Source organism: Ascaphus truei, chromosome 8, assembly GCF_040206685.1.
Source record: "Ascaphus truei isolate aAscTru1 chromosome 8, aAscTru1.hap1, whole genome shotgun sequence".
Taxonomy (NCBI): domain Eukaryota; kingdom Metazoa; phylum Chordata; class Amphibia; order Anura; family Ascaphidae; genus Ascaphus; species Ascaphus truei.
The window spans coordinates 67,229,316-67,517,673 of NC_134490.1; the positions used below are offsets into that span (position 1 = coordinate 67,229,316).

Here is a 288,358-nt window from a genome sequence, read left to right on the forward strand (position 1 = left end):
TACTGGGGCTATCACACAGTAACGCTGCAACATTTCTGTGAGATTCTGCAGCCAGACTAATGGCCCATCTTTTTAACACAGCGGGGGACCCTGCAGTCCTATTCAAACTGTTATGGGTCCTGATGGCTGCATCTGTATACCGTAAAGTAATATTTACATTGCAGTTTGAGTATCACATGGTACGCCATGTTTCTATTTATTCCATTCAAGAAGCTCCAGTCACTGAGATTAAACCAGCTCTGTTGATATAGCTCTCAGGCCAATGAATTCTGGGAGAGGAAAATAATTAAAGGCCTGAGTGCTTCAATTAGTCCTCCCGAGATTGAATCATTTAGTAGCCTTGAGGGGGTAATCCTCTATCATTTTTGTTTTGCCTTCACAAAAAGAAAACCATTTCCCCCCCACCCCTTACAAATTAAACTTTAATTCCACCATGTATGTACAGTTGTGTGAAAAATAAATTGCACCCTCTTTGAATTCTATGGTTTTACATCAGGTCATAATAACTATCACCTGTTCCTTACCAGGTTTACAAATTAGGTAAATACAACCTCAGATGGGGGGCGTGGCCAAGACGCGGAGCCGAGCAGACGCAACTCTGTGCAGCTCCTTGAATATGGGCCAAATGGGGCAATAAAACCCCTGTTACACCCCCCCTAAAAAGTAAATAAATATACAGCATGCGCCCCCAGCCCCCGGGGATCAGACCGCCTGAGCGGTGTCGCGGTCCCGGCCCTTCCGGGGTTCCCATGCTGCCGGTCACTCGCACGAGGCGCTCGCGGGACGCCAAAGATGGCCATCGGGCCCAGGTTATTAAGAATTTATATTAGTGTTAGGGACCCCTGGAATTGTGGTCTGCCGTGCAGTGGCTCAGGGGCTTACAACAATTTTGGCCAAAAATGTTAAACTAAAAGACCATTTTATTTGGTAGATATTTATACATGTATATTTAGGCACTGTACCGTGTATAGGTTTCACTGGATGTGCACCGAGCTCTGTCTGTGTTTTATGTTCTGTCTCTGGTTTTAAACATCGGGCCCAGGCGACAGGTTGTTGCCTGGGGTGGGCGAGCCTGAAGGGGGGGCCCCCCGGTTGGGGAACATCGCGCATCATGGAGGGGAGCTCCTGGCTCACAGCTTCTGTCAGGAGCAGGCTCCACTAACGTGGAGGAGCAGCCATATTGCCTCAACAGCAGAAGGAGGTATCCCTCGCCCCCCCGCCCCCCTGGGCTAACCAACAATCTGATGCTCTCAACCAGGCTACAGCAAGGCCCCCCTCGTCCTACACACAAGCCTGAGCCCACTGTGGTGTACAGGAGCCAAGACCTAGGGACCACACCGGTTGCTCCCACTACCCAAAAATTTGATATAAACACTCTTAAGTGAAATAAAACACACAAAAAAAATCCCTAGGACACCCCACGGATGACCATGTGTACCCTCCAACAAAAGGGCTCTATAAACATCTGAGTATGAGCAGTGCGAGCTAGAATGGCATCTGAAACCTATGCTCCATGAACACCCCCGGCTTCCTTCTCTCTTAATTTATGACAGCAAACCAGTCTAATCCATCTCGCTAAATATAAACCATATCTCATCCAAAATCCAGAAACCATGGCCTCAAAAATCGTTAAAACTCCCAAAAAGAAAAAAACTCAGAGTGAGCTGCGAGAGTACTTAAAAACAAAAAAAACAAAGGCCGGCCATCCCTGTACAACACTAATTTAGAGGAGGCCCTCCCTACGGGACAATCAGACTCAGAGCCGAGTGTGGAGATTTAAAATCTCTCCACCAAGACAGTCTTGCTTTTCTTTTACAATAAAATTGAGTCTTTATTGCAAACGGCAGTCAAAGATCTGAAAGTTGAGATCTCCTCTCTTGGGGAACGCACCAACCCCCTAGAGACCAAAGTAGATGCCACGATCACCAGACAATCTCTTATGGACTCTGAGCTCAAAAAGGTGAAAGCCCAGCTCTTGGAGGTCAAGGAAAAACAGGAAGATGCCCAGAACCGAGATCGTCGCAACAACCTCCGGATCCGGGGGATCCCAAAATCCGAAACAGATATTGAGGGATTCGTGGGCAAATGGATATCGGCGACCCTCCCTGATTTCACAGAGGAGTCTCTGACGTTGGACAGATGTCACAGAGCTCTAAGAATTAGACCCCAACCGGGAGATAGGCCAAGAGACGTGGTACTAAGATTTCACTATTTCAAACCCAAAAAGGCCTTCAACTCGGCGACAAGGAACTCAAGGGACCTCAAATTCCAAAATGTATCCCTACAGGTATATGCCGACTTGGCACCCTCCACACTGGCCAAAAGAAGGAACCTCCGGGAGGTGACGGCGAAACTAAGAGACCATAACATCAAATACAGATGGATCTTCCCCTTTGGGCTCATGGCGATGAGAAACGGAAGACTGCAAATGCTCAGAGATCCGGATGACGGTGAAGCATTCCTCGATCACCTGGGTCTGGGCCCCCTTTCTTCTGGTCCCGCTGCAAGCGGCGGAATTCCCTTAGCCTTTAATCCTTCCTGGTCAACAGTCCCCTCTAGGAGTTCCCCTCAAAGAGATCCCTCAGCGAATAAACCAGCCAAAGATGGGTCGAAATCCTAAGCCACACGCTGGACTCGTTTTCCACCATGTTGCCTCTCCTTTCTTCAGGCAGCTCTCCAAGTTTTACGTTTTACATTCCCCATTATCCTGGTTCCCTAACTCTGAGGGAGGCCTTCTGGACAGAACAACCCTTACAAATTGTGACACTGATCACCCAGATTTGTGGGCCAGGGAGCTGCCTGACACACGGACCTCCAAAGGTCTAGTATGAGAAGATCAAACATGAAAAAACGAACTATTGTACTTTTATAATATGTGTTTACCTCATAGATTCAACAAGTTACAAATCTATATTATGTTTTCAGGCCTAGGTGAGGCTATTATTGGTTTATAAATATAACCCATGTTAGGCCTGGGTCCCGCTGCTTCCGACGGCACGCACGGCCGCGTGCGCGTCACTCAGCAGACCTGCGTTCTTTCCGAGCCGGCCCCAGTACCCCCTCCCTGCAAGGCTCGCTGCGCACTGTGACGCGTCAGCCAGCAGTGGATACACGAGGATCGTGATCCCAAGCGACGACGCGTCACGTGGTGCAGCAGGGAGCCAATGAGGGGGCGGAGGAGGGCAAGGGCAGGAGGGAAGCTGACTAGAGCTCCGGCTGCTGTGCTCCATTGTGTGTGTGTGACTGCACAAATGAGCATACTGTGGGGCATTTTTCACCCGTATTACCGTTCCTGGGAATGCTTTTTGCTGGTTGGGACCATGCCAATGGTTCTCTGGTCCCTCTCCCTCACCCACTCACGGTAATACTTTCAGTAATAAATCCTGGATTGCAGGGGTTCCCCGGAGGAGCTTTTCCAAGCACAGAATTTCCAGCTAACAATTGTTTGGGGAATAAACATCTGCTCTTCACAGCATTGAATCTTCATTCACGATGATGTCCATGATGTCTCAATAAAGCTTATTCTATTGATGCTTTTAATCAACCTATCAGGGTGAATGCTCACGAAGGACCGTTATGCTCATTGGATGGCGACATATGACCGATGTTGCATCTTCTTTGTCTGTATATTCCATGGATGTTATTGTCCATGATGTTTAAATAAAGCTCATTGTCTATCGGGGCAAACGCTCACGAAGGAGCGTTAAGCTCATTGGATGGTGATATGTGACGTCAGTCACTGGCGTGAACAGGAACTGTATTTCAATGCCGGCTTGTACACTTACCGATTACACCTTGATAAAGGGCGTGTTGCCCAAAATGCGTAGGTGCGTTGCTGCTACTTAAGGGTTCTGTTATGATCCATTAACGAATAAATATTTTCTATTTTTCTATGTAAGCCACCTCCTATTTTTTGGCAGTGCTCTGCCTTTTTTCTACCTTGTTGTTTGAAACTTGAAAACGGAATTTCCCTAAACAAAATTTAACAATGGTATTCGGATCCAAGCCCAAATTTCTAAAGCTACCAATGATGGAGCTCCAGATCAGAACCAACTGTAATACCATCCTAGCTGTCACTAGTTTTAAATATCTGGGTATATGGTTTGACTCCCATTTAACATTTGGATTGTGCATTGATACCCTGACATCCAAAACCTATGCCAAACTAGGTGTACTTTATAGGAACAAATCCTCCCTAAACCAGATGGTCAGAAAGGGCATCACACAGCTGATGCTGATGCCATTTCTAGACTATGTATATGGCACAGCACCCCAAACTCACCTTAGAAAACTAGACACCCTCTACAACTCAATATGCCACTTTGTCCTCCAATGTAACTACAAAACGCATACATACGAAATGTTCAGAGAACTAGATTGGCCATCACTTGAGTCTAGGGCCAAAGTTAATCTTTCCTGTCTTGCCTTCAAATATTTTATGGGCAAGCTATCAGAACGAGCTCCTCACCCCTACCACATGCAGCACTTCTCATCTGAGATCTGACTCCAAAAGACTGTTCATGGTCCCAAGTTTCAATAACGTATCCTCTTATCGTGCACCCCACAACTGGAACAATCTACCAGAGACTCTAAAAGACGCCACCAGTCTAAATTCTTTCCAAACACATTTTAATCTGATATGTTAAAGGTTACATACGCCTATAACCTATATTATCTTTAATTGTTCATGCAATGTCTTTATATATAATGTATAACCCTGTTCATTTAATGAAACCATGTATCTGTCATCATAAGTCTGTGCCCAGGACATACTTAAAAACGAGAGGAAACTCTCAATGTATTACTTCCTGGTAAAACCTTTTATGAAATAAATTCGAAGTTACATAAAGAGCAGAGAAATCAGGGACAGGTTTGGGGTTCTAACGAATGGATTATTTGTTATTTTTAGTGTCCCACCAAAAGCAATCAATATTGTAAGTGTATACCACTAAAAGTGAGGCACGCCATTGGTTTTATTGTAATATATGGTTTGTGATTTCCATGGTTAATGCTGAGGTTATTTTAAAACGTGTGAAATATTTTGTATAAGAGAATTATTGGGCTCTGCCAGGCCAGAAAGAGGTAGTCAGACATTAATTTTAAGCCTCCCTTCTGAAAGGAAACAGAGTGACAGGAGGTGTTAACTACATTGTTATAATAAAAAGCAAGATTACTTCCCTGACAAAAGTGTGGGGTACTGATCGAAGATGTACTGTATTGCTTAGGTTTGCACAAATTAATATCCAATTAGAAAGCGGTATCTTTTTACAGTAGGAATGTCAACCTTTATTCACTCATATTGTTAAAGGTGCTTGAAGATGTACTTACGGCCAAACTCGTCTTTCTCCTCATTCCGTCACCTTCCTCAATCTATGAAAAGCTGAAAAACTTCTTTTAGGACTCGGTACTGTATATGATTTACTGAGGGGGACACAATTCAGCCACCATTGTATATGTCTTCTCTAATAACCACTGTATCCTATTTATCTATATTGCTTTTGCTGGTGCTGTCAGTCATCTAGGTGGAACCTTAACATGGATATAAACAGACACATAGAGAATGTTTGTCAGTGATGAAACTACTCATTTGTGAACCCCTAATGACATGTGCAAGAGTGTAGCTTCACGCTTTTGGTTGCAATTACTTTATTGCTTGTATGGTGTATCTTAGTTTAACAGCTGCCCTTGATGACTGTACTCTGTTGTCTTTTCAGTTAAGGAATACATCTATTAAATTGATTTTTAAATATACACTCACACATATACATACTGTACATAAACAGTAAGTTACTGAACCATATTGAATTTAAACTTGCCAGAGCATGTAGGATTAATATAAAATGTATGGTTCTCCTTCCCGTGCTCTCACACAGATGGAGAGAAGCTTCATTATAAGTTTTAGCTCTGTATGAAGGATACAGTGGGAAAGTGAAAGCGTTACCCCCTAAGTGAAGAACAGCAGAAAATCTACAAGAGTTCAAGGCTCTCAAGGAAAGACAGATGCTCTGTGTGCCCACTAGAAACTGTAGACATAATGGGTTGTTGGTACTAGTGTGATCTACAGACCTACAGCAATAGGAGAGAATAAGAGACATGATTTTAATGGGAAGTCATCAATGAAATGGCAATTGAAGATAAATAATTATAAGATACTTTAATCTTCCAGATGTGGTCTTGCAAGTCCCTCTGGCAGTCAAAGCAGGGATATATTGGATTCCTTGCAGGGGCTTCTATCAAGCAAGTGTCAAGATGGCCCGCTCAGGAGGAATCAATACTGATTTTTTTTAACTTACAAATAGGGACAGAGAACGTGGGTTCCAGTTACCATCAAACAGTGTTTTAATATAAAGACAGAGGCTGAGTCAATTCACAAGCGAAAAGGTCTTGAACTTCACGAGAGGGCCTACATGGATTGAATAAAACAATAACACAATTGTTGAAAGCGCCAGAGCGCAGTGTCCGTCAGGTAAGAAAAAAAATAAGAAATGCGGCATAGTTCTCGCACAGTGACAGGGGCATAAAACAGCTTTCAGCATGCATGAGCAGGCTTGGAAATAATTGCACAGGGAAGTGTATCAGGTAATTACACAACATGCAAGCTTGTTATGACTTAAGAGTAGACTATTGCAATTACTGTGGACAGTGGTTAATAGAAGTTCATTTGGGATTTATTGAGGATTTAACGTTAAGTGTACTTTCTCAATTTGTTTTAATTTCATATACTATAGAGACACTGTAGACTGCAGTGCAATAGAAAAGTAGAAATATCAGTGTTATTTTTCCTCTAGCACTATGTACAGCTGATGCCCTATGGCAGCTTTACTTTGATGCTTGCCATTGCCATTGTTAATAAAAGGTTGCAAACTACATTGACCTGTCCATGGTGCTTATGTAATTATAGAACTTATTTTGAGGGGAAAGGATGCAATTATTGGTAACCTGAGCTTGATTTAGCATTGTAGCAACAAGAGTATTTGGAATAACATCGTTGTAACAGAGAAATACAAATTGGCATAGAAGAATGTTGTGGATTCGCAACTCTGCATACTTTAATCCCACTTCAAAGAACAAAATGGCAGAAAAATGTGCAAATAGATGAGAAAATACTTTTGATTCATGTGGGAAAAAACCCAACAACCTTACATGGACTCATCCTGCCACCCATTTTAGTTCACATATATATCTAGAATTGTAACACAAATTGAAACAAAGTTCAATAAGTCAGTGCTTCCAAATCAGGAATACAGAGGGACAATCCACAATTGATTGAAGTGTCTAAATGTGCTAGGAGACAAGGACTTCAAATGCATCATAGAGTAACATATTTGCAAAGACAAAATATACTCATGCGGGGGGGTGGGGGTGTATATATAAGGTATATGTTGGTTGATAATATAGTCAGATCCTATGACAACAAGCACTGACTGATTCTCCACCTATGGACCCCCTCCCTTGGTTGTAGAGCTGAATATGTATTGTATCAACAATCCAATTCCCACTGTTTTAAAGCTATAATGTGGGCTAACGGTAAGCAGTTTCTCACAGTGAGATGCAGTCCAGGTCCATGTGCGTGCCTCACGCTGAAGAGGTAAATGCAGGAAATCCGTGTGGATAAAAAACGGAGCACAGCCGCAATGAATATAAGGGCTGCAATACCAAACTGAGTTTAAAAACAATTTAATGACAAATGTGACGAAGCGCTGGAAGATGCGTGAAACGCGTTAGTTACTTTTTCCACTCCATCCATGTTGTCACATTTGTCATTAAATTGTTTTTAAACTCAGTTTGGTATTGCAGCCCTTATATTCATTGTGGCTGTGCTCCGTTTTTTATCCACACGGATTTCCTGCATATATCTAGAACTAGCTGATATACCCGGCGTTGCCCGGGTGTGGAAGGGCAGGGGGCATGGTAGCGGGAGGGAGGGAAGGGGAAAAATTGCAGGGGGAGGGAGGGCAGGGGCAAAGGGCAGGGGAAGGGAGGCCAGGGGGCAAAGGGCAGGGGGCAAAGGGCAGGGGAGGGAGGGCAGGGGAGGCAGGGGGGCAGGGGGGTGCAAAGGGCAGGGTGAGTCAGGGACGCGTTAAATAACCCATTCCCCTGCGTTTACTCACCTTGCACACGGTCGCGCTCCTCTTGCTACGGGTACCGGCCGCCCTCCTCTTCCACCTCGGGCTCCTCAGCGGAGAGGCTGAGACGGTCCAGTGAGGAGGTGCTGTGCCTTTCGCGGGGAGAGGCGGAGACAGCCGGAGGAGCGCCCTCGGGGACGGGGAGCGGCCTATGTGAGGGGGAGCCGCACAGTGCGTGCTCTGTGTGTGTGGGGGGGGGGGGGGGGGGAGGACAGGGGGCAAAGAGAGCCGTGGGGATGTGAGAGCGCCAGTGTGTGAGTGTGTGAGTGTGTGTGTGTGACCTTTGGCCCGTCACTCCGCCTCAGGCCAATGAGAGGTGTGCGGGGGCGGGCGGGCCAAGGGAGCCATCTCATTGGCCTGAGGCGGAGTGACAGGCCAAAGGTCCAATGTGATTGCCGCTAGGGACACAGGGAGACACATACAGACAAAGACACATAGAACACTTTGAGAAATATATAGATGATAGAATGCCCCCTTCTTCAGGATTTGTATCAAACGAACAATCTCATCTGTTCTCAGCTCTGGAGAATAGAACATATCCCCCAAGCTCACACGTTAAAATAATACATAGCAGATGTATTCTTACCCAATTTGTAACGTCACAGAACGATGGCAGAAAAAAATGGCAAACACAATTCAATTACCACAGTTTATTATCATATTTATATTTTAACTTTCCATTGAACAATTTAAAAATGGTATACCAAGAGCCCATCCCAAGTGAACATTAGTACATCACATACATCATATTTTCAAATCATTTTTCTTAACAAATTCTGGTAATAAAGTGAGTCAGAACAAAAAAAAATTTTTTTTAATCCTAACACGTTAAAATAATTAAAATACGATAAGAGTAAGGCAACAACTCATAATTATACCATGTGTGCAAATAAAGTCTTTTATGGGGGGAACACCTTCCGGTCCCAAATGCATGTAACTATGTAACTTACACGTGGCTAAACAAATCAAATGCTGTGTTTTGGTCTGGAATCCAGAAATATTATGCTTTTCATTTGCACCTGTAAGCGTATTTTCACCCATGCTGAATTACCAATTTGTTAATAAAGCACTAATCTGCTGTATGTAAGTGTGTGGTTGCGTTGAAGATTTGCAATACTGTATTCGTGTTCCGATATGGAAATCTCAAAGGAAAAACCCTAGCGCACACCCCATAAACATGCTATACAAATAAATAAATAAATTATTTTGAAAGACTTGCAACAAGGATGAGAAGAAGAAACAGTGGTCCATAAAATGTCCAGTATCGACCATTAAAATCATTCTATGCAATAATTGCTTGTGGTTTAGTAAATTCTGAGGTTAAGGTGGAATAACTTTAGTTCAATACTGCAGGTATTTTTATTATTGCCAAGTAGCCAACAAACATCAGATGCAAAAAGGTATATATAAATAAAAACTACTCCTGAAACTGTACCAATTATAGCTATACATAATGAAATCAATGTCACTTTTGTGATCTTTAAAAAAAAGTCTACAAAAATGCCCAGCTTTGAAGAAACTGTTTTGCAATATTTTAATATATTAAAAACATCTATTCCCTGCTTCTCGCAAAAGTGGATATTACCTGGTTCAAAACACATCACAAGGAAAGCACGTCCAATATTTAATAGAGAACATAGTGATTATAACTGTCCAGGATTATTGTGCTGATTTAAGTATGAAGCATTCCCTTTTAATGTTGCTCAAACACAAATAGGTTACATTATCTACACCAAACTCAAAGGTTATCAAGGTTCGTCTCCATGCATTAGTACAGGCATCACACCAAAACACTACACAGATCTATGTTTGTTGTTTATTTGTCAAAAAGCTTATTTGTCACACTATTCTAGTAATAAAACATGTTATACTTGGGATATCGTATTGGCTCACTGAGCCATTTCTTCCAAATCCATAATTGTTTTTTAGATTTAAACATATATTACAGTACAATAAAAAGTGGTTCAATATAGGCCGAATTAAATTTCAGTAATGGGCTTTTGCCTTTTTAAATGTAAGTCCATATTTTACATCTATAATAGCTGCTACTGAAACAATGCAATTTAAGATTTCTTTATTTCTCAATCAGCATCTTATTACTCTTTGACATAGACTATTTGAGCGCTGTAACAAACTATTCATTTAAAAATGACTTTACTTACACTACAGAACAAGGCAATCAAATCAGTCAGAAAATAATGCAGAATTTAGTATAAAATGTAAAAAAAATGAAAAAATAAATCAAACACCTTTAATGCATGTCCATTACAGATTAAGTGTAAACCCCCATAGTAAATCATTCATCAACGTCAGTGTTATTAAACATGAAAGTTAAATGTGTCATGGCAAAAGATCACAAAGACTTTTTCTAGCAGCGTGAAAACATTATGATTTGGTAAAATAAATATTACACAGTTTGGTCAAGTAAGGCAATAACAAGGATTGTAATATACATCATACGTTCCAAGGGTTATGCTTTTAGATTGAATACTTAATGCTCAGTTCTACTTTGGCAGAACAAATGATCAAGTGATCATTTCCTCAGATTCTGCTCTAATCGAACCTTTTGGCACAAGTACTTTCCCTTTTAAAACAGGATATTTGATTACTTGGTCCAGATCACAGTATATTATAATACCTTATGCATGATTTGCTGCAACTCACATTAGTTCCACCACAGTACATACTGTAGTATATGTTGGTGTGTATACTGTATTTGTAATTCTGTGATATGTTAGAAGAAAACGTAACAAATGTTGATATGACAAGAATGATTTAAAATTCAGCTTCCCCAATCTAAATTAAATAGCAATTATTTTCCCCTGCTGTACTTTACACGCTAATATTTGTTTTCTATATCCCAGGATTGTTACATCTCTGATTCGAATAACCCAATCCAAAAAATGTTTCTACAATAAATTGTGTCAGGCTAATTAAAACATGTTTATAGTATGAAATGCAAAGATGACATAACAGTAGCACACTACTACACTACACCATAGCAGAATAATGACTTGGCTCAAACTTATCACTAGGATTAGAAATGAGATTAAAGATTACAAAGGCCATCAATGGTTTGTCCAATGTTGGTGATGAATGTTTTCATTGAATTCCCTATAATTAAAGCATGCCTTGGGTCAAATAAATGTTCTTCTAAATGAAACTCTACTTTCTACTACTTTTGTAGTAGAAATCATTTGGAGAAGCAAGGGAATAAAAAACAGCAAAAGCAAGAACAGAGTATAAAAAAACACCAGCACTGAAGAAAATAATCTTCAAGTTTCTCAATTTATCTTCCTTCTCGTCAGTGTGCTGTCTCTTTGCGACGGGTCGAAATATAATTCGAGAGCTTTATTTTTTCTTCTTCCTCCCTGCAGTTGTCAGAAAATAATGGATAAAACTGATAAACTTCTTTAAGATTAGTCAGAACCACGGAATAAAAGGTGAAGTACCTTAGATGCAGACTCGTGCTATTCCAACTACAGTAGTTTAATTTTAGATACCAATAATAAAACAAATAAGAATTCCGTTTTCTAAATACAACATTGCAGATGCTTTGATTTTTTTATATCCTTAGTGCTTTGAGGCATGAGACCTCATGAGTTATTGGTCCCATACTTATTAATTTGTATTCAAAGTAGAATGTGCAGAGCTAGAGCTAGTAAAAATATAAATTACACCATCACTGCAGATATAAATGCATGTATATGAGTGCAGAAAGTATATAGATTAAACAGCACTCTAATAGTGTAATGAAGATAAAATATGACAGTGGTACACGGGAACCTGGACGGACCCTATACCCTCCTCATAGACAATATATAACACAAAGGGAGGGTACCCAGGACTCAAACTAAATAATGAAAGAAAGCCGAAATGTCAAAAGGAGATTTTACTAGAATATAGCCACAAAATACCAGGGCATGTAGCGTGTGCTGTGCTGTTACTCAGAGTAGAGTAAATAGCAAAAAGTAATTTTTCAGATATAGTACAAACATACAATTGGTGTGCAAAAAGTGGAATGGGAGAAAAAATGGTGAGGGAATGTAGGAGGAAAAGACAAGGGAAAAGGGAGGGAGGGAACAAGACAAAGATAAGGGGGGCAACGTTTCGGGGTGTAATGCCCCTTCTTCTAGCCCGTTCCCCAAGATCACAGCAATCAAGGGTACTTCCCTTATGTCATATAAGGACCGTGTATCCCAGCAAGTAAAACATGCAGTGGCAAAGAGGGTGAAATGTTTATGCATATGACCAAAGGATAACACTGCAATATCCAGCCTAATGACAAGCAACAGGTAAGTCAAAAGGTGTACCTATGGCAGGAAGGTTAATAATGCATCCCATCCCACCCTCTTTGCCATTGCATTTTTTACTTGATGGGAGACACTGTCCTTATAGGACATAAGGGAAGTACCCTTGACCGCTGTGGTCTTGGGGAACGGGCAGAAGAAGGGGCATTACGCCCGAAATGTTGCCCCCCTTATCTTTGTCTTATTCCCTCCCCCCTATTCCCTTGTCTTTTCCTCCTACATTCCCTTACCGTTTGTTCTCCCATTCCACTTTTTGCACATCAATTGTATGTTTTTACTACATCTGTAAACTGACTTTTTGCTATTTACACTACTCTGAGTAACAGCACAGTAGACACTACATGCCCTGGTATTTTGTGGCTAAAGTCTAGTAAAATCTTTTTGACATTTCGGCTTTCTTTCATTATTTTGTTTGAGTGCTGGGTACCCTCCCTTTGTGTTATGTTTATGAGTGCTGTTCAGCTATCAGTTGTGAAGGGAATGTGAATTCAATCACTCATGGGTCAGTATTTCTGATGGTGATTGCAATTCAATTCTATCCCTGCCAAGATATTTACTCATAACTCATCAACATGAAAAGCCTTTCATCGCTAGTCACCAAAAACACCACCTGTTGGAAATGACCTTCTTGGGTATATATAAGGCACCAGATAACCAGACCAGTTAGCAGGAGTGAATGTACAGATGTAGCAGGAGTTATTGCACCTGCAGGTGTGCGCCATCGGGTGTAATATCACGTTAGATCCGCCCCTTTTTCACGGGTGGCTGATATCTCGATAATGGTGTCTGCTCTCGCTTGTGTGTTGCGAGTCCTGGTGCAACACCCCATCGGAAGCATTAATTGCTGCTATAACTATACTGTTCTGCAGTGGAAGGATATTGCAGTAGAAATGTTGGCCTACGGGTGACAGATGTGTAATTGAATTCTGTTCGTTTCTCTTATTTGCTTACGATTAAAAAATGAAATGTAGCAACATGTATTTTGAGTAACTTTAGCTAACATTTTGAAAGTGTAAGTTCTTTGTATTCTTAACTCATATACAGCGCGCTCTGTAACCGCTCAACACTGATGTATTAACCTTGCTAAAAGTGGCAACATTGCAAACATCTAATGGGATCAGAGATTGGTAACTGTAGTATAGGAAAGAGACTTTTCAACCGAGGAACACACTATGCATGTGCCAAACATAGAACATTAATTTCCCCATCAAGGAAGTCATCGGTTTATGTTCTGCACTTGAATGTACAGAACCTGCCCAATATTTGTGGACGACACGCAGGATGGGATGAATAAAACTGTATTTTCAACAAGTGCAACCTGGAAAACTAAACTGTCCACTTAGATAAGGAGCAAGACCTGGGAGTCATGCAAGAAAATCATACTCCTCTATTGTGGCTCCTCTGTACTGAGGTCCAGGACAAAAGAGACAAATAGGAAGCAAAGAAGAAAGTAAGACAGGAACCTTAACACACAGATTTAGAGATAAAATGAGACATAACGAGGGAAAAGAAACAGATTTTGAGCACTGCAGCGATAAGTGTGATTTGTTCTACAGATGCAGCGCCTGTTATTTGAACAAATCATGGAGCTGTTTTCGTGTGCCCTGCTGTATTCCACGTGACATTACTGCGGCCAATCGCCCCGGGCACACATGTTTATCGCGGTTGCTTTGTTTGAATTTCATGGATTCTGTTTCTTTGGGTGCAATTCTTCGTGTATCCGTGGCAGAAATGAATGATTTGTAATGTGTACAGTACTGTGCTACTGTGTCAATTTCAGGTGTTTAAAAACCAGAACACAAAAATGCCATTTTCTGCACTCGCGTCTAAAGGCGGTACGGTTGGAAGAAATCACGCGCCATGACATGGGTATTCCAAGGTATACAACGCGTGAAGTGTTCGAATAAGGGCCGCTGCATCTGTATCCTGTGACAAGAACATTTCTGATCAGTTTATTTATACTCAATGCTTTTAATGGCCCAACAATAACTATACAGATGTCTACCACACTTGAATTGTTACCATAGGAAAAAAATGGAAATACAACCAATCATTGAAGAATGACAAGTTGAAAATAAATAAATAAGAAAAACAACAACCTGCCATGCTTAGTGATAAAAAGACATACATTTTATATCACTAGGGACTTAGTCATTCACATAAAAGAAAATCACCTATTCCACAAGTACTTGCAAACGTTCGGCAGATTTCCGTATGTAACCACACCTTAAAGAGGCAATCCAAGCAGCACTTTGGAAAAAAAAAGAAGTTATATATATATATAGTTTTAATATACAGTTAGGTCCGGAAACAATTGGACACTGATACAAGTTTTGTTATTTTGGCTGTGTACCAAAATAAATTTAAGTTACAGTTAAATAATGAATATGGGCTTAAAGTGCAGTCTAGCAGCTTTAATTTGAGGGTATTCACATCCAAATTGGAGGAAGGGTTTAGGAATTACATCTCTTTAATATGTAGCCCCCTCTTTTTCAAGGGACCAAAATTAATTGGACAATTGACTCAGAGGCTGTTTCATGGACAGGTGTGGGCTATTCCTTCGTTATTTCATCATCAATTAAGGAGCTCTCAATGCAAGTGAAACAGGGCATTCTTAGGCTACAAAAAAAAAGAAAATCCATCAGAGAGATAGCAGGAACATTAGGAGTGGCCAAATCAACAGTTTGGTACATTCTGAGAAAAATAGAATGCACTGGTGAGATCTGCAACACATAAAGGCCTGGACGTCCACGGAAGACAACAGTGGTGGATGATCGTAGGATCCTTTCCATGGTAAAGAAAAACCCCTTCACAACATCCAGCAAAGTGAAGAACACTCTCCAGAAGGTAGGCATATCATTATCCAAATCTACCATAAAGAGAAGACTTCACGAGAGCAAATACAGAGGGTTCACCACAAGGTGCAAACCATTCATAAGCCTCAAGAATAGAAAGGCCAGATTAGACTTTGCCAAACAATATCTAAAAAACCCAGACCAGTTCTGGAACAGCATTCTTTGGATAGATGAAACTAAGATCAACCTGTAACAGAATGATGGGAAGAAAAAAGTATGGAGAAGGCTTGGAACGGCTCATGATCCGAAGCATACCACATCTTCTGTAAAACACGGTGGAGGCAGTGTGATGGCATGGGCATGCATGGCTTACAATGGCACTGGGTCACTAGTGTTTATTGATGATTTGACAGAAAACAGAAGCAGCTGGATAAATTCTGAAGTGTAGAGGGATATATTGTCTGCTCAGATTCAGCCAAATTCAGCGAAGTTGATTGGATGGTGCTTCACTTTGCAGATGGACAATGACCCAAAACATACTGCGAAAGCAACCCAGGAGTTTTTTTTAAGGCAAAGAAGTGGAATATTCTGCAATGGCCAAGTCAATCACTTGATCTCAACCCGATCGAGCATGCATTTCACTTGCTGAAGACACAACTTAAGGCAGAAAGACCCACGAACAAACAACAACTGAAGACAGCTGCAGTAAAGGCCTGGCAAAGCATCAAAAAGGAGGAAACCCAGCGTTTGGTGATGTCCATGCATTCCAGATTTCAAGCAGTCATTGCCTGCAAAGGATTCTCGACAGAGTATTAAAAATAAACATTTTATTTATGATTGTGTTCATTTGTCCAATTACATTTGAGCCCCTGAAATAAGGGGACTGTGTATGAAAATAGTTGCAATTCCTAAACGTTTCATACGATATTTTTTTTCAACCCCTTGAATTAAAGCTGAAAGTCTGCACTTCTTTTCCATCTCAGTTGTTTCATTTCAAATCCATTGTGGTGGCGTACAGAGCCAAAATTATGAAAATTGTGTCAGTGTCCAATTATTTCCGGACCTAACTGTATGCAGCCTTTGATTAGCTTTATTGAAGACCAATTACCTAAGCTATCGATCGATTCGTTCTCCCGTGATCGATCAGCATAAAGATCCTGCTTCCCAAGGTTAACTAAATGGCTGCTTTTCAGTTTCAATCAATTCTTCAGTCAGTGTAACTCAGCAGCTACAATGTATTCTTATATTCCTAAAAGAACATGATCTATTATTACAGTTTGCAGCTGAAACTGCTGGGAATATTGGCAACAAATTATAACAAATAGGTAGAGTGTTGCAAACATCTTGCACTGCTGGGGAGGTGTGCTAAAACCTGCTATAGAAATTAAAGGATGCTCAGTATATTAAAACTCATTCAAAATGGCATTACAAAATTTAAGTAATATCTAATACTACAGAACTGATTTATTAAAAAAAAAAAAAACACATGTAGGATATTGCTTGGATTGCTCCTGTAAAGCAGTTTGTGAGTGTGGGGCACAGTGGAAACTGTTATTCTGTTAACAGCAAAGCAGCACAAATCCCGGCAAGACATTTAAATATATTTATAGAATATCTGTGACTGATATAATCTCCTTTTCTAAATTGCAACAGTTTGTTGACGTTACCTTCATCACTGCTACAGGGGTCGGTAACCCATCGCTGTGCAAAGCGTTGCAGGCCCCTCTAGCAATGAATGGGGTAAAAGGGTATCTTCTGATAGCAGCGCTCCAGCAGTCCGCTGTGCAGATCGACCCGGGCTGTTTCCAACTTCCTGACATTATTCCAGGATATGTCAGGACCACGGTTCCTCCTGTTTCATCAAATACTGGTCCAGTAGATCATTTCCCAGTATTTGTAGCTGATTCAATTACCATACTTTTGAATAGGTCCTGCAGGAGAACAAAAAGGTGACAATGGTTACATTTTACTTACATTTATGCATTGAACACATTTGAAAAAATCAGCTAAAACCCTGCGAAATGTATTCTAACAAGGAAGTGGACAATATTAAACTCCAGAGCCTGCAGAATGCTATGTACAGTGCTGTGTTTATTATTAGTGCTATATATATAATAAACATATAGCTAATAAAAAAGACCGTGTGTAGCAAGATGGCAGCACTCCCCCGTGTGTTCATGTCCTACAGACCAGTCCGTGCAGGATCAAAAATAGTAGTGGCATTTGAAAGTTGGTCATATTTTATTGCCGTGGCTTAATATTAACCAGGGATACACGCTAGATTGTATTGTATGTCTTTATTTATATAGCGCCATAAATGTACATAGCGCTTCACAGTAGTAATACATGTTGTAATAATATAAATAACAAATAATATAAATAACAAGTCATGGGAATAAGTGCTTCAGACATAAAAGTAACATTAAGGAAGGGGAGTCCTTAATCCGAGGAGCTTACAATCTATTTGGTAGGTAGGGGAGAACGTACAGAGACAGTAGGCGGGAATTCTAGTAAGTGCGTCTGCAGGGGGCCAAGCTTTATGTATCATGTGTCCAGGATTATCCACAGTGCTATTCATATGCTTCTTTAAGCAAATGTGTCTTAAGGTGGGTCTTAAAGGTGGATAGAGAGGGTGTTAGTCGGGTATTGAGGGGAAGGGCATTCCAGAGGTGCAGGGCAGAAAGTGAGAAAGGCTTAAGGTGGGAGAGAGCTTTAGATACAAAGGGGGTAGAAAGAAGACATCCTTGAGAAGAACGCAAGAGTCGGGATGGTGCATAGTGAGAAATTAGGGCTGAGATGTAAGGAGGGGCAGAAGAGTGTAAAGCTTTAAAAGTGAGGAGGAGAATTGAGTGTGAGATGCGGGATTTGATCGGAAGCCAGGAGAGGGATTTCAGGAGGGGAGACGCGGAGACAGATTTAGGAAAGAGTAGAGTGATTCTGGCAGCAGCGTTTAGGATAGATTGTAGGGGAGACAGGTGAGAGGCAGGAAGGCCGGACAGCAGGAGGTTGCAGTAATCGAGACGGGAGAGAATGAGGGCCTGAGTCAGAGTTTTAGCAGTCGAGTAACAGAGGAAAGGGCGTATCTTTGTGATATTGCGGAGGAAAAAGCGACAAGTTTTAGAAATGTTTTGAATGTGAGAGGAATTTTCCCCTCAGCACAAGAAATCTGCAGTCCGGAGAAGGGAATTAACTTGAACTACGGACGTTCCTGCTGTGCTGTTTTACTGCCTGGTGTACTTTGATCTATATAATCTACTTTTACTGTAAGTCTTTGTACTTGATATTTTATTTCTTCATAAATTGATCTATTTTACTATATACTGATGATCTCTTTTCTTTGCGCCCCCAATCCCCTTTTGTCTGTATGTTATGTGAGTGTTCTCTAGCCCTGCTGATCATGGGAGACGGGGAGCAGCGTTGAGGAGATTTTCCAAAGGATATTCGTGGCAGTCAGCGCGCACTTAACATTGTAAGGTCCGGGGTTGAAAGGTAAATTTGTGTGTCGTCAGCATAGAGGTGATATTTAAACCCAAAAGATGTGATTAGGTCACCTAGAGAGAGTGTGTCCCAGCACAGAGCCCTGGGGTACCCCCACAGAGCGATCAATAGAGGAGGAGGAGGTGTTAGCAAGAGAGACAATGAAAGTACGATGGGAGATGTAAGAGGATATCCAGGATAGAATTTTGTTACGAATACCAATAGTATGGAGAATGTGGAGGAGAAGAGGGTGGTCCACGGTGTCAAATGCTGCAGAGAGGTCGAGTAATATGAGCAGAGTGTAATGACCTCTGTCTTTGGCAGCATGGAGGTCGTCAGTTATTGTAGTGAGGGCTGTTTCTGTAGAGTGAGCAGTGCGGAAGCCAGATTGTAGAGGGTCTAGAAGAGAATAGGTGTTGAGAAAGTGTAGCAATCGAGAGAATACAAGACGTTCAAGGAGTTTGGAGGCAAAAGGCAGGAGGGAGACAGGTCGATAGTTAGGACAGGTAGGGTCAAGCTTGCTGTTTTTGAGTAATGGTATAACGGTTGCATGCTTGAAGGAGGATGGAAAGGTACCAGAGTAGAGGGAAGAGTTAAAAATCTGTGTGAGCATAGGGATTACAGTAGGAGCAACAGGTTTTAGGAGATGGGAGGGAATGGGATCAAGAGGGCAAGTGGTAGAGGGAGAAGAGAAGATCAGCAGTGATACATCCTCCTCCGAGATAGCGGAAAAAGAGTCAAGAAAGGCAGGAGGAGAGTTGGGAAGCGGTGTGGGATGGGAAGAGGCAACAGATGGGATGTTCTGACGTCTGGATTCCACCTTTTCCTTAAAAAGGTCAGCAAAGTCCTGATGTGAGATGGAGGAAGAAGAGGAGGCAGCCGAGGGTGGTCTGAGTAGAGAGTCAAAGACAGAAAAGAGTTGGCGTGTGTTAGACTTGTGTGTGTTGATTAGTGATGAAAAGTAGGTTTGTTTAGCCTGAGAGAGGGCAGAGTTGAAACAGGACAGCATAAATTTGTAGTGAATGAAGTCTGCGAGCGTATGAGATTTTCTCCAGAGGTGTTCAGAGGAACGAGTGGAGGAACGCAGTATGCGCATGTGGGAGTTTAGCCAGGGTCTGGGGTTAGAAGGGCGAGGACGGCAGAGAGAAAGCGGGGCATGTAGATCAAGAGAGGAAGATAAGGCAGAGTTATAGTTCCTGACCAGGTTGTCAGGGTAGATAATACATATACTAATATACTCGTCAATGAGAGGTCTCTAAAATGGGGAAGATTACCACCATATGTTCATTATGTTTCATTACCATCAGATGTTATCATTTACGTATGAGGGGCTATATTACTTACCTTTGTATCCACTCCTGCAGACTCCCTGAGAAAGCGCTGTGTAGCGTGAAATGCGTAGGAGGAGAATTTTGTCCCTGTTCTGTCCCTAGTATGTTTTTTGTTTTTTAAATATGTAAAACCCAATAAACTTTTTTTATTTTTCTATCACCCTGTGAGTTGTTTGGTGCTTTTCCAGACAGCGGTCCAACCAATCAACAGTTTTTACATTGCATTTGAAAGTTGGCATGTTCCTTATGAGCAGGGCCCTCATTACCTCTCTGTAGCTGTATGTGCATGTTTGTCCTCACATATATATCGGACTGTCCATGTTTTTGTAATATACATCACTCTGTACCCCATTGTACCACACTGCGGAATATGTTGGCGCTTCACAAATAAATGATAATAATAGCAATAGTAGATCCTGAATGAGCAGTCAAAGCCAGCACTGGACATGTACAGTAGATGCAAAATCAATGACCATTGTTTTTGGTCATATATCCTTAAGTTAGAGACCCAACGTTTCAAGCCATGAAGTCAATGGTACAACTCAACCTTCCTCCAGGTCTTAAAACACTCATTATTGAATTCAGTGGTTCTCAGTCCTCTCCTTAGGGACTATTGGCCACATAAGCATCTAGGAATAACCATTGCATCTGCCAACACATGTAAGTGCACCTAATTTACATGAATTTGATTGTCATTTATTGGCTGCCCATTCAACCAGACATGTTTCAAGATCCTGAGAAGAAAGATGAGAATCACTGTTTATAGTAATTTACTCAAACTATGTTTCCAATTATGAACTACTATACATACATTTGCAGATTTTGCAGAGCTCACCTGTGCAATTGTGAGGTCCTCGATTGTGTTATTTATCTGGAGATATAGGTGTATGTTCTAGAAGGTGAATGGGCTGACTCGGAGTGTGCAGTTGGGTCATTGAGAAAATCCCAGACAAGAATAGTGTCATCGTGAGAACTGCTTACTATCTGGAACTCATCGAACTGCAGACGGAAAACTCTCCCTGAATGTTCCTGACAAAAGATAATGCCAGTTAGTAAACGGACACTGACATTTATTAATAAAAACAATGATATACAACAGTATGTTTGAAGTGCAAACCCATGCTGAAAATTCCAGCTGCTTTCTGTTTTATTGGGAAAACTTTGCCAATCTGGACAACTAAACAGGGATGGGAGAAATGATGAACAAATCAAATGTAATAATGTGTGGTCTACTGTTTGGCAACTTTCACAGACTCGGTAAGGCAGGAGTGGCCAACTCCAGTCCTCAAGGGCCACCAACAGGTCAGGTTTTAAGGATATCCCTGCTTCAGCACAGGTGGCGCAATCAGTGGCTCAGTCAGAATGACTGAGCCACCTATGCTGAAGCATGGATATCCGGAATACCTGGCCTGTTGGTGGCCCTTGGGGACTGCAGTTGGTCATAAGACGTGTTAAATGGATAGTGCTACAATAAAAAATATATGTGGAGACGCGAGGAGGGAAACGGAGGAAAAGAACGAGAGTAGAAGAGTGAGAATGGACCACCAGGATAAAATAAAATTAAAAAAAAAAGAAAGAAATTAAATGAACAAAGGGGTGGGGAGTGGAAGAAAAAGATGAGAAAAACAGGGAAGAATATTTTAGAGGACAAAAAAAAATATGAAAAGTGAGGAGGTGGAGCAGGAAAAAGAAATATAGATATTAATACGTTTTTTTTTCTTTATACAATTGTCTCACACTGTACAGTATATTAGTCAAAGGAGGTTATGTATTAAACAGTGAAAGCTTGTTTTTGGATGACTGCGCTTCACACTGATTTATGTTAAGATGTGAATAAAAACATTGATCTAAAACAGAATAATGATTTCTTTGTGCACATTTTGGATGTCATGTTAACAGAAACAAACCCGAGTGAAAGAAAAATTCAAAAGAACAATACAAATACACATCCCCTCGAAAAGCCATCGCAAATTTATGAGCTGTTTTTCTGACTGCAAAGCAGAAGAAAATGTGCACGCAGTGAACAGTCACTATCTGTGAACACTCTCCTACTGCTCGCAAATTGAACAAGAGCTGTAGGAGGTTCCTCCTTTCCTGGTACTACGCCAGGTTTAATTTTGGACGACCATAGCGGCAGCCGTGTGGTGAGCTGAAATCTGATCCCCTGTGGTTACCACCATACAGAAACCACAACTGCAATCTTATCATTGTGGCTCATTTAACAGGTTCTAATGATCTTTTGCCAAGATAGAAAAATGGTATCTTGATGAGACAGCAATTGCACATATCTTGTTTTATGTCAACTCTAGCAGGAATTTAAGAGGCCACTTATTTAGTTCCACAGTTGTTATCCGAGTTGCACTATTTCCCTGTATAAATGAGAGACTTGTTTAAAGGCATCTTTAGGAAACAATATTCAGAGTTTTATGAGGAACACCATTCACACGCTTTTGATCTGTTAGAAAGCCAAACGCAACCTGTGTTGTATTTTGCCGGTATTCTTACCACGAGGGTCCGCAGACACAGGGTCCCCGCTGGAGCACGAGGGTCTAAAGCAGCCACAAGGTCCCACACTTTAATTTTCCTACGAACCAAAAAATAAAAAGGTACAGTATAAAGTGTTGATAATGGCAAGAGGCAGAAAAAAAAGACATTGGGGGCCTATGCTCTAAGCGTTCATAAAAACAATCACCGGGCCATTTAAATCGCCATTTTTTTGAGCATCACGGTATGCAGAAAGCCTCGATTACCTGTGATAGCAAAATTCCCAAAATGGGCGAGTAGTCGGCAGCGTGAAGATCGCCTCTCTGAAAAGGTCTTACCCAGAGATTTCTTTCAGCTGCAGAGAGAGCTGCTCAGAGAGAGCCGCCTCTCCCTGCGCAAATCTCGCCCGAAATTAATGTTTTTTTGCAACCACGTTGTAAAATATATATAACAAAGCTCGTATGGCAATTTATGAAACTTTTAATACGGTACTTGTTTTTATTTATAGATAGAAATTTAATGGGGTGAACATATCTACACATTGAACAATTGCCACAGGCAAAAAAGCCAATCGTAATACCCCTGACCTGGGGATTCCTTATTAAACAGGAATCAAACAAACTTGGCGAGAGATGTGAAGCGAGTGTTTTCGCTTTTCTATAAAAACATTTTGGCCCCCTTGAATTGACATGGCGATATCTTTATCCAATGATAAAGTGTTACAATGTTTTAAGACAATATCACGGATGGATTTTGCTTGTCTATTGTAAGTAGTTATAAATAAGGACAACTATAATCGTTATCGGAGTATGAACAAGATCTAGTTTTATGATATGGATGTTTCTTTTTAAAAAGTTCCTTCCTATCAAGGGAATCTGCGTAACTAAAGGCTTCCTGAATATGTTTGTTTTTTGTAGCCTCTAGCCAAGAACCTGTCCATCATTTCTTGTGATTGTGAAAGAAACATATCATTATCGGAACACTATCTTTTCAATCTCACAAATTGAGCCTTGGGGAGGCTCTTGATCAAAGAGCCAGGATGACAACGCTGGGCGCAAAGGAGAGAGTTTCTGGAATTATTTTTTTCTGAAAACATCAGTCTGAATTGTCATATTATTGTCAATGTACAGGGTCACATCTAAGTAATTCACGTGGTGCATTATATGATCATATGTAAATGTTATAGTTAAATCATTAGTGTTAAGGTCGTGAATAAAGGAAAAACGTGAATTTTCATCCCCACCCCACACCATTATCTGTTCTATACCGGAGTTGAGATACAGATGCTAAAAACAGCAGATCCTGTGGCTGGTTGGCTGTAGATATCCTTGGTGCAAATAGAAAGCTTCCCACAGTACATTGGGTTTAAGACAAGATTCTGCTGCTTGTGCCTCAGAAAAAAACCTTTTGTGAACTTATCTACTTCTATTACTCCTTAACTCAGGGGAGCGCAAACTTTTTGAGCTGCGCTCCCCTGCCAGCTCGCTCTCGCACCCCCCTTTTCTTGTGTGCAGCGTCAAATGACGCCACAGGGTCACGTAACGTGACGTCACGTGACCCCATTTCCATGGAGACGGACGTTTTACGTCACCCCGCATGACACCATGGTGTAATTTGATGCCGCGTTGCCATGGCGACACGTCACAGTGTCTGAATCAAGGTAAGTTTTATTGTTCCAGAGGCCTCACGCGATCCCCCGGCATTTAATTTAAATGCCTCGGGTAAGAGCGCGGGACCTCTGCATGCGCCCCCGGCCCCCCCCCCAAAAAAAATCCAGCACCCCCCACTTTGCGCACTGCTGCCTTAACTCACCAAAGTGACGAGGTTAAAAGTGCAGTCAGTCCTTGAACAAAGGGAAACCAGTGACATTCAATGGCTTAAATCTTGGAACGTAAAGCCTTAAAAATAAAGAAATCAGCAGACTTCTCTAAGAATGTTAAAAAAAAAATCCTGCCTCATCTGACGAAGCGATGACATCACAAAACGCATGAGAACACGCAATTGCAATGTTTGTGTTACATCACGTTCAACCTACAGTATGCTACATTTAGACGACAGATACTTATCCGATGTTTGTATTTACAATATACTGTAAATACAAATATAGGATAGTTATCGGTCGTCTAAATTTAGCATAGGTTGAACTTGATGGACATCTGTCTTTTTTCAACCTCCTCTATTACGTAACTATGTAACTACGTAACTATGTAACACAAACATTGCGACTGCGTTTTCTCATTTATCCAATGATGTAAGTTTTGAATGATGAATAATGACAGCAAAGTTTTTTATGGAGATGTTTTTGATGACTGTTACACAGGTCTATGAATTTGTCAGTTTGGAAGGGGAAGATGTTTGAGCACATCATCTTCCGCCTGTGCCCTCCGATAAATCGCTTTTTGTTATTTACATGAAAAATAAATGGTTTGTATAGTTGGAAGTGTTTGATTCATTTGCTTCTCCCCTACCGCGCCTTCCTTTTCCCAGTCTATGACTGGTTATCTAACGGAGAACAAGCCCTCTCTCAAAGTATATAATAACACTATTGTGTATAATGCGTGAGGGCGAAACCAGCCACTGGTGAACATGGCAAATCCTGAGAGGAACCATGAATAAATGGTCCTGTCAGCTTAGTGACGTTAATTACAAATAACGAAGTTCTTCAGTGAACAGGTCACGATAAATGCAGTGACTCATGAAACACGCTTCAGCATCATTATAAACAAAGAAAAATGAACACACTTTGCTTAATTTTCAAATATATTTATTATTCTACTTTATTTCTAATAGAAGTAGAATGAAGCACAATGTGCCATCCAAAACACTGCAAGTATCGTACTTAAAGTTACGGAAGGAGAACTAATGTATTGGTTTGGCCGCTCTGAGAGAAACAGAAGGGAGGGGGATAGCAGCAGTTCTTTCAATGCTGATACAGAACAGTTTTTACAGGGAGATTTCCTACACTAAGCAAACTCTGTCCACATCCATCTTCCAAAAATATTATCAAGACTAAAAAAAATATATCTCATTCATTTATTCCTTTCAGTAACTTTAATACAATATGCAACAGCTAATTTCAAGGACAAATCTTACCCGTCGTATGCTCCACTGACAATTCTCTTATTGTCAAAACGAATGCATCGCACTAATTCTTCGTGCCCTTCCAGAACCCGTAAACATGCTCCACACTCGATGTCCCACAACCTGAACAGAGGCCGGGAAAATTGAAACCAGGCATTTAATGCGGACCACCGCAGCGGATAAAACAAATACTGAACCTTCAACACACGAAATATTTGAGGCACAGTTTAAAGGATCGTTGTATTTTAATTTGGTAAAAGTCTAGTTTTCTACAGTTTCAAAGGGAAGCACTGGGTTTCTACTTGGCTTCAATCCACACACACACACACACACACACAAAATACAACAGCTGTTAAAGTAGAGGTTGGTGCTGCTTATTTGTGCTTTTTCTGGTTCTAGGGACCCACCAAAGTTTGTGTATCTATTTCTGCCTGATAGATAACAATATGGCTGCCATGCATCATTATCCAATAGCAAAGTCAGGACATCAGGCAGTGATGTCTCCCTTTCCTATTAGTGACTCTGGGATTAGAAATAATTGATATCTTGGGAACTGGGGGTCCTTGGCACAACCCTGGTCTAGGTACTAAAAGAAAAATAACTACACATTTTTGGGGGGATTGCTAAATTTATATATGCAGCTATGCAAATATCTAACAAAATACATTGAATACTTAGGGCCTGGTGGGTTTTTCCAACTATAACGTTCATTTTATCATTTTTTTAAACCGTGGTGAGGAAAGGAAAACTGTCTTGCTAGTGAACCAATTAATAATGAAAGTGTCCCGATGATCTCTACTTCATTGGCTTGGGCAGTGTTATCCCACCATTCCAATGTTTGGTACCATGGGAGCACAGAGCTGCAGAACCAGAGGTTTATATAGGTTAAGACCAGGGATGGGATTCACTGATCTTTGGAATACGGTATTCCAAAAATATAATTATGCTAAGGGGAGTGCTTCCTTAAGAATTCTTTAGATACTGTGACAGAGTCACTGACTCAGTAAGCTGGAATGGAGAATATGTGTACTTTCCAGCACTAAACCAGTTAACCTACAGTTGGAGAACTGCATACACCTGCAGCCTAATTAATCAGGATGCCTGAGAGACTGCAGGTTTAAAAAGCAGCAAGTGGCTCACACAAGGTGAGCTTGTTTTCCCCCAGGAGGGTGGAGAGACTCCTCCCGGCTAGGAAGCCCTAGCTGTTGCTCTGGTCCCCCAGTCCTGCGAGGAGCTTTGCTGCTGGGACCAGCTGGGACCCCAACCCAAGATAAAGATTGCTGCGAGCTGGACACAGCCTGCTCCCCGGAACCGGCGTTCCTGTTTGCTATTGGAGCTACAATACAGATAAGACTTTATTGTTATACTTTATTGTTATACTTTGTGGAGCACATGTTTTGGGCATAACCAGATTAGCTGGCTGTCCTGTTAGTAACTGCTCAAGAAGTTGAGTTCGTTTTCCTAGCGGGAATAGGTTTTATTTTCTATAATTTGGTTTCTTAAAGGGACAGTGCACCCGTACTTTATTTGGTTGTGGCTAATAAACCACTACAGTTTAAAATTTCCCATCGTGTCTAGCATCTTACTGACCCCTCCGCGAGGCCGTCCTGCCACAATACATATTTGGTTGTGTTACAGTAATTTTCTCATTTAAAAAAAAGAAGTAATTTTTAAAAATATTTTATCAGGAAAAATGTACAATAAATCATAATTGATTTATGTTTTATTCTTCTGAGAATGTACTGGATCCTCTGATGCAAGTAAGGAATTATCCCATAATTTAAAAATATTGAATATATATATATATTTTACCAATCAATATGCTCCTTTGACCTTGATGTGAATATTTTTAAATTCATTATCCCGTGCAATCAATTTCCTCACTGTTTCTTATTAACAGTGTTGTTTCTCTTATGCTTAGATATTGAGTATGGAATAACAGCTCCCCTAAGAGGTGCCTGCTGTGTTATTAATAATTGGATACAACTCCCACTGTTGACAAAAGTATGATATAAAATCTTTATCCTTCAGCAACATAGGATTACAATCTCCTGAAAGAGTCTGTATGCCAGCGGATATAAGTGAGATGGTATACATAGTGGTGCCTGACGTGATGTGGATAATGTTGCAATAATAATAAAAAAAATAACCCTCTACAATTATCACATTCTTTCAGGAATGATCTCAAACGTTCCAGGATATGCATTAGTATCTAATAACGTGTCAACTCGGAACTCGAACTGCAAAGATGTTTTATGATATTGGATACATGGTCACTGTTTGCACTGTTAAGGGACTTAACCATTACACAACCACCCCATTATTATATTTTTTTAATGGGTATCGCTATAAATTGTATAATAAGATTTGCTAACAGACACAGCAACAAAAAGTTAAAAAAAGAATTAAAAAGATATCCATATGATTTCTCTATTCAATCTCAACATGACGCTCTAACACAGGAGTGGCCAACTCCAGTCCTCACCGGCCACCCAACAGGTTAGGTTTGAAGGAGATCCCTGCTTCGCTACACGTGGCTCAATCAGTGGCTCAGTCATTGATCGAGTCGCCAACGACTGAGCCACTGATTGAGCCTCCTGTGCTGAAGCAGGAATATCCTTTAAACTGGACCCGTTGGTGGCCCTTGAGGACTGGAGTTGGCCACTCCTGCTCGATTATTAGGGATACACATCTCCAGAAGTTCTTACCTGATTGTGTTGTCAGAAGAGCCGCTCACCACAAGCCTATCCCTATACTGCAAGCAAGCAATTCCACGTTTATGGCCATTCAAGGTTCGCACAAACTCACATGTACTAGTGTTCCATACCTGATAAGGTCAAATATTTACAGTTATGACAGTAGTTCTGATACACATGCAATAAAACATACACATACACACACCAATATAAAAACCAACAAGAGCCCCCAAAGTCTCTCACCTTTATGGTTCTATCACCAGATGCAGACACAATGTATTTATCATCAAAGTCAACAACATTGACAGCAGCTCTGTGACCTACTAGAACCCTTCGTAAAGTGATGTCTGTAGCAGAGGCCATGTCCCACACTGCAATGGAACGATCTTTGGAGCAGGTCACCATCATGCCATCATTAAAACGCAAATGTAGTACAGCTTCACAGTGATGAATTAGTGTATTTAGCATTTCTCCTGCGTTTGCGTCCCAAACCCTTCAATAAACAAACAACAAATTGAAGCCAACACTTAAAAACAACAAACCATTTACCAGGGTTGTATTTATAGCTTTCTAAGAATACTTTAATATTTGTTGTAATGCAATAAAGTGGAAAGCAGTAGAACTGCACAGTTGATCTGCTTACACTGAGCAAAGAATAGTTCATTATATAACTGTCATCATAACAATGACTGACAAGGTATGCCACACAACAGGACAGGTTTTAAGGATATCCAGCTTCAGCAAAGGTGGCTCAATCAGTGGCTCAGTCAGAAACTTAGCCACCTGTGCCGAAGCTGGTATATCCTCGAAAACGGTGGAGTCTTGAGGACTGGAGTTGAGCACCACTGCAGAACACAATACATTTTGATAAACGTACTGTATATGAATAGGAGGACATTTACCGAAACATATATATATATTATATTATTTTTTTCTATAAAAGCTTATAGCTTTTGTGTCATTTATTTTATACTTACTAGGAGTATAGATATTATATCCAAAGATGGAGTTGCTTATGATGGAAAAGTGGTTAATGCTTACCATGCAAACTAGCCATTTTCCCAACAATAACAATTGAAAATCAATTTAATCTAAAATAATGTTTTTATAGTAAGTTACAGCTTTACCATAAGAGGTAAAATCCTTACTTGTGTTTCCACATGAAATGTAATTATTTTCTAAAAGAAATTTGAGTCTAAACAGTACTGGCCCTGTAATTAAGGGGCTTATTCTATATGTGCCGAGATGGCTGATCTGGCCAACATTTCCAACTCAAGTCAATGGGGATTTGCGGCTGAAAATGGCCCAAACAGCCACTCTGGCGAATATACAATATGCCCGTCAAGACATTAGCCCGTGAAGCAGAAGATATTGGGCCAACCACTGTACAGAATCTGTATACAAAGGCAAACGGGCAAAGAGGGTCTATGTATTAATAATAATAATAGCATGTTCTTGTATAGCGCTGCTAGTTTTACGTAGCGCTTTACAGAGACATTTTGCAGGCACAAGTCCCTGCCCCGTGGAGCTTACAATCTATGTTTTTGGTGCCTGAGGCACAGGGAGATAAAGTGACTTGCCCAAGGTCACAAGGAGCTGACACCGGGAATTGAACAAGGCTCAAACTCTCAGTGCCAGTCGGTGTCTTTACTCACTGAGCCACTCCCTCTCCCTAAAGCAAAGGTGGAGCAATTCTGGGGCAAAATAACGACCCCAGATGTATAAAAAAAAATAAAAAAAAACATTATTGCAATGGGACTTTTGCTTTGATACTGTATATAATGATGCAGCTAATTTTCCCCAGTATTGCTCCACTTTTGCCTTGATATATATGCCTCTCTGTATTCCATATTTATTTTGTAGTAGGCAACATTATCGTGGCAAGTAATTGTAAGTCCCTGTGTAAGCGACACATTTGCTTCAAGTGGACATCGTTTTTTGTTCCTCAATTTCACACAAACTTGTGGATCTTACGTTGGATACTTTAGTCTTGGAGTATTGTAGAAGTCACTGGCAGAGACGATGCCGTTAGTTCTGATGTACTTCGGCAGTAAGAAATAGAAGCAAAAACCAAACTATAAAAGTTCACAGTGTTCTAGAATTCAACTGGAACTTATGCATGGTAACATTTGAAGGTAGAAAAAAAGGTCACATAAAAAAAGAAATAAAAACAATTTATCTTCCCTTATGGCCTTGTTCCAAATGTTCAACTTGTCTCCCTTTTGTCCTAAAACATCATTTGCAACTACAAACTCAGAATGACAATCCCTTAAAAACGTGGACTTTTCATGGTTTGAAAAAACATCTCGATGAATCAAACCGGGAATATGACATTCTTATAATAGTCAGTCCCCTATTTTCTCAAACTGGCTCTGGATAACATCTACTAAAAAAATAAAAAATGTATCGACAACAAGCCAAAGCATTTTTAGGAAAACCAGGAACAAAGGCTCTCGTCCTCATGCCTTGATCATGGTCATTTACATTTTCAGCGGAGATGAAAAGTCTCATGCTGCAACTTCAATAATCCTATAGCTACAAACGACAGGGAGACTAGCGGAGCCTCTTCCAGATTACTGCTTTTTATTGCAAGGGCTTTCATCTATTTAAACTGATTGTAAAAGGCTAAGGAGAGGAACGTAAAAGACTAATTACTAAAAAGACATCACGCTGCCCAGCGAAGGTTTTGGAAGTGTATACCAAGGGCAGACTAAAACAAAACAAGTATATTTAAAACAACCAATTACTTTACTACCAAAGTACTTTAGGTGAAACAGATTTCTGGAGGCGATTACATAGCCACAGGAGCACAAAAATTTATGTAAATGTTTCAAATTTACATTTTACTCTAGAAGAGTGGGAAATAATGGTAAAGCTTGCACATTTGTATGACAAGTTATTATTCTAATTACGGCTATAATGGTATCAGCCTTAATATTTTATATATAGCTATCCATATCCACAGCTCTTTACAGTAGGAGCATATCAATTATTTAAAATACGGTAAACCAGGGGTGGGCAGCTCCAGCCCAACAGGTCAGGTTTTCAGGATATCCCTGCTTCAGCACAGGTGGCTCAATCAGTGGCTTAGTCAAAGACTGAGCTACTTTGAGCCACCTGTGCTGAAGCAGGGATATCCTGAAACACTTACTTAAATGTAGCTCTGGAGGACTGGAGTTGGCCACCCCTGCAGTAAACGGACCAAAGCAGTGAACATCAGCATGCAATCAAGCACAACACTATACTGAGAATAGGTAGTGATCATGAATTCATCAATACAAATACATTTTCTGAAGAGATGCATCTTAAAATAGGAGTACCTGACGGTAGAGTCAGACGAGCCTGTAATGATTACTCTCTCGTCGTACTGTAGGCATAGAACTGAACCGGTGTGCCCGGTCAGTACTCGCTTACACTCTAATGTATTCTTATCCCAGATCTAGATTTTAAAGAAACATTGTTTTATTAACGTAAACATTCCCTAAAGAGGTCTAAAGCACAGGGAACAGGTTTGGTAATTTTTTAAACAAATTAAAATGAGCTTTTTCTTCCTGATACCCCTACTTGGTGAAAGTAGGCATGCTTTACATTTTGTAGAAATATTGGGGGAAAAAAACAATTGTAGCATCCTAACTAAACCACTATGTATTGTACCAAAATATTGAACTGAGCTTTCCATAGGTCAGACGCAGCCTGTATATTTGAGTGGTCCAGTGTATATAGATTAATGGGTGCTCCAATAGTCCCGGAAATATATTCAATAAATCTCCATCAAAATATCATGGAATAATGGCTTTTTTCTTTTAAGGAGTGGGTATACTACTAGGTGAGTGACAATAGTTTCAACTTTCTTAAGCCTCCCGAGGGTAACAGAAAAATTATGTTCTCCCTTCGCTGCACCTCATTGGAGACAATATATATATAATAAAAGTCCAAAGAACTCACCAAAGTTTGTAGTAAATCTTGTCATCAATCTTCAAGGGTCTTCATTATATCTTACCCACTCCTAGAGCCAAATAAATTCCTTGAAGGCGTGTCCAGCGGCAGGTAAGGATCAACACAGCAGAAAAAAGCAAAAAATGCATAAAGCAGCACACTGCCCAGAGAGATAGGGAAACAGGTGGTATAAAAATTAAAAATGTATTGCCAAACCAACATTACAAAAAAGGAGGTGTGAACCCTCCTACGCGTTTCACACAAACGTGCTTTATCAAGGAGTAACTCGTGAAACGCATAGGAGGGTTCACACCTCCTTTTTTGTAAATTTGGTTTGGCAATACATTTTTCATTTTTATACCACCTGTTTCCCAATCTCTCTGGGCAGTGCGCTGCTTTATGCATTTTTTGCATTTTTTTCTGCTGTGTATATTTGAGTGGCTATTGCACATTTTTCTTTTAATGATTCTTTGCGTTGCAAAGGTGTTACATGGGCAAGTCCCCTCGTTTCATTTCAAGTGGGGTTTACAACATACAATACCCAATAGTCGTGCCTACAAAATTCTACGTACGGCACTGTGTACACAGTCAGCACTATTCAAGAAAAAAACTATATTATTTACAAAACATATTGTAAGCATCCTGTATAGCAGGGCTCCTCAACTGGTGACCCACAGGATGTGGCCCTCGAACATTCTGCACCTGCTTATTTCATAGTACAGTTCCAAAGTGCAGGGAAACAGTCTCAGGCGAGGAGAATCCGGCTTGTGCAGCCAACACAACATAGACAAAATCTTCAAAGTGCGGGTCTCCTCTAGGACAGAGATACAAAGCAGAGCCCTACTCACAAGTTCATAATGAAATTCTCCATTTAATGTGTCAGTGGAAAGAACTGTGGAAATGATACTGTTTCAGGTCCTGATGAAAGGTCCATGTGGGACCTGAAACGTTGTCTTTCCACTGTTCTTGGTTTCTACAGATGGTCGACACGCTTGCGAAATGTTGACATATAATAATTTCGAAGTCTTTAAATGTATCTGAAATGATGTCGCAATAATCTTGTGTCTCTTCTATTCCTAAATCTTTTCTGATCTGGCTCCTTTGGAGAACTAGAGGAAGAGCCTTGCTGTATAGTACAGTATTAGACCATGCACTTTCCTTTAACAGTAACAGGAATCTTTTATATGAAGCTAGGGAAGGAGAGACTTAAGTTCCATGTTAATTAAATTAAAGATTTTCATGCCTGCACAAAATACTGTTAAGAGGCTGATTATGTACTAAGTAAAGCAGTTACCATAACACCCTCCTACTGTCTCTCTAAGTTCTCCATAATTACCATGTAGATTGTAAGCTCTTCGGGGCAGGGACTCCCTTTCCTATTGTTACGGTCATGTCTGAAGCACTTATTCCCATTATGTGTTGTATTATTATGTCACATGTATTACTGCTGTGAAGAGCTATATAAATAAAGACATACATACATACATACATTTAAAGATTTGCCTGGACTCTTGGTGTCATAGGATTTCTTGTGGCACCTATTGTAATATATAATAAATATGTTTCTGGGCACAATGCTGATTAGGAACAGTCAAACACAAATCTGCTAAATCATATTACTGGATTTGTAAAATAGACTCATCAGCCCATATGACACCTAAGATATCTTCTGAGTGCTGCAGGAGAATATGGCTGCATTCAAATAAATAGGACTACATTTTTCTCCAGCAGTAGTGAAATGGTGATACAGCATAGTGGGTAGAAGGGCTATGACTACTTTTGGTTTCCAAAACTCACCTTGATAGTGTTGTCTCTGAGACCGCTCACTATCTTCTCATCATCATATTGTAAACAGTAAACCCCTTTGCTAGTTTCACTCCGGCAGTGGACTCTTTGCAAGCTGTGTCTTCCACAACGCCAGTTGGACTCTATTGTCTGCCATGAGAAGTGGAAGATTAAAAAACACTTTAGGAAAATTAATAGGCTGTATGCACAAAAATGGACAGGTTGCTATAAGCGGGACTGTAACAAAATCTTCTATAATCTACCCACTTATTTACTGTTGAATAGGCTCATCTCTCCTGTGATGCTCAACTCCAGTCTTCAAGACCCCCCAACAGGTCAGGCATTAAGGATATCCCAGCTTCAGCAGAGGTGGCTCAGGCTTTGACTGAGCCACTGATTGAGCCACCTGAGCTGAAGCTGGGATATCCTTAAAGCCTGACCTGTTGGGGGGTCTTGAGGACTAGAGTTGTGCACCACTGATCGAATACATTATAGAGCATTGTGGTTTTTTTTGTTTTTTTTTTAATCTATTGCACTTTGTTTAGTCATTCATTTGTGTTCTTATATATTAATCTCCACAAAACATAATGGTGACAAAAAAATAAAATTGTGTTCGTTGTTTTCATTTTACCTTATAAGCTTCATTGAAATCATTTCCTTGTTTTAGTAATCTTGAATTTCCATTGCATCAATTAATGCTCTGATTTTTGGGGCAGAAACCATCAAACAGATGGGATCCATCAACTCTTCTGCGTTTCCTTTCTTTTAACTGAAATAGAGTATTTTGTTAGTTGCGCTTACCTCTAAGTCTTGAATAATTTTTGGATAAAGTGCCCTGTAGAAGGAATTTGGTGGCATTTTTCCATCTGGAGGCTTGTTTTTAAATAGATACTGACCCCTGAAAGAATGTTAATAAAGAAAAATTACATATGCAACAACAATGATGTACTGTTTAAAGTTTATACCCAAGTAGATATATTTTAGTTTAAACACTGTAAATATATAAATTTGTAAAACAAATGATAAATATGATTTTGCTTTCTATATCTGCAGTCTTATTTTTATTAGATTTTTAGAAGGTCGTAGTGGTACAGAAACTAAAATTGGAGGGGAAGAGGGGGTACAGAATGAGGAAGCCAGGAGAATAAGGGTAATCCATTTACATACATATTACATTGCAGAGTTATATAACACTCTAAAATTACTCCAGGCTGTAGAGGTTATGCTTTAGCGCTTCCCCGAGGTCCGCGGTTTCTTTTGTTACTTAGGATCTGAGAAGACAATTTACTGTATATTTTATGTCTTGGAAAAGGCTTTTAGTCTAAGGCATCCAGTATCTCGGTTGTTTGAGTCAATTTATTTCTTCAAACAGGTATGTTTCATTGAACTGAATTTCTAACATCGAGAGAAATTAAGATTTAATTAACTATTGGGGTATGTCTCTGTGAGTTGATAGGCAGACCCCTCCCTTAATTGTTATTCAATTGCATGTGATCCGAGTACTTAAGACAGAATATCTTGGCTGAATCCCATCTTAAAATGTAGCATCAAAAGTGTGTGGCAGAGTTAATTTTGGAGTTGAAATTGGAGGTGGAGATTGGAGGAAGATCGGGACTCGGCACAACAACTTTGCAACTGTGAGAACTTTACTTTTGATACGCTGTGATTCTTTGTACTCTTTCTATCCACCAGTACCTAGGAAGTCTCTCCTCATGCATCTAACTATGACCTCCGTGTTGCTTTTTCTGGTTACTGTTTCCTCACTCCTTTGTGAATGTCTCTGTTCTCTCCAACTTCCCCACTCCCCACTGCACTATTATTTATACACCTATCTTCCATCAATTTCTTTACTCCTCAATAAAAAAACACCCACAAAATCCTCTATTCACACCCTTTATCTACTCCTTCCTGCTGCTGGGGATCTCCCCTAATCCTGAACCAAGACATACACACCTGATTTTACCCATGCCTCTCTGCCACCTCTTCCCCTGTAAATTGTGTTAACCCTCTCATTTTAATACTGACTAACCTTAAAACTCACCCCACAAAGCATTCCAATAGCCTGCACTCATGGCTATTCACCCACACTCAGCCACTCCTACCACCCATTGTGGCCAAGCACTGCCATCTACAGCACTTATTCCCTCACCGGCTATCTCTGTAAGTTCCCTATCAAACCTCTTAGATTGTAAGCTCTTCGGGGCAGGGATTTCCTTTCCAATTGTCTGATTTTGCTGCACTTATTGTATTATTATAATTCCCTGTACTGTATTCTTTGTGAAGCGCGGAGTACACTTTTGGCGCTATATAAATAAAGACATACAATACAATATCTGTTCATATTAGATCAAAAAATCGGGTTGTTTTGCACCATTTGTTTGTTTTTTACGATCAATACTGCAGTCATATTTTGAAGAAAACGCCGAACCCCCAAATGAAATGAACAGACAACTGTATCCTTTTTTTTCATAGGTTAAAAAACAAAAGGAAAAAAAACTATAAATTAGGGAGAAAATTTGGAATTGTACTGGATAAATGCCATCTAAGCTAAATGTGTAGTTCTGGTTGCTGTGTGCGCGACTATTAGTTTTGCAAAAGAAAGCTCAAAGAACAGGACACATCCATAAAATACCAGTAGACACTGAGAATTTAAAACTGCTATTCTCTTTTGCTATAGGCTCCAATGACAGAACATGCTATGGAAAGACGCACACCACTCTCATTGACATCATCCATCAAGTCTTTATTCATTCCCTAGCTAATTTGAGAAATTAAGACATGACACTAAAATGCTTACAAACATAGTTATTGATATTACTCTCAGAACAAACATAGGAAGGGAGTCATGTCCTGCCATGGAGGTCTACAGGAAGACAGAATAGCGTTAAGTACATTTTCTGTTTCCTTGGTGTCTTCCCATGGCAGCAATACCAAATGTTACTCGAGAGGATTGCTTGTGTAGGTTTATACTTTCATAAACTGTATTTGATGTACAGTGGCGAGACAAATTTGTGAACCCCAATGATAATTACGGAAATGCCATAGTTTTTCAACAGTGAGGAAACTCACATCCTGGCCCATGAGAAAGGAATTTAACCCCAACAATGCCTGCTCCTTACCAGGACTTATAGTGTTAGGGCCAGAGAGCATATAGCACATGGCTACACACTCTCCCTGGTGAAATTCCTTACGGCCCCGCATGAGGTACATAAATTTAGATACCATCAATGTGAATGTGCTCACAAGTGATTCTTTATTGGCTATATGCCAACGGTGGAGGTTTTTTGTCACCCTTTTCACCCACCATAACTTAAATAATAATTATATATATATGTACACGTCATAAATGCATCTATTTCTGGATAAACATTATCAGTAACATAAAGCAGTAAAGAATAATAAGGGAGAGAAAAGGAAACAGAACTCAGCTGTCACCGTTATATCACTGTCGCTTGCAAAACTTTTCCTCCCCAGATGTTAATGTATTCTGTAATACCTTATAGAAGTATTCTAAGAGGACTGTTGCTGCTCTGCAAATGTCCTTATTGATAAGGTATTTTAATGCAGCCAGTAATCCATCTGGCAATTATGGGCCAATCAAACAAATCGGTAACCCGAATGCTTGAATACGTTGCAGGCATCACTTAAATAACAAATCCCAGTTATGCAATGTTGCTTCCTTCACATTCTTCGGATGTGGGAAAGATGGCAGAATAATTATCTCCTGATTTAAATGAAAACGAGATACCACCACTTTGGGGGGGAAATGGTTTGCGGTTCTAAATATGAATTGGCCTTGAGAAAATTGTAAGTAAGGTTTTTCTTTGCATGACAACGATTGGACATCTCCAACTCTCCTGGTTGACAGAAGACCTACCAGGAACGCCCCTTTATAGGCGAGTAAACTCAACAAGCAAGAATTCAAGGGTTCAAAGGGAGATTCCGGTCAAATTTTAAATACTAATGGCAGATATTTTATTTAAATCTTGACCATATTCTATCCATTGCCTCCATTAAATCTATAGACTACGAGATGTATTGCTAGCAAAGCCCATTCAAAATGATCTAGCAAAGCTCTTAAGTTGAGAGTTCTTATCTTATGCAGCCCTTTTTCAATTCGTGATTGAAGAAACTACATGAAAGTTCAATTTTTTGGGTTATTTTTGCAAAATGAAAAAAAAAAAATACTGTATTCCATATCTATACAATAACTTAATGATAGAAGATTTTCTTGACTTCAGTAATATATCAACTACTGTACTTTCACAGATTTTTAAAAAAATTTTTAGGAGAACGTCTAGATTATCCAGACATTATATATTTTTCTATATTTAATAACAAAACTCTTGAGTACTCTAGTCAGGCAGGCTAAAGTAATGGTTGGTTTGTAGAAAGATCCTAATTCTTTTGTAGGGCTAAATCTATTTTTTTCTTCACTTGATCTTTGAAGGCTGATCCAACTTCTATAGGAATGGTGGTCCTCCTGGACACTCCGGCAACCGTTGCCTTTCAGTGTATCTATTGTCAACTCTACCACCTCTGTTGAGCTATCCCGTTGTACCTCACGGCTCAGTTTTGGGGTATCTTTTTTTCCCCCACATACCCTATGGTGATTTTCGCATTCATTTGGCTTCATGCATCATCTATATGTAGATGATACACAACTGTATCCATTCGCATCAAATCTCACATCAGCAGTACAGTCCCAGATCTCACATTGTCTCATAACTATCACATCCTGGATGGCAGCCAGACACCTTAAACTCAATGGGGCAGATTCACTAAGATCTTATGTGGGGTATCACACCCTGATTAGACATTAACTGCCATTCAAGTCAATGGACCTTAGTAAATCCTGGCAAATATGTAAAAGGCTGAGCTCCTAATAATCCCACCTAAATCAAGCCCCACTGTGCCCTTTTCTATTTTCAGTAACACTACAATCCATCAGGTTCCCAAATCAGTTGTTTAGGGGTCATATTTGACTCTTCTCTGTCATTCATGAGTCTTTTTCATGCTTGGGAGCTACTTCCAGGCATCAGGGTTGCCAACGTCACACGCGCACTAATAGCTTGGAATGCATCCCCACCACCAGCTTATCACCTGACCGCCTGCAGCAGAATAGTCATGGCGGTGGGAAGTGGTCTGCCAGGCTGTCCTGAGAACCTATCAGGGCACAGCTGCTGGTAACTGCCTGTGGATTGTGGATCTCCCTCTACTGCCTCCAGCTGAAGGGGAGGAAGAAGGACCAGGTAAGTCAACATAGAGAGGCTACCCTAGCTGGAACCACTACCTATTATAGACAAAGACTGGAGGTAAAAGAGGTTTCTTGTACGATATTCTCTCTGCCTCAATCATGGTGATGGTCCCTACCAATGAGAGGAAGGGGCATTTCTCCATAACATGTGCTGCCATAGGAAGACACCCAGCAATTATTATTAATGCTGGTATTCCACAACTATTTCTTACTAAATTTGTGACATTGTGTGATGCCACATAATATCACTCAAGATACATGCAATAAGCCCAAAATAATATTTTCGCATAAATTGATTGATTAAATAGTAAATTTTTTCAACTTGCACAACTTCCTCTGATTTCTGCTTTCATCAACTAAGGGGCACATTTCTATACAGTCTGCAGCTGTCAATAGCATTGCGATCAGTCAAAAACTCCCATTAAAGTCCAAAGGTGTTTTCCGGCCAATCACAGCTCCATACTTTATAGAAGCAGCCCCTAAGTGTCGCAAAAATTGTAGAAGTTGCCACAAAAATAGCTTTGTAAATAAACTGTAAAATATATATATATATATATAGGGCACTGTCACTAACAATATAATGCTGAAGTTCCCTCATAGCCCCTATGATTCTGTAGTTGAAACAGTTTATAAGTGGCTACTTGCTTTTGTATACAAATGACTTATCTAACACTAATCTAAGATTTTGGTGCACTGCTTCATGAAACACAATTACCAATTTGCTATAAGTAAAAAGACCAGCTCTGAGTCATACAAAATGGAGATGAATAGTTTTCAGCTCAGCACTGTTATTGGAAGTACTTTAATATACAGTATGTCAAGCCTTAAAAAAAGAAAATAAATGATACTGTTCTTGATATAGTAAACTCATTTTACATAATCTCTTTACATCTATTAAAACAACTAAATCTGCGCCCTGCCAACTGAACCTGTGGGTAAGTGAAACCCCAGTGATTAACGGGGTGCATTGTACATGTGCCTCATGTTTACTCTGCATATTGATGAATATGAAATAAAAATACAATATTCATTATTCAGTGGGAGAGTTTACATGTGGTACTGCCGTCAGCTGAATGCAATGCATTGTTAGATAGTCCTAACTCATAATCTCCCCCCAGTCCCAAATTTACTGATGCTATCTAGGGTAGAGAAAAGGTTCAGTTGTTAAAGATGATGATCTGAAGTATTAAATTAGATGGGAAATACAAATGTACCCCTTAAAGTGCTGGAAAGGGCTACAAGTGCAAAAGTGGTGAACGCCCTTGTACTATGAAAATGTTAACAGGTGTTTGTCATCTAATACAGGGGTGGCCAACTCCCGTCTTCAAGGCCCACCAACAGGTCAGGTTTTAAGCATATCCCTGCTTCAGCAAAGTTGGCTCAGTGATTGTGACAGCAGGGTTATCCTTAATACCTGGCCTATTGGTGTCCCTTGAGGACTGCAGTTGGTAACTCCTGATCTAATGTAATACCATACGCCATCCAACATTTTCTCCAAAATATTATGCCTAACATTTGTGAACATTATAACGTTTGAATACTATGCTACTTTTGTCATAAAATTACAGTTGGAACGATAAAATCAAAGCAAAAGGTTAGTATCAAATATTAATTTGATACTCTGTATACAAAAACTTACTACCCACACTGAAAGAAAATGTATTTTGCATATGTGACTACTCTTGCATGTCCAGCTTTGTCAACCAAATGCACATCGAAAGGTGTATGTTGATCGCCTGTCAAAATATAAATGCTACTAATCAATTGTTGGTGTATCAAACATTTAAAATAATAATTAAAAGAATACTGCATTTGCCTCTGAAGGATAGCTAATAAAAATGAAATGAGCTGTGAACACGTACATCACATACTAAATATGGAGCTTGAGTCTCTACTAAAAAGGAAGGCTTTACATAAGAACACCAAGAAAAATTCTATGCTAATTTCATCATGCATATTTACATAGGATATTCTGAAAACCTGACTGCTTTGTGGCTTCTGGAGACAGGTAATCGGGCTCAATGGGCTAATAAGACAGGAAAGAAGCAGTTTAATGCTGGCAGATTCAGTGGTAGCTGCTACTCTGCTACTATATTTCTGAAAGCACCTGTTAACACTCCAACTGGACATTAACATATTAGTGTCTGCCTATGAACGCCATTATGTTATCTCAGGGTTGTTTCCTAAAAAAGTAGAAGTACATGACATGGGGTTGTCATCAGTGTTAAAAACTGTAGCTGTGATACACAGATGCTATAAAGAGACAAAGAGACACACCTAGGGGTGCTATAAGACCAACAATCCTAGTACTGAAAGGCAATGTGTTGTGGGTGATCTTCAGCGGTTGGTATAAGCTGAGCTGCTAAACCTCTCATCGTGTGTGTGATTAAGGTGCATTTCACTGTGACAACATTTTGACTTAGCAGGTATATAGGGAGAATGAAGTTTGTCTTGTTTCTGATGGCCCAAGCATGTAAGGGGTTCATTTTTGTCTCTTAGTAAAAATGTCTATTGTTGCTGTAATTATGCTTACATAGTCTGAAACTTCCAGTATATAGTTTATTGTGAGTTTGAGACAGCTTACTTACTCTTTTTCCTGGGAATACGCGATCACAGGAGAAGTAACTAACTGCCAGGCACCCGAACAAGAGGTATGGGGGTTCCCCTGGTAAAACCATGTGTGTGGAATCCGGACTGCTAACCCGGTCTGCAGCTCAGTATTTCAATAAACAATATTTGTAGTACACAATATTGGCGTGTCCATGTGTGTACTTGTGGGTGATCTCGACAATCCGAACAAGCATTTCTATCAGTACATTTTGAAAGAGTATTTACGGTCAACACATTTTGCGTAGTCAACAGGATAAGCAACCTGTCAGTACATTTGGCGTAGTCGGCAGGATAAGCAACCCCTATAACACAAGGTTATTTCGACAAATATGAAGCACCACTGAATATTCAGCATTAAAACCTACTGTATGATGAAAATAAAAAAGCTTACAAAACTTGCTTACCACCCTCTTCTCTCTGCCAGCCCTCGCCAAAGAGAGTCTGTCCTGACCATCCTCTCAATGAGTTTCTTCCACAACATGCCATCTGATGTTACTCGGTACCACTCCTTGCATACCAGCTCTGCAGAGCACAATGATCTGGCATCTAGGTATGAAAGAATATTCTCTGCTATATGATCAAGTCCACGCGCTGTGTGAAAAGAAAAAATCATTGCTGAGAGTTATGGAGAGGAAAGATATTCAGAGGTTTCCTAGTGAAACGTTAAAAAAAGCAGAATTAATGGATATTGAGGCATTAGCCAGAAAAAAACCCTAAAACATAAGGCAGATTTATTTAACCATGCTAAGTCATAACATAGCTAATGGCAGATTCAAGTGAAGACATTGTATTGTTTGGTAAATATGGGTATAACACTGCTACAGTAAATGGATAAAAACATAACCTGCACTTCGAGTTCAGCATAACATCAGGAAGTATAGTACAGTAACAGTTAATAGACAATACTGTAAAGGAACATCTATTATGGCAAACTTGTTAGAAGAAAATAGGTCTTTAAAATAAATTCAAAATAGCTTTAACACAGATCACAAAGCCGTGCAATTAGTCTTCGTGAATAGAAGCGATATACAAGGGGTTTTCAGTATTCTTACAGGGACATGCAAGAAACGAACTCCAGATGAAGGGGCAGTCGAACAACATGATTAACAGCCCAGTGGATGTATTACTGGATATACATTTAAATGCAGTAGGGGGTTCTTTATACACTCTTTAGAATAGATGAGCTTTGCTATTAAAATTCGCAACCACCCACTCAAGCCTAATCTACGCTGAAGTCTCAATGGAATAGATGCCTATAAAACAGGATAGTTGCACTAATAACCTCGGCGTGAGGCTGTTCAGCAGTGAGTGAAATAATAAAAGGCAGGAGGTTATTTCTGTACAGGTCACATTTTAGTTGCATGATCAGTATATTCTGCCTTTCCTCTGAGGGGAGTTAAAAGAATATAAGAGCTACTGTACTATCAAACTCCCCTTCTTCAAACCATTACAGTGATCCTTTAACATTCCTCACACAGCAGTGAATAGAGCGGGCGCCAGTCACATACTCACATTTAAACACAGGGAGGGTATGCATCATCTGATTCTGATAAATGTTCTATGAAATAGCACACAGACCTTCCTTAATCAATTTAAAAATCTAAACATGAGCTATACACACACACATAAATTATTTAGATACAGCAATGCTTGAAATAGTTTCCTTTTTTTAAACAATTGAAACGCGAGTTATGCAAGAGTTTAACCCTCAAATGCAGTATTGTAAAATACAGCTTAAACAAAATGTAACAGTCTCACAGCTGCAACCACTAAGGCAAGTTACCTTAGATCAGGGGTGCACAAACTGGGGGCGCGCCCGTGAGATTTTCTGGGGAGGAGGAGGTGCGGTGCTTACAGAGGCCCCGCGCTCTTCCCCACATTTAAATTAAATGCCAGGGGAGTGCGCAAGGCCTCTGTTACTCTCTCTTACTTTCTCTCCGTCGATACGTCGCCATGACAACGTGGGGTCAAATGGCAGCGCGTTGCCATGGCAACTCGATGTCACATGACATTGTGACGTCATATGACGCCACCCATGTCAGAGAGCAGTTAAGGAGGGGGGAGCCAGCAAGGGGGGAGAGCAGACAGGGGGGTGCAAACAAAAAAAGTTTGCGCACCCCTGCCTTTGATAGTATTTCAGGCATCCCTCGATCGGAATAGGACATTTGGTCAGGACCGTCTCAATGTGACCAAGTTGCCACCGGCGTTTAGCCACTGGGGGACACTTCGCCAGAGCCGCTGGACACTCAGAACCATAGGTTGAAAAAATATAGCGTTGTGTATACCTTATTATAAGGAACAGACTGGTTCTCTGGTATACTAATCTCTAGAATATTTTCAGGACATAGCTTCTGCATATGTGACAGCCTATCTGTATGCCAATAGCACTTCAGTAATTTAAATTATTTTTGTGCTCTGTCTCCCATTTTGGGATTTTTTTTCAACATATGGTTCTTTATTCTTAAATTGCATTATTTAGGTTTTTTTGGTATGTCTCGGAGCACTTGTTTCTTTACAGGGAAAAAGGGAAATACCTAGATTTAACTGATTCTAGGGACGGGTCTGAAGAAGGGGGTAGGAGCCCCGAAACATTGCCCCCCTTATTACCCTGTTTTTCCTCTACCCCCTTCCCCTTTTTTCCCTGTCTACTTCATAGTGTCTCCTGTGTTGATTATATTGTTCACACCACTCTTGTATATGATTTGATTACTGTGAGCTACTTAGTTCTTTGAGTTATATTATTGGGCTTTGCTATTTTTTGCATTTCTTGTTATGATAATTAGTTTACAATATTATCCATGTATATTTATGTGTATGTTTGTTCTACGTAATGTCGATTATACTGTAAATATTACGTTTTTCTGACAAACATTGTTGCCATCGTATCTCTAGTAGAGTGCTGGTAACTCCCCTCATGTTATGTATTGTAAATTTGGAGGAAATTAGGGTTCCTCTTTGTTCCCGTGCACCACTTTCCATTTTTTATCTTTCAGTATGTTTCATTTGTAGATGCTGCTAAAAACTATATACACTTTGAACCTCACACAGCGATCACCACATCTCCCAGCACCACCACCTCACACGGTGATCACCCCATCTCCCTGCACCACCACCTCACACGGTGATCACCCCATCTCCCTGCACCACCACCTCACATGGTGATCACCCCATCTCCATGCACCACCACCTCACACAGTGAACACCACATCTCCCTGCATCACCACCACCTCCAACGCTGATCACCACATCTCCCTGCACCACCACCACCTCCAACGCTGATCACCACATCTCCCTGCACCACCACCATCTCACACGATGATGACCACATCTCTCTGCACCGCCACCAAGTGACACAGTGATCATCCCATCTCCCTGCACCACCTCACATGGTGATCACCACATCTCCCTGCACCACAACCTCACATGGCGATAACCACATCTCCCTGTAGCACCATCTCACACGATGATGACCACATCTCCCTGCACCGCCACCAAGTGACACGGTGATCATCCCATCTCCCTGCACCACCTCACATGGTGATCACCACATCTCCCTGCACCACAACCTCACATGGTGATAACCACATCTCCCTGTAGCGCCACCACGTCACATGGTGATGAACATATCTCCCTGCACCACCAACTCACACAGTGATCACCACATCTCCCCATATCACCACCTCACACAGTGATAACCCCATCTCCCTGCACCACCACCTCACATGGTGATCACCACATCTCCCCACATCACCACCTCACACAGTGATCACCACATCTCCCTGCACCACCACTTCCAACGGTGATCACCACATCACCCTGCACCACCATCTCACACGATGATGACCACATCTCCCTGCACCCCCACCACCTCATACAATGATAACCTGCACCGCCACCACCTCACACGGTGATCACCACCTCTCCCTGCACCACCACCTCACATGGTGATAACATCTTCCCGTATCACCACCACCTGACACGGTGATCACCACATCTCCCTGCACCACCACCACCTCACACGGTGATCACCACAGTTTCTGGTAAGTACAACATTTTTATTTTGCTACTTATTTTGATCATTATTATTATGTTATCATAAAATTATCGTTTTTCTAATTAAATATATGCTTAAAAGTGTGATTTTATTATGTCTTGGGTCCAAAATGTTTTTCGCAGGAACGCATCTCCAATTATATAATGGAAGGCAATGGGAAAATGGGGTTCGATATACAGAATTTCGGTTTATGGACAACTTTCAGGTACATATCTGTTGCGTATATTGAGGGATTGCTGTACTATATGTCTATTTGTAATCAGTGGTTGAAGTGTGATGGTAATATCATGTGCTGAGTACCCCTATTTTTGTTTTACAACCCTAGAGTACCAGTACATTATGACTTGCTCACTTACTGGATTAGTATTTTGGAAGTCTGGTGACCACCTTCTAAACTCCCCACCTACCAACTCCCAGGTGGCCTTTTAACAGCAAGGTATAAGACAGTTATGTTTGCAGGTCAGAGTCCTCCTCCGTGAAAATGAAAGAGAAGAGGAGGAATTCAGATCAGAGATGGTACAACATTAATGAAATTATAAATTAGGACTGCTCTGATCTGGGGTTTCCTTGACATGGTGGACAAGCTTGGCATATTTTGTCCAACATATATGGAACTAAAACCCCAATTTAAATGAAATATTACTGTAGAAACAGTTAAAGATGTGGAGCCTTTTATGCATCACAATGTAATCAATAAGATAGGGTTAATAATTTATGAAATGTTGTATTTAAGTAAATTTAACTGTCCATTAATCGTGTTTTTTTGCCTTTAGCTTTTTGGTCACACCTCAACGGCACTCCAGAACATTGTAGAAATAAAAAACTGCTAGTATTGTTCGTAATGAGTGAGCTTACCGTAATAAATTAAACTGGATTAGCACTTCTAATTCTACTTTCTAATAAAAGAAACGTTGATTCATTTTGGGAGGCCTATTTCCATTCTGTATTTTAAGCATAAAAAATTGTATTCTTTTAAAATATGGTCAAAAGAGCTGTTCCTCAATGTTTAATATATTCCATTTTTTTTAAAAAAAAGCGCAGACCACTACTTTCTATGCCACTATATTGATAAATAAAACCACATCCCCTCTTACTTAAATCCAGCCTTTTACAGTAAGCTTGCTCTGCTCTATCCATATGGAGACCACTAACCCACTAGCCACCTGCAGTGTGTGTCCATATTCTATGTCCTTGTACATTTGGAGATAAAGGTTGTCTGCGTAGGTATGGAAATTGTCTTTATGATGAATTGTGTTCCCATAATTTATGGGGTGCACTGCAGTTTTGCTTAAATAAGTGGATTTCTTTCTTTGTAATCTTTTTGAAGCACAGCACCTTTATACCCCCTTTTTCTGCAGTGGAGGATTATCGCAGTGGGATTCCAATGGTAACTCTGGACATTAGTTACAGATTTGTGGGGTGTGTGGTTTACTGTAGCTTCGTGAAACATAGAACGTGCAGTGTGTATATGAAACTTGCTAACATTCTCAGAGCAATAAGTGGATTCATACAGTATCATACGCAGCCCTTTGCTTTATTTAGATTCCCATGTACGCATACGATAACTATGTCTGCAATTCACACACAGTACCTGGAAGTGCAGTGATAAAATCCCTTTGTAGCATTGGTTTCAGGTATGTATTTATATGTCCATGCTGGTAGTGGCACATCCGGGATATCAGATGTTCAACAAACCCCACTTGATCACACTCCGACCACCGTTCAAAAAACTTGACGCATAGCTCTTTCTCTTTCTCATAGTTTGCAGACAGCTTTCTCTGCTTGGGCACGATCATGCTGGAAGTGCCATTGGCAAGTTTTGTCTGTGGAAAAAGGATAAACAAAAGATAAATAAAGAAAAAAACTAAAAGTACATGACACACAGCTCTGACACACATAAATTGTGGAAATACATCTGCTACACAACAGGGGAAAGGGATTCAGACATATAAATTGGCTGGCTGAGAGTATCCATTTGCTACTGTCATGCTGCAAACAGTCACACATCCTTGCAAGTAACTCTTGGACGACATTACAATCCATGCTGGAGCTGTACATAAAATACTAGAGACTGGTAAATGGGAAACCAGTGGCACTTTAATGAACTCAAATGAATTTCCTGTTCTTTCAAAGTGAGGGTTGCCAACAATTATTTCATATATTTCTATGAATACTGCTAAGTGGAAGGCTGTTTAAATGCACAATGTACTATAACACTGTGATTTGCATGTTTATAAGTAATAGTAACATGACTAACAAATATATATTTCTTCAGTATTGGAATCCCAACATTACAAACACATGGGTTAATTTAATTGAGGACAAGGTAAACCCCACTTTACGAAAAAAATTATTACAAATGGTGTTTAGGTGAAATGTATCTTACGGTTGTGCACGCAATCTTTCATGACCTAGTCTGAACAATAAACATGCATTTAAACGCATGCCCTTACTCTTTCACCTACATACAGCTATGCAAAATTGTACTAAATGCACTATATGGGGATATCATGAACCCTTCTAACCCCTAAACTAAAATTTTTCCTTGGTAAAAATAAAGAAACACACGTTTGCCAAGTTTCCCTGGTGATTTCAAGCAATACCTACAGATTTCTGGAAACGTTGTGCTATTATCAAAAGGATTGTCCCGTTGTGATCAGGAAGAAAGCAATATTTACTTAAAGCAGTAGTGTCAGCATCTTGTCCTGTACTAGGTACAGGTCTAAACGAATGGCCCAATTGGAAGACACCCAAAGCATGTCACTGACATTGAAACAAATAATTATTCAAACTACAGGGTAACTAGGAGGACCTGACTATTTGATGAACCCACTTTGCAGATGTCATCTGTGAAAGTAAGAAAACACGGGGGAAGTACAATATCGAACAAGCAGCTCAGGTTGTTGCTATTAGAGTTTACATGCTCATGAAGAGTATTCCAGACCATTGACATTTGAAGTTAATTGCATTGGCTTTGCGCTGTTAAAGGTTTATGGGGTAGAGTCAGCCATTCGGACTGCGTCCGAAAAAGCAGAAGGCGGAAGAAGCAGCAGCCGCAACCATACAGCAGTTTTATGGAAATAGAGGGAAGTCTCATGGAAATGCATTTAAATAGCTTCCATGTGGAAGTAGTCTTCAAAACTGCCCACTTGAACCACGCGCTCTGAAAGACCTACACTGCTGTAACGCTGCATTAAAACCACAGGATTTATGATTAACTTTGATAACTTTATTTCATATAGCACTCTTCTCCCAATGGGACTCAAAGCTCATCACAATTACAGTATAGTGCACAGAACGCAGCACATAGGAATGTTACAGACACAGTCCCTGCCCAGATGAGCTTACAATCTATTTTTTTGGTGCCTGCGGCACAGGGAGATAAAGTGACTTAAAGCAAAAAGAAGAGAAACCCGTAAGTGCTGCCCACTCAAGGGGAATATGGATAATGATAAGATCATAAAAATTTAACTTTTAATGCATAGTGTAAATAAAATAGGTAGACATGTCAAGTGAACATATATACAACAAACGTGTGTTGTAACCATTTCGTGTAATTAAAGAAAGACAGCTATTTTTTTATTATTTAAATGTAATAGTTTAAATCAAATCCTAATGATTGTGAGAAAAAGTGGCTAATTGCCACAGAGTAAGGAGTGATTTGAACACATCAAAGAACATATGCACAGATAAAGTGACTTGCCCAAGGTCACAAGGAGTGGACATGAGGAATTTAACCAGGTTCCCGGGCTTCAAACTCAGTGTCATTGTTTACTGTCAGTGTCTTTACTCACTGAGCCGCTCCTTCTTCCACTGTGGTATGTGGTATACAGCTAAAACATTTATTTCTCTTTAAGGATCAGTTCATGTTTTATTTCATAATAAACATTAGTATTTTAGTCCAAAAATACATCAAAGCTGTTTTTTCTGCACTTGTGGCTAAAAAACACCAAGCAGCGCTACAGGCTCGACGTTGAAAGTGATCAACGCTGTGCTCCTCCACAACGCTCAGAATCCAAAAACTCGTGGCATTCAACCTCAACGCCCACATTGGCACCCTGATACTGTGGCAATTGAAGCGAATAATGTGTGTTTAATGTTAAAAAAAAGCGAATGTGGAGATAAATATTTTTGTCTAAATTTACAAATGCTTTGATTTGTTTTTAGTCGCGATATTTAAAAGTTTTAAATAAAATTATTGGGGCAGGCGGGTTTGAAGCAGGGCATGAGATTTTTATGTTTATGAAAAGGGGGCATGGTGAAAAAAGGTTGAGAAACACTGTCCTATGCACTTATACAGCAGTCACTTCAGCAACTTTTATGGAAACCATATGCAGTTCAAAAACACTTGTCCAATATGTATCACAATGCATTGAGCCATAAAGCTGATCAATTGCACTACACCTTTAGTTTATTATATTAACATTATTCAAACTTGGGTACCAAATGCTGTGAAATAGGATTTATAAAGAATTCATTGCAGCTTCATTATATAAGATTTCTTTCTCCTTTTGCTTAGGAACATATAGTATACTTACATAAAGAAGGCAGCATGACAAATTCAATGCTTGGATAATTTAGTGAACAACTAGTTTAAAGCAGCAGTCCAAGATGCCGAAAAAAAAAAAAAAAATCCCTTTAATATGGGCATCAATACCACACGAGGATAATTAATGAGCTAAATTACCAATCGATCGGCAAAGATTCGGCTCGGGGTTCACTAAATACATTAAAATGTCACTGACATTTTTTTTTTAAATGCTACAAGTATTTTCTCATAGTACAGAACTGATTTATTAAAAACAACACACGTAGGATATTGCTTGGTTTGCAGCTTTAAGAATTTTAGCCAATAGTATTATTTTGCTATTTTTTTTGGTTCCACACAACCTTTTGGTTCCACACAAACAAGGCACTTTTGACTTCTAAACGTTCTCCGCCACTTGTTTTTTGTCTTCTCTTGGCTTTGTTTTTTCTTTTTTTCTATGTGACCTAGCACTTTTGATGTCTTTCAGTCTTACTTGAACAGTCCTTTCAAACTGTACATACTGTAATGTGAAACGCGTCAACGCGTTTGTTCAACTGACAAATTACTTCTGTAAATAAATCTTAATGACAGTCGTATGACAGGTATACTGTACAAATCTAAAAATGTATTATTTTTTAAATACACTTGCTCTCATTCATGCCTCACTGCCATCTCCTCCCATGCAAATTGTGTCAACCTTTTCATTTAATACTTACTACCATTAAAACTCGCCCCACAAATCAAGCATCCCAATAGCCTGCACTCATGGCTATTGTCCCACACCCAGTCACTCCTACCACCCATTGTGGCCAAGCACAGCCATCTACAGCACTTATTCCCTCACCTGTTGTATCTGTAAGTTCCCCTCAAACCTTAGATTGTAAGCTCCCCAGGGCAGGGATTTCCTTTCCTATTGTCTGATTTTGTTGCACTTATTGTATTATTATTCCCTGTACTGTATTCTTTGTTAAGCGCAGAGTACACTTTTGGCGCCATATAAATAAAGACATACAATACAATACAAACGAGAGGGGTAGGCAATATTTAACTGTTAAAGCAGGTCACGGAGTTCCGGGGCTCTGTGAAATGCTTCAGAGAGTTTTAGTGATGATACCAATCTAGGATGTTAATGACAGTATGTTAGAGAATAGATTTAACGAGCTAACTTTCAATTACAGATACAGTAGCTGATGTAGCAAATTAGAGCTTACAGTATGCAAACATTAGGTACACACTACTCACAATACGAGTGCATAGGTCCTCAAAGTTTGTGTTTTGTTAAGGATCTCCCACGTTTTACAGACTGCTGATATAACAAACAGGTTTCTCAAGATATCAAGTTAGGCATGACAAAATATAACATTATCATTAGTGATGTACCTGGAAGTTACCCGGTACCCGGCCATATTTAAGCTTCCCGGAAATTACCTGGAACCGGCCCAGGGCTCTAGAACCTGGTGCTGGGTATTTACGACCTGGGCTGCTCCCTCGGTCCTCCTTCTGGAGAATGGAAGTAGCAGAGCAGCAGAGGAGAAATACCTGCAGCCGGCACTTGAAGGAGAACAGGACCATCTGAACAGAGCAGGAGCGGCACAGGAAGAAGGCTAGGGAGGAGCTGCGTTGTAGCAATGTCAGACAGCGGAAGTCAGAAGACTTTCTGGGTCAGACTGCTGGGGTGTGCTCCTCCCCTGCTATCCTCCTGTGTCACTCCTGCTCTGTTCACATGGTCCTCTTCTCCCACTGCCACCGGCTGCTGAACACTGCAGGATGCGGTCCTCCTCTCCCTCCGCCACTGCCGGCTGCAGGTACTTCAAACCTACCTGGCCGGATAATTTTTATTTTCCCCCCGGATTCTGCTCTATCCATGCGGGGTTTTGCTGCCAGTTCGGGTTTTCCAGGTTGCCTGCCCTTTCTGCTTAATTTGGCTATTTTGGTTACTGGCAGCCTGCTATATAAGGCTACACTTCCTGGTGGGAGTTGCCGAGCAAGGTTCTAACGTTTGCAGTTCCTGTTGTCTACGCTGTCACGCTTTATTCTTTTGTCTGTTTGGATTTCCCTGTTGCTGACCCTGGACCGTGACTCCGACCTTGCTTCTTTCTGCCTGCCCTGACCCTTTGCCTGTTTACTGGACTTTGCACCACTGTCGCCAGCCTTGACCTCCTGCCTGCTTACAAATTACGGATACTCTAACAGGACTCTGTCCCTGGGCTCTGGTCAGTTATTCTGCATCCCTACTTCAGCCCTGCGCACCCGCTTCGTGATTGGAGACGAGCACCATCACATTTTGCTCAGCCTAACATGGACCCTGCTGAGGTCCAGCAAAACTAAAAGGTGGCACTCATTTCTAGCCGGCTTCAGGACATTTTCACTCAGCTGGATACACTCCAGGTGGGTTCTACCCCTACACCACCATTGCTGGCAGCGTCTCCAGCGCCAGCTCCATCATCCCCATACGTGCAGGAAACCACGGATCCCGATGCTTCTATAGTATGGAGGGGAACCTTTGACTTGTAGAGGATTTTTGAACCAGTGTTCGATTCAGTTTGAACTCCAGCCCTCCATGTTCTGCACCCACCGATCCAGGGTAGCCTACGTCATTTCCCTACTGACAGATGAGGCTTTGACAAGGTGAAGAGAAAGTGCGCAACTATTAAATTCTAACACACACGTGATGTGATTAATTAGTGATAAAAAATAAGTAAAATACGTGACCTATTTTCATCAATTCTAAATGGAGCGTCTGCAGCTGTGGTACCAGGGATGGCTCAGAGCACCCCCTAGAACGTTAGACAAATAGACAAAAAAACACAGCGCACAACGCTCATAGTGCATTAAATATATTAATTAAAAAATTCAATAAGGTAAGTAATGTGCGTACATCAAGTTAAATACAAGTGAGCATGTTAGGGATATGTTACCCATACACCAACAGATGTCATCAGTGGAAACCGGTTTGGATTTCACCAGCAGGAACCCTCTGTGGTGCCAGGTTCTGTAGCATCAATTGGGGGGAGTCTTTATGAGATGACTAGTGTCCCGTGTTTTCAGTTCTCAAAGAAGCAGCCCTGTCTCTGGGACATGCACGGCAGCTTCAATCCTCCTCCAAACCTCCGTTGCGGCAGGCACTTCCGGGTTGTGACGTCATCCGTCTATAGCAGCGCTGCTCGCGTGACTGTCCTCCGGTAGCCAGATAGAGTGCCAACTGGACTGGCCTGGACCTCCCCTCTCTGGGAAAAGGAATCCCCACTGGTTAACGACACCGCTACCTTTCTCCAAACATTCAAAAGAGTTTTTGACGCACCAGTCGCGGGTCTTCTGCTTCGCTCCTTCGAATCCGGCAAGGAACCCGTACTGTGAGCCAGTATGCCATTGAATTCCGAACCCTTGCTGCGGAGACGGGCTAGAACAATGAAGCTCTGCGGGCAGCATTTTTGGCAGGGGCTTTCAGATTGTTTAAAGGCCGAACTGACTTGCTGGGACACCCCCAAGGATCTGGAGGAATTAATTGCTCTCTGTATCAGAATAGAACTCCAGATGCGAGAACGACAGACCGAGCGAGACCAGTCCTCAAAAACCCCAATAATTCAGCTTGCCCGAAATTGTTCTAAATCGGGAAAACTCCAGTGCCCAGTGAAGATAGAGGAATATTCTCTGGGCATTCCTTCTATTCCTTCTCCATCTCAACCTTCACAGTTGCTCCTGCCGGTTTCACTCTCCTGGGGACCAGCCTCCATATTCACTCAGGCTTTTGTAAATTCAGGAGCTGCAGGGAATTTCATTTATCATGCATTTGCGGAACTCCACTCCCTTCCTCTATGTACTAGGGAGTTTCCGTTAGCGGTAGTGGCAATTGATGGAAGACCTCTGATACCTGGGACCATCACCCTTGAGACTAATCCTTTGCTGGGGCACTTCACATAGAGACAATGTCATTCTATGTCATTTGCTCTCCCTCGACTTCAGTGGTCCTAGCACTTAACTGGTTGCAGCACCACAACCCTAAGATCGATTGGGCGACCAATCAAGTGACAGCCTGGGGACAACATTGCCATGATCTTGTCTTCTGGTGTCTCACACTATCTCAGAGGTTCGGCTACCTAAAGAGACTTCCTGTTTCTTACCAGGAGTTTGCCAACGTATTCGAAAAAAAAACAGGCAGAGGAGTTACCGCCACACCGACCTTACAATTGTGCAATCGACCTGCTCCCAGGGGCCATCCCTCCTCGAGGCCATACTTACCCCCTTTCGGAACCAGAAACCAAGGCTATGTGGGAATACATTTTGGAGAACCTTCAGCGTGGGTTTATTCGCAAATCATGTTCCCACGCTGGTGCGGGTTTCTTCTTTGTTTCCAAAAAGACAGTTCTCTCAGGCCATGTATCGATTACTGAAGCCTAAATAAAATCACCGTAAAAAAAAAGGTATCCTCTATGCTTCATTCCTGAACTGTTCAACCGCTTACGCAAGGCTACGATCTTCACCAAACTGGATCTTCGAGGAGCTTACAATTTAATTTGGATCAGAGAGGGTGATGAGTGGGAGACAGCCTTTAATACCCATGATGGCCACTACGAATATCACCGGCCGTATTTCAAAATTTCATCAATGAGATTTTCAGGGATCTACTCTACCAAATTCTCGTGGTATATCTGGATGAAATCCTTATTTATTCCAGTTCCTTGTCCAAACATTGGGCACAAGTTAGACTGATCCTCCAAAGACTTCGGGCCCACTCCCTCTTCGCCAAGCTCGAGAAATGTCAGTTCGAACAGAAGAAGATTTCCTTCCTTGGGTATTTCATCTCTTCCCTTGGGTTTGAGATGGATCCTGCAAAGGTATTGGCAGTGCTGGATTGGCTTTTAACGATAGGCCTCAAACGAACTCAATGATTTCTTGGGTTTGCCAACTACTACCGACAATTTATCAGGAATTTCTCCAAGCTGGTTGCACCCATTACGGCTCTTACTAAGAAAGGGGTGAACCCTAATATATGGCTGTTGCAGGGTACATGCAACTACACACGTGGGTTTCTTGACAAGGCTTATTTATTTAGCCTTAAAATATATACAGCACACAAAAACAAAAATAGCTTTTCATCAGCAAACAAAAAGAAAACTGGCTTTTTCTTCAGCAGACAAAACAAAACAGTTTCTCTTTAGCAGACAGTGTAAAAATCAGGCAGCTACCCTTTTCTATGCAGGAGACAGACAGTTCATAATTCATGTACTTTGATAACAGACCTTGTTTCAGTAATCTCTTCAGTAGCTTACTCCTCTCTCCTCAACAGCCAGCACCAATGTGTCTACAGCCTGGGGTTTTAACACACCTTGATTAGGCAGCTGGGATCCAACTAATTGTCCTGAGGTACCCAGCTGAAGTTAACCTAGTCACTGCTGCACTGCAGACTAGACATAGGTTTTCCAGGCATATAGCTGGTGGCTTTTATTTACCCTGTCACATTCCTCCCCTGTTAGTGTGTGGCTGGGGCTACGCACGGCTGAAGCCCGACCATCCACCCCTTCTCTAGAAAAGAAGTCAGCATTTGCATTCTCTTTTCTCGGCCTGTGCTGAATCTCAAATGAGAAGGGTTGGAGGGCCATATACCACCTAGTGAATCTAGCATTGGAATTCTTCATACTATTTAACCTCTTCAGTGGAGCATGATCCATCACCAAAGTAAAATGGACTCCTGCCAGGTAATGCCTCAAAGCCTCGATTGCCCACTTTACTGCGAGGCACTCCTTCTCAATCACTGAGTAGTTTTTTTTCCCTCGGGAACAATTTCCTACTCAGGAAAAGGATAGGGTGTTCAACTCCCTCAAACTGTTGTGACAGTACTGGCCTAGCCCTATCTCTGATGCATCTGTTTGCACTATAAAAGGGCTGTTGAAGTCCGGGCTTCTAAGGATGAGACCCTCTGATAGACACCTTTTTATGTCCTCAAAGGCTCTCTGACAATCCCTTGACCATACCACTTGTGTAGGGGCACACTTTTTTGTGAGGTCCGTTAAAGGGGCTGCCACTTCCGAATAGTTGGGGATGACCCGCCGGTAGTACCCTGCTAAACCCAGCAGAGAGCGTACCTGCGTTTTTGTTTGGGGGGTCGGAACTTCTTTCAGGGCAACTACCTTGTCGACTAGTGGCCTTACTTTTCCACCTCCCACTGCATACCCTAAGTATTTAGTTTCCACCTTACCCAGGGCATATTTATTAGGGTTGGCTGTGAGCCCTGCCTCTCAGAGATTTGAGGACTGCTTTCAGCCTATTTAGATAGGCCCGCCAGTGTTTACTATAAATGACAATGTCATCCATGTTGGCTGCGCCATAATTCCTATGGGGCCTCAGTACCTTATCCATGAGTCTCTGAAATGTGGCTGGGGCTCCATGCAGTCCAAATGGCATTGTCACAAACTGGTATAAACCCATGGGAGTGGCAAAGGCTGTTTTGCATTTGGACTTTTCCTCTAAGGGTATTTGCCAGTATCCTTTTGTCAAGTCCAGCGTGGATATATATTCCGCCTTACCAAGGGCGTCAATTAATTCGTCCACCCTTGGCATCGGATATGCGTCAAACTTGGATACTGCATTGACCTTTCGGAGGTCCACACAAAATCTTACCTTCCCATCGGGTTTAGGGACCATAATTAGTGGACTACACCACTCACTGCATGATTCCTCAATCACTCCTAAGTGTAACATTTCTTGTATCTCCTTCTCTACCAGAGCCCTACGATTTTCAGGCAACCTATAAGGATGGGAACGTACTTTTACCCCAGGTGCTGTCTCGATTGCATGGGAAATTAAGTTAGTTTGTCCTGGTAAATCAGAAAAAACATCATGGAATTGTGTAATTATTGCTAACAAGTCCCCTTTTTGTTCAGAGGACAACTGTTTACCCATTGGGATTTTATCGTCACTCACGATGTTCTCCCGTGGAGGCTGAGGACCCAAGTCCGTTTCCTCCTCCACCGTGTGGATGAATAGAGACCGCTGCATCTTCCAGGGTTTCAGCAAGTTCACATGGTAAATTTGTTTACCCTTCCTGGACCATGGTTGAGCGATCTCGTAATCCACATCACCCGTACGGCGGAGTACTTTGAATGGGCCCTGCCATTTGGCCAGGAGTTTACTCTCGCAACTGGGTAACAATAACATAACCTGGTCTCCTGGGTGAAACACTCTCATGCGAGCATTCTGATTGTAATGTCTCTCCTGACTGTCCTGGGCTGATCTAAGATTCTCCCTGGCAAAATGGCCGACCACATCTAGGTGCTTCCTAAGGTCTAGTACATATTGCAGGGTATTCTTAGAAGGGAACCTCTGTTCCTCCCAGGACTCCTTTAGGAGGTCTAGGATACCCCGGGGTTGGCGGCCATAGAGCAATTTAAATGGAGAGAATCCCGTGGAGGCCTGGGGAACTTCCCGCACTGCAAACAGCAGAAAAGGGAGAAGTTCATCCCAGGCTCTCTTCTCTGAATCTACAAATTTCCTCAGCATCCCTTTTAGAGTTCGGTTAAATCTTTCCACCAATCCGTCAGTCTGTGGATGGTAGACCGATGTCCGAACAGACTTGACCTCTAGTAACTTTAAGACATCCTGCATCAGTTTAGCCATGAAATTTGTACCTTGGTCTGTCAACTCAACCTGGGGAAGTCCAACCCGTGAGAACAGTTCCAACAACTTGTTGGCTACTTGCTTCGCCATTGCTGTTCTCAGGGGGAACGACTCAGGATATCTTGTTGCATAATCAACTATTACAAGGATAAACCTGTGTCCTTTCGCAGAAGGTTCTAGAGGTCCTACCAAGTCTACCCCAATCCTCTCAAAGGGAACTGACACCAAGGGTTGAGGAACCAAAGGGGCTGGTTTTTGTCCTTTTGGACTAGTTAGCTGGCACTCCGGACATGCCGCACATAGCTTAGCAATATCACTATGCATCCCTGGCCAATAGAATCGGGATTAAATACGGTCCAATGTTTTATCCCTGCCCAGGTGACCACCCCAAAGGACAGTATAGGCTAGAGTGAACACAGATTTAACAAACGCCTTGGTAACCAATATCTGTCTGGTGACCTACCCTGTTTGTGTCTGCCTATTCACCCTATATAGGATATCATTTGATAGCTCAAAATGGGGGAAGACTATCACCCCCTGTGCATCTACAATCTGCTCATCAATTTTCACCACCTTGTCATACTGTCTAGCAAGGACTGGGTTCTTCCCTTTGCTTCTGGCGAAAGTCAGGGAGGTACAGGTCTGGTAAATCTCCAGGGCCCATATCCCCCTCCCTCTGGCCATCCCCAGCCATCACTTGTGACCTCTGACTACTAGAATGGTCACCTTGAGACCCAGATTTCTGCAACCAGTCCTGTTTGTCTGAGCGTCTTTGCTTCTGAGTCTTTTGAACCCGGTGTCTACTGGGAAAAAGGTCTGCCGAGAAGGGGAACAGTTTGTCAGGGTTCTCCTGAGCCCTAGAAGGAGGCTCCTCGTGAAAGACTGGGGCCATTAGGTCCGAAAAGAAAGGCCAGTTCCGACCGAGCACAACGGGGGCAGGGAGCCAAGGAGCGACTCCTACTTCGAGGTAAGCCTCCTGACCTTTTACCTGTAGCCGGATTTTGGCCGTCGGATAGCGTTTTACATCGCCGTGTATACATTCTATGCTCCATGGGGAGTCAAAAGAACACACGTTAGGCGGTAACAGTTCCTGGAGGACCAGAGTTTTCCCAGAGCACGAATCTACAAGGGCCTGGACAGTTTTTCCCCCAATCAGGGCAGGAAGTAGCCAGGGCTTGTAATTTTCCCCAGTAAAGGCCGAGGTGATGGTTCTGCTGAATGAACAATCCATCTGTGGACAGTCCACATACCGGTGGCCTTGTTCTCCGCAGGCGGAACATGGAGAGGGTTCCCTCGCAGGAGGGGGCTGTGGATAGCGCTCCGCTGGACCGGTTACTGGAGACCAGGCATCTGGTGGGTCCTGTGGGCGACGTCCTTGGAAGTTCCTCTCATTTTGCGACGAGCCGACATCCGGAAGGAGATGAGGGTCTCGGCGGGGACCAGCATTTGGACTCCGTCCTTGCTGGAACGACTACTCCTTCCGTTGGACTTGGCAGTTGCGTATGGACGGGCCATAGGTTCCCCATTGATCCGACCTCCCTCTTTGGGCGTCCGCAAGTGCTGGTGGAGTCGGGTCCAGGACACTCGCCTGCTGCTCAGCCCCAAGGAAGTTCTCCACGAGTCGGACCGCCAAAGCTAGGGTTTTAGCAGCGTGGCGTTTTACCCACGAGCGTGCGGAAGGGGGTATTATTTGTAGAAATTGTTCCAAAACCACCTGCTCCAGAATTGCCTCCTTAGTGCACTCCTTGGGTTGTATCGAGCGCGTACACAAGTCCAATAATCGCTGAGCGAGGACACGGGGTCTCATCTTAGCGGTGTACTTCATGTTCCGGAACTGCTGCCGGTAGGTCTCTGGGGTCAGACCTAAGCGATCCAGTATGGCGGCTTTTACTTGTCGGTAGTCCATTGCCTGATCTGCTGGGTGATCCTGATATGAGGCCTGGGCTTTTCCTATGAGGAGCGGGGCCAAAGCAGTTGCCCAGCGATCTGTAGCCCAGCCCTGAGCTTCGGCAACTCTTTCAAATGTCAGTAAAAAAGCCTCTGGATCCTCGTTCGGCGCCATTTTCCTCAGGAGTATCGGTGGTCTGTTTGCAAGTTCTGGACTGGCAGACCCTTGGAAATGGGTCAGCAGCTTGGCAATCCGCTCATCTTGTGCTGCCTGTAGTCTTTCATCTCTCTCCACTTGCAGCCGGGCCTGCTCCTGCATTAACTGTCCCTGCTGTCTGGTCTGCTCGCACAGAAACTCTTTCAACATTTCTTCCATTCTTGTGTGTGTGGCCCTTTAACTGCAGGAGCCTTTTGAAAAAATCCCACTTCTTACACCATATGTTGCAGGGTACATGCAACTACACACGCGGATTTCTTGACAAGGCTTATTTATTTAGCCTTAAAAGATATACAGCACACAAAAACAAAAATAGCTTTTCATCAGCAAACAAAAAGAAAACTGTCTTTTTCTTCAGCAGACAAAACAAAACAGTTTCTCTTTAGTAGACAGTGTAAAAATCAGGCAGCTACCCTTTTCTATGCAGAAGACAGACAGTTCATAATTCATGTACTTTGATAACAGATCTTGTTTCAGTAATCTCTTCAGTAGCTTAATCCTCTCTCCTCAACAGCCAGCACCCATGTGTCTACAGCCTGGGGGTTTAACACACCTTGATTAGGCATCTGGGATCCAACTAATTGTCCTGAGGTTTCCAGCTGAAGTTAACCTAGTCACTGCTGCACTGCAGACTAGACATAGGTTTTCCAGGCATATAGCTGGTGGCTTTTATTTACCCTGTCACAATGGCCCTCTGAGGCTCTTCGGACTTTCGAGAAGCTCAAGTCCGCCTTTTCATTCGCACTTGTGCTGATCCATCCAGATCCCAAGAAACCCTTCGTGCTTGAAGTGGATGCTTCTGATCTGACAGCTGGAGCCGTTCTCTATCAAATGAAGGATTTCCATGGGAAACTCCCCCCATGGGCCTTCTTTTCTAAAAAAATTCTCTGCCGCACAAAAAAATTATGATATTGGTAATCGGGAACTTCTGGCCATGAAAATGGCTCTAGAACAGGGGATGCGCAAACTTTTCCCTGTGCGCACCCCTGCCTGCTCTCCCCGGTCCTCCCCCCACCCCCTGCCTGATCCGGGCACGTCGCCATGGTAACGTGACATCACATGACCCTGCGGCGTCATTTGACGCCGGGTTACCAGGATGGCGCATCGATGAAAGGGAATGTAAGTGTATTATAGAGGCCTCGCGTGGTCCCCCGGCATTTAATTTAAATGCCTGGGGGGAGGGCACGGGACCTTTATAACTGCCGCGCCCCCCAGAAAATCTAGCGCCCCACAGTTTGCACACCGCTGCTCTAGAAGAATGGAGACAGTTGCTTGAGGGGGCAACTTCTCTGATCACAAGAACCTCAAATACATTGAAGGAGCAAAGAGGCTTGGGACGCATCAGGTGAGGTGGGCTCTCTTCTTCACACTGTTCAACTTTGTGATCTCCCAATCATCCAGGATCCAAGAACGTCAAAGCAGATGCTCTATCCAGGCAATTCTCTCCAGACGACGCCAAAGAGTAGAGCAGGGGCCTATCATTCCATCTTCTCAGATCATCTCTGCAGTTTCTTCCTCACTTCTGCAACAGATTTCACAGGCCCAGGCAGAAGATCTCAGGTCAACGTCCACTCGCTCATCCAAATTATTTGTGCATCCCCAATTTTGAAGTCCGGTATTGCAATGGGGTCATAACTCCAAGATGGCTAGTCACCCGGGGGTCAGGAAGACATGTTATTTACTCGAACGAATCTTTTGGTGGGCAGAGATCTGCAAAGACGTGAAAGACTTTTTAGCAGCCTACGTTATATGCGACCAGACAAAGGTGCCGAGGACGTTACCCTGTGGGCTGCTCCAAACCTTACCAGTTCCCACCCATCCGTGGACCCACTTATCCATGGATTTTATCGTGGGACTGCACCCTCCAGGGGTATGACTACCATACTGGTAGTAGTCGATCGCTTCACACGTCAAGCCCATTTTGTTCCTCTCAGGAAGCTACCCACAGCTTCAGAACTATTTGAGATCTTTATTAAGGAGATTTTGCTTTCATGGAGTCCCAACGGATATAGTCTCGGACCGCGGATCCAACTACTCTCCAGATTTTGAAAGGCCTTCTGTCAAAGAATAGGCATCTCCCTTAATTTTTCTTCTTTGTACTACTCCTAGTCCAATGGACTCACAGAAAAGGCCAATCAGTTCTTAGAACAATTCCTGCGATGTTTTGTATCTAAACTACAGGATGACTGGGTTGATCTGCTCCCGTGGGCCGAGTTTTCCCGCAATTCTATGAAACACGATTCTACACTGGAATCTCCGTTCTTTTGTGCCTACGGGCACCACCCAGCTGCCCTTCCTTCTTCCAGTCCTCTCTCCGGAGTTCCCACAGTGGAGGATAAGATCCAAGAACTCCAATTACTCTGGAAGAAGATCCAGGTCAATCTGACCAAAGCCACCCTCTAGCAGAAAACCCAGGCGGATAAACGTCGATGACCACCTCCCCCGTTTCAAGTGGGAGATCAGGTTTGGCTGGCTACAAAAAATATCCGGCTGAAACTGCCTTCCTCCAAACTCTGGCCTAAATTCATTGAACATTACAAAATCCTGAAACAGGTCAACCCAGTGGCGTTCAAACTGGAACTTCCGGATAGCTTAAGAATACCTCCAGTGTTCCATGTCTCCCTCCTCAAGCCATTCTCTCCTCCTATTCTCCCTCCTCCTAGACAATTCTTGGTGGATAGTCAGGAAGAATTTGAAGAAGGCCAGATAATGGATTCCCGTAGATCCCATGGCGGGCTACAGTACCTGGTCCATTGGAAGTGTTATGGACCCGAAGAGAATTATTGGTTCAAATCCAGGGATATCCATGACCCCAACCTGGTCCGGGCGTTTCATCTGAAATTTCCTGCCAAACTGGCGTAGATCGCCTGGAGATCTCTACTAATGAGGGGGGTACTGTAAGGATTCTGCGCGATCCGTGCCAGATTTTTCTGCCAGTTTGGGTTTTCCAGGTTGTCTGCCCTTTCTGCTCAATTTGGCCATACTGGCAGCCTGCTATATATTATACAGTATATCAAGGTATTGTGCATGTCTTTTCTATTTTACTGCAGTTTTGCTTATACTTGCGAGTCTGCTCCCTCCAATGTTGATTCTTACAGCGTCAATGCTACCAGTTGACGTTTTGATTGCCCATTTTTGGACTTTTCACTTCACTTTGTCTGTTACACCGGGTTACTATTACTGGTTGCTTAGCAACCAGCAGTGATGCATGCAACTTTGTTTTTTTGCACGTTATGGGGCCGGTACTACTTCCTGTTCTGGGCACTATAAATATTTGTATGTCCACTGTTGTCATGTATGCACGACCCTGATGAAAGGGTCCTGAGTTGACCCTGAAATGTTGGATTTCTTTAAACTTTTTTTTTTTACTTCATTCTCGGCGTGCTGCATCTTCTTCCCCACTGTCTGGATGCTGGTGGGGTGTTGTATGTTTGTGCACGCGCACCCCTTTCGTTTTTCATCATATCTTCTATATTTCTCACTCAATCCCCATAAAATATGCACAATTGTAGGTCTGTTATGTAGATTAACACTATATAAGAAGAACAATGTAGACGATCAACTGATAACTAAATTGATGTCACTGCATTATATCAACAAGTACCAGATACACTGTGGGAGGTTCATGTTCATCAAGCGAGAAAATGGAGTTTTTCCTTTATAGCTCACAAATGTGTTAAACTGTTGTAATCTTATCTGAAATACTAAGATTACTATAAAGTGTGTGTTCAAAATGTCCTTCTGCTAAACTGCACCTCCGAAGACAAGAATACCACTGTCTGATGCATCATCGATAACATGTTGATCCAGCTGCTCCCACCCCTAAACAATACATTGTTTTACAAACTATTTTCATCACTCCTCCTAGCAACAATGCTTTATCAGGAAACATTTTGTGGAAGCGTTTTGGACCATAAATCTTGCCGTTTCATGCACTTTGTAACGTGCTTATATTCTTTGCGAAGGACCATTTTGTTATTATGCACGTGATGAGGTCCTCATGCCATCACCACTTCCAGAGAATATTTATTAGATTATAAAAGAATCCTTAAATGTAATGTACTGTGGCAGACCTATAATTGCTCAAATGTTCATGAAAATATAGTGATTTGTCTGCAAGATATGACAAAAAAATAAAAGGGTCCGTTTTTTCTGAACAAGAGAGATAGAGAAAATAGCCCATTACTTAATCAATGGATAAGATGTCTCACATAACTGCAGAGTGCAATGGTACCAATAACTGGATGCTTCTCGATTTAAACTCCGCTCTCAGACTCAGCAAGTACATCCCAATAAAACACAGCAACCAGACATATCATGTAAAAAATGTAATGCATATTAAATATTTATGCAGCAGCTCCCTAGGTAAAATGCTTCTCCAAAAGGTTATTGGCCTTAGGGCTCTACTCGTTTATTTATTTGGATAATGTATTGCGATCAGAAATAACCACAAGCAGTGGGAGATGTGAATGACTAAATCTCTGCTGAAGCTCGTGTTTCTGCCTACAAGGGAAATGCCGTGTCCCAATTACAATCCTGTACTTTTAGCAGTCTCTTAACAATTCTAAATATTAACCAAGATGTGAACCATTGCCAAAGTGTGCAGTCATTTGAATAGCTGGAACATGAGGTAGTGCTGAGATATTCGGGAAAAACAAAAACCTTTGCACAATTTTCACAAAGATTAAAAGTGTGCAATTTGGACTTCAAATGTGAAAAAACTTGGTAGAATAAAATCACATTGGTGAGTAGTTTAGCAAATGTTCTTTTTTTTTTGTGAGCCAAGTTGAACCAAAAAGTAAATACTAAAAAAGTATATGCAAAATGAAAAAAAAAAAAATATAGCATTAAAGTTGCAATTCTTTGTTACTTAAAGCAGAGCCAGCTTGAAATTTAGTGGGGCTTGGTGCCTCTTACCTGCTCCGGCAACGCAAAGATGGGGCGATGCCGGAGAGGAGAAGCCGGATGGAAGGTAAGAGGCACTTTCAGAGGTCCCGGGCTCTCCCCCGGTAATCAGTTTAACTGTTGTAGGGAAGAGTGCAGCGCCTGTAAGCGCAGGGCTCGTGTGTGATGGCACCGTCATCAAGCCGGCCCTGACATAGCAACAAATCTGCAGCATGGATAAAACAGCTTAATACAAAGATTTTATTTCTTTTTTGGGGGTAGAAAATAATTTGAATGCTAACTGCGCAGTATGCATTAGAAGGATGTCTGCAAAGATAAAATCAGGATGTACGCTAGTATCATGTTGATGTTACACAAATCACTCTATTATTATAACAGCTGTACTGAATATTACATGTCAGATGGGTTCATAAGTATGTCAGATTCAATTAGGCTGGCTTTCAGGAAGGAAGCACAAAGCCGTTCTATAGAACATGGTGCATATCTGTTCTATGTTTGACGTAGGATTAGATTTCAGCATCGTTCAACTATGCAGGAATATGCTACGTTGTTTAAATAATGAAACTATTTCCTTTGTCAGTTAACAATATGGTTCGGTACCAGTCGATCAGAGTCTAGTATACAAGAATTAACACATTTACCCAATCTGTTTGGTACAAAACGTCCAAAATGGGCACAATAGATCTATTAAAAGTTTAACATTAAATAGCAGCAGACTGTTACATAATCCAGGGGTTCTCAAGTCCGGTCCTCAAGACCCCCCAACAGGTCAGGTTTTAAGTATATCCCTGCTTCAGCACAGGTGGCGCAATCAGTGGCTCAGTCGAAGCCACAGTAAGAGTATCACTGGTGTCAAGTCAAAGAATCAGGATTATTTGGATAAACAGATGTAATTCCTCAACAGGATGAAGCCAAACCTGTGCCACCTGTGCTGAAGCCGGGATATCCTGAAAACTCGACCTGTTGAGGGGTCTTGAAAACTGGAGTTGGGAACCCCTGACGAGTAATATTCATGAAGCTCAAATGACTTGTGCAGTAGCTGAAAACCCGCTGGTGGTCACTGGGCCACCGTAATAATATTGGGAAGCATTCATCTAGTTCCTGGCGAAAGGGGAAACATCATAATGTTTAATTACAAGAAATTATTGAGAGCAGCTCAGGCATAAGCCTGGTACCTCTGCACTGCAGCGAGCTCTAAACTTGTTATCGTTAATGGTTTAAATTTCACTGTGCTAATCATTTCAGGACACAAGCCTTTCTTGATAACCTAATGAATTATTCTAACATCCTTCAGCAGAAAAAAAAAATCCTCCCTGACAGCACTAATTACAAGACGTTTTCCCAGTGGTTATGTAAAATATGACAGAGCAGCAGTACAGGGAATTGCAGAAAACTGCTTCTAATTTCCACAGAGAAGCTGACAAACACCTCTCTCTCATCTCTCCGAGCTCTCAAGTAAGATTTAACTTTCTCATTTAGTTAATTACCGTATGAGGTTCATCATTCCCTGGATCAGAGCGGCACGAAGCCTTTATCGTGTTAACTTGTGAACTTGATAGATGGCTGCTGCTAAAACCTAATAACTTCACCCCCCGGCAAATTGTAAGATAAATATAATAGAAGAAACTCTGACAGCAAAAACCTGCCAGAAATCAGCCGTGTGTTTATGTTTCTTTGTAGGCAGCAAAACAGCTGATAGCTTATTACGGTCTACGTGCTACTTATATTTAAAAGACTCGAGACTGTTGACTTTCGGCGTCTGGCAAAACTTTGTTTCCTGGCTAACAGTTTTATATTTTTAAGCAATTATTTTTGGGGGAAATTCGGTTATATTGCTATTTTATTTTCCATGTTTTCAGCAGGCAAAAAAAAGAAGATATAAAATCTTCGTTTATGTCAATTCACACAAGCTGCACAGTCACTAAACATAAGAAAATGCAGTTTACTGAAGCATTGTGTGTAAGCATAGACAAGCAATTGGGGAGAAGAATATTTGTGTCAACATACATGGTTTATCTAGGGCAAGGGTGAGCAAACTTTTTACACTGAGCCCCACTTTTTATCCGTGATATTTGACACCTCTCACCCCCGCCTGATGTAATCCAAATCACATGACTTTTTTTTATTAAACAGTATAACATTTTTAAAACAGTAAACATGACAACTGTTATAGGTTTGTTTTAAAATAAATCAGCATAGTAGTGCAAGATAATACTGGCTGCAATGTTTTTCTCAGAGAAGGGGGCGATGACTATAGAGATCAGGGGGGGAAAGAGACAGACCTGAGGGGGGGAGGGGACGACAGCGATGGATAGGGGTCGGCAGAAATGGATCTGGGGGGACGGGGAGGACAGAGACGGATCAGGGGGATGGAGAGTGGGAAATGGGGAACGACAGATGGATCGGGGGATGACGGCGACACAGATGAATTGGGAGGAGACAACGACGGAGATGGGTCGGGGATGAGGACGGAGATGGGTCGGGGACGAAGACGGAGATGGGTCGGGGACGAGGACGGAGATGGGTCGGGGACGAGGATGGAGATGGGTCGGGGACAAGGACGGAGATGGGTCGGGGACGAGGACGGAGATGGGTCGGAGACGATGACAGAGATGGGTCGGGGACGATGACGGAGATGGGTAGGGGACGACGACGGAGATGGGCCGGGGGAAGACAGAGAAGGATCCTTTGGGACGACAGAGAAGGATCGGGGGGACGACAGAGAAGGATCGGGGGGACGACAGAGACGGATCGGGGGAACGACAGAGACGGATCGGGGGAACAACAGAGACGGATCGGTGGGATGACAGAGACGGATCGGGGGGACGACAGAGACAGATCGGGGGACGACAGAGATGGATCAGGGGGACGACAGAGACGGATCAGGGGGATGACAGAGATGGATCGGGGGGACGACAGAGACGGATCGGGGGGACGACAGAGACGGATCGGAGAATGACAGAGACGGATCGGGGGGACGACAGAGACGGATCGGGGTGGACAGAGATGGATCGGGGGGGGAGAGACAGAGATGGATCAGAAGGGACAGTGGAAGGAGGGGGCCTGAGAGGTGAAGGAAGGAGTGGGAGTAATGGATGGAGAGGGATGGGGATTGTTTATCCTTCTTCCTTATCCTATCCCAACTATCTTAATGCAGGAGGAGCTCGCAAGGTGGATAGAGGTTGTTGCTGGTCAGAGTGGTGTCGCGCGTTACTTCCGGGGGGAGTAGTCACCCCTCATAGCAGATAGGATCGGCATATCATATTCTAAAAATTTTACATGTGGCAACCCTAGGGTTACGTGATGTTTATATTGCACAAACTATGCACTTTGTACACTTCATGTAAAGTTGTAATACATAATAAAGTAATATAGTTACATAGTACATGAGGCTAAAAAAAAAAAATATTCAATGTCCACGGCAAATACTTATCCTATATTTGTATTTACAGTATATTGATCCTGAGGAAGGCAAACAAAAAAACACAGAATCATCATCCAATGCTGTCTCATAAGGGGAAAATGTAATCCATTCCTGACTCCAAATAACAGCAATCAGATTACTCACTGGACAAAACATCCTTCCCATGTTTACTTATTTGGTGTATCCCTGTATACCTTTCCTTTCTAAAAAGATGTCCAACCTTTTCTTGAACATATCTGCCATCAGTCTCTCCATGGATAATAAATTCCACATTGTAACTGCCCTTACTGTAAAGAACCCTTTCCTTTGTTGCCGGTGAAATCTCCTTTCCTCCAATCCTGTGTCGTTTGTACTGCCCTTGGGAAGAAGAGTTATTTTGAAAGCTTGTATTGATCCCGAGTATATTTGTATATGGTTCTCATATCTCGTCTTAGACGTCTCTTTTCTAATGTAAACAAATCTAATTTACAGTAGCTAGCCTCTTTACAAGTCAGATTTTCCCTCCCCTTTATTAATTTGCTGGCATAATTTGCTGGCACTTCTCTGCACTTTTTCTAGTTCGATATGGTTTTGCCATTTCATGTTCAAAAACAACTGCAACAACTTGACTGTCTTCGCACTGCTGTGACTTGGATTACAAATTTACAAGATTATAGTTTGACAACTAAAGAACAAAACAATTAAATTAAACTAAAAATGTTACACACAAAATCAATGTGTGGCGAACATCTCAATCCTCCTATTTACTCATCACAAGGATAGTACAGTATATCAATAAAGTAGGTTTATACCTTGGAATATTGCACTGCTTATTACATGGTAAGGAGCCAGGTTTGTTGATCTAATGTTTTGCTGAAAGTTCTGCTATCTATTGAATTCAGTCACACTGTCTCTTTCCAGAGATGATATTTCCCCTAAAAATGTTATTTATTTCCGTTGTTTTTTCCCCAAAAGAATAGGCTTCCGTTTATATTTCCCTGTTTCCTACAACTCCTCTAGCAAGCAGTCAAACCAAAATAGTTCACAAGAGGCTTTTGCACTTTCGCTGCTTAAAGGTGCAGTTCAAGCTGTCGTTTAATTTTTTTTTCCATTCAATATGTGCTTCAATACAATCTACACACTGACAAGTGATTAGCTAAGTTGCTGATCGATCCGTTCTCCTGTAAATCGATCGCTGAAGATTCGGCTTGGGGTTCTCTAAATGTATCTTGGGTAATCTTCTGCTGCACTGACAGCCAAAGTTCTGTGGGGAAGATCATGTTACCAGGCAGGCACTAGATTCAAACAAGAAAGAAAAAAAGGGGGTGGGTGTGCCAAATGATTAAATCTTGAAACACTTGACTACCTCTTATAAAAATAATTAAAAAACCTTGCAGTGAATAAATATCAATAAAAAATACAAATGATTATAAAGTGACATGAACCATTCTGGAGCATAAAGGGTCTTGCATCAAATATATAAAAGTGTAAAAACAAATAAAGTGTGTAAAAAAAACAAAACCCAAAATATTTGCAGCTTCCAATACAAGGGACCCCAGTTCTTGGTGTGAAAGATCAAAAAGAGAAAAAAAAAAAAGGGAAGCGCAGTCAAACGGGTAATGGTAGAATGACACCTTTATAGTGAATTTATAACACAAAATAATAAAAAGCAATAAACAACAATTGTTAAAAGAATGTCAATAATAAATAATGTCCATAGGATCTAATTCACTAGTGAGCGGCGATCATAGCCGGCTGCTGCTGAAAAAAAGTCAGAGGGATGACAACAGGTAAGAAATCCTGGTTCAAGATCAAAAGTCTTGGGACCAGAGTAACAGCCCCAGATAGGTGCACAAATCGTGGGGGGATGGAATTGTTAGTGGGGGGGGGGGAGGGGGGTTATACCGTTAATGAGCCAATGCTTGATGTGCTCACCCAACCTCCACTGGTTGCTACGGAACGGCCCGTGTGTTCCTCCAAAAACCGCTGCTCCAAGTCTCGATGTTAGAGAACGACTGTGTCTAGCCCACCGGGTTTCCGGGTGTGACGTCACTTCCGGACGTGACGCACTAACCCTTCCCGGCTGTAACAGGGGCTAATCGATCCTCCTCCGCAGTGTTGGTAGCAGACAGACACGCTGATAGCAAAAACGCCGCCGCCCTCTCCAGAGCACGTAGCAGTGCTAGCTGAATCCAATCACTAGGACAAGTGAGAGCACAGACCCCTGGCTCCTCCTCCTACGCGTTTCACCAATAAATGGCTTCATCAGCTGAAACCCGGTGGGCTGGACATAGTCGGTCTTTAACATCGAGACGGCAGTTCGGGCATTCACAGCGCAGGTGACACTGGCCATTCACCGTGACCAACAAGTAGCCATCTGGTAGGTAATAATTTGCCAACTCCAAAGGAGACATATTTTTTGGAATATTCTGAGGTAGTGGTAGTAAGCAGTAATAATGCAAGGTAGCTCCTTCCTCTGGCTCAGGTCCGTGAAACTGAAGTAAAGCAGGTTGTGCTTGACTCCTTCCATGACAGAGGTGGTCTCCGATTGACTCTTGGATGGTGCCCCCTCCCCTAGGTGGAATATAGGGCCGGGTCATAGAAGAACAAGGTGGGACCTGGCTCCGGCTGAGCAAGTCACAGCGATGGGCGGGGCGTTGGTTTGGCGCCGAATAACTTGCACCAACTTTGCAGAAAAGCTTGCATCTTGCTTTGCCAGCCCATGCGGCCCCGTACTTCTGGCGGTAAGGCCATTTTGAGAACACAGTCCATGCGGCGAACTCCATAGCACACAGCACACTCCATAATGAACTTAGATACAGAGGGTCCCCAGCACCGTTACTTAAATTGAATTTTCAATAAATGAATGGTACACGCTTCCTGGACAATTTCCCACAGGGTACGCCCCACAAGCACATTTTCTTTAAGTTACCCAGAGTCCCCAGCAACAACTGAAAGGGCTCTGTCCCTAGTATTTTTCTTTTATGCAGCTAGGAGGGTACACGCTCCCTGGACCTTTCCCACAGGGTACGCCTCAACTGTCTTTATTTTCCTCATGAAGGGAATCCACGATCGCTGGAACAATTCCTTCAGGGTACACCCCACCATAGTCTTTTTCTTTGGTAAGGGTCTATGCAACCCCCTCCCTGGTGTAGCTTCAGAGAGAGGTTCCCCCTTCCATAACTCGAAATGGGTGCCCAGAGTTCCTGCTGAAGCATGAGGAGCCCGGCCCCAGTCTCTTCTGTGCTTTACTGATGCAATGTCCTAAAAGCCTGCCCTGTTCTGCATCTGGACAGGCTATTGGTGATCCTTCAGGCTCTTCGCATGGAGTCAGCACCTCCAGTCACAGCAGGCTCTAGGTGTACTGGAGACAGTCCCCATCATGACAGCCTTCTCATGCATACCGCTACCCAATAGACTGTTGCTTAGGCAGAGGTATATAAAACAGGATCCTTTATTGAGGCAGCCACTGCAGTTGTCATTACAGCATATGCATGGGTTTTCAGGATCAGTCCCAGGCCTCTGGATGGTACTGGCCTTCTTGCAATCTTGAGGCCTTGCAATCTGGTAGGTCTCCTACTCGCAACTCCTTAAAGGGCTGAGAGCATGTCTCCTCCCGGCCGGGAGGGGACACAGCTCCCCTCCTCCTCAGACCAGACTCACAACTAGATTGACTATAATTTACTATAAGGACACTTCCTCCCTAAGGCACAGAGGGGGAGGGCAAAGAGTCTGCACCATGATTGGCTATACACAGACAGTTCACCTCCACCCCAGTCACTCAAGGACGCAGCATGAGGGGGTGGGTAAACCACACAGGACAGCCTGCCACTGCCTACAACTACTGGGATTTACGTGACAGGAGGCAGAAAGTATTGTCTGGACTACAACTGTAAACTTAAAAAAACAAAACCTTGTATAAGAAGGATTAAAGGGTATCAGTGGGAAGTAGCAGCTTGCCAATAGCAAACCAATTATCGTAATTTGTAGGCTAAGCGGACTTATCTCCTCACAGTTTTGTAATGACAATACCTTATTAAGTACATAAAATACCTGAAAAAAAAGTTACGAGAAATATTTTACATGTTCAATTTGGGAGATCCAAAAAGTTGGTGGGAAGAGAAATTGTAAACCAGCCTGACATGGTAGGCCACATGAAAAACGTTATTTCATGCAATGGTGGTTTTAAACCCAAGTCATATCAGCTCCACATCCCTTCCGCAAAAAAAGCTCTAAATAACAAGCATTATTACATAAAATACCTTAGATGACCCCTAAAAATATGTTTTCTATGAATTACTATACATTTTTTGCCATTTTCTGCATATTTCCATGAAGGCCTATCCTTTGGGGAATTGAACCCACTATTATTATTAATACCTCATCTATACATTATTATTTATGCTTGTATAATATGGGAGTACACTACACTTTGATCTATATACATTTTCATATAAGGGCCATTAGAACTTAACATATACCCTTTCAGAGCCTTCAATGAAGGGTGTGCTTGATGTCTAATTGTAATATATCCATGTTGACAGTTCACTGTAAAGATTACATACTCCACAAAGCATATAATATGAGGATTCTTTCTGTCAGGATCGCCACCAGACTCCGCCCCCAGCACGCGTCACGTGGCTGTACCTCTGGCATTCACAGACCGTTATCTGTGCGCACGCAGCTGCGCAATGGTTCATCCGCGGAGGCGCGCTCCCGCAGTATCACCACGCCACCCACTCTGCGTCGCACTCCTCGTACGCGCGCACGCCGCGCGCCAACAAACACTAGCAGCATCACCTGTGTTACACCAGCAGCTAATCCTGCACTACCCTATCAGCTCGTGGCTTATGTGTGAGGTCATCATCTGCTAGTTACTGATTGGTGCTTTCCCCTTTAAATGCCTTCCTGTTTCACTTTCACTTTGCTGAACATAAACACTGTTGTGCTGTGCTTGCTGCTTCTTGGATCTTGCCTGTTCCTGTGCCTTGCCTGACTCGTGTTGTGACCCCTGCTCGTACCTGGACCTGTCTCTTCTCTACCCCTGGACTTCGGCTTGTTATTGGACCCCCGCTCTCTCCTCTCCTTGATCACGGCTTCGGATAACGACCATTCTTCTCTCTCCAACCCCGGATCACAGCAAGTACCACGGCTTCCCCGAAATCTCCTACCCCGACCCAGCTGCACCACTCCGACTACGCATTCCGGACCTGGCTCCGTGGTTGTAGGGCGGCGGTTATATAGATCCCCACCTCAGCCCCGCGGTCTAGTCCTGTTTGTGGTGGGCGCAGCGTGACATTATGTTCAGCCACACAAACATGGACCCCGCTGAGGTAGGTCAACGATTGGACAAATATGACGGGTGGTTTCAGGAAATCATTGGATCCTGTGCTCAAAGAGACAAACTGCTAGATCACCTTAAGCAAGACCTAGCCGCTCTGACAGGGTCAGAGTTCTTTCTGCCTCTACTATTAACCCCGCAGCATCTATACCTGTTTCCACTCCAGTGGCCCCGACTTTTGAACCACGATTACCTACCCCTAACCGCTATGCTGGTGATCCTTTGGGTTGTCGGGGATTCCTGAACCAATGTTCAATACAGTTCGAACTGCTTCCTTCTCATTTTTTCTCCTAACGCTCGAAAGTGGCATACATCGTTTCCCTTCTGACCGACGATGCCCTGGCCTGGGCCTCTCCGATCTGGGAGCTACGACCAGACCTGACCTCCGATATCAATCTCTTCACCGCTGAGTTCCAGAGGGTCTTCGACACACCTGGTCGCAAGGTAAATGCCGCTTCTACCCTTCTCAACATTTCTCAGGGGGACCGTACCGTGGCCCGCTATGCGCTGGAGTTCCGGACTGTGGCCTCTGAGAACGACTGGAATGACGAGGCCCTGTCTGCAGCATTCTGGCAGGGGTTGTCCGAGCGTCTCAAAGACAAGTTGGCGTCCCAGGACCGTCCCGGAGGACTTGAAGACCTGGTGGCTCTTTGCATCCGCATGGATCTGCGTCTTCAGGAGAGAAGAATGGAGAGGGGCAGACAACAACAAGGTATACAACCTTCTACCCGTCATCCAGCAGGATCCGTGCCTCCTGCAGCACCAATGCTAGACGAACCTAGGCAACTAGGAGGGACCAGGCTTTCGTTTGGTGAGAGGGAGCGCAGATGACGCGTAGGCCTATGCTTATACTGCGGGAACAATGGGCACCTACTGGCTACCTGCCCGTTGAGATCGTGGAGACTCCACAGCCCAGTAAGAGTCGGGAGGATCATGCTGGGCACCGCATCCTTACCTCCCTTGCAACCTTCCACTAGGATCAACCTCCCCATCACCATATCCGGAGAGACCTTCCGAGTCATGACACAGGGCTTTCTGGACTCCGGGTCAGGGGGAAACTTTATTGACCAAGGATTTGCGGAGAGACACCGAATACCCTTGGTATTTAAGGACCGTCCCGTGGGTCTCGAAGCGATAGATGGCTGTCCGCTGCAACCCGCGTTCATCTCCCTTCAGACTGTACCCATCCAGATATTGACCGGGGAGTCTCACTCTGAGACTAAACAATTGGACGCCATCCATACCCCCTCAGCAGACGTCATACTGGGGCTTCCGTGGCTGCAGACACACAACCTCCTATCTCGACTGGACGGAGTCTTTGCCTATCCGCTGGAGCCCTCAATGTCAGAAGCATTGCTTACCCCCTTCAAAGGCTTTGGCGGGAGTATCTGTACCTGATCCAGACAGGGTACAACTTCCAGTAGAATGTGTTCAACAAACAGCAAACAGAGGAATGTGTTCAACAAACAGCAAGCAGAGGAACTTCCACCACATCGCCCGTATGGCTGCCCCATCGATTTGTTGCCCGGTGCCATTCCGCCTAGAGGTTGCTCCTATCCACTGTCTCTGCCTGAGACTAAAGCTATGAAAGACTACATTCAGGAGAATCTTCAGAGGGGTTTTATTCGAAAATCTTCCTCACCTGCTGGCGTAGGCTTCTTTTTTGTAAAAAAGAAGGATGGCTCGCTCCGCCCTTGTATTGACTATCACGGCCTCAACAAGATTACCGTAAAGAATCGTTATCCTCTCCCGTTAATCTCCGAACTGTTCGATAGGCTACAGGGCGCCAACATCTTTACCAAGTTGGATCTACGAGGGGCCTACAACTTGGTAAGGATTCATCAGGGGGACGAGTGGAAAACGGCCTTCAATACTCGCGATGGGCACTACGAGTACCTAGTGATGCCGTTTGGTCTCTGCAATGCACCAGCCATATTTCAAGACTTTGTTAATGAAATCTTCAGGGACCTATTAGACCAACATGTAATCGTGTACCTGGATGACATTTTGATCTACTCCAAAGACATTCAGGAACATCCAGTACATGTTAAACAAGTTCTTCAAAGGCTACGGGAAAATAAGCTCTTTGCCAAACTGGAGAAATGCCACTTTCATCAGTCTTCAACCTCCTTCCTCGGTTACATTATTTCAGACACCGGACTCGCCATGGATCCTGACAAGGTCAAAGCAGTTACGGACTGGCCGTGTCCATTATCTCTTAAAGCCGTCCAAAGATTTCTTGGGTTCGCAAATTACTATCGGCGCTTTATTCAAAACTTCTCCTCTATAGTGGCACCTATTACAGCTTTAACCCAAAAAGGGGCGGATCCAACACACTGGTCTCCCGAAGCCACCAGAGCGTTTGAAAAATTAAAGAAAGCCTTTTCTTCTGCTCCCATCTTGGTACACCCAGATCCAGGATTACCTTTCACGCTGGAAGTGGACGCCTCCGACGTAGGAGTTGGGGCAATACTGTCTCAGAGGGAAACCCCGCAGGCCCGCCTGCATCCATGTGCGGTTTTTTTCCAAAAAAAATTCTTCTGCGGAGAGAAACTATGATGTAGGAAACTCCTCGCAATAAATATGGCCTTAGAAGAATGGCAACACCTTCGAGGGTACAGACTCCAGTCACTATCCTGACTGACCACAAGAATCTACTCTACATTAAAGGTGCGCGTCGCTTGGGGTCACGACAGGCACGGTGGTCCCTATTTTTCACCCGTTTTAACTTTCTTATATCATATGTTCCTGGTTCCAAAAACGTAAAAGCCGATGCACTATCCAGACAATTCCTGGTCGAGGACAGAGCAGAGGATCGTCAATAGACTATACTTCCTCCCGCATGTATTTTGTCTGCCAACACCTTTGATGCCTTACCACACATTACCAGGGCTCAACGTAACATCAATGTAGGCCTCAAGGTTCCAGAAGGATGCCTGTTCACTCCCATGAACTTCCATAGGGAAGTGATGGAATGGGGTCATGCTTACAGGACCGCTGGTCATCCTGGCACCAGGAGAACAATCGACTTGTTGGAGCGCACCTTCTGGTGGCCAGGCATGCGCAAAGACATTAAAAAAAATTGTGGCTTCGTGTCCCATATGCGCTCAGAATAAAACGCCTCGCAATAGGCCGGCAGACCTTCTTCAACCACTACCAATTCCAGATCGTCCATGGACACATCTCTCCATGGATTTTATCGTGGAGTTACCCAAATCTAAAGGGATGAACACCATACTGGTGGTCGTGGACCGCTTTTCTAAACAGGTGCATTTCATCACACTTAAAGGTTTGCGAAGCACGCCTAAACTCTCAGAGGTCTTCGTCAAGGAGATTTTCAGACTCCACGGTACTCCACAAGTCATAGTCTCGGACCGAGGCTCGCAATTTATCTCCAGATTCTGGAGAGCCTTCTGCCAACGTCTGGGCATTTCACTTCATTTCTCCTCTGGGTACCACCCACAAACGAATGGACAAACGGAAAGGACCAATCAGTCATTAGAACAGTTCATTCGCTGTTTTGTCTCGGATTCACAGGACAATTGGTCTGATCTCCTCCCATGGGCAGAATTTTCACATAATAATCTTAGAAATTAGTCCACTCAACAGTCCCCTTTTTTCATGAATTATGGATTTCATCCCTCGGCCTTTCCTTCCACAGTCTCCAGCTCGGGAGTTCCCGCCGCCGAGGACAGAATCCAGTGCCTCCAGGACTCTTGGGAGAAGATTCAGGGGAACCTGAGACAAGCAATCAATATGCAGAAGAAACAAGCCGATCGTCACCGTCAGGAGGTTCCATCTTTTACTCCGGGACAAAAGGTCTGGCTTTCTACGAAGAATATTCGTCTCATGGTCTCTTCCCCCAAGTTGGCACCCGGATTCATTGGCCCATTCATCATTACGGAGAGGGTCAATCCTGTCACCTACCGGCTTAAATTGCCAGCAACCATGAAGATTCCTTCTGCTTTTCATATTTCACTTTTGGAACCTTTTATCCAGGATCCCCAATCATCCATTCGAGACTTGCCACCTCAGCCTGTTCTTGCGGAGGGTCAACAGGAGTTTGAGGTGCAGACAATCCTCGACTCCAGAGTATCAAAGGGGAAACTGCAATACCTCGTTCATTGAAGGGGTTTTGGTCCAGAGGAACGTGAATGGATCCCTCGGGAACATGTACACGCTTCCAGATTGGTCAGGGATTTTCATCACAAATACTCTTTGAAGCCTGCCCTGGGTCATCCGGAGGTCTCCCCTGAATGGGGGGGTACTGACAGGATCGCCGCCAGGCTCCGCCCTCAGCATGCGTCATGTGGCTGTACCTCTGGCATTCACAGACCGCTATCTGTGCGCACGCAGCTGTGCAATGCTTCATCCGCGGAGGAGCGCTCCTGCAGTATCACCACGGCACCCACTCTGCGTCGCACTCCTCGTACGTGCGCATGCCGCGCACCAATGAACACTAGCAGCATCACCTGTGTTACACCAGCAGCCAATCCTGCACTACCCTATCGGCTCGTGGCTTATGTGTGAGGTCATCATCTGCTAGTTCCTGATTGGCGCTTTCCCCTTTAAATGCCTTCCTGTTTCACTTTCACTTTGCTGAACATAAACACTGTTGTGTTGTGCTTGCTGCTTCTTGGATCTTGCTTGTTCCTGTGCCTTGCCTGACTCGTGTTGTGACCCCTGCTCGTACCTGGACCTGTCTCTTCTCTACCCCTGGACTTCGGCTTGTTAATGGACCCCCGCTCTCCTCTCCTTGATCACGGCTTCGGATAACGACCATTCTTCTCTCTCCAACCCCGGATCACAGCAAGTACCACGGCTTCCCCGAACTCTCCTACCCCGACCCAGCTCCACGACTCAGACTACGCATTCCGGACCTGGCTCCGTGGTTGTAGGGTGGCGGTTATATACATCCCCACCTCAGCCCCGCGGTCTAGTCCTGTTTGTGGTGGGCGCAGTGTGACACTTTCCTCCCCACCGTTCAAAGAGATATGTTACATTTATACGTCTAGTATACTATTTATGATATATGGTGTAAACATTGAAATTGTATTTATACTTTCTTCTGCTGCCTGGTCTCTTCCTTTTTGGTATGTGCATTTGTGATTTCTGTAATGTGTCCCAGTGTAAGACTCGAAAAATCCAATCTGCGAGTCTGGGATAAGTGGGAAAACTGGGTAAACAAATGGTGCTGAACCACCGTGGCTTCCAAGGAACCCTGATGGCAGCAGAGCCATCTATCACCACTCTCATTTCTGGTGACACCCCACAATGCACTACAGACAGCAACGTAAAGCATTGTGGGAGACAATTTTGGGATGCATAGCAGTGATCGACGGCTCTGCTTGTGACGCGGTTCTTCAGGCAGGAGCGGACGTCTTTCCTGTGCTGGCCCTGGAAGTAGACGAGTGGAATCTGAAGTGATCTGGTTACCTTTTTCGATCCTTGTCACAGAGATTCCAAATGAAACAGAATACGGTGACCCAACTGGCTACACAAGTCAGCAAGAGACCTTTCGGCTCTCAGAGGGGGAAAATCAGAGACAAAATGTTTTAGTCCAAGTTAAATATTGAAACTGAACTCCAAAAATGCCCTGATACAAACAAGTAAATACTGTATGCGATCAGATTCGTAGATATAGATATTGTGACATGTAAAAATAGTTTGGTGGTGCAAGAAATAATAGTCGTCTTTTCTGGCGGCATATAACATAAGGGGTTAAACGTCTGCCTTCGAGTAACCTATCTAGGTTCTCCATCCACTTCTCAAACACTAGCTGAAAACGACAATTTTTCAGAATAGCCATAAATGTTGGTTATACATGGCATGGCGTTTTAGCTAAAAGAAGTATGTTAACGAACATGAAGGGGAGAGTAAAACGCTTTAATGATACAATATTTAATTATACAGAGAATGATTCCTTTAGAAGAAGAAAAATGTGCTAGTTTATTTTTTAAATAAATGATTACAAAAAAAAAAAAAAAAAGTCCGGCTGCAGACCTTGCAGGGCCACGCAATCGTAAAATGTATAAATACAGTGGTGACATTAATTAACCAATGCTTTTATTGCTTATTTTCAACGTCTCACAAGAAGGCATTACCAAAAACAGGTCTTCTCAGAAATATGCTGACTCCCCTCATTAACAGCTATCATTTTGCTTACTAATCGTTACATTTGTTTTTTTTATTTAAATTTGATGTCCTTGAAAGCAGATGCACGCTAAAGTAAATAAGTTGTTAGTGTAGAGCTGCTACACAGCGGGACTCCTATAACAAATTAAGTAGGTTTGTCCAATTTTACAAGTAAAACGCACATTTCCAGTAAAAAAAACACATTGCAATGAAATAATTGAATAGCAACATGAACATACTAGGTTAAGTGCCACTAGGTTGGTCTTCGACTGAGCCATCTGTGCTGAAGCAGGGTTACCCCGAAAACCTGACTTGTTGGTGGCCCTTGAAGACTTGAGTTGCCCACCCCTGCACTAACCTATTGAGTACTCAAGGTGACTTCCAATGGCCATGCTACAATCCATGTTAAATGCCAAGCTCTGGTAAGGAATGCCTTCTTTTTGATCCTCTATTAATTAGCGTGCGGTCGCTATGAAATAAACATGGCAGAAAGGACCAGACTTGTTTCAGTATCGGTGAATTAATGGGTGGTAGAGATGGCAGTGGGGTTCAGTAACTTCAGAGAAATCCTTTGGCTACGGGAAGTTCTCAATATGGCTTCATATCACAGTATGTTTGGGATTTTTTTTAAAGTATGAAATCACAAGCCCAAAACAATGCCCAGGAATCAGTGTAAATACAGGCGGTCCTCGGTCACCTGACTTAATCCGTTCCGCACACCGCGGCGCATAGTGAAACCGTCGGATTGCGAATTCCATGTCACGACATTGCATCATGCGTTCGGGATATTTCCATGAGAATCAGAATACCTGTGTAGCAAACTCAAGCTCCTTAGGCACATGAGCGGTTAAAAATAACGCCTTTAAAATTGCAGTCGTGCAACAGCCTGAAAAGAGGTACCAGAATGTGCTATACTGTCGTCATTAAAGAAGAAAAAGCTGAAGTAGTAGTAAAAAAAAAAAACAGTGCTAAATTTGCAGCACATTCAGAATGTTATGTCTGAACCAACCTTTTTAATAAGCCAATTTTTATTCATCTATTAAAATGCTAATGCACTAAAACACTCTGCCAGCATTTTTAAAGTGAAGGGAGCATTTTTGCACAAAGACGACCAGCTGGGAAAAAGCTGCTTTATTGGGAGGAACCTTTACCAACGTAATAATTGGCTTCATTACCACTAGAAAAATAGAACAGCTCAATATCAGGACTGCTGATGTATACACGTCTCAGGGTTTCGGATTTTACTGAATGACAAGAGAATCGAAAGCTTGAGCTCATTAGCATGAACAATGCTGTGATATTATGCCGACATATGTAGTGTTTGCTAAATCAGAAAACAGATTTTTTTTAAAGTGCTAGTAGACAGGGCATGTCATTTTAAACCAATGGATTTCTGTTCTTCCTTCAGAAATCATGAATGGCAGTCGGCAGCTGTGGTTTTGTACTCTTCCCTCCATCTCCTGTCTTGCTAATTAAAAGGTTGATCACAGAACAATAGTGCCCTCATTAATTTCAGTGTTTTGATTGGGCAGAGTCCTGCTGCCCCGCCTGATTCTTTCACACTGCTGAAGTTAATGTGACAGCAGCCAGAAGATGGATTGCCTGCTGCCATATTGCTCATCGGCTCCAATCAAGAGCTATCTGTGTAAACTGATTGTTCTAATTTGCTCTCATTATTATTATAATATTAGGAGGAAATAACGCACACAGCTCACTGTCACAACAATGAAAAACAGCCATTAGTTACAGAGAGACAAAAGACTGTGTTTAATAGGGGCATGACCGTTTACTAATGTGTTTAAAGGAAAACCAGAGAAATATTTGCTTTTCTAATGGTACACATCTAAAATTAGTTATTACAATCCTCGGTGACTGTAGGATTTCACCACAACAGTGTTTCACATCATTGAGACAGTAAGCAACTTAACAGCAGCTGAAAGCTGCATATTAACATCCCTTTGTGTCAGTAAAGAATAGAGTTCTCAGAAAGAATAGAACACCAAAAATGAGAAGAAACAAATTATGCCGATATATGACTTTGATTTCACAAAATAAACTGGCACCATGCCATTACTACCAATATGGACTCAGAGCCAATTTCACATTATGATGCAGCATAGTTACCAATGCAGGGCACGTTTTCTTCTTTTGCTCAAATTACAGATTGAAGGGACTATTGATGTTTGTTTTTTGTGATTCCTACTGCAATCCCTGGTGGCTAGCCTAGTCCAGGGGTGCACCACTCCGGTCCTCCAGCTCCCCCACCCCACAGGTCAGGTCTTAAAGATATCGCAGCTTCAGCACAGATGGCTCAATCAGAGGCTCAGTCAAAGACTGAGCCTCTGATTGAGCCACCTGTGCTGAAGCAGGGATATCCTTAAGACCTGACCTGTTAGGGGGGAGGGGCGGGGGCTGGGATGTTTAAGGATTGGAGTTGAGCACCCCTGGTCTAATCTATCCGCAGAACTCTTATTTTCAGGGCTCCACCCCAGGAACGGACCCAAAGTTATCAAAAGTAGGGTTTAAGAGAGTGCATTAGCAGTTTTGAATAAATAGAACATATATAAACCAAGCAGCCTGCTGCTCTAAATAGCATAAGCCATCAAACATCTATAAGCAAAATGTATTTGCAATTATAAAAAAAAAGCGAGGTAAATAAGATTAAAAAGGCCTATTTTCACATAAAAAGAACTAAAAACCATGCTAACTGTAAAAGTGATTAACTACATTGACTGCGAATATACATGAGTATTTAGGTCAAGCATGATTTTGCCTCTATTTCTATAATTGTTTTAAAGGGCACGTTATGGTGAACAGTTTAAAATCCCTGCACTAAAAGACTGCACTACACTGCACTCTACAAAATGTGCTGATGTGCCAATTACAAGCCCCCAGCCGAACACTCTGGCCCCCACCATTCGGGCAGATTTATGTGGGCTCTTGCCGACGTTATTACAAGTCAGAGTTTATTGGGAAATTGTTACATTATGCGGAGTGTCTAACAAATTGCTTATGCTGCTATAATTGGATTACAACAGCCGCTTGCTCCCACCGGTAAGATTAGGCAAGTAGGGCTCCTGCCGATCTCTGAGCGTTAGCAGTAATTTTATTTGCCTTGCCTCTCTCTTTCCTAACAACATGCCTCTCTCCCTGCCAGCTGTCTGCTGAAAAGGCAAAGGCTTGTTCCTTGGCCCTAACAATGCAATTACAGCCCCGCAGATCGCACTGTTTGTGCATTAAGTACAGTGCCAAAACGAGGCAAATTGATCGTTTGACTTCTGAAGAAGCCATGTGCTCTTCTCCATGCGGGTGATCTGACATGCATCAGCAGTTACCCCTGTGGTTAATTCTGGTTGAAGAACTTTAGTCCAGATAATTTTTCTAATGAACACACTGGGCAAATTTTTAAAAAAAAATTAAAAAAATTTAAAATTTTTTTTGTAATTTAAGAAATTGTATTTGATTTTCCAGTTTTTCAATATAATTATTAGACAATACCGGGGGGAGACAAATATATACATTGTAAATGAATAAACTATTTAAATATGTAAATTAATGAACTGTAAGCTGATAATACATATTCAATAAAGAAAAAGAAAAATCAACAAATATATCAACAGTTCCAAGAATAAGAAAATGTATCATTTACTTTTCCAGTACGTTCTATCAAGAATGTGCAACTATCTTATATACTCCAGGTATCGAGAAGTTTTCAAAACAGTGGCGAATACAATTCTTCTCCGCCATTTCTAAACCATTCTGTCTTGGCAAAAGCACACTAAATTGTGTCTCAAATGTAAGGATTCTAGCTTAGAATACATTTCTGCCCCCCTTTAAGTACATTTTTTAAAATATTTTTGGAATGTCAGTCATATCGAAAAAAATTTAAAGGTCAAATTATCCTTTGATTGTTTACAGAGGGAGGATTGTTATTTAAGCCGTGTTATAAGTATTATCTCTAATAATGGTTTGTCAAATTTATTTTACACAGAGCCTCATTCGATCTCCCATCAAACGTTCAAAATTGCACATTTTAATTTAGATTATGTAAGGCTTCCAAAATAATTTCCAATTTAAGACCAACCTTTTTTAATCTTTCCGCAGTACAAAAATATATATGGAATATTGTTGGCCTTTGTGAAGTTAGACGAAAAGATGAAGTCTTCATTGAGCACAAAAGCGGGCACATTCTATTACAGAGGTATAGATAATGGAAGAATCAGTGGAGTAGTCTTTGTCGTTAACAAGAGATCGAGAAACAACATAGTGGAGTATTAAAGCCCATCAGAAAGACTAGCCAGAACCGTAATTCAGTTGACAGAGATACAGGCTTCAAATAACCCAAGTGTATGCTCCAACATCAAGTCGCACAGACAATGAAGTGGAAGACTTCTACCATGAAATCAACCAATTTAAGAAGGAAAATTGTCACCTCAAGATCGTTATGGGAGATTTCAATACAAAGATTGGTGCCCATCAGAAAGATGAGGCATCATTTGGTAAGTATCGTTACGGTAACAGGAATTAATGCGGGGGCAGATTGGTAGAATGTGAACATTTCTACATCATTCATTCATTAAGAGGAATCCAAATAGAAAATGAACATGGAATATACCCAATGAGGTCAAGAATGAGATGGACTATATCCTAACTAACAAGAAACACGTGATTGAAGATTGCACAGTCCTTAACCGTTTTGACACAAGCAGTAATCACCAATTGATTCGCTGCAGATTACATCTGCATGGGAAGTTGGACAGAAGAAAACCGATTAAAAAGAAGACAAAAACAAATCAATCACATCAAGAATAACAGCATAGAACTGAAAAATCACTTTAGATTGCTCAAAATGCATAGGGACTCTTTAACAAACGATTATGAAGAACTTATTAAGATTGTAATTGAAGGCACAGAAAAAAAACTGGAGGAATCGCGAACAAAAAACAGGATAAAAAACAGGATAACAAAATATCTGATGAGACAAAACAACTAATGAGACAAGCAATGAAGCAATCCCAAAATGTAGGAATACAAATTGAATATGCAGAGCTGTGGAAGACAATCCACACACATATACATTAAGATGTAAGAAAATGGAACTGTGATATGGTGAAGAAGACTATTGAAGATAACAAAAGCTTAATGACAAAGCAGCGGTTTATGGTTGGGAAAATACAAATCATTACACTCAAACAAGACAATGGATCAACAATAAAAGGACCGAGCACTTAGAGAGTTGAGAACTTCTACATGAAATTGTAGGAGCACACAGATAAGGCATAATCCAGCAGAAGACAACCAGAAGAAACCACCAATGATGTACCATGCGTCTTCCCAGAAGAAGTTGCAAAAGCAATAAAATCCATGAAGAATGGGGAGGTTCCTAGGGAAGATGGAATTACAACTGAAATCTTGAAAGAAGCAGAATAAATCCTTGCAAAACTCTTTACATGATGCTTAAAGAATTGCAAAGTTCCAGAGCAATGGAGCAATACCATAGTTAGTCTCGTCCACAAGAAAGGAAACAAAGAAGATTTCAAGAACTACAGACCAATCAGTAAACTTACAATCACTTATAAGATTTTTACGAAGATACTCACGCCTCGGCTACCACAAACTCTGGACTTTGCCTAGCCTAGAGAACAAGCAGGATTTCGCAGTGGACACAACACAATGGACCACATCCAAGTGTTACAAGAAGTGATTTCCAGAAGCAAGAATATGATCTACCACTCATTTAAGTATTCGTAAATTACAAAAAAGCTTTGAATTCTGTCTACACCTCAGCAGTCCAAGATGCATTAAAAAGACAAACTGTTGAAGAACTGTAGTTTAATATTATAAAGAACATTTACGAGAATGCCACATCAACCATTAGATTACATGAAGAAACAAGCAATATAAGGATCAGCAAAGGAGTGCAGCAGGGAGACACCATGTCACGAAAGCTTTTCACAGCAACACTTTAAGAATTGTTCAAAACATTAGATTACAAGGAAAAGGGAATCAACAGTGAATATTTGAATCACCTACAATTTGCAGATAACATTTTGGGGGTTCTTTGCAACAAGTCCAGAAGACCTCCAGCAACAAATTGGAGAACTCACCAAAGCACATAAGAATGTGGGACTCTGTAAGAATCTCAGTAAGACCAAAGGGATGTTCAACAAATGTGTCAAGTCTGCAAAGATTGAAATTAACGGAATACAACTAGAAGTTGAAGACATGTCTACCTTGACTGGCAAATAACAATGGATGGGAACCTTTTGAATGAAATGAATAGGAGAATGAAGATGGGTTAGTTAATTTGGAAGAAACAAGCCAATATGTAAAAAAAAAAAAAAAAAAAAAAAAAAAAAAAAAACCTTCCACTGTGCCTCAAGAAGACATTTTTCTACCAGTGTATTCTACCCATGCCCACCTGAATGTGAAACTTGGACCATAAATGCAAAGAGAATTCAAAAGTTTCTGACTACGCAAAGAAGTATGGAGAGATGTGTGCTGGGTATTACCCGAAAAGACAGGAAAAGGAATGAATGGGTTCGAAACCAAACAAGTCTGTAACATCATCACAATGGTGAAGAAATTAAAATGGCAGTGGGATGGACATATCGCAATAAGAAATGACTATCAGTGGACAAAGATGGTACTCAACAGGGTTCCAAGACAGCAATCAAAAGTAAGATGGGAAGATGAAATCTAAAAATGTGTTGGAGCAACAAGGAGAATGTAGCCATGTATAAAATTGGTGTACATATCTCTTTCTCATGCTGGCAGTAAACCTGGTAAGTATGCAGGATTGCCAGCAACAATCATGGAGGTTTGCCCTCAAACCCTGGTGAGGTGTCATATGTCCCAAAGGAAGTGACAACATGCTGTGTGTCCACAATTAGTGACACAGAGGGTGTCTGTTTTCTGGAGGTGATATAAGACACAGAACTGCCTAACGTTAGTGGTCCAGTTGCTGTTGGTGTTCTGACTCTGTTCAGGAGAGTCATGTGGAGGTCTGCAACAGTGTTGCAGTGTCTGATGCAATAGCTGTGAGTCTGTGCAGCTCAAAGCAGAGAAACAAGCTGGTGAATCTCCCTAAGGGGAGAGGTGGAGAGCAACTCTATTAGTGGAGAAGGAACCTTCCTAATGGAGTGCAGCAAAGGAATGAGTGGCTAAGCTGACCGCTGCGAGGGGCAGTCTGCCTGAACCTGCAATAAAGATGCCCTTATTCACCAAAACCCTCATGTGTGAGTGTGAAGTTACTCAGCAGAGGAAGGCACCAAGAAGGAGTTCCTCATCAGATCCATCTCCCTGCGGACGCAGAGAGACTGATGAGGTGGAGGCGCTGCACTGGATATAGGTAGGACTCAAGCACACTACTTCAGCTGCCTGTCTTGCTGATATCCCCATACCAACATCATGCGGGAGACTCAGGAGTCCTGTAGCCAACAGGTGCACCACCAGACACATCCATGTAATGGGGACTGGTTAGACCACAGGGGCCAATGTGAGATTGGGTGGGTCAAGTTGGGTCCAGAAAAACTGTTACATTTGGAGGCGCTGCTGAGATCTGCATCAACAGGACAGGCTTTTGCTAGGCACACTAGGGAACAGGGAGAGTGTATGCTGCCAGTCAGTGCTGTGTATGGGATGGAGCCTAGGGGTAGTCAGGGGGCCTGATGGATTTGTCAGCTCGCAGGGACGACCTAGGATCCTGGAGAAGAGTAAAGTGGGTCTGGAGACAGGGCTATAGCTGTCCTAGTCGCCTTGAGGCAGCTGGTTGGTAGGATGCCTAAAGGGATAGCCTGTTAACAGAGGTCAGGAATCCTGGAGAGGGTCTGCGCTAGGCTGGCCAACAGTAGGTAGATGCCCTAGTACTGCATGGAGAAGCCAGAGTACACTAGCCAGTTCCAGACCACTTACCGCGGAGTACAGACTGGAGGGAGGAGGACACAGCATACACAGAGAGAGTGAGCCTAGCCTGAGGTAGTGCAACACGAGTCAGACTTACATTAGGTACACGTAGGTGGTGCATCGGGCATTCTTTATTGCATCGGTATGGTAGCTGCCTCACAGAGAGGAGCTCTATGTGCGATAACAGAAACCAATACAGTGAAAAGATGGCGACCGCAAGAATGGAGGATCCGCGCGGTTTGGAAGGTCCGAGATGGCGGACGGAGGCAGATGGAGGGAGCGCACGTGGCGTGCGTTCCACTGAAGAGCAAGCGGCAGAAGGGACTTTTGCAAGCATGCTGGGGAGTGGCACCAAAGCTGTGGCTGCGCCGTTTTGGTCCTGCCTAAGACCGCGGGATGCTACCCTGGAGGACAGTATTGAGGACATTGGGATTGTGGGCGGTGGAATTGAAGAATCTGACTGCCAGACGGCGATTCCCATGCAAAGATCTACCTCAATTGCGATTGTAAACGGCCGGGCAAACCGATGGCGGCTCCCGCTTCCCTGGGAGACCGTGTGGGCCAAGTGCAGAGAATTCTGCAAATGCAAAAGTTACAGACAGTTGGCCGGGATTGGTGCCTAAGAGAGAACCCCACCCTGCTGGGGGGTATGGCACGAAAGCTGTGGCCGCGCCTCCAGGACTGTGAAAGGCTCAGAACCAGTGCTGGGTCACCCAGTGAATCTATGGGACCCTCCCCAAATATTCACCAGGGGGAGGGGTCTTTATCTCTGCCAAGCAAGACCCAAGTTGTCTGAGGGAGGAGCTGGATGTGAGCTTCCGGTCCCTCAGTTGCGAGGAGCTGGTGAACAGGAGAGACCACTGTGCAAAGTGTCTCCCGTAACCAGCACTACAAAGAGCGAGATGGACATTGGGGTATATCCCTATTCATTTCCAGGAGGCTTCCTGGTAGTCAAGGCTGGGAACAAAGAGACATTGCGGTGCCTGTGCATGCAGTGCAGGTTACTCGGTGGAGAAGCTAGCACCATGGCAAGGTGTCCTCAATGTGGCATCCACTATCTATGGGCCGTGCAGCCCTTTGTGCCGGGACAGACCGTGGAGGCGGGAGCGGACACAGCTAAATTGATAGCTGAAGCCTTGCCCTCGGTCAAAGCAGAACCTGTCGATCCCGGAACATGGGGATCGCTCCTGATGATAAAGACGGAGCCTGAACAGAGAGGGGTCTACAACCACGGTAAGAACCGGGAACCTTACCGTCGGTCCCCTACAGGAGTGCCACTTCCCGAGTCGGAGTTCGGATCCTCGGACGAGGAGCAAGCGATCCCGACGTCGGTGGTGATGCGCCTACCGGCGGACCACTACAGCGGTGCTGCAACAGAACCAGCACTCACCTGTTTCGTGGCGGAGCGGAGTCTCGAGGTGCCGAGATCGCCTGTGCGGAGACAGCCGGAGCAGAGGAGTCCCACGGCCGTGGTGACTTCCAGCGCGGAAGGAAGAGAAGAACCCCTCCTGAGCCGACGGAGCGGTAAGCGACATCCTTGCCCTCCCCAGGCACCGGTGGTGGCAACGGCGGAGAGAGGCCTAGCCCAGGCCCGAGCGGAGCAGAGAGCTGGACCTTCACTTCCGGCGGCGGACGTTGTTCTGGAAGAAGAGGTTCCGGTGGGGAATCCAACCCAAGATGGCCGCGGTGAGTCCCGCGAGATCGACGATGTCACATCCGGCGGACACAGCGGAGCCAGATGGAAGATGGTCGCGTCCTTGTGACCAACGAGCTGCAACAGGTCGCCTGGATCCGGGAAGAGCTGGCAGGCCCTGCGGAAGCCTGGGAATCGTGAGACGGGTGAACCGGAGTGCCAGTCCGATGGTACCGGTCAAGGTAGCGAGAAGTTGCGGGTCATAGCCCCGCATCTGCCGACAGTGTTTCCCTATGCCCAACCCCCGGCCATAGTTAAGACACCTGCCCCTGTCACTTCCTCATCTGGGTCCCAGTCTAGCCAAGGGTTGTCTGGGGAGTCACGGGGCAGCACTGATGAATGGACTGGGGAGAACCTGGACTGGGGTGATTGCTTTATATCCGATGAGGGAGCGGGGAGGGAAATGCATAGGAGAAAAGAGTCATCTTGTACGAGTAATACTGATTGCAATGCTAATATAAAATGTAGGCCTAAGTGCCTTGGGTCCAATTCTAGGTCCACAGGGACATCGGGAGTGTCTTCTGGGGATTTGGGTAATATTGTTCCTATTGTGCCTGTTGCCGGGTAAAACCCTATGTGCCTCCAGTATCAGCAAGAGTTGCCAGGAATCGCCTAAAAGCTTTGCTTTATTTCCACCATCCATAGGAGGGAGAAATTGAGTTTGAGGCGGATTCCACTGATGAGGAGAGGGAGTCTAGTTCTGGTGAAGAGACCAGTGATGGGGAGGAGAATTGGGATACTGATAGTTCCATAGAAAATTGGGATCGTGAAGTATCAGATGAAAATTGGTATACTGAGACAGCAGGAAAGATAGCTTACATCTCCAGGAGATGCCTTAAGGAAGTGTATGGGCATGATCCTCTCAGTCCACTAGCATCCAGGCCAGAATTATGGTCTGATTGTGGGTGTCCAGTATGTCACCCAGAGTGTTATAGCATTGCTGCTCTAAACCCCGTTGACCATGCTGTGCGCAGGCCACCTTAAGAGGGTAGGGTAGTACAGTAATGGATACTCCATGAGGGAGTAATCCTGGTTGTTACACCATCTAAGTTAGGATGTATCTGTTATAATGTTTATGATGAAAAGATATGTACTGTAATAATGTATTGTTGTGTTTTGCAGTGCTACCTGAAGGAAGGTTCTGCAAATTTAGATCCCAGCCGGGCCGTTGGGTTCCACCAGGGGGAGAATGTAGCCATGTATAAAATTGGTGTACATATCTCTTTCTCATGCTGGCAGTAAAACTGGTAAGTATGCAGGATTGCCAGCAACAATCATGGAGGTTTGCCCTCAAACCCTGGTGAGGTGTCATATGTCCCAAAGGAAGTGACAACATGCTGTGTGTCCACGATTAGTGACACAGAGGGTGTCTGTTTTCTGGAGGTGATATAAGACACAGAACTGTCTAAAGTTAGTGGTTCAGTTGCTGTTGGTGTTCTGACTCTGTTCAGGAGAGTCATGTGGAGGTCTGCAACAGTGTTGCAGTGTCTGATGCAATAGCTGTGAGTCTGTGCAGCTCAAAGCAGAGAGGCAAGCTGGTGAATCTCCCTAAGGGGAGAGGTGGAGAGCAACTCTATTAGTGGAGAAGGAACCTTCCTAATGGAGTGCAGCAAAGGAATGAGCGGCTAAGCTGACCGCTTCGAGGGGCAGTCTGCCTGAACCTGCAATAAAGATGCCCTTATTCACCAAAACCCTCATGTGTGAGTGTAGAGTTACTCAGCAGAGGAAGGCACCAAGAAGGAGTTCCTCATCAGATCCATCTCCCTGCAGACGCAGATATCCTGATGAGGTGTAGGCGCTGCACTGGATATAGGTAGGACTCAAGCACACTACCTCAGCTGCCTGTCTTGCTGATATCCCCATACCAACATCATGCGGGAGACTCAGGAGTCCTGTAGCCAACAGGTGCACCACCAGACACATCCATGTAATGGGGACTGGTTAGACCACAGGGGCCAATGTGAGATTGGGTGGGTCAAGGGGTGTCCAGAAAAACCGTTACAAGAAGATATGCTTGCAATCCTAGTATGTGTGTATTGTGATACAGTCACTGTCTCTGTATGGTCTGAAGTGGTGTAGCTAGTGTGCTTTCCAGCCTACAGAGAGTTTACCCCTGAAGAAGCTAGCAGCAGCTGCAACTAATCTACAAGCAGCCCTCCTGATTGAACAGGAGGTGGAACAGGCAGACAGATAGCTGCACACAGAGATTTTGTTTACACAGAGAGACTGCTTTCCCCAGAGAGGGGGAGAGAGACTTTTCCCCCAACCAAGAGAAGACTGGTTGGTCTTGCTACCTGTTCCAGAGCCTGCAGAGAGACAGGGCAAGAGGCTGTTGGGACTGCCCAGAAGGGTGTGCCTGGGACCTGCAGGACCCTGCGACCGTGAACTAGATGAGCCACAGGGAATCAAGCTTCCCAGAAGGATGTGCCTGGGACAAGGCTTGGACTCTTTCCCCCTTATCCCAGTCAGGAGAGAACTGGGAGCCAGCAGGTAAAATTACCTGCATATGACTGAATTGATATTGTTGTTGGTAAGGGGCTTAGCCCTCCAGCCGGTAGTTAGGGATTAACAACGGTGTTAGTTAGCGCTCTAAGAGGAGCTAGGCATTTTGTTTGGTTGCTGTTTTGCTTTATCTCCTGTAAATAAAACCCTGTTCACGAACTATAGAGTTTCCTGCCTTAAATATGGGACAAAAGACCCTGCAACGTGACGGAGGCATCACAGTATATAGTGCTATCCATGTACAAAGCATTTCACAGCAGCAATACATATGATATAACAATATATCACATAATGGGAAAAAGCACTTCAGACATAAAAATAACATTAGGAAAAGGAGTCTCTGCCCTTTAGATCTTCCAGTACCTTGAAGATCATTGCAGACGCCTCTCTCCAGCAGTGGATCGACAAGGTCTGAAGAAGATCATGAAAATGAGCGTATTTATCTTTAAAATTCTTCACAGTTTAATCCAACATATTATAGGATCTCAAAATATAAAATAGATTATTCTTCAAATCAATTTGGTACACAATGGAAGCCTCCAATTCCCTCTTAATAAATGTAGTTTTGTTTAATATCCAATCTCTAATCATTTTACTTAGACGGGTCCAATTAAACCCATCTAAATAAATGTAATAGCGTAGGTTGAACTTGATGGACATATGTCTTTTTTCAACCTCATCTACTATGTAACTATGTAACTATGTAACTATGTATAGCAAGAAATTAGGGCTGAGATGTAAGGAGGGGCACAGAAGTGTATAATCTTGAGAGAAGGAGACCAATTAGGAAGCCAGGAGAGGGATTTCAGCAGAGGAGAAGCGGAGACAGATTTACGAGACTGAAGTAGCATTTAGGATAGTTTGTATTAGACATAGGTGAGAAATGGGTTGGACAATTTACCGGTACCATAGTAATACTGCAGTAAAAAAACTGACGGTAAGTACGGACAGATTGTTGGGAGGCGCTGGGACTGATCCGGCGGTCTTGGTACACATTGGCACCAATGACAAAATTAGAGAAAGATGGAGGGTCCTAAAAATTTATTTCTAATTATCTAGGCCGCAAGCTTAAATGCAAGGACCTCCAAGGTAGTCTTTTCAGAAATACTTCCAGTGCTATGCGCTCCCAGAGAGACAGCCGGTGATTAGGGGGGTCAATGCATAGCTAAGAAAGTGGTGTTGGAAGAAGGGGTTTGGGTTTTTAGAGCACTGGGAGTCCTTTTCTGAGAGGTGCTATCTTTATGGTAGGAATGGATTGCACCTCAACAAAGCTAGGGGGTGGTTGTTAAAAAGGTTGTAGGAGATTTTAAACTAGGAACGTGGGGGGAGGGACAAGAAAGAAGTAATGAACTAGTCGGAATAGATAGGAATGGGGAAACAGCTAGAGGTCATGGAGGTAGAGTGGGGAGAAGTGGGAGTTTGGCAAGCAGGGAGGCACCCATATTAAATACAGATAATACTAGAAAACTTCTAAAGACTAAATCCAATTGGAATAGACCGGCAGGAGCAAATATGATAACAATGGTACAGACTGGAAAAAACCTTAAACGCGTGCTTGCTAATGCAAGAAGCCTGACAGATAAAATGGGGGAGCTTAAATTAATAGCTACAAGGGAGCAGTAATGTATCTATAAGGGATCTGTCTGGATACCTAAGATGGCTGTCGACAGGAAGTGACCACATCCTCACTGAAGCTACCGTGGCCATCGTGCTTCCTGACAATTCCTACTCCTCCCTTCCTGACAGGAAGTCTGCCTCTCTCTGGCCCTTATTGCCAGCAGCTGCTTCTAGTATTTAAATAGCAGGCAGTTACTACTCCCAACCTCTGCCCTGCGGGTTCGTATCCTGTCTTGCAGTCAGCAACGTTACAGTATCATAGGCATTTCTGGAACATGGTGGGATGAAACTCATGACTGGGCAGTTAATTTAGAGGGTTATTCCTTCTTTTTTTTTTGAGGGATTGAGCAAATAGAAAAGGTGGTGGAGTATTTTTATATGTTAAACCAAAATTAAAACCCATTATAAGGGAAGATGTTTATGAAGGGAATTATGAAAATGTAGAGACCTTGTGGATAGAAATTAGTGTAGGTAAAAGTACAAAGAAAATGTTTGTAGGGCTATGCTATAAACCACTAAATATCTGTGAGATTGAGGAAGGCAAAATACTTTTGTAAATGGAGATGGCATTAAAACTAGGTCATGTTTGCATAATGGGCGAATTTAATTATCCGGACATAGACTGGAGCAATGATATTAGCATTACAACTAAAGGAAACAAGTTTTTGGAGGTGCTAAAAGGATTACATGATCCAAATTATTGAGGAACAAACCAGGGGAGGGGCATTACTGGATTCGGTAATACATAACAATGTAGAAGTAATACCAAATATTCAAGTCCGGGAACATTTGGGAATTGGTGATCATAACATGGTCTCATTTGAAATAAAGGATCAAAACCATATTATATGGAGTTCAAGAAAGACTTTACATTTTAGAAAGGCAGATTTTAATAAAAATTGGGGCATAAACAACAAGGAATAAATTGGGATGACATATTTTCAGGAAAAAATGTAGAAGAGAAGTGTATTTTTCTAACAATGTTTTAATGACTGCCCATTTAGAGGTGTGTACCCTTGGCAAAATAAAATAAACAGGTCTAAACCAATGTAGCTAAATAAACAGGTAGGGTAGGAAATGGAAAAGAAGGAGGCAATTAGATTCTTAGTCAGAAGGGACGGAGGCATCATATTAGAATTATAAAGAATGTAACAAAATTTGCAAAAGGGCAATTAAATTTGTAAAAATTGAAGAAAATGAACCCTAAAAATTCTTTAATTACCCTAATAAAAAGATTAGAAAAGAAAATATAGTACACCTTTCAGTGTGAGATCGGGAGTGAAATAATTGGAGATAAGGAAAAAGCAGAGGTATTAAACAAATGATTTGCATCTGTATTTACCACGGAGGAATCAATTACAAAAAGAGTGCCACAGGAGGAAGCCACAAGCTCTATTTTAACAAACAATTGGTTAACTGAGGAAGACGTGTAGGTGGGTTGATAAAATCTAAGTAAATAAAGCACCTGGCCCCGATGGCATACATCCAAAGGTTCTTAAGGAGCTAAATCCAGTAATAGCCTAACTACTACATTAAATATTCAAGAACTCAATTTCCACAAGCTCAGAACCACAAGATTGGCGCAAAGCAAAAGCAAACATGGTGCCTATATTTAAAAAGGGAGATAGATTACAACCAGGGAATTACAGACCTGTAAGACTGACATCAATAGTGGGGAAGCTACTTGAAGGCATAGTGCAGGATAATATTCAGGAATACCTAATGAAAAACAAAATTATTAGTAATAGCCAGCATAGATTTAGGAAGGAGAGATCATGCGAAACTAACCTTATTAGTTTCTTTGAGGAAGCAAGTCTACTTAAAAGTTTGTAAAAGGCTTTTGATACTGTGCCCCACGGGGTTAGTGTACAAAATAAAGGAAATTGGACTCTATAAAAATAGTTACACCTGGACTGAAAACTGGTTGAAGGGTAGACAGAGTTGTCATAAATGGAACCCTTTCAGATTGGGCTAAAGTTGTGAGTGGAGCACCTCAAGGTTCGGTACTGGTACCCCTGCTTTTTAACTTGTTTATTAATGACCTTGAGGTTGGCAGAGAGCGCAAAAGCTCCATCTTTGCTGATGACACTACTGTAATTCTTGCGCTCACCACGAACAAGGCGGGACCCCGGTACCGAGGTGGGAAAGTACAAGACTGCACACCCACAGCAGCGGGAGCACGCCAGGAGGGTGGATAGTCAGCATAGCCGGGTCTGGGTTGGAGAGAGTGGGTTAGTGTGAGTACTTGCCAGAGTCCAGAGGTGGAGCCAGTGGGGTGGTCAATGTCCATTGTGCCGTGGTCTAGGGTAGGAGAGTGGTAGATTGTCCGTAAGCCGAGGTCTGGGATAGAGAGGTGCGGATATTCAGGTACAACCCGGGGTCTTTATCCAGGGGTGGTCCGAAAGTCAAGCTGGGGTCTTTATCCAGAGGGGGTCATATATTCAAGCCAGGTTGGTACACAGGAAAGCAACAGAGAACACAGCAAGGCACAAGCGAAGCAAGACAAGGCAAAACAAATGCAGGAACACAAGGTCACAAGCGTTATGCTCAGCAATCAGGAAGTGAAAGTCTTAAGTAGCACACAGGAACCAATGAGGCTGGTTGCGGAACGGAGGCACGGCCTCCGTGGATGTCAGGATAGGCTGCAGGAGACAAGGGGCACTCAGAGTAGTTGCCATGCAGCTGGGTAGCGGTGCACGGCGTCACGTGAGCGTGCCACACGCAAGAGAAGCGCGGCGCATCCGGGGGGCAGAGCTAGGCTCCGTGGCACGGCTAGAAGGGCTGCGCGTGCGCGCATGATCAGCAACCAGCGCAGAGGGCTGTGATTAAGCAGGTAAGGAGGGAATACACCGTGTTCCCCGATTCCTTACAACTACATTCTGTAAGGTAGTTAAATCAGAACAGGATATAATTTCTCTCCAGAAGCATTGGGATTGACTGGAAACTTGGGCAGGTAAATGGCAGATGAGGCGTAATACAGATAAATGTAAGGTTATGAATTTGGGAAACAAGAATAAACCAATGATTTACAAATTAAATGGGGATAAATTAGGTCAACAGTCATATGTAGAAGCACATGCACACCGCTGGTAGGTGCTGGAGGGGGGTACTTATCTGCCGGTGCGCTGTATCCAGAGAGGTACAGACATCCCAGAGGTACTCGAGCAAAGGAATGGAAGCAGGCACACGGTCTTTCTAAAGGTGCAGTTTATTGTGCCACCAAAGGTCCAACGTTTCGGCAAATAGATTGCCTTTATCAAGGGGAGAGCCCTCTCCTTGATAAAGGCAATCTATTTGCCGAAACGTTGGACCTTTGGTGGCACAATAAACTGCACCTTTAGAAAGACCGTGTGCCTGCTTCCATTCCTTTGATAAATTAGGTCAATCCTTGATGGAGAAGGATTTAGGAATGCTTGTAGACAGCAGGCTTAGCAATAGTGTCCAATGTCAGACAGTAGCTGCAAAGATAAATACGATCTTATCTTGCATTAAACAGGGAATGGATGGAAGGGAAGCAAGGACATTATGCCACTGTCTAAAACATTAGTAAGACCACATCTTGAATATGGAGTACAGTGCACCACTTCATATAATAGACATTATGGAAAAAGAAAAAGTTCAGAACAAATGAATAAAGAGGATGGAAAATCTTATTTATGAGGAGAGGCTAGCTAATTTAGATTTGTTTACATTAGAAAAGAGGTGTCAAAGAGGGGATATGATATATTATATTGTATATAGTTACTGTATATTCAGGATCAATACAAGGAAATTTGCAAATAACAATGAATCCCAATAGCAGTACAAATTACACAGTCATCCTTAAGGTTGGAGGAAAGGAGATTTCACCAGCAACAAAGGAAAGGTTCTTTACTGTAAGGGCAGTTAAAATGTGGAATTCATTACCCATGGAGACTGTGATGGCAGATACAACAGATCTGTTCAAAAAAGGTTGGACATTTTTAGAAAGGAAAAGTATACAGTGATATAACAAATAAGTAAACATGGGAAGGATGTTGATCCAGGGAGAAATCTGTTTGCCGTTATTTGAAGTCAGGAAGGAATTACATTTTTTCCTTATGAGACATCAATGGATGATGTTTCTCTGGGGTTTTTTTGTTTGCCTTCTTCTGGATCAAAATACTGCAAATACAAATATAGGATAAGTATCTGTTGTCTAAATTTAACATCGGTTGAATTTGATGGTCATATGTCTTTTCAACATCCACTACCAAGTAACAAACATTGCAGGGCCCATGGTGTACCTGGTACTTCAATGGGGCCTCTGGTGTGCCAGGTCCATACAAAGGGCAGAAAAAGGTTAAGCAAATCACTGCACTGTACTGCACTGTACTTAACAGAGCAATCCCTTCTAGGACCAAACATCACATTTATTATATGTACCATCCTTCACAAATTTCACTTAAGATTTTTTTTAGACTGCATAATTAAAAAAAGGAAGTGCGCAACTATCTCCAAGGTGGTATTTAACTATTTCTTTCCTCATCTACAAAATATCATACCAGGAAATATACACTGTGCTGTATAGGTAATTTCCCAGTATGCTCTTGGAGACAATCACCAGGATTCGCCAAATTTCAATATGCCATTGACTTGGTGCAATACCCCACATTGGACTCCAGTGGATCTTCCACAATGTTAGCGGAATATCTAGAGCCGGTATGGCCAACTCCCAGTCCTCAAGGGCAACCAACAGGTCAGGTTTAAAGGATATCCCTGCTTCAGCATAGGTGGCTCAATCAGTGGCTCAGCCAACGAGCTGTTCAGATTACAACTGCTTTGTCCAGTCGCTGGGCCCCCCACAGCCACTGGACCCGGCCACACACCAGAGACCAGCCCCAAGGTAAGAGTTTATATGCATTTGTGTTTTTTTTATTAGGGAGTTTTTTAATATGTATTGGGGTGGGCTTTATATGTATTTTTTGTTTTATATGTATGTTTTTTTTTAAATATGTATTTTTTTTTATATGTATTTGGGAGAGCCGGGGCAAGGCCCGGTGGCTATGGATTTGTTGGATAGCGGAGGGGGGGGGGGAGAGAGGAGGAGTTAGGAAGAGTGAGGGGGAAGAGAAATACATGAGGAGAGGGATATGAATAGAGGGGGTGGGGATGAGTGAGGTGTAACATGCGGGAGGGCCTTGCAAGGCTGCTGACACACTGGGGGGGACCCCAATAGAAACTAATCCAGGGCCCCGCGAAAGCTGTAGGCAGCCCTGACTATATGGGATTGCACCATTAAGGTTTTTAGTGTAATGGCTTTGTCTCCATCCATGGTTTAACAATATAGAGGAACAAAGAGGAAGAACGTGTCACCTCCTGCCAAGAAGGTCTGTTTGTGTCAGCGCAGTTTAACATCTTGCCACATGAACGCAGACACCAGAATTCTGCACCATAGGGGGCACAGATAGATACACCATACATTTTTCATTCAGCCAAACTACCCATAGGAACTTTCCTGTGTGGCTCTATACAGCGGACTGTGCGTGGAATTACCATTCAGGGCACCCTTGCAATGAAGAGTTAACGAGTTTGTAAATTCCTGGAGTTAAATTCATGTTTTCTCTAGGGTTAGTCCCATGCTTGAAGTGGGGAAATGCTACAGTCAATTACCACTTTGTATATGAGGGTCTTAACTAGTATACATTTCAACCATCTTTTATTTATAAATATTTCAGGGTGTTCAGTACAGGGGTGCGCAAACTATTCGCCCTGCACCCCCCCCCCTGCCTGATCTCCCCCCCCCCCGGTGCTCGCGTCCCCCCACCTTGATTTCCAGCATACGAGGATCATGTGACGTCACGCCATGACCCTGCGGCGTCATTTGACGGCATGTTGCCAGAGCGACGGGTCATGTGACGTCACATCACATGGTCCCGCGGTGTCATTTGACGCTGCGTTGCCATGGCGATGCTTCACACAGCCGGCTGTAACAAGGTAAGTTGAGTGTTGCAGAGGCCTCACGCGATCCCTCGGCATTAAATGCCTTGGGGAAGAGCGTGGGGCCTCTGCAATGGCCCGCGCCCCCCGAAAAATCTCATGCCCCCCAGTTTGTGCACTGCTGGTTTAGTAGATGGCATAGGCTCTCTGATCCATTTTGCATTGTAAACTTCACAGCAACCTCAATAAGAAAGAAAGCCATACAGTTACATTTCACAAAGGATGCAGTTTGCATAATAACCTGCAAAATTAAATCTTATTCTGTTTCGGAAAAACAGACATCTAAAAACACAAACATCTACATTATGAATAGTTTAATCTTAATTACCAACAATGGCTGGTAAAGCAGAGTGGTACAAAAGTGAAACGGTTGCATACAGTAGTTCAGGCTTGGCAATAATTCTTTAGGAAAATGTTTACCATCACTTATGAGAAAAGGACTCCATGCTCATTAAACAGCATGCGGCTTCTCACGCCACAATCATACTGTTTCAGCATAATCTGAATTGAAATATTTTCTTTCCTGTAGATATAATTCTCTAAACTAAACAACGAAGCTATTAAAATGTATTAAATAAAAAAGAGGACACGGGACAGAAATGCTAAATTCAGAGCAGAACCTGAATTATCCAAACCCTACCCAAAGAAACAGGCTTTAGACACTAAAGTGTAGTAGATGACTAATTTGTACTTAAGCAGAACATAATATAGATAGTTTTGCTGAGGCACTCCAACACAGTCAATGCTAGGGTGCTCTTTATCCATTCCTTGCCCAGGCATGCTTGGCAATGTATTTACAAAAATGAAAAATCACATGCGAAATTAAGTTTATTTTCAGACGTTTCGGTTCCCACTAGAATCTCTCATCTATATCTATAAAAATGAAAACGTTGTTTGTTTGCTGAAAACGTTGTATGTTTGCTGTGATAGGTCCCTTGGTCTGTCACTCACCCTCTGGCCAATCTGATTGGTCCGTGGCCCGGGCCCCGCCCCCGCATGCCTCTCATTGGCCTGCATGGTTTGCTGACTACACAAACCCAACTGCCACACTCCGAACAATCACTGCCTCACCGCCTGCTCTCACCTCCTCTGCGGACTAGACACCACCTCAGGTACTGTGCGCTGCTGAGTGCCCCCCCAACACCATCCCCCACACTAACCCCCCCGCTCCTGCTCCCCCCCCCGGTGCAGTCACCCGCTAGCACACCAAACACCGTCCGGTCACCCCCCCCCCCTCACACACATGCTCTGCTGCTGACACCCAAATGCCACCCCCACCCCACAAACAACTGACACCACCACCATCCCCCCCCCTCACCCCTACCGTACACCCTCCGGTGCCACCGTTACTTACACTCTCTCACCCGCAGCTCACCTCCCCACCAGCTCCCACACCATCACCTCCCCTCACCCACAGCTCTTACCACCTGCGGGCCCCGTTCTCTCTCCCCTCCCCTCAGTGGGGATCGCCGGGGAGTGGTGGAGAGGGAGAGGGGGAACACGCGCAGGGGGGAGAGAAACACCGCCAGGGATGTGGGGTGGGGGAACAAGCACTGGGGACAGGAAAGGGGAGAACTGATCGCCTGGGACGGAGGGGGGGCTCACACACCCCCACCTCACCACCCCCCCACCCAAGATTCACACACCCCCACCCAAGATTCACCCCCTAGATTCACCCACCCAAGATTCACCCCCAAAGATTCACCGCCCGACCCACCCAAGATTCACCGCCCCACCCACGATTCATAGATTCACCCCCCCCACTCACCCACCCAAGATTCACCCCCCCCACCCACCCAAGACTCACCCCCCCCACACCCACCCAAGATTCACCCCTCCAGACACCCGCCCAAGATTCACCCCCCCCCCCCCACCCAAGATTCACCACCCACCCAAGATTCACCACCCCCCGCCAAAGATTCACAGCCCCACAAAACAATTATTAGGGATTCACATCCCGGGCAACGCCGGGTCTCTGAGCTAGTATTTAATATTACATGTTCACACCGCAATCGCCTCCAAGGAGCCTATGCATTTAACTCATTATTATTTTGCCCCCCCCGCCACAAAAAGAAATTATATAAAAAAAAGAGGGGAGGTGGGAGGTTTGTTTAAAAAAAAAACGTGATTTTGCTTTCGACCTTCTGTAGTTACCATGGTAATGTTTAAACTGGACTGCACTCCCTTTTAACCCACTGGACACCTAATATTTCAAACACAGCATCAGATTTAAAAAATAAAAGTAGTGATGGAAAGAGCAAGAAGAGATCTCTTAAAATAAAAAAAAATGCAAAAAAACAGTGATCATTGCGAACAGCCATGATGGCTGGAACTGTAGAAGCCCTATGGGTGGAACGGGAACATCGCGCTACAATTGCTCATATTCTCTGGGTAAATGCGTTCCGTTCGCGTGAAGTGGGGCCCCCACAACCTCTATACAAGTCCTGTGGGGCATGCCAGCGACTACGTGATCGCTACACCAAGCAGTTACATGGTTTTACCAGGAAGATCGGTGGCACTCAAAGTGTGAAGACTAAACTGTGGCACTCAAACCTATAACTCATACTAAATAGGCAAAACATCAGGCTACTGGATGCTATTCTACTCGGTCTGCTTATTAACTTGTTGAAGGCATTATATTAAACCTCATTCAGGGATACCTTCTCAGACCAAATAAGAGTCTGATGGTCCATTCCTATTGCTACCTTGGGTCAGGCCGTCCAGCTTTAGTGATGCAGGTATATACCATGCCACTAATCGAAATATAATAGCAGATCTTTGCAGGGATCTTCAAACCATGTTTAGCCACAAAAACACCAACAATCTCATAATTAAGGTATGGACATAAATCACCCAACGGTTTCCCCCTTCTGCAAGTTTAGGGGGAACTCAAGAAGCATTTTTTGTAACCTGTATTAAACAGTGCGTGTGTGTGTGTGTATGTGTGCGATATATATATATATATATATATATATATATATATATATATATATATTCCATTACTCCAAAGTGTTACAGTACTTACTTTAGTCACACAACTTTCGGTCTTCATGGCAGTCCCAGATAAGCATACCGTTTCCTGGTTCTGGCACAATCTGGCAAAGCTGTTGTACGTCTGCAATGAAGAGTTGTTGGGTCGGTTTAGCGTTTATTTTGCATACTGCTAGTGACTACATGTCCCACGTTGGAACTACTCCTTCATCTGCATTAGTAAACGGACAGTCCCTCCTAGAACCAAACTGTAAGAATGGCAGTGCCATGTGTAACGGTTCCATCTGGGAAATTTAACCCGATACCTGCAAATATTTATTTGTAATCATTTTAAAAGTTGGTATGTAAACATGGTGAGCCGAGGCCGAAGGGGGCTTTGATTTCTTGTAACTGTGTACAACACGATTTGCACAGACATAGCCTTCCTCGCCACAACTTCCTTATCTTTATTGGCTCTCTAATAAGGCCTGGGTCGGATAACTGTAGAGGAAACACTTGATTCACAAAAACACAACACCCCAAAAGCAGTCAAATCTTTGGTTTTCTTGATCAAATTGCTATAAACATAGTTACATTTGTTTGAAGTTCTTTACAAAATTCTTTAACTCTGCTACCAACTATTGCACCTTTAAGCAAACCAATTAGATTATAAATTCTTTACAAAATGTTTTTTCCATGGCTATCAGTGATTGCACAGTTTTGAGCTTTAGTTAAGATATAAAGAATACATTCTGTTCAGCATTATAATGAACAGCTATTAAGCCTACTCAAGGCCTTCAAGATAAGCGTCCAGGAAGGTAGCACAATTAAACCCATCAGATTTGCACTGTAAATCCAGGGAGCATTGAAATATAATGTTGTGGAATGCCAGCTGCTGGCATCCTGTGCTCACCATCACAAATAGGAAGCACATAAAGGAGCAATCTCGCTTGGGAACTTTCAGGGACCCCAACCCCCCTGTATCGGAGTGGCAAGCCCATCGGGAAAACTGGAACATTTAACATGTCCACAAGATCAAGGCTCACTCCCGCGGCCAATAGAAAAGCCACCACGTCATCGGGTGACGAAGTTGCGGCTTTCTGTTGGCGTCCCAGTGGAGATGTTTGTAGTCTGCCATCATATTTGTATTTTATGTCTTTATTTATATAGGGCCCAAAGTGTACTCAGCGCTTTAAACAATACAGTACAGGGAATTATAATAATACAATAAGTGCAACAAAATCAGACCATAGGAAAGGAAATCCCTGCCCCGAAGAGCTTACAATCTAAGTGGTATGATGGGAAATTTACAGAGACAGCAGGTGAGGGAATAAGTGCTGTAGGTGGCAGTGATTGGCCACAATGGTTGGTAGGAGTGACTGTGGGTGTGTATGTCTGGGTTCAGGCTTAGGGGAGATCCCCAGCAGCAGGAAGGAGTAGATAGAGGATTTGTGGGGGTGATTTTATTGAGGGATAAAAAAAGTTGTTGGAAGAGAGGTGTATAAATAATGGTGCAGTGGGGAGTGGGGAAGTTGGAGTGAACAGAGACGTTCTCCAAGGAGTGAGGAAACAGGAAACAGAAAAGGCAATAGGGAGGGCATAGTGAGATGCAGGAGGAGAGACTTCCCAATTATTGGAGGATAGGAAGCGTACAAATCACAGCATATAGAAAATCAAGAGCTCACAGTTGCAAAGTTGTTGTGGTGCAGAGTCCAGGTCTTCCTCTAATCTTCACCTCCAAATATTTGTCTTTTTGTGTCAAAATCGGAGGGGACCACTGATCAACTCCAGGGGAACCCACGGTTCTGGTTAGATTAAGAAAATGGATCAATATAGCCTCAAGCGGGATTACTGTTTAAAGAATTTTAATTTGTAGGCAGCGGGTAAACCATGACAACTGGGGTCTTATATGGGCTTTAACTCAGTTAACCTGTAAGAAATCAGAATTAAATATAATAATTCTGATGGATACTGTTGTGATACATTTGATTACTGACCTAATAGAGACTCTGATATTTAAAATAAACTGGGGGAAGGTTTCATAGAAATACAGATTAAATAAATGATGATGGGTAGAAAAGTGATAAAAACCCTCCACTACACAGCAAATAAAAATATCCCTTGTGAGCACATTCATACGTCTCAGACAGGTCTGGAATCCTGCCTCTCACCATGATCTCTCAGCATACTGTGCTTCCCCTGCAGCCAGGGATTCTGGGTAATGACATACAAATGAGCACACAGTGTGTCCCCTTTTGCTTCTTATCCATTTTAACATGAAGCTCTATAGGTTTATGCCTGCCTTAAACTGTGTAATACGGCGGGCATAAGCATATAGGGCTCCATGTCAAAATAGATAAGAAGCAAACTGTGACACTGTGTGCTCAGTTGCATGTCATTACCCAGAATTCCTGGTTGCAGTGGAAGCATTGTATGCTAAGAGAATGGTGAAAAGCAGGGCTGCAGACCTGTCAGACATAAGAATGTGCTCACATGTGATATTTGTATTTGCTATAGAAATACATTAAACCTGTTAATGAAATCGGTTTCTCGGCAGTCAACATTCTATAGGAGATGGGTTTGTTTTCCACTGCGTCCAAAAATCACGTATGCTAACAAAACCAAAGACCTATTTGTTGTAACAACTCTATGAAAGCTACCTATAATTCTGAATGAGTTTTCAATTTTAGCAGTGCTGCTGGGTAAAACATTTTAAAAGACTTTAATTTTTTACAGTACACTCAATGACACAAGATTATCCAACAAAGTAATGGCTAATCAATACAGGGTTTACTTGTCAACTGAAACATATAACACACTAAAAGGGATTGATTACTTCACTCCTCTTCACTTACAACTGGGTACATAATTTCAAATGACACAAATTTGTTTCCAACCTGCATATTATTTTTTTTTTAACCTTTCAATGTCACTAGGACAGTGTGTTTTAATATCCTTTGAGCACGAAAGTATATAACCTAAATAACCTAAGCATGGCATCAATTCAAGTCACTGGCAGAGTGAACACAACACTGACACAATAAGATGCATTGAACTAAACCTTCAAAGAGTCATCACAGTCCGTGTTTCATTAAAAATAACGATACACCTATCTCACCACATTTTCTTCAGGCCAAATTTCCCACTTATGCAACAACAACAAACTCTGGCTTTTAATCAAAATAGTCATACGTATGGAAAAGGATGAAGAGCACGAAGAATTTATACGTGCAGTATTCTTCAGAAGCAAGTCGCTGGCTGGTGGAAATACACAGATTATAAATTTGAAAATAAAACTATTTCCTGATCTTTCCCCCCCCCCCTTATATTGAAGACTAACTCCTGCATTGCACCGGCAGAGATCATTTCACCTATTGTTTGAAAGACTATACTCTAGAGCTACAATCATGGGCAGTGCTATGACAAGAAAAGTTAATTACATTGGGTTTAGTTAAAAAATAAATGGCTTCCTGAGTATAATGTGCATGTTTCTACTAAAATATTTAGTCACTTACAGAATAAGGCTACAGTTCCAATCATCACTGTGACACGCGCGCCCAGCGGGGGGGAGGGGGCCTGGGGGCGGCGCGTGCACAGCGCTAACCGAGATCTGAGGTCTTCAGGAGAGAGGGAGAGGTTGCGATGGGAGGGGGCGTGGTTGTGTTTTTGCGGGGGCGTGGCCATGACCTCACGCGGCTGGTTCGCCCTCATTGGCTGAACCGCCGGCGGGGGCGTGGCCACGGCTCCGTCACAAGTTCCACACACAATTTTTTGGAGTGTGTGGAATCTTGCTGTGCAGCGCGGCTGCAGAATGTGCACCGACGCATGTACTCGGCCCTGAGTGACTGGGGGGCCGGTGCTTGTGCGCACAGCAGTCACTGGGACCGCAGCCTAAGCATTGAATAAAACATTTCCTACATATGTTTCAGAAACACAGATGTTTCAGCAGCCAAATATGGGATGAAAAACAGGCTTGGCTAGAGTCCTTTACAAAAACAGCAAAATACAACCCTATAGTATGTTGAACACAATCTACAGAATATCACTATTGAAGGATTTGCACAACTAAAAGTGCCTAAAGTAATTTTGTAATGACAGAACTGCTACTTCCACATGTATATAACACTTGTTTTTAATGGAAGAATCTCTTGACATTATTTAATACGTATTCAGTAACTTGTGACCTTTAAGAGCCCTTCACCGAAAACCTCTGGATTGCCACTAGAGGGAGTGTTGTCAACACATTATAATCAGTAAATAGACATACTGGGAAAAAAAAACATTTCCTATATGAACAGTAGATGTCCAAGAATAACATAATTAGACAACCTAAGACAAAAAAAGAACAATAAACCCAGATCCTAAATCATTCTTAAAAATGAGAGGTAACTCTCAATGTATTACTTCCTGGTAAAATATTTGATAAATAAATAAATAATAAATAATTCTAGCTGTAAAGTACAAATGTATAAACAAAAAAGAAAACTCGTTGATTTATAAGAAGCCAATCCCCTAAACTGTAACTTTACTAAAACAGTGCGTATTAATAGAAAATTGTATTGGCTGTAGCGAGACCACACATATGCCTTATACAAACAGATTAGTGACACTCTTTCAGGTCTCAGCTACTGCTGCACACAGAACGCTTTGTAATCTTGAAACATCGCTTTAGTGTTAAAGTTAAAAGGTCAGCTATAAAAGGTAATAAGGAAGATAATCCAAAAAGTAATTCTTTCGCTAATAAGCCATGACATTTCTCCAGCCGTTCACAAGGTGTTGAAAACATGGCAGCTGTTACCTCCTAGGAGGAGGTAACTTTTTTTTATCCTTGTCTGGCAGTTTAACTCAATGGGTCAGCACCTTTAAACACTGCAAAGTATCAATGAAGAGGACAGAAGTTGAATTACAGCTCAATCCACAACCGAGGAAACCCCCTTCACTGCAGGTGAACAGTCCTTCAATAGAGGTGCAAGGCAGAGGAAAATGTAATCACTGAGCCAGATGGTTTTCATTTTGTCCTATGAATAAAAAGAAAAGCTAACAAGGGGACAGACACTTTGTTAACTTCTTGGCCTCTCTCATGCCTTCATATCCCCAGGGTTCCAAGTCGAGCAAGAAAGAGAATACAGAATAAACGTAAGTACTTAAAGAAATATAAACTGGGGGATGGGGCCGGGCTGCTTTCAAAAGACGTAACTGTTCAATGCTTTATTATCACAGCCCACATTGTTAGGATGGTAAGTGGAGACACAAACAAAAGCATTGGAAGAATACACAAAAGGTTGCTATTTACTCAGTTACAAATGAAAGCTGGCTGACAGGTCCTATTAGCAGTGAATGGAGAACACCATTTTAGTTGGAAATACTTTTTCTTCAATAATATATATATATATATATATATATATATATATATATATATATATATATATATATATATATATATATATATATATATACACACACACATATATATATATATATACATATATATATATATATATACACACACACACACACACACACACACACACACACACACACACACACACACACACACACACACATTTTAAAGAAACAATTCATGCGCTTTTTAAAAATTATTATTTCTTAACAGGTTTGAAGCAGGGTGTCTCTGGAGCTGAACCGCATTAATTTCAGCTCTGGGGACCCCCGCTTACTGAGATACAGATCTCCAAAGAGGGCTGCCGGAATCTCGGAAAAATTTAAAGCTCCCGCGTCACGTGAAACTCCAATAGGAGCTTTGAAACTCTGCCAATACGTGAACCCTGCTTGCCGAGCGGCTTCCAGCACCCCCTACGGAGGTATCTCAGGAAGCAGGGGGTCCCCAGAGCTGAAATGAATGGGGTTCAGCTCCGGAGACCCCCTACTTGAATCCGAAGTTAAAGAAAAATTGAAAAATAAAAAAAATCACCCACTTTTATTGCCTCTTTAAAGGAGATGGACAATATTCTTAAAATGTGCATGTTTACCCGTTTTACAACAGCAACTAGCTTTTGTGGAAGCCTATAAAAGGCCCCACCCACAACTGCATGCTGTATAATTAATACTGTAACTGTATTATACAGGTGGCTCAATCAGAGGCTCACTCTTTGACAGAGCCACTGATTGAGACCCCTGTGCTGAAGCATGCATACCCTGTAAACCTGACCTGTTGGTGGCCCTAGAATACTAGAATTGCCCACCCAACAATGGTGCTGCTAATCCCCTTAATTCAAGTGTTATGAAAAAAAAAAAATCTCGTTATACAAAAGGTTATAAACCGTGACCTGCTGCAGTTTGGGTTGAAGCAGAAGAGATGAAGAATTAAGTAAGCCAGAGCTGCACTAATATTTACTCTTGAGCTAAAATAGACAGTAAATGGGACTTCATTATTATTTATCAATGGGAGGAGGGGGCGTTTAAACATCCTACACTGCCACTGCCTTTTCTTAAGCCATTAGAGTAATCAAGGCGAGGGCAGCATGAACAGCTGCCCTCTGACCTGCTCACAATCACCAATAGTATTCACTGCCTCCATGAAGACTTCCCAAAGGTCAGCCTCCAAGGGAGTGACCGCCACAAAAGCTTCGCAGAACACCCCGATAATTCCTTTTAGAAGGAAGAAAAACAGATGGCTCAGCAATAAATTTACAAACCTGCATTCATGACTCCTACTAAACACTTCGAAGTTAAAGGGTTGCAGGACCCCTGGACACTCCTCACTTCCTAAAGGTCATTTGGTTCGGAGAATACTAAGAAACCAAAACCATTTAGCATTTCTCTGTAAGTTTTTGATTGAAAGGAATCTTACCAAAAAATAAAACCCACCTTTCAGTGTCTTCATAAGAGGAAATGCATTTCAGTTGCCTCTTATCGCGTATTTAATTGAAACGCCTTCAATATTTATATGTCAGAAGTTGTCTTACTTCTGTATCAAAGCACTCGATAAAGCACAGAACCCGAAGATGGATTGGTTTAGTAAGAGTAGTTTTGTATGCACGTATATCTTTTTTTATATAGCGTCGTCCATGTACATAACACTTCACAGCAGTAATACCCGTGACATACTAATATAAACACATAATGGGAAAAAGCGGTTCATACATAAAAGTAACATTAGGAAAAGGAGTCCCTGCTCCGAAGAGCTTACAATCTTTTTGCAAAGAAAGATAAAATAGTTACTTGCAAATACCGGATTTGTTTTTACAGAGGGGGAAATAAATAAACAAAAGCTGTGTAGCATGGCTCGAAACGGAGCACTGATCCAAAATGTCAAAGTATTTATTTTCAAAATGAATCCAATTAGTCCCACATGTGACCTGCTCGTCCATCTGCATGTGCTGGACTTAATGTGCACGATTCACTCTCACTTCAGCTTGAAGTAGGAGACAGATAAATGTAGTTTAATTTCAAACAGATCTGACTATCCATTATCCAAATGAACCATCTGGATCAGCCTATTAAAATTAATTTATAACCTTACACACACACACACACACACAAAAAAAAACATGTTTGTTACTACAAACTTGCCAAATCTTATAATTGTTTTTGAGGGTTGTGACCAAATAGGAAGTATTTGGGGATTCACACTTCATATTACCATGTTTAATCTGTGAAGGCACAGGTGCCCACACAACATATTACCATGTCTAATCCGTGAATACTCAGATGGCACCAGTTGGCAAACATTGCATACCATTTTTTTATTATATATATATATATCAAAAACAAATACTCTATATCGTTCTGTGGCTAACGAAATGCTTGTATTTGTGCGATCTTTTCAGATACACTGATCTCTTCTTCTGGCGATGTTACAATGGATAAAGCAAGAAACGTTTTACTTTAAAACAGGCTGGAATGTATCTGTGGATGAAACCTATCCCTCCCCCCTGTGCAGTATGCGATTTATGAATTTAGGTGTTAAATGGTCCCTGAATGTTTGTGATGTAAGGTTGTGTGTTACAGATATATAAAAAAAGAAAGTATCTGGCTTGTTAAAAACAGTCGTCCATTTTTTCGGCGACTGCACTAAACTGTACCTAACAGCTAAAAGACATAATATTAAGCAGAAGTCCCACCTGGCCAATTATTATTATTTTGTAATTTTTGTTTTGTTTTGTTACAGTATAAGAAGCAGAGGATCCCCCTGAGCTAAACCGCATGATTTCCAGCTTTGGAGGCACTGCCAATCCCGTTGGTTCCCAAAATACTTGCAACTGTCTAAGCTCCCTCCCGGGAAATCAAAATGGCCACCAAATCATGCGGGATATGTGGAATAAGAAGAAGTAGCAATGTCATCAGATGCGGCTTCCCATTGGATGGCAATTGAAATCCCCTTAAAAAGGGGAAGTACCACTGGTACCTTCACTGATACGTATCTCTGGTACCTTCACTGATACGTATCTCTGGTACCTTCACTGATATGTATCTCTGGTACCTTCACTGATACGTATCTCTGGTAACTTCACTGATACGTATCTCTGGTACCTTCACTGATACGTATCTCTGGTACCTTAACTGATGTGTATCTCTGGTACCTTCACTGATGTGTATCTCTGGTAACTTCACTGATGTGTATCTCTGGTAACTTCACTGATACGTATCTCTGGTAACTTCACTGATATGTATCTCTGGTACCTTCACTGATGTGTATCTCTGGTAACTTCACTGATACGTTTCTCTGGTACCTTCACTGATGTGTATCTCTGGTAACTTCACTGATACGTATCTCTGGTAACTTCACTGATATGTATCTCTGGTAACTTCACTGATATGTATCTCTGGTACCTTCACTGATATGTATCTCTGGTACCTTCACTGATACGTATCTCTGGTACCTTCACTGATACGTATCTCTGGTACCTTCACTGATACGTATCTCTGGTACCTTCACTGATATGTATCTCTGGTACCTTCACTGATATGTATCTCTGGTACCTTCACTGATATGTATCTCTGGTAACTTCACTGATATGTATCTCTGGTAACTTCACTGATACATATCTCTGGTAACTTCACTGATACGTATCTCTGGAACATGGGAATCCCTGGAGCTGAGAATAGTATGGCTCAGCACCGGAAGCCCCTCTAACCCTCCGGTTCCTATGCTGTAAATAAATATAACAATACTGAAACAGGTGAAGACCACTTATTTCCTGTACACACACATTTCCATTGGTCATCATACTGCTTTGTTGTCCTGGATATACTAAACCAGGGGTCTGCAACCTTTTAAGGAAGAAGAGCCATGTTATAAAAAAAATATTTGTCCAACATATTCAGAGAGCCGCAATACATGTATGAATATTACACCCCCACAAAACATACATGTACTGTACACACACTGATAGTTATATACTGTATAAGCATTAACATACCACAAACTTACTTTAATCAGAATTATAAAGAGGAAAAAATATGTGGGGGAATAAAATGCATCCTACAATAATAAGTCCCTTTAATTAGTTTTTTTCATTGTTTTTTTGTGCAAAACAGTTGTCATTTACAAATACATAATACATACATACACTACCCCCCCCCCAACTACACACTACTCCCCCCAAATACATACACACTACCCCCAAAAACACACATACTACCTCCCAATATATACACACACTAACCCCAATACACACATACTCTAACCCCCAATACACACACATACACATACACATACACACACACTACCCCACCACCAAATACACACACACACACACACACACACACACAACCCCCAACACACACTACCCCTCCCAAAACACACACACACTACCCCCACACACAATACCCCCTCAAACACACACACTATACCCCCAAACAGACACATACACACACTACCCCCCCCCCCCCCAATACATATATACACACTGTGGTGCCATCGCTGTCCTCTAGGGGCTGAATGGGGCAGCTATTGGACTTTTTCACCACAGAGAGTTAAGTTAATCCTCTCTGGCATGGCTGTTCACCTGCTGGCTAATTAATCAGGAAGTGCCTTAAGAGTATGGGAGCAGCAAGGCACAGAGAGACAGTTTTCCCCAGAGAAGGGGGGAGGGGGGAGCTAGTTGAGGCTGGCTAAAGAAGCGTGAGAGACACTGCTGAGAGAGCTGTGCTGAAGCAGTGATGGCTGGTTACAGAGGAACACAGGAGTTTCCCTGAGCTCCCGTGGGGTTGAATCCCAAAGAGAAGAAGGAAGGACGTTAGACTGTGCTGAAGCAGGAACTTCGCCAGATGGACTAAGATAAGCAAGACCCTTTCAATTGTTTACAAAGACTGTGCTGTTACTGTATTGCTTATGCCAGGGCATGTTTTGGGCTGACAACCGGCTTAGCTGGCGGCCCTGATACTAAGGGCCTGAGAAGTCAGTTCCCTGAATAGGGATAGGATTTTATTTGGTTTTCTTAAAGGGATGGTGGGCCTATTCGTATTATTTATCCCTGTAAATAAACCACAAGTATAAAGAAATACAGCATTTCCTGCCTCATTTGGGATAAAAGTGTCAGGAATCGGCGTTCTCCTCGCTTCCCACACAAAGCACTCCCTCTCCGCAGGGAGCCCCTGCACACACAAAACAAGCCTGCCTTACCGTCCTCCACGGCTCCTCCTCCCTGCTGCCGTCGCGGGATCACTCCCCTCAGCGATTCCTCTACTCAGCGCCGGGAGCGCCCACGCCCTCCTACACGCACGCCTACACGCACGCCAGCCTCAGACGTTATGTGCATGCGGTCTCAGCTTACAGAGCACACGCCTAACAGAGCACTTTTAACCTCTGCTTCTGCAGTGAGGCGTCGCCCCCAAGCATCACACAGTTCAAAGCAATGATTACACTCAGCTGGGCTGTAACACCTCTCTCCTATCAGGGAGGACTCCTTGCAGTCCTCCAGGCCTGCCCCCTTTTCCCATTGGCCTGCCCAGCTTTATTATGCCTGTGCTTCCCATCACTCGTCGCTCGACATAGTTCTGTATGGAAGCATTTGACTATTCTCTCAGTGACTCCTCAGGTATTGACGCGGATTGGACGACTACCCCCTCTGGCTCTCGACTTTGGCTCTACTTGGACTTCGTGACTTCTGGCATCCCTGACCTTGGCAACGGCAATAACTACTCCTTCTCTACTACCGGTACCGGCAAGTATTGTCTTCACTACTATACCTGGCCTGGTAACAATAACACCCCACTCCGGACACGCTCCCTTTGCTGCGGGTGCGTGTATCCCGACGTCCCACCTCAGCACAGGGGACGGGTCTGGTCTGCGGGCAGCACCGGCGTAACAAAAAGAGACTGCAATGTGGTGTCGGCATCACAACACACATACACTAATCTTGGGACTATCTGCCTCTCTCCTGCACATTGCGCACATTGTATAATGGTGAAAACTAAAAACTTCCAGATCCATCACATCATTCTCCTGCAAGTCCTGGTACAAGTGTGACACCCTGTGGCTCAGAAGGGACCAGAGACCCACCCAACCCACCCCCTACCTCCTCCCCCCCCTCTTCTTTTCCGCGTCGTTCCCATCTATCCACCCGCCCCTTGTCTCTCCCCCTCTTTTTCAACATATAAAGGGAAAATGGTTTATTGGGTATCTCAATCCATTTCAGAGTCATGTGCCTATGACTTATTATTCTCTGCTCAGCTGTGACTGTTGTTACTATCTGTACCTACCTTGCAAGATACCAATAAAGGAAAAAAAGATTTAAAAAAATAAGGGCCTATCAGGTGAATGTTATTGGTTAGTAGGGACATTGACTATTAATATTTGTGCACCCCAATAATATTATGTGAACTGAAATACAGTCATGTACTGTAACTGGGAACCTACTCTACTTGCGTTGCTTCCTTTCACTGATATCACAACTCCATAAGGACCCAGTCTGGACTCCAACCTCAAGACTCCACGAGACTCTCCTGACAACACCACATGATGTCATGGTCATGCCTCTGACATCATGGTATCGAGAAATTATGACTAGCCGCCAATGCCTTACTTTTTAATTTCTTTACCAAACTGAGGAGGCAGCCATCTTTGATTTGTGAAGTTATTTTTGAAGATCAGACAGGCTGACGTGCATTTAAACTACCCCCCCACGCCCCCAAAATACACACACACCAATACATATATATACACATACTTACCTTGGGCCTGCCTGCCTCTCTCCTGCACTGTCCTGTGTCGGCGCCGCTCCCCAACTGCTGCCTTTTTCCTCAATGTCCTGGCGGTGTCTGCGGGGGGGGGGAGGGGGCGGCCAGCGCTGGTCAGGCCTCTTGTTGCTGCCATGCCCGGCCTCTCCCCCAGCTGCTCTGCTGCACTGTCCCCATGCTGGGACTCTGTGACGTCGGAACGTGCGCCGGAAGTTGCAGCGGGCTCTTCCTGCACGCACCGGCATGGGACTGTGCAGGACAGAGGCAGGATAGCAGCTGGGGGAGATGCCGGGGCTAGTGGCAACAAGAGGACCGACCAGCGCCGGCCGGGCCCCCCCGCAGACACCATCAGGACATTGAGGGAGAGAAGCAGCAGCTGTGGAGCGGCGACCTGCGGAAAGTCGTAAGTAGAAGTGGAAAGAGCCGCATGAGGCTCGGGAGCCGCAGGTTGCCGACCCCGAGCTAAACAATATGAATAAAAACTGCTCAGCACTGAACAGTCCTGCAATGCACTGCAGAAGTAACGCGGAGTCTCTGCCCCTTCCATATTTACAAGGCAGCAGATTAAATAGCCATCTCTTGGTATTTCATCTGGTTATGAATCAGGTTGATGACATTGGCAGTTTAATGTTATGCTTATAAAATAACATACAGCTGCAATAAAATATATACATATAAACAGAAGCGTTATACCAAATTGTTCATGCTTTTGTTTTTCTTTAAAAGAGTTGCTTTTCACCTCCCATTCCTATATTATATTATATTATAGGTGGCAAAATAATATAAGAAGAATAAAATTCTTTGCAATGCAACGCTCCGCATTAGCTGGAATTCAGAGGACCGATAACATGTACGGTACCTGTCTAAGAGTATTCTTCTCTGGTATAATCTTCCTAGGAGGCTCATCGTTATTACAGTCGTCTCTCTCCGAGGCAGTCTGGGAAAGAAAAGCAAGCTTCATTTTAATACTTTTATAAACATAAATTTGGGGCAGGATGCAAACATCAACCTGCTTAAAATGGCTGACACTACTTCACAAGACATATGTTCCTCTGATTCAAAAGGGTATATGGATACTGTTAAATTAAATGGTTTTGTTCACTAGCAGGTCAACACATGATGTCTTTATATGATCACAACAAAAGACTACACACCAAAACCTAGGGTACTTAATTCCTTGCTCAGCTTGATAAAAACAAATAAGAGCACCAACAACAGAGACAATGGCTTCCTATTACAAGGTATCTGGCTTATGTCCCACTGTTAGCAATTGTTTTAAACTGGCTAAGGATGGGACAGCAGGAAGATGCACAGTTGCTATTAAACATGGACCTTTTGTTTCTTGAAAAAGAGAAACAGACACCAAGAAGTTCTTACATATACTGTGTAGCCAGGTCCCCTCTGGCTCCCCAGACATTTGGTTCTCTCGCTCTCACCTGCGACAGTGTGAGGGCAGTTGCAGGGGTGATCACGTCACCGGGGGCTCCCGGCGACATCAGCTACAGGGCGCCGCCATCTTGTGTGCGTTTGCGCATATGCGGAAATTCGCGCGCGTGCAGTATAGCCTCAGATGCGATATGGCAGCCATTACAGGGAGTGAGAAGAGGCGCTCCATAGTCAGGGACATCCCCCAGTTCGCACATGCGCAGTTAGCAGCGGCGGCGGCCAATACACAGCACGCATGAGGCCCCAATGTTAAAGAGAGTCACCAAAGACTACAGTTCCCAGCAGCCTCTGGGGACTGCACTTTCACCCTGGTCACAGGCAGCCAGACAGCCAATAAGGCTGACAGATTCTCATGCTGCAAAGTTGCAACAATGTTGTGTGAAGACAGGGATTGTCAGTTAGGAGCTGGGACCCAGATAGGGGAGGGTGTGTTTGTGCAGGGAGGAAAGTAGCCTCCTGCACTAGGCCAGAAGTCTCCCCTTAGCCCCCAGCTAGGCCCTACTCACGTCAACTTGTGGTTACTACAGGGACTCCCCTTAGACTAGGGACAGGGTCTTGTAGAACCTAGACAAGTGAGGGTCCAGCCAGGAACCGTGACTATCCTGGAAATTGCTGTGAAGGTATAACATCCTCTGCGTTAGCAGAGATAAGAGACATTATAAAGGTGGATCACTCCATGCGGGAGCCACCCACCGTTGAGGCGGAGGTATCTTGGATCATCTCCTGGAGCAAGGGATTCCAAGCAAAGGTCATCTGCGCACCCGGTAGCAGGAGCACCGGGCAAGTATTATCCAAGTCACCAAGTGCACCACCTATACACTTCATCTTAGTGGGCAGCGCTGTTCCACACGGGGGTGGGGTTGTGGGACTCTTGGGACTTTGAGTACAAGGACTTTGGGGATACTGTGTAAGGAGGTTATAGCCCAGTTAGGGGCAAGGTTATAGCTGCCAGCTAGTGGCAGAGGGTGGCGTATATATCGTTGTGCATACTGATGATGTTGCACTGTGAAAGTATGATAATCTGTGTTGTGTTGCTATACAATATGATGTGATGTGATGTTATTGTGTTATTTGCTCGTTCAGTAAACCTTTTAGCCATAACCCTGGTGTATGTGGTTTCTGGATGGGTTCCTATGCTAGGGCCATTCTACATTCCTATAGAATCCTACATAGGTGGATGCGCTGACCGTCGAGAACGTTCCATAGGATTCACCCCAGGCTCTCACTAGCGGAGGCTCAGACTTCCTGTGAGCCTGACAGATATAACGCACCACACCAGGTAACATTAAGTTCCCCGCACACACACACTATATGCGATTGGGTGGGGGAATACCCGTTACAACTGTATATAAAAACATGTGGGATTCTCAGTAGATTTGCTTCTGCAAAGTTTAAAGGTGCAGGTCACACGGGCCAAAAAAGAAGCCGCACCGGAAGACATCACAGCTTCCGATTGGCTAGCGAGACGTGAAACATTTAAGACGCAGTTAGATTAAGGAACACAGATTCTCTGCCTGCAGAGATACCGGCACCACTATGGAGGTAAGTATCTCTGGAAGCAGGGGGTCTCCAGAGCTTAAATTAATGGGGTTCAGCTCCGGTGACGCCTTGCTTCAACCCTGTAAAAAAAATATATATATATATATATTTTTTTTTTAAGTTAACCGTATTGCTGCTTTAAGTGACTCGGTCTTTTGGGAAATAAAAAGCACAGAGCCATAGAAATCACATCACGTGTGTACCAACTTAAAGCCTGAAATTAAAGGATTTATGAAAAATGGAAAATTAAGACTTTTTTTGGTGCTCTGATTACAGAGAAGGGGGTTTAATTAAGAATGATCTTTCTCAGCCTTCTTTTAAATGAGGAACTTGACATTGACAGGGAATTAATTATTCCTGCTGCAACCTTGAAAACTTTAACAGTAACTTTATTTCAGATGTCGCTTTTCTTCTAATGGGACGCAAAGCACTTCACAACTACAATGTAGCGAGTGGTACACAGTGCCACAGTGTACAGTGGGACATAGAATGTTACAGACACAAGCGCTGCCCAGGTGGCTGAGGCACAGGGAGATAAAGTGACTTGCCCAAGGTCACAAGGACTGACTTTGGTGTTTGAACCAGGCTCCCCTGCTTTAGTCACTCATTATTTTCTGCGTCAGTGCCTTTACTCATTGAAATGAACAAACACGCACAGCCCCTGTAAACTCGGAACCCAAATTCACGACATTGCATATATATTGTGTCAAAAAGGGTGCTACTATGATTGTGACCATGTATCACAATGAACAAAAGACAAAAAGGCCTAGAACTACATCTAACTTGACAGATTATATAGTTAAATATACAGATAAGTACTTGACTCATTGAGCAGCTCCTTCAGATTGGTCATTTTAGGCATCCTGAACGATTAAGCCTCACATTATACATTCCAAGGTGAGGGTTAAAGTTAGACGTAGTTGAACAGGATCAATATTAACTGAAGTGCCGTGTGAAAAGAATGGTTGTTACCATGTGACACACACGCCCTAGTGAATGCCCTGTTAGTGAGCAGTATCCCTGCCTCATGCATTCTGAACTTGTGACATTCAGTGCCGTCACAAGATCAAAAGTTAGCGAATGTGACTATGAGCCTTTTCTTCTGCCCCACTTTTCTGGTGCGTCTGCAATATGTTAGGGAGATTTAACACCCTTGCTGTTTTTGGAACAATTCTTACAAATTATATCGGTAAACAACAAATATGATTTTTATTTTTGGCCCAGTGATAGCAGCTCATAAATAAAGTCTCAACAGCTGATGTATTGAATAGAGCCCAACATCGAAATATCTACCTTGGATACTAACTAGAGGAATTTTTGTACATTACAAAATGCATTTTCTCTTATTTAATTAATATCAGACATGAAAAAATAAATAAAGAGGAGTCATACTGAGAGATGGAAGTCACAGTATCAAATGCATGCAATGCATTCAAAAAGCCACCAATGCATCACAAAATGCTGTGTGAGCCCTAATCCTGACCCATAGCCCAGCGGCATCGTTCTTTCACGTTACATCCTCGTTCCATCACTTTGCACGAGGCAATGGCTGGGAATTGGGATGGCTGTTTCGGATTTGACAAAAAATAACCCAGCACAAGAACAAAAAGGTCTTTGTTCTACTAAATCTTGATATGAAAAATTAGCAATGTGTCCTTGTTCATACAAATCCATTCAAAATACTGGACGTTGTATGGCCATGTGACGAGAGCTACACAACAGATTGATCATCGTGTTCTGGCAAAATCAAGACTTGTTTTGGCGATGTACAGTACATGGAGTGAGCGAAATGGAATTATTGGGCCGGATTTTCTTTCGTAGTAGTTGACAGTGTTGTTTAGTGTGTGCCATTAAGTTATCATCTTATGTCATATGTGCTGTAATGTATAATGATGGAAACAGAAAAGGATACATGCTGTAGGTCTGAATGATGGCCCTCGGGAGCAATGATGGTTTGTTGGCTCTCAATTGGTCTCTACCATAAATCAGCTCCTATCTGATTTCCCCCCCCCACCACAAATTGTATTGCAAGTGTCACTTTTAGGCCTATACATGTTACTTTAATGTAGTATAAATCTGTTAGTTTCATTTCTGTTAGATTGTCTAATATGTGCTAAACAGAGGTATTAGATGGCATTACCACCAACAGCACACTTAAAATATGGTTGGCAGTTTCTAGGAGTATGGCAACGCAGGTTTGTTACCAGCATTTCAGAGCACAGGTACTGATATACCAAGAACAGCAAAACATTACTAAACACGCTACGGTCAAACAAGGACAGAATGACAAGTCGTAACAATGAGAGAAAGCTTCCTTTACTTTAAATGAATAGTAATTGAAAGCGCTTTGTAATTCAGAAGTAAGTGGCATTCTCTGCTGCATCATTTTAGACAGCAAAACAGAAATCTTTAAAAAAAAAAAAAAAAAAAAAAAAAAAAGAAAGGCGCTGGATTGTCTGACAGCCGAGGTTATTTGCATGTTTCAAAATCCTTAATCCTATTTGGAGTTGTCAGTGAGACACAATGCAAGCGTTGGATAGGAGAATCCCAATCTGGTTGGCAGATGGATTGGTTGGTTATAGCAACAAAACTATATTTCGCCTGAAGGCACAATTCAGTACACTGTTAAAATGATATTAAGCCTCTGTCAAACTGAACCATTTGGATCTACTGCAAAAAGAGAAGTGGGGGGATGGGATCTATTTTTTTTTTTAAAGCATTTTGAACCTTTTATTTTCATGCTACTATGCAAAACCTGATTGTCACAGTGTGCTTGGTCTTTTATACCTTACATTTCTACTGTTGGAGTAGATTTTGCATGCTAATATAATCATCCTCCCTCCTGAGACATTAGCAAATAATCAAATGAAAAACAGGATCATAATTTACTGAGATTCGGGCAACTCTCTATGCAAATTTGACTTGTTATTGCTGCTGCCTCGTTAATCTATCTGAATGCCTTTGACAAACTCCTTTGATTTATTAAGTCATGACAACTCCAATGTGTGTATATTTTGCTAGATTGACATTATCATTAAGAGTGGGTGGACTGAGCGCACATGAATGGCTGATTTTATTCGCTGGTGTCTGCTGCTCAACAGCTGAGCATCTCCTTCTCACAAAGCCCCAGAGCGTCAGGCTCTTCCTATCTACCCATCCATTCATCATCTCGATGTTAATTGGCCCAGGCTCTAAGCAAATTTTCAACACGATTTAAAGGCATGATGACACTGATTACTGACCCTCTGCCATACGGTGCCTATTGATTAACCTGACAGAGATGAGGAGCTCTAGGGAAACAAGGTATGCAGACCTAAAAAAAAAAGGGGGGGAAATATATATATATTTATGTACAGCTTATGTAGGGATAACATTCATCATCACCATTCTCCATAATGTGCATAGCACATCCTAACAACAGGATTGCTTTAACACCTGCAGTCCACGTCTAACCACATTCTGCTCAGAAAAAGACGGCAAATTGTCAGTGTTTTAAGATCAGTTCCCTGGGTAAAACATGTATTTTTTTTTTACCCATATAATGGGAAGACACATAAACATGTATAATATCTCAAAATAAAGTGCCAGAGTTGTTTTGTGACATGGAAGCTGTATATACAGTATTGGTATTATTGACAGGGAGACCAGATATTTGATATTCCACCTCTGGAAGGAATAGTGATTTCGCAGTGTGTGTTGCAATCAATCAGTTTATGTTTATAACTTGGGCTCTGGTGAATCATGGAAACCGATCGGCTTCAAAACAAAGTAGCTAGCACAAGAACACAAATGCACTCTGGTAATAATCAAAATAGAAAGATATAGGAGCTGCAGCTGAGTTTAACAAAGGCGGCCTCTGTAAAACTGGAACCCGCCGTCCACAACAGCTGCTTATTTAGTCTCGACAATAAAAAAAAGAAAAAGAAAAGAAGCTCAGTAGACACAAAGATCCCAATTATTTTTTGCAGGAAGTCCGTAACAACAATGAATATGAGCTTCTGAAATATTAGAGGTGCATTATTTATTCAGCTAGTACCATGGCTAATAGTGGGGTTTATTCCGAAGGCACAAGCTTGTTCACTGCACTCCCATCAAACCGATTAAGAAGACATTTTTTAAATTACTTTTGGATACACTGTTCTAATGTGCAATAACATTTTTAATATTCACTGTTTAATATTTAACACTTCCCTCAATATGCTAGCTATCACAATCTGTGTAGTAGGTTGGAGGAAATTCAAATTTTTAACAAGCTACACACACAACTTTTATAGTTTGAGGAAACGTGCTTTTGAAAGGGCAATTCCAGTTACTCTGCCCCAGAACTGCATACAGTAATTACCTTTATTCAAACAGAAATATACATACACACCTATATATTTTATTTTTACTTTGAAGCGATCCTGTAGTTTTCTATTCTGGGGAAACTGTGATACAAAAACATTTTTGTACAAGATCTTTAGAAATGGCTCGTATTGATGTGGTAAAAACGGAATTATAACAGAGTCTTGATAATTGCACCTTATTAGCTGCCACTGTCTTTGCTCCTACTTAGCTATGCCATCCAATAGGAGTGGCACGTCCTGAACAAGATGTGATCTTTGTTAGAGTGCCATTGCTTTCAAGCTATTCAATAAATCTTCCATTATGAAACAGTCATTTAAAAATGTGCACAAAAAAGGTTGCAAGGCCGGGTGTTTTTACTTTATTGCAAAACTGTTAAGTGGTACAGTTTCTTTAAGCTAAACCTCCTTGTTTGCTGTCATCAGAGTTGCAGTTGCCAAGAGCAGTTAAAACTTGTGGCATCAAGTTGCACCAGACAATACTCCCTTAACATTGCAATTCTTGCCAGTCTCTCAGTCATTTCATTCAAATGTCAATAATGGACCCGGGCAATTATTAACAGGGCGACAACGCTCTATAATTTGCAAATAATCATACACTAAAAAATACAATTATCATCTACCTGATATATATATATATATATATATATATATTATATATATTAAAAGAACTAACAAGGTTCCATCATTCAGAAGAAGTCAGATGTCCGAAATGTAAATGGATTTATAACACCTTTAAATAACCCTATGTTCTACATCTGGGGCCAGGGCATAGCGAGCTTATAATACTATTTATGACACTGGATGATATATCCCCTATTCAATATGCTGTGAAACATCTTCACCGTTGGAGAAACAATTGGTTCTATGCAAATAAATGTGACCGAAATCTTGTCCAGCAAGGGGAAGACGTGTTAACAGCATATTAAAGGTTCAGTCCAAGTGGCATGTTTATTTCTTGTTGTTGTCTGTTATAGGATTGAAGGGGGTCTCCAAAGCTGAACTGTGTTAATTTCAGCACCAGGGAACCCCTGCTTCCCAATATACTTACCTCTGTAAGGGCTGAGGGGGAGGGGGGTGGGGGGGGGGGCAGTATCTCAAGTTTAAATGTCCTGGTCACGCGGGCCAATAGGAAGCCGCAAGGGATGATGTTGCAGCTTCCTACTGGATTCGTGGGACATTTTAGCCGCTGGAGCTGCAGTCGGCACTCCCTTTGGAGGGAAGTATCTCGGGAAGCAGGGACTCCTCCAGCTGTGGAGACCCCCGGCTTCAAACCTATATACCTAAAAGGTCACTTGGACTGCTCTTTAAATAAGGGCCTTTATCCTTTAGCAAGACCCCTCCCTAAACTCAGGGTCTGTTTCTAGAGCAGTGTTTTCCAACCAGGGTTCCTAGGAAGCCTTGGGTTCCCTGGGCATTCCTGAAGGGTTCCTTGTCATTTTCTGGTCATTTGAAAATTGTATCAAATACAGAATATTTCAAATGCATCAGATCACAGACGCACTATTAGAGAGAGTTGGGGTTCCTTAACCAAAAAAAGGGTGGAAACCACTGTTCTATAGCATTACGAAGCGTCTCTTCCGCTTGTGTTTTACATTCCACCACTGTGGTATATGACAGACATAAACACACATGTAAGTAGGAACATACATACATAGCAAGAAAACACAGCTCGTAATGCCTCCAACAGTGTAATATGTGTTAATATAAACAAGAAAAAAAGACAGTAAGCTAAATTTATACTCGCAATATTACAAATCTTTAAAAAGCTTGTCACATCAATCAGATGTAATATTTAGAGCACTCTTGCATCCACAGTACATACATATATACATATATAGATAGATATTGATTTTTCAATTGTATGGCATACTTTCTTGCAAAATTGCCAGTAGTTTTCAGATTTTGGAGAAATAGTGATGTAAGCCGTTAACATGTGCCATCATTATACTCTGAGAACCGTACTTTAACTTAGCCCTGAGCATTGTATCCCAAGTTAGAAATGATACCTTATGGCAGGGGTGCACAAACTGAGCCCCCCTCCTAATTTTCGGGGGGCGGGGGATGTGGCACTTACAGAGACCCCGCGTTCTGCCTCACAACATTTAAATAAAATGCCGGGGGAGTGCGAGAGGCCTCTGTATGTGTCTTACCTTCTCTTCGGCGGCTTCGGGCGACGCGTCGCCATGATGACTCAAGTCCAATGATGCCACAGGGCCCCATGGCAACACGACGTCAAATGACGCCACCGAAGTCGGAATTAAGGTATGGGGGGCGGGGGGGCGCAAACAAGAAAGTTTGCGCACCCCTGCCTTATGACATCAATCTACCCCCCAAAATTGAGTATTTCTTTTTTACATTATATGAATCAGGGATACCCGAGATATTAAATTTTTTACTTTTGCCAATACATGCGAGGAAAAACAACGATGGCTGTCGGGTCACCCAATCGGAAGCTGCACTGTCACGGTCTCACAATGATGTTATGCTTTTCTATTGACCACCAGAGTGAGGCTAACCCCAGTGTTCATATTGTTTCTCTAGGACTGTGTTGAACTGTTTTTGGCTAAGGAATCCTATAATTTTATTGTAAAATTCTGGGGTACCCCAACCCTCTCTAATAGCGCGTCTGAGATCAGATGCATTGTAAGGAACCCCAACCCTCTCTAATAACGTCTGAGATCAGATGCATTGTAAGGAACCCCAACCCTCTCTAATAGCGCGCCTGAGATCAGATGCATTGTAAGGAACCCCAACCCTCTCTAATAACGTCTGAGATCAGATGCATTGTAAGGAACCCCAACCCTCTCTAATAGCGCGTCTGAGATCAGATGCAGTGTAAGGAACCCCAACCCTCTCTAATAGCGCATCTGGGATAGGATGCATTGTAAGGAACCCCAACCCTCTCTAATAGCGCGTCTGAGATCAGATGCAGTGTAAGGAACCCCAACCCTCTCTAATAGCGCGTCTGAGATTAGATGCAGTGTAAGGAACCCCAACCCTCTCTAATAGCGTGTCTGAGATCAGATGCATTGTAAGGAACCCCAACCCTCTCTAATAACGTCTGAGATCAGATGCATTGTAAATTCTTCTGTATTTTCAAATGACCTTAAAATTGCAGGGTACCCTTTAGGAATGCCCGGGGAACACAGGGATTCCTAGGAACCCCAGGTGAAAAACACTGCTCTAGCAAATTAGCTTTTGTAAGTGAATTTCCAAATGAAATACGCCAGGAACCAGGGGGATTACTATAACTTGGAGGGCTGCGGTTACGTTCTGAGGGACCGCTTGGATTAAAAATAAATATATGTATAAAATAAACAGATTGCTGCCTTAACAATAGCGGTAGACAGTATATTCTGTAATGTAAAACAGCTATCAAATTTATACCTAAGCATTCTGAGACAAATGTAGAAATATGGTTGTACACACCTTTCTCTATATACTGCATTTCTGATATGTGGCCAGGTGTCAATGCCGCTTGAAAAAGGATGTAAGCCTGCAGACTTCTGGTTCTGGGGGTAGGGTAATAAGGACAGCAGCCAGTGAAAATGCTTTAAAATTAAATATCTAAAAAAACAATCCACATTAAAAAAGAAAAAAAAATGACCACAAGCAATTGATCAGTCCTTGAGTAAACGGTATAGATTATGACAAAGATCAATCTGTTTTTAATGTAGCAGGATAATAAGATTTGCTTTCCCCCCCCCCACCTTTTCTAGTTTATTAAATTAACACTGTTGTAGGTAACCAACAAGGAAGATTCACTATGCCGATCCCAAAGATTTATTAAATGTACATTGTATATTTTAGTTAACTTACAAAACCGAAAGGGGTATAATTTATTTAAATGCTGTGGATTTTGTTCCCAGGCTGAATGCTTTCCCTTCAGTAACAGTCAGAGCGGTGACCCCGCAAATGCATTGAGAAAGTAATCTTCCATTTCAGTGCCACATTATCATTTCTATTCACTATTCTTGGTAAAATATCTCAATCAGCTGCGTGTGTGTGTAAGTGGCAGCGCAGCCCATTGCTGGGTTAATTAAACACTTGACTTGTACACCCTGCCCATCATTAAGCAAATCAAAACAGATAATTCAAGCTGCACTTCCTCTGCAGGGTACACTACACACATGTCAAAATTAAGTGAGTCCAGGGCCTCCCGGGAGATTTGCTGCAAGTTAATCAGTTTAAATCTTATCTGGTTTATCAATTATTCTATTGATTAAAGCAGGATGATTACACAGAAGTCTGTTTGCCACATGGGATAGAGATGTCAGCAATCAGCGGACAACAAATCAGGAGCGGTCTCAAGTGATTGAAACATCTAATAATGTAATAATAACACTTGAAGTGTGAACCACTGCTATATGCAGACTCGTTTCTTTATGCACCGGATAAAGAATTGTGCCTCTCTAATGGGATTACATACACATTACTATGCCAATACATTCAGTACATTTTGCCTACCTAAAGATAGCTAATATTCTATTTGCAAACTTTACAGTGTAAATTTCCTGCAGAAATTTTCGGGTTAAACCCTCTTATGAGAAAAAGCTATTTATGTTGGGCACCTCTCTTGTATGGTACATATCATAGTCGTGTTAAGGGAATGAAGAGAGAAAGACAAACCAAACAGACTTATCTGACTTGGCCTCTTGATAGGGCCAGGAGGAAAGCTGTAAGCACAGTAGGCAGAGGGTTTTTGTGAAAACAATTTTTCACCAAGAGCTACAATTCCATGCAGCAATCTTTTAAAAATAATAATAATAATAAAATCACTGATAGCAGCAAATAAATACGTTAAAATCTAAAAAATTAGAAATTAAATTAGAACAAATAAAGGGTACAAACTAAAAAGAGGTAATAAGTATTTTAAGAGCAATGTATAATGTGAATTAAATTTGGAGTCCAAATAAAACTCATGACAGCAAACTGTGACCACTTACCGTAAAGAATGACAGGCTTGAGTGACCTGTACCAATTTAAATGTGAACACCGCAGACCATTGTACAGTGGCCACTACTCGGAAATTGGAAAAACAGCTACATTTTAAGTTTAAATGCGTATTTTCAGCCACTATTAAAATATTCATTGTTCATACAAAAATAACAAACACATTGACGAACCAGCCCAAAGAACTGAAGTATACTAATCTCTATCTGTGCTTTAACAGAGTACCTTTGATAACAGAGCATGGAGACTATCGCTTTTGTAATTATTTCAACTCCCTAATCAGTTTAAATTCTTTTATTAAAGAAAATATGTGACCGCAAGCAGAGACGCAGCTACTAACGCCTGTTACCATCCAAGTCATTTTCTTAGAAAGTCTAGCAATCCTTCATTAGCATGCTGTATTTTACCTTCACCACTAGAAACAATGAGTGCCATTCCTAATTGTATTCCTTTTAAAAGGTTTGTTCTCTGCAGCTGTTTTCTGCTTGCAGTGTATTTTGTGTAATCAGCACATCATCATAAATACTTTGGCTGCTCCCCTCGGGGTAGCTGTCAGTGTTTAATTTACAGAACAACCTAGCCAATGTGAATTTGAACACTACAGCAGAACAGCAAAGTTCCCACATTGTTAGAGGGGGGGGGGAGCAGGTAGGTATGATTTTTAAAACACATACAATTCTAGAAACAATGTAGCCTGTAGAAATGAGGAAAGACATTTTTAGAGTCCCATAACCTATTCTGAAAATCTCACCCACAAGAGGGCACTCCAAACATTGAGGACTGATGGTCTTTATATTTATATATATAATTTTACCAAAATGGTCTGTTTATCTTATTTCAGTTACTGTATAACTATGTTAAGTCGAAGACTGAGCCACTGATTGAGCCATCTGTGCTGAAGCAGGGAGATCCTTAAAACCTGACCTGATGGTGACCCTTGAGAACTTGAGTTGGCCACTCCTGGTCTAAGGCAGTAGTGTGCAAACACCCCGCGCCTGTGCCCACCCCTACCTGCTCCCTCCTCAGTCGCGCCCCCTCCTCGCGTCTAATGGTGCAGGGTTATGTGACGTCGTGTCACGTGACCCGCAGCATAATTTGCTGCATTCGACATCATGTCACATGGCTCCGCGACGTCATTTGATGCTGTGTTGCCATGGCGATGCTTCACACAGCCGGCTGAAACAAGGTAAGTGGAGTGTTGCAGGGTCCTCACGCAATCCCCCGGCATTAAATGAAATGCCTTGGGGAAGAGCGCAGGGCCTCTGCAACCGCCCGCGCCGGCCCCAGAAGAACCTCCTGCCCCCTGGGGGGGGGCGCCCCCCTGTTTGCGCACCGCTGGTCTAAGGTGTATATAATGATTTTTTTTGGTCACTAATTTTTGCCCAACACTGCAGCCAGCAAGATTACAAAATCAACTCATGCAAATAAAATATTATCTCCAACTCTGAACCCAACTCGCAATGTTTTCTAGTTTCACGAAACAACGTTTCCTCAGCCATTCACTTACATTTTTTAAAATGTATTTTGCAAAAAAATTTCAATATGGAAAAAGTCATCTTTAAAAAAAACAAAACTGGCAAGGAAGACGATGATATTTTTCATTGCTCTCATTCAATGATGCAACTGTACAATAAACAATCAATGGCATTGGATTACAGCCCAGACTATTGTAGCCCAGTATAACTAAAGCATTCATTTTCCCAAGAGATCTGGCAATACTACCAAGGGCCATTAGAGAGCAGCACAGTACACTTGATCGGCCATGTCTGCTACTCATCCTGCTCCCTAAGGTTTAAAGCTTTTCTCATTTCAAATATACACAGATAAACACACAGCTGATTCAAATTTAATTAGTGTAGTCTGCAACCCCAGAAATGCCTAATTCAATTAGTACATAGTGAAGCTATTCAGTACCTCCAAGCAGATGTTCACAATTCGCAGAATTTGGCTATAACTGGGTAGTACCTGGGAGGGACCTGTGTGTGTCTCAATAACTGTAACCACTATGGTGCATGCACATTCATTTTTGGGTGGCTGGGGAGGGGTGAAGATTCATGTTACTTATTCATCTTTATGAACATCTACGATATATTTTGGAAAGTTGTTTGTCCGTTAGATGTGCATTTGGACACCTCTTAAGATATCGTAAGCAAATTTTGCCTGATGGTTTTTTTTTAGATCAAGAAGCAAGTTTTTGTCTATGTTTGGATACAATTCACAGATGACATCACAAAAGACATCACTGATGGGATCATGTCATTGTGATGTCATATGTGATCTCATCACACAACCCTCAAGCTCCAACGTAATCTTGGTCACGCTGAAAGTCCAATTAGCAACATTAGCAAAAATATAGGACCAGCCAAAGTTCTTCACGGCTGAGTGTGAGATCATTGTTTGGGACGAGAGTGCAATGTCCCACAAACACGCATTAGAGTGGCTCAATCGGACACTTCTGGACCTTAGAGGCAATGCAACTATTATGGGGTGGAGTTGTTGTTTTAGCAGGGGATTTCGCATTAACAAAAAAATGTAATCATCCATTTATAAATCTCAGTATTTTTTGGTTTCTTAGAATTCCAGAGCAATTCCAGGTACTTTCAGCTGGTATTTAATAAAGTAAAAATTCTTGTTAATGCAAGAATGTTCAATATTTCTTCTAACACAGAGATGTAGGGCTTCTTTTAATGCCAGTTTATAAAGTGTGCAGTGTGCCACTGATACTGTTGAGCACGGAGTTCTTTTTGACAAAAGCACCAGCAGAAACATCTGTACAAACATGGACAATTTGAACCAGTTTTGTCCATGTAACTCATGTGTAGGGCAGCAAGTGTGGCTATTCGAGACAAGGAGTGATAGAAGAGCTTTCATTTTCTTTGCTCAATACAGACATATAAGAACATAAGAGGAAGAGTGGAAATGTGAAGGGGTCTTATTCAACAGTTGTGTGGGACAGACAGGACGGATCTGGATGAGACACTGAAGCACAGATTAGTGTAAATGGGCCAGAAATGTGCCACGGTTTAGAACCGTAAGATTTTTTTTATTAAGGGCCTGATTTACCTATCAATGCACTGTTATATTAATAACAGTAATATTATAATATATAATATTTCACTTAAAATGTACACAGCATTCTGCTAAAATGACCTATGTCATTATTGTTTATAACATTCTCCTGTACTTTAAAGATCTGCTTTTCTCTTCCCTAAATCTTACTCCTAATTTCTTGCTATTTACATGCTGGACATTTTGTGGCTCTCATCTGTTAAACGTCTTCACTTACTGTCAAATCTGTGGCACGCTGTCCTTACCAGTGATCAGCAATCCAGTGCTAATAACCCAGAGGAACCACTTCAACAATCTGTCAGTCGTGCACTAAACACACACACACACACACATATATATAAAATAAAAAACGAATAGGCGATACCGTTCTGTGGTTAACGAAATGCTTTTATTTGTGCGAGCTTTCGAGATACTCTGATCTCTTCTTCTGGCGGTGTTATCGTCTATTCGTTTTTGATTATTAAGCTCGGCTAACACGGTACAGATACCTCTACATCATATATATTACACACACACATAGTTTCCTCCGTCAGGCTCTGAAAAATACCTCTAATACCTCCCTAAATACCTCCCTTTAGGAAGAGTCACTTATTCTGAAATGTGCTTTTTTGTTGGAATCGCTCATTCTTTCACTTTAGAACATGTAAACCGATGCATTTGGGGTCATAACTAGGGAAATAAAGCAAGAATGGGGATTTCTTCAACGGTCACTTACAGACAGTAAAGAGAAAGCTCTCAAACTTGTTTATCATGAAACCATAAACAAGAATATCATTTGTACAGCTCAACCCCGTTATAGCGCTATCCAATACAACGCGGATCCACTTATAATGCGGTTTTAGCGTGGCTCCCGATAATATAAGCAAATAAGCAGCAGATCTCTTATCATGCGGTTTTTCTATTTTCCCTGCTTTTATGTGCCAGGGAGCTTGCTGCCTGCACCCTCTCACCCCCCCCCCTCCGCCCCCCTCCTCCTCGGCGACAGCCGTCCCCCTCAACGCATGCACAGGGGCTTGATTGGGGTCCGGTGTATACTGGGCTGCTGATTGGGAAGGAGTTGATGAGGCTGCGGCGGCTGGTGATTGGGCTCAGGTGCGGTAGGGCTGTGATGGGCAGGGGAGGCTCCCGCTGCCTGAGCTCGGGGTGATGGGGATCATGGGGGCGCTGTTACATCAGAGGGTATATGCAGAGTTTTTAAGTCGCCTGCGTCTTTTGAATGTGACCAATCAGAGGCTGCCTGGGCGGCATGTCCCAAGGAGGGGGCGTGTTCAAGAGTAAGAGTCTCTGACAAAACCGGTGACAGCACTCCCAGCACAGGGAGACAGACAAAACACCATGTAAGTGATGTGCAAGCCATAGTGAGGGGGGGTTAATAACAGATCTGGGAGAGAGGCACAGCACAGAGCACACAGGGCGCACACACACAAAAAGAGACACACAGACACACTGTCTCTTTAAGGGAGCTGGCTGTGATTTTCCTCTCTCTCCCTGTCAGCCGGAAGCTGAAGGCAGAAGCAGGGAGAGGAGAGAGCCGGCAGCTGGTGCCGATGCCGGGTAAGTCTTGCGCCGTCAGGTCTGGGACAGCTGGGAGTTATCTCAGCTCTCCCCCTCCAGCGGACATGGAACGCCTCATTGCGGCCCAATTTTTTTTCCCGCGATCCGCATATAACGCGATTGCATAATGTAGACCCCAAGCACCGCGTTATAACGGGGTTGAGCTGTATTATTCTCTTCACTGTGTGAGCATCTGTCATTTCCATACTACTGCTTCTAAACAAAGCTGGAATAGAAATATGTTTGAGTAGTGAAACATAACTTTTAGTTACAAAAATGAATGTGGATAAAGTATTTTGGAAGTTATACTACGTACATTTTTCTCTCCTATTACAACAAATCTTTTTAATTTTTTTGCATACCAGTTCCCAATTTTATTTTAGTGTAAGCAGATAAGATGCAAAAATAGTAAAAAGCATTCTGACAACTTACACTGCAGAAATGCAGTGTAACAAAAAAAAGTGTATGTAAAACTATGTAACTCAATAGACAGTATGCAAGTAGTTATCGTAACACTGCTATTAATAGTGTGGTGTCAATACAAGTCATGTGTAGTAATACTGCATTTCAGTGCAACAAATTCCTCCTTGCAATGCAAAACTATAAATCTCTGGAAACACGATAACTAGGCCCTTTCGAGAAATAAAGGTTTAAATATCTTCATGCTACTGAAAAACGTAAACATGCAAGTCCGAAAAAAAAAAAGTATTGATTGTATGTAATCAAAATGCACGTCTGTTTTTATAATGAGTTTGTTGACAAAATCATCATGAATCACAATACACAGACAAGATTGTTTTATTGATTTATTTTTAATGATTTCTTAAAAAAATATTAGCATTAAGGTCAATGCTTTTTGATCACATTTTTCCAAACAACAAATTTATGAACAGTTGAAACAAAACTAAAAAAAAACTGCAGAAAGGTTGGGAATTAGTCTTGGTCACAAGTGTTGCTTTTTTTACTCTGATCGTGTCCTTTATTGCTCACTGCTGTAAATCTCATGTCTATCATTTTTATACAAACACAATACCCCAACTCCACATCCTCACTTTTAAGCTTTACTTTAAAAGACAACCCAGCAGGCACAGTGCCATCTTGAGGCAAGGACTAACTGGGCTGTAGCACAGGGCCCCTGACCTTCCAGACAGTCCACAAATACTATGACCAAAAAAAAGTCCCAGAATCCCTTGCTACAGTGGAAGCACTGTATGCTAAGAGGTAATGATGAAAAGCAGGTTTGCAGACCTGTTTGAGACATATGAATGTGTGATATTTTTATTTGCTATGGCCAAGAATTTAATTTAAAATTTGAAGTTCTAACTGAAAACAGCAAACGTTACTTATTTTTCAAAATGTTATTTTTTGGTGTGATGACATCAGTATATTGCTTTTAATTTTATATAGCTTAACTTTTTATTAAAAAAAATGTTATTCAAAGATGTTTCTGAATTTTTTTTTATGGAGTAGGTAGTTTAATTGATTTTTTATGGAGTAGGTAGTTTAATTGATTTGTCAGAAATATATTTAAGAAATAACGCACAACAAAAAACGATTACAGCGCGACGAACTGGAGTCAACATTTCCTAGCATTGAAATTGCTTTAGGAATTTTGCTATCAATGACGGCCACAGACTGCGAAGGCGAAAGATCTTTTCCAAAGTTGAAGCTTAGTAATCCTCCTCCTCTTCCTCCTCCTCCGCTGCTTCAACCGAGACTGACCGCTCTTTCCTTGATGACAATCGAATCAGATATATGTCATACCATCGAATTTGATGGTTATTTGAGATTTGGCAAATAAACAAAACAAAGAAATGTCGATACATAAAATGTTTGTGTTTGTAGTAATATTTGCAGAATTTCAATAAAAAAAGTTTTGAATGTTCAATAAAATTTGTATTTAAATGTGACGTTTGTGAGTGGTGGCCCCAAAAACTCTTAAGACGTCTCTGTGAGGCATACAATTTCCAAGATATAGCTACATTTTTATTGGGAGGTGGCAGGCAGGGGGAAAGTACAGAGGTGACACCTGTTCAGTATTCAAATCTGACCATCGGACATGCAAAACTGCTAATATTGTTCTGTACATGCCTCTATCGTCAAACATAAAAGGCGAGGGATACCGGTTGGAGAGGGGGGGGGGGGGGCTACTATTATGAGAATACATGATCGAAAAGCAATAACTGCACAAGCCATGTGCATTTGCTAAAAATGTGTACTACAGGGCTTAGCTTAAGGCACCGATTAGTAAACATGGCCTGTGATGTGTAACAAGACAGGGGTATGTGCATTTCTTCTCCAAAGGCTGCTACCAAATGGGGAATCTCGTCTCCTTGGCACCTTATTGAAGACTGAATATAAGCAAATCTAAAGATTAACTAAAATGAAATGGTAAAAACACATTAATGGCTCATCATCAACAAAAAAATCCCTCTAGCATATTGTGCCAGCCCACATTAATATTCCAATCAACTAAATGACAATCATTGTAAAGATGCAGATGTGCTCTTGGATCCTGCATAACCTTAAAAAAAGATATACAAACGTCCACATCTGGGATGGAACATTTTGGAAATGTTTATTATTCCTTTTTAATTACATTTATGAACCATGGATGGATGTGCTAGCTTTACCTTTTAGGGATTTCAAATAGTCTCATCACCCATTTGAATATTAAAATAACCCTGAGCCAATCTGAGGCATGGACTTGTTATGTACACTTAACGCCAATAAATAGGTATTGCACTTATTTCTATTGGGCAACATTTTTTTTTTTTTTTAAGCAAGATGGCTGGTTCTTAAATGTCCTAAAATTGAAGTCCAATGAATTCACACATCCTTTTATTTAGTCTTTAAGACAATATATTATAAATTATACAGCAAAGAACCTTGTAATAGAAGTAAAGTCTCAACTTTAATTCCTGTTGGCATCAATGAAATATAATTAGATCAGGTCAGCTAATGGTCCATAATGACAGAGTCCTACGATTTGCAGGTGACATCTACTCAATCTTTGAGATCCATGGATCATGTACAATACATTCTAAATAAAATTGTGTCCCTAAAGCTCTGGATTTAGATATCCAATGATAAATTCATCATATCAGTCCAATCAATCAGTAAAAGGCCTTAGGTAGAGCACTAATGGAGGTGGGTGTTCTCTCTCCAAGAAGTATCCTCCCCTGCTAGTAATATTTGAAAACCTAGAAAATACATGAGCAGACAATCCACCACTTCTACAGTGCAGTACCTTTAATGGGAATAAAAGTAATGTAAAAGCCACAACCGGCGCACTCACAATTCAAGTGCTAATCAAAAGCATATCATGATGCGAACCTATTACATTTAATATGTACTTGTTAATATACACGTTAGTGTGTTTTAATTAAGATTAGTTATACATTACCTTTTTGGCAACTGTTTTTGCCTTTTCGCTTTTTTTTAATATATTTATATCCAGTTTTATTTCTAAACATGTGTTTGTTGTCCCTATTATATTTTGCGTTACATTTTTATCACTGAATGTTTATTTTGATACATTTGTAATAATACAATTATATCATTTTAGATATAGTATAGGTCTAGATCCTGTAGAATATTACATTTTAACACCTTAGCAACTTGAGGAACTGTTCATCATAATACCTGGAAATAGGAGTTTAAAAATCCCATCCGTATTTATCTGCATGTTACAATTAATTGAATGAGGGTATATACAGGATAGAAACACAAAATGAAACACTCCTGAAGTCAAAGCGAAATGCGTAGGGTGGAGCAAGTGAGCGGACGCATCAACCAAGTAGAGGCAGAGTGTGAGGAACAATACGTCATGGTGGAGTTGACAGTCGGAGCACACGTCAGATCAGCATCCTTGCTAAAGGCTTGTTTTAGAGTTGGTGCGCGTGCCTGTGCGAACGCTCGTACACGTGATGCACACTTTGTGTGTACGGGTCCGTGCTGCTGTGAGCGACAGGTTTGAAGTGGTCTGTGTGTTTGTGTGTCACTGGGGAAGCTGTTAGTGTGTGTTTATATATGTGAGTGTGTATAGATTGTGTGAAAGTTAATAATTTTATTATATAATATGAAAAAAACACATGTTGTAAGAATAAATTATTTATTATATTGTGCAACTTTGATAAATATATTTACACACATACACATACACACACATACATACATACATTACAGCTGCGGTAGCGGCGTGAAGACATTCTTTTCTGAGTCTTCCTCCCGATCGGCAGGCTCCATGCTCACTGCCGTGCGCGCGCGGCCCTAGTATAGAAAGGCTGACTAACCACAGCCAATTATAATTGCCGCGCGCACGCACGGCGGAGCAAGCGCGCCCACTATATTACGAGCCTAACAGGCCTCCTTAGCGCCGCATCGCTTACACTTTGTTACAGATAAGATTCAAAACACTTTTCTATATGTGAGTGCGACCCTTATTTCTCCTACAGATTAAAAAGGGCTTTACACTATTCTCGTCCTCTTTTCTTGCATTATATATGCTATGAGGTACCACGATTGTATCCAGCGATATGTATAAAATAGAGAGAAGAAAGAAAAGAAAAAATGCGGATGGAAAATGTTAAAAGATTTGGTAAACAAAATGTTAAGAGAAAAAAAAAGCTCAAAAAAAAAAAAATTCTCAAAAAAGAAAACGTATTCAAATGCATCAAAATATATAAAATATAACAAATGAAAGAAATAAAATAAGTGTAAAAATAGGTCCTGATAAAGTCAATATTAATGTACAGACCTTTATGGGTTAAAGCAGCAGTCTGTCGTGATCTCCATTTTTCATGCCTTTAAAAGACCATTTCTTATCCTTTCTTAAGCGCTTTTATTTTTTTAAATCTGATGTTCCGTTCAGGAGATAATGTGTAATATTAAGTGTCTGGGAGGTGAAAATGAAGCTCTCGCCAGTGATCAGTGCAGTCTAAATGTTACCATGTAACCTCAGGGTGCCAGAGATTAAGAAAATCACTATTTTGACTACTAGAAAACCTTCTTTTTTTTTTTTTTTAAAGAGCAGGACATACTCAGGGGGCAAGGTGCTCCCATTATAAGAGTTAAACTCTATATAAAGCTTCTGGGGTGGATTGCTAGTTTAAGGTCTGTGTGTAGTACACACATCCCTAAGGCTACGGTCCCAGTGCCTGCGCTGCACGCGCTTCTGCGAGGTTGGTGGCGTGTGCAGCCGAATTCACCGGTCTGCAGTGAGCGCCTGCCATAGCAAGCGCTGCAGTAGCCAGTGGGGACCAAGCCTAAGTCTCCTTTTGACAGAGTTTGAGAAACCCATCACCTACTCTCATGCCCATACAGACCACCACAATTCCTTTAATCTGTAGTCCTCTTGTACCAACTGTGGACATCAAGAGTGTTTTGAAATACTATGTAACGGATATCCTCTTTCAATGTTTATTTGGTGTTCTAAAACCATGTAAGAGGTCTTTTCATTCTTCCAACATCTTGCAAATTGCAAAACATTGGATAAGGTACACAACACAATTATTTCTGCAATTAATAACCTGCTTGATGGGATATATTTACACGCAACGGTTGAAGCAGCCATTTTATTATTGGTGTCCAAGATACTGCAGGTTTCACCATTATTGTGGGGTACAATGATAAATGCACGCTGGCCGTCCAAAGTTATCTCTTAGCATATAGTGGTTCCACTGCAGCAAGGGAGTCTGGGAAATGACATGCAAATGAGCACACAGTGTCACCTATAACTTCATGCCCATTTTAAACACAGACCCCTATAAACGTATGCCTGCCGCATTACACAGCTTTTCAGCACAGCCTGGGTTAAAGAAGTGCATTGCCAGTAACCCTACTCACAGACTGCAGCTATTTCAACTTTTTGGGTCTCATCAGTGTGAGAGGATGGTTATACCGGCTTTGCAATGTGAAGTTGGGGATAGGTTTCACAACTTATCAGCGAGAGAAAACAAAATTCAGCAAGTGAGATTGCAGTTCTTTTTTTTTTTTTTATATAAGTAAAGAGAAAATAAAGCCAAATACTGCAAGATGAAATCCTTTCCTGCTTTGTCCGTTCTTCTTCCCCTTATTGAGATGCCAAAGGGAGCAGCAATCAGACTGGAGATGTTCGGTGTGATCGAGGTCAGCACCAGTGGTGGAGCGGCGCATCGGAAACATGACCTGGTTTATTTATTTATTTTCTGTATTATTGTTTACAGGCTACTTTGCTCATGTACCGTGTGGTTCTTAGCGAAAAGATGAAATTACAGCTCGGGATGAAGTGTTCAAGGCATACAACCAATTTGTGTTTCGATCTCAGAAAACAAAAGGCTTTGGAGACCCTCAGGCTGCCATTCAAACCTAGAGAAGCTGACATTTTTAACAGCGAGAACCAGAGACTCTGGCAGGAGGAAAGATCTAATGCATTTCTGACTTGTCAATCAAACATCTCACCTCATATCTTGTAACCATTTGGGGCCAAACAGAATGTGTTAATAAATGTGGAGATACACTTTGTATAAGCACACTCCCACTGTGGGAAATTTTAACCACGGGATTTATAAATTCAATACTCTATAAAAGGTAACCATAAGTATATGCACCAACCCTTCTAAATAGAAAAGCCTGGTAAAGTCTTACTATCGTATACAACACGGTAAAACCCCTATAGACAAGGTGTTTGTAGAACCCGTGTAGCATGCACTCTGACCTATAAAATCAGAGTATAGAAATAGTGAGTAGGGAACGAGACGAGTGAGCACCGAGTGGTCAGTGGTGGATGAGATGAGTAAAGTAATCACTCATATGCAGCATATTACAGTGGATACGGTGTGTTGTATTTGGAGAATATAAGTTCTTCAATGTAGAATAAATAGTAATTATCAAGTGATAATTAAATCACAGACTTAATAAAGTGCCCAAAATAAAGACGAAGGATACATTGAAAGTTCAAATATAATACAGTGTAACACAAATATATACAACTTGTGAATGTCCTTACTCCCCAAGGCTCGGGCCTGCTAGCAAATACATACATATCCCCTTAAGGAAACATCATTCAATGGATCCATAATATAGTGAAACAATTATGGGGAAAATATCTCTATCTTAAACATGTAAAGATGAGGACAGTCTTGAAAAAAAATTAAGTTTGTATTGAAGCGTGCATATACAAAAACGTACAGCATATAAACAGTTCATGCATAAAAATTACCTAATGCAAATATGAATAAACACTTGCCGCGCTGACACATTCGCCTGAAGAGACAACGTTTCGGGCAGCAGCCCTTTGTCAAGAGCAGGGGTTTCAAACACAGTCCTCAAGGGCCACCAACAGGCCAGCTTTTATGGATATCCCTGCTTCAGCACAGGTGGCTCAATCCGTGGCTCAGTCAACTCTTATTTTTTTTTTAAAGCAAACAAAGACTACAAAGGTTAAGGATTCCATATGTATCACCTCGATCTGTAATGTGACATGCTGTCATTTCATCAAACGGGGACTAAAAATATATAATAGATATATAGATATATGGTATAGATATATAGATGGAGAGAGATAGAATTATGCCAGGTATAGATATATGTCTAGTCAACTGAGCCACTGATTGAGGCATTGAGAAAGGGCTCTCCATTGCCCTGTTTTTCCCTGACCAATAAATAATCTTTTTATGGGATACGCACCCTCCTTTCTACTTTTTTGATACCTACAGTAGTGCTCTTTCAGTTTTTCTCCTTCTCTACTATGCTGACAAGAAGCCGTTTTGTTTTTGTGTGCTGTACTTTTTTTTTAAAGCTCAATAAATAAGCCTGATCAAGAAAACCCGCGTGTGGTTGCATGTACCCTGCAACATATGGTGTCAGAAGTGCCGGGATTTTGAGAGGCCCCTGCAGTTGAAGGGCCACACACACAAAAATGATAAGAAAAAAAATGGAAGAATTTTTAAAAGAGTTTCTGTGCGAGCAGGCTCGACTACAGGCAGAGAGAGATGAAAGACTATTGCAGCAGCAAACCCAGCTCCTAAGCCAGCAGCAGGAAGCACAGAATGAGCGGATGGCCAGGTGGCTGACGCAATTCCAGGGGTCTGCCAGTCCAGAACTTACGAACAAACCCCCGGTCCTCCTGAGGAAAATGGTTCCGAACAAGGATCCAGAGGCTTTTCTACTGACGTTTGAAAGAGTTGCCGAAGCCCAGGGCTGGTCTGCAAAGCGCTGGGCAACCGCTTTGGCCCCGCTCCTCATAGGAGAAGCCCAGGCTTCATATCAGGGCCTCCCAGCGGACCAGGCAATGGATTACAAACAAGTAAAAGCTGCCATACTGGATCGCTTGGGTCTGACCCCAGAGACCTACCGGCAGCAGTTCCAGCCTGAAGTACACCCCGCTAAGATGAGACCCCGAGTCCACGCTAAGCGGTTATTGGACTTGTGTACTCGCTGGATACAACTCGAGGAGCGCACTAAGGAGGCAATTCTTGAGCAAGTTGTTTTGGAACAATTCCTACCCCCTTCCGCATGCTCTTGGGTAAAACACCATGTTGCTGAAACCCTAGCTTTGGCGGTTCAACTCGTTGAGAATTTCCTTGGGGCCGAGGACCAGGCGAGTGTCCGGGACAGGACGGATCCGACTACACCGGCACTTGCGGACGCCCAAAGAGGGAGACCGGAGCAATGGGGAAACTACAGACCATCCATACGCCACCGCCAAGTTCCACGGAAGGAGCAGTCCTTCCAACAATGGAGAGGTCCAAATGCCAGTCACCGCCGAGAACCTCCTCCACTTCCTGATGTTGACTCGACGCCACATGAGAGGAAAATCGGAGGACGTCGCACACAGGACCCATCGGAAGCCTGGTCTCCAGTTTCCGGCCCAGATGAGCAATATCCGCGTCAACCTCCGGTGAGGGAACCCTCTCCATGTTCTGCCTGCGGAGAACAAGCCCACCATTATGTGGACTGTCCACAGATGGATTGTTCCGTCAGCAGGACCGTCGCCTCGGCCTTCACCAGAGAAAATTACAAGCCCTGGCTACTTCCAGCCCAGGTTGGGGGTAAAACCGTCCAGGCCCTTGTAGATTCAGGCTCTGGGAAAACTCTGGTCTTCCAGAAACTGTTACCGCCTAACGTGTGTTCTTTTGACTCCCCATGGAGTATAGAATGTATACACGGTGATGTTAAACGGTATCCGACGGCCAAAATCCGGCTACAGGTAAAAGATCAGGAGGCTTACCTCGAAGTAGGTGTTGCTCCTTGGCTCCCTGCCCCCGTTGTGCTCGGCTGGGACTGGCCTTTCTTTTCAGACCTAATGGCTGCAGTCTCTCATGAGGAGCCTTATTCTATGGCTCAGGAGAACCCTGGTAAACTGTTCCCTTTCTCGGTAGACCTTTTCCCCAGTAGACATCGGGTTCAAAAGACCCGGAAGCAAAGACGCTCTGACAAACAGGACTGGTTGCAGAAATCTGGGTCTCAAGGTGACAGAAGTCAGAAGTGACAAGTGATGGCTGGGGATGGCCAGAAGGAGGGGGATATGGGCCCTGGAGATTTACCAGACCTATACCTCCCTGATTTTCGCCAGAGGTAAAGGGAAGACCCAGTCCTTGCTAGACAATATGATAAAGTGGTAAAAATTGATGAGCAGATATTGAATGCACAGGGGGTGATAGTATTCCCCCATTTTGAATTATCAAATGATATCCTGTATAGGGTGAATAGGCAGACACAAGCAGGGGAGGTCACCAGACAGATATTGGTTCCCAAGGCGTTTGTTAAATCTGTGTTCCCTCTAGCCTATACTGTCCCTTGGGGTGGTCACCTTTGTAGGGATAAAATATTGGACCGTATTTCGTCCCGATTCTATTGGCATGGGATGCATAGTGATATTGTTAAGTTATGTGCAGCATGTCCTGAGTGCCAGCTAACTAGTCCGAAGGGACAAAAACCAGCCCCTTTGGTTCCTCTACCCTTGGTGTCAGTTCCTTTTGAGAGGATTGGGGTAGACTTGGTAGAGAAGGAGGTATAAGAACTGTTACACTTAGGAGTGATTGAGGAATCATGCAGTGAGTGGTGTAGTCCACTAGTTATGGTCCCTAAACCCGATAGGAAGGTAAGATTTTGTGCGGTATGCGGTATCCAAGTTTGGCGCATATCCGATGCCAAGAGTGGACGAGTTAATTGACACCCTTGGTAACGCGGAATATATATCCACGCTGGACTTGACAAAAGGATACTGGCAAATACCTTTAGAGGAAAAGTCCAAGTGCAAAACAGCCTTTGCCACTCCCATGGGTTTATACCAGTTTGTGACAATGCCATTTGGACTGCATGGAGCCCCAGCCACATTTCAGAGACTCATGGAGTGCTGAGACCCCATAGGGCTTATGCCGCAGCCTACCTAGATGACATTGTCATTTATAGTAAACACTGGCGGGCCCATCTAAATAGGCTGAAAGCGGTCCTCAAATCTCTAAGAGAGGCAGGGCTCACAGCCAACCCTAAGAAATGTGCCTTAGGTAAGGCGGAAACCAAATACTTAGGGTATGCAGTGGGAGGTGGAAAAGTAAGGCCACTAGCCGACAAGGTAGCTGCCCTGAAAGAAGTTTCGACCCCCCAAACAAAAACGCAGGTACGCTTTCTGCTGGGTTTAGCAGGGTACTATCTGCGGTTCATCCCCAACTACTCAGAAGTTGCTGCCCCATTAACGGACCTCACAAAAAAGTGTGCTCCTACACAAGTGGTATGGTCAAGGGAGTGTCAGAGAGCCTTTGAGGACATAAAAAGGTGTCTATCAGAGGGTCTCATCCTTAGAAGCCCAGACTTCAACAGGCCTTTTGTAGTGCAAACCGATGCATCAGAGATAGGGTTAGGGGCAGTGTTGTTACAATAGTTTGAGGGAGTGGAACATCCGATCCTTTTTCTGAGTAAGAAATTGTTCCAGAGGGAAAAAAAACTACTCAGTGATTGAGTAGTAAAGTGGGCAATCGAGGCTTTGAGGCATTACCTGGCAGGAGTCCATTTTACTCTGGTGACGGACCATGCTCCATTGAAGTGGTTAAATAATATGAAGGACTCCAATGCTAGATTGACCAGGTGGTATATGGCCCTCCAACCCTTCTCATTTGAGATTCAGCACAGGCCTGGAAAAGAAAATGCAAATGCTGATTTCTTTTCTAGAGAACGGGTGGATGGTCAGGCTTCAGCCGTGCGTGGCCCCAGCCACACACTAACAGGGGAGGAATGTGACAGGGTGAATAAACGTCACCAGCCATATACCTGGCAAACCTATGTTTAGGCTTGAAGTGCAGCAGTGACGAGGTTAAGTTTCAGTTGAGAGGGCTGCTTAATAGTCTGACCCAAGCTGCCTCATCAAGGGGCTTTAAAAACACCAGGCTAGACACATGGGAGCTAGCTGGTCAGGAGACAGGAGTAAAATGCTGAAGTATGATTACTGCTACAAGGTCTGTTTTCAAAGTACATGTTTGATGAACTGTCTGTGTCCTGCATGCTGAAAAGAAGCTGTCTTGTTTTTCTATGCTGAAGAGAAGCTATTTTTTTTTGTATGCTGACAAGAAGCTGTTTTGTTTTTGTGTACTGTACTTTTTTTTAAGGCTCAATAAATAAGCCTTATCAAGAAAACCCGCGTGTGGTTGCATGTACCCTGGAACAAGTATGAATCCACATATCACTTAAATTCAGCATACTGTATATGAAAAAAGATATATAATGTATCACTTCCAAACAAAATGCGAATCGATGCCCCTCCTTATAATGACACTCCTGTCATACTACTATCCCCATTAACCATGGGTTAAGGAAACAAAGATTTTAAAGCAGGGTTCCCGGAGAGCAACAAGGTTTTCAAGATTTTTTTAAAAATAATTAATACTTCATTTACCAAATAACCTCGCTTTAATTACCACTAATCTAATGTAAACGCTTTGGTATGTGTTGTCCGGAAAACCTGCTCTGGAAATCTCTAAAGGACTGAACTTGGAGAACCAGTTTTTAAAATTGACCTAGAAAGTAGAAATACTACTCTAAAAATGTTGGGGTATGGTTATTCCCAGCAGCATGTGTATATGTGTACAGATGTAGGCCGCCTCACTGTTCTCTGTGCCGCGACCGAAAGTATGGAGAAATACGCTGCGGGGGGAGGTGGCAGCTGCAATGGCGCTGCAGGGAGTCCATTCCTTTAAAAGGATCCCCACCCCCCAGCTAAAAAACCTCCCGGGCTGCAATCACACACACGTACACACTAAATAAAGTTGCATCTTACCCAGACCCATGGATCAGAGCAAATAAAATAAGCAGCACATCGGAGGTAAGAGTATCAAAAATAGTGTATTGTACACAAAAATAGTTTCGGTCATTAACGCAGGACCTTCATCAGGGTTGTGATATATATCACACGACACTGAAGAGTTTACCGCAGCGGAGAGCAGTGCGTCCTCCGACCCCTAGATAAAGCTGTCAGTTACTGCTCTGCAAGATCACACCCCCACATTACCTTGCGTAGTGCTACTCAATGCATTGTGCTGGTATGATCTCGGAGAGCAATGACTGACGGCTCTGCCTCCGTGGTGGTTCCAAGCGCACGCTCTGTCTGTTCTGTATAGAAATGAGTACAAATAAGCATGGAGTTAATTTGAAGCCAGCCCCTACAGTTAGGAAGGGGACTCATGGTGGGCGGGTGTCCCCCTACCCACCTTGCTGGTCCGTTGTTGTCCCAACCTCCTTCCGTTCCCCTACCTGGCGGCAAAAAAGTGAGGCCCTGGGGTAGCGGGGAAAAGCGGGTATTTTGGGGCCGCCATAATGTGCGAGGGGCCTCTTGCACACAGCCCCTTCGGAACAAGATTCCTTCCCACACTCCCTGCTTGTGTTTTGTATTTACAAAATGTTAATATATTTAAAAAAATTAAGAGAGAAAAAGGGTATGTTACTAATATATGTTTTGTTGTTAAAGGTTTTTGTCACAGCTATTGATGGGTGTTGTGCCTGCCAGGGGGGGAGAGCCCAGAAGGTATATGGTTACCAGGTATAATGGCGCAAGTTTACGCTAGCCATTACAAGGGCAGCAGCGGGACTCACGGCGACGCCGTTAGGCTCTGAACTACGGTCTGGCTGCCTGGCAGGGGTAAGAAAGAGTTTCAGGGGGGAGGGGGGAGAAACTGTTTTGAAATATAAATAAAGCTGTGGCCTTGTTTTCCCCAACTACTGTGTCTGTCGTTCTTTGATGGGGGGGGGGGGGAATAGTGGGCTCCTACCACGCCAAGAAAGAAGAAAGTTGCATTTTCTGGTTTATGGCTGGAGGTCTAATAACACCACAGATAATGGATCCAACTGTGAGTTTTGCTTCTGTGCAATTACTTCATTGTCTAATTTTAACTCAAAGGGCATCTTCAATATGCTCCGAAGTTTTCTGCCGATACCGGACGCTTTGGAGTACGTGCAATTTAGCACAATTGCAACTCTATATAAACACACTTTTCTTACAACACACGATTACTGTAAATAGGGTTTTTTTTCCTCGTTTTTTTACGGAGTGCAATTCTTATATTTTATCCCATTAACCAATTTACTCCAGTATTTTTCAATCTGTAAATATTAATAATGGTGTTTTCTTATATAGCCAACAGTGTATCTAGCACTGTACATAGAATTTTTGCAGGAACAGGTCCCTTCCCCGCAGTGCTTACAAATCTATGTTTCTGGTGCCTGAGAAACCGGGAGATAAAGTGACTTGCCCAAGGTCACAAGGTGCTTGGATTTGAACCCATGCTAGCAGAATCAGTGTCTTTACTCCCGTAGCCGCTCCTTCAGCTCCACTATGTGTGAAATTTAAACAAGAGCAAAGGCAGTCCATCACTTTGAACTTTAAATGGTGGGATTACAGTAGTAACAAACAAATAAGCTTTATAGTACATATAATGTAGAATAAAACAGCAGCATGTTTGTAGTTATCAGCTCTTAAAATATTTATTTATTAGTCGGCAACCACACAAATACTCTGCTATCTTATCAGCCAATTCAATTATTGGTTGAGAAATTGAAAAAATAAATATGGTAAATTGATTATAGTTTAATTATTTAACTATATTATGTTTTATTACCTGAAAATCGAGCGTATTTGTATAATCTATATATATATAATATATGTATATATACAATATATATATATATATATATATATATATATATATATATATATATATATATATATATATATATATATATATATATATATATATGTTAACAAAGTAGGAATACAAATACTTTTAATAAAAAGATGTCAAAACTTGTTTGCAACCAGAAGTTATTTTATTTAACATGCTGTGGTTGTACATAAGTCAGATTACATTATCGCTAGAGTAATGCAAACATGGTTGAAAAGCCATGACCTTCTTTAGGTCACCGTTTTCAGTGAAAACAATTAAAACATTTTGTTGCATACCTAATAAGCTGGCAATAGTTTGGTGCTCCTATTAAAAATCTGTCAAAATCCTGATTGTGTGACTAACATAATGGCCGCCTTCTAACTTTGTGCTACAGTCTGTGAAATGCTGCAGCTGAAATGTAACATTATATTACTAAGTGTACCACATTATTGTTACCGCTTTCAGAGTAATAGACAGTTTGCTGTTTGGAACACAGAAACAGATCTGTTTGTGATACTTTGTTGCCAAAAGGCAGAGCTCGTAAGGTGTGTGAGAGCTTGTTTCAAAAGAGGAAGTGGAAATTACTTTCTACATGGTTGCTATAGCAACCAAAGAATGATCCGGACATTTAAAAAAATCTTAAAAATGGCATTAGATTACAAAAAAAATGTAAACAGTATCTAATACTACAGAACTGACTTTGAAAAAAAACATAAAGGATTTTTCACATTTTGCTGCTTTAACCACCTAATTGTAACCTTATAAACATACCACTGTCATAAGTTCAATTGGATACTTTGTGGGACTTTACATTTAAAAGTTGCGACACTACAAAAACACAGCTCTATGTAAATATTTCATACACTTGTACATTACATCATGTGCATTACAAAATGCTACTTTTAATTTGCTTTGTTTTAGCTCGTTTCACAGGCATATTTTATTATTTAAATGACATTACTGGGCAATTATTGGTTTGTAATAGCGATTCGGGGAGTGAACCGCCTTTACATAAACCGGTTCACTGTTAAAAAGAAATATAGATACATGCAAACACCAGGGGGACAGAATCCATGAAAATGAACTGAAGGACAGAGAACAATAAGATTAGCATAAGAATAAAATCTCACAAGAACAGGCAATTCAAAAGTGAACCACTTCCTTTTCATCTGCCATTGCTGCTTTAAGAAGTTTGTATTCAATAAGCTTACCATTTACATGGCCAATGCCTTTTTGTGCTTTTGATATAAAGCATCAAGACATATTTAACAGTGACTAAGTGGCCTTCCAGATGGCAGTGTTTTATAGCCACCAGCACGGAATGTTGGTATTCATGATATCACTGGCTTGCTAGAGTGGAGGTAACCGAGTATTAGAGCACTTGATAGGCTTTGAAAATAGATCTTAAAACACGAGATCTAAAATGCGGTATGGGACAAGTATCTGCACTATAGTTCCCTTGATGTTTTTGTGCTTTTATTTCAATAAACCAGATCGCCTGAACATGTTGTAAAACAGTAAACGCTTTAAGGAAGCGAAGAGAAATAAAACCGCTATAATTTAAGTAGGTTAGGTCAGGTTTTGAATATATACGGATGTTACAGCTACGATAAACCATATCATTTGCTTTATAGTATTTAGCTTTATAAGTCAGCTGGCTAAATTACTTTCCAGAAACACACACACACATATATATATATAAATTAATTAATAGTTTTAACGTTTAATTACCTTATTCAATGACATTTTATCTGCACAATTCAATTTATATTAAGTAGACGTAAAAATGATCGACATTTTAAAGTTGAAATATATTACACTTTATATTATATATATATATATATATTTTTTTTTTTTCTTAGTTTTCATGAATAATAAATATCAGTGGCAGTTAGTTTCTGTACTCCTGAAGCGGAGATGGAAAAATACGTTTCTTTTGTCATTATAGTGTAGGCTCATTTGAGTAAAGAAGATTTCCAGGAGAACCAAAATGGAACCAAGACAGGAAATGCAAGAAATGCCTCTAGCAAAATAAACTTACACCGAAAAACAGTTGAAGAATTACATTAGCTCATCCGTTTTAAAGCAGCAAGCCCCATAATTTTTTTCGCTCCACCCCCCGCCGGGGGTTTCCCTGGAGCTGTACTGCACTATTTTCAGCACCGGAGGTACCCCTGGCTGTCGAGATACTTACATGTGAAGTTACCGAGTTTTATTTTCCCTCCAGGGGAAACATGGCCTCCCAGCCATGGGCCGTTAGGAGGCCGGAACGTTATTGGTTGCGGCTTCATATTGGACGGTACTTTAAATCCCCATGCGCAACCGGGAAGTAATACCGGTAAGTTCACTGGTAAGTACCCAGCGCGGTACAGCTCCGGGCATTCACCCCCCACCCCCACCCTGTAAAATAGTTACACGAATACACTGAGGGTTCTGAATGTCACGAGGATGCATCAGTAATGAGAAAGAACAACGGATGTAAGTGAGTGACAGACAGAGAAAGTACCTGGAAAGCTGTGAGTGCGCCAGTCCCTGGGTTATACAGGCATCGCAGCGATGGCATGTTGTCCGCCAGGCTGGAGCAGCCCAGCCACAGAGACTTGGGCATAGAGCACTGCAGAGAGAGGACAACTATGAGACATGATGGCACAGAACTTCAAGGCAACGTGAATTGTATGAATACAATTCCAACCGTCTTTTGATACTGAAACAGCAAGCAGACAATCTTCAACTATCAGAAGGGTAACTGGTTGTTATTCCCATTATCCCAAACTCTTTTTATGCAGAATACACATGGCTCTATAAATTAGTAGGCAACACTTATATTTTTGGAACAACTGTTCCCACTGCCATCAAAACTATGATACATTACTTGACTCCCCTTTTGCATACACCTGCCCCTAAATAAGAATGACATGTTGTATGAAAAAGCACATTTGTTAAAATGCAGTTGGAAGTCACATGGTAAACAAATATGGCAGTGCAAAATACAAACATCCTACAAGTGATAAAAAACTAGCCATTATGGTATAAAAAAAAGTAAGTGGAGAGACAGAAATGTGAATAATACCAGACTAAACCAATGCTTAAAGCTCAGTCCTTGCAGGTTACCAACAAGTTGGGTTTTGAATCTTTCCTTAATTAACACATACTTAGCTAATTAGGCTAGCCTAGGTATGTATTGTCCTGAAAACCAGGTATATTGGGATGACGGAACGTGAGCACAACTAAGCAAAACGAATACTCTTCACTTAGTCATGTAACTTATCCAACACTAAGATCCCTTCCCTTCTTAATATTGATCAGAAAAGGTCAAGAATAACCACAAACAAACTGTGCGGTGTTTCAGCTAGATAAACATCTACTGTGTTAATTGATCAGACCATTTTTTTTTTTTAAACTGTTAACTAAATGATAGATTTTGGCTCTATAATACATATTCCTATGATGACACTTGAAAAAGCCATTTAAGTCTAAACATTTTGCTAAGCAGTAAAGTATAGAAATAATTACAAAATAGCATAAAAAAACAGTACTTGAGGTTTTTTGCGATCTTTTTATATTCCAAGATATTATAACTTCAAATGGTAGAAAAAAAAACTGATGATGGGGAAAAACCTAGGACTTCAAAACAACATTTACTTAGTGACAGTAAATTGACAAAAGAACACAGTATGCTACAGAAAAGATGTATGGTTTACAGTGGCACAACACAGCTCTCTGTAAGCATTTGCCCTGCGTGGCAGCCTATACTGGTGTGATCTTGGTGGAATGAATGGGAAACTCTTTTAATGAGCTTCCAATCATGAGACAGCAATGCTAAATTATGGTAATCTGCACTTTTAGCTACAAAAACACCAATAAAAATAAATAAATAAAAAAATAAAAAGGAGCACTGGTCGTAAAAGTTGTAAAACTGTCACTAGTACCCCCTAGAGGAACATATTGACAGCTGAAACCTTCTGCAGCGCTGCAGCTGCGCTTGCCACTAAAACCTACATCCCTGACTTGTATCTACACTTGCACACACTATATCACAAATATAGAATATATAAGCGACTTTGCTGAACGAGATACCAGGGCCAGCTGCTTGCAGCTATTTCAGTAAATATCACAAACTCTTGCTGTTACTTCTTTCATCATGTCCACATTTTCTATTTTAAAGGAGCAAATCGAAGCAAGGGTTTTTTTTTTTTTTTTTAAATAAATCAGTTCTGTATTATTAGATAATACTTACTACCTTTTTCTATTTTAAAATTCAACTTAATGCCATGTTTAATGAGTTTTAATATACTACGCATTTGATTTCTATAGCAGGTTTTAGCCCAGCAGTGCAAGATCTTTGTAACACTTTCCTGTTTGTGATTATGTGTTGCCAATATTCCCTGCAGTTTGAGCTGCAAACTGTAACAATAGATAATGTTACCTTAGTAATATAAGAATACATTGTAGCTGCTGAGTTAGGCCTCGGACATGGTCAGCGCTTATGCGCTGACCCGTGCTGACCCGTGCTGCTGCTCGGCACTGAGCCCCTGCAGCCGCAATGAGAGCGGCTTTAACAGGGGCTCGCGCACGCGTCCGCACACTTGGGGAAGCGTGTGTCTCACCGAGTCTTCAGATTTGGCACTCGCCAGAGTGCAGGGCCGGTCACGTGAGCGGTTCGCCCAATGAGGGCGAACCAGCTCCGTGACGTCACTGGCCCGCCCCCAGACCCACCCCCGAAACGCCCACGGACGGCGCGCTGTGTAAGGCCAGGGAAAGCACCGCTTTCCCTGAGCCTCAGCGCGCCTCCGCACTCGGCAAACCACTATGTTCCAGGCCTTACACTGACTGAAGGATTGATTAAAACTGAAAGGCTGCCATTATGTTAACCACACAACCACGATTTTTACAGATTTATAAGGAGCACCAAACGATTGCCCAGTTTAGGTAAGAATGTAGAATTATACATTGTAACATGCTTTACATATACAAATAAGAAAAAGGGGGGTGGGGGGGGATGTACAGTAGTATTGCTGCTTTAACTAAATGTTATCCTGCTTCTCGTCATAATGATTAGGGGATCTGGAGATCATTTTCATTCCAGTACATGTGAGTTAGCTGCCCAGCATATTAATATTCCCAAATGCTCTTTATGCATTGTCTACCTTTTCAAATGACTGACCAATTGTTTTTGTATAATGCTCAAGCAAATTATATACATGGGTTATTTTCATGCTGTCGGAGCAATGCATTATATAACAGTGCAATACTGAATGAGTCAAACATTTTGAAACTGAAAAGCAGCCATTTAGTGAACCCTGGGAAACAGGATTTTGCTGATCGATCACGGGAGAACCAATCGATCGGCAGCTTAGGTAATTAGTTTTCAATAAAGGTAATCAAAGGCTGCATACTGTATATTAAAAACCAAAAAAAATTGTAATTTTTCTTTTTTTTTTAGCTTGGATTGCCTCTTTAAGTTACAAATCAGCACATTTCCTAGAGTTTTCCACATCCTGCGTCACTTTAATATGTTTAATATGTTTCAGGTTTGCACCGATTTGGAGCCAGAAAATATAACTAAAGAAGAATTGTTTCCAAGTTGTGCTCAGAAAAATTACTCAAGACAAAGCGTTCAACTAATTTCACAATCTGGATACTGAATTACTTCTATTTAAAAGGAAAAATGCTTCATATCATATTAAAAGAGGGGGAAAAGCCTGTCATCTGGTTAATATACTGTAACTGTATTCTCCCGCTTACCCCAGACTCTTAAGTCTTAAAGTGTGTAAAGCAAGGTGGTTCTCTCTAAGGCTGAGCCCATGGTGACTGCAGCCGTGCGGAGGCGTGCTGAGGCTGAGGGAAAGCGGGTGCTTTCCCTGGCCTTAGTTCGCGCGCCGTCCGGGGGCGTGTCGGCGGGCGGGCCAGTGACGTCACGGAGCTGGTTCGCCCTCATTGGGCGGACCGCTCATGTGACCGACCCTGCGCTCCCGTGAGCGCTCAAACTAAAAAAATGTAACAGCTACGCCTCCGCACGCCTGCGCACGCGTGCGCGAGCCCCTGCTAAAGCCGCTCTCATTGCGGCTGCATGGGATCACTGACAAGCATCAGCGCGCCTCAGCACGGGTCAGCGCCTAAGCGCTGACCCTGGACTCAGCCTAAGATGCAATGATTTGCAGTCTATTACATATTGTACATCATAACATTTCTATGGAGAACGTACAGAATAATTACATAACAAGACGCCGAGTGTTTGGTGTTAGGGTACTTCCAACAAATCCGTTTTTTGGGGGGGGGTGTAGCTATTGATCAAATCATATTGCTTAGAAAAATATTTCATTTGTGTATAAATAATTAAAAAAAAGTCAAAAATTAGATTTTTTAATAAATTTAACGGAGACCCGGCCATCTACACAACGCAAAGAAAACATTGCTTTGACTTCTGCCAATCATTTTAACCCTTTCACTGCCCTGGAGACATAGCTACTACATCACGGTGTCAAGCACTCTAGGGGCCCCAGGACGTCGTAGCTATAGCCTAAAGACCCTGCTCGTGAACGTGGTCTGTCACTACGTGGTTCGGAAGAGGACGCCACCTCCCTTTCCACCTTATCACCAGTGACCGAGTGGTCACATGATCGCTAGTGCGGGAGGAACCTCCGGCATGCGAAGGGTTCAACTGTGCTTATTGTAACTGCGTCAAACAGAACAAGCTTATAAACCGTTTTGGTGCCGGTCTTACTCAGTAAATATTAAGTAGGAGGATGTTAGGTAGTTATTATAGGAGTTAATCTGCCAATTTGTACCTATTTTTAATTTGAGGGTACTCTGCATTTTTCATCGCATAGTGCAGAGGTACCCACGCATGGACCAGGACTCTGCGCAGGTCATGTTTTCAGAGTCTATTCACAATTCACATGCAATAAGTCCAGGTTATTACAGGCTTGCAATACACAAAATCTGGTTCGACGCAGTCTAATTAATTAACAAAGTACTTTATTAATTGACTTATTACTGCAGGAGGTGGGGAGGAAGAAATCAGTTCGGGTGCAGATGAAAAATAGCAGATGACAATCATGGTTACTATTGGCAAAATTGCCAGAGGGAGGAAAATTAGGCATTGCTAAAATTTGTAATTATGTTTCATGGAAACACCAACTACCTTTTTCTTCATCTTATTCCATGACTTAAAAAAAAAAGAAGAAGCAATTTCACTGCAATGGAGAACAGAAGGCGAGTGTTCACTCATAGGGTTCACTCAACGAGTGATCACTTGGCTTCAACCAGGGAACCGTAAGTGATAATTTCTCCATTCAGCTCTATAACCATTGTCTGTTAATTCATTTTCAGATATCACTACATTACAGATAATTACTATTCACCAGAATGTATAATACTTTTTTGCAGTTGAACACTGCAGTACTTATTATATATACTTCTTTGGAGAACATGTTGTGCAGTAAACGCATTGAAAATATATGATATGCTGTGAACAAATAGACATGGTCACCTAATGCCAGGGATGTAACACTTAAAAATATTACCCTCATCTGTACTTAAATCCATGACAGGTGCAATTTGCAAACAGATGAGAATACATTCTGGCAACTTCCCAAGTGGACAGTAAAGCAAATATTTAACAGTAACTTAGACAAAAAGGATTGTATCTGCTAAACAAAATATAAGTAATTATAACGTTGGTTCTGCTTTAATGTGTTAGTTTCCTCTGTAGCCGTGCAGTGCTGTACAGAGAATTGACATGCTCAGTGTGTCTCTGCCCAGAGAACTTGCAATCTAATTGTGGAACTGTCCAAAAAGAAACAGTTAAACCAGGGGTAGCCAAATCTAGTCCTCAAGAGCTACCAACAGGTGAGGTTTTCAGGATATCCCTGCATCAGCACAGGTGGCTTACTCAGTCAAAAATTAGGCTCTGATTGAGCTACCTGTACTGAAGCAGGGACTGATTGAGCCACCTGTGCTGAAGCAGGGATATCCTGAAAACTTGACTTGTCTACCCCAGAGTTAAACACTTAAGGTCACCTTTTTGTGACTATGTCACTTAATTTCTTTTTTAATCGGGGATCAAAATTAGAGCAGAAAATGGAACTTGCACAAAGTGGTTCACAAATGAAATAAGAATACCTTTAGGCTAATGCCACGTTGCTTGCACTTTAACTTTTAAGTTAGTGTCCAGTTCTGTTTTTTTTAACAATGGTTAATTTGCCTAATGTGAAGTTAAAGATAAAAATAAGGGCTAGGCGATTGTTTTTCACAGCAATTGTAAGCATATGGCTTCTGATCAAATCCCACATCTCACACTCCATTCTCCTCCTCACTTTTAAAGCTTTACACTCTTCTGCCCCTCCTTACATCTCAGCCCTAATTTCTCGTTATGCACCATCCCGACTCTTGCGTTCTTCTCAAGGATGTCTTCTTTCTACCCCCTTTGTATCTAAAGCCCTCTCCCGCCTTAAACCTTTCTTACCGACTGCCCCACACCTCTGGAATGCCCTTCCCCTCAATACCCGACTAGCACCCTCTCTATCCACCTTTAAGACCCACCTTAAGACACATCTGCTTAAAGAAGCATATGAATAGCACAGGATAATCCTGGACACATGATACATAAAGCTTGGCCCGCTGCAGACTCACTTCTTAGAATTCCCTCCTACTGTCTCTATACGTTCCCCTACCTAACAATTAGATTGTAAGCTCCTCGGAGCAGGGGCTCCTCTTCCTTAATGTTACTTTTATGTCTGAAGCACTTACTCCCATGACCTGTTATTTATATTATTTGTTATTTATATGATTACCACGTGTATTACTATTGTGAAGCGCTATGTACATATATGTTGCTATATAAATAAAGACATACAATACAACACGACAGACAAAGCAGCAATCCTTCCATTTTAACTTGTCCCCCCCACCCTCCACTTCCCCCCCAGTATCATTGGCCGACCAACAGAAAGCTGCAATGGATGATGCTTCCTATTTGCCTGCATGACATGTGAGAATTAAACCGCCATTTTGTTTCCCCGGCACAGAGCTAACGACGGTGCCTTCACAGAGAAGTATCCCGGGAACGGGGGAGATTAACGGGGGATCCTGGCAGCTGGAAGTAGTGTGGTTCAGATTCTGGGGTTGCCGCTTTTACTTCAGATTCTATTATATCCCATACCCCTTTTTTGAACGGCAATGGCATTTTGACTCATATAATAAGCACTTTTAGAAGTATTTAGCCATTTACAATACATCCACCTCACTGTATCAGTTACACCCAACATGTATGTTTAAGTATTTTCTTGTACTTGCTTCAGCAAATTGAATTTTAGGTGCTGTTTCTTCAAGGACCCTAAATGAACCAAAGACAGTAACACAATTTAAGTGGTTAAATCTGGATTATCAATGCATTTAAGAAACGATGTTCATAACCTTTAGCCATTTTGTTTTCTTTTTACTTGGTCAATATAGTAAAGGAACATTGGACATGAAATAAAAGTGCCCGTGTGCCCAACCTGTGCACTAAACAATGAAGTATTGATATCGGGCTAATTATAGTCACACCCTTATCAAGTAGCAACGTCGATTCCACATGGAACGGATAGCAGGTAATCTGACTTTATTATCTTCTCTAGAAGAGTTTGTATATGCAGAAGGCATACAAATATGATTCTATATTTTTGACAAAACAAAAACGCATTTAGGAGAAATTATTGATTAAAGTCAATACTTAATTTATACCAATTAAAAAAAGCCTTGATTGCTAGTGGTAACTGTAGAGAATAAATATGTCTATTTCATTTCCTGTCCTTTTTTTCTGGCTAGAAACTGGTAGAGTTTGAATAAATTGTTTCTTAATTAAGTCTCAATGTTATAGTTTCATATAAGTGGATTCCAGAAAACAAAATGCTTACAGTTAAATGATTATACCAGAGATAGTAAAAAGCTATAACAATTGATTACACTTTAAACAAAGACTTCACTTTGTAATTACAAAGTTAATCTGAAAGAGACACATTTAAATGAACAATTAAATGTAATTTTGACTTTTGAGCTCTTTTACCTATAGGTTTTTATTTGTGCCAGTCTAAATGCAAAAAGTTTGAAGGTCATTAAAAAGTTGCAAAACATTATTTGTATTTATTTATTTTTTAACAGGAAGTCAGAAGGTCAACATTGATTTATTTTCCCATTTCTCCTTAAGGCTACGGGCACAGTGGGGGCGCGCTCGCGACTGAGCGTGTGCCCTTCTCCCGAGCCATCTGTGGACTTCAGATTGCTCGCGACGGGGAGGCGTGGCAGGGGGCTCAGCCGTGACATCACGCGGCTGGTTCGCCCTCATTGGCTGAACTGCCACGGTTACGTGGCCATCGCGCCAAAATACAAAATTCTTGTCTTTTGAATATGTGGTTGCGCCATCGCACATGATCATGCGAACGCACATGCGGACTATGTCCAGGCCCATAGTGGGACGTCTCTTGTTCGTGCCACGTTCGCAGTCACGATCACGGTGGACGAGGCCTTAAACAAAAGTAGTGAATTAGTAGGAAGCAAAGTCATTATTTCCCAAGGAGAGAAAATAATGTAAATTATATTAGCAGATATGTGTAGAGAATGTTACATTTTAAAATAGACTTATCTATGACTGTGACCAATAAAAAAAATTGTTAGAAAAAAAATAGAAAGGTGCAGTAACAGTCATTTAATAAAAGAGAAGGTTTAGTAAACTATATTAAGAAAATGTTTTAGTTTTCTTTGTAGAGTAGGATGAACTTCTAATAATACTACAGTAACCCCATCACAGGCAATTTGGGTTCATTTTAAAGAAATGAATGATATTATTTGCACTGCCATCAATGAGGCAAAGCAGATATGGACAGATCCTCAGAATTTTACATTTTCTCCTATTTGAGCAAGCCTGCATTAAAAAATATTTTAAGGAAATGCACTTAACATTTCACTCTAAAAAAAAAAATTCCATTTCATTCCATTAAGAAAACATTTCTATAACATAAAATCCATTTTAGCACACACAATAAGTTGTTGTGAAGCCTACAAATTCTGGCAAATTTACGAGCCGGGTTATCATTGGACCCACAAAACCAGAACTACAGCATGTTTTCAAGTGATGCACCAGGGCCCACAATAGTAGCAATGGTATACTTCGGGGGTGGCCTACTTCAATCCTCAAGGGCCACCAGCAGGTCAGGTTTTAAGGATATCCCTGCTTCAGCACTGGTGACTCAATCAGTGGCTCAGTCAGAATGTCTGAGAAAGCTGTGCTGAAGCAGGGATATCCCTAATACCTGGCCTGTTAGTGGCCCTCGAGGACTGGATTTGGCCACCCTTGGTATACTTGAATATGTAAGCACGAGTGACAAAGTACACAGATTTGTATCATCACTGTAAACAGATCATCAAAATGTAAATATCCACAAAACTGCAAGTATATTTCAAGGCAAGACAAAAGAAACATTTTAATAAACTCTAGTCCTTTCTTACAACGCATTTAAGCATCCATCAGCCATTTATAACAAGTCCTTTTTTTAATATTAGTTTTCATTACACAATGTTATGTCTCAGCAGCTCTCTAAAATACTACAAATGACAAAGACATCATGACAGGTCACTTAGGTATCTTAATGAGAGCCATAAAAACACATCTAGTTGCCAGTAACAATATTTATATGCTGTAGACTACAAAAGAGTTAGTCCAATGACAGATGTTTATTATTTTAATTGATATAATGTAAGACAGGGAAATCAAACAAACAATGTGGTTATTGGCACTCCCTGGGTATATGCACCAACAAATCATTCTGCTGAAAGTACCAATAAACAGTGGTTTCCATAACTGGTTGAATCACCATCCTCACCCCCCCTCCCCCACCCCAGCGCCATGCGTCTCCCCATCACACCATCTCCATACGTCTCCCCATCACCCGCCACTGCAGCTCTATATGTCAACCCACTATCCGGCCAAAGCAGCTCCATATGTCTCCCCACCACCCGGCTATAGCAGCTCTATATGTCAACCCACTATCCGGCCAAAGAAGCTCTATACGTCTCCCCATCACCCGCTCTATATACTTCTCCATCCCCCGCCATAGCAGATCCATACGTCTCCCCATCACCTACTCCATGTCTCCTCATCACCTGCGACACCAGCTCCATACTTCTTCCCATCACCCTCTCTATACGTCTCCCTATCACCCGAGCAAAACAGTTCTATACGTCTCGCTATCACCCGCTCTATATGCCTCTCCATCCACCACCATAGCAGATCCATACGTCTCCCCATCACATGCCACACCAGCTCCATACATCTCCCCATACGTCTCCCCATCACCTGCCACACGAGCTCCATACTGTACATCTCCTCACACTGGGCCTGACTCACTCACACTATAACCCTATAGCATAGGCTTCATCTGCCGCCTCAGCCTAAACTGCACAGCTTTTCTCCTGCAGCACTGCCGACTTGGTAATCAGTGCCACCTGCATGCTATGTTATACAGGAGACGTGTGATATATGTCTCCTGGGTCCTCTATGACAGGTGGCTCAAGCCCAGGTATCAAGCCACTGATTGAGCCACCTGTGCTGAAGCGGGGATATCCTGAAAACCTGACCTGTTGGAGGGGCTTGAGGACTGGAGCTGAGCTCCACTGCTCTATGACATGCCTGTTTCATGTTTGCAAACACTGGTTATTAAAGACGCATAACTGGTGCAAAAACTGCTCCCCATTTGTCACAGAAATGATTTCTTTAATTTATTATGCAAATAAGATTTGCATGAATAAATCTTGAAGTAAACAGACCTTTCATACCATGTTATGCTACTCAGTATCTATTATTATTTAGACAGGGGGGTTTCTACAAATTACAATATTTAAAAGTTCAGATTCAAAACTATCCTACTTTAATTGTGCATTGTTTGTTGGTGATTGTGTAGATTGCCCTTTACATAAAAGAACATGTATGTAATGAATCATTCTGACCAAAGTATTATTCCTGGTAGCATATGTTCTAAAATAAATAAATAATAGCGTTGTTTCAACCCTACAAGAATAAATTATTGGTTTGAGAATGGATTAAACATTCATGAAAGTCGGTTGAATGGATCAAGCAGCGATCGTGCCCATCTTTTATACTGATTTTTAGCCGGATACGACCTCTACAATGACGCTGCGACTTCCTATTGGCCTGCGGAACCTGGGAGATCTGGTGGCCATTTTGATTTCTCTAAACAGTGAGAAATCCAGCTATTATACTGGTAAGTAACTCAAGAACCGGCTGTTCACAGGAGCTAAAAACAGCACGATCCAGCTCCAGGGACCCCCTGCTTCCCATCCTGTAAAAAAAAAATACTACAAAATATTGGGGGTTAAGCATGACAGGATTGCTATTTCAATGTCTGTCACGTGCTACGGTTTATGTGAAGAGCAGAGGACCCGCGGTTCAAACATTCTCTAAAACAGAACAATTTGAAACAAACAAGTGTGGGGAAGGGGGGGGGTTGCTTTTAGTTGTCAAGTGCTTAAATATTCTCCACAGTACTGGAATCTGGGTGATTTTACCATTCTTCCAGTAATGATAGTATCTCTGCAAATGACCTCGCTAAGTGAATGTCACATGTGATAATAATTCCGTCCCGGTTTGAATTGCCATTGCTGGCCTGTAAGCAGCTCTCTGTAGAGCAGGGGTGGCAAACTCCAGTCCTCAAGGGCCACCAACAGGTCACGTTTTAAGGATATCCCTGCGACAGTACAGGAGGCTCAATCAGTGGCTCAGTCGAAGAGCCTGCTTCAGCACAGGTAGTTCAATCAGTGACTCAGTCATATGACTGAGCCACTGATTGAGCCACCTGTGCTGAAGCAGGGATATCCTTAAAACCTGACCTGTTAGTGGCCCTTGAGGACTGGAGTTGGCTCCCCTTACTGTAGAGAGACTGGCCTGGATAATTATCACTGTTGACTTGGACGTGGTTGGAAGATATTGCATGGACTACCAATAACACTTTGTCATGCCTCCAGCTAGTTACCCTGTCTAAGTGAAGTTTGAGGGCACAGGCATTTATACCAATGTGTGCTTATGACTTTGGGACACACGAGTTGGGTGGTATTGCCAACGCACCTCCACATCACTAAAACTTCAATCCAGTCTGTTGCCCAGCTCTAATCCCTGTGCGTTCTGGTTCACAGTGGCCAGGATTCATGGATAATAAATGGAGACAGCACAATTCACATAAATATACAATATCTACGTTTCAGGCATAATTCAGTCCTATGAGTCCATGCATAATTTACAGAAATATAACTATATCCTGCGGATCACTGAAACTCCGCCAGATCAAGGCATTTGGTCAAACACTGTCAGATCCAGACATTCACTTTACCAATGCCAGATTCTGCTGGATTCAGGCATAATGCATGCAATGCCTGCCAGACTATATCAGATCCAAGCATAATTCACTCAAATGCAGTCGGATCATGCCAAATCTCAGCATTATTGGATTCTGCAACATCTTACCTGATTCCGATATAATGAAGTCAAACCTGAAGGATCTTTACACTAAATCAGGGGTGGCCAACTCCAGTCCTCGAGGGCCACCAACAGGTCAGCTTTTCAGGATATCCCTGCTTCAGCACAGGTGACTCAATCATAATGACTGTGCCACCTCTGCTTAAGCAGGGATATCCTGAAATGTTGGTGGCCCTTGAGGACTGGAGTTGGCCACCCCTGCACTAAGTTGTTCATGTGTGCATTTATCAATAAAACAGAGAACCATCATGTTATCTAATATAGCAACAAACATACTTTGTCAGAAACCGAAACAGGATTTATTTCATTCAATCAACCAAATGGTTTACTGGCTTTACAAATGAAAAGTTTTAATCAGCAGTACCACTTTTGTGGGGGTTTTTTTTGCACTACTCTCATCTGGGGAACTCCAAGAGCGTCATTTATTTCTGATGGAATCAGTGGTACTTCAACTACTATAAGCATGCAAAATGGGAAGTAAAAATGGCAACCAGCAGCATCAAGTCAGCAAGCATCGCTATCATACTATTCACAATCTAACTCCAGATCATCAAGAGATTCTAACCCAGCCCTGGTCCTCCAAGCCTTTTCCATAGATATGTCAGACTATTGGACTATTGTTAGCCAAAATGCACCGGGGAAAGAGCTAGAAAACAACAGAATATCAAAATCAAGTAATATTCATAAAAGCTACTGACATGCCAGCCTTTGTGGCATTTTTTGGGTACCACAAGGCTACTCGCGTTGTGATGTGAAATACTGTTCTGTCCAGGCATAAATGTATAGCATTTAAAAAATACAATCATACATAAGATACACAGATCTGGCTATATAGATAATAAAGGTTGGACATCTTTTTAGAAAGGAAATTATACAGGGATATACCAAATAAGTAAACATGGGAAGGATGGTGATCCAGGGAGAAATCTGTTTGCCAATTCTTGGAGTCAGGAAGGAATTTATTTTTCCCCATATGAGATATCATTGGATGATATGACAGTGGGGTTTTTTGTTTGCCTTCCTCTGGATCAATAAGGAAGTATAGATATTGGATAAAGTATCTGTTGTCTAAATTTAGCATAGGTTGAACTTGATGGACGTATGTCTTTTTCAACCTCGTGTACTATGTAACGATATAATCTATGTAACTATGTAATAGGTATTTAACAGTCAGAGCAATATTCACTAAGCAGCCTTATCCCGTAAGACGCCTTCGGCGCTGGTCAGAACACGCTTTGTGACCCATTCCCTTTAATGGATTGTAAGGTCGTCTTCCCGTGCTGGAAGGTGTCTTATGGAATAGCCACAAAAGATGATTCCCACGAGTCCCAACATGCAAAGCAATCAATAATAGTGAAACAAGGAAGTGTATTTACATAACAGTGCTTAGGTCAGAAAATTCCACATCAATGTCTGTCTCATCTAAACAAGTTATAAGAATCACAAACAGAGTTCCCATCAGCGGAAGGGAAAACTCACAAAACAGAAGAGCTAGAGAAAAAACAGACGCATCAGTCTCTATTGCAACAACCCTTAATCCGAAAAAAAAAACAATATTGTGTGTTCAGCACCCGGTGCTCAATACAGTGCGAGCTCTTCCACACATATGCTGATCGTTACAGACAGAGGCACAGGAGGAGAGAATAAATAGAAATAGTTGCAAAAGAGCGTAATGTATCAATTAAAAAACCTGACACGGGCAGTCAGAAAGATAATGTTATCAAACTATTTCTCTCATATAGAGAGATGTCATCTTTACTCTGTGCCCAGGACACACTTGAAAACGAGAGGTAACTCTCAATGTATTACTTCCTGGTAAAATATTTTAGAAATAAAAAAATTAAATATACAGAGGGTTCGGGGGGGTGGGGGGGGGCGTTTTCAAGCTAAAAAGCCTCTTCTTGCCCGTTCCCACCAACCCAAAGGCTCGTAGTACTTCCCCTGTGAGAGGAGAATGACATTAAATAAAAGCACCCCTAATTCAGGGTCAGAACAGGTTACTAGCCGTGAAGTCACAGTCGCAGTTAGCACAGAGCAGATCCCTCTCGTGTGGATACTTGCAGTGTTAGAGTGCTTGTCACGGTGTCCTCCTGTGTCTGCAGGCCTCATGTTGTGCTTCCTACAGGGGTATTTTTTTTTTTTTTTAGAGTGCTTGGATGATGACGTCATCACAGAACTACGGAGAGTCAGAGGGGACCTTGTGTTGCCATAGAGATCGTATACAAAGCTCTCTAGGTACTGAGAAGCGTAGCTGGAGTCGGCATTTGTGAATGCAAAGGATTTGGGGATGTAAGCAGCCACTGCTTTCCACGTATCTGGCTGGAATCACGCTGGAATCACGCTCGCTCGCAAGTTGTCAGCACAGCTCGTTCCGTGTACATAGGAGAAAGAGATTAGAAAACAATCATTCTTATTAGCATCCAAGATCATTTCTAATACACAACAAGGTTTGCAAAGTGCACGCTAGCTAGGAATCGCCCAATAGAGGTATTACGGCTTATAGAGCCGGCGACGGCAGGCTACGGTCGCTGGAAAAATCTAATTGAGATGACTTCCAGCGATCGCGACTAAGCTGTCGCGCCGCGCTTATTATAAGCGCATGCGACGGCGGCAATGCATTTGTTTTGACGTGACGTCGCACCGCCGTCACCGGCACCATAAGCACAGCCTAAGAGAAGCCACAAAACCACCCAAAACCCCCTCATTAAACCCAGATATAAGCACACAGGAGCATAGAGACGCAGGCAAGACAAAAGGAAATTGAGCAGAGCACGACATCTGATCTAGAAACACAAATCAAAAGATCATAGGAGGGAGTCAACACACACTGCAAAGAGAGACAGAGGGAACAGACAAAAAAACACTCAGGCAAACGATAAAGGGGTTAAAATAAAGAGGGTAGCTCTGAGATCAACGGTATTTGGGTAGAAGACGGAGCATCACGCAGCTCACGTAACTTATCAAGTGCTTGAGACCGAAGACGAGATATAATAAGAAATATTAACAGATGACTATGGACAATGAAAATGTTATGTTAAAAAGTAAAAAAAACTGTGGAACTTACCACAATGTGAACAAGGTGGTAACAAAGATGCAAACAGATTTAAATGTATATATGAAGACAAACATACCCTTGTGAAAAATGAAAATGGAAGACATGTATACATTTGCAATAGTACAGGGGGTGCCTGCTCAGCTAGTAGTAATATTTGAGGGGTGCTCAGGGAACTGGTTACAGTCAATATATTTACAAAAGAATCACACAGTGGTGCACTCAACCTCACAGAATAATGGAAAATAAAAAATATCCTTATTGATATGATTACAATATTATCAAGGAGAACTAATATATTTAAAAAAAAGAGCTAAACAATAGCTGCGACTGTGTGAAACACACACGTGACAGAGAATAGCTGCAGGTATGGCCACCGGTAGTGCAGAGGTCTGGGCTCATATACTTGTGTGGGTGAGAAAACTTTATAAACTCGGTGACGTGTGCAATAAACAAGCAAGTGCTAAAATAAGTGAATGGGTCAGGGCCAATGAGGCCAGGAGACTAAGGAACCCTAGACAATAGTGTGATTGAGTGATATATGTTATAACAGCTCACAAACCACTGTATACTATCAGTGTCTAAACTTAAGGATCCCACTTAGCACCACACTATCAGCTACAGTATAGTAATACTGGATGCTATTGTAGGCTGAAATAACAATGGTAGTAGGTGACTGTGAGAATGCTGTGCTGAATACTATCATACTCTCATACTAGCGTGTCTGAGACATGTGTCTCTGTCACGCAAGTGACCCGCTAGCCCTGAAGTTCTGACGAACGCAATACGTGTTGGGTTCGGTGATGTCAGTTAGTACCAATGAAGACCGGTCAGTGTATAAAAAACAGGACAATCTCCCACTATATGCACAAGGATGCATAAGTATCAGAAATCCAGATTGTCCATGTATTTGTGTATGCACGTTTAGTGTCAGATAGGACCAACAGCGGACACCACTGACTACATACAGATAACAAATGACATTACTCACATCACTGAAAGAAATTACACAACAGATTGTCTGGGAATACAGGTGGAAGATAATTTCAAGTAAGGAGCTGGATCACAACAAAAAGAGCACCTGATACCCGAGGTCCAGATTGAAAACTTGTAACGATGTGGTCACCACAAACAAGGCAGGACCACGGTGCTGAGGTCGTAAAGGATATTACGCCACCCACCGCCATGGGGGCGCGTCTGGAGTGTAGAGTGGGTTGGGGTAGCCGAGTCGGGGTTGGAGAGGTGCGGATGGTCGATATACTTGCTGGGGTCAGAGGAGGAGAGGTACGGAACATTGCAGGTACTATTAGCCGTGTCTGGGCTTGGAGAGAGCAGAATCGCCGTAGTCCGTTTGTCGAGGTCAGGTTTGGAGAAGAGCGGATCGTCGTGGAAAGCCGGGTCGGTACATGGGAAGATAATAAGCAAGACAAGGCAAGACTGTGGAGGCAGAGAAGAGGGGAGTGCAAACCCAACAGGTTCTATGCTCAGCCAAAGTGCCAGTGGCACAGCTGAGCATATGTAGGAGAGAGCGTCCAATGAGAAACTGCCGTGTGGAGGTAAGTGTGGAGCGAGGGCTGTGATAGGAGGAATAATCAGCACGGCTCAAGTGAGTTGAATGAGAGGAGCCTGTGTGTGCTGCGTGCATGTTGCGCGTGCCCCACGTCTGCGTGAAGAGAAGACCTCAAAAGACTGGAGAGGGTGCGCACGCATTCCTGTAGCAAGATGGCCACAGAAGGAACTGGCAGAGAAAAGCGGAGGCAGGAGCAGACCTTGAGGGAACACCGGGCGCCGGAGGTGGTGAGCCGGGAGCGCTTCGAGGGCGGCGTGGCTCCGAGCCTCAAAAAAGTGCAGCGCCATTCGAATGGTAGAGGAAACTAGACGCTCCCCAGGTACGGGGGAAGGGATCGGTAGAAGATAAAACAAATACAACGAAGATCAGGACGTCTCCCAATCAACAAAGTAGGTATACCAAGGGCACGGCAGATTAGACCACTGTGTCTGATCTACTACCGCACCACAGGTATGTGACTGAACTAAAAAAAGCAACTAAGATCTTTGTTCATGCCGTATAATATGGCATCAATGTCTGGAGTTTGAGAATCCAGTCTGCCCCTATCTGAAGCAGACATTAAACCCTGTTGCCCTCCTGGGTACTCCGTCAATAACTTGGAAGAGGCGTTGGGTAGAATTGTGTCTTGCTTGTGCAAAGTGGTGCCACGTAAGGGTGCTATCCGTAGGGGAGGCACTGAGGAACCCGTTGTTCCTCAGTGCCTCCCCTACGGATAGCACCCTTACGTTGTTGGATCCTATCTACACTGGGTGGTCTCCCCCACATATTCTAGACCACAAGGACATTTGATAAGATACACAAGAAATGTGGACAGATACATATAGTACTATTTGATCCGGAACACCTTGCCCATTCTGGGATGAGTGAAAGTCTCCTTGCTGTTCACTATCACATTGAGAACATGAAAGACATCGAAAACATGCCATTTATGGTTGTAGATAAGAAGGTTTGATTAAGGTTCGTCACCCCAATTTCTGCTCTAATCAGGGAGTCCTTAATATTTTTCCCTCCCTTATAGGAAAAGAGAGGAGAGGCAGATAATTTCCCCTTCAATGTGGCATCGTCCTGCAAAAAGTTCCAGTGCTGCCTGATAACCGACTTGATTCTACCACTCTGAGTATTAAACATGGAGATAAACGGGACTGAAAAGACTCTGGAGGTTTGTGTGTCTTCATTTTAAGAAGCTTTGTTCACTGGAGGGCTTCAGAGTTAGATTTCTGCTGTTTCAAATAGAGGTTGGGGATAGCCCCTATCCCTAAATTTCACTCCTATTAGGTCAAGTCCCTCCTCCTGTACTGTACTTTCAAGGGTGTGCAAAGGGGACCCCTGAATTTTAATGAAAGGGGGGAGTACATGACTGTGGGGATCCGTGCCATACAAGTGTTGTTTTTATTTAAATTAAGTGGAATATGCTATTTATATTTAAGTTTTATTTGGTTTGATATTAATGGGTTAATTGGCTTGTGTGATGCAGTTGAGGTACCACCGGAAGAGAATGTTGATTTTTTTTTTTTACATTTTATTAATAGTTGTGCTCTGTTAATGTTTGCTCAGTCAGCTAATCACACCTTTGGCAAAAGCTTTTCACTTGCCTCTGACCTATTCTTGCCTTCAGCAGATTGTCTCTGTCTGTGGTGCTCTGGCTGTATACTTTGGTGCTAGGTCTGCCTCTTGGGTCCTCTCTCCTCTTCCTATTGGTTGGGACTCTCACTGACTGCTCACTCATACATAGTTGCTGTCTTTTCCCTGCCTGCCTCTGAAGAGTGGCTCCCATTTGGAACAGACTTCAGAAGTGCAATATTATTCAACTTGAACTGTTCATATAACAATGGTTTCTTCAATTGAGGCAATATAGGAAGCACATTGCAGGTGTAACGGTCTTTCCAGGCCCACCCAATCTCATATTGGCCCCTGTGGTCTACTGGCCCCATTACATGTATGTATAGTGGTGCACCTGCTGGCTTACAGGATTCCTGAGTCTCCCGCTTGGATGGTATGGTGATATCAGTAAGACAGGCATCTGAGGTAGTGTTCTTAGAGTCCTACTCACATCTGATGCAGCGCCTCCACCTCATCAGGATCTCTGCGGCCGCAGGGGGGTGTATCTGATGAGGACCTCCTCTGTGGTGCCTCCTTCTGTGCAATGACTCCACACATACACAGCAAGGGTCTGGTGAATCTGGGCATCTTTATTGACATCATCATGCAGACTTCCCCTCACAGCGGTCGTCATAGCCGCTCATCTTGGTGTAGTACATCCTTTTAGAAGTTCTTTCCCTCCCAATGGAGTTGGGTCACCTCTCCCCTCAGGGAGATCCCCACCTCTGTCAGGTCCCTGATCACAGTGTAGATAACTATTAATTGTATCTGACAGCCTTAACTGCTGCAGACCTCCAGAACTGGATCATAACTGATCTCTTGATTAACACTCTCCAACCACTACCGACACACTGCTTAACACACTAACTTTTGGCAGTGCTGTGTCTTATATAGACTCAGAAAACAGCCACACCTCTTGTGTCACTAACAGTGGACACAGAGCATGTTACCACCCCCCTTGTGTACATATGACACCTCACCAGGGTGTGAGGGTAAACCTCCATAATTGATGCTGACAATCCTGCTTTAACATATTTTAAGTTTTTTTTTTAGTTCAAACCATACACAAGTTAGGGCAGGGGTGGCAAACTACAGTCTTCAAGAGTCACCAACAGGCCAGCTTTTAATGATATCCCTGCTTTAGCACAGGTGGCTCAATCAGTGGGGATAAAGTAAATGTTTCATTAGAAAATCAAAGACTGATCAGTTAGGTAAAGGTTTTTGGATTGTTATTTAAAAAATTGAAAATGATAAATAACAAAGAAGTCCAGAGCAACATTCAATGTGACAGAAACACAATGAAATACCTATATATGTCTTGAAAAAGGGTCATTTAGTTCAGGGGGGCGCAAACTTTTTTCTCTGCGCCCCCTGCTGGCGGTCCCCTCACCTCCATGCCCCCCCTCACCCCCACTCCGGTGTCATGACGTCACGTTGCCATAGAAACGTTGCCGTTGTCATTTGACGCCGCGTTGCCATGGCGACGCGTGTGAGAAGCCGCCAGAGCCAAGGTAAGTTAGATTTACAGAGGCCCTGCAGTTCCCCCGGCACTTAATTGAAGTGCCTTCAGGAAGTGCGCGGGCCCTCTGTAAACCCCGTGGCCCCCCCGCACTCAGTCACGCGCCCCACCTGGGGGTCGCACCCCACAGTTTGCGCACCGCTGATTTAGTTAATCCTTTGGCCAAAGCGTGTAAGCCTGCGAGCCACATCAAGGCATGACCAAATTCGCAGGACCTAACATTAACTGATTAAAATTCTTATTTACCTCTATAATTAGAGGGAGAATGGTCCTAGCATTGAACCTGTCACAACCAGCTGCATGAAAAGAAAACCTGCTTACTTGGAAAGTGGGGAGGGGCGATCTTAAACCCTGGGAGGGAGGAGCCACTGACCTCCAAAACAGCTGAGACCAGCTGGACAAAGTTAATAAACACACAGATACCCAGCAAGCTCTAAGAAACCCCCCAAAATGACCACAATATATATTACATATATATATATATGTGTGTCAAAAGGAGTGCTACTGGGCGTAGCTAAATGTATACAACAAGAAACAAAGAAGTCCAGAGCAACATCCAATGTGACAAAAAAATACACAGTGAAATACCTATATATGTCTTGTTGAATACATTTAGCCACGCCTAGTAGCACTCCTTTTGACACTTATATACATATATATATTTTGTGGTCATTTTGGGGGGTTTCTGAGAGCATGCTGGGTATCTGTGTTTATTGAAAATGATAAGTTGTGCCCAGTTAATATTAGATTAGCAGAGGCAATTATATTTTTAACACACTTGGAGGGGTCACCTTTGACCAAATTTGCACTCACTATGGTTTTTAAGCAGTGTTTCGAAAAATAGGTCAGTTAAAATTAATGGGGTTCACCGCCGGAGACCCCCTGCTTCAATACAGTATAGAAAAATTAAAATAAAAAAAGACATTGGATTTCTGTAGGAGCTGCTCAGGGAGGCAGAGGGAGATTGCTTCTCTCTGGAACTCCTCAGTGCAGCTCTTACAGACTCGTGGCTGTCTTGGTAGGGTTAAAGCTGCAGTGGTCCCATTCAGAAGCAGGACCCCAGGGACCCCCGCTGAGTTAATCCTCCGATGTTGCTTACTGCTTTCTTGGTCGCGATAGAGTCCTGGCCGCGTTCCAGCCCTCACAAATGTTCGCGGTTACGGAGGCAATAAGGTAAATCTGTAATTTATTAGTTCTGGTATGTTTTGGAGCCTAGTCATGGTGTAAGTAAGCCTACTTTATTCAATATAACAACTTATTGTGGGGCCCGAACCACATGGAATGGTGGACTCATGGCATATACTTTGGATACGGGCATTCAGGAATTATGCTTTATTTTTATATGGTTCAAATAAAGCTGTGGCCACATCCCATTAGGTTAAAAATATATTGTCTTGCATATATATTTATCATTGTTGTATTTGTGTGAGGTCCGGATATAAGGATTCACATGTGGGGTTTGCGTCGCCCTGTGCGGGCCCTGCGGAGGCTTCAAGAGGCGCTTCCAGCATTCCCTGACTTCCCCATTGTCAATAAAATTGCACAAGATCCTTATCTGCATTGTTTCACAACTGACTTGCTATCATAGTGGAAGGTTGTGTTGCTCTTTGTTCCTGTGCTGCTGGTTCTGTCCCACTTCCTGGTTGAGTACTTGCTTGCTTCTAAACCCTGGTTCTGATTCCGGCTCGCCTTTCGACTACGGCTCCTGATCCCTGGTTCTGACTCCGGCTCCCTGACTACACTATTGATCCAGTTCCCTTGTCATATCCGCCTCTCCCTTTGGATTTCTCCGTGTTCCCTGACAGATTGTGAAGCCATAAGAAAATTCTTATCCACCTGGGTAGGAAATGGCTAACATGCAGGTGATCCAAAATATGCTGCAGTTTTTACAGGGGGAAGTTGTCACTTTAAGGGCGGAAAACACCATTCTCCAGAATACCATCTACACTCTGCAACTACAGGTGGCTCACAGAAGGATGGCCGCACGGCCCGCTGATCCGGTCCTGATTTTACCAATACCCGATCACTTCGAGGGGAAACCCAATACATTTCAGGCCTTTTATAATCAATCCGAGATTCATTGTTGTTTCCGTCCAGCCACTTTTTTTTCTGATAAGGCCAAGATTGTTTTTATTCTCAGCAACTTGACAGGTGATGCCCTGCTGTGCACCACTCCTCGCAAAGAATATCCCTCTCTTAGGCCTCGTCCAGGCGGAGAGCATGTTTGCTTGTGCGCTCGTAAAGTAAATTGTTGTGGCCAAGCTGTGAGCACACGGCGCTCAGCTGCATGGCGTGGCAAATCAATTTGATTTGTCCTCTCGCTGGCGCATCACATGAGCAGTTCGCTCAATGAGGGCGAACCAGCTCCATGACATCATAGCTGCACTCCCCGACTCCCCCCCGCCCCCCGCCCGAGCACGTAACTAGCTGGCCAGGAATCGCCAGGCACCTGATGTCACGGTGCTCGAGCTCCAGCGAGCGCCCTCCCAGCCTGGCCGCAGCCTTAGAGGTTTATACAGACATTAAGGCCGAGTTCAAAAAATCTTCTGACCTTAGAGCTTCCAGCCAGACAGCTGAATATTCTCTTCTCGAACTTCGGCAAGGCTCCAACGATTTACTAACGTATATATTCAGGTTTAAGAAGTTGATGTTTGAAACCGACTGGTGTGGCTCATCCAGAGACTTGCTCCTCGATGATAGATCTTGTGCGCCAGATTGATATTAGATTGAAGGAACGCAGATCTGAAAGACGTCACCCTGATTCCCCACGCGCAATTGTACGCACTGATGGTACTAGATGGGAATCTCCAACTATTGGTATTTCGCTAGAACCGATGCAGATAGGATCCACAAAGGGCTCCTTGACCCCAGAGGAAAGATAATGATGCAGGTCTGAATCGTTATGTTTATACTGCGGTAAATCTGGACACTGTCTTTGAAATTGGACTGCTTGTCCCAGCCAGACCTTGAAATCGGGAAACAAAGAGGCTCAACGGGGAAGTTCCGTCAGATGGTAATGATCCTTCCCCAAATTTTTGTAACCCCGGTCTAGCTTCCTGTAATGAATTTGCTACCTACCAGCTGTTTACCCTGTCCGTTATGTTGCACTGCCCAGGTTAGTCTCCATGCCCCGTGGTCGCCCTGATAGATTGAGGTGTTTCACGAAATGTAATCGATGGCCATCACGTACAGGATCACCAAATTCTTCTTTTAAACAAGACACAGGCAGAACCAGTGGAGTCTACTGTCTTTTCCTTTTTTCACTATAATTCATTACTTTGCATTTGTTGAGACTTGCTGGGAATCCCCTCTTTTGATTACTATATCAGGACTTATAGGGGAAGTCCATTACTCCAGTGCACCTAACCACTTCATGTGTCGTCTATACTATATACCAGTGTAGGACTGTCTGCCCCTTTGTCTCTTATGGAGTAGCACCAATTAAATATGGCCCCTAGTGTGGTAGAAACCAGATTTAATTCTTTAACGTGGCTATTCTGGAAGCCGAAGCAAACTGGAACTGTACCTTGCTCAGTAAGTATGAGATGCTCTAGTGAATTATTGGTCTACTTCCTAGAATTTATGCAAAACCGAGGTATTCTAATAAAAGATGCAGAAATAAGCCTCACTTACTCTTTTATGTACATACGATTTCCGCAGTGTTAAAATTTTTCTCTTTTTTTACAATATGCATGTACAGTCATTTTCCAAACAGGTCTAAATACAATTGTTCTTTGAATTAAAGGCATTATTTTTCATAAGTGTTAAATAAATTAAAGATTAAGATGCTATTTTGCTGGATACGTAAGAGAAATACACTTTAAATGCTTAAATGCTTTAAAGAAACTGGCATCTAAATGTTGAAAAAGATGGAAATATTTGGAAATAAATAAAACAGAGTCAAATGCCTGCAAAGCTTTCTTTTAAAAACACTCATGAATATTTAGCTCGTCCTCATGTAAAATATATGGCTTTGTATAAGAATCAGGAAAATGAGGTGTATGATTTTTTTGTGATTTATAGAAGTTGAGACGGATTATTCATAGCAGAGCAGCTGGGCTGAAAGATTCATCCTCTGTAAAATGTGATTGTACATCAGGCAGTGTGAGGGAACAGAGCTATGACTAATGGCTGCTTTACATATAAATGAGAAGGTTTGTGCTAGGAACTGTAAAAAAAAAATACAATTCTTCAATTGACAGTCAATCTCTTTATCATGCACATGGGCCAGAAAAAAAAGCATTTTTTTTTTGTACAGGAAAAAAAAAGGAAATGGAGTGTTGTCAGAGAATTTAATTTTTCTAAAAACCCAGCACATCATTTTAGACAAACCATATGATCAGTTGATGGGAATTGAGGTAATTTACAGGATCTCAGGTGCCCGTGGAAGATTGTGAATTTATCTTATGTCTTTATGAAATAAGTTTTCATCTTGATGAATGTTTGCAGCTATATTACCTCAAGTGATCGCCTGGAAGCTATTTATTTAAACACTGTACCTGCCTTTCTGGGACATGAAAAGTACTTTAAAGCAATAGCAGCATTATAGGAAGGTGCCTCAGTGGTGGTTATTTACCCCCTGATATTTATAGAAGAGTCAAAGGGGACTTTTCTAGTAGCTCCAGATTTGTCAGTGCCAAACCGCATGGGTTGGCACATTCAGAAGTAGCGGAATGAAATGTGAGAGAAACCACTATTCTCTATTGCAAACCGCTTCTTCTAAGCCGCTTCTAAAATAATGTGGCAAGCCGCATGGTGTAACAGCCAGAATGCCCGGACTGTACGTGCTTTGGAAGAGGAATGACCTGAGGTGGTGCATGCTGCTTTAAACACAGCTTTTAAGCATAGGCTGGGGTGAGATGCAAAGCCAGTAAACCCACTCACAGACATTATTCTGGATCCAGGGTCATGTCTGGGGTATGAATGAACCCAGCTAGCTTCAACTCAGCCCTCTTTCCAAAGCACAACAAGTCCTGTATATTTTCTTCACTTTATTTAGGAAAGCAGCAATAAAAACAGTCACATGTGGATGAGATGTTTGTGTTGAAAAGGTGTATCTCTGTGGGTGCTTTGTAGTAAGGGCAGGTGAAAAGAATTGGCCTTGCCATAGGGGTGTAACATGAATGTACTCACTCTGCCAATGTCAGGAAGTAAAAGACAGTGGGTACTGCTTGTGACACAGGGATAGGGGTCAGGCCATACTAACTGTCAGCAGGGACAGGGGGGAATGGGAAAGCCCATTAACTTGGAGGACTGGAGATGTTGCCAGGGCAACCGGGGTGTGACAGACTGGAAGGAAAAAAGGCAACATAATGTAACCATTCCATCTGCACTGGGAGTGACACTGCAAGGAAAGTAACATCCAAATACAGCTAGCAGGCAGAACTGCCAAGGGAAGGGTGGGGTGAAACCGAGAAGGCAGAAATGTGTATTTCTGTTCCATGACAGACATGTTTCAACCTCGATGGGTATCATCAGTGTGAGGTTGATTGTGCTGGCTATGCTGGTTTGAGACTAAGAGTAGGTATTAACCACACTTATTAAGGTTATGGTGGGTAACAAAAGTGACAAACCCACTGTGAGTGGGTTTACTGGCTTTACATCTCACCCCAGTCTATGCGTAAAAGCTGTGTTTAAAGCAGCATGCATTGGCTTAAGGGTTGCTCGTGTAATATGAGCTTGAGACAAAAGGTGGCACTGTACTCATTTGCATGTCATTTCCCAGAATCCCTTGCTGCAGTGGAAGTGCTGTGTGCTGGGTGATAATGGTGAAGACAGGGTTGCAGACCTGTCTAAGACATGCAAATGAACATACAGTAATATTTCCATTAGCTATATGCTTTACTGTGGAGGGTTTTTGTCACTTTTTTTACCCACCATAACCTTAATTATATATATATGCTTGAGAAAGGACCGTGAGGTCTGAAACGTCGCTCCATTTTTTCCTGTCATTACCCCTGATGCTTGTGATGTTCAATTAAACCTTTTTGTATTTGACAACTACCTGTGAGTGCTGCGGACTTTTTGGATTTTTGTTCTGTCTATTTTTGCTGCTACATAAGATACGTTTTTGCCCTGCCTTTACCCACTTAGAGTGTCCTGAACTATTTTGTGTGTTTAATATATATATATATATATATATATATATATATATATATAAATGAGAGGGAGAGAGGGAGAGAGGGAGAGAGGGAGAGAGGGAGAGAGGGAGAGAGGGAGAGAGGGAGAGAGGGAGAGAGGGAGAGAGGGAGAGAGGGAGAGAGGGAGAGAGGGAGAGAGGGGGAGAGGGGGAGAGGGGGAGAGGGGGAGAGAGAGGGAGAGAGAGGGAGAGAGGGAGAGAGGGAGAGAGGGAGAGAGGGAGAGAGGGAGACCGATCCTAGTGCATTATCACTACAAAATGTTTAATATTTTTCAACAGTCACAATTAAAAGGAGCTACAGGTGAAACAGTTTGAGCTGGGACCGATGAGATGTACATGGGAGGTATGGTCGAAGTCTAAGAGCAAATTTAAACTTGTATCAACCCCCTCGCAACTTATTCCTATTCTAACAACCCAAATTTTCCCCCAGGATGTGATACCAAACAATACGATTGTAATGATAATGTCATGAGATATTGGGTGTTTTTAATCCCTCTGGTGCTTAAGGGGTTAATGAGCAACACTTTTAACAAGAATACAAACTGCTGAGTCTGAAACAGATCAGAACTGTTATCCCACCTGTAGACGGACGTTCACAGAGATACACAATTAGGAGGCTTAATAATGTGAAATTATAATAGGCTTTATTGTGCCTTTTCCTTTTCATCAGAAAATTATCCAAACACGGGGGGGGGGGGTGTGACAGGGTGAAGTCAACCCCTATCAATTATGCCTGGGAAACATATGTCTGAGTGCTTCATCCAGCACTCATAAGGGTTAACTCAGGTGGAAGTTAGGTAGTCAGGAAGTAACCTGACACCTGAGAGCCAGGAAGATAGATAAGGATCTTGTTACCAGCAGTAGCTGGCTGTCTCAGATGAGAGCACATGGATATATGTGCTGCTAGCCAGAAGGATACAGCACACTACTTACTGCAGCCAAAGTAAGATTTGTTTCATTTGTTTGCATGACTGCTTAAAAAGACTCTTACGGTTTGGGTATGGTTTAGCCAGCCAGCCTGCTAGCTAGGACTGCTGTGTTAGTCAGTTTTCTCCCAACGTGGAGCAGGATTTATTTGCTTAAAGGGACAGTGTACCCGCATGTTATGTTGCTGTGGAGAAATAAGCCACTGAACGTTTTCATTTATCCTGAAACTACACGTGTGGACTGTTCCCTGACCTCGGCTACAGGCCGTCCTGCCACAGGTGGTGTCAGAAGTGGGATCTTGGATGGGCCCTGTATCTGAAGGGCCACACACACACAGACGGAAAAAAAAATGGAGACAATTTTTTCTCAGTTCCTTGAGCAACAGCTCCAGCTAGCAGAGAAACAAGATGAGCAACAGGCTCAGCAAGCTGAGCGACAGGCCCAGCAAGATGAGCGACAGGCCCAGCAAGATGAGCGACAGGCCCAGCAAGATGAGCGACAGGCCCGGCGAGAGGAAAAGCTACTCCAATTGCTAGCCGAAGACCCAGCCCCAGGCAGACCAGGGATTCCAAATAACCCACCGGTGATGCTGCATAAAATGAAGCCAAACGAAGACCCAGAGGCATTTCTCCTCACTTTTGAAAGGGTAGCCACGGCCCACGGCTGGACAGTTGATCGCTGGGTAACGACTCTGGCTCCACTCCTCATAGGGGAAGCTCAGGCAGCCTACAAGGCTCTTCCAGCAGAATAGGCCATGGACTATCAGCAACTAAAGGCTGCTATTCTGGATCGCCTAGGCCTCACTCCAGAGACCTACCGACAGCGGTTCCGGACACTCAAATATACAAACAGAGACAGACCCCGGGTCGTAGCCCACCGCTTAGTAGACTTATGTACCAGGTGGATACAATCGGGAAAACATGACAAGGCAGAGATCCTTGAACAATTTGTGCTCGAGCAGTTCATACAGATACTGCCCCCCTCCTCCCGCTCCTGGGTAAAAAGACACGCTGCATTTTCCCTGGATTCAGCGGTCCGCTTGGTGGAAAACTTCCTGGGCGACGACACCCAACAGGATAGCTGGGATCGGCCGGTGCAAACACCAGTTGCTTCCGGTGATGCTAGAGGCAGGAGAGCAGACAATCGAGGGGTCTACAACCCGCCAGCTCGGGAGATCCAGTCAACCCGATCGGAAGACCCTTTCCCATCTCGGAGGTTTCCTGGTTCAAACTCCCGCAGACGCCCATCCTGGGTCCGAGGCTACTGGATCACTCAAGGGAGGCCGCCACCCACAGTATTCCCCGAGAACCTGGACTCCTGTCACCCACCCGGTGGAGAGGGTAACCCCACCAACCAGAAGGGAGGACCCCATCCAACAGCGGAGAGGTCCACATACTGAGCCCCGTCAAGAGGTTCCGCTGACGACCGAGGTTGCGGATTCAGGAGATGATGAGATGGACTGTTCATATGGCAGAACCACTGCCACAGCTTGTCTCCGAGGGGACCACAATCCGTGGTTAGTCCCAGCATCTCTGGAGGGGACAAAAGTAAACGCCATGCTGGACTCGGGCTCTGGAAAAACCCTGATCCTAGAGGGCCTAATTCCAAGCAATAGACTATCTTATGACTCTCCTTGGAATATCGAGTGTATCCATGGGGATACAAAGAGATACCCGACGGCGAACGTTCTACTGCGTATCCAGGATCAAGAGGCTAGCCTACTAGTGGGAGTTGCTCCCTGGTTACCTGCTCCTGTTCTACTTGGCCGAGACTGGCCCTACCTCGAAACATTGTTGGCCCCTACTCCTACGGAGCCTACTTCTCTGGTACCGGAGAAGCCCGGAGACTTGTTCCCTTTTTCCCCAGAGATTTTTCCCCGTAGACACCATGTCCCAAAGACACGTAAACAGAGACGTGCGGAAAAAGAGGACTGGTTAAGAAAGGCTGGGACTCTTGGTAACATTGGGCTGACTAAAGGACTGCAGGTCATGGCCGGGGATGACCAGGGTGGGGAACAGATAGATATGGGAATTTTGCCAGACCTGGATCTTCCTGACTTCCGTCAGAGGCAGAGGGAGGACCCATCTCTGGCTAGACAATATGAGAAGGTGGTACAGGTCAACAACAAGATAATGGATGAACAGGGTGTAAAAGTGTTTCCACATTTTGAACTGTTGAATGACATTCTATATCGTGTGAATAAGGTTACACAAACAGGGGAGGTCATTTGACAGATGCTAGTCCCTAAAGGGTTGATTAAAACGGTGTTCACCCTAGCCCATACTCTCCCATGGGGTGGTCATTTGGGCAGAGATAAAACCGCGGACCGCATCTCGTCCCGGTTTTACTGGCCAGGCATACATGGTGACATCACGAAACTATGTGAGACATGTCCTGAATGCCAGTTAACTAGCCAAAAAGGACAGAAGCCGGCTCCCTTGGTTCCTCTACCCTTGGTAGCCGTCCCATTCGAGAGAATTGGGGTAGATCTGGTCAGACCTTTAGAACCCTCTGCGAAGGGACATAAATTTATACTCGTTGTGGTAGATTATGCCACCAGATATCCTGAGGCCTTCCCTCTGAGATCAGCCACTGCTAAACAGGTTGCTCACAGGCTGTTAGAACTGTTCTCTAGGGTAGGACTTCCCCAAGTAATGTTAACTGACCAGGGAACAAATTTCATGGCAAAGTTAATGCAGGATGTCCTGAAGTTATTGGAGGTAAAATCCGTCCGGACCTCAGTCTACCATCCTCAGACTGATGGATTGGTAGAGAGGTTTAACCATTAAACCATTAAAAACCATGCTTAGGAAGTTTGTGGACACTGAAAAGCGAGCTTGGGATGAACTTCTCCCTTTCCTGTTGTTTGCGGTACGAGAAGTTCCCCAATCATCTACAGGCTTCTCCCCGTTTGAGCTCCTATATGGACGCCAACCTCGGGGTATTCTCGACCTACTGAAGGAATCCTGGGAGGAGGAGCCCTCCCCCTCCAAGAATACCCTTCAGTATGTCATAGACCTTAGAAATCGCCTAGACATGATAGGTCGGTTTGCTAAGGAAAACCTCAAATCTGCTCAAGAACGTCAAGAAAGGCAGTATAACCAAAATACTCGCTTGAGGGTCTTCCAACCTGGGGACCAAGTGATGCTACTACTACCGACATCAGAGAGTAAACTCCTTGCGAAGTGGCAGGGTCCTTTCCAAGTTCTCCGCCGCACCGGGGAGGTGAACTATGAGATCTCTCAACCAGGGTCCAGGAAGGGTAAACAAATCTACCACGTGAACCTCCTGAAACCCTGGAAAACGATGAGATTGCTGTTCATCCACCCTCGGGAAGGAGAGATGGATTTGGGTCCGCAGCTTCCAAAGGGTACTACGTACAATGACCATCAGGTTCCCATGGGAGGGCAGTTAACAACGGAACAAAGGTCAGACCTACTAGAATTATGTGACCAGTTCACAGATGTTTTTTCGGAGCAAACCATATGATCAGTTGATGGGAATTGAGGTAATTTACAGGATCTCAGGTGCCCGTGGAAGATTGTGAATTTATCTTATGTCTTTATGAAATAAGTTTTCATCTTGATGAATGTTTGCAGCTATATTACCTCAAGTGATCGCCTGGAAGCTATTTATTTAAACACTGTACCTGCCTTTCTGGGACATGAAAAGTACTTTAAAGCAATAGCAGCATTATAGGAAGGTGCCTCAGTGGTGGTTATTTACCCCCTGATATTTATAGAAGAGTCAAAGGGGACTTTTCTAGTAGCTCCAGATTTGTCAGTGCCAAACCGCATGGGTTGGCACATTCAGAAGTAGCGGAATGAAATGTGAGAGAAACCACTATTCTCTATTGCAAACCGCTTCTTCTAAGCCGCTTCTAAAATAATGTGGCAAGCCGCATGGTGTAACAGCCAGAATGCCCGGACTGTACGTGCTTTGGAAGAGGAATGACCTGAGGTGGTGCATGCTGCTTTAAACACAGCTTTTAAGCATAGGCTGGGGTGAGATGCAAAGCCAGTAAACCCACTCACAGACATTATTCTGGATCCAGGGTCATGTCTGGGGTATGAATGAACCCAGCTAGCTTCAACTCAGCCCTCTTTCCAAAGCACAACAAGTCCTGTATATTTTCTTCACTTTATTTAGGAAAGCAGCAATAAAAACAGGCACATGTGGATGAGATGTTTGTGTTGAAAAGGTGTATCTCTGTGGGTGCTTTGTAGTAAGGGCAGGTGAAAAGAATTGGCCTTGCCATAGGGGTGTAACATGAATGTACTCACTCTGCCAATGTCAGGAAGTAAAAGACAGTGGGTACTGCTTGTGACACAGGGATAGGGGTCAGGCCATACTAACTGTCAGCAGGGACAGGGGGGAATGGGAAAGCCCATTAACTTGGAGGACTGGAGATGTTGCCAGGGCAACCGGGGTGTGACAGACTGGAAGGAAAAAAGGCAACATAATGTAACCATTCCATCTGCACTGGGAGTGACACTGCAAGGAAAGTAACATCCAAATACAGCTAGCAGGCAGAACTGCCAAGGGAAGGGTGGGGTGAAACCGAGAAGGCAGAAATGTGTATTTCTGTTCCATGACAGACATGTTTCAACCTCGATGGGTATCATCAGTGTGAGGTTGATTGTGCTGGCTATGCTGGTTTGAGACTAAGAGTAGGTATTAACCACACTTATTAAGGTTATGGTGGGTAACAAAAGTGACAAACCCACTGTGAGTGGGTTTACTGGCTTTACATCTCACCCCAGTCTATGCGTAAAAGCTGTGTTTAAAGCAGCATGCATTGGCTTAAGGGTTGCTCGTGTAATATGAGCTTGAGACAAAAGGTGGCACTGTACTCATTTGCATGTCATTTCCCAGAATCCCTTGCTGCAGTGGAAGTGCTGTGTGCTGGGTGATAATGGTGAAGACAGGGTTGCAGACCTGTCTAAGACATGCAAATGAACATACAGTAATATTTCCATTAGCTATATGCTTTACTGTGGAGGGTTTTTGTCACTTTTTTTACCCACCATAACCTTAATTATATATATATGCTTGAGAAAGGACCGTGAGGTCTGAAACGTCGCTCCATTTTTTCCTGTCATTACCCCTGATGCTTGTGATGTTCAATTAAACCTTTTTGTATTTGACAACTACCTGTGAGTGCTGCGGACTTTTTGGATTTTTGTTCTGTCTATTTTTGCTGCTACATAAGATACGTTTTTGCCCTGCCTTTACCCACTTAGAGTGTCCTGAACTATTTTGTGTGTTTAATATATATATATATATATATATATATATATATATATAAATGAGAGGGAGAGAGGGAGAGAGGGAGAGAGGGAGAGAGGGAGAGAGGGAGAGAGGGAGAGAGGGAGAGAGGGAGAGAGGGAGAGAGGGGGAGAGGGGGAGAGGGGGAGAGGGGGAGAGGGGGAGAGGGGGAGAGAGGGGGAGAGAGGGAGAGAGGGAGAGAGGGAGAGAGGGAGACCGATCCTAGTGCATTATCACTACAAAATGTTTAATATTTTTCAACAGTCACAATTAAAAGGAGCTACAGGTGAAACAGTTTGAGCTGGGACCGATGAGATGTACATGGGAGGTATGGTCGAAGTCTAAGAGCAAATTTAAACTTGTATCAACCCCCTCGCAACTTATTCCTATTCTAACAACCCAAATTTTCCCCCAGGATGTGATACCAAACAATACGATTGTAATGATAATGTCATGAGATATTGGGTGTTTTTAATCCCTCTGGTGCTTAAGGGGTTAATGAGCAACACTTTTAACAAGAATACAAACTGCTGAGTCTGAAACAGATCAGAACTGTTATCCCACCTGTAGACGGACGTTCACAGAGATACACAATTAGGAGGCTTAATAATGTGAAATTATAATAGGCTTTATTGTGCCTTTTCCTTTTCATCAGAAAATTATCCAAACACGGGGGGGGGGGGGGTGACAGGGTGAAGTCAACCCCTATCAATTATGCCTGGGAAACATATGTCTGAGTGCTTCATCCAGCACTCATAAGGGTTAACTCAGGTGGAAGTTAGGTAGTCAGGAAGTAACCTGACACCTGAGAGCCAGGAAGATAGATAAGGATCTTGTTACCAGCAGTAGCTGGCTGTCTCAGATGAGAGCACATGGATATATGTGCTGCTAGCCAGAAGGATACAGCACACTACTTACTGCAGCCAAAGTAAGATTTGTTTCATTTGTTTGCATGACTGCTTAAAAAGACTCTTACGGTTTGGGTATGGTTTAGCCAGCCAGCCTGCTAGCTAGGACTGCTGTGTTAGTCAGTTTTCTCCCAACGTGGAGCAGGATTTATTTGCTTAAAGGGACAGTGTACCCGCATGTTATGTTGCTGTGGAGAAATAAGCCACTGAACGTTTTCATTTATCCTGAAACTACACGTGTGGACTGTTCCCTGACCTCGGCTACAGGCCGTCCTGCCACAGGTGGTGTCAGAAGTGGGATCTTGGATGGGCCCTGTATCTGAAGGGCCACACACACACAGACGGAAAAAAAAATGGAGACAATTTTTTCTCAGTTCCTTGAGCAACAGCTCCAGCTAGCAGAGAAACAAGATGAGCAACAGGCTCAGCAAGCTGAGCGACAGGCCCAGCAAGATGAGCGACAGGCCCAGCAAGATGAGCGACAGGCCCAGCAAGATGAGCGACAGGCCCGGCGAGAGGAAAAGCTACTCCAATTGCTAGCCGAAGACCCAGCCCCAGGCAGACCAGGGATTCCAAATAACCCACCGGTGATGCTGCATAAAATGAAGCCAAACGAAGACCCAGAGGCATTTCTCCTCACTTTTGAAAGGGTAGCCACGGCCCACGGCTGGACAGTTGATCGCTGGGTAACGACTCTGGCTCCACTCCTCATAGGGGAAGCTCAGGCAGCCTACAAGGCTCTTCCAGCAGAATAGGCCATGGACTATCAGCAACTAAAGGCTGCTATTCTGGATCGCCTAGGCCTCACTCCAGAGACCTACCGACAGCGGTTCCGGACACTCAAATATACAAACAGAGACAGACCCCGGGTCGTAGCCCACCGCTTAGTAGACTTATGTACCAGGTGGATACAATCGGGAAAACATGACAAGGCAGAGATCCTTGAACAATTTGTGCTCGAGCAGTTCATACAGATACTGCCCCCCTCCTCCCGCTCCTGGGTAAAAAGACACGCTGCATTTTCCCTGGATTCAGCGGTCCGCTTGGTGGAAAACTTCCTGGGCGACGACACCCAACAGGATAGCTGGGATCGGCCGGTGCAAACACCAGTTGCTTCCGGTGATGCTAGAGGCAGGAGAGCAGACAATCGAGGGGTCTACAACCCGCCAGCTCGGGAGATCCAGTCAACCCGATCGGAAGACCCTTTCCCATCTCGGAGGTTTCCTGGTTCAAACTCCCGCAGACGCCCATCCTGGGTCCGAGGCTACTGGATCACTCAAGGGAGGCCGCCACCCACAGTATTCCCCGAGAACCTGGACTCCTGTCACCCACCCGGTGGAGAGGGTAACCCCACCAACCAGAAGGGAGGACCCCATCCAACAGCGGAGAGGTCCACATACTGAGCCCCGTCAAGAGGTTCCGCTGACGACCGAGGTTGCGGATTCAGGAGATGATGAGATGGACTGTTCATATGGCAGAACCACTGCCACAGCTTGTCTCCGAGGGGACCACAATCCGTGGTTAGTCCCAGCATCTCTGGAGGGGACAAAAGTAAACGCCATGCTGGACTCGGGCTCTGGAAAAACCCTGATCCTAGAGGGCCTAATTCCAAGCAATAGACTATCTTATGACTCTCCTTGGAATATCGAGTGTATCCATGGGGATACAAAGAGATACCCGACGGCGAACGTTCTACTGCGTATCCAGGATCAAGAGGCTAGCCTACTAGTGGGAGTTGCTCCCTGGTTACCTGCTCCTGTTCTACTTGGCCGAGACTGGCCCTACCTCGAAACATTGTTGGCCCCTACTCCTACGGAGCCTACTTCTCTGGTACCGGAGAAGCCCGGAGACTTGTTCCCTTTTTCCCCAGAGATTTTTCCCCGTAGACACCATGTCCCAAAGACACGTAAACAGAGACGTGCGGAAAAAGAGGACTGGTTAAGAAAGGCTGGGACTCTTGGTAACATTGGGCTGACTAAAGGACTGCAGGTCATGGCCGGGGATGACCAGGGTGGGGAACAGATAGATATGGGAATTTTGCCAGACCTGGATCTTCCTGACTTCCGTCAGAGGCAGAGGGAGGACCCATCTCTGGCTAGACAATATGAGAAGGTGGTACAGGTCAACAACAAGATAATGGATGAACAGGGTGTAAAAGTGTTTCCACATTTTGAACTGTTGAATGACATTCTATATCGTGTGAATAAGGTTACACAAACAGGGGAGGTCATTTGACAGATGCTAGTCCCTAAAGGGTTGATTAAAACGGTGTTCACCCTAGCCCATACTCTCCCATGGGGTGGTCATTTGGGCAGAGATAAAACCACGGACCGCATCTCGTCCCGGTTTTACTGGCCAGGCATACATGGTGACATCACGAAACTATGTGAGACATGTCCTGAATGCCAGTTAACTAGCCAAAAAGGACAGAAGCCGGCTCCCTTGGTTCCTCTACCCTTGGTAGCCGTCCCATTCGAGAGAATTGGGGTAGATCTGGTCAGACCTTTAGAACCCTCTGCGAAGGGACATAAATTTATACTCGTTGTGGTAGATTATGCCACCAGATATCCTGAGGCCTTCCCTCTGAGATCAGCCACTGCTAAACAGGTTGCTCACAGGCTGTTAGAACTGTTCTCTAGGGTAGGACTTCCCCAAGTAATGTTAACTGACCAGGGAACAAATTTCATGGCAAAGTTAATGCAGGATGTCCTGAAGTTATTGGAGGTAAAATCCGTCCGGACCTCAGTCTACCATCCTCAGACTGATGGATTGGTAGAGAGGTTTAACCATTAAACCATTAAAAACCATGCTTAGGAAGTTTGTGGACACTGAAAAGCGAGCTTGGGATGAACTTCTCCCTTTCCTGTTGTTTGCGGTACGAGAAGTTCCCCAATCATCTACAGGCTTCTCCCCGTTTGAGCTCCTATATGGACGCCAACCTCGGGGTATTCTCGACCTACTGAAGGAATCCTGGGAGGAGGAGCCCTCCCCCTCCAAGAATACCCTTCAGTATGTCATAGACCTTAGAAATCGCCTAGACATGATAGGTCGGTTTGCTAAGGAAAACCTCAAATCTGCTCAAGAACGTCAAGAAAGGCAGTATAACCAAAATACTCGCTTGAGGGTCTTCCAACCTGGGGACCAAGTGATGCTACTACTACCGACATCAGAGAGTAAACTCCTTGCGAAGTGGCAGGGTCCTTTCCAAGTTCTCCGCCGCACCGGGGAGGTGAACTATGAGATCTCTCAACCAGGGTCCAGGAAGGGTAAACAAATCTACCACGTGAACCTCCTGAAACCCTGGAAAACGATGAGATTGCTGTTCATCCACCCTCGGGAAGGAGAGATGGATTTGGGTCCGCAGCTTCCAAAGGGTACTACGTACAATGACCATCAGGTTCCCATGGGAGGGCAGTTAACAACGGAACAAAGGTCAGACCTACTAGAATTATGTGACCAGTTCACAGATGTTTTTTCGGAGCTGCCAGGGCAGACTAATTTAGTGTCCCATAGGATTGAGACAGAACCTGGCGTAAAAGTACGGTCCCGTCCCTATAGATTGCCAGAGGGCCGAAAAGACCTGGTAGAGAGGGAGATAATAGGCATGTTGGAATTGGGCGTGATCGAGGAGTCTCACAGCGAATGGTGTAGCCCTATCGTGTTGGTCCCTAAACCAGATGGGAAGGTGAGGTTTTGCGTGGATCTGCGAAAGGTAAATGCTGTATCCAGATTTGATGCATATCCATTGCCTAGGGTGGATGAATTGCTTGACTCGCTTGGTAAAGCAGAGTATATCTGCACCCTAGATCTCACGAAAGGATATTGGCAGATACCTCTAGAGGAAGAATCCAAATGCAAAACTGCCTTCGCCACCCCTCTCTGGTTATACCAATTCGTCACTATGCCATTTGGGTTACATGGGGCTCCAGCCACGTTCCAAAGGTTAATGGACAAGGTACTACGACCCCATAGGGCATATGCCGCGGCCTACTTGGATGACATTGTCATCTATAGCAGACACTGGCAGTCTCATATAAAAAGGTTAAGGGCAGTCCTAACGTCCTTAAGAGAAGCAGGGCTCACTGCAAATCCAAAAAAATGTGCCCTGGGTAAATCCACTACAAAGTACTTGGGCTATGCCGTTGGGGGAGGGATAGTAAGGCCACTAGCTAGCAAGGTGGTCGCCATAAAGGAAGTCCCCACCCCACAGACAAACACACAGGTCCTCTCCCTTTTGGGGTTAGCAGGGTATTACCGGCGGTTATTCCCAATTTTTCAGAAATATCTGCACCCCTAACAGATCTGACAAAAAAGAGTGCCCCGACCCAAGTTAAATGGTCTTGTGCCTGTCAGAGGGCCCCGCTCTTCGGAGCCCAGATTTTAAAGAGCCCTTCATCATCCAGATGGATGCCTCAGAGGTAGGACTGGGAGCAGTGCTGTCTCAGCAATTTGATGGTGTTGAACACCCCATACTGTTCATCAGCCGGAAGCTGTTCCCAAGGGAAGTGAGGTATTCCGTTATTGAGAAGGAGTGCCTCGCTCTAAAATGGGCAATTGAGGCCTTGAGACATTATGTCGCCAGAGTACACTTCACCCTGGTCACTGACCATGCGCCCTTGAAGTGGTTAAACACCATGAAGGACACAAATCCAAGGTTGACCAGGTGGTATATGGCCCTCCAACCCTTCTCTTTTGATATTCAGCATAGACCTGGAAAGGACCATGGAAATGCTGATTTTTTGTCAAAAGAAGGAGTGGAGGGTCGGGCTTCAGCCATGTGCGACACTAGCCACACACAAACAGGGGAGGTATGTGACAGGGTGAAGTCAACCCCTATCAATTATGCCTGGGAAACATATGTCTGAGTGCTTCATCCAGCACTCATAAGGGTTAACTCAGGTGGAAGTTAGGTAGTCAGGAAGTAACCTGACACCTGAGAGCCATGAAGATAGATAAGGATCTTGTTACCAGCAGTAGCTGGCTGTCTCAGATGAGAGCACGTGGATATATGTGCTGCTAGCCAGAAGGATACAGCACACTACTTACTGCAGCCAAAGTAAGATTTGTTTCATTTGTTTGCATGACTGCTTAAAAAGACTCTTACGGTTTGGGTATGGTTTAGCCAGCCAGCCTGCTAGCTAGGACTGCTGTGTTAGTCAGTTTTCTCCCAACGTGGAGCAGGATTTATTTGCTTAAAGGGACAGTGTACCAGCATGTTATGTTGCTGTGGAGAAATAAAGCCACTGAACGTTTTCATTTATCCTGAAACTACACGTGTGGACTGTTCCCTGACCTCGGCTACAGGCCGTCCTGCCACAGGGGGGAACAAAGCTTCCATTCACTTGGGAGTATTTCTAGTGAAATCCTATGCAATTAGTTCACATCTCCATTAGTTAAGCATTTCTCCCAACCTCAAACACATAGCATGAAAATAAGCAGATATAAGCAGTCTCTTAATAATGAAAGTCTTAACTGTTAGCTTCTGTAGAGTAAGCTTCTCTGCTCTCATGGAACCGCACCAGTGCGTGCACAGAAAATATCAGCATCCAGGTTTAGAAGTCTTATGTGGTATCTTGCAATCAGCTATGCTGGGCAGAGCTCAAGACATGTGCTGTCTCCAAAGGTCAGCTCTCAGTCAGGGCTAAGGAGTCACTTCCTGTCTCAAAGGCAGGCTTTTGTAAGCAATCTAATCAGGCAGGTGGTGTTTAGTAATTAACTACCACACTGCTAGATTAAAGGCACATTACTAAACAGGGATAAGTCCCCTGTTACATACCTCCCCTGTTTGTGGGAAGCTCGGGCTTACCACGGCCAAAGCCCATCCTTCCACTCTCATTCTAGATATCTCTGTGACTTGAATGAGAGTGGATGGAGGAAGAGAACCCTCTGTCCCGCTGGGATTGGAGCCCTTTCTCCAGTTTATTTTTGTCTCCTCGCTCGAGGAGGACTTTTTCCACGTAAAGTCTTTTTATCGCGTGCGCGGTCTTGAAATTTCTGTTGCGTCGGGCACTCCTCTTTTTGTAGACAAAGTGTATGGCAACAGTTGTAGAGCAGTTAGGACTAGCCCTTAGAGTTTTCTGTTCTTGAAGTGGTCTTTCTGCAGCTTCTCCACACCACGGAGTCGCCAGTTCAGCTTCTTCAGCTAAGGATTCTTCTGGCTTTTATTCTGCACTCCTACCTCTGTTTGTTGCCTGTTGGGCAGCTGTAGATTTGGCTAGTGCTTTCTTTGGTGGCTCAAACTTCGTAATTTTGTTTTGAAGTTGCGTGGAGTCCCCAACTCTCACTGTACCCTTGTCCTTACGGGCATTAGTTACTGTGGGATACTGGTGCTTGGGCAGAGCCAATACCTATTTCCGTATTGGAGGAATCTGTATCAGAGTCTCCTTCATATTCTGGAGCTCTGTAATTTTTGTCGTCAAGGTTGCCGCTGCATCTGTTTTCTCCTTGGTGTACTGACTGAAGGGAATGGAACAGTCTCTCTGTCTCTCCAGCTCTTGCTCCAGTTTCTGAGCCTTCTCACGCTCCCTCTCATACAGAGTCACCTGGTATCGAAGCTCCGCTTCCAACGCTGCTCTGAAGACATGCAGTGTGGCCTTTAGCTCCTCATACTGCTCTGTGGGGCATACTGGGTATTCAGACGTTCCTGCAGCGCTTGTACCTCTTTAGCAGCCTGCAGTTTATCTTCCTGTAGCGTTTGCTGCTTCTCCTCAGCATACTGGAGGTGTGTACGCAGACCTTGCAGTTGGTTCTGCAGTCGGTGCTCTGCGTCAAACTTTTCCTTGACTTCTTCTGTTAACTGAAAATTTTCTTCTTTCAGTTTTAAGTTTTCTCTTTTTAATCTTGAATTTTCTCCTTTTTCAGTCTCTGTATTCTTCAGGGCTTCTTTGCAGTCCTCCTTCCATTTATGCACATCTGCTTTGAGAATGACAATCTCCTGGCGTGAGACTTCCTTCTCTAGGTTGAGGGTCTGAAGCTCCTTCTGAGAGACTTTGGGATCTGTTTCAAGATTACCAATAGTTTCTTTAGCAATGTCCAGCTCCTCAGTGAGACTGTGTAGTTCTTTTCTGGAAACTTCCAGGTCTATGCGGCAGCTGTTGGTCACATGATGTGAGGCATCCAGTGCTCTGCGGAGTATCTGAACATCTTTCTGAGATACGTCCACCTCTATCCGGACATTGTTGACCTCCTGTTGTGAGGCATTCAGCTCTATGCGAAGAGTGTGAACCTCTTGCTGGAAACCTGTCATCTGCTTCAGTGCCTCCTCATACTTCCGCTTTAGCGTAGCCACCATTTTATCAGATTGGCTCTGCTTTTCCTCCATGGCGGGAATAGTAGCCTTTGCAGTATCTAGCTCAGTCTTGAGATCCTCCAATTCGGTCTTGGCCGCAGAGTAAATTGCGAGCACAGTCTTCTGTAGCTCAGCATTATTTTTTCTCTCCCTTTCCAATTCTTCACAGAGTAGATCACAGTCATGCCTGGCAGCTTGCAGTGCATCTTCAGGGCTGGTCAAGGGATCATCACTCACTGGCTCCGACTCCACTTCCCTGGGATGGTTGGCCGAGGGTTCCTCACTGTTGGTACCGGACAGACACTTCTTTGGGGTACACGACTTCTGCCTTGGGCCCTCTGGATATTCGGTTACCCGCGGGACGAATTCTCCATTTTCTCTAGGCAGCAGGGCAACTCGGTCCCCCTTTTCCTCCACAGGATCTGCGGACGTGTCTGTTCCTTCCACGGTAAGTGAAGAACTGCTTTTCTTTTTCCTCCTTTTTGATTTGGATGACACCGTCCCTTCAGGGATATTGGGGTCTCCATCTTCATTTGAAATTATAGCAGCTTCATTATATACGCCAGGCTTTTCTTGCAGCTGCTTTAGCTGACAGAAATATTCGGTGATCCACTGCTCCCGCTCTGTCTCCTGCTGATCATATTCGTCATCAAAGGGAGCGGTCTTTTCTGTTCGTGCCGAGTTCAGGCACCCCCACCATTCTTGGGGTGTTTTGTGGGTGTGACTCGGTTCAGGTTCCCCATAAGAGATGTCTTCCTCTTTATTGGACTGGAAGGGCCACTCTTCCATGGGGTAGGGTTCATTACAGGAACGCTGCATCTCATCCTCCATTTTTAGGCTATCAGGTGTAATTTTCTTCCTGACCTCAGGAGGCGCTATTGCAGCTGTTGCCACTGTATTTGCTAGAACCCCCAATTGTGGTAGTCCTACAGATGGGCATATTTTGCTTGTAGAGGTCGTAGCTCTCACAGGCATCTCTGTAGACTTTTCTTTCTTGGGTAATTTTTTTTTTCAATATCAGCAGTGCTGTGCATGCATTTTCCTTTATCAGGTATACAAGATGTGCAGTTGCTAGGTAAAAAAGTCAATTTGCTATACACCATTTACTTGCTAGGTGAAATCCCTCCGCTTCAGCAACAGAATTTGGTTTTCTGCCTGAGTTCAGTAATTTTCAGTCTCATCTTTGGGTATTATGGCATTCACACTTCACACTTTGGGTGTCTGTTTTGCTCCCAAGATAATAGGCATACTTTTTTACTTGCAGAAAAAAAAAACATTCTTTGCAGTGGACACTTTATAGGGCAATTTTACACTCAGCATTTGTTTGCTAAAAATTCCCCTGCTTCAGCACAGTCTTGTATCAATTTTCACACTTTTCTGCATATACTCCATTCACAGCTGGTAGCCCTATGCGGTGTGGCAACCTTTATTTGCAAAATCAGTACCACTCGTGGGTCACCATCTGTATTCACTGCTTCAGCGAAACTTTTGAAAACAACAAACACCTATCCCTTTTAAGGGCTGACTCACTTCTTGAACCCTGACTATGGCTGGAAGGCAAAACCCCTATTTCAATAACCATATTACGCTTTGTGATAGGCAAATAACGTTTTAGCTGCTGCAGCAGTCTCTCTCCTCTCGGGATTGGGGCAAAGAGTCCATCTGTGTTTTTGTAAGTTTGAATGCAGTGTAAGTTTCAGTGGTGTGTCCCTTTAACTCTGATCTCTGCTGCATGAGGTTTTTTTTTTTTTTTTCTCAGACTGTTTGAAGGAAAAAGCATAAAAATTTTTTTCACATAAAAATCTCCGGTCCTTTTTAACTACAAGGGCACCTCTTATCCCACTTCTGACACCATATGTAGACGGACGTTCACAGAGGTACACAATTAGGAGGCTTTATAATGTGAAATTATAATAGGCTTTATTGTGCCTTTTCCTTTTCATCAGGAAATTATCCAAACACAGGGGGAGGGGGGGGAACAAAGCTTCCATTCACTTGGGAGTATTTCTAGTGAAATCCTATGCAATTAGTTCACATCTCCATTAGTTAAGCATTTCTCCCAACCCCAAACACATAGCATGAAAATAAGCAGATATAGGTAGTCTTAATAATGAAAGTCTTATCTGTTAGCTTCTGTAGAGTAAGCTTCTCTGCTCTCCTGGAACCGCACCCGTGCGTGCACAGAAAATATCAGCATCCAGGTTTAGAAGTCTTATTTGGTGTCTTGCAATCAGCTATGCTGGGCAGAGCTCAAGACATGTGCTGTCTCCAAAGGTCAGCTCTCAGTCAGAGCTAAGGAGTCACTTCCTGTCGCAAAAGCAGGCTTTTGTAAGCAATCTAATCAGGCAGGTGGTGTTTAGTAATTAACTACCACACTGCTAGATTAAAGGCACATTACTGAACAGGGATAAGTCCCCTGTTACACCACCGCTGCCACCATTTGTCAAGAACGACCCCCTGCTAGCACGCGACCTGCATATGGGACAAGGGTTAATACCGACGCTCACAAGCGCACCCACTCTTCACCCACTCTTCACCCACTCAGGGGTCCCTCAAATGGGTTGTATCTCTCCTCAAGCTGTCCCAATATACCACCGCCATGAACAGCACACAAGTGAGCAGGTGACTTTAGATATGCAACCAGGGTTAATGCACAAGGCTTCTCTAGCAACACCCCTTTCTCCTCTGCAAGGAACCAGCGAGTTAGTCTTGACCCCTACTCAATTGCACATCATAACCGTCCACTGCCACCACCTGAGGTTATGCAGATATGATAAAAGATCTTAGACTAAAATAACCGCCAGGGCCTCAGGTCCCTGTTTATTATAGGAAAAACTATGCACTCTAACACAAAATCAGTTGTAGTAACATATGCCCGAATTTAGCAAGTTATTCTCTCCAGCGTGCACAAAGTTCATTCAGAGCCCAAAGCATTACTTATTAAATGGTTTAATATATCTAAAAATACAGTGCTTGAATTACAGAAAAGGTATTACCAAATAAACATACAGTTATTACAATATAAAGCAGAACAGCTTCTTAAAATAAAAGGGGTAAAACAAAAAATCCTATACAGTACATTACCACATGCTATGGATTTTTCCCTGAGAGGCACTGGTTCAGAAGATGAGGTCTGCCATGCTTTCCAAGCATGCCCCTGGTCAGATCTGCTGTTTTACAACCTGGCCCAGAGTTAAGTACAATTCTCTCTTAGGGCACCTTCATGAGCCCACCCCTTCTACAACATACCTTGAAGCTGTTCTCCACCAACCCTGTCTGTAGACCTTGATTAATTCAATTGACACCTTGAGTGCGCCATCCACATGGACACCCCTCCTCAAGTAAATCCCTTTGAAATTCAGAGCAGTTCAAAGAAGCAGTTCTGACCTGTTTCAGACTCAGCAGTTTGTATTCTTGTTAAAAGTGTAGCTCATTAACCCCTTAAGCACCAGAGGGATTAAAAACACCCAATATCACACACAGCTTCCCCATTTTGGCTTTATGTTTGTTAAATAAATCATGTCACGGTGTAATATGTCATGTGTTGTTGTTCATCTGAGGTTGTATTTACCTAATTTTTAGACCTGCTAAGGAACAGATGATTGTTATTATGTCCTGATATGTAAAACCATAGAATTAAAAAAGGTGTACTTACTTTTTCACACAACTATGGGAGTGGCTCAGTGAGTAAAAGACACTGACTGGCACTGAGAGTTTGAAGCAGGGGAGCCTGGTTCAATTCCCGGTGTCGGCTCCTTGTGACCTTGGGCAAGTCACTTTATCTCCTTGTGCCTCAGGCACCAAGAACATAGATTGTGAGCTCCACGGGGCAGGGACCTGTGCCTGCAAAATGTCTCTGTAAAGCGCTACGTATAACTAGCAGCGCTATACAAAAACATGCTATTATATATATATATATATATATATACCATACGATACCGGTTGCAACACGACATCAAGGGACAGCACGCAGGTAAGTAAATCAAAAATGTTCTATATTTGATAGAAGACACAAAAAACGACGTTTCGGTCCCCCAGTGGGACCTTTCTCAAGGTGGTGCAATTGAATGCAGTGCACAATACATATATATACCCCAAACCCCAGTGCAATTCAACAAAACCAATCACAGTTAATTAGCCTCACCTGCCTATGTGACATGCATCCACAGTATCAGCAGGTAAAGAGCATCCATTTTGAATATATTAACTCTATATTTGTTTACCTGATATGTGTTTAGGCATGCGCAAAAAGGCTCAGGAATTGCATAATGTTACTGCTGAGAGACTACATAAGTCTGCCAGACCCAGCGATATCTTGGATAACCGGAGAGAGTGCGCATGGGCTAAACTGATCTGGAGCTGATACCTGGATAGATTAACTATTTCAGGGACGTGCAAAATACACATTGTAACTGCAAGTTAAGCGAAACATGTGAAACACCTGATGTGCTCACCATAAATGTGCAAAAAAATGTGAGGGATTAAAACATATATACACACGTGTGGATGACGTGGCTGACTGGAATCTAGGACAATATATAAATGCTGAAAGCACTCAGCCATATAACGCCTAATGCATAGTGTAAGAAATGATAATGCAATAATGACTCTATGCATCATGTCAGGAAGCGACACCTTAAAAAACCAACAAAAATACATAATGCAGACAATGTCAAATAGAGAAACTGGTAATAAATTAGAATACATGCTGTGTCACACTCTCAGCAAACATTGCTACAGGTGGCTCTTGACTAAAAGGGACCTGAGGTATCTGACACACTGTAATGCACCAGCATACATAAAAAGTGAAATCGTGCATCAAAGCATAATAATTTGCACAAACAAAAAAGACAGTATATAAATGCTGAAAGCACTCAGCCATAGAACGCATAATGCGTATTGTAAGAAATGATAATGCATTGATGACTATCAACGCATTATGCGTTCTATGGCTGAGTGCTTTCAGCATTTATATACTGTCTTTTTTGTTTGTGCAAATTATTATGCTTTGATGCACGATTTCACTTTTTATGTATGCTGGTGCATTACAGTGTGTCAGATACCTCAGGTCCCTTTTAGTCAAGAGCCACCTGTAGCAATGTTTGCTGAGAGTGTGACACAGCATGTATTCTAATTTATTACCAGTTTCTCTATTTGACATTGTCTGCATTATGTATTTTTGTTGGTTTTTTAAGGTGTCGCTTCCTGACATGATGCATAGAGTCATTATTGCATTATCATTTCTTACACTATGCATTAGGCGTTATATGGCTGAGTGCTTTCAGCATTTATATATTGTCCTAGATTCCAGTCAGCCACGTCATCCACACGTGTGTATATATGTTTTAATCCCTCACATTTTTTTGCACATTTATGGTGAGCACATCAGGTGTTTCACATGTTTCGCTTAACTTGCAGTTACAATGTGTATTTTGCACGTCCCTGAAATAGTTAATCTATCCAGGTATCAGCTCCAGATCAGTTTAGCCCATGCGCACTCTCTCCGGTTATCCAAGATATCGCTGGGTCTGGCAGACTTATGTAGTCTCTCAGCAGTAACATTATGCAATTCCTGAGCCTTTTTGCGCATGCCTAAACACATATCAGGTAAACAAATATAGAGTTAATATATTCAAAATGGATGCTCTTTACCTGCTGATACTGTGGATGCATGTCACATAGGCAGGTGAGGCTAATTAACTGTGATTGGTTTTGTTGAATTGCACTGGGGTTTGGGGTATATATATGTATTGTGCACTGCATTCAATTGCACCACCTTGAGAAAGGTCCCACTGGGGGACCGAAACGTCGTTTTTTGTGTCTTCTATCAAATATAGAACATTTTTGATTTACTTACCTGCGTGCTGTCCCTTGATGTCGTGTTGCAACCGGTATCGTATGGTCTGTTATTGCTTTATGGGATAAGCACCAAAACTTATTTACTTGCATATGGTGTGCCGGCTGTGCATTGGATTCTATATATATATATATATATATATATATATATATATATATATATATATATATATATATATATATACACAGTGGTTGACAAATCACCAAAAAATCTACTCGCGACACAAAAAAATCTACTCGCCATCTAGTACCAAACGTGTGCTGCTTGGGCCAATATTTACTCGCCCGGGGGTTAAATCCACTCGCCCGGGGCGAGCAAATGTATAGGTTTGTCGAACACTGTATATATATATATATATAAAGCAATTGTAAATATTCCTGTATATTCATTTGTATATATACACTTTGAAAAGCAGCCATATAGTGAACCCTGGAGTGGCTAACGGCACCCATTACAGAGGTATCTCTGGAGCAGGGGCTCCCCAGAGCTGAAATTAATGGGGTTCAGCCCAGGGGCTCGTCTGCTTTAATTCTGTTTAAAAAAATCTGCAAAAAAATGTATTAAACCTTTGATCAAAATTGGCTATTTTGCTTTTTTAAAGTAGTGTAATAACAGTCCCGAAATTTTGAAACAGTTATTTATGAAAAGGAAACACTATATAAGAATGTCTGCAGCAGCTCAGCCCTGTGTGTATTGTCAGGAAGGGAGAGAGGGAGAGAGGGAGAGGAGAGAGGAGGGGGGGAGGGGGAGAGAGGAGGGGGGGAGGGGGAGAGAGGAGGGGGGGAGGGGGAGAGAGGAGGGGGGGAGGGGGAGAGAGGAGGGGGGGAGGGGGAGAGAGGAGGGGGGAGAGAGGAGGGGGGGAGGGGGAGAGAGGAGGGGGGGAGGGGGAGAGAGGAGGGGGGGAGGGGGAGAGAGGAGGGGGGGAGGGGGAGAGAGGAGGGGGGGAGGGGGGGAGGGGGAGAGAGGAGGGGGGGAGGGGGAGAGAGGAGGGGGGAGAGAGGAGGGGGGGAGGGGGAGAGAGGAGGGGAGGAGGGGGGGAGAGAGGAGGGGGGGAGGGGGAGAGAGGAGGGGGGAGGGGGAGAGAGGAGGGGGGAGGGGGAGAGAGGAGGGGGGAGGGGGAGAGAGGAGGGGGGGAGGGAGAGAGAGGGATATTTGTTTGTTTCTATATTTTTTTTATTTGATTTTTAAACAGGCATTCTAGCAGGAGCAAGGGTGGTTCTGCCCCTTCTGTGAGACTGAGTAGGGAGTTTTCCAGCTCGGGAGACTCAGTTTTCGCAGCAGGAACAGCGGCGGCAGTAGTACTGTGTCCGCACCCCATACGACTGCTGCTTCTGTTCAGCCTGTTTTAGGGGAACATGTTGTGGCTAAATTGAGCATGGAGGAGGTACTTATTCCACCTTCTCCAGCCTCTTTAGAAGTAGTTCTGTATGAGAGGAAACAGGTCAGTATGAGGATTTATGTTGGAGAGTGAGATTCTGAGACCTATGACAGCACAGACTAATCTATGTTGTCATCATCCTCAACTGATTCGCTCTCGTTATTATCAGTGTGTGTTGATTCTTTCTCTATCCATGCTCATCTGTTGTTTGAGTTGTGTGAGTAAGAAATGCAGAAGCATGTGTTGCAGGTGGGGGCGGGGCCGTCTGGCTGGCGGTACCATCGGCGCGACTGCAGCTGACCCCACACTTACAGAGACCCTGCGCTCTCCCCCTGGCCCAACTTCCATAATCACAGTTTAAATGTTGTGGGGGTTAAATTAACCACCACAACATTTAAAATGTGGTTACCTGAGTTGGGCATGGGGGAGAGTGCGGGGCCTCTCCTGCTGCCACGCAAAGTCACGTCACATTACGACGCAACATCACATGATGTCGTCACGTGATGTAGGCAAGGGGCCCTGTGCATCACGTAACATCAGATGACATTGTCACGACCCCGGAGGAGGTAAGAGGCTAGGGTGGCCAGGTGTCCAGTACTGAACCGGACTGTCCGGTATTTGGACACTGTCCAGTAAAAAATGAGAGGTAATACTGAACATGTATGTACCCGGTATTACCTCTCTGGACCGGCTTCGGGCCAAGAATTTCTCTGTGCAGGGAGAGAGCAGGACTGTTGCTATGGAGCTGGGCAGCTTCCTCCATCCTGATTGGCTACATTACCCAGCAGCCAATCAGGAGGTGGTGTCAGGAGCCTGGGGGTGGGGCCAAGGAGAGGAGGAAACAGCATGGAGCAGTGAGAGGTGAGTGGGTCAAGCGTGTCGCACCTTTCACCATTGTTTCCAGTATTTTTGGAGAAGCCACCTGGAAACCTTATAAGAGGCCCTGCGCACACACAGTGCATCGGGCCTTGCCATATTCCCAGCTAGCCCTGGATGCAAATCCAAATACCTGACTCCAACCCCTGCCCACCAACCAAGCAATCTAACAATGCTCCTAACCCATAGCCCGCCCATAATGCTTCCACCCTTTCCCACCACAAAGACATTTTATTAATTAGTCTATGCCCATCACATGAAATTTTAAATATGTAATCCCACTAACTAATGTACAGCGCCTTGGATAAGGGCGCTATATAAATGTTGTTACAAATAAATAAATGCAGGTAAAGCTGGAGACTGGGATGCTGGAACTGGGACCAGTTCTAGTCTTTTGTGGAGCCCAGTAACAGGTGTTTAATCGGACCAGACTAAATAAACAGTACAGGCCCTAACTATCTGACTGGCTAGATAGGCCAGTTCCCAGTCCAAAACCCTGCTCTTTCGGCGTCTCCGGTTTCTCCAGGAAGTCTCTTGCCCTATTTCTGTGCAGGCTTCTCTGCGGTGCAGGGCTTTGGGTTCCCCACTGTTCCCAGGAAAATCCCTCTGGTGAACAAGAAGCCTGGATCCCTGCGGGCTGAAGCTCCGATGTTGCTGGCTGTGAATCCTAGCTGGGTCACAGCAATCCTCTGTGACCCTCCTCTCTTGCAGGCCAGGAACAGGAAGTCTAACAGAGACTCCAACAGGGCATCTGACAGGTGCTCACTTCCTCCCTTTTAAACCCTGTTTAATTCAGTACATTTCACACCTCAGACAGGAAACCTGACACCAGTGTACAGTCTGATATCCTCAAGCTGTGTATCGTACAAATGACCTTACATAAGGCTACTATGTAAGTAGCCTTTGGTTATTGTGCTTGTTTTAAATTATACTGTGACTTTCTACACCATCGTGTTCCTCTGCTTTTTTTATGTGGTTTGAGAATACGTGGGACATAGTTGGATTTACTATACTGAAGCCCAGATCCCAGTGAGATCCACTTCAGAAGATTTCCCCTGGGGTTATGGACGCGCCGTATTTTTTGATTATCTGAGTGCACTCTTATATGCAGTTTATCATACCTGCTACGGACACCATACAACTAATAAACACACAGATACCCAACAAGCTCTGAGAAACCCCTAACATTACCACATAATATATATATATGTATATAAGTGTCAAAAGGAGTGCTAGTGGGCGTGGCTAAATTTATACAACAAAAAACAGACAAAGATGCCCAAAGCTACTTCCAATGTGACAAAAATACACAGTGCAATACCTACTATATATTCTCTTGAAAAAAGGGTAATTTAGTTTAACCCTTTGGCCAAAGCGTCTTAAGCCTGCTTCCACTTTCAAGGCATGACCGTAGCAGTGTGAGGATTCGCCATCCTGGCGGCTGGAGACCATCTTCTCACCTGAAAGTTCCTGCCGCAACAGACACCCAGGAGGCGCAGTCTCACGGCCCTGTTACACTCGCGCAAGTCTTGCGCTGCCTCTGTGCCTGCCCGGGGGCTCCACCTCCGCCCCCTGCTCTGGCACGCGATGGGTGCGCTCATCCAGCCTCCCCTCTGACTCATGCCCCAGTCTCCGCCCCGGTGACTGACAGGACCGGCGTGGGTGTGACTTGCACGCCAGTCTCAGCCCCCTGACCTCAGTGACGCACGAGGGTTGGCGCGTGTTCGGTCCCGCCTCCGTTCCTGATTCGGCTGCATCATAGGGCACACCTGTGTGCACCAGCAGCCTATAGGATTCAGTTTCTTGGTTCCGCCCTGGCTCTCCATTGGAGGATCTCCCTTTATATACCCTCTTGCTCCAGACACACATTGCTGAGCATAGTCTTGTGTCACGCCATGCCTTGCTGCATTCTGTTTCTGTATCTCTTGCCTTGCCTTGTATGTTGATCCTGCCGCTGCCTGACCCTGCTACGTACCTTGGACTCCGTACCTCTTTACTCCTGATCTGGAAATCATTCGACCTTCCACCAGTCTCCAAACCTGAACCTGGTTACATACCCCGACGATCCGCTACTCTCCAATCCTGAACCTGGCTACGTACCCCGACGATCCACTACTCTCCAATACTGAACTTGGTTATGTACCCTGACGATCCACTACTCTCCAATCCTGAACTTGGTTATGTACCCTGACGATCCGCTTACTCTCCAATCCTGATCCGGCAAGTACCCTCTACTACTCTCACATCTATACTCCTGACCTGGCTTGCATGACCAATCTACATTCTAGGCGCGCCCATGTGGCTGTGGGTTGGCGTTACTCAATTCCCTACCTCAGCACCGCAGTCACGATTTGTTTGTGGTGAGCTACGCGTTACAAGCAGGTCCTAACACTCCCTGGATTCAAATTCTTATTAACCTGTATATTTACAGGAAGAATTATCACATTGGATCTGTCGTAACCTGGCAAAATGAAACTGACCTGCCAACTTGGAAAGTGGGGAGGGACAAGCTTAAACCTTGGGGGGGAGGGGCCACTACCCTCCCAAAAGCAGATGATACCAGCTGGACACATTTAATAAACACACAGATACCCAACAAGCTCTGAGAAACCCCTAACATTGCCACATATATATATATATATATATGTGTGTGTGTTCAATGGAGAGTAGTTGGCACTCACGTGTATGCAGTAAAAGGTAGGTGCATGTCCCTTAGCAGTAGTTAACAGGCAGGGGTGTTCCTCACTGCCTTGAGAAAGGTCCCCCTGTGAGGACCGAAAGGTAGGGAGCCGGTATTTCTGTTCAGGACATGCTGACAGGCGCATGCGTGCGCTGCCGTTTGCCTATTGGGCAATATGTCCTTACTCGCGAGTGTACTTAAAGTGAGTGTCCTTAAAATGGGGTATGCCTGTATATAAGTGTCAAAAGGAGTGCTAGTGGGCGTGGCTAAATGTAGACAACAAAAAACAGACAAAGATGCTCAAAGCTACTTCCAATGTGTCAAAAATACACAGTGCAATACATATATATTCTCTTGAAAAAAGGGTCATTTAGTTTAACTCTTTGGCCAAAGCGTCTTAAGCCTGCTGTCACTTACAAGGCATGACCGCAGCAGGTCCTAACACTTCCTGGGTTAAAATTCTTATTAACCTGTATAATAACAGGAAGAATGATCACATTGGATCTGTCGTAACCTGGCAAAATGAAACTGACCTGCCAACTTGTAAAGTGGGGAGGGGCAAGCTTAAACCCTGGGGGGGGGGGGCACTACCCTCCCAAAAGCAGCCGAGACCAGCTGCACACAGTTAATAAACACACAGATACCCAACAAGCTCTGAGAACCCCCTAACATTACCACATAATATATATATGTATACACACACAAAGAAAATATTGCAATCAAAACAACCGTATAAATGCTCAGATATCTAATACCAATCAAATAGTCCCTAAAAATAAAGGAAAGATTGGTGGTGCTAAGGGTCAGGAACCAATATGAAACACGTGTGTTTCATATATATATATGTATATGTGTCAAAAAGAGTGCTAGTGTGCGTGGCTAATGCAGCCCACCATACAGCATTGCACTATTTTTGTGTTTGTTTCTCTTTCTTTATGTACTTACTGGTTATCTGCTATGTGAGCGCCACACACCACAGCACAGCTATGGGGCAGGCCCCAGTGGCTGTGTGTGTGGGGGCGCACAAAGCGCTGTGACACGTACACTAGCAGGGAAAACAAGAATTTTGTGTTCCTGTGCCACGACGTGGTCACGTGGTCGGCGCGCAGCCAATGGCAGGGCAGATATGCCCCGTCATGGTTGCACCCCCCTCATGGTCCCGCCCCCGTGCTCCCCTACAGACCGTCGATCGCGGCTGTAATCTCTGCACGTGCCACCATGCCGCCAGACGCGCATGCAGCAGGGAGGACCTGGGCCGTGGGCTTACACCCCTCCAGACACAATTACCCCACCAAATACAATTACCACCACCCCCACCCATATACAATTACCCTCCAAATACAATTACTACTACCCTCAATACAATTACCCCTCCAAATACAATTACCATTACCCCTCCAAATACAATTACCACCCCCCCAAATACAAATTACCCCCCAATACAAAATTACCTCTGATCTCTGATGCCTCTTCCCAGGATACTTTTCTCTCCTGCCAGTGTGCGACGGAAGCTGGGCCTGACTTCCAGGTGCACCCAGCTTTCGGCGCGCACCAGCAGGAGAGCAAGGTTGGCCTGGGAAGAGGCAGGATGAGCAACTGGGGAGATCTGGGAGCCGGGTGCCATTCGACGGCAACCAGCAGCCCCCCACAGCCTCTGGGTTGTCCCGGCTCTCCCCCCGTCGATGGCCTTGTCCCCAGGCGTGTACCACCAGGCCGGCTTTAGGGTAGATTGACTATGCCTATCGATCTACCCTAAAGCCGGCCCTGCCATTAGGTATGACTTATCTAACTAGTGTCTCATTACATTTCCAAAACATTTCCTGTTAAGCTACTCACAGCTTCGATTTATTTTCTCAATTTCTTACTAGATCCAGCAGCTGTTCATGTATAGTGTTTAGGGCCTGTGACATTATAATATAGGCTACATAATTTTTTTAATAGGGAAACAAAACAATGATAGTCAACAGCATGGGATGGGTGACATGTATGCGGTGCCCAAGGGTAATAGGAGTACAAGTGTCCTAGAAATGTGAAAAAAAAGTGCAAATTATTTTTTTTATTATATATGTCTATAGCTCTATATTTCCCAAGCTTATTGCTGCCGCAAAGCCCCATAACCACATTTCTCCTGGCTGAAGAAATCACTAAATGATCAGTACTATTACCCATGGGTACCTGGACCTGCCGATCAAATGGGTGTGAGGGTTGAACTTAAACGAAGGAGCCACATACCTCCCAACAATTTACAATTAGACCTACACAATCTTAGCAAGCACCCAAAATGGTACAAACAATTGTACAGAACAAATACAACTGAAAAGTTGGCAACTTGCGCTGGTGATGATGATTGATGATGACGGTGGTGGATGGTGTACACCAATGGGTATTGGTGGTGGTATTGATATGCCATGAGTGGGGTGGCAATGGTGTCAGAAGCAGCTTCACTTGTCTAACTGTTTTTCTCTCTCACAAGACTCCGCTGAGTCATACAAAAAACTATTCTGTATAACTTTAAGCTTGACGTTCTCTATGCCATAATGTAGACATTACTGCACTGCTCACAGAGAGACACTAGCACGTACAGGGTTGGCTTCCACCAAATGGGTACCCCTGCATTAAGCTTGTGGCATAGTCAGTTGTTACAGTGCTCAAGGGGAGAGACGGCATTGCAAGCATTGTCGGAGTGGCACAGATGTTGGTAAATGCTGATAATATTTTCTGTTCTTCCTCACTCTGCTTTAAGAAATGGTTGATTAGCAAGTTGAGTACATGGACAAAGCAGGGAATGTGAATCAGGTTGCTTGATTTACTGCTGTCAACAAAGTGGTTCCATTATCAACTACCATTAGCCCGCATTCCAGGCTCCTCTTGAGAAAGACCATGTTCTAAACTAGGAACCACTTTATGGGCCTTCTGATCAAACCCTGCATAGAAAAGGCAGCAGCCACAACTCCTGTAATGTAAGTAAGTGCTGCTGCTACTGACTCCATGACTCATTTAGCAATTAGCATTAGTACCACCACACCACCACACCATCACCATTGCCAAAAGAGAGGAAAGCACACCCAATGGGCAGCAACAGCCATGTAGCCTCCTCCACCATGTCCACTACTCCACGTTTCTGTTCTGAGGGGCACCCTTTTACTGTGTGACCTATCAAAAGCCCGGCCCACTAATTCAAAAACATCTTGGTACTGGTGTTAAACAGCTTTATGCCCTTCTGTGTATTTTGGGCCACTCTACTATTCAACAAAAGTACCCTACCGTAGGCGCCATGGAACATGCACTCCATATCAAATGCTTAGCGAACAGTGAGTTGATGTGTTGAACTAGATATAATTTGTCCAACTCGTTTGTTTGATCAAACCAGAAGGCCCCTTTCTCCTGTGTCCTGCTGCAAACTGCTAGTAGCAGTTTGTCAAGCAGGAGCATCCCTCACAGCCTCCTCATCAGCATGTACAGTACTACCAAGTACTTATTCTTTATGACCTTCAGCATCACGAACAACCTAAAGCCTTGGTGTTGGGGCCTCCGTCCGAAAGCTTACCCTGATATGCGTTCCCAACCTGCTCCTCTGTCATCGGTAGTATGGGCAGCACTGCCTTGCTCTTTGCTAACTAGCAGTTTTAAATTAACTGCCATTGCTTCACTCCAAACAGCTCAGGCTGACGTTGCACACACAGACCGCAGCTCCACCGGATGCTCCAGACCCCTGCACTGGGTCTCCTTGGTTCCCTTCTGCTGACTCGCTGTCAGCTCTCTTTACAGGGGCTCTGCCAGTCCCCTGACAGCACACAGCTTTCACAAACGCTACAAGATCTAATATGACTCATTTGAGGCTGAGGAGAAGGAGTATTTATACCCCTGTCCCAATCAAGGAGATGCACACCAGTCCGGGTAGGAACAATAGTCCTGGTCTCTGCACATGGCCCCAGACCCGGTTTACGAGATTACTGTGGTTGAAGGTGGGCCAGGAAGCCAAAAATGGCATGTTCAAATATGGACATTCCTATCCTTAACATAGTCCACAGGCAGTTAAAGGACAATGCCCACATAATTCCTCTCCACAGTCATACAATACAGATATAACCCCAGGGTTTACAGCTTTCTTGCAGCACAAGTCCACTCAGCATGTCGACCTCTCCCTGGTTCCTCAAAAATTGGCCTAATCTCATCACAGTGTCCATCTCCTTTTGAAAGAGAGAGTTAACCCCTGCCCGTCTACCCACTTGAACAGAGCTGTACATCACTGTTTTACTTACTTTAAGAATCACATATATACGTCTGGTACAATACACTGTACCTACATAAATCATCATATCATTGACAGGGTAAGGGTAATAGCAGGCTTAACCTTTTATTTAAGAGCAGCCAAATCTATCCCTATCGTCATACAGACCCATTCCACCCTGAAATAATAAAAACCCTTACCTCTGTCAATGAGGCAGCAAGGGTGAAAACTCCACTAACCTGGAGTGAAAAAATGTAGCTTAATTTTCAATGTTCAATGGACCGCAAGCTTAAAGGCGCCAAACTCCAGTGTGTACGCAGGCTTCATGGCTACAACTCACAGCCGATGCTTCTAAACTAGCGCCTCACAATTATTTGTGTTTAAAGGCACAAAAACGCAGCGGCAGACACAAGGCATTATGAGGAGCTAATTTGGATGCTCCAGCCACTCTGCCTGCACACACAGTGCAGTTCTGCCTTTAAACTTAAGAGTGATGCCCAGCAAGACAGAAACTACATTTTTTACTCATCTGCCCCCATTTTCCACTCATCCCAGACAAGTGGATTTTTTCAACCCTGATAATACGCCTCCAACATAATAATTACAGTATATGCTGTGTAATAAGGTGCTATATCTGATGTTAAGATTATCATCATCATGATCCTCACTTCCCTTGCTGCTACCAACATCATTAAAAGTTTTTGTAGCACCAAAGATCACATCATTAGTGTCATGATAATGTCATGAGGTATTATGTATTTTAATCCATTTGGTGCTAAAGGGGTTAATGAGCTACAGTATTGCTAACTTAAAAGGGCCACATGGGTTGCATGTTGCTGTTAATGTCCAGATAAGGGCAGAGGTGGGAATAAAATTTGGCCCCTGTGACAACTGTTTTAAACACAATTCTTTTACAGCTAAGATTGAAAGCATTCTCTGGAGATGTTTATGGATTGCAAGGGCGTGGCTACAGAAGGTATCAAATCAAGAGTGACTTTATTACAAATGAGAATATCCTGTGATGTCATCTCCTCTGCATAATAAAAGTAACAAAATCGGTAACCATGTCACCGAGGGGTATGTTCTGACGTCACATACTATGTTTTAGAGATAATAAGGGACAGATATTCATTTGTCACTTAAATTTAGGATTAAGATGGTCATATTTAGTCTTGCCATGTCCGTATTGAGTGCCTGAATGCATTGATGTGACTCACGTGTGTGTAAGTTAAGGAAAATTATGAGTACATTTAAATATTGAGACAAGATTCAAACATTGTTTGTAAGAGGTTTTTTTTTCTCTGTCATAAAACCGTCAATCTCACAGCTGGTTTATGACAGGGGGTGGGTTTATGTGGTTTACATGGGAAGAAAGAATATTTAAGTCTGAGCAAAGATTATGAAGATCAGATCTCACCATAGGAGTGTTTTGGATAAAATACGTGAATCTCATATTCCTGATCCGGTGCCCTCTCTGGGGAAAACATTTGACATAGGGTCATGTACAGTATATCATTTTCTTTTATTTTATATCCTTTTTATTTTGAGAAACTGTTCTGCATTTATTTGCAATTGTATGTTTTCGTAATCCTTTTCTGGAACCTAAGCACTGCATTTTGATATATATTAAAATATTTCATAATAATGCTTTGGGCTCTGAATGAACTTTTTGGTGTGTTAAAGTTCATAGCTTTTTCTATACTAAATGGACCTGGGGCCCTTGCAAATTAATTTGACATCTCTTCTTTGCATACCCCAGGTGGTGGTAGTGTATAGATATGATTGCAATTGAGTAAGGGGTTAATATTAACTCACTGGAGGTACCTTGCACAGGCAAAAGGTGGGTTGGCTAGAGTAGCCATGTGTATTAACCCTGATTGCATATCTAAGAAACGTGCCCACTTGTGTGCTGTTCGTGACGGTGGTATATGGGGACGGATTAAAGGGGAGATGCTAACTCATTTGAGGGACCATTGTGGAGGTGAAGAGTGGGGCAGCTTGCGAGTTGTGTATTGATCCTGGTCCTTTAGGGGAGATATTGTCCATTTGAGGGACCTCTGCGGGGGTGAAAGGTGGGAGCGCTTGTGAACGTGAGTATTAACCCTTGTCCCGTATGATGGTCAAGTACAATTGCTGCTGTTTTTGAATTAACAGTTACTAGAATTTTCTCTGGGGTCCCACTCCCACTCACTCAGGTATTTTTAATTAATGGAGCTTTGCCTTTAAAAAAATAAATACCTAAGTGGGAAGCAGCGGGTTTCCAGAGCTGAACCATGTTAATTTCTGCTCTGGCGACTCCCTGCTCCCCAATATATTTACATGTGAAGGTGATGCCAGGATCTCACTTCTGTTTAAAGGTCCCGTGGCATGCGGGCCAATAGGAAGCTACAATGGATGACATCGCAGCTTTCTATTGGCGGGACGTTGTTCAGCTCCGGAGACCCTCTGCGTCTAACGTAGTTTAAAAAAAATTTGTAACCCCCCCCCCACTGAGGGAGCAGTGACATGGTCGTAACGCCCTACAACCCCTCCCCCCCCCACTAAGGGAGCAGTGACATGGTCGTAACGCCCTACAACCCCTCCCCCCCCCCCACTGAGGGAGCAGTGACATGGTCGTAACGCCCTACAACCCCTCCCCCCTCCCACTGAGGGAGCAATGACATGGCCATAACACCCTTCAACCCCCCCCCCCCACTCCCACTGTGGGAGCAATGACATGGTCATAACACACTCCATGCCCCCCCACTGAGGGAGCAATGACATGGCCATAACACCCTTCAACCCCCCCCCCCCACTCCCACTGTGGGAGCAATGACATGGTCATAACACACTCCATGCCCCCCCACTGAGGGAGCAGTGACATGGTCGTAACACCCTTCAACCCCCCCCCCCCCACTCCCACTCCCACTCCCACTGAGGGAGCAGTGAACGCGATCTGCCTTTAATGGTAATATACCATATGTCATCAGGTATATTATCAGCACCCCTGGTGTGCTGGGTCTCGTGACGTACTGCGTTCGACAAGAGCAGTGAAAGGATTAATTACCATCTGGTAACCAAATGCCGGAGTATTTTCTTCACAATTAGACTGTTTGGTATCCCTTGTATTTACAGGTCAAATATTAATTTACGCTTCTTTTCTTTGTCCTTTACAAAATATCAATTGCAAACACCTCAATGTGGGGGACAACAAATATTGGATAGGACACATACATTTTACAGGAACTGCACAGAATAAAAACAAATACATATATTTTTAACACACATTAAATAAGTTACGGTGAGTATAAAAGTGACACAGACCCTCCACGTTCAGTGTACAGCAAATACAAATACCACTTGTGAGCACATTCACGTATCAGACAGGTCTGCAACACCTCGGCAGCCAGGGATCTGTGAGCAGGTTCACTGGCTAGGCACTTCTTTAACCCAAGCAGTGCTGAAAAGCTGTGTAATGCGGCAGACATAAGCTTTTAGGTGTCCATGTTAAAATGGAAAAGAAGCAAAAGGTGACACACTGGGTGCTCATGTGCATGTTATTTCCCAGAATCACTAGCTGCAGTGGGAGCATTGTATGCTAAGAGATAATGGGGAATAGCAGGGTTGCAGACCTGTCCGACACATGTGAATGTGCTCACAAGTGGTATTTTTATTTGATTTACAGGATACAAACTTTAACAGTGATTGCATGTTTATAAGGATGCCAATTTACATGTTCTTACCTGCCACACATAACTGTTCCCTGTAGTGCGGGTAACGTAGAGCTTAGATTTAGGCAGAGTGAGCATGGTTTGCAACGCATCTAATCTATGATTTAAAGCACCTGCAGCATACTATTTCTATGTATCTAGTGACAAGTTTGATCCTTATTTTCTTTTCTTCAAATTACCAGCAAAGGTTGCTAGAAGCACGCGTGAGACCAGAGTGATGACTCCATTGGATGATAGTAACAGAAATGTTGCTCATTAAAACAGATAGTAAAGGTAAACTGCCAACAATTTAATTTGATTCTTCATTTGGGAGGCACATACAGCAGGCTGGAATTATTTGGAGACCAAAGAGACCGAAATTTGAGCAGAATACAGAATTATTCAGCAGACAGTTTTAGGGCCTGGTTGTGAGGATTAACTATGGTAACTAAGCCAGGCATTCAATAGGGCCACAGTGACTTACAATACTTTAATTAGCCTCTTTGTAGTCATCTGCTCTTTGAGATTCCAGTAGAGCAAATTGAGGGGGAGGAGTATGAGGAGGTTTGACAATTCAAGTCAAGTTATTAGTCTCTCAGTATTTTAGTAATTAATTGGGTGGGGGGGGGGTGTCAGAATATTTTTTTAATGCATATAACTAAAAAGAATGTCATTGTCTTCCCATGTAGCCTTTTAAACACTCCTGTGCTGGACTGAGTTGTATTGCAGATGCCGTCGGCACACGGAGCTGTGTGGAAGCAATCCACCTTTTACAGTCCAACAGAAGTTCTCTTCCCCCCCCATTTGGGCTGTTGAATAGGACACGTTGGATATGTATTTATTGGAATAATTAGCTTTGTGGGATTGCTGACCCGAGGCGAAAACAGTTTCAGCCATTTTCTAAAGATTTGTTCAGACCGAGTTCAAAAGGTGCACGGAAATCACAGCAGCAACTAGTGAGGGTCACTCAATTGCAAGGATTTGCATCAGGGTGAGATCCTTCCAGCTTCTAGCTAAAACCCCCAGTGAAAGACAATCATGATCACTGTCAACTAGCTAATTCTGACAATATCAAGGCAGTAATGAAATTCACGGCAGGATTACCCTTTCCATCCAATGGGGCAGCATTGCAGTGACATATCTCTCTTATCGCCCGAATGTAACACACCATCTAATTTACGTCGTGTAGCGAGTGAGAATGAAATGTTCATAAAGAATTGCTGCATCTTGTCACCTTAACTGCGGCCCCAGGCTCCGAGGCATCTGTCAGGGAGAGCAGCATTTAGAAATGCCTGGCTTAACTCATGCAAGTCCTTCCTCATACACGTTTCTCAAACATGATCTGTTCTGATGTGTTTGCGTATCTATAAAACAAATAGTGTGATACTCTGTTTACTCCCCTCTGTTAAATGTTAAGGAAGATTACAATCCATAAAATGTAATGTATGTTGTGTTCATAGAAGGGGGATATGGTGTGTAGGGCAGGGGTAGCCAACTCCAGTCTTCAAGGGGCCACCAACAGGTCAGGTTTGCAGGATATCCCTGCTTCAGCACAGGTGGCTTAATTGGGGGGATCAGTCTCTGACTGAGCTACCTGTGCTGAAGCAGGGATATCCTGCAAACCTGACCTGTTGGTAGATCTTGAGGACTGGAGTTGGCTACCCCTGGTGTAGTCATTGAGATGTTGATCTTGGGAGAAGGAGTGGCTCAGTGAGTAAAGACTGACTGGCACAGAGTTTGGAACAGGGGAACCTGGTTCAATTCCTGGTGTTGTCTCCATGTGACCTTGGGCAAGTCACCTTATCTCCCTGTGCCTCAAGCACCAAAACATAGATTGTAAGCTCCACGAGGCAGGGACCTGTGCCTGCAAAATGTCTCAGTAAAACTAGCAGCGCTATACAAGAACATGCTATTGTTATTATTATCATTATTTTGAATATAGAAGCTTGTTGGTTCAATCCCAGCCATTCTGTATGTTGGTGGACAAATCCCTTCTCACTATGGACATTTTTGCCATTTTGTTTTTTGGATAAAAAAAATAACTTTTTATTTCAACCAACATCCTTGTTTGTGGCTGTCACAGAACGGCTGCATTAATCACTCTGAATTATCATTGTAAAACGGCTATATGAATACAAGATTATTACATTGTTAATGTCTGTTTCATAATTCATCGTGGTTTTCTAGTCTCATGCCACCACACTGAAAATTATTAGCATTAACATTTCAACTCCATTGATATATAAGCCTCTAGGTCAGTAGCTCTGAGTGACCTCCCAGCATATAGTAAACAAATGTTAAAATCATGAAAGGCTCATTGATTATTTGAACCCTAATTGAAAGCTTGTCTGAGAGATTATTAATGAGTTTTCCGGTAAAAAGCCATTGATGCATTTAGATTTGCTCAGAGACTGAATAGGGTAAGAATAAATTCCACCACCTGTGCTATATCTCATAGATGTAAAAAAAATAATTGCTTAGCATGAGCATATTAAATTGGTAAATAACCACAAGGATTGATTTATGTTAAGAGTCTTGGTCCCCTATTCGATATAAGGATAAGCAGGATAACACCGTTATCAACGCATTTATTTCCAGTCCAGATAATGAATCTTTAAAGCAGCAAAATATGTGAAATCTTATGTGGTTTAAAAAAAAAATCAGTTCTGTATTATTAATTAGATAATTGTGACTGTTTTTTTCAGGGTTTTTTTCCTTTCTTTTATTCAACCTTTAATGCCATTTTTAATTAGTTGATTTCTCCCCAGCAGTGATAGATCTTTGCAACACTTTCTTGTTTGTGATAATTTGTTGCCAAGTTCCCAGCAGTTTCTGCTATAAACTGTAACAATAGATAATGTTACCTTAGTAATATAAGAATACATTGTAGCTGCTGAGTTACACTGACTGAAGGATTTATTGAAACTGAAAGGCGGCAATTATGTTAGGCACCCAATCAGGATTTTTACAGATTTATAACAGCAGCACCAAACGTTTGCCAGTTTAGGTGAGAACGTAGAATTATACATTGTCACATGTTTTTCAGATAGAAATAAGAAAAAGGGGGAAAGCCGCCCATCCAGCCTGCCTAGGTGACGGGGTGCCATGACCGGAGGGCGCGTCCTCCCTTCCTGGTAATTGGCCGCTGATGCGGCTATGGGCGGAGAGGGGAGGAGCCATAGGGGGTTCAAAGTTGTGGCCAGGAGCGAATTCGGTCACTTTACTCCTGGCCACGACGGTTTCCCACCCACCCACCCCATATGATTAGAAAGGTTAGCACATAATTAGTCGTTGGGCATTCGTTGGGTTAACAAGTCAAAGAAAGTGTTATGGTGGACTATTGCAGGGGTGCGCAAATTTTCCCCTGTGCGCACCAGTGCCTGCTCTCCTCGGCGCCTCGCCCCCCCTGCCTGCTCGACCTCGCCGTCAAATGACTCGCGGGGTCATGTGACGTCACGTTGCCATGGTAACGTGACATCACATGACCCCACAGCATCATTTGACGCCGGGTTACCATGACGCCGCATCAGTGGAAGGGAAGGTAAGTGTGTTATAGAGGCCTCACTCGGTCTCCCGGCACTTCATTTAAATGCCTTGGGGGAGAGTGTGAGACCTCTATAACTGCAACGCCCCCCCCGTTTGCGCATCCCTCGACTATTAAACAATATGGCTTGTGAATACTGTTAACGTTTACCTTTCTATTTTCAGGGTAAACCTTAGAATACTTTTACGAAAAAGGACTGAAGTAGTCCTGGTCAGTTTGACCAGGTAGCTTCTGTTGCGGTGGCAGTTGGGGGGTAAGTGCTTGTCTTTGCCAGAAGGGGCTCGGGCTGATTAAGCGGGGGGTAGAGGCGAGTGGGCGGAGTCACAGGGACGTAACTTCCGGGAGCCCTCTCGCGATAATAGCCAGCCCAAGGGGGCACGTCGATGGATGATGGGGCCAGCGGGTCAAGGCCCGGCTGAACCTTCACTTAACCTATTAAGCGAGCATTCTGTCAGGGGCTAGCAGGTACGCTATTATAAAGTAAACAAAGCGGCGGCCTTTTATACCTCCAGACCGAGTCTGTCGTTATTTGTATGTTTTGTGTGGGTAATGGTAAAAGAAGGACGGGGACTTCCTCGCAGCCTCCCTGGTCATGTAGTATTGCTGCTTTAACTAAATGTTATCCTGCTTCTCATCATAATGTTTAGGGGATCTGGAGATCATTTTCATTCCAGTACATGTGAGTTAGCTGCCCAGCATATTAATATTCCCAAATGCCCTTTAGGCATTGTCTACCTTTTCTCCTTATCAAATTACTGTCCTACAAATGTTTTTGTATAATGCGACAGCAAATGACATACATGGGTTATTTTCACGCCGTCAGAGCAATGCATTATATCAGGGGTGCGCAAAATGTCCCCACTGCGCCCTCTTACCTGCTGCCCCCCACTGCTCGCGCCTCCCTCCTTACCTTGTCTTCGGTGTCAAATGTTGCCCGGGTCACGTGACATCACAGTGCCATGGCAGCGCGTCGCCAAAGACAAGGGATGGGAAATTGCAGAGGCCGCACGCATTTAATTTAAATGTCTTGGGGAAGAGCACCGGGCCTCTGCAACCGCCGCGCCCCCCACTGAAAAATCTTGCACCCCCTGGGGGGCGTACCCCAGTTTGCGCACCCCTGCATTATATAACAGCGCAATACTGAATGAGTCAAAGATTTTGAATTGTGGATTGTTTTAGATGAAAAGACACTTTATGAAATGTACCAATTATGTGACTCTTTTGCACAAAACTGACATATTATAGTAACTACATTTATACTTAGCAGGTTGCAAAAAAAAAAAAAAAGCATCAATGTATGACATCTTATTTGACACTTACTGTATAAGAAAGAATTGGTGAATGTGTGAAAAACTACCTTACATAACCAAATCCGTGTCAATGGAAAACGGCAATGGCACAAAGGATATTCTATCATTCATCATATAGGAAGAACGCACAGGATAATCGTTTTCTTATAGAAGTGCATTCTCAATCCAAATATTAAAAAATAAACGGCAATTCTGTGAACTCATTTCAGTATCCTGTCCTTTTTCAGAATAACGCGTAGTGTATTTACAATTCAATACCAATTTATTAAGTAGATTTGAGTGTTTGATCCAGAAAAAAAAGGAACATTAACAGTCAAAGGAAAATGTTAAGGGAAGTTTTCCAGGATTATCAAATCCGTATATTTTGGAGGCCATAGTTAGAGTAGATGAAGCTGACAAAGAATACATGTCCATTGAGTTCAACCTACTGTATGCTAAATGTAGGCAACAGATACTTATCCTACATTTGTATTTACAGTATAGTGATCCAGAGGAAGGGCAAACAATAAACCCCAGTAACACATCATCCAATGATGTCTTATGAATTCAAAGAATATTATCCATATCTGAAATCAACACGCTTACTAGTTATCACCCAGACATCTTTCTGTTTTATTTTTGAAGACGACGGCATTGTTCTGTGTTAGCACTATTCCTGTGTTACACAGGCTGGTTTGGCACTCATTTATAGCACCTATCATTGTGCTCCTTTGAAATGATGTATCAGACGTCTTATCTGATATTTGTTTATTCTCCTCATGGTCATTTTAAGAGACAATGTCCTCCCGAAGTGTATGCATGTGTCTGGGTTTTTGTTTCCAAATCATTTTTTTTTTTTCTTCTCACAATGGCTCAAAGCTTTGCTGTCATTTATGGGGTTTCAAATGTCAAAACACTGCCTGCGGGGATGCGGGGGAGATTAAACTGCAACAGTGAAGGTTATATATGATGTTTCCAGTGGGCTGACAGTCCACCAAAAATGATGCTGCAGTTTAGCAATCATTTGAAAAAAAAAGGAAAAGGAAAAATAGAACAGGTAATCTTAGCTCACAATTGCGTTGGATGTTGTAATGGATAAAAAAATATAAATTGGATTTGATTATATATTGAATACAACCTCCTGTTCTTTTATTTTTTTGTGGAATAAAAAAAAAAGAGTCCTTTTATGTGGGATTTCTATTTCCTAGCCACAATTATTATGCGCAGCCACTATAACAAAAGACTCGTAAAAAGAAAGCATGCTGGGTAAACCAAATTTACAAAGGGATGCTAGTGTACAACACTCGCTGGTCTAGTCAGCTAGCCATGTAAAGAGCAATGTCACATACAGTGCAAGTGCATTCTGAGGACATCACAAGGAGCAGCCTTGGTTATCTATAAAAGAATATACACTGTTGATTAGAAACATGGCATTTCAAATACATCAAGTACTCTAATATGAAGCTTTCCATTGTAAATACTGCTATGATGTATCTCTAAACTAAAAATACTCTGTGACCATTGAATTCAAAACTGCTCTTGTCAGCACAGGATGCCAAACATCATACAATAGGCCATACGTTTTATATGTACTTGTGTATTTTTTTATTTGGTCATTTTCTTTACGGCCAATGAATCCCAAACAGTCGACAACTTTGCCAGTCACTTACTAGTGATGCAGTTCAGTGCAACTGAAAAACCTGGTCTTACACACTAGACAAGAAATCACACCCATGGATTTGCTCAGCCTTGAAAAAGAATAATTGAACAGAAAACACTATCTACTTTGTAAAGCGACTTCTTGAGATGGGTGAATTTTTTGTTGCTGCGGATTTGGCCCATTCCTTTGGTCCGTGGATTTCCACGAATCAGTCTCAAAAAGGGCGATTTGTCTTTTCTGTATTTTTTTATTACCGACAATCCAATCCGCCGATCCCACAATCCACTGTGGATTTTAAGAATCCAACACACGGATTCTTCAAATCCACCAGCAGACTGTGTGATCCGCGGATTAGATTGATAAAATCCACCAGCGGATTGCAGGATCAGCGGATTACATTGTCAGTGATAAAAAAAAAAACCACCAGTGGATTGTATCATATGGCGGTTTTTGATTAATTTGCGAGGATTGAAACTGGAACAATCCGCCGACTGATTTTACACCGCGGAAAGGACTTTGAATGGAAAGCTCGGGAAATTCCGCAAAACGGATTTTGTCCGTTTCACAAACCTCTACCGACTTCCCCTATAATATCATTTATATTGTGAATCTAACGCAACATTGAAGGTATTCTGAGAAAAATAAGACCAATCAGTATAACAATCAATAGATGAATTGCATGGTCATTTGCACCAAAAGGCTACATCTAATATTATTTATAATGAATGATACTTTTATCAATAAAAATACAATACCTGCTTATTATTATTTTTAACAAAGTTACATCATTATGGTGGGACATGATAAAGCTTATGTCGTTACTTCCCATTTGCATTTGTAGAAATATATTATAGTGACATGTAAATCACAAAAGTGCAGGCACTCACAGGGTCTTGCAATTTATTACAATAAAAAGATGAACTTTTTGGTCCACTCTTGGAAACGTTAATCCTTTTTTGGAAAATAAAATTATGTTTTTATACATTACAAGACCCCGTGAGTGCTTACACCAGTGTTTTTCAACCAGGGTTCCTAGGTACCCTTGGGTTCCCCGGGCATCCCTAAAGGGTTCCTTGCAATTTTCGTGTCATTTGAAAATGGTATCAAATACAGAAGAATTTACAATGCATCTGCTCTCAGGCGCGCTATTAGAGATGGTTGGGGTTCCTTACAATGCATCTGCTCTCAGGCGCGCTATTAGAGATGTTTGGGGTTCCTTACAATGCATCTGCTCTCAGGCGCGCTATTAGAGATGGTTGGGGTTCCTTACAATGCATCTGCTCTCAGACGCGCTATTAGAGATGGATGGGGGTTCCTCCGAATTTCACTTAGGGTTCCTTAGCTAAAAAAAAAGGTTGGCAACCACTGGCCTACACTGCTGTTTTTTTTAAGCCAGATACTGATCCCCCCTGGTTTTCGTTGGTCGCGCACCCGTGGCAACGTATATCACAGTACCGGGAGTGCTCTTAGCAAATAGTCCTACATAGTGACGTGTAAAACATCAGCGTTTGTATTTATTTAAGTGCATGGATTTATTGTGTAGTAGATGGTGCTGTCAATTAATCACAGATACACAAGCACTAGAAAGCTCTTCTGGCACTGGCGTGGTTAAACCACTGCAATGTATTTTATTTACAAGTATATTTGATTAATTAGTATGCACCATAATGAAATGATGTTGTGACAAAGGTCCCCTCGATTCAAAGATCAGTCACTCAATTGAAGAAGGTTTAAAATATTTTACAAAGACATGGATTTTTAAGTCATTACTACAGTATACAGTGGCTTTATGTCAAATAGCAATTACAGAAAGCTGTGTAATGAGACTTTAGTACACCACAGTATGCAGGAATTACAAACACACAGCATCCGTCACCTCCAGGCACTCATCTAAAGATCCACTAGTTTGTAACGTTTGAAGGTACTCTGCAGAAAATACTTAAGCTATGAAGCAGTGTTCGCTTTAGCTCCCGCATATGCAGAGAATGCCTTATTAAGAACGAGAGGAAAAATAAAATAAACCAAGGCAGGTGGAGAAAAGGAAAAGAAAAAAACAGGAAGAAAACGCAAGCTACAGAAGAAAAAAAAAAGGAAGGCAGTTGTTTTATTCATGGCTGGCGATATTATAGACTGAGTGAAAATCACATTATCGTAATGGGAAAGTTAGAGTTGCAAAGATGATGCCCTGAAGCCTGCACGCTGATTGGGGTGTGATTGCTATCTGTATTTATATGTAGAAAGCAAAGTTCATTGTTAGTTCAAGATGGTGGCTGACTTAAGCTGCATCATGCTACATAATTCTTCACAAGGAAGAAATGAGGAGACTAGAAATTGCTAAAAAGAGATGCCTTGAGTTTATAATGGTAAACAGACAAGTTTTTCATGGTGCTTGTTTAGGCAGAAACCAACATTTAACAACAGAAGACATAACAAATTAAGGCTACCTCCTACAAAGGCTGCATTAACTAGATTGCACAAACAAGCATGCAAATGCATATTGTGCTATACTAACACATTTGTCTGAGTGCAGACATGAGCTGGGGGAAGAATATATTTGAGACTGGCAACATCAGGTGGGAACTAAACAATGTATCTTAAAATAGTTTGCTGTTGTGCCCAACTGATAAACAGAGAGAGTGAGAAGGGCTGGTCTGACACATTTTTCTTAGATAATGAGAATCTAAAAATATTTTGATACACTCCAGAAAAAAAGCCACAAACAGAATCCCTGAGTAAATACTTTGGGTGGGGGGGGGGGGGGGGGCAATTTTATATGGATTTGGAAAGGAGGAAAGAATGTAAAACATATTGGAGTAATGCATCTGAGATCTGAAAATTCTAGTTGGAATGCGGTCTCTCCTTCGTCTAGTCCAGATAATAGGTTTGCAAATAAATGTAATCGTCAACTGGAGAAAACGTTGACATTTTCTCCACATTGTTCTGCCTAGGACCAACAGTGGCCAAGTAATAATAATAATAATTGTTAAGTTTTGTATAGCGCTGCTGGTTTTATGTAGTGCTTTACAGAGACATTTTGCAGACACAGTCCCTGCCCCATGGAGCTTACAATCTAAGTTTTGGTGCCTGAGGCACAGGGAGATAAAGTGACTTGCCCAAGGTCACAAGGAGCCGACACTGGGAATTGAACCAGGTTCCCCTGCTTCACACTCAGTGCCTACAAGCTCTAACCTAGCGTTGGCTACTGACTATTAAATTGTTTTAGTTGAAGCTTTAGTTTTAAACATTGCTAGTCAATGGGAGACACTATGGTTGCAACTGTATGTATAGATGTATTTATACAGAGCCACCCAATGCACGCAGTACGTTTTGTAAAAGAGACAATATATTACAGGGAATTATAATACCATAAGCGCAACAAACATAAAATCAGGCAATACGAAAAGAAATCCCGGTCCCAGAGAGTTTACTATCTCAACCAGCTTCTTATGGTTTTATCTGTTATGTAAATGGTATAACCCAGGCAATAAGATTTTATAGAATGGCTTATTGCCACATAGAAAGTTCCAAAGAAGTTTGGGAGGGGGAGGGGGGACCTGCAGAATGTGGAAGGATACCAGGAGTACAGGGGATGGCACCTTTAACCCTTTATAGAGCCTGCCCCTTATTTCTCTGCAAGGCGACTTCCCCAAGTGTTAAGAGTCAATAAAAGTGACCACTTTTACATTTATTCTTGTCCATAATACATAGATAGATATAGTATATATATATATTATTTTTTTAAACATTTTTATTTCTTCTAAGTTGGCAGTATTTATTCTTGTGCATAATACATAGATATAGTATATATATATTTATTTATTTTTAAACGTTTTTATTTCTTCTAAGTTGGCAGTAATTTTTAGCATTGAAAAGCTGGAGTAAAATGTTGACACCTCATTTTTGACATGTGATAAGAAAGCACATTTCAGCTCACCTATTTAAAAGTTAATATAACCAGAAATATTCAGGAATCAACTCATTTAAAAATCAGATCACGAATGCAGCATTGGCTCCAGTACACTGAGCCTCAAAGTGACAGTTCTCACAGACGCACTTGTATTGCTCTGTTACAGCTCTAAACTAATTCATTTGTCCACCATTTTGGAACTGTAAGGCCTCGGGTATAGTAGGCGCGGGCGAGGGAGCACATGGCGTCGCGCACAGCCTGTAGTTTGAGCGATCCGTGGCTTGTGGGATTTGCATGACGGGGAGGCGTGGCCGTGATATCACATGAGTGGTTTGCCCTCATTGGCTCAACTGCGCATGTGACCCGGCCATCGCGCGACCAAATGAAAACATTCTGTCGGCTGAAAAATCTGCCGCTCCGTCTCACTTCCTTGCATGTGCGCTCGCGTGTACTATGGCCGGCCCCATATATTCCCTGCATTTTGAAAAAGTCGCTCGCACCATGTCCAGGGCCTAAGAACTACATACGTGTATATACACACACAAACACACACACACACACACACACACACATACAGTATATATATTAATTCAAACATTAGCTGAAGATACAAGCACAATAAGGATCAGCAAGGGAGTGCGACACCATATGACTAAAGATTTTAACAGCAACATGTGAAGAATTGTTCAGGAATCTCAGGACATTACATTGGGAAGAAAAATTACTTGAGTAACTTGATTTAACTATGATTTGCAGATGACATGTTATTTTGCCACAAGACCTCCAACAAATCAGAGAACTGATGAAGCGGGCTCCTATATAATCTCAGCAAGACCAACGTGATGCTCAACAAATCTGTCAACTCTACAAAGTCAAAATAAATGGAATAGAACTAGAAGAAGTTGAAGACAATGTCAATCTTGGCCAGCAAGTATCAATAGATGGAAATCTCTTTAATGAAATCAATAGGAGAATGAAGATTAGATGGAGCGCATTTGGAACACGGGAACCTCCACTGTGCCTAAAAAGGAAGGCGTTGCATCAGTGTATCCTGTCTGTGCTCAAGTGTGGATGTGAAACGTGGACCCCAAATGCGAAGACAATTCAGAAGCTTCAGATAACTCAAAGACGTATGGAAAGATGTATGCTATGTATTACCCCAAGAGACAGCAAAAATAATGACTGGGTTTAAAGCTGCAGACCAAGCACTATGTTTTTTTTTTTTTAAATAAATCAGTTTTGTACTATGAAAAAATACTTGTAGCATTGAATATCTGAATGATATTTTGAATGTATTGTAATGTAACAAGCATTTTCTGCTTTTATAGCAAGCATTAATAAAGTCACATCCCCTTCTGTAACAGGCTTTGGCACCACCCCCCCCCCCCCCCCCCCCCACCTTTTTTTTTTTTTTTTTTTTTTTTTTTAGCCCTGCCCTCTTTCTAGCAGTGCACCAATTGTATCTAGTGGCTGCCTGGTCACATGATCTTCCCCACAGAACTTTGCATCTTTGGTCCTCTTCTGCTGCACTGACAGCCATTTAGTGAGCCTCTGAGCCAAATCTTTGCCGATCGATCACAGGAGAACGGATCGATCAGCAACTTAGCTAATTACTTATCATTGTGTGGATTGTATTGATACACATATTAAAGGGGGGTAATAATTTAAAACGGCAGCTTGGACTGCTGCTTTTAAAAAACAAACATGTCTTTGACATCATCACAAGTATGAAAAAATGAAAATGGAATTAAAATACTAATGCACATCCCTTTACACTTATGCTGCTTAAAAGCTGGTAATACAAATATGATTAACCTTTTCTTATCTCAATTTAAAACATGAAAAGCCCCCCATCTCAGCCCAGCAAACCCCAAACAGTAGGTTCTATGGAAACATTAAATATTTGCCTTGGAATACACTTGGAATCCTCCAAAGTATAAGATCAGAATCCAAAGTTTTTCAAGCTCAACAAATACATAGTAATGTCAAACCTCACACAAAGTAACAATCTAACAGATAGCATAGAAACTATACGGGTTGAAACGACCGGTTTTGACCTTGGCAAACTGATTTTGAATTTAAGCTCCGGAGGACTGTAACATCCTACTTTTGGATTCAGCTCCCCACCCATCTACACACATTTCATCCACAATTTGGTAGCAGAACATTTTTAAAGCCATTTTTACTTACTTTAGGAGACCTCTTCTCGCCCTTTCCAAAGCCCTTTTAATACCAAAAGCCAATGCTTCGTTCAGGAGATAAGCGTTTGACATATTAGGTGTCCGGGAGGTTTAAATGAAGCTCGCCCCAGAGCCCAATGCAGCTTAAAGGTTAACATGATAACGTCAGAATCAGTATAGAACAGCAACTTTGGGTATTGCCTTGTTGAGGAGGGAAGTTTACATTACAATACTTTGGGGAAATATGTGTAACTAAAGATCCCCTTTTGTCAATGAGGAAATATGAAAGGTTTAATGATATTGTATTGCATGCTTTATGCAGCATGCTAAGTAAATTAAAGAAAGACGAAATTGTTCATTATATTTGCATTGCAAGCTTTTAAAGCAGCATTAAGTGTAAGAAATACGGGGATCCAGAGGAGTGTGTTGGTTTTTCATTTCTTCGTTCCGATCTGCAGAACAGAACCAGCCCCGTGCGCTCCCACCCATTTACTGTATTGGCCCGAATATAATGTTTTTTCCCTAAAAATGTCCTTCCGAAAACTGTACTCGTATTATATGCGCAGCCTAACACCTTTTTTTTTTTCATGTAGAACACCTTCAAAACTTTAGGGTCGTATTATGTGCGAGGCCATGCTATATTCGGGTCAATACAGTATTTATTACTCAGAGTTTTTATTACTCAAGGTTGCAACTATAGCGTGTGCAGCAGAGAAAGTAAACAAGAGAGACGGACTAAGTGTAGAGAATAACACTGTAATGACAGGTAAATTAATGACAAATGACCAATCACATGATGTTTCTCATAAAATACAGTGTACGAAGTCCGCCCTCTGGATACCGGCACCCTGCTCGGAACGATAGTAGGTGCTTGGGGAAGGTGTACCGCATTGGTTGCTGTTGCGCACACAGCAGCTATCAGCTCGCTTCTGTGTTTCCCCAGCAGTGTCGCAGACGTCCTTCCGGTTCCTTCTGGGCTGGTGCAAGAAACTCTACGCGTTTCGCAAAGATTCGCTTCGTCAGGAGTTCATCGTGGGTGGAAGCTGAAGAGGAACCAACTATAATTATTTAAGTGGTTTAATTCTTCTTTAGATCATTAGAAGATCACTTTATATATCTTTTATAAACTTTGTATTTATTCATGCTTTATTCACTTGATATATATATATATATATATTTTTGCACTTGCACTAAGAGCGCCGGGTGATTTTTATTCACATTGCAACAATAGCGACAGAAAGTTTGTGCTAGTAAGTCACAGCAGGCTAGATTTAGTTCATAGCTGCATTACAATTTGGTGTTATTCAAAAAAAGGGATAGCGGCAACATTCTTTTACAATTGCTGCCGCATTCACAAAGAATAATGTATTCATAAATGGATAGAGATATCATTCTTATTTTTTATATAAATGGAAATATATATATATATTTTTATATAAATGGAAATTGTGTTAATTCAGCGTTAAATAGCCATGCAAATAAGTGATAGAAATCAGCGGTAATCAGCACTAGCGATGCAATGGTGGAGATATTACTCTTTTGTGTCATAGGGTTATGTAATAATAGGATTTCTTACAAAATGTCATGGCAAAATGTGATTTAATCCCTACCAATGCATTGCAAAGAAAAGTCTTCAGGCACCAGAGGGGTTAATATACAACATAAACACCCTACAAACAAAATACATAAACCCTAACATCCATATGTGTTACATATTTCACTTTATGTAGCACGTAGACAGCTAGTCATGGGCTAACCCTGACCAGCTGGCCACTTGGGCTACAAAGGTGTTTATACCTATAAATATGTTGTACAATGTTACAATTATGTCATTTTATCACATATACTACTGTAGGCTGCCTAGTCTTAAGAGGTCTATGTATTTAGTGATTATTGAATAGGTAGGTATGTAGGATAGGTGTGACGCTAGCCTGGTGTAGGTGATTAAAATGGGCACTATGTTTTGGTGGTGGTTTGATATGGCCAGCTATCAGTGTTTAGTGAATAGCATGTGAATAAGTCATTTGGCATTTTTTACTAGAAATGGGCAATTTTGGGGGCGGATTTGGATCCGCAGCGGATAGGCCGGTTCCTTTGGTCCATGGATTTAGGCGGCTCAATTTCAAAAAGGGCGATTGACGGCTTGCAGATTTATTATTATTATTACCAATACACTCCACGGATTCCGCAATCCGTTGACGGATTTGTAGAATCCAATCCATGGATTCAGCAATCCACAGATTGGATTCTACAAATCAGTCAACGGGTTGTTTCCAATGGCAGTTTTTGATGAATCCATGTGGATTAAAACCGAACAAATTGTGGATTTTACACCGCAAAATGGATTTTGGGGGGAAAATGCGAGAAAATTCGGGAAACGGATTTGGACGGATTCGCCCATCTCTATTCATTACTCATTTGCTTGGTCGCAGAGAGGGTGGCTATGGGAGGCCCGTCCAGCTGATGTTGGAAGTTCGGCCCATGTCGGGCCTCTGTGTGCCTCGGGGGCCCCATCTCTCCTCAGCTGCGGGGCCCTTTCGCGCCAAACCCCTATCTGGCGCTGGAGGTTGGGCCTGCTCAGGTTGGGCCCAATTTACACATCCGGTTGCTGGGCCCCAGTTTTATTCCGCCGTGGAGACCCTTCATGTGCGGAGCCCTCTCCCAGGTAAAATGAAATTGGGTGAAGAGTGAGTGAAGGGGGTGAACAGTGGCATAGCTAGACATGCGCGGGCCCCCAGGCAAAACATTTTTTCAGAGCCCCATTAATATTAATACTGAATGCAATTTTTTCTCCCTCCCCCATCCTCTCCCTGACCCTCTCTCATCATCATCATCATCATCTCCCCTCCTCCTCTCATCTCCCCACCATCATCATCATCACCCCACAATCATCATCATCACCTCATCTTCCCCACCATCATCAACTCCCCCACAATCATCATCATCATCATCACCTCTTCTCCCCCACCATCATCATCATTACCTCATCTCTCCCACCATCATCATCATATTTTCCCTCATCATCATCATCGTCATCATCATCGCCTCTTCCCCCCACCATCATCATCACCTCATCTCCCACACTATCATCACCATCTCATCTCCCACACCTACCTGTTGCTGGAACAGCCTTAAACAGAGGATAACCCGCAGAGGAATCGGCAGCTGTTATACCAGCAGAGCAGGAAAGCACGGGAGGAGCGCACGCTAGTGCTCTGACCCGGAAGCCTTTCTTACTTCGGATTCCTATGCCGGCTTCTGTTTAATGCCGGGGCCCGCCACCATGGGCTGCCGACAGGGAGGGAGGGATAGAGAGCGGGGCCCCCAAGAGCAGGGGCTGCCCGGGCTATACCTACGACCCTGGGGATGAGAGAAGAATGAGTGAGAGAGGGATGGGTGAGAGAGACTGGTGAGTGTGAGACTGGGAGTGTAAGAGAAATAGAGAGGGGACGTTGCAGTGAAAGCTGTTGGCTTTCATTTTCACATGCTCACATTTTCACATGCTCATTTGCATAAGTTGTTTTAAAAATAACGCTCGCACCTACGGTCAGTAGTTGGAGAGCAAAACTACGGGATATGGCTAGGATGGAAAGATTGAAGTATGCGTTAGAACAGGGGAGCGCAATCTTTTTTTCCCTGCACCCCCCTGCCGGCTGTCCCCCTCTCTGCGCCCCCCCCCTCTTACATCAGCTCCAGCATCTGGCCATCATGACGTTACATTGCCATGGCAACGTGACGTCACATGAACTCGCTGCGTCATTTGATGTTGCGTCTCCAGAAGCCGTCTGAGCCAAGGTAAGTGCAGTTTACAGAGGCCTTCACCGCTTCCCCGACACTTAATTTAAGTGCGTGGGGCCTCTGTAAACCCCGTGCCCCCCACAGACAAAATAAATAATACTCACATATTGCTGCAGTATAAAGCCCCTTAAACTGCGTTACTACTGGTGATATGGCTCTAGTGACTAGGTTGATAAATAAAATACATTTATTGACTTTCAGTGAATGTAAGCCATATAGTCATGTATAAACCTTCCATTCCCTCATACTCTGAGGCCTAGCTAGTCAGTCATCACAGGATCTGCACACCCATGCACACCAGACATACCCTACTATAAAGGCACGCGCATACTTTCCCGCTCACCCACTCATTCACTCATCCACAAAGCACAATAATAGTGTCTGTTTTTAGTACATACCTGTCACAGTGCAAAGTTATTCATTGAGTTGTTACTAGCAGCAACCACAGACCTAACTCTCTTATTCACTGAAGCGGTCAATAGCGTTCTGTCGAAAGCTTCCAGGATTTAATGTATAAGGATCTATGTTCGGCATGTGTCACCCCGAGTTCCCACGCAGAAGAGCTAGAACCCAAACCCAGCACAGCGAGAAAGAAAAATCCCCTAATTATATGCACTCAGTGCTATTAGCAATGTGGAACGATGACAGATATAAACACACAACTTTTAATGGTGAATTTAGAATGAGAGTATAAAACAAAATGAACAATGGCTCAATTAAAAAAAGGAAACAGAAAGGTCAGTAGCACAAGGGACGTATGCTTAATAACTAATCTCATCCTATATTAGTAGTGGATCAAAAGACTGTCAGTAGCCATAGTGTAAGCGCATATAAAAGGTGAAAGTAACTAAAGAGGAGGGCAGGAACCATGGAGATCCTTATGCTACTAATGGATCTAGAACTATCAACAGCCCTAGTAGAAGCTCGAATCAAAGCAATTACTACTTGGGAGGAAGGCAGTAGCCAGCGATGATAAGGCGCTGGTAGCGTAATGGCAGAACAACCCCCCCTCCCCCCGGTGTGAGCGCCACCCCCTCCCCCCCTGGTCTGAGCGGCAGAGACGGGCCACCAGATTGAAGGACCAGCGGGGGCTCTCCACCTCGGGAACGAGACCGGGCGGGCACCGCAGCACAGGTGGACCAGAGAGCCCGGCTGTTATACCGGTGGATGAAAGCAGCCGGGTCGGGAGCAAGAGCAATTAATCTGTTGGTTCAGAATAACTAAACAGATTGCGCCGCTAAATGCCGCAGTGTGCTGGGCCTAAAAAGCAGCCGTTGGATTGATGAGACAGTATAGTTTGAATTTCGAGCCGACTCGGCTCCTTCGGAGGCTCAATATACCCAACATTCCCGCCACCCACACGGAGATCTAGGCTGTAGATACTATATGCATAGGGAGCGTTCTTATGACAAGGATAGCGGAACTAAGTCAATATAATATTACAATTAATTTAAAATCAAAGGCATACTACAGTGGGCTTTTTAAAAACGCGTGCAGATGCGGCGTTTTTTCGCTGTTTTCCAGCGCCGCAGGTGCTTTCAATGATAAGCACCATTAGCGCTTGTCTGGAGACGCGGCCGACGCGCGGAGGACCCCGGCTCAAATTTAAAACATGCCCGCATTTTTACGGGCAAGCTGGAGGATTAAAGGGGCCGCGACAGTATGACGATCAGAGATCTGTATAGCAAGCTGAAGTAAGTAAGGTGTAGAACGGGGTGCTATGGCGCCAATTGGAAGCTGTTCTTCCTGCAAACCACAGGTCACTGATGTCATAACTAGTCGACCCTAGAGAGCTACAACCCAACTACACTATGCCTGTCACAGTTGCAGAGAAATGATCTGATTCACTGTGACGGAATTCAACTACGATAGTGCCAACCTGGGCATTATTGCAAGCAAATTACCAATAACTTCAATGGATGTTTCCGTGCAATAATGCCCCCATCAGCACTATCGCAGTTTAATGAACAACCTTCTGTGACTGTTGTTTGCAGGAAAGCGGAGATGACAGGTTTGGTTCTTATTGCCTCGAACAGTGGTTCTCAACTTCAGTCCTCAAGACCCCCCAACAGGTCAGGTTTTCAGGATATCCATGTTTCAGCACAGGTCAAAGACTGAGCCACTAATGGAGCCATCTGTGCTGAAGCATGGATATCATGAAAACCTGACCTGTTGGGGAGGTCTTGAGGACTGGAGTTTGGAGTTAAGAACCCCTGGCCTAGAAGTTTAGAGAGCTGCCATAAAAGTGTAACAATTTCGTTTGACCATGTTATATAAATAGCATGCAATCATCATGCTTGTTATGACAATAGTAGGAATTTGACATATCCATTTTCATATAACTTTTACCCAGGCTAACTGGCAAATGTGCAGTCTCAATGGTATAATTAACACTTTGCATACCACAAGTGTCTTCAATTCATTGGTGGGCAATGATTTGCTGACCCCTTGGCACAGAAGCGGTTACAACAATTGCAAATAAATATGTATATTTAGAAAGTATTCCGTGTCCCATTGCTGGTTTTAGTTGCTCCATTAACCCTTTCAGGTTTCAACACACTGCAAACCTACAGACATGGCCTGCCACCCACCCCCCCTTCCCACCCTTAACTGGCACTTTGTAGCTAGTTTAAAACAATTGTTACTATTCTGTTTGGCGTAAGCAGAACACGGAGCTCTCTCTGGAGTCACTTTTCCAGAGTTTAACCAGAATCAGCAGCTTTTGTCACCTGCTGCTACCTGTTTTTTAGTCATGTTCACTAAATCTGTTTTAACCCACAGATGTGTGATTAAACAGGCAGAAGTTGAGCGGCGGATCTGCGCTTAGTTGTACCCTTATGCCTGATGAGCAGCTAGTGCAGCTGGAGCAGGGCTCCCCTGGGTGTACTACTGCTGTACAAACGCTTCTCTCGCTCTCCTGTTCTGCACTCTGTATAATCAGAGTTAAGAAATAGTTTAAAGAGAATGATCACCCACCACAAGCGAGGCACGTTGCACTTCGTGGAATCATTGCTATATGTGTGATATATTTGGTATGGCATTAAAGTACACGGGGATTGATCCACAATCGCGGGGGGAAAGAACAACTGCAATTTTGTCGCTATACTGTAATATGTGAGAAACATGTGAAAAGCCGCTGTTGCTATTTTAGATGTTGGTATGATACATGTATGTACAAAGGTGTTTATTAAGTGATTTTACATTTGAAACAAAGCCTAAAATAAAACAAAAAGAGACATGAAAGGTAGAGTTAATTGTATAATACACTGGGTTTGTTTATAAAAAAAAGAAGCGATTAATATTATTATGTAGGGAAAATGAGGGCATAAGATACTGTACCATATTTACTAAGCAGTGCTTCAGTGCTGGGGAAGCCACAGACCCTTAGACATGTCGTGATCATGTGGTTGCTCCTTAGGTATACCATGGTTGCAATGGTAGAAAGTAAGTTAAAAAGGCATAACGTACCTTATCCGTCATATGGGCCTCTGGCGTGTCAGCCGTCATCATTTATAAGGCACATCATAGGGGCACCTCAGAGGTTAAGACATCATGGGGGTAGGGGTCACTTAAGTCTCCCTGCGGCACAAATCGGGGCAGAACCAGTGCAAATATACAACAGCAGAATTATGCAATAAATAAAATCATATTGGTTTGAAATGGAATGTTGTTTGTTGTTGTGCCTCAGTTTTGCGGGTGGGAGACTTTAAAACAGGGGTGGCCATCTCCAGTCCTGAAGGGCCGCAAAAAAGTTCGATTTTATGATATCCCTGCTTCAGCACAGGTGGCTCAATCAGTGGCTCTCCCCCTCCTCCCCCCCCTTCAGATAATTACAGTATTAGGTACCCCAGCTCCTCATGGACAATTCAACATGTCAAATAGTAGGAAGCTGCAACTAATGATGTGGGCCTACCTGTAGGCCAGCGGACATCACAAGATTTGGTGGCCATCTTGTTTCCCCAGTATGGAGCAGTGTCAATGACCCTGCATGCTAAAAAATAGCCCTGGCAGACTCCCTAAATCCAATTTTATGTAAAAATTCCCTGGCTGGATTGCTAAATAGCCAGTACAGTATACAACAGGATGTCGCTCACACAGTTGGAAAATATTGGAAAACAACGTTTTAGCACCCTTTTCTATAAATAGACCTCAGTAGAATAGTACGTGATGATTGGAGAGAATAATATCACTTGTTAAGCTGCTGTTTAGCAAATAAAACTTGGATCAAGCTGAAATAACAATACGTTACGATTTAATAACTAATTAACAACGTATTATTTAATGACAAATTGTTAATAATGAGTTTTTGGCCAAGAAAAGTTTGTAGGAAAGAGTGAATAATGATATATAATATAGTATAATGCAGATGTTTGGAAAGTGTCCAATCTTGGTTTATGAACATGTGACTTATTTTACAAAAATCCCAAATTCAAGAATAAATGTCAAAATAATGATTATTGCTGCTATTATTGTCACTTATTTATAATGAGCCAACACAATACACGGTGCAATACGATAGGGCAGGTGTGCGCAAACAGGGGAGCACAGCACTTACAGAGGCCCCGCGCTCTTCCCCAAAGCCTTTAAATTCAATGCCAGGGATCGCACGCGAGGCCTCTGTAAGGTCCCTTATGCTGTCTCCAGCGGCTTCTGGCAACGCATTGCCATGGCGACGCGCCGTCAAATGACGTTGTGACTTCAGAAACACCGGAGGCTAGGTAAGGGGGGAAGGAGGGGGACATGAGCTGGGGGTGGAGAGCAGGCAAGGGGGCGCAGATAAAATTTGCGCACCCCTGCGATATGAAAATAATACAATTACAGCATTGAAACAAAAATGTCAATGGAATCAGTTTGTTAGAGGGTAGCAATTTCTGGTAGATTAGTGATCTTTGCCAATTAGAGTTTGATTACTATGAGGGTTTGTACTACTACGGGAAATTACAAAATCATCTGAATTAAATGAACATCTATTTTTGTTTCCCTGCAAATTATTTGCACGTCTTATTTTGTACACATTACACTTCTGCGTGTTAAGGCAACAGTTTCATATTTATTTGTATACTTCGATGCTCAAAGTAACTTAGAACTGGCACATCAATTCCAGGCAATAAAGAGTTTACAATCTAATTTAAAGTGTTCTCAGCACAGGGACACAGAGTGATTTCTTCAGGTTCACTCTGAGCTGACACAAGATCTCGCCCCAGCTCTGCAATTTCAGACAAGCCAGTAGCTTAAAGGGGCCTATCCACTCAGGACCAAGGGAACTAAAAGCAGTCATTTGTTTGACGATTAAAGCAGCAATCCTGCTTTTCTTTTAAAACATTTTTTCTTAGTGTTATAGGTTAGAACAGGGGTGCGCAAAATGGGGGGGCACGTGAGATTTTTTTGGGGTTGGGCGCGGCGGTTGCAGAGGCCCCGCGCTCTTCCCCAAGGCATTTAAATTAAATACCGGTGGGACAGCGCAAGGCCTCTGTAACTCACCTTGATTCAGCCGGCTTCGGGCGACGCGTCAAATGATGCCGCGGGGTCACGTGACGTGATGTCACATGACCCGGGTTAGAAGCAGGGGTCTCCGGAGCTGAAATGTGTTCATTTCGGTTCCGGGGACCCCCTGCTTCCTGAGATACCTCCATAGGGGGTGCTGTAGCAGCTCTGGCTGGGCTATGTGGGGCTATCAAAATGGCGCTTAAATGTCCCGTGTCACGTGGGAAGCCATGATGTCATCCCTTGCGGCTTCCTATTAGCCAGCGTGACCGGAACATTTAAACCTGTGGGGCTGCTATTGGCACCCACTACGGAAGTAAGTATCTCGGGAAGCAGGTGATCGACGGAGCTGAAATTAACACGGCTCAGCACCGGAGACCCCCTACTTCCCACCTAATGGAGAAAAAGTGTTGTGTGGTGCATAGCAACTAGACCAGGTCATGTGGCAAATAAAAAAAATATATTTTTTCTCCATTCCTGGATTCTGGATGTGGTTGCACGCATGAGGACCAACAGTGAGTACACATGTTTCAAGGAATGCCCTAAAGAGAGGGGAATGGATGTTACTTCCACCAAGGGATCAATGTGTTATTCATGTGTAAGGGGGTCATCCCCGGTTCCCCTGATCTTCCTTTGCCCCCTGCCTTACCCCTGTGCCAGTGGGGGAAGGGGACGGCGACTTCTCCCGGCGGGCACCGCCATCTTGGTTGCAGCGCGAGGTTCGCGCAATGCGCAGAGGTTGGCCAGGGTAGCGGTGGCCATCGCCAGTGTGCCGGAGCTCTGGGAGGTTGCGCAGGCGCAGTTAAGCATAGCGGCGGCCATTACAGCGTCGCACATGCGCAGTAAAGATCGCGCACGCGGTCCCCATAGGAAAGAGCTGTGCCAAGGACGACAATTAACAGCAGCCTCTGGGGACTGCACATTCACCCTGGTCACAGGCAGCATTGAAGCCAATAGAGCTGGCAGATTCTCATGCTGCGAGTTGCAACAATGTTGTGTGCAGACAGGGTTTTTGTCAGTTGGATCCAGGAAGAGATTGGGGAAGGTAGTGTACACAGAGCAGGGCTCTGCTGTAGTAGGCCAGAGGTTCCCCAGGTCCCAGACAGGCCCCAACTCCCCACCAGGTTAGTAGGTAATTAATAGGGATGGCCCCAGGTCAGGGACCCTGCCCTTAAGTTCGTGTGTGTGCGTCTTGTCAGTGTCACGGCTGTCAGTGCTCTGAGTGCTGACAAGAGGGCATCGTATTTGTGTGCAGCGCGTTCACTGCAGGCACCAAGCAGGTTGCAGTGCGTTGCTGCAGGTGTTGAGTATTAGGTAGAAGTAGTCAGAGGGGACCCGGGTGGTACGGGAGAGGTAGTGTGGGTGCAGGGGGTCAGTGACCCACCTGCATAGGACAGGCTACCCTGTAGGCCCCTATGAGTTTCCCCTGAAGCCATTTAAGGTTGCTGTGCTGTAGGGATGGCCTATAGTAGCAGCGATCATCACCTTAGTTCACAGAGTCAGTTAGGGACTCATTAGACGCTGCGCATCCGTTCAGAAGGTTGGGCGCAGACCTCCGCTGCCGCTGCAGAGGCTTTCCGCGTGGGATCGTCCTGGATGGTGGTTCCGGTGTTCTTCTCTCATCGGATCCTTTGTGAAGCCAGTTGCAGGCCCGAGCACTGCAGGTAATCCTTATCAACAAGTGCACCGAGTACAGGGTTAGTCATAATATACTTGCCCCAGGTTCCCCGTGGCGGAAGCTCAGCCCTCCTGTGAGCCTAACAGGTAAAGCACCACACCTGGTAACAGTAGGTTCTCCACACTCACACTATATATGCGATTGGGTGGGGGAGAATACCCGTTACACATGTATTATTGAATTTGAGCATTTATATGTCAATTACATTATGTCTCCTGTATGGTTACCTCTGTATAAATAAATCATGGATATTAAGGGTCATAGCATTTGAGCTCCTACAAAACCCTACTCATACTTCCCACCTAATGGGAATTTTTTTGGGGGGTGGGAGCATATGCTCCTTTAAATATTGGTAATTATTGTTTTCTCTTTAAAAAGGTGTCAAGTGTAATGCCCCCAAAACTCCTCCCTTCCTGGAGTACCTGGTTCTGTAGGATCGTGGAGGAGGAGGGTCGGCAGAGTTTAATGCAGCGAGATCCAGATGGAGCTGTGTGTATTGCAGGGGTGTGATTGTACTGGCATGTAGGACCGTGCAATTCTGTGAGCACGCGACTGATGAGGGGATCACAGTTCCTGTGTGAGGCAAACCCAGGGCCGACTGGGAGTTTTGCGGGGCTCGGTACAGTGGGGTTCTTGTGGGGCCTCTTACCTTCTCCAGGGCAGCTTCTCCACCTGCTACGTCACATTGTCATGACGTTGCAGTGTCATGTGATGTTGCGTTGTCATGGCGACGCGTCATCACATGATTACAAGAGGAGATGCCGGTCTGGAGAGAATGTAAGATGCACTTACAGAGGCTCCGCACTCTCCCCGGCAATCAGTTTAAATGTTGTGGGGAAGAGCACGGTGCCTCGGTAAGGAAAGGTGCTAGGTTCAGTGGCACTGATGCAGTGCCAACAAGCCGACCCAGGTACACCCACGTGCAAACGGTGGTCACTCCGCATGCGCGATTGGAGCTTGCCAGCCGGCAAGTGCTTATCGTGCATGCGCAGTCGGCAAATTCCTTCCTGAATCCAAGAATTGGCCATCGGATTACTCCCTGCATCAACATCCTTCCCATGTTTACTTATTTGGTATATCCCTGTATACCTTTCCTTTCTAAAAAGATGTCCAACCTTTTTTTGAATAAATCTATTGTATCTGCCATCACAGTCTCCATGAATGAATTCCACATTTTAACTGCCCTTACTGTAAAGAACCCTTTCCTTTGTTGCTGGTGAAATCTACTTTCCTCCAACCTAAAGGGATGCCCCCGAGTCCTTTGTACTGCCCTTGAATAGTTCTTTTGAAAGCTCCTTGTACTGTCCCCGAATATATTTGTATATAGTTATCATATCCCCTCCTAGATGCCTCTTTTCTAATGTAAATAAATCTAATTTAGCTAGCCTCTCCTCATAAGTTAGATTGTCCATCACCTCTATTAATTTGGTCCCCTTTATTAATTTGGTGGCTCTTCTCTGCACTCTCTAGTTCCATAATGTCTTTTCTAAGGAGTGTACTCCATATTCAAGGTGTGGTTGAAATGCTCGGCCTGCCCACAAGCCAGACGAGACCCCGGGACTGAGGTGGAAAGGATTAATACCACACACCTAACAGTAAACAGGGGCACGGCCGGAGTGTGGAAGTAGTGTAGATGGTCCAGGTAAACAAAAATAGAAATGATACCGTACTTGACAGCTCCGGCGAAGAAGGGTAAAGTTCGTAAGCCAATGGTCGTGGATTGGAGAGAGCAGCGTAGTCGATTGTCCGTGGGCCGTGTCCAGGGGTTGTAGTAGTCTGCAGCGTAGAAAGTCCAAAGCGAAGTCCAAAGGGTTCCAGAGAGCAGCGTAGTAGAGTCCAAAGCAAAAGGTCAAATCCAGGGAGGTCAGCAGAATTTCCAGGGACAGGAACGGACACTGTAAGACAAGAGAGGCCAGGCAACAACAGACAGCACCAAGGTACAGAAGCTATGCAGAGCAAAGAGGAAATGGTGAAGGGGGACTAAATAGGGGTCTGGGACCAATCAGGGGAAGGGGAGTGACAGAGGAGCGGCCTGAAGGAGGACCTGATAGGAGAGCAGAGTGTGAGAGTTTGGGACCAATCAGAGTGAGGGGAGGGACAGCGGAGCGGCCCGAGTAAGACCCAGATAGGAGAGAATTAGAAGAGGCTTTGGGAGTGGTCTGAGCAAGGGGAGGAGCGGAGGGACGGACAAGGGAAGGAACAGAAAGGGAAAGAGGACCTGGGAGGTGTAGCTGATGGGGCAGGGGCGTGCAGGGTACGTGTGCCGCGTCAAAGGAGGCGGGAGAGACGTACCGGAGGATTTGGGAGTAGTCTGAGCAAGGGGAGGAGCAGAGGGACGGACAGTGGAAGGGTCAGGTGGAGAAGAAGGAGCTGCGAGGCGGAGCTGACGGGGCGGGGGCAGAGACACGCAAGGTGCGTGCGCCGCGTTAGAGGAGGCGGAGTCTGACACCCGGCGCCAACTAATGGCGGCCTGGGTCCGCGCGCGCCCATAGGGGTGACGCGCACGACCGGGATGTGCGGGGGTAGCCGCCAGTGGCGAGGGACGCCGCCGGGGGGCCCGGATGGCCTGTAATAAAGGTAAGGAGGCGCTGGAAGCGGGTATACCCGCAGCGCGGATCCTTACAGTGGTCTTACTAATGCTTTGTAAAGGGGCATAATTATGTTTACTTCCCTTCCAGCCATTGCCTGTTTAATGCAAGATAAGATCTTGTTTGCCTTTGCAGCTACTGCATGACATTGGGCACTATTGCTAATCCTGCTGTCTACAAGCACTCCTAAATCCTTCTCCATCAAGGATTCCCCCAATGTATCCCCATTTAATTTGTAAGTCGCAGTACTCAGCATTGTTTACCTTATTTCTCAGGTCCTCAGGGTGCTGGACTTGGTGCAGGGCTGGTATGATGAGCAAAAATAGAACAGGGCACCAGGAACTTTTCTTTACCTTTAAGTAGCAACAGGACTGGTTTTCAGTTGCAGGGTATGTTCTTGTCACAGGAGAGCTTCTTGTTACCGGCTTACACACATGAACCCAGGTTTCCCCAACCATGAGATTTGTAGGCAGAGTAACTCTTTTTCAAGTCTTGTCCCAGTTGCTGGAAACAGAACCAGAACTTCAATAATTCCCCAGCAAATCTTCCACCTCTCCTTAATGAGCCCCTGTGTGAAGAACCCACTTTCTACTGTGGAGGGCTACTGGATCCTGAAGTGTCTATAGGGCCCCTACACTGGGAGACTTGCCCTAACTGGAAAACAAGGAACAATTGTGCTTACCCGTAGTTACAGGACTATAAGCCCTGGAGATCCCCTCAACACGGGTCCACTTAAGATCTGGGGGAAAGGAGCCAAGTCTCTTATCTTTATAAACTTTTCCTAACCCCCTGAAGCTGGGCAGAAAAAGAAAATGGCGTAACCTACTCTAACGGAGTCAGCCCTTAAATGGTGACCTTCCCAGCACTTGCTAGAAAGATGAACTGGCCAATCACCGGTCTGGATGACTTGCACCATAAAATTGGTTACTTAAAACGAGTTACTTATAATAAGTTACATGAACTAGGGCCTGTGAAGGGATTTAACCCCTTAACTCCATGTAGGGACCAGGAACGCACAAATATAAACTGTAGCATACCCTAAGGCAGGGGTGCGCAAGGACGCGAGATGTTCTGGCGAGGATGGGTGTGGCGGTTACAGGAGGACCCGCGCTTCCCCGAAGGCATTCAAATTAAAAGCCGGGAATCGCACGAGACCTCTGTAACTTTGCTTACCGTAACTTTCCAGCGACACGTCGCCATGGCAACTCAGCGTCAAATGATGTCGCGGGATCATGTGACGTTGTATTGCCATGGCAACGCGATGTCACATGACCCAGCTGCTTTATTTGACGCCGGAGCCGTGGGGGGTGATGGGAGGGGGGCATGAGCAGGGGGTGAGAGCAGGCAGGGAGGCGCCGGGAGAAGTGTTTGCGCACCCCTGCCTGAACGATGCTACATATATATATATATAATCAAAAAATAATGCTTCCATATATATATATATATATATATATATATACAGTATAGGGAACCATGTTAAAAATGGTTTTTGAAGCAAAAAGTGGCACTGTGTGCTCATTTGCATGTCATTTCCCAGAATCCCTTGCTGTAGTGGAAGTGCTGTGTGCTGGGTGATAATGGGGAAAGGCGGGGTTGCAGACCTGCCTAATACAAGCAGATGAGCATACAGTTGTATTTACATTTATATATATATATATATATATATATATATATATATATATATATATTTATTTTTAAAGTACCCGAGATTGCTGCTTTCATTTAAAATGACATGAAGGGTGTAAAACAAATATATATTTACACCCATAGTTAATGGTTTCTTTTTTCTAATACAGTTTGATTTATATTAGCTAATACCTGCTGTGACAGATGTCTCCAATTGTGGGAGGGAAATTCCTTGCAGATTATATAGCTAAGATTTTGGCTCTCATATCCGGAGTACTCTCCTGTGTTGCTAAAAAAATACCTAAATCAAAGAATATGTTTCCTTTAGTTAGTAAAATAGTTGACGTTGAAAGACAATCCATATGACCAATTGTAAATAAAAGTACTGCTCATAAAGCTACAAATGTTACGTGAATTAAAATGACGAGATGATGAAAAGTTCCATGAAATATACAAGTGGAACCCACCTGTAGCATTTATGTGTGTGTGTGTGTGTGTATTTGCATGTCATTACCCAGAATCCCTGGCTGCAGGGGAAGCACAGTATGCGAAGAGATAATGGGGAAAGCAGGGTTTGCAGACCTGTCTGAGACGTGTGAATGTGCTCACAAGGGGTATTTTCATTTGCGATTTAATTCCAGAGAAGATACTGTAGCGTCCTCGTGCTTAAAGAAAGAAATAATATTTGTTGAGCTACAGGTATTAGTCCTTAACTGGCCAATGTTATAATTGATCACAAGTGGGTAACAAAGGAAATTCAACAATTTGAAAAAGATATACAGTAGGTAGAATGTAATTACAATACTTATACAAACATAATGACCTATAGACTCGTTTGAGAGCTGGTAAAATATTTTACATGCTTTCCCTTTGTCCCCAAAACTACATGTTAGATCCTTTTGTGAATATGTTATCTGTGAGGTCACGCATGTTGCTGTGGGTTGATCTAATATTTCATTAAGTATCTTGCCCCATCAGCATGTTCTTTTAGTGTTAAAAATCTAACTTTCTTAATCTCTCCTGAGGTTACCAAGGTGAACTTTAGGCTAAAACCCCAGTGCGCGCGACGGGGTGCCTGGCGGTGCTCGTTCCCGGCAACAGCGCGACCTGGCTGACTCCAGGCAGCGCGCGACTGGCTGGCATGGCGGGGGTGTGGCCATGATGTCACGTGGCTGGTTCGCCCTCATTGGCTGAACCGCCGCCTTGACGTGGCCAGCACTCCGTCACCGCTAGCAAAGACAAAATCCTTGTCTTTGCAAAATGTGGTCGCGCATCGTGCACCGTGCCGGGGTGCGCAGGCAGCTACTGGGGCCTGCCCATAGAGGGCCGTACCTTTAGTGCGCCACGCACGCCGTGGCAGCCGCGGCCACTGGGGACCTTGCCTTGCACTGTGCTCTGGGGAGAGCTCTACTTAACCTCCCAGGGCCTTCATAATGTAAATGCTTATATCTCCTGAATGAATCACCAGATTTGAAAAATAATGACAGCGTTGGAAAGAGCAAGACGAGATCTATTAAAATAATGTTGGTCAGTTCAGTCTGTTGCATTATCACATTAAGTATTCTAATACATGTTTACTTGTAAAGATGCACAAAATGTACACTACGATTTTTCTGCCTTTATTGAATACGTTTGTCCCCAGAAAGGTTTTTTCCCCCAGAAGATGTCTGCCACTAATACTAGGTCGATACAAAGCTCTATTTCTCTAACTTGCTTCATTGATCCATTGTACACAAAAGCTGCTGAAGACAGTATATTGTCCTATAACAGATCATCGTGATGGTTAACAAACAAGGCCTCTTCAACCCAGCTGCAAAACTGAATGGCGGAGCACTTTGTTCATACCAGGGGGAACTCCATATCCACAGAAAATGCTGAGGTTGTGAAGGATTTCTTAATGTACTGCTTTGAAGTTAATACAGCACAAGGAAAGTGCCAGCAGTTTACTTGTGGTCAGCCATATTTTTAAATTGATGTAGTTTGTGACTGTGCACAGGAAGGGGATTTTATCATTTTGGAACCCGAGCATTGCTCTAAATTATATATACAGTATCTATCTATCTATATCTATATCTATATAGCCAGGTCCCCCTCTTACCTCCGGGCTGCATGAGGGGGGCGGCTGTGTGGTTGCTGCAGGGAGATTATGAGCTGGTGAGCGGGTCGGTGGTGCTCCGCAGAGGGCACTGCCATTTTGTTTGTGCACACACATGCGCAGAGAAGGCTTACGCATGCGCAGATAGTATCTAGAGTTGTGGCTGCCATCTTTGTACACCTAGCGCAAGCACAGTATAATGCCAGTGGCGGCTATTACACCCATAGATCCGCTGGGAACTACAATTCCCAGCAGCCTCAGGGGCTGCAGACCCCATGTTGTCAGGCAGCCAATAGGGCTGATGCATTTAAACAGTTAGAACAGTGATAACAGTTAGAACAGTGATAACAGTTAAGACAGTTAGGGCAGTTGGTCAGTTGGGAGCAGGGTACAGAAGAGGGAGGTAGGGTCCCAGGTGCCAGTAGCCCTGGGACTAGGCCAGCTTTCCCAGGCAGGCCCCAGTTAGTCCCTGAATTTCAGTACTTGCAGAACACAGTAGCCTCATCTTGTCAGATTGGGGTGCATGTGCATGTCTGTAAAGCAACAGTACACAGCAGCCCAAGGCTAATAACTGTGGATTCTACTCAGATCCCCAATATTCCTTGTCCGCAGTGCTGTAAAACACTAATAAGTACCAATAATCAGATTTGGATCTTCTTGAATTAGGAACGTATTTATTTTACACGTGCGTTTCTTTGTCCTAAAAATGGTACAGGTTTTAGTATCCCCGTTCTGGTGGCTGCTTCCCTATGTTCCTGCTGGTACATCTGCGTGACAACGAGATGTGGAGGAACTTTGCTAGAAAGTTGCTGACTGTGACAGGCGATGGATGAAGGATGAGACAAATCAATCTGACACATTTAACGAACATCTGTAATCGCAGAAGGTTTACAAATGGACCAATAATGCAAGGATTAATTACACCAAAGCAGTAATCACAATTTGCTTGTTGTGTTGGTTTGTGCCCTGACCATACTAGTTATTCCTATCCTTGTTACATCTACAATTAGAAGGAGCTATAAAAAAACTAAAGTAAACAACAAGAATCAAATGCAAATACCCCTTATGTAAATAAATTAGTAAACCAGGTGAAAATAAGTGATAAATAGTAAATATACAGTCCTTAGAAATAGTGCTGCTCCTCCAGAAATAGACTCTTCTCAAATCTATGAAGATACGAAACAAGCGAGATCCGGAGCGCAAAATATTCTTCAAGGTTATATAATATAAAAACAGCAAAATATATGTATAGTGTAACACTGTTTGGATCACTTATATTACCATAGACCAGGTGATACTGTAAGAATCCCACTTATGTGTTATATGAGGAAATCAGGCAGTGTGGTTGTTAAAGTGACCAACTTATAGATGAGTCTTGGTACCCTCAACAGACACCCAAAATAGGGGTAGGGGGGGGGTCCCAAACATAAAACAAAAAATTATGCAATATTGCTTTATACAATAAAAAAAAGTTAAAAAGTAATACACTCACAAGCAGAGATGTATATAAAGCGTTGAGACCACCCAGGGTCAAATGCAGAGCTTGCTCCCAGCTGTTACACAGCACTCCCTCTCCTATGGTACACAAGCTGTCGCGTCACTTCCGGATGTGATGTCATCCAATGGAGATGCGAGCAAGGACCTCAACCAGTATTCTCCACAGTGTGGGGATTTTCAAAATGCTAGTCACGTCTTATGCGTTTCACTCTATGAGCTTCCTCATATAGCCCCATTTATTTCAATCTTTGCAGACTTGACATACAGTATTTGTTGAACATCACTTTGGTCTTGCTGAGATACATACGGAGGCTGGCCTACATTCTTTCTTACTTCAGCGAGTTCTCCAATATGTTCCTGGACGTCTTCTGGACTGGTGGCAAAAATAACAATGTAATTTGCAAATCGTAGGTGACTAAAATATTCATCGTTGATTTTGATTCATTTTTCTCCTCAATCAAATGTCTTGAACAATTCTTCAAATGTTGCAGTGAAAAGCTTTGGTGACATGGTGTATCCCTGTTGACTCCCTTGCTGATCCTTATCTTGTGTGTATCTTCATGTAATCTAATGTGGTATTCTCATAGATGTTCTTTATAATCAATGTACGCTTCTTCAACATTTTCTCTTTTTAATGCATCTAGGACCTCTGATGTGTAAACCAAATCAAATGCTTTTTCGTAATCTACGTATCCTAAGCGGTGGTAGATTGTATTCATTACTTTGGGAAATCACTTCTTGTATGACTTGAATGTGGTTAATTGAGTTGTATCCACTGCGAACTCTCGCTTGTTGTCTACACTGGGCAAAGTCCAGGGTCTATTGTAGCCAATTAGTGAGTATCTTCATAAAAATCTTGTAAGTGATTGGAAGTAGACGGATTGGTCTGTAGTTCTTGAGGTCTTCTTTGTCTTCTTTCTTGTGGATGAGGATAACAACGGCGTTACGTAATTGTTCTGGAATTTTGATGTTCTTCAAGCAGCATGTAAAGACTTTTGCAAGGATGTTTTCTACTTCTTCCCCAGCTTCTTTCAAGATTTCAGTTGTAATTCCATCTTCCCTGGGAACCTTCCCATTCTTCATTGATTTTATGGCTTTTTCTACTTCTTCTGGAAAGATGTGTGGTATATCATTGGTGGATTCTTCTTGCTAGTCCTCTGCTGGATTATGCCATGGGTTCCAATGATACATGGCGTATGCAAACACTTCCATGTTGTTTTTTTAGAACCAAGACTTTTTTGACAATCAAGATGTATCTATCTTATTCTATACAAGGTTTATAGATGATATCTTCTTGATTTGGCAGGGTTATCCGATTTGAGTTTTCATCCACCTCCTCTTAAACATGGGTTGTGACAAACGCCAAGTGAGGCAAAAAGACAAAATGTCCCCAGTGCTGCAATCTAACATCCAATGATACAAATAACAGCATTTCTTATTAAAACCTCACTTTTCATACTATATTTAAAATACTAGATCGATAAAGGACCTCTTCAATGTTAAATTCATATTAACGCACAAACAACTAGAATAAAAACTGAAGCAAATAAAATGTATCTGTCTGGTCCCTATTTGGCAATATTTTCCCTTGCAGTTTTGTCATTGATAGCTCAAATGGCACTAGCTCATCCTTAATATTACCGCTCTTACAGTAGTATACCTGATTTGATTCAACCTCTTCTAGTATGCCTAAATTAGGCTCAAAATGGAGTATAGATGTCAAGAGAATTGGGACGTTTAGGGGTAGGGTAGCAGTGCTGAGAGACGAATAAATAGTAGAGTAGTAGGTAGAATGTTAGTTAGACTACTCCATGATTAACTAATATAGTTCATATTGCCTCATTCTTGCTACTAACAAATACAGTGCTGCCAGTGCTGAGTATGCTGCTTTGAAGTTGAAACAGTAACCAGCAGGATTGCGTCCAGCAGGTACACCAAGTTATATCCCGACACAGAGCACCTACGTCAGTTGTTGAAAATGGTCTAATATCATAAAAGTGCACCCAACACGTTTCACCCTATCTGAGCTTCCTCAAGGGTGACAGTGTCTCTTATTGAGTGCTCTTTATAACCCCATGAGTTGTCATAGTGCCCGTTGTCACGGGAGACCAGTTTATTTACACCTTTTTACCGGGATCATTCATTGAGCAAAACAAGGTAGAGAAATCAATTGTAATTTATTCGGCATAAATTCGCTTACACAGAATGAAACACAAAATACAGATGAAAAGACACACTTACTTTGGGGCTCGGTTGAAAACTAGACATTCCTAGGTGCAGGGAACTCTATGGGAGAGTTTTACCCTGATCGGGACTTAGCCCGATATCTCCTGGAACCCAAATCGGCATAAAATTCCATTCACCATTACTACGTTCTCTTCTGAGAATTTGGACGCAAAAGTCGGGACTTAGTCTCTGGCGGGCAGGCTTTTCATGGTTGAAATCGAAGCTGGTTACTTTGCTATTACAAACAAAGCATCTTTGAAAAGCCCGCCCGTGCTCTTTCAGCTCAGACTCAAGGGAAACACACCATATGATTGGCTCACGGCTTCTTATAGTATTCTCTGCTTCATTCATAAAATAGAAGCAGGGTGGACAGCCAATCAGCACGTGGGAACTTTCCCAAGCAGCCAACTGGAGCCGAGCCGGCTAGAAAAGCCAGATCAGTGGGAAATTTGAAATAGCCAAGAGACATGCTCAAACCTGCCACATCTCCCCCCAGCTATCCCAATGCCACCCGCTGGGCAGGCGCCCCTAGGACTGGCAGAACACGTGGCATCCCAGAGGACTGCCATTGATCTCCGGACCTAGTTCCTTTCCCCGATGACCAAATGCCGTTCACACCTTTGGGCATCCTCTGGCTGCTTTGAACTCCGATTTCCAGCAGACCAACCGGCGCCTATGGATTTGCACAGGCTGCCTGTTTGGACATCGGTTCCGAATGTTTAAACATATTAAAACTATATTTTAATACACACTGAGTCTCGGGGAACCCCTTCAGCTATGTGGGACTTTAGGTGAAGGTCTTGGGGTACAGGGAACAGAAAAGGAAAAATGTTGTCATTTTATTTCTGTCTGCTTTATTCCCCACACACTTTCCCTCTGACACAGTTTGGACTCTCAGAGTCTCCCCAACCTTATATACGGTTGGGCACCCACAAACCCTATACTGGTTGTGGGTCACCTCGGCAGTAGCTGGGGCACCCCCCTTAACCTAGGGATTCCCTCATCTAGAGGAATACTTATTTGTCCCTGTGCTTCATTCTCCTTTCTGGGCTGTAGAATAAGGGGAGTAAACCCCACGATGTTCGGTGCTCTAGAAAGTGTATATTTCTTGATATGGGTCAAGTAGTAAACCTTGGTTACTTTGAAACTTTAGATGAAAAAGAAACGATCCCACTGCAATCAATATATGAGGCGTTATATGTATGAATAAAGCAACAATGATGCAGACTTAAAACCCTGAGGGGGGGGGGCGTTGTGCAGGGGTTGATAGGGAGACTGGATGAGAAGCTTTGTTTGGAAACTCCTCTCCTGTATTCACGAATAGTCAACCGGTGCCTGCTGCCCTTAACCCGCCTGGTGTCTTCACTGCTTGCTCTGTTGAACTCCCGGCGTTGCTCCACATGTGCGGCGCTTCAGAATGACGTCATCGCCATCGCCAGCCTGGTGAGTCCGGGAGGATTGCACAGGACGTGTCACGAGTGCCGGCTATCCCCGCGACTGCAAGGGGAGGAGGTATCGTGGCATCCGCCCCGTAATGCAGGGGATCCTTGGCGTGCCCCAGCCGTGGAGGTAGAATAGGCAAAATAGAAGAAATCTCGGCGGTCACTGCATGCGTAGGAACTCAGCCACAGACGAAATTAAAATCAATATTTATTCAATCTTGGTGCTGGACATCACAGAGATTCACATTCTCTGATGCGTTTCATTCCGTTAGGAACTTTATCAAAGAGTACAATGAATCTGTTCACAAGTATCTTAAGTAGGCAGGTTCCTGTCTCCTATTGGCTGGATATTTGATTAAATCAGTTGTAAGCAATTTGTAAATTACTGATTATAATTGGGCCCTTGTGTGGAGACGAAGCCTGTCTACGAGGATATATTGTGAATATACTACAAACATACAAAAAGACAAGTGATAACAAAAATCAATATACAATTGGTTAATAACAAATTAAAAACAAAGTCAAGTAATGTGCAGCAACCCAATTATAAAATATATTAATAATTCCTTTGCACTTGGAAAACCTAATTAGATTTATGGAAGGAAAAAATGATAATAAATATATATATATATAAATCCCAAATATTAGGACCGAATGAAAGTTGGTTGTACTTTGAAAGATAATATATATATACACATAAACCAATCAAGGCTATATTGAAGAGTTAATAAAATGATATACACACATACATATGTAGTAATGCCAATGGATTTGTATACAATATTGACAGTTTTGCAAGTATCTTATTGTTATATACTTTGTTGTCTTTCATATATTTATGTAGGTTATATTGTATACCATATAGGAAAGTACTATAAACAACATTGATAGTTGATAAAATATAACTCTCATAGAAATTTGAATCACATTAGGGACAATATCAAAATCCAAACAATTTATATTTTTATATTTTTATAAACAATACAATGGATAAGATAAATTAGTACCAAAATATGTGTGTTGAGATGCATGGAGACACACTCTCAAGACTCCCCTAGACATCAACCATGTAAGAAGTGTTTCAACTCCCATTCATGGTTAATGCCGTGTGGGTGGAGTGATGTCCAGCACCAAGATTGAATAAATATTGATTTTAATTTCGTCTGTGGCTGAGTTCCTACGCATGCAGTGACCGCCGAGATTTCTCCTTTCTGGGCTGTGCTGAAGCAGGGTACCCTAGTGGTGAGTCACGCTTACCTTTTCAAGGGGAAGTATTGCTGGAACAATGTGCCTACATGTATCTGAGAATCAGACATGATTCCCGGGTACATTTATTGGGGACCCGGTAACTCTGGACCCCAACCTCCTAGGCACATTCTGTCAATGGTCCTCCGCAACCCCCTCCCCCTCTTGAAACTCATACACTAGCAACCCTTGCTTGACTGCATGCCCGGAAAGGGAAAAACACAAAAAAATGGTTTTATTACACAAAGTACAATGTGATCATACAATGTTACTGGGTCCAAGAGCTAACTCAACTCTCTGGGACCCTTATACAGAGAGAAGGGGTAACCAAACTGGCTTGACCTATACTATACAGCCTGGTTACCCCCTCCTGTCACACCCATGTCTAGGCATGTCTGTTACGATCACCTGACTGATTGTCCAGGTAACCGTCTCCATAATAACTATGCACAAAAATAACGTACCTCATTCTTAAATAATGTTCAATCCATTATCAGAGGGACATTGAAAATGTTATAAGCTGTTTATTACTATCTAATGCTTGTCATTCATACCATTCATTAATGTAATTAAAAGTCCTACTTGATGTTATCGTCCTGAATGTTGTATTCCCAGTTTCACCTTTATCCACTAGCAGACGTGATATCCTTTTTTCCATCAGAAAAGTTCCCCTTATCATTTTGATATATTGTGGACATTATTAATAAACTTCTTATACTTATTGCTCTATTAGTAATGTTAGAAACATACTTACCTAATGTCTGTACTGACATTCATAGTGACAGAGATATTAATCAACAATTAAGAATTTGGTAATTAATCCATTGGATAAGGGTCACAATATCATGATCCTAAACAATGTAGATGATTTTTCGGAAAATCTACACTTCTGTAGTAATCATAATTGTTATTGTATATTAGCCTCTGATCCAGCAGTAGCGTTTCAGCAAAAATTGAAATGCATACTACAAGCAGGATTTGATTTTCTGAGATTGGCCACTTTATATAGTTTACCTAAGATCCACAAGAATGCCAAAAAAACACCTGGTTGCCCAATAGTATCAGCATGGTGTGCCTTACAGAAAAGGCAAGTACATATACGGATCAAGTGCTATGCCCCTTTGTGACTGCACTACTGTCATATACTAGAGACACTAAGGATGTTGTGAGAAAGATACAAAGCCTAACATTTACCTGAGACAACTATACCGGCTAGTTTGGATGTCGAGTCTTTGTATAACAGCATCAGTCATGATGTTGGTATGAATGCAATGAATTTTTTTTTCTTAAAAGATGAGGCTGCAACGTCACGGCCCATAACAAATGTATCTGCAGTCTATTGGAATTTGTATTGACACGCAACTTCTTCCTTTTTAATGGTAAAATCTACCACCAACTGCAGGGTATGGCGATGGGTAGCACCTGTGTACCAACATACACCAATTTATACCTGGGTTGGTGAGAGGATCAAAAAATCTTTACAGAATAAATGGGTCGATATATGCACACATAATATTTTGATATTGGTATATAGACGATATCTTTCTATTTTGGAGTGGCACTAGAGATCTTTTGGAAGAATTTGTTATGGTCATTAATTGCAACAACCATAACCTGCAAATGACATCAGATATAGATCACACATGAATTACATTTTTAGATCTAGATAGTAGTTTGAATAGGAACAATTGTATTCAAACTACACTCTTTCGCAAAAAGACAGCCACAACAGCCTAATAAGAGCGGAAAGCCAAAAACCTGCTCACGGGTATCCCATACGGGCAATTTGTGTGAGTGCGACAAAACTGTACAGATGAAAAAGAGTTTCAGATACAGGCAGATATAATGAGAGCAAAATTATTGGCAAGGGGCTACAGCAAAACATGTATAAAATAGGCATTTAATAGAGCAAAACTAATCCCCAGAGAATATAGATAGAATTGAGAATAAAGATAGACTACAAATTATAGAATTTTTTAGTACATTTAACAATCAGTGGCAGGAGATGCAAACCATTCTAGCAAGACATTGGCATATACTTCTAGAGGATGAGGACCTAAGGGAAGTCCTGCGCCCCAGACCCAATATGGTAAGCAGAAGAGCACGTCATTTTAAAGACACATTAGTTCTCAGCCACTTTGAGGCAACCAAAAATGAAGGCAGATTGAATAAAAGTACTACAGGATCTGCCAATGGTACTGCCAATGGTACCCAGTAAATCTTTCAGTGATTGGCATAATACAGAGCATTTCAGACACGTCAGTTTATAAATTGTAAGACTCCTGGGGTCATTTACATCTGTGTTTGCGGCATGAAATATAATACAACTCCAGTGACAGGTGCCGGAAAGTATTGGGTGCATTAGAAACAAATATGACACACCGATATCCGGAAACATGAACAACATGAGGCTCATGTTGGTGTCACGAAATGTATGCAATTTATGGGTATCGTACATGTACCACTGATGAGAAGGAGAGGTGACTGATAAACAGCTGCTAATGAGGGAATCCAAATGGATTTATAGATGAAAAATTATATCACCAAACAGTCTAAATGAGAGCTTTTTATTCACTCAATTTTTGTGATTTGAAAACTTCTACCTATTGTGTCATTACTATTCACCGCTAAAGGATCATGGGACAGCAATCCATCAGGTTAATTATCGGAGTGTGCTAGAAGTAATCCCAATTATAAAAATGAAGATGCGCAAAACACTTGAGCATTAATTTCTATGTTACTACTATTGAAAGCATTTGTCATATCATCAGGGAATTACTATTAAAGGAGTTAGCAAATGATAAATTAACAGTGGAGTATACAGACCGTACAATATATCAACCTAATTGAATTATTAATATCTCTGTCACTATGAATATCAGTACAAACATTAAGTAAGTATGTTTCAAACATTACTAATAGAGCAATAAGTATAAGAAATGTATTAATAATGTCCACAATATAGCAAAATGATAGGGGGAACTTTTCTGATGGATAAAAGGCTATCACTTTTTGGTAGTGGATAAAGGTATAATTGCGAATAGAACATTCAGAACCATAAAAGCAAGTGTCACTTATAATTATGTTAGTGAAGGTATGAATGACAAGCATTAGATAATAAACAGTTTATAAAACTGTCAATGTCCCTCTGAGAATGGATCGAACAGTATATATGAATGAGGTAGTTTCTATTTGTCTACAGTTACTATGGAGACGGGTTACCTGGACACACCCAGGCATAGGTACTATGACAACTCATAGGCTTAAAAGGAGCACTCATTACAGGGACACTCCCACCATTGAGGAAGCTCAGATAGGGTGAAACGCGTGTTGGGTGCACTTCTATGACGTTAGACATAATTTGCAACAACTGATGTAGGTATTCTGTCTGTATGGGGATAGGACTTGGTGTACTTGTAGGATCCTATTACTGTTTCAACTTCATAGCAGCGCACTTAGCACTGGCAACTCTGTATTTATAAGTAGCAGTAATGGGGCAATATGTTGTATATTGATTAATCATGTAGTAGATTAGCTACCATTCTACCTACAGTGCTACTCTACTATTCATTCCTCTCTCAACACTGCTATCCTACCCCTAAACGTTCCAATTCTCTTTGCTGCTCCACTCCATTTTGAGCCTACTTTAGGCATAATAGGAAAGGTTGTATTAAAGCAGGTACATCATTGTAAGAGGGGTAGTATTAAGGGTGAGCTAGTGCCATTTGAGCTGTAAATGATAAAGCTGCCATATACTGTAGTGAACAGACAGACACATTTTAATTGCTTCTGGTTTTATTCTAGTTGTTTGCGTATTAATATAAATTTAACACTGAAGAGGCCCCTTATCGATCTAGTATTTTAAATATAGCATGAAAAGTGATGTTTTAGTAAGAAATTTTGTCATTTGGATCATTGAGGTCAGAGTGCAGCACTGGGGACGGTTTGGCTTCTTGCCTCACTTGGCATTTGTTTGGCCGTTTAGTCTTTTTCCCCTTTGCACCTCTTCCCACTCTCAGATTTTGTAGAGCCGGGATTTCTCTATTTGGTTTGTTGAAATGAATATGTACAGCACTCAGCTCACTGTCAGTGGTGCATAATTAGGGATTCCGGTTTTCAGTTTTTTTGTTGTTGTTTCCTTGTGTTTTCATTTTATTTAAAAAAAAATTGGTGTTTATCAGTGTTACGAAACATCACACAGAACCCCAGCAAGCTCTTTTTGGGAACCCCTGAGCCCCCACAAAATATATATGTATATAAGTGTCAAAAAGGAGAGCTAATGAGCTTGGCATATGTATACAACAAGCGACAGAGAAGCCCAATGCTACATCCAATATGACAAAAATACACAGTAAAATACTTATATATTCTCTTGAAAAAGGGTAATTTAGTTTAACTCTTTAGCCAAAGCATTGTAAGCCTACGAGCCATGACAAGGCAGACCCAGTTCGCAAGTCCTAACACTACCAGATAAAATACTAATATACCTCTATTAGGATTAAAATTCTCATTTACCTCTATTAGGAGGGAGAAAGACCAACATTGGACATCCAGTAAAATGAAAAGGACCTGCTGACCTTGGAAGTGAGTGAGACAGCTTAAAATAACAAACAACACACAGAACCCCAGCAAGCTCTTTTTGGGAACCCCTGAGCCCCCACAAAATATATATGTATATAAAAGTGTCAAAAAGGAGAACTATTGAGCGTGGCAAATGTATACAACAAGCCACGACAAGGCAGATACAGTTCGCTGGTCCTAACACTACCAGATAATAAAAGAGCTTGCTGGGTTCTGTGTGTTGTTTGTTAACTTATTTTCAGCTGTCTCAGCTGTTTGGGGTTGGTGGCTCCTCCTTCCCAGGTTTTAAGCCCGCCCCTCCCCACTTCCCAAGTCAGCAGGTCCTTTTCATTCTACTGGATATAGATCCAATGTGGTCTTTCTCCCTTCTAATAGAGGTAAATGAGAATTGTAATTCTAATAGAGATATATAAGTATTTTATCTCATAGTGTTAGGACCTGCGAACTGGGGCTGCCTTGTCGTGGCTCGCAGGCTTACAATGCTTTGGCCAAAGGGTTAAACTAAATGACCCTTTTTAAAGAGAATATATAAGTATTTTACTGTGTATTTTTGTCATATTGGATGTAGCATTGGGCTTCTCTGTTGCTTGTTGTTTATCAGTGTTAACAATGGAAGATAATTGACACACATTTTAATAAGGTGTTTATCAGAGTATTTCCCCCCGTTTCTGTACTTCCATTGTGTTGCCTTTGCATCCTATCTGGGTTGCTACAAGAGATCTAAAACAATGTTTTGGTTTTAACTGGAAGCGCAAGATGATCGGTCGCTAGTGTTTTTTTGTTAAAACCTAAAACCGAAATTCCTATGCCACCTGTGCTGAAGCAGGGATATCCTGCAAACGTGACCTGTTGGTGGCCCTTGGGGACTGGAGTTGGTCACCCCTGCCCCAGAGGAACTAAATCTATCTATCTATCTATCTATCTATCTATCTATCTATCTATCTATGTATATAGAAACAACACAGAAGCCCAATGCTACATCCCAATGACAAAAATACACAGTAAAATACTTATATATTCTCTTGAACTAGGGTCATTTAGTTTAACCCTTGGGCCAAAGCATTGTAAGCTTGCGAGCCACGACAAGGCAGACCCCGTTCGCAAGTCCTAACACTTACCAGATACAATACTAATATATATCTCTATTAGGATTACAATTCTGATTTACCTCTATTAGGAGGGAGAAAGACCAACATTAGATCTGTATATATATATTTTTTTTATTTTATTTATATATATATATATATATATATATATATATATATATATATATACTTATATAAACATCTCAACCACCCATCTCCACACCTCAGATTTTCAGTGTCATTGTGCCACAAACATGGGGGTTCAACAATGGATAGATTGCTCGTTGAAGTGCTGTGGGTGATACAGCTCCCCCTCAGAAAAACAAAAGAGAGGTTAATAACATCAACATCCCTCTATTTCTCTTTAATGTTCTCTTTCCTGTTTGTGGCTACTATTGAAATAAATGACAGCCCTTGTATGCCTGCAGCCTGGCAGGGAGCTCCGCGTTGTAAATCATGTCTATGAATTTTCAGATGGCTTCTGTGCTCAACATATGATCTTGAGCGCTGTAAAGCATTCCCTTCCGCCAGCTCAGACGCAGTTGGCAGTGGCTTCTTGTTTATACCTTTTAGCACGAAGTAGCATTAAGTCCTAATCCAACCTCTTCTTTTTTTTTCTCTCCCTGATTCCTTCTAACCCTCCTGCGCACATAAATCTTAATTGCGTCCATGAGTTTTACAGTTAATTAATCATATTTAGCTCCGTTTCCAGCTGTTGCCACACAAAAAAAAAAAAAACATATGCGCGTTACTTTTGGTAAATTTGATCAGTTCAGGAATTCTTTGATTCTGTAGAAAGAGAACATGGGAGGGGGATCGGGGGACTTAGCCTTATTTCTCTACATTCTGCTTTTCGCATTCAGATTGGATCACGTCCCCCCCGCCCCCCCCCCCCTCCTCCTCCTGCGGATTAGGGTCCGGTGTAACTGAGACTGTGGAAGAAAAAAAATGAAGGAAAGTAAAGAAGAAAGGGAAAATTCCCAGTAATGAACAAATTGACACCAACAGTTTTACGAGAGGCCTCATCTGCTGGAAGTGAGCTGCTGGTGTATGTGACAACACGACACGTTGTTGCAGAGGGAAGTTGTGTAGTGCAATGTTTGTGCTGCAAAAATGTGTGCTGTTTTTTGTTCTTCTTCCTCACACAGATAGGGGGTTGTGTGTGTAAGATGTGCTTAGATTTGTGACAAGCTTGGGTTTTCTGCTCCATGGGGTGCCGCTAACCTGCCTTAGTGTCCTTAATGCCCTTTGTGACCCAGCCAAGCCACTGTCAGTCGCTATCATTTCACTTGGCAGTGACAGAGCAGTGAGAGATTTTGCATTTGACACCACTGAAAATACGCAATTACCACATGATATGGAGGTGTCTGATGCAACTTGCCATTCAAGACATGAAAGAACTTTTGAGTTGTTGATTGCAATGTACCCTTTGCAAACCACGTTTAATCTATTTGCTGCCAGGGCAGCTTGCAGAGCGCTGTGTCGTAGGCGTCTGTGGACGCAAAGAGGTTAATAAAAAGAACACGCCTGTTTAAAACCCTTATAAAGATGCTCCCACTGGTATTTTGTATGCAGTGTGTATGACTTTGAAGGAATTTTCTAATGAAAGGTGAACAGCCTGAATAAACAGACATGTGCCATGTAAATCTACTTTAGAAGAAAAGTAACACAACAGACTCAGGCTGTGGAATATGAAACCTCACCTTGGGTCCTAGGAGGTCAAGCAGAGAGGCTCATCAACGTGGCAATTAGCCCTAGGGCCACATCTTTATCTTTTTGTTATGGTTGTTTCTTAAATTATTATATTATAATATGAGATAACAGTGAAAAAAAAAGCACAATACATAGAATGATGGAATATACCAGGGGTGCGCAAACTGGGGGGGGGGGGCACGAAGGTTACAGAGGCCCCGCGCGCTTCCCGAAGGCATTTAAATGAAATGCCGGGGGAGCGGCGAAGGTCTCTGTAACTTCACTTACCTTGTCCCAGACAGCTTCTAGCGACATGTCGCCATGGCAACGTGGCATTGTGCCGTCAGAACGCCGGAGCCGAGGTAAGGGGGGGGGGGGGGCGAGGAGGGGGGGAGAGCTGGCAGGGGGGAACATGGGAAAAAGATTGCGCACCCCTGGAATATACAATACAGATGAAATGTAGCAGTAGTTCCAACGGTATAATGATCAAGTACAAGTTGCATAGGCTAATTAACTTTTAGAAAGTCATTATTGATGCCATATTCCCTGCAAATAGACTTTGTCAGGATTTTGTTCCCCGTAAGGTATATGACCAGTACAAAATACAGAAATAAATGCAAACCATATACTGAGTATGTACAGGAGCTGCATCTTTGAGTGTATCTTACACCAACACAGCTTGAGACAAATATGTTGTGTCCAGAGAAACATTGCAAGTTATGTTTATAAGGATTCCAGCCTTAAGACAGCAAACTGTCTACTGTATGTTACATCTCTCCGGAGGGAGCTAGGGAGCAGCATAAACACAAACCAGTGGTATGGTATCATTCTTGCCAGCTACACCCAGACAATAAGTCACCATAACAAGATTTCAATGATATTATGAAGAAAATTTGCAGGAAGAAAGATTTACACCCGTCACCCGATGACACTTAACAGAAAGGACATCAGTTATTTGTATACCTTATTTCCCTATTGAAAAAAAAATACAATGTTGACTGCAATCCACAGTGGACAATACTGTACGTTGGGTAGAACTGTGGATATACTCAGAGATTAAAGCAAATGTTTTATAGCAGGCAGTGAGTACTGAAACTTTCACTGTACCAGGAGCTGCCTATAGATCATGAAGCTACTAGCTGCTTAAATTATTTTCCGGATCACTCTTCCCTTTGTACCTCCCTCATTATCCCTTTTTTCTCCACATCTTACATTTTTGACCCTCTAACCTGTGAAAATCGCCTTGTGTCACTAAGAATACCGGTTGTTTTTCAGGGAGCGCTTTTATTCACATAACACCTTTATACTCCACGGCTGAGATGCTCCTTGAGAAAATGGGTAGCTTGAGAGTAAGAGAACCCAGTTGGGATCCCAGTGACAACTCATGACCTTAGCCAAGTCCTGTTATCTCCCTGTCCCTCAGACATATTATTTAGACAGACATATTAGGCATACTGCAAGCTGACATTGTAGTCAGGGGCTCAGACTTTGGGCTTTTAAAGGGGCAGTCTTCCTGAATTAATCCAACCTTCCCAATCATCCACAAACCTCCCATGGAGCCAATAAAGACACCACATTACAAATGGGGAGAAAAGGCCACAGATTGTTTATTACCCATATTAAACAAAACACAGGAAGCAACAGTGGGCTTGACAGGCTAGGCCAAACTGGGGTCGACAGATAATATGACTCTCAATAAGTCACCATCAGCTGACCCTGCCAAATGGACCTATACTTTGAGCACTGCACTAGTCCAAAAAAAGGGGAGGAAGCCCTTAGGCTAACTAAACCAGTAAAACCCAGAACCCATCCCCAGCTCAGATCTCATGCCAGTAGTCTGAGTACCCACCAGAGCTTCAAACAAGCTTTGGCCTGCTTAGAAAAGCCCCTACCCCACTGCTGCTGTGACAGACATCCAAGCAACAGGCCCATAAATCCAACCTGCAAAAAATTATTCCCCTCACCTTCTGCATCAACCATTGATTAAAAAATAAAATGTTTTCCTTTAATATAATAACAAAACAAACACAAGAGACTAACAACATGATACAATGGAAATAAATGGAGAGGGTGGGACACCGAAAAAAGGACAACCGTTTCCACCACTAGCTGCTACTTTTTAAGCATTCTCTGCAACCCCCTGGTAACCCCCCTCTTTTTTCTATCCCCCCACAGCACTGGCCCTATGCCCTGCCGGCAATCCACAATACCCAGTAGCCTAGGGCCTAGCCCTTATATTCCAAAGTCATGGGCTCCTTGCCCAATGTACACAGGGCTTCTTTAGGTCTGCAAATGTCTACGTGCACACAATGCAACAAGGTAAACTATACAAACATACATGATTTATGAAGAGGTTATCTGTACAGGCAGTCCTTGGTTATCCAACGGAATCCGTTCTGGAAGTAGCGTTGGATAGTGAAACCGTTGTTAGGTGAGTCCCATGTTCAGGCGTCGGATAACACATTTCGGCATCGAAAAACTGCCCTTAGGATTGCATTGTAAAGCGTTGGATTTGCCATTCATTGTAAAGTGAAACGTTGGATAGCGAGGACACCTGTAATAGGAAGCAGTCTAATTATTTCCTTTAATATATGCCGAGGCCCTCTGCCCAAACCTAGCTTACCCATGTTGAAGACACAGTGATCCCTAACAGCACACAATGTATAATTTATAACCCAGACTGCCTGAACCCCATTACCAAAACCACCTAGTCTGCTCCAGGGATGGGTCTTGTACTGCTAAATACATATAACTTTGGAAGTACCATGTAGGTGTTTCCAACTGAGCATTCAGTAAATCAACTGAACAAGCTGAATTTTGTCTTTATTCTCACACCAGTGTGCCTCTCACACCGTAAATAACATTATTATTGATTATTATGTCCTCTTTGGGGAAAAAGAGATTTACTATCTTATATTTCTAACTAAAATCCAGGGAGAGGAAGAAAATGTCTTGAAAGTGACAAGACACATATGTGAAACATATTAAGGTTCATGAAATATTCCTTTTGTGTTGTTATGACTTTACATTTATTTTTACATGTAGTAACTAATAAAGATTTATGAAATTAGGAACTTCACATACCCCTAAATGAAAAATATAAAAACATGTTGAAGGATATTCTAATATTGGAAAGTTTTTCCTTTTGTGCCTTTCATATCATATTTAAAAACAAACTCATAAAAATAATGCAGCTTTGCAGCCTCTCTGCAGTCTTACTGCATCGTTACAAGATTTGGTGCACAAAGTGTCCTGCCACAGAACTATCAAAACGTATTTGTCCCCAAACCGCTACTTTTATACAAAAAAAAAAACACGGATCGGAAAAACTGAGAACTGTAAAAGGCTTCCCCAAATATTACAGATTTTTATATCACGACAGAGCAAAATGTAGTAAATGATAAAAAATAAAACACGAGAGAGGAATTAAAAATCTTTATTATTTTTTGTTTGAACTATTTCCTTTATTATTGTTATTGGAGCAATACATGGATTGCGAAGTATAATTGTGTTTTATAGCAATACAAAAAAATCATAGTAAAAAAGTACACGCTTTCTGCATAGTGATTCAACAATGATAGTAGTGAGGAATTTGTCTAGGCATAACTGACATCTGTCATTTGACCATTTTTTTTTCTAGTATGAAATCAAAACACATGAAACGACCACACAAAGGGAAAATCTCCATGTCGATCTGCAGTTGGGCATAATTTGTCAGATTTAAATGTACATTTGTTTTTAAAGACACTGCAATCCATAGAACGTAGCTCCCTTCTCAATAACAGGGACACGGTGCTGAGCTCCATGTAAGAGACATCCTTCTATTAACGAAGTTGCAAGTAAGGCGGGTTATTTGTTATCACTGCATTTTAATAATTATCCCCGAAGTTACAATTAGTTGTAAACATTTGATTTTCTGCAGTGACAAACAAAACCAAATGAACAACTGACACTTCTAACATATTTCCCGAGCCCGCGGGGAGGTCAGTTTGTGGCGCAGGTTGCAAATCCGTCTGCTGACGAATTGCAGGAACTTGATAAATTACAGAAAGATGAGTCTTTCAAGCTGGTGCGTTGACAGCGCCAGCCTATTCCGCAAGTTCTAATTTACCTTATTCATTTAACTCTTTCCTACCTTCCCGATGTTAATGGCCTATGCCATTACTGCCTAAAGCAATATCTCTGCACTAAGATATCTTTGGGATTTGTTTTAAAGAAAGACTTCCTGTCCATTTCGCATTATATCCGCCACATTTAATATTTATAATAACAAATATATTTTTATATAAGTGTGTGTTTTATGCATCTATAGTAGTTAGGGCAGTGTTTTTCAACCAGGGTTCATAGGAACCCTTGGGTTCCCTGGGCTTCCCTAAAGGGTTCCCTGTAATTTTCAGGTCATTTTAAAATGATACAAAATACAGAAGAATTTACAATGCATCTGATCTCAAACACAATATTAGAGAGGTTTGGGGTTCCCTACAATGCATCGGATCTCGGACGCGCTACTAGAGAGGGTTGGGGTTCCCTACAATGCATCTAATCTCAGAAGCGCTATTAGAGAGGGTTTGGGTTCCTTACAATGCATCTGATCTGACATGCTGTTAGAGAGGGTTGGGGTTCCTTACAATGCATCTGATCTCAGATGCGCTATTAGAGACGATTGGGGTTCCTTACAATACATCTGATCTCAGACGGGCTAATAGAGAGGATTGGGGTTCCTTACAATGCATCGGATCTCAGACGCGCTATTAGAGAGGGTTGGGGTTCCTTACAATGCATCGGATCTCAGACGCGCTATTAGAGAGGGTTGCGTTTCCTCAGAATTTCACAATGGGTTCCTTAACCAAAAAAAGGTTGGAAACGACGGTTAGGGAGAAGTGGTGTGGTGCTTGTATCTCATTGTTATGAAACAAGATGTCTTCATGAAGATCATGTTTGCTCCATCTTGGAATGATAACTGCATTTTTCAATAATGTATTCCAGCCGGTAACCAAAAAGATTGCGAGCTTTTACAGAGCAGGAAATAATTAGTGCTGTGTTATTCTGAAATGAGCGCCACTATGTAGGCTAAAGTCATAGAACTGAATGAAAAGTAGTGATAAAGATTGGGATCAATTCTTTAAAATAATGCCTAGGAATCTATGGATGTACCCAAGAAAGCCTTGTATAGTCAAGAGGAAATATAATATATCCATTTCCCCCCTTTGATATGGCTTTAAAAGATCACAGTTTCGTGGAGTCTACCCCCCCTTCTTATTTTTCTTTTCTTATATTTCCACAATCAGTTGAAATACAATGCAATGTTTCTCCAATATTGGTCATAGTATTCCTTGTTTTTTATCTATTTTTTAATAAGAACTTTTGGATCTATGCTCTCCTGTGTACCTGTGTATTGTTGTTAACTATAGCTATTACTTTTCTTTATTTATAGTATTATTATTTGTATTATGACGAAAAACCCAATAAAAATGTTTGAAATAAAAAATAAAAATAGATCACGATTTCATATTAGCAGTTCTGTCACTTCACAAGTTTTAGTTCAGTATGTGCATATAAATTGTCAGCTTCCCTAACTGGAGGGATCCAAAGAGACATTGAGATTTTTTTTTTGTACAAATAGTTTTATTACATTTTCAAAAGGGTGGGGGGGGGTACAGAAATAAAAAAGGGGAGAAGGGGGGACGACCATAATAGCGGAACCAACACATCAATAAAAAAATACTGACTTATATTTCATGACAGATAAAACAACATATTTAAATACTTTAACTACCAGACAACACCATTGATTAATCTCTACACTTTTACAGAAAAAGAGGAGTGGCTTTAGAGGACCCTTTAGAGGACCACTTTTAAACAACCTCTACTTGGCTTTTCCCGATGGATTTATTTAGAATACATTTCAAATTTTCAGATTATAAAAAATCCGAAACCCTATCCTAGAACTTCAGTCATTTAAACATTTATCCAAGGCTCCCAAATCTTAAGCAAATGATCTCAATCTATGGCGCAGAAGGGTTGTCAGCCCTCCTGACCTTTTTTCTCCTCACGATCACACATTTTGGGGGAGTATTCTGATTCTTCCAATATGCTGAGATCAGACATCTTCTGCCGTTAGAATATGAGAAATCAGATTTTTATTATTATGATCGATATCCTTTATTAGCTTGTCTAGAACTATAATTAATGGGTCCCATGCTATTTTAATTGCAGTTACCTCCTCTATCATTCTTTGTACTACTTTCCTATACCTGTGAATCTTGGGGCATAGCCACAGGATGTGTACAAGATCACCAATTTGGCCACAACTCCTTCAACATATATTTGAGGTTCCAGGATAGATTAGACTTAGGGGTCTATTCTACTAACTTCGGTAACCAACTCATCGAGGATTTTGAGCAGTTCTCTCACAATTATGCAAGGTTGCTATTCAGAAAGAATATGCCAAATGGGCATAGATAAACACTTTGGCAGTCAATGGGCAACCTAAAGAAAAAACAAGCATAAAAAAACACAATTAAAAAAGACAATCATAAAAATACAGAATTAGAAAAAACCAGCATAAAAAAACAATTAGAAAAAGAAGAATCCAAAATCAGAATAAAAAAAAAAACAAGAATCCAAAATACCCACTGAACAAAAATCACTTCTTTATCTTCGTTTTCCTTATTCTTTCTTCATCTGTATCTTAATCTGTTCTTTGTCATCCACGGCAATCCAATAGGGCGGATGTTGTCCCGTCGGTTTCTTAAACTAAAATTAGGTGGGACAGACCTAACTGTATATAAGGCCTGTGATGTCACACTTTAGTGTCAGATTGTACAGCTCCAATGTGATTGGAGGCTGTACCATATGACAGGGTTCCATTTTTTTTTTTATGGATATGACTTAATCTTCAAGGTATACCACATGGTAACAAAAAAACAAACAAAGCGCACAACACTCATCGTGAAAAATGTAATAAACTATGTTTATATATAAGGTGTTTCAAGGTTATGCGTACATCAAGGTAGATTAATCAAGCATAGAGCCACAGAGTGGCAGTTACCAGCATCTGCAACCAGGAACCACCAGAGCTTCACTCTCCTTTCCACCTACAGGTAGGTGAAATGCCAGATAATTGATGACTCTGCCACAGTCTCAATGTCCTGTAAATAGCGTCAATACGCTTAGTGGATCCTGGGGAGTGGTTGTCCTTTGCTCGCAAGTAGTACACAGGTTCCTCTGCAGACCTCACTGTGTTTCCCGATCAGTCAGGCAGCATGACGGCGTGGTCCCGCGGGCCCTTCTGTGATGTCAGAGCGCCCGCTCTGCTTTGAGTAACAGCGTCTGCCAGTAATGATTCAGACCTCACTTGGCAACCACAGAGGCAGGCAACAGCGCGGCACATGCGCAGAAGAGGAAATCAACTCGGTGTTCAGCAAACCGTTTGACAACAATAAAATACACCTTGGAATATGAATAATAAAAGTATATAGGTTGAATGGTATTTCTCCTACGCGGAAGGGAAGAAGTGGCCTGTTGAGCTACGAAACGCCGCGTAGGAGAGATACCATTCAACCTATATACTTTTATACACAGTATACCTTGATGTACGCATAACCTTGAAACACCTCATATATAAACATAGTTTATTACATTTTTCACGATGAGTGTTGTGCGCTTTGTTTGTTTTTTTGTTACTAGATTCTAGGGTCTTGGGCTACCCTTTACACAGCAGCAGACGCTCATCTACATTGGTATATATTTATTTACCTTTTCCACATGGTGGGGTGTGTTTTTTTTATTTAAATTGACATCACAATTAACACTTTGTATTAAGTATATATTTTAGTGCGCACTTATTTATTTTTCTATTTATACCACATGGTACACTCACAATCCGATTGGTTCCAGTGTCATGTGATGGCAGCCATTCTTTTAAAAAGGATGTGACATCATCCCTTATAGATTTGGGCTTTTGTGCTTTTTAATGTTTTTTAATGTTTCTTGGGGGTAGAGAGATTGGGTGAAGGGGGTAATTGCCCCAAGGGTGGGTGGTTAGGCCTCTCGGGTGGGTAGCGGGAGTGTTAACCCCTTCATTTCCATAGGGGTTAACGGCTCCTGCAACCTTCCGGCAGGCCTAACTACCCACCCTGGGCAACTACCCCTTCATCCACCCCATCTGTCCCCAATCAACAGGGTACTCATGTTTAAACCCTTCATTGCCTTAGCGGCTAGCCGCTAAAGATAATGAAGCTGTTTTTATTTAAATTTGAATACTGGTGTGCAGGAGCAAGGAGTCTCCGGAACTGAACAGCATTGATTCCAGGTCCGGGGACCCCCTTCTTCTCGAGCTACAGGCCCTGTTATGGGGTGCCGGTATCCCCATGTAATGTTTAAATCTCCTGCATCACGTAACCGGGACATTTAAATGCATATGAGATACCGGCACCCCATATCAGGGCCTGTAACTCGGGAAACAGGGGGTCTTCGGACTAGAAATGAATGCGGTTCAGCTCCGGAGATCCCCTGCTCCCACACACTAGTATTCAAATTTAAATAAAACCAGTGCGATCGCCTGTGAGAGCTGTGCAGGGAGAGATGGCTCAGATTGCGAGAAGGTCGCAGGGGGAGAGCTTAGAAAAAAGCTGAGATCACATTGCTGCTACGCCGAGCAGTATTGGCATTTTCCTACCTCTTGGTTTGAGATAGTTTCAGATTCTTTCTGAATACTGTGAGAACACAAATGACAAACTGTTCATTGGGGCCATGCCAACCCGTTCGAGATAGCAGCAAAGTCATCAAAGCTACTAGAATAGGCCCCTTAATCTTTTTGCAGTGAGATTTTTTTTAATACTCACTTTAAAAAAAAAAATTGATTTTAACAATAATCAATGGGGGAGGGGGGAGGAGGAGGGACAGAAGGAAGGTGGGGAGGGGGTACAGCAAATATTTTTACATTATTGACATTAGTGGAGTGTCAGATTGTGATCAAAAGAGTTGTACAATAAGCCATTAAAGTACCTTTATAATACAGGTGAGTAAGGTCTACTATTATTGCCACTATATGACTGCAGGGAGGTGCTCCATGGTACCACTGAGCTTCCTACAAAAGAATATTGTAAGGGGCCAGGGCATCCACACCTTCTGTACTTTTGAGCATGAGTCCCGGAGAATAATTGTCAGTTCTCCATTTTAAGGGAGAACCATATTTTGTATAAGGCAGGGGTGGCCAACTCCTGTCCTGAAGTGCCACCAACAGGTCTAGTTTTCAGGCTACCATGCCTCAGCACAAGTGGCTCAATCAGTGAGCCACTGATTGAGCCACCTGTGCTGAACCAGGGTGTCACGGTAGCTTATGACAAGATATAATGAACACCAAATATCTGGGTTGAACTGAACGAGGCTTAGATGTAATAAAATATATTTATTCCTTAAAAAAGGTGAACACAGCAATATAGTACAATTAACAGACAAGAAGGTAACACTTACTTAGGGTTGGGGAATGGAGAAGTATCAGCTAGCAATTCTCCATCAATCCAGTGACATTCCAGGTGGAATCAGAAGCACAACTAAAAACTGTAGGGTTGACACAGTTTATATACCTGTGCAACCCTATTCTTAACATTGAACACAGCCTATTGGTGAACAATTATCTGTATTCACTCTCTAATGTGGAGACACAGACTAACAGACTAACCCATGCCCTCAGGTAACAATTAGACTGGCAGAGTTTGTTGATTGACTAATACTTAATCCCTAGACATTGGGTAACAATCAAGGCAGTTACTTTTGATCACCGTGCTTAGGCTACTCAGCCATCTGCCCTTCATGACTTATTAGCCTAGCAAATGGCGTCTGCATTTTCAGAACAGATCCAAAATAAAATACATATACACTTTAATATCTACACATATTAATAAGTTCCATTCTGGTGGGCTCAGTGGGTCGACCTTTGCCAGTTTTTAATGCCTACAGTGACTCCACATATTGGCCAAATATGAACTCTCTGCGACCTCCAGAACTGGAGATACAGATATGCACTTTAAAACATTAATATACATGCTTATAATGAAACATGGGAACAGGGGAACATACATTTTCAAGGTACAACAAGGTGCAAACCTCATCCCTGGACCGCAGTCCAGTTAACCCCTTGTCTCTCTGGTGAGGTCAGGGGATGGCCATATGGGGTGCAACCCCTTTAATACCGGGCCACCCCCTTTCTCCCTCTACACAGGGATATGCTGAAAACCTGACCTGATGGTGGCCCTTGAGTACTGGAGTTGGCCACTCCTGGCATAAGGGACAGGAGGTTTGGATTCATCCAGACAGCAACTATGGAGCATCTCTGCAAGCTGAGATTTAATGTGACCTGCAACATGTTCAATGTGCTACCATTCTACAATTTCACTAGTATTAAGAGCCTTTTTATGTGTTTTATCATCCAAGAAGGAGCAGGACTTCACAATGACTCCATAGCAATCGCAACACGTCACTATGTGATGTCGCTGTGTTAAAGTACTGTTATGTTGCCCTGATGATGCAGCATCATATGACGCTGCAACATCAATAAAGCAGAGCTGCTGTCTTACAGATAGCAATTAGTTTAATTGATGTGGGGAAGAGTGTGGGGACCTCTGTAACCGCTTGGGGGGTTCATCTAAAGTCCATTGGGGCTCCCCACATAGCTGAGGCCCCTGGGACGTGCCCGAGCATCCCGGGCTGTAGTTATACGACTGGTTGGATTTTTTTAAAGATGGTATACGATAAGCATTATAAATGTGCAAAACTGTTCAATATGCATTCACAAAATTGTAAGCTTTTTTTTCACCCAAATTTGATGTCTTGCAAACAGGGCCGCTATAATCACTAGGCAAACAAGGCGGTCGCCCAGAGCGGCAAAACTGGGGATTCCATGTAGAAGTAGAGCCACCAACAGGGGCGACCCTAACATGTGCTAGATCCACAGAGGTGCCTCTCAGAGGGGCAAACTGGAGGGCGGTTGAACCTCTGTGGACACCCTCTGACAGATCCCCATCTGTGGTGTGGGCCCCCTCTAGCAGGTCTCTAACAGCCCCCCTGTATCCCCCAAGGCTGCCGGTAAGCACACTCTACTCCCCCCTCCCTCTGTTGTGGCCCTCCCTGCCCATGCCTTTACCTCCAGGCTCATACCCCCTTCTCCTCCATGACCAGGGCCGGCTGGGAATATTGCGGGGATGGGTGCAGACATGTGGTGCGGGGTCTCTTACCTTCTCCTTTGCCATCTCTTCCTGCAGAGTCTCCCATCATGGTGCTGTGATGTCCAATGGTGTCACATTGCCTGATATTGGGACATCATGTGCCGTTGTGACGACAATTGAAATTGTGATGCCATCATGATGGACCCTACAGGAAGAGATGGCGACGGAGACGGTAAGGGAGTTACAAAGACCCCGTGCTCTCCCCCGACAATCAGTTTAATGGATGTGGGGATGACATGTAAATGTGGGGAAACATGTGAATGGGGCCTCTGTAACCGCAGGGCTTGGGCACTGGCACCGCCATCACCCCAGAACAACCTCCCTCCCCCCCCCCCCAGGCACATAACTATACCCCCCACCTCCAGTACAATGATAATGTACAATCAGCATCATATTATCCTCTTTAATGTAAAATAAATCTGTAATTATAAATGCAGAATTTTTAATTCATACTAATGCCCTATATTCATTTTCTAATGTTAATTGTGAGTGTTGTGCGGGGGGCACTAGGCTGAAGGTTCACATTGGGCGCCTAATACCCTTGCACCGGCTCTGCCTGTGGAAACATTTCATCAAGCTTTAAATAGATAATAATGTTGACAATGTAAACTTCGATTTTGCCATTTCCCAAGATTTTCCCGAAATATCGCCAGACAATGAGTGGAACATGGAGTGTGCACAAATTACAGTCTAGTCATCAAGCAAATCTAGCGATTTTTAGAGAATTTCACAAGTTAGCATATTAAACAATATTGCAATTCACTTTGACTTTAATTCTTGTCGAACCGCTTGCAAACTCTAACTCAGCCGCGGCTTTTTTCGAGACTCAAAGGGAAAATTTTGAATGGTTCAAAACTTCATGCAAAAATGTTGCACATTACTAAGTATCCTGGAAGTGACTTATCTTACTGCATATGTATTTGCTATCGACCATTTGCAGTTAGAAAGTAACATATGCCTAGTCATGGAACGTACCTTTCTTATCGGTCTCATGAAGTCCGGTTGTTCTTTACGGGCAGGGGTGCTCAACTTCAACACCAGTGGCTCAGTCGAAGATTGAACAGTGCGCCACTGATTGAGCCACCTGTGCTGAAGCAGGGACTAACTGAGCCACCTGTGTGGAAGCTGTGACTGATTGAGCCACCTGTGCTGAAACTGGGACTGATTGAGGTAACTGTGCTGAAGCAGGGATATCCTGAAAACCTGATGTTGCTGGGGGGGGGGGGGGGGGAGCTTGAGGACTGGAGTTGAGCTCCACTGCTTTAGGGAACTCAGTTCTGGTGAAATATAGAGAGTTAATTAAAGTGATTTCAATGAGCGTTTCTGTGCGATGGTGCCCTGATCGGCACATTAACACTTTAATGAATAACCCCCTTGCTGTTCATTTTGAAGCAACCCTGATGCAAGGTTTACAGGGGAGTTCATTGTAGTAGGTTAAAAATCTTTCTCAGTAAACCAATTATCAGTGTAATTAAAGTAACTGTCTCACCTGTTTGTATCTGGTGAAAATGAATAAGTATTGCTTCTCTAGTTGTGACAATATGACACTGTGGGTGTCACAGATAAGTGTGTGGGCTTCTTAGGCCTTATAATCTTCTTTGGACTTGCTTTGGTTCAAACTGGCCATGTGCCACCTAAAAGTCTTGATGGGCATGCTCTGTAAGTCTGCTCTGTAAGTCCTGAGCACTCAAGGGTTTAACAGTCAATTAAAACATAATCCACACTGACATGATGCACAGTCTTTTGCATGGTGTCTTAATTACCTGGCAATCACGGAGTTAGCTTGCTTTTAGGACCCTCTGAAGCAACACTGTGCAGTATCTGTTAGTAAGCAGAACTCCTTGGGCTGGAAGGTAACCCCTGCCTACGTACTGTATACTGTATATCAACTCATCAGAGCATACAAGCAGGAACTCCAATGTTTACTTTTGTTACAAAAATAAATGAGTTATCGCTGTGCATTAGAGCTGTGCAAACCTTTCTCAAAAAGTATGCAAACATGGCGAAATTTGCAGTTTTTGCAAAAACAAACCGGGTAGGTTTGTCAAAAAAATTTTTTGCAAGGTCACATTGGTCATCATATGACGTGGGTATTATTAATGTCATTCTCAGAAACATTCAGAGAAAATATTGAAAAGTCACAATTTTTTAGAAAGTTTGAATGAATTGTTGAAAATGTCAAAATGTCTCAATATTCACCAAATCTTTCCCCAAAAATGTGAATTGTTCCCCCCCCCTAAAAAAAAAAAAACACATTGAGAAAAATGCAATTTTCCCCCAAAACATTGTGAACAGAAATAGAGATGTGCAAACTTGTCCTATGTACAGTATGTAGGAACACTGTATTATTTATATTTGAAGCTCAACAACTTAACAACTTGCAAATCGTCCCTGAGGAAGAGCGCGAGATGCATGAAAGGCATAGGCTGGTTTTCCAGGACGTGTTTATGGTGTCTGCAGTCTGCAAGAAGAAAAAGAGAGTGACAGTGAGTCTATATAGAGACCTATATACTTCCCAAAACAATATTCTGCACAACATGTGGACAGATACTGTAATTGTGAACATACTTAAAATACCTGGAAAATATGTCAATTTAAATTTTTTTGGAATATAATCTCTATAGGTAAAATGGGTACTTGACTATAATACACTCTCCCTTTGGCCGTGATTATACCTAAAAACGCCCGGCGGCTGAAAAACAAAGAGCATGAATCCAATGAAACCAAACATACCTATCGCGACGGATGCGCAGCGCCAAACTGCACTGCGGCAGACTGGTGAAGAGACATGAAAATTTGCTTTACCCAGGCGATGGCCGTGTCACGTGAACGTTTCAGCCAATGGGGGCAAACCACTCACAGCCACATCTCCGCCCTGCCTTCCTGTCTCTGCTCCTCTCCTGTTTCCTCTGCTTGTTCAGATGCCGCGGGAGGATGACGTCACCGGATCGCGCTGCCACTCAGCGGCATCTGGTAATGACTAACCAACGTAACAGTAACTCCCTGCGTTAACTTCAACTCCCTGCATTAACCTTAACAAACTTTAGTGGATATGATGTGTTAGATGAAATGCCTTTTTTGCATCTCAGTATCACCAACGTTCATAAAACCTAATGCCACACTATTTTAATTAGTACTACTGGGGTTACATAGTTACATAGTAGATGAGGTTGAAAAAAGACATCCGGTATGTCCATAAAGTGCAACCTATGCTTGGGTTAACGTTATGGTACTCACTTTAGTGGGTAAGCGTTACTTTAAACATGACATTAATTTAGGCTAACATCCTTATGCAGATGGTCAGATATTGGGGGAAGTCTCTGGGCTATGCAGATTGTCAGATGTTTTATCACTAAGAAGAAACCAAGTGCATGTGGGGGGTGAGAAAGCATCGACAATACAAAGCTTACTTTAATCAATGGGTCCGTTGGAGCAGAATCTGGGCCTCCAAAGTACGGAACCCACCAGGTTCCAGAGATATTTGTTGCGTTGTTTTGTGCCCGTGTGTGACACACAAAATTCTAAACATGTCCACCGGGTCAGACTCACCAATAGAAAGCTACACTATCAATCCTTACAATACCCTAGAATTCCATGCTATGGCAACCTGGTGTGCATAGGCATAGAGTTGGCGTTAGAGCATCTCTAGCTGTGACACTTTCCTGAAACCCTGATTTAGGGATCCTTTACTTTGAAATGTCACGCACGTACTTCTTAAAAGGAAAGATAGCATTCTTTGGCATCTAGACTATTACAGTGGAGCATCCTAGATAAGGGACAATCTTCCCTAACTGTAAAACAATAAAAGGTGACCATACTTCTTCACATAAAGTTGCACATTAAAGACATGCCATTAACACCATACACTTAAGACAGTGAGACTCCCCTCCTCTGGTGTCCTCCCGGAGCCTGGGGTGTGGAAGCTTCTGCAGCTCCTTTTATACCCCTGTGTGATGTCACTAGCCTATCCTGGTGAGGCCGCGTCCATGCTGCCTGCGAGCGAGCGACGGAGCGCCATGACATCATGCGCACTTGCAGCAGGGGCGATTCCTGGCTTGCAGGGTTGCGCGAGGGGGGGGCGTGGTGAGGGTGTGACGTCACTTGCACGGTTCATCTTCATTGGCTGAACCAAGCACTTGACCGGCCCAACGCGCGACACAGACAACATTTTTTGTCTCTGCATGAATAGCGCCTACCCACGCTCACGTGCAATATGGACGCTCCAATGGATTTACATTGATTTGATTGCGCAGCTCGCGCACACGCAATCCGCATGGATGAGGCCTAACTGGGCAAGGTACAGACATCCTTAGCCTATTAGAACTTATACATGTCAGGTGACTATTCTAGCAGGTTCTGGAACGGAGGAGGGGCCAGACACCTGACATGAGCAACTGTGGCAACATTACATTAGCTACTTGAAATAAGCTACATAGAATAAACTACATGGAATTAGTTGCATTCAGCTGGGGCCTTTCCAATAGATTAAACTGTTAATTTCCTATTAACCTATTCAGTAGACACTAGTAATCCCCTAAGGGGGGTTACATTCATACATATCCAATAAAGAATATCACTTGTGATCACATTCACATTACTTAGACAGGTCTGCAACCCTGCCTTTCGCCATTATCACCTAGCATACAGTGCTTCCACTGAAGCAAGGGATTCTGGGAAATGACATGCAAATGAGCACACAATGTGTCACCTTTTGCCTGAAATCCATTTACATGGAACCCATATAAGCAAAAGCTCTGCTGTTCACAAAGCTTTTAAGAACAGCATGGGATTAGATGCAAAGCCAGTCAAACCACAGACATGTTTCAACCTTAATGGGTCTCATCAATGTGAGGTTGGTTGTACTGGCCTTGCAATTTACAAGGCTGGGTAGGTTTACCATACACAAAGTTATGGTGGGTGAAAACGTTTGCATGTCATTTCCCAGAATCCCTTGATGCAGTGTAAGCACTGTACGCTAGGTGATAATGGTGAAAGGCAGGGTTGCAGACTTGTTTAAGACATGTGAATGTGCTCACAAGTGATATTCTTTATTGGCTATATGCTATCAGTGGAGGTTTTTTGTTGCCCTTTTCACCCACCATAACTTAAAATGTGTATATTATATATATACTGTGTACATATCACCAACAATATGATAATGTTAGTGTACAGTACATGTTTGATTGATTCTGCATTGGTTTAGTGAGTGTACATGCAAATACAAATAAGAGGTAAAAAAAGAACAAAACGCTACAATGTTACAGATCCTTTGACTCCTTTTAACTTAACCAGGTAGTTGTATTCCTAGTTTTTATGAAGGTGACCAACTACAGGAGGTGGCCCAAAGCCTTCTGGAAGAAGGAGAAATTATATCCATCTTGTCAAAAGATAAAAGTGATAAATGTTCTGTCTGTACCAACTTTTCTACTTAGCCTCTCTCTGAACCCAATTACACTAACTAAAATGAATGCACTCTAATATGACAGAATTTTCTTGTTGATTAAAGACTTGCAGGCTTTTTTGCAGATGGCGTACCTATAATTCACTGTAAAGATGGCTGAGCTTTATAATCTATTTTTTCCTGCTTTTTTTTCTAGATCAGACCAAACTGGGTTTAACTAGGCCTGAATAATTTAAGACAGTCATTACATTCAATGTTTTTCCTTACTGTCAACTGTAAAATCCATACAGTAGCTTCAGGAAATCGAGCCTAATTTGAATTGATAATAGGAAATGCAGAAAAAGTCATCTATTTTGAAGAGTTCTCAAAGCAGATGCATGCTAAATCTTGTATAATGAAAGAATATGCCGATGTCAATTATGTAACAGAACGACTTCACAGTGGTTTGAGGCAATGGGTTAGCATTCTGCCTGATATTATCGCATAAAAAACACCCATCAAAATTTCTCATAAATATGGAAAGGGAAGTAAGATTACATTATAAATTTGAATGTTATGAATGTGTATGAGTGCAGAAAGCCTGCCTCATAACTGAATAGTAAAAAGACCATATTTCAAAATTTACATACAGTTATTACTATGAGTGTATAAGTAAAGCAAAGCTTTTTCCCAACTGGGTTTTTATTTAGAAAACATGAGACCTAGACTTACACCTCCGATTAATCTTTCGGATTCCTTGGCATCAAATTCTGTTTCACGTGGAGTCTACCACATTTTTGGGGCCAATCAGCTGACGTGATTGCAGTTTCTCCAGCAGAGAAAGGTCACTCAAAGCGAATGCCCATGCAAAATAATGTATGTTTTATTTTATTTAGTATTCACAATTTTTATTCGGAGCAGTTATTAAATGATTTGGTAAGGACAGAAAAAGTCTGATGATCTATTAGAGACACCGGTAACGTGTCCCGAGCCTGGATAAGAGCATTCCCTACTAGGCACACGTAGGCACTCACTCTCTCAAAGCTCATTTTCTTCACTAGTAATAAATGTTATTATGTATTTATTTTATCAAATATTTTACCTGGAAAAAATACATTGAGAGTTACCTTTTATCTTGAATCTACAAAAAATGTATACATTTTGCTACCGTATAATTTATTTTAAATTAACATTACATTTATCATTAATTGCAACTACAAAACTGAAATTATGTAGCCTACAATTAGTCAGTTTTAGGGCATTTCAAACACCTTTTGCTAGAAATGTGTATGAAATAACATATTAAAAAGCACCTGCGGCTCGTTTCTATTTCTATCCTATGTTGTTCAGATATCCCATATGTATTTATGTATGTATGGATATATCTGTACTTATATAGCGCAGACGGAGTACTCGGCGCTTTACAAAGACAATATAGTACAGGGCATTATAATAATACAATAAGGGGCCTATGCAGAGAGCAGCGCTATTTCAAAATTTTCGCCATTTTTTGGAGAAAATCGCGCAGAAAACAGCAGAAAATGGCGAGTTACGAAAAACGCGCCAATTTTTCTTTTCTATTTCTAAAACTCGCCTCGCGGCTGGCGAGAACCTCCATCTCGCCAGTTTTAAAAATATCCTAATGCAGAGAGGCGCGAACGGCATCTAGCGGCTGTTCGCGCCAATAAAATGGCGCGATTGTCTCCTTTTTGCCTCGCCAGAAAAAATTGGCAAGAAGCTGCCGCTCGCGGCCATAGCAAAGGGAAAAAAAAGGCGCGAATTTTTTTTTACACATTTCTGAAGCGCGCATCTCGCCAATTTAAACTCACCACACGCATTCATGTTAAACATAGCAGAATTCGCACATTTCTGCATATGGAAAATAAAACTCTCCAAAAAAGCTACTTTTTAATAAACTCGCCAATTTTAAAATTCGCTGCTCTCTGCATAGGCCCCTAAGTGCAGCAAAGTCAGACAATAGGAAAGGGAAAGGAAATATATAATAGTATAATCCTGTGTACAACTGCAGGTAATAAAACACACACTCATCTGCTTAATAGAATTATAGGGCCAAAGTTTGGCATCATAGGGGGTTTGAAACTTCTTCCTCAGTTCCCTCTCCATTAGTAACCTATTCATTTTAACCTACCTTGCATAAAAATAATCACCTCCTTTCTCTATTTCTTCTCCAATATCTATCTCGAAGGTTGGCCCACTTTAGGTAGGGGCTGTCGGCAGAGACGCCAATGCTTCTAATTCAATTAGAGTTACATAGTAGATGAGGTTGAAAAAGGACATATGTCCTTCAAGTTCAATCTATGCTAAATGTAGATGACAGATACTTATCCGATATTTGTATTTACAGTATTTTGATCCAGAGGAAGGCAAACAAAAAAACAAAAACCCCAGTGACAGATCAGTCAATGCTGTCGCATAAGGGGAAAATTAAATTCCTTCCTGACTCCAAATAATGGCAACCAGATTTCTCTCTGGAACAACATCCTTCCCATGTAATACTTATAGCCGTCTGTGCATGGGATTCACTAAGTACCGATCAAGAGTTTGATACAGTGTTATCTGCCATTGACTTGAATGGCCCTTTATGTCTCCTGTGTGTCCATTTATTTGCATATTGATTGCACACAGCAAAGTATTTCTTTCATTTCTAAATCCATGAGGATGTTATTGACTGTCATACACTTGAGATAGAGATTCAGGAGTTAAAGAAAAATCCAGCTCTTTAATTACAGCTATCACACTCGTTATCACACAATCATGCCGTACTGGTTGGGTGTTTCAACCGGTTACCTTGCGTTTCGTAATTTTATTCAATCAACACGAGAGTTGCAAGATTTTGCGATTTAGTGACATACCACAAGATAACGGGTGCAATAACGTTGGCTTCATTTGTAAGACCCTTGTTTGGAAATTACTTTTTAATTGTACATGATAATATTAAAAGTGAATTCTTTCCTTAATCCAAATTGAACCAAATTTATGTCCTGTGGCTACTTTGCGTGATGTCACTGTGTATTGAGCAATAAACGTCCTCTTCTTTAGTCTTCAATCTGCATGATGATGGGAAAACCAAAGAATCCCCTGAAACTGAACTGAACCACCACAGATGCACCAAATAGGATCCTACAGTAGTTCCAACCCATATGTGGGACAACAATGTACCCAAAGCAAAATAGTCAATAACTGACACGTACCCCAAGTGAAACAACATTGAAACACAAACTGATTCTCATTTAGGTTTGAAAAAAAGGATGGACTAAGCTAAAACATTGGTTTCATGACTAATTATGAAAACCCCTAATACACAGCCTGCTCACTGTCACTGATACTGTATGTCAGTCTAAGATCTCTTCTCACCTCGTCCATTCACCACACTGCTGATATTTATTAATATCCAGGTAATTATTGTTAATCCCCTTATTTACATCTCCGTTAAGAGATCACTCACACTGTTTATCTTCTCCCTATTATGCAAGCCTCAGTAAATATGCTTTCTTCCATCATACTGCAAAAGTAAATCTAAAGAGAGACTACAATACAAAATGTTGTGTGTATAAATATATATATATAGCTACAACTAGGAAAAAACTAGGAAAAACACACATAATCTTGTATTAAAAGGTAGCACAATCGGCAATTAACCTTTTCTGAAGCAGTAAATCCATTCCTGTTGAGCTCCTGATTGCTGTTTGGGTCAAGAGATATTATTAAGAGAGTTACTAGAAAACACAACTGTCTCTGTAACTACCTGAAATTATCATTCCCTGCACATTACTTTTGCTATTAAATTGTGCAGTATCTACAGTGTCCAATAATATAGTAGCTTTTGATGAGGCATACCTCTAAACATTACCATTCTTTAAACAAAGCTATTTAAATCCATATCCAGAAAGCTTTTAGTGCAAGCTCCTATGGATTGTCACTTTCCATCTGCTCCTCTCATCAAGATTATTACTACTGTTCTAACAATATGCTAAAATGTTCGCGGGTTGGGGCAAGAACAACAGCTTATTTGCATGACAAGTACTCATTTAGACTTTACTCACCCTTTCTGTTCCCTGGTAAAATAGCTGACAATTACAAGGGAGTACCATGGGCATAGAATTAGAGATGAATCTGAAAGGAATCTGGGAAATTGTATTAGCTTTTACTGAACTGGAGCCAGCAATTCCAGCAATCATCCAAAATGGTTTAACCATTTGTATGACAAAATCCCAACACTTTTCAAAGTTGGTGACGATCTGTGTATCAAGGCAGTTTGAATATACTGGCCTCAATAAATCGATCCACCTATTATACACCTATTTTACAATGGGTCAAATGTCATTAAGCGGAGTTATGTCAGAGTTACATATTGTCATTACACATACCTGGCAAAGCTGCTGGTGATTTTGGCACGGGGGAACTTGTTTTGGTTTATTTGTGCCAGCAGAATCTAGTTTCTTTGATATATAAGATAAGAAAGATTATTTAGGGTAAATTCATGAGAGGGCCTCAGGTCTGGTCAAGTAAAAACCTTTCATCTGAGAAGACCTTTTTGCATGATCACAGATATTGCACGCTAAGGAGTTAACCCCTATGTATTATGGTAACAAAAACATTTATACTGTATTGGGCATTTTTTTTTTTTTTTTTGCTTTCTCCTGCATCAAATATGCGAAACTTGTTATTTAAGTTTCCTACATTTGACAGAAACCTGTAAGTAAGAAAGGTTTTACACAACTGGAGACCATGTATATAGAAAAAAAGGTGATGCTCAAGTGCCTGGTCCTGTCCCCATAGTATAGTCCAGTAATAAGAAGGATAGACAACGCTGGGTACTATAAGCAATAAAACAGTAATTGCAGTCACAATCTGAACTTATATAAGGGACTCTATATTACCCTGAAGGTAGGGGGTGAGAATGAAGGTACCCCTCCCCTCCTCATCGGGTTGGCCCTTAGGTAATGTGTACTCACTGTTGTCCCCAGCAGTATTCCTAGGCGTTGCACTCTTCGCTTTTTATGTTTTTTTTTTCAATAAAGTAGTCATTTTTGCCAGACCTGTCTCTCTGTTTTGCTGTGCGCTGCACACACATTGCTATTGGAATCTTTACACAACTGGAGACCTTGTGGATGAAAAATTATGGTACATGCATTTAGTAATTTTAACAGTACAGTACTAACATTTTTTTTCATACATGGAGGCTGGTCCTTTCAGAAAGAGTTGTGGCGTTTTATTTTCGGGCCTGGGGCAGTACATTTTGTGAAGCTTTAGGCTCCTCCCGTTATTAACCCCTCATATTTGTTTCAAAGACAGCTTAGGCAGAGAATGACATCTTATCTGTCAGGCTGACATACAGGAGGCTCTGCTAGCTGCAGCTGGGAACTCAGCAAAGAGTAATTCAATATTCTAATAGAATTTGAAGAGCTCTTCAACACACAGATAACACCTCTATTAGCTGGTACACATAAGATAAACTATAGCTCAAAGCAACAGAAGCAGAATCAGAGCAGAATATGGAATATACAAGATTACTTGGGTATTCCTAGAATCCGGAAGAAAAGGGTTAGCCCTGTGAAGAAAAGGCTCTGACCACAATTAACCAATAGCAGATATTTATGTTTAACAGGTTGTTAGGTGGATGAATTCCCATTTTACAAAAATTAGACACATGTAAGTGTATTAAACATACAACATGTTTCTTTGTAAACACGCTGACCTGAAACATGAGAGAGGTTTAATCTAGTATAGCTATCCCTAATTTTTTCCAATGTCCACGTTTGTTAAATAGAATCTTCCTCTGACAAAATACTCACCCCTCGCCTATCATTACTCTTGATTGGTTCTCTGGCAGGGAGGAAACACCTGATTGATATTCTATCACATATATATATATATCCTTTTTACCCATTCGTAGTCCCGACTGCCCACTAAATAGAACAATATTTTAATTTCCCAGGGACATGTCTGATTGTGTTTTAAACAAGTGCATGATATTATGATATTAAAGTTAGTTTTGTTTTTTTTTTTAGCTCTGCAGATCTGGCAGTCCCAGATAAAATAGTTTGAAAGTGTTAATTTTATAATGGCAAAAGACTTAAAAGTATTGAGACATCACACGTGACAAATGTCAGGTTATGGTAAGTTGTTCATAACTAAACAATAGATTAGAATTGTGCAAACTGTTTGGAAAAGATTGCGAATTCTGCAAATTTTTACATTTAAACATTTATTTTAAGTAATGAAAAAAAATGGCAAAGGTCACCCAATAAAAGACTAACGTGCAGGTCATCATGTGACCTATCTTTTGTAGTCTCTGTACTACGTGGTTGGTGGAGAAAGGGAGAATAGGAGAAAAGGAGTTCGCATGTGAACACTATTGCAGGCCTTGGACATTCCTAATATTAAAATTAAATATGGTTAGAAAGGAAAAATAATAAGGTTGATAATCTGCATTACATTGAGCTCACTTTCCAAAAGGGTCAATTGGGGGGGGGGGGGAATATATTTTTAACAGAGCGACTGCTGCTGAGACTCCCAGGAGGTGAGCTCCTCAATATGGCCGCTTAAGGCTATGATTATACCAGAAATTGCCAGCGATTGCCGCACAGCTTCAAAACAAAACAATAGAATCCAATGAACACGCACATACCAATCGCGACGGTAGCGCCGCGTCATACTGCAAAGCTTCTGTCTCATGAAGAGATCTGAGAATTTGTTTTTCACAGACGACAGCCGCATCACGTGATTGCCTCGGGCCAATCACAGTGCATCTGAACAAACCAATCACACACACACATATATATATGTTTATAAACACGCTCTATATACATATTTCTCTGAACCCGTTATAATGCGGTTCTCGGGGTTCACAGAATGAGTCTGCGTTATAACCGGGATCCCGTTATAAAATTTTGCCGTGCAAGGACGTACCGGCATCAACATATCTCTCCTCTCCCTGCTTCATAGGGCTGCGTCCACTGCACAAGACTTTCAAGCGCAGAGGAGAGTCACATGACACAACACACATCCTACATCCTACATGTGGGATTTTTTTTTCTTTTTAAACATTCAATACTTTATTTCTAATGGACACATACACAGACCTACACCATTTAGGAATTGAACATTAATACAATTTTATATAATACACATGCAGGAATCGAACCCAGGACCTTTCATATACTAGTAACAATTCTCTACCTCTAGACCACAGGCTTGGTGTGACAAAACAGACTCTATAAATATACTTAACCTCTACAGCACATTGCAATGGACTGCACTGTGTACTATGTATATGTTAAGTTTGTTTTTAGAGTCTGTGACATCACACAATCCCTGTGGTGTAGAGGTAGAGAATTGGTACTAGCATATGAAAGGTCCTTTGTTTGATTCCTGTATGATATGATATAATTTATAGAGTCTGTTTTGTCACACCAAGCCTGTGGTGTAGAGGTAGAGAATTGGTACTATTATATGAAAGGTCCTGGGTTTGAGTCCTGCATGTGTATTATATAAAATGTATTAATGTTCAATTCCCACATGGTGTAGATGTGTGTATGTGTCCGTTAGCAATAAAGGATTGAATATTTAAAAAAAAATATTCCCACATGGTGTAGGATGTGTGTTGTGTCATGTGACCCTCCTCTGTGCTCGAAAGTCTACATAAGTGCCGTGATGCTGGTAAGTCCTCGCATGGCGAAATTGAGCTGTTTTTAAATCAGGAGCCATGCTCAGACCGCGTTGTAGCAGATCGTGCAATAACGGGTTGAGCTATATATATATATATATATATATATATATATATACTGTATATTGTCATGATGATATTATGTAATTTAATCAATATGGTGCCGTGCTTCAGGGGTTAATTTGTCTTAAAATACATGTTGGGTACCATTTGTCTTAAAATACATGTTGGGCCAAGACCCTTTCAAAGAGGGCTTAATTGAGGGGATTATCACAAAAAGTGAAATATATGTCATTTAGATGGCCAGATACAAGGCTGGTGGCCTAAAAGGAAACTAACATTCCTGAGATACCCCCTGTGCATCCCAGAGAGGGGTGACACACAGGTCACTGCTTAGTTGGAGGACGTTATTAAAAATGAGAATGTCATGTGATGTCATCTACTCTGCATAATAGGAGGTAAATATCTGTCACCATTGGGATTACACCGTACCACACACTACATGGGTAAGAGTTGCCAAGGACAGATATCCAGTTGTCACTCAAATTTAGGAGCCGTATGGTTATAATTACGTCCATCATCATCGCCTGAATCTATTGATATGACTAACGTCTATCTAAGTATTAGAGAAAGGAAGTTATGTGTGCGTTTATATATTAAGGCAGGAATTTAAACGTCTTCTTTTAGGAGTTTTTTTTCTCTATCGTAAAACAGTCAACCTAGCAGCTGATTTAGGACAGGGGTGGGCCTATGTTGTTTCAGTGGGAAAAAAATAGTACATAAGTCTTAACAGGGTATTATAAAAATCAGAATTCAACAGAGGTGTGTTTGGGATAAAAAATATGTGAATGTTCATATTTCTATGCCAGTGACCACTCTGGGGGAAAACCTATGACCTATGACATATGGCAACGTACTGTATAGGGATTTCTGTTTTCTGTTTTATTCTGTTATTTTAAGAAACTGTTCTGCATTTATTGTAATTGTATGCTTTTGTAATCCTTTTTTCTGTAATCTAAGCACACACACATATATATATATATATATATATATATATATACAGAAAAAACAAACAAAAAACAGGTGCACTCATAGCGTAGTAATACTATTTTGCCTTCTGTATGTTAAGTAGATCTAGGTGGCGCCATATCTTTTCTTTCTTTCTTTTTGTATATATATATATTATATATATATATATATATATATAATATATATATATATATATATAAATATATATATATATATACAGTGTTCGACAAACCTATACATTTGCTCGCCCCGGGCGAGTGGATTTAACCCCCGGGCGAGTAAATATTGGCCCAAGCAGCACACGTTTGGTACTAGGTGGCGAGTAGATTTTTTTGTGTGGCGAGTAGTTTTTTTGGTGATTTGTCAACCACTGTATATATATATATATATATATATATATATATATATATATATATATATAAAATTAAACAATTCTTTAATAAGTAATGCTTTGGGGCTCTGAATGAACTGTTGCATGCTCTGTAGAGAGTAATTTACATTTTCAGATACATTTTGCTGCAACAGAAGTGCATAGTTTGTTCTATAATAAACAGGGACCTGGGGCTCTTGGCAGATATATATTAATTACATATTTTGCATACTTCTAGGGTGGTGGAAGGAGATAGATATGATTGCAATTGAGTAAGGGGTTAATATTAACTAATTGATAGTACCTTGCAGAGGAGAAAGGTGAGTTGGCTAGAGTAGTCGTGTGTATTAACCCTGGTTGCATATCTAAGTCACGTGCTCACTTGTGTGCTGTTCATGACAGATGGTATATGGGGATAGATTGAGGGGAGATATTGTTAATTTGAGGGAACTTTGCTAAGGTGAAAAGTGGGTCAGCTTGTGAGTGGTGTATTAAACCTTGTCCCATATGCAGGTCATGTGCTCTCAGGTGTGCAGTATAGGACTTTTGCAAAAAGCTGAAAAATGTTTATTACAAAATATCAACGTCTCGGTCCTGTTATAAGGACCTTTCTCAAGATACAGAGGTGCAAACATATCACATAAAGATATACCTTGGGAAAGTTGGGGGAAAGAGCACGAAAACCAGGGAAGTGGGTTGGGGATGAGGTTAATTGATGCTTTGCTATAGGGATTTAAATTCTCCGTAACCACAGACAACCTAAACATCAAACAAAATACACTGCACAGTGTGAGTACAAGTACTTATCGACAAGGCCTGGATCCTATCTGTAAACCCATCACGAATAACCCAATTTACAATTCTAAAGCTTTTGGAAGTAACTTTGACCAAAAATGACTTTAAATGTCAAAATACATTGTACGGTATTTACAGTGTTCAGGGGCTGCTATTGGCCCAAACATGGCGCCAGTGTATGCCAATGCCTACATGTATGAATTTGAATCTAAGTACATTGACGACATCCTGCTGTTTTGGAAAGAATGCCCCGAGTCCATTGCCCAGGTCATTGATATCCTCAATCAATTGCATACTCCGATAGTGCTGACCAAGACTATAGATTCAACTAAGAACCTTGACGTTATCATTTACCAATCCGGTCAACACCTACTGTAGCAAGAACTATTCTTACCAAATCAACTGACTGTAATACCCTAATATATGCTTTCCCCCCAGAGCCACTTAAACAAGATTTGCTTTCTTTTCCCGGGTCCTAAAAAGGGATTATTATACAGAGTCTCTTTCCAACACCAAGGAAAGATTCGTCAATAGCTCTGTAAATTTACTTGAACAGGACTTTTGGGGTTATTCATTAAACTGCGATAGTGCCCTGATCGGCACTATTATAGTTGAATGAATAACTCCCTGTGAGTCTGCATCAAGGAGATTCAGTGGTACTTTACATTGAAGGGAGAACACCCAGTAATGTAGATAATTGTATTTGTGTCAGAATTCAGTCACCGAACCCTATTTGTATTATTCGTTAAGTTCTTCAAATGCGTTCTATGCTTATTAAAAGTTTTAATGTAAAAGGCTTCTTAAAAATGCACAGTTGCCAAGAAAATTGCCTTTATTTCCTATAAAAACGAGTTGACTGCACTTTAATTTACTTTGTATTTAATGCTCCGCACACTTACTTATCTCATTTTAGTCCCATTGTAAATGTTTGCTCTGCATTTAATGAATTATTCACAGAATATCATAAACATAACATGATTGTAATACATTTCTTTAAGTAGACTAAACAAAATTAGATTTGCCACATATATTCATTCTATTAACAGCTAATGTCAACAAATAATTGACTAATAAGTCTTGTATTTAATCGTTTATCATTTCTGTTGGTTCCGTGTAAGGTTTAGTAAATGTACAACACTGCCTTCCCACTGTGAGAAAACTGCTTGGGAAACATTTTAAATGTAACTTTTATTTGAGCAATTGTTTTTATAACCTGAACTGACAGCAAGGTTTGCTCAGGTTTTGCTTTTCAAATAACAAGACAATGTAATTTTTTTCCCCCTGCTCGTTGAATGTATTCGTGTGGAGGAGAATTTAATGACATCATCAAACTAAGTTACAGCTGCCATGGTAACCACTTGTGGTAGTTATTTTGATGTTGTGTGCTTTAGTTTAGTAGCACAGGTTCAAAGTGTGGTAATCCGATAGCTTGACATATAGACAATGAGCAGCAGAGCAGTGTTACAGATGCACCGATATAGCAGGTACACTATGTTTGTGGGTCCTGTAAGTGGTCTAGGACATTGGGTCATGGCCATTTTGCCACGACCAAATGACCGCTGGCATTTAGCCACAAGTGACCTCACCGTAGAGAAACTCGGCCACCGAGGTAAGACCCTAACCTTAGCCCTTACCCTAAAACCCCCTACTAAAACCCCCTAATCTTAACTCCTAATACTAACACTACCCTAAAATCCTTAACCCCTTACCATAAAACCCCACCCTAACACCCCTAAAGTTAACCCAATACCCTAAAACTTACCTTGTCGTAGAAGCGGCCCGTGGCAGAGCGTCCAGCGGCAGAGGGTCCCTCTGCAACTAAGTGATGTCCCAGTCCACCTATAAGACCAGCTGTACCTATTAAACAGAAAGGTTTTTGTTGTGGTGTGGTCAGCTTTGTAGGTTAGGGGACTTCCATAGGAATTGCTTGGAAGTATCTCCATCCAGCACCAGTACAGACGTAGCCCCACTTACCTTCCCCATTACTGGGGAAACTGTCAGGAACCCCACCAAAGCCTTTGGTGGAAGGCCCACAAGCAAGAATGGACAACCATTTTGCAGCGGCTCCGGGGAGGTGAGTCTGACTACATCTGTACAGTGGTAATAATAACTTTATTTCAGATAGCGCTTTTCTCCCAATGGTACTGAAGGCACATCACAATTACTGTATATAGCGCGCGGTACGCAGCACGTAGGAATTTTTACAAACACAATCCCTGCCCAGATGAGCTTACAATCTATGATTTTGGTGCTTGATGCACAGGGAGATAAACTGACTTTCCCAAGGTCACAAGTAGCTGACACAAAGAATTTAACCAGGTTCCCTGCTTCACACTCAGTGTCAATGTTTACAGTCAGTGCTTTTACTCATTGAGTCACTTTTTCAGCCATGGAACCTATTTTTTTGTGCAAAAATGTTGAAGGGCTTGGATTTAATGGAAGCAATTCCACGTATTTGATTGTAAAAATGACATGTATAGTTGATAGAACAATAAAAGCACATTTATCCTTTCTATAGTGCTCAGTTGTAGATCAATGTGTAGTTGCAGAAATAAGGTATTTTGAATGATACCACTGATCATTTACTGTAAGGTTTTAAGACTCCATCTGTGTTGCTTCGCTCCTGTGTGTGGTTGTGCCCTGCAATATGTTGGATTGGTACACTGATGTAACAAAAACATCACAATTTTGGATTATAAATGTGTGAATGTCTTACTATGTACAGTACTGCACATTTTTCACAGATTTTTTATTTTGGTCATTTCTCAAAAATGTCACCAGAATTTCGCCATTTCCCGCAGAATTGTGCGAGGATGGCAGTGTATTAAAAGTCGTGATCTGAATTTTGTATTGGCACTTTAATTTTTTTAAAGCACAGCACTTTTGGGAGGATTTCGAGAAGAAAAATAATTTTTTTGTAAAATTAGGCCAAATATTATCGGGTTTGCAAACTTTGGTGAAAATTTCACACGTCCATCGCTTGAGGATGTTTCTTCAGCCACGTTTTCAAAAGATTTGGCTTCCTGCACCATACACGCACTCACGCTACTTCAGCAAATGATGCCGACCATACTACTGTAAACCTATTGGAGAAGCTAAAAGGAATTAACGTAGCATGACGTAAACATGCCATCTGTATTCACACTGTGCTGAATTCCACAGCGGCTATTGTGAAAGGGGTGTATAGAAAGCAATATTATTTTTACTTTGATACATTGGGTTAAAAAAACATTTTTTTACCCACACTTGCGCAATGTTTGCTTTTATACACAGAACATTTTATTTATATTTAGCAACTGCTTCATTAATCTGAGAAAATGGCACAATGAGGCACAAAACGTATGGTACATTTTATGGTATTAATGTAAGAAGACATGTTTATAAATGCATATATTTCTGATAAGATAAATATTTATTTTTTTGCCGTGGATAATCATATGCAGTATTCAGCTGCCAACATTCATTAAATTGTCATGGTGTTTAATGCAGGGGCAGTTGGGGCAAAACGATGTTTCTTCTGTTTTTATTTTACTCAAGGTCATGTTGAGCGTTTGAGAGACAAATGATTGACAAGGTTTTGATTTTGCGTCTGGGACTCTACAATTCTCTCAGCTCCTTCCAACATCTCTCTCCATGCCAGCTGTGTGTTTGATCTCTGTTGTGGACTCAGCAGGGGTGACCAAGATTCTGTCTTCTCAGATTTAGTTGGGATCAGTCTAATTTTTTCTGGACTTCCTATTACCTAGCAGGTGTTACTGAGAAAACAAAAGACAGTTTGACGGTTAAAGCAGAGGTGGCTTATTGGCTTCAGGGCCTATTGTAGGTATCTGGTATGAGTGTTTGACCTTACAATAGACATTCCAATAGAAAATGTTTAAATGGAAAAGCATCTAATTTTTCAGTAATTTGGTCAACAAAATGCTGTGGTACCATAATCTATTCATTTTGCTACATAAAGTACAGTAGTCCTTACTAAAAAAAAAAAAACCCTTCAATATTGAGTATGCAGTTTCAAATCAGCTGGTGTTAAAAAAATATCATATATTTCAGTCATTATAAAAAAGGATCTATTGCACTTTTGCAGATGTTAATTCAAACCTGGCCAATTACTATTTTTTTCAAGAAGGGCATTCCAATATATTTAGAAACATAATTGAATGTCAGTAAATGTGGGAAATGGTGAGACGCCCAAGGCATGCCGTTTTTATTTAGGGATAGGGGAATCATATTTCATGGTAAAATTAGAGATTGTTTAGGGAAAGCAGAACAGAAGGGGAAACATGCATATTACAACTGCCAAAATACCAAAATATTTTTCAAATACCACACAGGACTTGGATGCTGAAAATGCGGTCCAACATGTTTTAGAAAGTGAAAACCAGGGAACAAATCTAGTCTGAAACATCCCAGCAAGGGCAGAACAGATGGGCCAAATGCATGTAAGCTGTCATCAATTTCTGTTTCTACGGAAAACAAATAAAGTAAAGGTTATCGATCAACCATTGGAAAAGCCAGTATCTGCAATGCCAAAATTCCTTTGTGTAGAAAGTTCAAAGTGTTGGCTCATACCTTTTGCGTATTCTTGTTTCGGTGGCAATAAAACAAATGATCAGATTTCCAAGATCGTGTTTCCTAGCGGTGCATACATTTTTATACCTCTAAACTTAAATCATTAAAAGGTTAAATGTCACATAGTAGGATTATGGCCACATGAAATGGTTTTAGGAAGTAGCTCCTATAAATCTGATTTGTACAGTACCTGAAGAGTATGAGAAACTTAAGGTCATGCTTGTTAGTGTTGTTTGTACTGTAGGGGACCTCTTTGGATCACTACTGTGCAGAGTTATTGTAACAATGTTGAAGTAAAGATTGAATGACACCAGGAAGGTTTACAGGTCAAGTTCTTATTGGAATTGATTACTACTAAGCGTTCGGTGTATCTTGCCTATTATTCATTTGATGTCAACACGGAATATGTAACTATAAGACACACTGTTGTTATTGTAATAAAAAGAAGTTCCTGCATACCCTGTCATTTCGTTTATATTAAATAAATCTCACACAAGATTAACTAGGCATGAGGAAAATAAAATGAGGTTATCTACATACAGTACACAGTACATGTTCAGCAGGATAACATTCAATATGTACAATAAGAGCAAACCTGCAGGACACCTTTTTTTAGTTGAAACACTGTAGAATGGGGGTGCAAATGGCCAGAGAACCTGAATATGACATGATGGACGTATGTCCTAATGCAGCAGTGGCCAACTCCAGTCCTCAAGGGACATCAACAGGTCAGATTTTCGGGATATCCCTGCTTCAGCACAGGTGGTTCAATCAGTGGCTCTGATTATGTATATATATATACAGTGGTTGACAAATCACCAAAAACTCTACTCGCCACACAAAAAAATCTACTCGCCACCTAGTACCAAACGTGTGCTGCTTGGGCCAATATTTACTCGCCCGGGGGTTAAATCCACTCGCCCGGGGCGAGCAAATGTATAGGTTTGTCGAACACTGTAATATATATATATATATATATATATATATATATATATATATATATATATAAATTTATATAGCACCATCCAGTTACATAGCGCTTTACAATACATGTGACATAATATTATAACACAATGTGAAGAAACGCTTCAGACATAAAACAATAGGAAAAGTAGGTACTGCCCTGAAGAGCTGACTATCTAAGTGGTAAGTGGGGAGAACTTACAGAGAACTTACAGAGAAAGTAGGGGGGGGTCTGGTAAGTGCGTCTGCAAGGGGCCAAGGTCAGTGCATATGAGATGTATAGTATCAGTCAGCGGAGCTACCTATGCTATGACTGAGCCACTAATTGAGCCACGTGTGCTGAAGCAGGTATATGCTGAAAACCTGGCTTGTTGGTGGCCCGTGAGGACTGGAGTTGGCCACCCTTGGCCTAATGCTCACAGCTGAGATCACATCAGTGTTCTGTGGTACGGTACAAACAATATTCATGTGAATGGTCAGGTATCCATAGTGGTTACAAAGAAGTGCAAATTTGTTCTACAAAGTTACACATTTAAATGGCCCAACTTTTCTATTTTTACAAAATTGGAATGAAATGTTGATTAATCCTCCCCAGAGTTTTCCCAAAGTTTTCAAACGAAACTTGTGCGAAGATTATTTGTAGATTTTTAACATTTTTTATGGACTGGTGTGAGAAAGGTAAGCATGTGCTCTGATATATGACATAAATACTGTTTATTAAGGGTATAATGTGCCTCCTCTAAAGAGGTTTCTGTCTCTTTTTTTAGTCTTGTTAATGCTTTTAGCAGAAGATCACATTGACTCTGCATTTGAGTCAATGTTGAAGGGCTCACCTTCGAAGCCTTTTCAATAAGTCTCTTGGAGGGTAATTATATATATGCAGTGAGTCAAAGTGGCCATTCTGGGCATTTTGGACTGAAAGTCCCTAGACTTTCATAAGGATTTTTGTCTGAAAATGGCCACTTCGTCGTATTATAGTAGAATAAGGCCCTATACCCGTATTCAATATGGTGTAATGCAGGGAAACACACAGTTAACAAAGCAGCAACTTTCATACACTTAAAGGGAACTTAATGCATTGTCAACTGCGCATTATTGGACGCCTTACTATATAGAGCAGGGGACATAGACTGCATTTATCAGCAAGGGGCTCAAGCATGCTACAATAACTAACGGAGCAGGGACTGCATGCATTCACTGGTGTGCTTGCTTGTTATTGTTGACAGACTAAGAAACAGCATTTGGGCGCACTGTGGTGAAATCAGAGGGCTGAAATGTGAAACAAGGGATATGAGTGAGAGCCTTCTCCACTGTTTCTGTTTTAATCCTCTATTAAACCCCATTTTTGTTATTTGTTTCCTGTACTTTTATCTATTGGAATGTACGTGGCAGTTAAAATGATAAGGTTACATGCACACAGTTATAAGCTCAGATCCTCCCCCTGACGCTCCCGTAATATTGTGTACAGTGATATGGTAGGCTTTAAATAAAGTGGCAGTGTTGCTTGGGATGGAATGACATATTAGAAGTGGGATGAGTTATGAGAATCGGTGATGTATGCAGGAAGTTGTCATTTCTGGCATGTTTGATAGCTCAAAATGATACCCCTCAACACTAGAATGGATAGATCCCATAATGCACTTGTAGACTTGCTAATACTCTCATGGACTTATTTACTAAGCAGTGCTACTCCATATGACATATGCAGTCTGTTCAAGTGAATGGTTCATAGCGCGCCTTCTGGCGCCTGAAGGTGCCCTTTCAAAAAGAGCACCAAAATATTTTGACCAGTTTTGATTTTGGCAAAAAAAAAAAAAAAAAAATCGGAAATATTCTGAAACAAATCTTTTTTTGGTTCAGTTTTTAAGACTCTGAACTTTGCAGAAGAAGTAGCCAATAGGCAGTGTGGTACAGCACATCCCTGCTTCAAATCATTCCTGCTTTGTCTGTGAATGGAAGTGGCACCATTTTTACTCATGCTCTCCATGTGGGTTTCAAGGGCAGCAGGGAAAACATTCACCTCTTTTAGCCACTGATTGAAATAGTGAAACAAGTATCCCTTGCGGCTTGCAGCAGCAGTAACACAGTCCATATCACAGGCTTCTGCCATGTCAGCCTTCTTCTGTCTCTCTCTTTCAGGCTCTCACATAGTCTCCTCTTGATTTTATTTAAAAAAAAAAAAAAAAGAAGGTAAAATAAAGCATCCATGTAAAATTCAATTTCCTCTGAATCTCTTTCAGAGACGAGGCCTGAGATTGAGTAGATAACCCCTGCAGTAATTGCCTGAACCCCTCCTGTTTGCTGAAAAGGTGAGATCCATTTTTCAATTACCTATCTGCTGTGACAGTACCAGGCAAGTGAGCTAAGAAGAGAGAGAGAGAGACAGACAGAGAGAGGAAGAGAGAGATAGGAAGAGAGAAGAGTGCAAAGAGAGGAGAGAGAGAGGAAGAGAGAAGAGAGAGAGGAAGAGAGAAGAGAGGGGAGAGAGAGGAAGAGAGAGAGAGAGAGAGAGGAAGAGAGAGAGAGAGAGATAGGAAGAGAGAGAGAGAGAGAGAGAGAGATAGGAAGAGAGAGAGAGAGAGAGAGAGATAGGAAGAGAGAGAGAGAGAGAGAGAGAGATAGGAAGAGAGAGAGAGAGAGAGAGAGAGCGAGAGAGAGAGAGAGAGAGAGAGAGAGAGAGAGAGAGAGAGAGAGAGAGAGAGAGGAAGAGAGAAGAGTGCAAAGAGAGGAAAGAGAGAGGAAGAGAGAAGAGAGGGGAGAGAGAGGAAGAGAGAAGAGAGGGGAGAGACAGGAAGAGAGAGGAAGAGAGAAGAGAGGGGAGAGAGAGGAAGAGAGGGGAGAGAGAGGAAGAGAGAGATAGGAAGAGAGAAGAGTGCAAAGAGAGGAGAGAGAGAGGAAGAGAGGAGAGGGGAGAGAGAGGAAGAGAGAAGAGAGGGGAGAGAGATATGAAGAGAGAAGAGTGCAAAGAGAGGAGAGAGAGAGGAAGAGCGAAGAGAGAGGAAGAGAGAGGAAGAGAGAAGAGAGGGGGAGAGAGAGGAAGAGAGAAGAGAGGGGAGAGAGAGGAAGAAAGAAGAGAGGGGAGAGGGGGAGAGAGAGGAAGAGAGAAGAGAGGGGAGAGAGAGGAAGAGAGAAGAGAGGGGAGAGGGGGAGAGAGAGGAAGAGAGGAGAGAGGGGAGAGAGGAAGAGAGAGAGAGGAAGAGAGAAGAGAGGGGAAGAGAGAAGAGAGGGGAGAGAGAGAAGAGAGAAGAGAGGGGAGAGAGAGGAAGAGAGAAGAGAGGGGAGAGAGAGGAAGAGAGAGGAAGAGAGAAGAGAGGGGAGAGAGAGGAAGAGAGGGGAGAGAGAGGAAGAGAGAGATAGGAAGAGAGAAGAGTGCAAAGAGAGGAGAGAGAGAGAGAGAGGAAGAGAGGGGAGAGAGAGGAAGAGAGAAGAGAGGGGAGAGAGATATATGAAGAGAGAAGAGTGCAAAGAGAGGAGAGAGAGAGGAAGAGTGAAGAGAGAGGAAGAGAGAGGAAGAGAGAAGAGAGGGGGAGAGAGAGGAAGAGAGAAGAGAGGGGAGAGAGAGGAAGAGAGAAGAGAGGGGAGAGAGAGGAAGAGAGAAGAGAGGGGAGAGAGAGGAAGAGAGAAGAGAGGGGAGAGAGAGGAAGAGAGAAGAGAGGGGAGAGAGGAAGAGAGAGAGAGAAGAGAGAAGGGAGGGGAAGAGAGAAGAGAGGGGAGAGAGAGAAGAGAGAGAGAGAGAGAGAAGAGAGGGGAGAGAGAGGAAGAGAGGGGAGAGAGGAATAGAGTAGAGAGGGGAGAGAGAGGAAGAGAGGGGAGAGAGAAGAGAGGGGAGAGAGAGGAAGAGAGAAGAGAGGGGAGAGAGAGGAAGAGAGAAGAGAGGGGAGAGGAAGAGAGAGAGATAGGAAGATAGAGGGCAGAGAGGAGAGAGAGAGAGAGAGAGAGAGAGAGAGAGAGAGAGAGAGAGGGAGAGAGATACAGCAGCCAACACGCGCTTCTGTGTCAATTCCTGGAAAACGGGAGGCAGGATAGATGCGGTCACAGCTCCTACCATCAATATCCTCTAATATAAATGTCAGTGATGCCATTTTACCCACAGCCATTTCCCACACTGCTGATTACATTATCGTATAATAGAGGGGAGCCGGTCTCGCTTCTTTCTCTCTTAACCCTCCTTGCGGTAATGTGTCAATAGCCTGCCTCCATGAAACAAGTCAATTTTCTGCAGGCTTGGCAGTGGAATAAATCTGCCGGCTATCTGGAGAGCCAGAGATATTTATATACACTGCCTGTGTGTCCTCAGCAGAATTGAATGATTTTCAGCCCAGACTCAATAAGGGGAGAATTTAAAGCAGTCCCAAAGCTTGGCTCCCAGTAACAGCCCTTACACGTTTATTTTCTTTACCTTAACAGAAAAGAAAGAATTATATCTGGATTTATATGACAGGTGTGGCTACCAAACAGTTTAAGATAAGTATTAGGAAGAAAAAAAAGAACAATTCAATGTTTGTTCTTGTGGTGGCCCTGGGAGAAATGCCAACAGTGCCCTGACTGTGTTCAATTCTAGGTTTCGAATGGACTTTAATTGCATGTCAACCAATTAATGTGCTTTCAATATAAAATAAAGTCCAAGGTATAAATAAAACCATGCCTTAAATAAGGTCAGGTATGTTTTTACAGGATACAAGTTGATTGACATTGCAAAAAAAAATAAAATAAATCACAGTGACCACATGGTCATTATTAACATATTAAATTAATCTGATAACATGCTGCTCAGCATTAAATATACTGTTGAGCCACTTTAATTATCCTACTTCTTATTTACTTACACATATACAGTGTTACAGTACATGCAGCCTTTTTATGGATTACAATACACAGGTCTAGTCTAAATACATTATAATGCATACAAATCGCTCTTTCCTCCCTTATGTTTTTGTGCAACATTGATCACAAGTGATATCATGTGCTGTTGTTCTTCACTATTACTTTTAATTCACATTCAGTTGGATCTACTGGTTTTTAAGAGAGGTGCTGCAGTTTTCCTGAGATGTGGGGAAAATGAGTAGAGAAAATGTGTGATTTATTGCACAAGACCTCTGCCAGATGCCATATTGTCGCTGAACCACTAGGGGGAAGTCCCCTCTAGTCTTGGAGTTATAAAATGAGGAAAAGCTGTAACACAAATTTTGGGTTATGCTGAGAAATTAATTTACTAAATTCATTAAGACATTTTTGCTTAGTTTGTCCCACTTTCTCACTTCGTCTCGCTTATATGATTGTGCCTTTAAAACTTTCTGCATGGAAAAACATTATCGTTTCTGACAGTAATGTCTTAAAATAATGCCATCTTCAATGCACAATAGTAATACTTTTGGTAAATAATGTCATAGATGCTTGAAATATCATTTC

The 288,358-nt window shown here is 42.6% G+C and overlaps 1 protein-coding gene across 8 annotated transcripts; it reads right to left on the reverse strand.

The window, feature by feature from the left end:
* Positions 1-8,746: 8,746 nt before the first annotated feature.
* Positions 8,747-162,462, reverse strand: BTRC (beta-transducin repeat containing E3 ubiquitin protein ligase). Of its 8 annotated transcripts, XR_012803585.1 has the most exons (16): positions 162,389-162,457; positions 148,307-148,414; positions 115,621-115,698; positions 102,673-102,762; positions 47,534-47,765; positions 42,293-42,479; positions 34,823-34,919; positions 34,034-34,171; positions 31,621-31,739; positions 28,544-28,793; positions 28,313-28,431; positions 25,617-25,727; positions 22,545-22,623; positions 20,875-21,068; positions 16,899-17,162; positions 8,747-11,497 (listed from the first exon to the last, which is right to left on the reverse strand). XR_012803585.1 is itself a non-coding variant. In XM_075612438.1 (15 exons), exons 1-14 carry the CDS (start codon positions 162,434-162,436, stop codon positions 20,907-20,909), a joined length of 1,818 nt encoding a protein of 605 aa, XP_075468553.1. In that variant the 5' UTR covers positions 162,437-162,457; the 3' UTR covers positions 12,836-17,162; positions 20,875-20,906. The 8 variants fall into 8 exon arrangements, 7 of the variants coding, with proteins under 7 accessions (XP_075468553.1, XP_075468555.1, XP_075468554.1 ...); XM_075612438.1 differs by lacking the exon at positions 8,747-11,497 and having other exon boundaries at positions 12,836-17,162; XM_075612440.1 differs by lacking the exons at positions 8,747-11,497; positions 148,307-148,414 and having other exon boundaries at positions 12,836-17,162; positions 162,389-162,462.
* Between the last annotated feature and the right edge of the window lie 125,896 nt (positions 162,463-288,358).

What these genes read in the sequence shown, in the direction of transcription:
- BTRC (XM_075612438.1), bottom strand. Translation starts at nt 162,436, where the DNA reads ATGAGGCCTGCAGACACAGGAGGACACCGTGACAAGCACTCTAACACT. An exon ending in AGAAGAATACTCTTAGACAG is followed by an intron (nt 102,763 to 115,620) that starts GTACCGTACATG and finishes TCTTCATTGCAG; the next exon opens with ACGTACAACAGCTTTGCCAG. An exon ending in CTGGTGATAGAACCATAAAG is followed by an intron (nt 28,432 to 28,543) that starts GTGAGAGACTTT and finishes TGACCTTATCAG; the next exon opens with GTATGGAACACTAGTACATG.